This window comes from Halichoerus grypus, chromosome 10 (assembly GCF_964656455.1).
Source record: "Halichoerus grypus chromosome 10, mHalGry1.hap1.1, whole genome shotgun sequence".
NCBI classification, from domain to species: domain Eukaryota; kingdom Metazoa; phylum Chordata; class Mammalia; order Carnivora; family Phocidae; genus Halichoerus; species Halichoerus grypus.
In genome coordinates this window covers 28768494-29056851 of record NC_135721.1, presented here as the reverse complement: position 1 = coordinate 29056851, position 288358 = coordinate 28768494, and the positions used below count along the sequence as shown (strand labels likewise).

At 42.2% G+C, this 288358-nt stretch overlaps 2 protein-coding genes and 3 long non-coding RNA genes across 17 annotated transcripts; 3 read left to right on the top strand and 2 right to left on the bottom strand.

Moving 5' to 3' along the window:
- The first annotated feature begins 51917 nt into the window (after nt 1-51917).
- Nucleotides 51918-93039, top strand: FEZ2 (fasciculation and elongation protein zeta 2). 7 transcript variants are annotated; one of them, XM_078056180.1, is made up of 10 exons: nt 51918-52214; nt 56317-56425; nt 62431-62547; nt 64451-64592; nt 65551-65819; nt 84637-84717; nt 86854-86929; nt 89672-89737; nt 90886-90914; nt 92125-93039. In XM_078056180.1, exons 1-9 carry the CDS (start codon nt 51961-51963, stop codon nt 90894-90896), a joined length of 1125 nt encoding a protein of 374 aa, XP_077912306.1. In that variant the 5' UTR covers nt 51918-51960; the 3' UTR covers nt 90897-90914; nt 92125-93039. The 7 variants fall into 7 exon arrangements, 4 of the variants coding, with proteins under 4 accessions (XP_077912306.1, XP_035977307.1, XP_077912307.1 ...); XM_036121414.2 differs by lacking the exon at nt 90886-90914 and adding an exon at nt 90562-90607; XM_078056181.1 differs by lacking the exons at nt 84637-84717; nt 90886-90914 and adding an exon at nt 90562-90607 and having other exon boundaries at nt 51919-52214.
- Nucleotides 93040-94261: 1222 nt separating this feature from the next.
- On the bottom strand, nt 94262-277925 carry CRIM1 (cysteine rich transmembrane BMP regulator 1). Of its 6 annotated transcripts, none has more exons than XM_078056176.1 (17): nt 277095-277925; nt 238320-238493; nt 195934-196176; nt 194742-194862; nt 172760-172881; nt 165948-166130; nt 163296-163493; nt 143244-143372; nt 137047-137203; nt 133625-133746; nt 132037-132246; nt 128334-128549; nt 124467-124688; nt 107424-107618; nt 100887-101009; nt 98055-98245; nt 94262-96754 (listed from the first exon to the last, which is right to left on the bottom strand). In XM_078056176.1, the coding sequence occupies exons 1-17, from the start codon at nt 277423-277425 to the stop codon at nt 96578-96580; spliced, it is 3114 nt and encodes a 1037-aa protein (XP_077912302.1). In that variant the 5' UTR covers nt 277426-277925; the 3' UTR covers nt 94262-96577. The 6 variants fall into 6 exon arrangements, with proteins under 6 accessions (XP_077912302.1, XP_077912301.1, XP_077912300.1 ...); XM_078056175.1 differs by having other exon boundaries at nt 94262-96733; nt 277095-277558; XM_078056174.1 differs by having other exon boundaries at nt 107424-107615; nt 277095-277558.
- On the top strand, nt 120332-123422 carry LOC144379203 (uncharacterized). The gene is made up of 2 exons (XR_013441646.1): nt 120332-120585; nt 123164-123422. It is a non-coding gene; the product is annotated as an uncharacterized LOC144379203 (long non-coding RNA).
- Nucleotides 180522-181739, top strand: LOC118520938 (uncharacterized). The gene is made up of 2 exons (XR_004909881.2): nt 180522-180857; nt 181010-181739. It is a non-coding gene; the product is annotated as an uncharacterized LOC118520938 (long non-coding RNA).
- On the bottom strand, nt 254681-276791 carry LOC144379202 (uncharacterized). 2 transcript variants are annotated; one of them, XR_013441645.1, is made up of 2 exons: nt 276633-276791; nt 254681-255451 (listed from the first exon to the last, which is right to left on the bottom strand). It is a non-coding gene; the product is annotated as an uncharacterized LOC144379202 (long non-coding RNA). The 2 variants fall into 2 exon arrangements; XR_013441644.1 differs by lacking the exon at nt 276633-276791 and adding an exon at nt 275865-276271.
- Nucleotides 277926-288358: the final 10433 nt, after the last annotated feature.

Below are 288358 nucleotides of genomic sequence, written 5' to 3'. Positions count from 1 at the left end.
AGGTAGCCTTTACAGACCCTTCTGATACTTTTACTGTGAGCAGGTATAAAACACAAGAGTTACGCCTTTTATAACACAACTTCACTGAAATGTCTAAGGCTGCCTCGTGTTTGATGCTACATCAATTTTTCATAGAAATATGATTTGCCTTGGACTCCTTTACAATAGTTTTGAGACTTCTCCCTGCACTTTGGTAGAAGCTTACTGCAATGATCAGGTGTTATTTCTGTTTCCTAGACACTTTTGAACATTACTTCCAAGCACACCTGTTTTGGGTAGTGTCAGTGTGAAATGGAAAATTTGCTACCATGATTAGCTTTTGTTAAATTTATGTTCTTGCTGTCTGTCAGAAGCAAAGGGGTTATTGCAAGAAAAACATATCTTTCAAAAAATGGAAGGAGCCAAACTGAGAGTGTGGATCACTTCTAAACCGGTAGACAATGAATTTTGCCACGGAATGTAACAGAGCCTCCAAAACTGGAAGGAGGAGTTCTTAAGAATATATCAGAGGGATAAATTGATTAGAGATTAGATAGGAAGTATTGATTATGACACAAAAGGTAAACTCAGTGGTGCAAAGGAGATAGTGGACCAATAGAATTCATCTTCCTAGGCCTATTTTTAAAAGAGAATGTTAGAAAGATTACTACTCCCAAATGCCTCCCCGAAAGAAATGAGCTGAAATCACTGTAGCAAATATTGGATAACACCCACAATATTCTAGGCCAAACGGACAAAAAAGTAAATGCAGATAAATCACTGTGTTTGCAATAGCATGAAAGACATTCAAAGACCTAAATGATGATATTTGGAACTGGAGGCTATAACGTAGATCCTAGCATTAAAAAAGGCTGCTGGTCTGGCAGATTAGCAAAATACAAAAGTACCTTATTCAAAACAAGGGCTCAAAATGTTTGGCAGGAGATCATAGGCCTTATATCTCCCTTTTATGCCAAGTAAGCAAATGGAGTCTAAAATAAAGGATTGGTTCATTGAACACTGGTCAGCTGGGGCTCTGCTGACCTAAGCTGGGTTGTGCTGTACTGGGCAGCTCTGCTTCTCACTATAGGTGCGTGGGTTGGCTGGTAAACCTCTCTTCTATGTCCATTCATTCTGGTGCCTATGCTGCAAGGCAAGAGCTCTACACGGGGAGGACTTCTGGCGGCAAAAATGGTGAAGTCAGAAGAGGGCAATAGGAAATCTGTGAGGTGTCTTAAGGCCTAGTCTCAGAACTGGCTCAGTGTCCCATTTCTGGCCCATTCCACTGGCCAAAACAAATTTCATGGACAAGCCCAAAGTTTAGGTACAGGATACAAGACTCTACTCATAAACAGACTGTGGCAAGGGTGTGAATGAAGAGAAGAGGGAACACTTTCATAGTTCATACACTGGCACATTTTATCAGTGTCCATGTTTGCCATTGTGTCTTTCTTCCCATCCTTCCGTCTGGATTCAGATTTCTTCTTGCTGATAAAAGTATTCAAGAATACAAGAATTGATTGAGGCTTTAACATAATAAAATATATATGCCTTAGACCTAAAATCTATTATCTTATTTAATGGGGACACTCTAGAGGCATTCCTACTATGCCACTAAATAAAACAGGATATTTATGTAGCCTCAAAATATCTCCCCAGATAGCTGATAATAGCTATCAGTAAGGATACCTACTATCTCTACTACTATCCAACACTGTACTAGAGATGTTAGCTAATGCAATTCAACCAGAGAAGTCTATTAAAAGAAAGAAAAACTAGCAAAGAAGGAAGAATAGTCTCTATTTACCAATATAGAAATTTATATAGGCGTGTGAGTGTGGGCACATACAGATATGTCCTTGCTCTGCCTCCTAAGGATGCAGAGCATAGAAGCAATAAAAGCCCATTACCAATGAGCATATGTAGAATGAAAGCTTGGTTTCTAAGTACCATTCTTCAATAGACAGAATCAAATATCCTTAGAAAATGCCTGATTCTGGGGCTGAGAAGGGGAGAGTACAAGATGTGCCTGGAACATTTTGGGGCCAGTAAGTGAGAAAATGATGGTAACATGTCAGAAGGCTGCAGGACCCAGCTGGAGGAAGCTCTCAGGAGCCAAACCTGGGACAATTTGAACAACAAACCAAATAATGGTATGAATGAATTAAAACACATACAATACAGTAATAATTTAGGGGTTTGTACTAATATAAAAAAATAAATAAACGGGGGAGAGGAACAACTTCTCTTTACAAAAGAGTTCCAGCTAATAAATGAAGAAAGGACGATGGAAATGGAAACCAAGATGATGAGAAGCAGGATATTTAGGTAGCCTCAAAGTATCTCCCCAGAAGATATGTATTAATTAAGTAGGGGGAGATAATATCTCTACAGTGGAGAGACCAAAAGATGCCACCTGACCTAGTGACTCCAGTTTACATCATCAGTAATTACACAAATGATACCACGTGCCTCCTATCGGGACGTACTGGGAACACAGCATCACTTCCGTGAGATCCTTGCCAAAAATGCATAACTGACGTTAATCATGAGGATGCATCAGGCAAAACCAAATAGAGGAATAGTCTACAAACAAACTGGCTAGTACTTTTCAAAAGTGTCAAGGTGGTGAAAGACAGACTGAGGCATGATTACCCATTAGAGGAGAAGGAGATAGGACCATGAATGCAACAGGTGATCATAGATTTGATCTTGGACCAGAGAAAGGATGTTAATGGGAAAATTGGTGAAATTTATATGAAGTTCAAAGATTAGATAATGATGTTGTATCAGTGTTAAGTTTCTGATTCTGATCATTGTAGGTATGTGAAATATTAGTATTAGAGGAAGCTGGATAAAGAGTATACAGAAATCCTTTGTACTCTTTTTACAACATTTTTGTAAATCTGGAATTATTTTAATATGAAGAGATAAATTTTTTTAAAGGGAAAAAGATAATGTACGAATGGAAAGTTAATATCAGATTTGTGCCAGGAGACCTATATTCACGTCTTTTGCCTCTTTAGCCTGAAAAGGGTCACGTGGACAGTCAGATTCTTCATTTGTAAAATGAGGAAGATAATTGGTTTGCTCATTTTGAACATCAAATGGGGTAAAGTTAACAAAACACCCTATAATCTGTAAATTGCACAAATTGTTATTATTAATAACAATGATGATGTGGCCTTGTTCTGGATAAGATCAGAGTGAGTATGCAGGAATCAGATTGTTTTAGTAATATTTACAACTGCTCTGGAGAAGAAGTGCATAGCAAATTTTCAAGTTTTCTAGTGACACCCAACCGTGCTGGCTTGTAAATCTATGTGGATGTGAAGCCGATGGCAGCCAGGCCTTGAGGGCGGGCAATGCAAGATGCTGCGGCTGGAGAGAAACCAAACTCCTGCCACGTGCAGAAGGGAAAGGCTCAGTGTGCCCTGCAAACAATCCAGGAAAAGGGCCTGGGTCTTTTTAGAGAGGGACCCCATATTGGGGTCTTAATGTGGGAAACGATGGCAGATTACCACCTGGGAAAGCGTGTATAGGTGATCCACATCGGGATGGAGGGGGCCCGAGTGGTGGTAGTTATGCTGTGGGAAGGTAGCCCCAGGAATTCCCATCAGCAGTACAATGAAGAGAGCTTGAGTCTGAGATAGGGCAGGGCGGCCATGAAAGCCACGGCGGGAGAAATGATAGAAGAAAAGATCCATTGGTTTAAAAGACAAATGACCAAGTGGGAGAAGATATCTGTAAGAACTATGACAAATGGTTAATATGTGTAAAATATAAAAATACTTAACATCAATAAGAAAGCTTCAAAAGAACCACCAAATGGACAAAGAGGCCAATGACATGAACAAATACACACACACACACACACACACAATAAATGGGCAATAAGCATGTGCAGAAAACCCCATTTAACCCATCTGGACATTCAATAAATACAAATTAAAGTGATACTGGAAAAAAAAGTGATACTGAAACACCATTCTCAGCCTGTCAGCTTGGCACAGATTCGTTACATATTCGGCATCAGGATGGGGAAGACCAGCATTCCGGTGTACGGCTGACAGCAAGCAGTAGAAATCGGTACAACCAAATTTGTTGTACCAATTTCAGAAAACAATTTGGCAAGCTGTTCCATGAGATGAAAAACTTTGTAATCTTCAACCAGTAATTCCCCTCCTGAAGAGAAAATGAGAGACGTGTTGGTTGTATCTAGGTACCAGGCAAGTAAACAGCCTAATTTTTGCTGCTTCCCTGAGCTGAAGGTCGCCTAGCAAAGAACTCGGCTCTCGCTGGGGTTTGGGTGGGGGCACGGGCAGGGCCTTTCCAGCGCTCTTGGCAAAGAGCACATCCTTGATTCAGTACCATCCAGCATCCTCCCGGGTGTTCACTAAGGTCCTGGGTTGTGCCCCAATACCTTGTTTGGTATTGGCCCAGGAGCCCAGTGGAAAACATTTGAACTCCTAATGCTATGTATTATGTATTATTTGAGAAGCTTTGCCTTTCTATGCCTCTGGTCTTAGGAAACGTTGATAAGATAATAACTATAAGATTAGTCATATTTAGTGAGCATTTACTCTGTACCAGGTAGAGTTCTAAGCATTTTGCATATATGAATTCAGTTAATCTTCAAGCCACCCCAGTGAGTAGCAATCATTTTAGAAATGAGAAAACGTAGGGAGAGAGAGAGAGAGAGTGACAGGCCCAGGGCCACATAGCCAGGGAAATGGGGTCCCAGTTAAACCCAAGCAGCCTCTCCCCTGACCGTGCTATTTCTACATACATTGCTATGAGGATCAGGAGAGAAAAAAAAAAAAAAAAGCTAAAAGAGATTGTTTAAAATCATAAAGCAGGACTTATATGTAAGGCCTATTTATTGCTTGAAAAGTAATAATAAAGGACATAATTTGGAGCACTTTCCCTGGCAGGATTTGCTGATAATTCCACATTTAAAATTCAAATAAAGAAATCCTGACTAGATCTAAAAATGAGTATTGAAAATCTTTTTATTTTTTAAACCATAAGCCAGTTGAAAAGGGATACTTGCTAACTGAGAAAAATGGGGGAAGGTATGGTTTGGAGGAGCTTATTTTTCCAATTTTCTGAATGCACAATTTAATGCAGCCTGGAGAGTCTGTTTTTCAGCAAAGGCAGGTTTTCTGTGGCCTGGTTTGTCTGGCTCTGTTTCCAGCCTGCTTTTAGGTTGAAGAAGCTTAATTCAATTTGCTAGTAAGAAAAATGTTTTGCTTTCCCATGTTTTGTGATATATTAATGTATAAAAAGATTAATTACAAAGCACTTGAACTAAATGAACACTAATTATGATGAAAGCTGAACATAACCACTTCATTAGCAGAACAGGGAAAATGAAGATGGCAAGATGAAGAGATCATGAAGTTCCCAACCACGTGACAGGGGAGCCACGCGCAGAAGCCTGGGGGGCATATCCAGCTCGTGGACTGAGCCACGGGGCCACAACAGTCTTCCAGAGTCCAGGGTGGGTGCACTTGACCACCAAGATTCCCTGAGTTAGCAAAACTGTGTTTAGAGATGCTTCCAGGTATTTTGAAACACTGAGTTAGTGTCACTGCTGGACTTGGTCGGTGTTAGGGTGTTGATTTACCTCTTTCTTTCTGACAATTTCTTCTCACCCTCCTTTGAGGGCACCTCTTCTGTCCATTCCTGCAACATGACTTTCCTTCAGACGTCTAGCCCCAGCCTCATCTCTCTTGGCTCATGTGCCCATCTTTGTTTGTTGTATCCACTTCCATAGATTTAAGTACAAAATATATGCTGAATTCTTTCAAATCCTTATTTCTGGACTCTCTCTCATGAGTTCCCCTAGCTATGGTTCATCACCATCTTGATACTTAACAGGCACCTCAAACCAAAATGTCCGGAAAGGAGCTTGTCATCCTCCTGAATTTCCTGCCCTGATCTGCGGTGGCCCCATCTACCCAGCTCTGCAGGACAGAATCAGAGAATTTTTACCACTTGCTCTCATTCTAGCCTCATTGTTTTTCTTAAAAAAATATTTAAAAAAATTTTTTATTGAGGTGTAATTCATGTATCATAAATTCTCCCTTTTAAAGTGTACAATCCAATGGCTTTAGTATATCCACAGAGTTGTGCATTGATTACCACAATCAATTCTAGAACATTTTCATCATCCCACTTCACAAAGAGCACCCCCTAGCCATTCTCCCATTCTCTCCTCCTCCCAACCCCTGACAACAACTAATCTACTTTCTACCTCTATATATTTGCCAATTCTGGACATTGCATATGAATGGTGTTATAGAGGATGTGGCCTGTTGTGATTGGCACCTGTCATTTAGCATAATGTTTTTAAGGTTCATCCATGTCGTAGCATTTGCCAGTATTTTGTTTCTTTTTATGACTAAATACGATTCCATTGTGCTCGTTATTTCTTCTCCGGACAATTGTATAAATTCCTAACTTGTTCCTTTGCCTCCAGTCTTATTCATGCCCCCATTCTCTGTATTGTTGCCCGAGGAATCTGTACGCATAAATCGGATTACAACTTGCTTAAAATCTTTTGGTGGCTCCCCACTCCTTGAGGGGGTCCAACCTCCTGGGCATGGCGTGTGAGTTCTAGGATGCTTCCATTGACCCCCCCCCAGCTCCTTTGCCACCCCTCTCCTCCTGTACCCTGAGCTCAGCCAGACGGGACCACCTGCCCCATCTGTTCTGTGTGGGATGACCCCTTCCTGTGTCTGTAGGTGCAGCTCTTCCGTCAGGAATGTCTCTCCTGCAGATGCTGCCTGGCATACTCCCGCGCATCCTACCCTATTTCTGTTTTTAAAATTATTTTATTTTATACATACATATATTTGAGAGAGAGCATGTGTGTGAGCGGGGGTGGGGGGGGCAAGAGGAGAGGGAGAGAGAGAATCTTAAGCAAGCTCCACAACCAGCACGGAGACTGACATGGGGCTTGATTTTCATGACCCCAAGATCATGACCTGAGCTGAAATCAAGAGTCCAATGCTTAACCGACTCATCCACCCAGGCGCCCTTCCTACTCTATTTCTATATCATCCCCTCTTCAATTTCCATAGGTCCTAGAAGGCAATTCTATTCCAGTATGTGTCACTTGCTATAATTATTTGTGAATATCATGAACTTGAATTCAGAAACTAATTTTTGCTCTCTCTCTATTCTCCAGGCCTGGCACAGAGCCTGGGATATAGGCAGAAATTGATAAATGTTTGTCAAATAAATAAATGCTTGGAGATAGAAATATATTTTTGATATTCCTGTCCATAGCTTACAAAATAATGAACAATGTGAATGTTTTTGTCTGGGCACATGTGTAATAACTGGAGTTACTAGATAACAGACTATTCTGTGAAAAAAGAAGCAAAGTTACTATTAAGAAGAGTAGAAATTTTATTGCCTGGGAATGGCTTAATTTATTTATCGAAGATTCTCTAGACATTTGCTGACCACTCTATTTTACTCTGACACTAATAGCACAAGGATCTCAGTAAATAGCTAGTTTGTAAAAGAGTCTATTTTTGGATTTGAATGTGCAAAGGGCCTTTCACCCACACCATAAATTTTGATCGTGAAATTCTCGTAGAAATCTTGTAGGCATGATCACGAGGCGCCTGGGTGGCTCAGTCGTTAAAGCGTCTGCCTTCAGCTCAGGTCATGATCCCAGGGTCCTGGGATCAAGCCCCTAGTCGGGTTCGCTCCTCAGTGGACAGTCTGCTTCTCCCTCTCCCTCTGTTGCTCCCCATGCTTGTGTGCTCTCTCTCTCTCTCTCTCAAATGAGGGATAGCTTGTGCTCTCGCGAGTTCTCTCTGTCAAATAAATAAATAAAATCAAAAAAATAAAGGCATGATCACCATATGTAGGTATTTGTTTCCACACACTAAGTCTAAGAAGCCAAAATAGAATTTCTTCTTTTTAGGAAGTGAGTGACTGACTCATTGAACTGATCAGCAGTCTACATGGTGTTCTGCTACCAAAGCTAATTCCATGGTTTGTGTTTGATATTTTTGAGGAATTCAAAAAGATTTCAGTTTTATAGAGTTCTTGCTCTCTTTACTTCATAGCAACAGTAGGAGAATGTACTTTTAGAATTCTCAGTTGATGATGGACTTGTAAAAAGTTAATCGACTTGGCAAACAGATTCACAGGTATGTAACATTCAAAGGCAGATTACAGCCTTTGCGTGCCAGAGCCTAAGAAGTCTAGGTGAAGCAGTATTCTCAAACATCAGATATGTAAAAATTAAGATAGGTAAGCTACCCATATATTTTTTCTTCTTTCCCTGTGCCTTTCTCCTTCTCTTGGTGGAAAATTACTTGAATTAGCTAGTTGTACTCTTGGAATTCAAATTCTGATTAGTAAAACACTACAAATTTCCCTCAATCCCTCTCCCCAGGGCAATCCTCAATTCTCCTAAATGTTTTTCTGGGTGAATCTATGGAATTTGAAGGCTCAGAGGCATAAAGAAGGATAATGCGTTTCTATGAAGGACTTAGTTTTCAGTCCTAGCCAGGGATGCTCTCACGTGCATTATCGAGATGATCGTTGCCTGACAATGTCCATCTCAAAATCCCAGTACTCTGGCACCTGAACAATAGCAACGACACTCAGCTTCTGAAAAATCTGACCTTGTGCATGCTTGAAGCTAAACAGAATTTTCAAGGAAAGGATTTGGGGATGGCACACAACCTTAAATAAAAATATATTTGATTAAATTCTTTTCTTCCCTGAACTGTTAAAGCATTGGTTGGTTTTATTACCCAGGTATAACTAAGCCATACGTTGCCCTTTTTATTTTCTAGTTGTCTCACGAGTGAATCTTTTCTTTCCAACTGGATTTTAAGAATACCGAGAGCAGAGTCTGGGATTTAGACTTTTCATTTTCTGGCAGTCTGGCAAATACAGTCAGTACTGGGCAAGACTGGGACTTGTTTTGGACTGACATTCCTACTGATTAAAATTATAAACTCAAAAAACGTCAAAAACAACTCCTGGTCTCAACCCAAATCCCAGCAAGTTATTTTGTGGGTATTGATAAAGTGATTCAAAGTTTATATGGAGAAGGAAAAGACCCAGAATAACCAACACAATATTGAAGGAGAAGAACAAAGTTGGAGGACCAACTACATGACTTCAAGACTTAGTATTAAGTGGGGTGCCTGGGTGGCTCAGTCAGTTAAGTGTCCAACTCTTGATTTTGGTTCAAGTCATGATCTCAGGGTTGGGCTCTGTGTTGGGTGTGGAACCTGCTTAAGATTCTCTCTCCCTCTCCCACTGCCCCTCCCCACTCTCTCCCTCTCTTAAAAAAAAAAAAGAAGACTTAGTGTAAAGCTATAGTAATCAAAACAGTGCAGTATTGGCAAAAGAATACACAAAGAGATCAGTGGAAGAGAATAGAGAGCCCTGAAATAGACCCACATAAAGATAGCCAACTTTGATCTTTGAGAAAGGAGCAAGGGCAATACCATGGAGAAAAGTCTTTTCAACAAATGGTGCTACAACTGGACATCCACATGCAAAAAAAAAAAAAAAGAATCTAAACACAGACTTTACACCTTTCACAAAAATTAACTCAAAAGGAATAATAGATCTAAACGTAAAATGCAAAACTGTAAAATTCCTAGGATATAACATAGGAGAAAATCTGGATGACCTTGGGTATGGCAGCGACTTTGAAATACAACCCAAGGCACGACTCATGGAAGAAAGACTTGATGGGCTGGTCTTCATTAAAATTGATAACTTCTACTCTCAAAAGACACTGTTGAGAAAATGAGAAGATTAGCTACAGACTAGGAGAATATATTATGCAGAAGACATACCTGATAAAGGACTATTACACTAAATATACAAAGAATACTTGAAACTTAACAACAAGAAAATGAACAACCTGATTAAAAAATGGCAAAAGACCTCAACAGACATTTCACCAAATAAGATATATGGATGTCATATAAGCATATGAAAAGATGTTCCATATCCTATGTCATAAGGGCATCGTACATTAAATCAATGATTAGATACTACCGTGCACCTCTCAGAATGGCTAAAATCCAAAACACTGACAACTACAAATGCTGGTGAGGATATGAAGCAACAGGAACTCTCATACATTGTTGGTGGAAATGAAAAATGGTAGAGTCACTTTAGTAGATAATTTGATAGTTTCTTATAAAATCAAACATACTTTTATCATAAAATTCAGCAGTTGCATTCTTTGGTATTTACTTAATTGAGTTGAAAAGTTATCTCCACACAAAAATCTACACATAGAGACTTATGGAAGATTTATTTATAAATATCAATACTTGAAAGCAACCAAGATGTCCTATTGTAGGTAAATGGATAAACTGTGGTACATCCAGATAATGGAATATTATTCAGTGCTAAAAGGAGAAGAGAAAGTCTACATACTGTATAATTCCAACAATATGACATTCTGGAGGAGGCAAAGTTATGGAGACAGTAAAAAGTCAGGAGTCAGGGGAGAAGGAGGATGAGTAGGCGGAACACAGAAGAGTTTTAGGGCAGTGAAACTATTCTGTATGATACTCTTTGTCTTATAATATCAATTTCTCCTTTTCTGGAGCATTCTCATCAGCATACTAACATGCTCTAAAATCTTCTATCTTAAAAAATAGACAAAAAATCATCTTTCTTCCATGGCTCAGTATTCCCATCTAGTTACTGCCTCAAAGTTTTGCTCTACTTCACATGCAAACTTCTTGAAAGTTGTCCATATTTACACTGCCCACTTTCTTATTCTCCACCCCCCCCCCCGCCTTTTCTAATGGGACTTTGGTCCTCACTACTCTTCTGAAACTGCTCCTGCCAAGGTCACCCGTTACCTCCACAAGGTCAAGTACAATGACCACTTTCTTGTTCACTCTTACTTGACCTTTCAGTGCATTTGACATGTCCTCTTTCTTGAAACACTCCTCTTCTTGCAGCTACCCTGAGAGCATGATGACACCCTTTCTGCTTTTGTCCCCACCTCATTACTACACCTCGCTATGGTCCCGCCTGACTACTCCTTCTCCATCTCCTTTGCTGGCATTTCCTTCTTCGCTTTCCCTCTACTTGTTGGTGTCCCCAGGGCTCAGTCCTAGGCCCTTTCCTCTATTTTATTCTCCTCCTAGGTGAATCATTGATTCTCATGGTTTTCTCTTCTCCCATATGCCAATAACCTCTTTTCTGCATGTGACAGTCTCTGACTCCAAGCTCTAGACTTCTGATATCAGCATCAGGGCAGGTGGTAGATGTAGAGTGTGTCTCTTCTCCTTTACCACTCCCATCCTGCCTGGTCAGCAAATTAAGATCTGTCTTGAGACAAAAAAATAATAATAAAGTAAAATTTATGATTTGGAAAGACTATTACTTATCATTAAAGAAGATTTCTTATGATAAATTATTTTATGATTTCAGCATAAGAGAGTTCATTTCTTACCACAATAGCCAAATGCATTGCAGTTTGTTTTAGTTTCAGGCTTCCCGGCTCTAAACATAAAAGTGAACTCAAGTCAACCAGTGTGTGGCCCGCCTTCCCTCTTCCCCTAATTTTGTAGTTGGAAACACCTTAAAAGGAAAAATAACTACACTTCGGGCAAAGTGAAGCAAAAATGTAAACCACATCTTATGCTATCTTGAACAAATGTATGTTTCCCATCATTACATTTCATGGTTGGGAGTAGGCTCTTGAGAGAAAATGGGGAAAAGCAATAGAAAAATATCAAAGCACATGCATAAAATCATAAAAATAGAAGAGATGGCTGTGTGAGAGCTTTAAAAAAAAGAAAGTAAACTGATCTATTTAGTTCTCATGCCAGCTGAATTTTTAGCATCTCTAAGAATAGGTTGGTAAGAATAAAAGATGGGCTTTCTCCATCAAGCTTCCCAGTCTCTGCTGAAAAGACTCTCTGTCTTTTCAGACAATTGATCCAAACCCTAATTCGGTCCTCCTGCCCAGAGGACTTATTCCTTCAGCAAAATTTCCCTTCATTCATCACAGTACAATCACCACTCTGCCTTCCCAAGCAAAGGAGATATTCTCTCTCCCTCCCCCCCCCACCTCCAGATCTGCCCAAATGTCTAGTTAATACCCTGGAAATTCCTGCAGAAGTGCCCACACATAGAAACTACAAACTTTACTTTGTAGTAGAGCTGTAATTGTGAATCAATGTGGGGTTGCTAGTAGGTTTAGGAAGGAGAAGTAAAGGATATTGCTGTGGAAGTTAATACTGGGGACAAGTGGCTGTTTTCATGCTATCTTCTGGAAAATGTCTCCATTATGCCTTGTTCGCAATTGCAGAGGTAGGCTTGGAGGTGAAGAAGTGAAAGAGAGGGTGTTTTTAAAGTAAGATCCTACAATATGCATTTCATTGTCTCTGAAACAACTGTCCCTATCAGTTTATTGACAAGTTTTGTATTTTACAGCCATAATCTGTGAGGTTATAACCTCTAAGCTATATGCAAAGGCACAAGAACACTCATGGAAAGATACAAACCTCCCTATCCTTGCTCTCAAAGACTTGTGCAAAGAGGCAGGTAGCATAAAGAAAAAGATTGTTAAACAATGAAAGTCTAAGGAGCATGTAGTAAATCTTCCACAGAGCAAATAGTCCATGATCAGAAAATAAGGTAGTGAATAAGATTGAGACTGGGCAAATCAATGCTGAAGTCAACAGCAGGAAGAACAAAAAGAAGTTGGGGGAAAAGTTAGAGGGCACCGCACTCTTCATAAGCTCTGGGAATTGGGGGGAAAGTGTCAAACTCTTATTGAGCCAGAGAGAAATTTGGCTATGTATGCCTAAGAATGGTAGGAAGGTGGAGTTTAACAAGAAGAATGAGGCAAATAAGTTGGAGTTCAGATCACTTTTCCTTTCTCCTTTATTTTGAACAGCTTTATTGAGATGTAATTTATATACCATAAAGTTCACTTGCTTAACATGTATAATGGTTTTTACAGAGTTGTGCAATCACCAAAATCTAATTTTAGAACATTTTTATCATCCCCCAAAGAAACCCCAGTACCATTTAGCAGTCACTCCTGTTCCCCCCTCCCCCCAGCACCTGTCTCCATGGATTTGCCTATTCTGGCCATCTCACATAAATGGAATCATACAATATATGGTCTTTTGTGACTGGCTTCTTTCACTAGGAATCAGTCACATTTACAATGTTCATTCATGTAGTAACATATATAAATTCTTCATTTCTTTTGTGGACAAATGATAATCCATTGTATGGGTGGATATACCACATCTTGTTTATAATGTCATCAGTTGATAGATATTTGGATTGTTTCCACTTTGGGGCTATTATGAATAATGCTACTGTGAACATTCATGTACAAGTTTTTATGTGGACATTTTTTTTTTTCATTTCCCCTGGGTAGATATCCAACAACAAAATTGCTGGGTCATTGGTAACTCTATGTTTAACATTTTGGGGAACTACCAAACTATTTTCCCAAGTGAGTGCACTATTTTACATTTCCACCAGCAATGCATCAGAGTTTCAATTTCTCCACATCCTTGGCAACACTTGTTATTGTCTGTCTTTTGATGTCAGCCATCTGAGTGGGTGTGAGGTTTATCTTATTGTAGTTTTGATCGGCATTTCTATGATGACTAATGAAACTGAGCATTTTCTAACGTACTCATTGGCCGTTTTCCTGTCTCTCTTGTCACTACACATTCATTCATTATTCCTCAATCTTCCATCCTCTCCTTTCTCTGGAGATCTGGCACAAAACCCGGCTACGCAGGACCTATATTTTCTGTGCTGGAGGTATCTTCCAAGGAAACTCAAGGACAAGTTCATTACTATTGATTCTGGACAATTGAAATTTCTAAATTTGGTTCAATTCAAGCCAACAGACTTTTATTAAGTGCTTTGGTGGCACTTGTGTTCAAACTACTGGAATATTAAACACTTACTGACTATAAGGCTTGAAATTTACTAGAAAACGATGTTAAATCCATCAATAAGTATAAAATAAGGAAGAATTAAGTAAATATCACAAGAAAAGGACAAAAGTATGCTATCTATGAGTGGAGTGAAAACCTTCAAAATATACTTACCTTTGGTTCAACAATCCACTACTAAAAATCTACCCTAGGGAAACGATTGCATATTTCCGTAAATGGTTAGGTGTAGCGATGTTTGCTCGAGTGTAATTTCTAATTGTACAAAATCAAACAGTTTGATAGGTAGGTAAATAAATTATGATACATCCACAGAGTAATTACACATTTTTTTGAAATAATTTACAAATACGTTTATTCAAGAACATGCAGAAAGTAAGGGAAATCTCCAGTGGCCAGAAAAAAAGAAATGAAAACCAGAGCAGTAAACAGGAAAGCTGGTGCTGCGGCTGGCCTGGGGAGAAGGGGTGGGGGAGGGGCTGTTAGTTCGTTTTCTAGGGATTTGGGTTTTGTCACTCACATAGGGGCAGGAGACGAGAGCTAGGGTACCTGACTGCACAGCGTCTAGCCAACTCCTTGAAGGACTACAACCACAGGAGGGGGGGAAATCTGGGAAAACTCTGCTCAGCAGAAGTGACATGGAACTGTCTGGCTTGCTTAGTCTCTGGGTGGAAACAATAAATATATTTTGAAAATTTGTAATCATGGACCTGTGACTCCTGTAGGATTGGGGCCCAAATTATACTGCCTAAGTTCAAGAGGACCCCAAGGTAGGAAATTAAAAAAAAAAAAAATGTCTTCTACACAGAGGCCCCAGGGCACCTGAAAGAAGACAAGAGACATGTGCTCTGAGGACACATGTCTGCAATGCAGAATGCACCAGGTCACCAGCCGATCAAGTTCAAGGAAGAAAAGCACATAATCTGCAATTCAAGGTCAGTTTCTTCTACTTCATAGATTTTTTTTTCTTACCAAATTCTTCATTTTTCAGAAGTCTGAAAAGAAGAACCAAACTCATTCTTATCACTTTCAACTTTAAATGTTCCTTCTTGTTTCTTTCTTTTTTTTTTTTTAAGATTTTATTTGACAGAGAGAGAGAGAGAGAGCAAGAGAGGGAACACAAGCAGGGGGAGTGGGAGAGGGAGAAGCGGGCTTCCCACGGAGCAGGAGCCCGATGTGGGGCTCAATCTCAGGATCCTGGGATCATGACCTGAGCGGAAGGCAGCCACTTAACCGACTGAGCCAGCCAGGCGCCCCTGTTCCTTCTTGTTTCTTTCTGGCAGCCTGGAAACCCTGCCTTCATTAAAGTGTGAAATCATGACATGTCTGTGTCAGTGAGGATGATTTCGGAGTGGAACCAAATGGGCTCTTTAATTGGCTGAATAATAGCCTGCCAGAATTATCCATCAGATCGGGAACCAGTTTTCTGTTTTGTTTTTTAAATGTCCTTGCTTATGCTTTCTTATTTGTTGGCATTTTGTGATTACCCATTTGCGGTGGTAGGTGCTTCTATTTTGTATCCGCTTCTTTGAACCGTTGTCATCTATTTGATTCATTGCACTGCAATTTGGTTTTGCAGATCCCCGCCACTGTTTCTGCAATGCCTTGCTTTGCAACATCCACTCAGCTTTGTCCTGGCTGCCCCCCTGCTCTCAGTTTCTCCTTGGTGTTTACAACGAGTACACATTCTTCAGCTATCAGTACACATCCTGCTTCAGCCATCAGTATTCTTTTAGAGGAGTTAGTGAGATTTAATTCATGACTTGTAAAAAATATTATTATTCTTGTTCCACTACTTTGGAACATTCTGCTCTATGTTTCTGCTGACTTGGACTTCTTCAGCGATGGTGTAACATATTTGAACAGAAACTCCAGTTTTTTGAAGACTTATTTGTTGCTTGAGAAATGCACCTGGTGTTTTAATTCCCGTTTTATGTTCTTGCAGATGATTTTACCTTTAAGATTTAGTTTAAGCTTCTCCCCACCTGTGCCCCCCTGGATTACAATGTGGACAGGGAGAAGCAGGGAAATGATGTCTTGTGAGGGTCTGCTTAAGGTCACGGAGATAATTCACCTGAAGAACAGAACACCCAGGGAAGTCACAGAGACTGTCCCCAAATATTGGGATAATGGGGGAGAGGGAGGAGTAATTAAGGAAGAAATTGTAGCTTTAATATGCAGAGGAAAATGGGAACCAGAACTGTACAACAACCACATGGATGACTTTGCGGATGAGAGTTTTTAACTAACAGTGGGGTTTGAAGGATCAGGCACAAGCTTCGAGCCCAGATGCGGGGCTTCATGCCCTTTTCCACCTGCACAATACACATTCCATAGTAGGAAGAAAAAAATAAGTGTGTGAATTATATACGCAGTTCTCTTAAAATTTAATTGATTTAATTATGAGATGAAGCTTGGAAATATGGTGCCATTATATTTTATGCTTTTTTTTGTCTCTTACCTTTAGGGGAAGAGAATTTTGTGATGGCTCCAATATTCTTTTTATGATTTAAATGTCCTTAACCTTGGGGGATCATGTGGAAAAATAAGACAGCACTTTGGACAAGTAGCTTTTATTTTCTCTTTACTCTTTGGAATAATCATTAAAGTATACAAGTTAAGAAATATGAAGGGTATTTTGTTTCTAAGAAATATAAAGTCATCTAAACTATGTATATTAATGCACTCATGCATATGATCGGCTCCTTGCTTTTTCAACTCTCCAAGAAATCGAGATACAGTTTCTAAACTAGAGAAAGTTTCTCATATAAAGAGTAGCCCTTCCAAGAAAACAACACAAAACAAAGCAAAAAGAAAACTAGCCAAACTCTGAGTAGAAGTCATTTGTGTCATTGTTCCACAATGGGGCACTCTTGAGTTTTGCAAGTTGCCCTTTTAATTGACAGAAAGGGAACCTTGATACAAGTGATTGATTAAAAGGTAATGCTTTAGTTTCCTACAATGAGTTATGTAATATGTATTTTTCTTAAGTGAGGATGAGAAGTCCTCACTAAAGAACTGAGTATATATTTGTATAATTTCCCTTCAAAACTGCTACAATCTCCTGTTGAATGGAACCAGTTGGGTCTGAATTCTCTGGAGATGCGAACAAGCATACAGAAATTGTTAAATTTGCAAGTGATGTGCTAGGTTAAAATTTTTCCTCTAGGCTTTGCATTTGTGAATATGGAAAGAGTTATTCAGTCATTAGACTATTAAGTATCCCAAAGGCCCTAAAGTCCCATTGACTTCTGGTCTTTTCAAAAATAATACTGTGGGGGCGCCTGGGTGGCTCAGTTGGTTAGGCGGCTGCCTTCTGCTCAGGTCATGATCCCAGGGTCCTGGGATCGAGCCCCACGTCCGGCTCCCTGCTCTGTGGAGAGCCTGCTTCTCCCTCTCTCTCTGCCTGCTGCTCTGCCTACTTGTGCTTTCTCTCTCTGTGTCAAATAAATAAATAAAATCTTTAAAAAAAAAAACCAAAAATAATGCTGTGTACCAATATTAGGTTGAGGTGGTGTGACATAGAAATAACCTGTGAGTTCGAGTAATTCAGTGAAGTAGCAAACAGGTTGTTGGGCATTGTAGATGCAGACCGAATGATTAACTTATTGGTTCTATTTTCTTTAAAATGTTTTCTTTTGTCATCATTAATGAATATATGTAGGTATGTATTTTTTTTTTACTAATGTTTTCGTTTCCTTTTGGATAAAATAGCTCTTGCATAAAAGAGCAATTTTGAAAAGAAAGGAGAAAAATGAATGTGTAATGGGAAACAAGTTTTTGTACCTATGTATTACTTCAGAGAGAGGAGACATGTACTCTGGGGGCATCTCGCTCTAGCCATCTTAGCCTGTTGGTCAAATCACTGACTCAGTGATGAACTCATTGGAGAAATACATGGTGCATTGAGGTAGGAGGAGAGAACAAATCGAAATCTGTACTGAAACTTTCATAAGTTTCACTTGCTCTCAGTTGCCTCTTGTGAGTCTCCCAGTCCTTGCTGATCTCATAGAAGGATGGTATTTAGAGATGGGAGAAGTTTCAGAGGATACTCCATCCACATTTTCATCCAATGGGATCTTAAGTATCCCAGAAAGAAAGACATGTGGCTTTGGCTTACCTACACCAGGGAAAGATAACATTTTGCCTGCCAGGGCAATCTGTTCCAATGGTGAATCTGTAAAGATCTTATTCCTCTGGCCTTGGAAGGGTATGTCATTGTTATGTTATTTCAGATTTGCTAGCCTCTAAGTGACCTCATAGTTGCAATAGTTCTTACCATCTATCTCCCTTCCGTTATGTGACCTCCTGTAAGAGAGGACAGCTCCTTAGTCATTGTCATGTCCCTATCATGATGCCTGCAAAATTATAGCCATCGAAGAAATGTTGGTCGCTGTATTACAATTTCTGGGGACCGGAATGGTTTACGACTCCAGACTCTACATCACTGTTCTGTTACTATTCTCACCTGAGCATAATGGAACCAGTCCTTAAAGAATATCACACGCATACAAGGGCACCTGGGTGGCTCAGTTGGTTAAGCGTCTGCCTTCGGCTCAGGTCATGAGTCTGTAGTCCTGGGATCACGTCTTGCATCGGGCTCCCTGCTCAGTGGGGACTCTGCTTCTCCCTCTGCCTCTGCCCCGCCCCCCAACTAGTACTTGCTCTTGCTCTCAAATAAATAAATAAAATCTTAAAAAAAAAAGAGTATCACATGCATGTACCAACTAGAGCTAATTTAATGGGTAGAAGGAGAGCCAGCAGTCTTCTTACATTTGCTACTTAATTTTTTTTCTGATCATAAGTAAAATTGGATCATTAGCAAGTATTTGTAAAATACAGAAGAGTACTGAGAACAAAATGAAACAATTTGTATTCCATCCCTCAGAGGATTCCACTTGGCATGCACGTGTATGTACACATGCGTGTGTCAGTTTGTGCGTGAGTGTGTGTATTTGCGTGTATAAGTCCTGAGAATATGCCTTGCATCTTTTCTTGCATGTGTGAACCTTTATCTTTGTCTTTGGGAGTCACAGAATGTGAGGCAACATAAAAGTCCCACTTAATATTTTATTTTCATAAAAATATGTTATAATCTATATTTAATATAATGGAATGATAATTTGAAATAGTAATTGATTTATTTTTTTCTCTCCATACTTCCTGCTACCCCTGTAATCTTTCCTCAGATTGGTCAGGAGACAGGAAGCCTCCTTTCAAGGGAAGCTTTTTAATTTCAAAAGCTATAATCCAGGCGTGACACCAATGGATCAGGGAAAAAATATATGATCAACTCTATTCTCCCCAGTACTTTTTCCCCTTTCCACTACAAATGTGAGGAAATATGACAAAAGTTATGTTAGGAAGGATAACAAAAGAAAGATCTCAATCCAACTGTAAAAATAACAAAAATATAAAAATTAGCTACGAAAGAAATGTACAAGACTAACATACAGAAAATTATTATAAAAATAAGTCTACTGAAGGTCTGGGAAGAAGACAGGAGTAAATGTAGAGACCTGTCTCATTTTTGATAGGAAGACTTAATATTACAAAAATATTAATCCTCCCAAAATTAATTTGTAAAGTTCATGCAATCCCAAAGATCAAGTGGAAGAATGAACATGCAGGAATATTTGGGAAATTCTGAGTTGGGAGGGATGGGAAAATGTGCTCCACCACAAATTAAAACGTAGTATGGAGCTGTAGAAATGTGTTCCTCCTGCGCCTGGTGTGGGGATGAAAAGTCAGATCAATGGAGCAGAATGGAGATCTGAAATAGAGCCCAAGGTATATGGGAGTTTTGCTTCCCCAAATGTATGGCAGTCATTTCCCAATTTTTTAAAAAGATTTTATTTATTTGAGAGAGAAAGAGAGAGAAGGAGAGGGAGAAGCAGGCTTCCTGCTGAGCAGAGAGCCCCACGCAGGACTCGATCCCAGAACCCTGAGATCATGACCTGAGCGGAAGGCAGGTGCTCAACCGACTGAGCCACCTAGGTGCCCTTCCTAATTTTTCTTTATTGTGGTCCTCCTACTTCCTCTATTAGCCTTCTTCTATCCTTTCTCCTCCAAACATCTGGAGTCATTGCCTAAAAACATAATTGAGTTTATGTTTTTAGGCTCCTTCCACATGGGGTGCTTGCACCCTGGTTCTTTGCAAGGGGGACTCGATCTCATTCGTTGAACTCTGGCTTCAAGTCAACGGAACTTCCTTCAAGCAGTCTGTAGGAGGAAGCTGCCCTGCACTTGCACCCCATGTCCTCTCTCTGCACTGTATTTCTTCCTTTCTCAGCCCTTTGCAAGTCGCACTTGCTTGTCTGACCCTGCTTACTGTCTCCCCTCCACACCGTATGCTGCTCGGTCTGGCACTGTGTGGCCGGGACTGTGCTTGGCTTAGCACTGCGCTTCCAGCAGCTGCCCAGTACCTGGTGCGGTAGGCTTGCCATTGATATTTGTTGAGTGACAAAAGGAATGCATGCATAAAGGAATAATGAAGGTAGATCTTCAAATCAGTGGGCTATTGAAGAAATGGAGTTTGGGCCACAGGATAGCTCTTTGGAACCAAAAAATAGCAGGAACTCTTTATTTTCTTATAATTTCTTAAAAAGAAATTTAAGGTTGGTCAGATTTTTACATTTAAATTGTAAAACCATGACATCTTGTAAAGAAAATAGAATTGAATGTTTTCATGTATTTTGTGAGATAATACATGAGTATGATTCTTGGTGAAGACATGAATATGAGATATCCCAGTGAGGTCTAAGAAATTGCTTTTATCTTACATTAAAAAAAATTTTTTTTAAGATTTTATTCATTTGACAGAGACAGAGATAGCAAGAGCAGGAACACAAGCAGGGGGAGGGGCAGAGGGAGAAGCAGGCTTCCCGTGGAGCAGGGAGCCCGATGCGGGGCTCGATCCCGGGACCCTGGGATCATGACCTGAGCCGAAGGCAGATGCTTAACGACTGAGCCACCCAGGCGCCCCTTACATTAAAATTTTAACATTATTCTCTCTTATGTTAAAATATATGTTTTGCATTTATGTATATAAACCTATAAGCAACACCATTGTGTTGTAAGTTGTTGTGTAAGTTGCTGTAACAGAGACGACCCCAAAGGCGGTGGCTTAATCAAGAGAGGAGCTTATTTTGCTCTTAAAGAAGTTCCCAAGCTGGGCAGTTCAAGGTTGTGGGGTGACTCTGCAGTCTCAACCTGCACCTCCATCTCCTGGCCAATGGCAAGAAGGAAGGGTAAAGGGAAACACAGGTCATTTCATTCTATGGTCAACCTGGAAGTTAGTCACATGGACATGATGTGCATCTTTTTGGTGCATATCCCACTTACTGGAACCTGGTCGTGCCTAGCTGCAGTGGAGGCTGGGAAATGTAGTTTTTAGTTGGACAGCCTTCTTTCAAGCTCAAATTCAGAAGTATCAGGACCAAAAGACAGGGAGGATGATCACTGATGAATATCTTGGAGTTCTTGCCACAAGGAGGCACTTGACCACAATATCACCAAGCTTATTTTTCCCTTCTCACTCGTGTTTTGCCTTATATTAGTTTTTAAAATTAGTTTTATCTGGATTTTCCCCTTTCTGAAACTCAAAATTCAAAGTTTATGGGGAGGGTGATGTTCTTCTTGCCAGTTTCATTTCCCCCGGTCTTTGTAAAAGTTTTTCACTCCATCTTCTCTTAAGAAACCCATTGCCCTTGTACTATGGACACACTCAGAAAGCCAAATCAGATGTTTCAGCACATCCACGCTCAGCTCTGTGTTTTCAAGATTCTTTTCCTTCTCCCCAAATCATGTCCATTAACCTGATTTTGTAGAGCGGGGTCAGCAAACGTTTCCTGTAAAGGACCAGATAGCAAATGTTTTAGGCTTTGTGGGTAACATATGGTCTCTGGGGCATAGTTTTTTGTTTGTTTTGTAACTGTTTAAAATGTACAATTATTGTTAGCTTTCAGACTGTAAAAAAAACAGACTGTTGGGCTGCTTTTGGTGCACATGCCAGAGTTTGCTGAGCCCTCTTTTAGAGCAATGAGTGGTAATGTGTGTCTGTATAGCTCTCTTGACCAGTGGGGGAGTGGCGCTTACAGTGTTGCTGCACCAGATGATACGTACCAAAGAACTACAAGGAACATCTCGCTACATCTGAGCAGTTACTGTATTGATATAGGTACGCTTGCTGCTGAACACTGAGTCTGGTGGCCAAAAATTATGATATAGTCAATATCATAAAGCTTTATAGTTTTTTTGAAGATTTTATTTATTTATTTTAGAGAGAGAGAGAGCATGAGCAGGGAGAGGGGGAAAGGGAGAAGGAGAGAGAAAATCCCAAGCTGACGGCAGACACTGCGTGGAGCCTGACACGGGGCCGGATCTCAGGACCCTGAGATCATGACCTGAGCCAAAATCAAGAGTTGGACGCTTAACCGACTGAGCCACCCAGGCCCCCCATAAACCTTGTGTTCTATTTATAGCATACTACCAGATGAAAGTCAGTTTTTCACATATATCCCAGTGCAGATGTTATAAACATCAACCTTTCTGTACATATCTTTGTTAGAAATATGCTGATGATACCCTAATAGCTGACAACATATAGCTTAGAAATGATTTTCTAATTCCTAACTTAAGATACCTACAGACTGCGTTCTCTCTGAGTATACATTAAGCCATTCATTATTTGATTAATCCACAAGTGTTTATTGAACAGCTACAATATGGCAGGCACTATACTAGACCCTGGGACTGCAACAGCGAACAAATAAAGTCCCTACTCTCCAGTAGGGGGAGCTCACATTCTATAGAAGACACAGACAGTAAACATAAGCACATTCATTAAACATGTAGGATGCTGACAAGTGCTATGGAGAAAAATAAAATATGGAGGTAAGGATATGGGTACTGTTTGAAGGAGCTATCTTAGAGTGGTCAGGAATCTCTAAAATGAGGTGAGAGTTGAACTAATTTCAGAATGCAATCAGGGAGCAAGCTATCCAGGCTCCGAGGGACCATGCGCAAAAGCACTCAGGAGTGCTCAGGACCAGGAAGGGGCCAGCTTTCTGGAGTGGACAGAGTGAAAGGGAGGGTGTCATAAAGAAGGTCAGAGGGCTAACGAAGCCGGATAGCATAGGGCCTTGTAATATGGATTTTATTTTGAGTGAGATGGGAAGACTTTGGAGGGTTTTGAGCAGAGAAGGGTTTTGATCAGACTTAGGTTTTAAAAGGACCACTCCAGTTGTGTGGAGAGAGCAAAGGGCAAGAGAAGGAGCAGGGACAGTGGGTGGGAGGTTATTATAACTGTGCAGGTGAGAGATGACAGTGCTTGGGCTGGCTGGTGGGAGGAAATGTAACTGTTTTCAGGCAGCTCAGCACACATGAGGTAGGTTTATCTTTAATTGTGTATATTTCTAATCCTGGAGGAATCCAGTACCACGTAATTGTCTATCTCAGAATAGACGTTGGTAACCAAGGTCTCTTTCAATGGAAAACAGGCTAATTAAACTAGGATTTATTATGGTTTACTTATATCTCAACATCTAGACAGTGCCATATTATTATTACTAATAAAGAGTCCTGGCTATAAATTAGGATGACTTCATGAGGCAGTGCTTCCTTTAATATGGAAAGAGTTGATGGAACGCTATTTAGAGCTGAGTTATGTAGAACACTAATCTTTCAGCAATGGCTTGATTTTCAATCCTCTATTTACATCATTGCATTGCTTCGCAGCAATAAGGAACGAACACAAACAAATGTAACTCGATGCCTAACAATGCAAGGCAACAACTGCCTATAAACAAAGCTAAGCTCACCGTGGATCTTCAATTAATTGTTGTGAATGACAACCGAGTGATGAATTTTAGCATTTAAAAATTAACACATTCAAGGGCTGAGGACATCATAGTAAATTAGAGGACTCTGAATACCCTCCAAGTTAACATATTTTTCTTATTTACTGCCAGGAAGTAGTAGGTGCAGAGTAAATGGGAACTCCCATTCTCTGCCATTTTTTGGAGTTCACTTCAGTGATGAGTTTGGAATTTTTTTTTCCTGTCCAGCATTCCCCAAACTCACTTACTAGTTGATTTTTGGGTAAGTAGCCTCTCTTAAAAAACAAAAAGAGAGTATCCTTTTGTTAAGACTAATCTTTTATTTCTTGGACAGTTGCAGCTTCTATAAAGGCAAGTGTACAGATTTAAATATACTCTACAGCTTAATTAATTTTCATATATGTATACACTCAGATCTAGGTATAACATGTTTACAGCATCCCCAATAACACTGCATTTCCTACCAGTCAGTACTCCACCAGTGGAAATCGTATTCTGACCTCTAGCTCCATAGTTGTGCCTTTTTTTGAACTTTGTACAAATAAAATTATATAGTATGTATTCTTTTGTATCTGATTTCCTTTACTCAATACTATGTATGTAAAATTCGTCCATGCTGCCACATTTAGCAGTTCTTTTTTTTACCACTCTTTTGTATTCCATTATGTAAATACACTACAATTTACTTATCCATTGTAGTGTTGATGGACTCTGGTAGTCTCCAGCTTGGGGCTAATATGAGTAAAGCTGCTATGAATACTCTCATACATGTCTGATAAGGAATATACTTACTTATATATGTTGGCTCTCTACCTGGGGTGGAATGCTCTGTCAGAGGGTCTCTGCATTGCTGACTTGCATCAAACAATGTTTTATATTATTGGACAAAGAACAAATTATTGCCAGAGAGACAATAGTGTTCGGTGATTGTATGAAAAGAATTTGATAGAATGTTTAATTGGATTACTTGTAATTATTTACTTGGTTATTATTTTTCTTTTTACAAAAATAAAAAGTGAGGAAACACACTGAGATATCACCCCACAACCATTTAGGATGGTCACGATCAAAAAAACAATAAATACTGCTGCAAGCAATTCTCATTCAACGTTATCTACATAGAGGACAGAAATTGGGATGTCTGATTAAAATCATAATAAGGGGCACCTGGGTGGCTCAGTCGGTTAAGTGTCCAACTCTTGACTTCATCTCAGGTCATGATCTCAGGGTTGTGAGATCAAGCCCCACGTCGGGCTCTGCGCTGCGGGTTCTCTTTCTCCCTCTGCCTCTCCCCTCCCCACCTCAAAAAATCATAACAAGGTTTATTTCTAATTGTTTTTTAAAAAACAGTAAATAACAAGTGTTGGCAAGGATATGGAGAAACTGGAACCCTTGTGCCCTGTTGGTAGGAATATAAAATGGTGCAGTTGCTATGGAAAACGATATGGAGGTTCATCAAAAAATTAAAAATAGAATTACCACATGATCTAGCAATTCCACTTCTGGTTATAGTCCCCAAAGAATTGAAAATAGGATTTCAAAGAGATATTTACATACCATGTCATTGCAGCATCATTCACAATAGCCAAGAGGTGGAAGCAAATAAAATGTCCACTGAAAAATGCATGGATAAAGAAAATGTGGTATATATCTATACAATGGAATATTATTCAGCCTTTAAAAAGAAAGAAATTCTATGCCATGGATAGACCTTGAGGATATTATGCTAAGTGAAACAAGCCGGTTACAAAAAAACAAAGTATGATTCCACTGATATGAAGTAGTTGTGTATAGTCAAAATCACAGACACAGAAAGCAGAACAGTAGTTGCCAGGGGCTGGGGAGAGGGGAGAAAATGAACTATTGTTCGGTGGCTGTAGAGTTTCAGTTTTACGAGGTGAAAAAGTTCTAGAGACTTGTTGAACGACGTGTATATAGTTCACATGACTACACTGGACACTTAAAAATGGTTCAGAGGGTGAACAAAAAAGCTAGATGTTAGAGTAACCTTATAGCTTGGATTGAAAAATATTCCTCCCTGCTTTCAAGCAAGCATGTCTTCAAAAAATGAGATGCAGACCCGTGTCTACTAGATTTCCATGGTTCATAAGCTATTGTGGATCATCAATGTATTTGCTCACATAGGGTTCTCTGCTCCCTTGTTACCGCATGGATAGCTTGGGGGGGAAATAAGGTGCTCGATATTGAACAAAATTCAAAAAATAATTTTTTAGAAGGTAGCGAGGAGTTATGGCTCATTTATAGAGATTAATAATTTACAAGTACAGAATAATTATTTTCGAGTTCTCTCTGATTAAATGAATCTATTTTTGTACTTCTGATCTTTGCCTGAAACAAAAAACTCTGAAGTTACAGCGACTCATAAATAACCTTAGTGAAGCATTCAGCCCATGACCTAGCAGGTTGCGGGTTGTCAGGAGACGTGATGGAGTGTGAAGGCCTCTGGACAACAGCTGTGCTGGTGCAAAGGCCCGGCCGAGGAGAAGAGACACGCCTCCGCAGGGGGGCCTCTGCCTGCAACTCCGCTGGGTACCAGAGCCGTAGAGCAAAGCTGAGGCTTTAACGAGACATCATAGCTTTCCCAAAAGGGTCATGAATTTAGGTAAGCCAGAGAGCATCGTAGGCATGCAATTGTTGATGAGGGCAGGCTTTCCAGTCAAGAATATTATTGGCCCTTAATTGTCCTAGACTCAGCTTTCCGAGTTGATCTTACTTGAAAATAGAATGGGCTATTCAGATGCTCAGGAAAAGTCGCCACTTAGTGTTACGGAATTTGTGAGTCTGTTTTTGTCTCTCTTGGGGCATGAGCTTTTGGGTTTGTCTTGGTGCCCTCTTTGACCTTGGGCCACATGCTGCCTGCCTTACCGTTGCCATAGGGCCCAGGATCTAATTTCAGAGTTAAAGATTGGAATGCTGCCTCCATTTTACCACTTCCTAAATAGACCCAGATAATAACATTGTAATGGCTAAAATAAGCAGCATTATTTTTCTCATCGGTGCTGTAATTTTCCATAAAGCAGATAATCTACATTGTAAGATTATAATATTATACATTTTCAATGGGATGAAATAAAGTTATTTTTATTTAGAATTTTAAAAATATCATAAGCATTTTGCATTTTTTTCCTGAATTTATTTTTTTCCTTTCCTTTTCCTTCTTTCCTTCCTCTCTGTCTCTGTCTCTCTCTCTCTGTCTCTCCCTCCTCCCCCAACTTAGATACCAATCGGGTCAGTTTGGAACACAATTTGAGCCCCAGAATCAGACAATCCCAATGGGGCTTCTCCCTAGTTGTGTAAATCTTACCCCTCAAGCCAACTGTTTCTCCTCTTATATGATAAAGATGATAACAGTGTATCATTTAGAGTCACTCTGATGATCATGATGATCACATAGACATTTTGTGCCTGGCTTACAGTAAGAACTTGATCAATGTTAGCTACTGTATATTATTAACATGCTGGGACCATATAGTATATGCCACATCAAGAACATTGATCTGGAGTAAGAAAACAAAAAGGGAAAGCTCATAAGCTAAAAGCAAAGCTAAATGAAAAAGCTAAAATGATGGCAAAACTGTGGAGAGAGATCTTGAAACTGCAAATTAGATACACAGGAAACAAGTGAGAAGTAGGAAAAATACGTACTTTTAGTCAATGAAATAACAATAAGATCGTTGCGTTAAATGAACAAAAATTAGTTCAGGCCATAAGCTAAGCAAGAGGATTTTCCTAATCACGATCAGCATTTATATTGGTAAGAGTGGTTTAGGGGATGATATTTCTTTGAATTATATGGGACATGAAAAAAACTGAGCTTACAGATCTCTTGGTCCAACTCAATCTTTTCACAGGTCAAGAGACTAGGGTTCCAAGAGATTAAGCAGCTTGTCTAAGGTGACACATCTCCTGATGGCAGAGCTAGACCAGAACTTGGGTCCCCTGAATGGAGCCCAGGGGGATATCCTACTGGAGCACACAGGTTTCAAATTGTGACAATATCAAAAAACCCAGAGAACTTTCATGCTGGAATGAGGACAACTTTGCCTTCACATCAGGGATCATTTTTCACCCATGGAATTCGAAGCATTTTTTCATTATGTCATTATACCCATTTTCCATAGAATAGAAACAGAGATAGGCTCTTGGTTGACTGGCTCTGCAACCCAGCCTGAGGCACCATAAATAGACCCATCATGCCCATGCAAGCTGCTATGTTAACCTGGGGTAAGTTCCTGTCCTGACTCTGGGCCATCTTACAGCTTGCTTTCTATTGTCTATAGTCCTTCGCCATTGTCTCCTTTCTACCAAATATAAGACTCCCAAAGGAGTACTTTTTGTTGTTCATAGATCTCCAACTTCTTGAACAGTGCCCAGCATGTATTAGACTATCAATGAGAGTCATGCCATTTCTCAAATGAATGAACAAAAAAATTGATGGTCTGGGTTCCTCTGTCTAGCCACTTGAATTGGAAGGTGAATTTTGGGCCATATGTGTAGGCTCTGATTTGGAGACCTCTACTATATATTGTCCAATTCCACGTTCTGCAACCCTGGGTCAAAGGTGCCTGCCCTTGGGTCATACCCTGGATTCCAGGATACAACATACTGAGCACATTCCATGCTCCACTCAAGACTGACAGGAAAGAAGATACGACAGGTATACTCTAGAAGACTGGACTTCTTTATTTCAGAGCTATAAAAGGGAATCCTCCAATTCTTGTGCATGGTGAGAACTTTGTTGACGCTTCCTTAGTGAGGTCAGTGAAGTCGCCCCTCTGAGACAAGGAATAAAACCCAGCGCCCATGGGCACAAACCCAGTGAATCCAAACAGGGCTTCCCTCCAGTGGAATCAGCCAACCACCATTACCAAGGGTAACTCTGCCTTCAGACTGGGCGTACAAGGTTTCCTTTAGCCTAAAGTTGTACTTGATTTTCATTTGAAGCCTACCTCACCAGCATAAACAGTCTGTTTAACCACTGACGTCAGAGTTGGACAACAAAGTAACTTCAGGCTTTTGCTTTGTTTCTTTAAGCAAAATAGCTTCAGTCTCCCTGGTGAAACAGTCCTCCATCAACATCTTCCAGTGTAAACAGAAAACCCTCCACACAGGCTGCCTTTATTGCAGAATCGTTACAATTCCTGAGTGCCAGATGTTGTCTATAGGATTCCCCAACAGGGTCTGAGGGTTCACACTACCTTAACTGAGGTGGTTGCTTTATTAGATGGCATATTTGCCCTCCAAGGCCCCTGAGGCTCACTCCTTTGGGAATTTCACGTCATGTCAAAGGTTGGCTGAGTATGACCTTCTCGCAACATAAGCCACAAGAAGATGATCCGATGATATGGTTCCTTGGGTGTTAGCAAACACACTGCTCATCATGAAAGCACCTCAGAGCAGATACTGTATTTTCCTATTTCTCACCCAGCAAAAGCAACCTTATCATCATCAACCACAGCTGAAATGGGCCGATCAGGATCTAAGAATTGACCATCTTCAGGCTGAGACAAACCACATGGGTCACATGCAGGTAACTGGTGGCAACATGCTGCTTCTGGAGAAAAGAAGAGACAAGCCATCCAATGGATCTTCAAGCTGGGCAAGCACTTCTAGGCTTTGGGGACATTTTCAATGTGCTCTGCTTCAGCTCTGATTGCTCCTGTTTTTATACTGTCCTGTGATCAACAATAAGATACAAGGTTTAGAAGGAAAGATGCTGATAAGTGAGTTGGAATGAGAAAAAACAGCATCTGCAACACAAGCTATTCCATGCACATACCTGACCAGGTCTTCTGACGGTCAGATTCTTGCTATCCAGGCCACTGGCAATACCTAGTGGGCAGACCCATCAAAATACCTTGTCAAATCCCTGGGAAAAAAGGACCTTAATTTCTGACCCCAAGACAAGATAATTATAAGGTTGAGAGAAGCCTTCTCCTACAGCAATCCTGGACCCCTCTGCAGCTCTAAAGACGGTTGGAATAAGTGCACACAGCATTGAGTTACTATAATACCTATTGTCGAAGAAAACCATTTTATGGCCTCAGAGTATATATTTGTCCCTCATAAATATTGTCCTTCCAAAAAAGGAAGTAAAAAAAAAAAAAAAAAAAAAGGAAGTAGAGGTGGTTTTTGTGGCTTTGATGAGGTTTCATCTCATATTCTATACCTGTTTCCCTGGTGAACCATTCTGCCATACACTTATTCTTACACTTGCTGGGAAGCCAGTGAGTGGGTCATTGATGGGTCTTTAAAGAAAAGACCAATATGAGTCTCCCTTCTTCTGCCTGGCCCCCTAGACTAACGTGGCAAAAATTCAGATTATTCTACAGGTCATTAGGCTGTAGGCTTAAGACAGGAAGTCTCAAGAATTGTTTTTGCAAATAGCTTATTATCAGAGGAAATGTCAGCTGAGTCAGGAACATTATTCTTCAAATGGACCTGGGTGTTGAGGGATTTAATTGGGGTGAATAGTTGAACGAGACAAAGATGGTTTTTCCTTGGGGACCCATGTACTCTATAAAAGGGCCAAAATAGAAATGCTTACGCAATGACTTTCTTCCTAAAAATTCAGAGCACTTCAGAAATGTCCATTAATTGTATTCTCAGCTCAACTCTGAAGGTTAGTAAACTTATGATGCAAATAGGCTTTCTGGGAAGTTACATATATGACCATAACTCCTTGTATGGCAATGTATAGTTGTTAAAGAAACCGACAATTTATCGAGTACCGTCACCAAATACCATCAAGGGCTGCAAATATAAACCTTGTGAGAGGAGAGTTTTGAGATATTTGGAGGGCTTCAAGAATAATCAGCCCACCAAATCTTCCTACAACTTCTATTTTTCAATTTCAATGTTTAAGCACTGGGTATTTTCACTTGTTTTGTCTTGTATGGAGAAATTTGATGTTAAAGTCTGTTATTATAGCGGGTTTGCATCTTTCCATCTTTTCTGCTTTAGGAAAGTAGATGCTGTATTATTTGGTGTGTAGATGTTTATGATGGTCACATCTTGGAATCTTTAACATTATAAAGCAGCACAACCCAAAGCACATTCTGTGACATCCAGTCACTTTTTGTGGTATCCAATAGAACTTTTGTGATGATGGACAGGGTTTCTGCACTATTTAAATTAATTAATTAAATAAAATAAAAAAATTCAGGTTTTCGGTCACATTACCCATGCTTCGAACGCTCGGTAACTATTATTATCAGCTACTACTAATTGGACAGCATGGTTATATAGTACCTTCTTTGTCTTGCCTGAAACTTTTTAGCTTGAATTTTATCTTGCCTGTTATCAAAGCCTCGACCCCTGCTTTCTTTTTGTTTGGTTTTGACTGGCACAATTTGGCTAACATTTCATTTTTAACCTTTCTGGATTGCTTTGTTTTAGGCAAGTCTCTTGTACAGAGCACAGAGTTGAATTCTGTTTTTAATCTCAAGTTGAGTCCATTTGCATTTATTGATATAACCTCTGTGGTTGATCTGATTTCTTTCATTGTATACATATTATAAATACTAGTAATGCCATCTCTTTTTAGTTAATGTGTACTGGCTTCATGCTCTGAGCTAACTAAAATTAGCTTGTATCCTCTTTCTTCTCTCATCTCTCATCCGCTTTCCAATTTTAGTCAATAATATTATCTTTCTTAGTGTTTACCTTTATAGGCTTAGGCTTCTACAATTCAGTTTGTCAGCATTAAATGATATTCTATGACTTCCTCCAACTGCTCAAGATGCAATGAACATTCTACTTACCACATTCTCTGTCCTCTTTTTTCCTCCAACATTTTATTATGAAAATTTCCAAACTGACAGTGAAGTTGAAAGAATTTTTACAGTGAACACCGATATACCCACTGGCCAGATGCTATCATTAACGTTTTACTATATTTACTTTATCAGTATGTGTCCATCCATCCATCCTTCTGTCCATCGGTCAATCCATCTCATTCTTTTATGCACTTCAAAGTAAATTAGTACATTGACCCTTAAATAACTCAGCCTACATATCACTAACTGGAGTTTAAATATTTATTTAAGGTATTTTCCTTTTGGTGTAAAATGTGCATGTTTTACAGCACCTAAATTTTATGTATATCTTTGCTAGTTTTGAAAATTGCATACATCTGTGTAACCTGACCCCCTAACAAGATATAGAACATTGCCATTGCCCCCAGAACATTCCCTAGTGCTCCTTTCAAGTTAATCCCCACTCATCAATCAGAGGCAAACTTCTGATTTTTTTTCTACCATAAATTAGTTTTACCTGTTTTAGAACGTCACAGAAATAGAATCAGACAGTATGTACTCTTTTGGGTAAGGCTTCTTTCACTCAGCATAATGCCTTTGAGATTTGCTCAAGTGATTGAGTCCTATTTATTGCTCAGAAGTATTTTATTGTAAGAACATATGGTGTTTTGTATGTTCTCTTATTAATGCACACTTTGTTTCCATTTTGGGGCTATTATGAGGAAAGCTTCTATGAACATTTTTTTAAATGATTTTATTTATTTATTTGAGAGAGAGAGAGAGCAGGAGAAGGGGGGGCAGAGAGAGAGTGAGGAGAGGGAGAAGTAGACTCTCCACTGAGCAGGGAGCCCAATGTAGGGCTCGATTCCAGGACCTTGGCATCACGACCTGAGCCAAAGGCAGCTACTTAACCAACTGAGCTACCCACGCGCCCCAAGCTTCTATGAACATTTTTGTACAAGTGTTTTTGTTAGCTTTTTAAATTTCTCTTTGGTTGATACCTACAAGTAGAATTACTGGGTCATATAGTATGACATAGGTGTATGTTACTTTATTAGAAACTTGGGAATATTTCCCAACCAGTTTATATCCACACCAAGAATGCTGTTTTCCTCATATCTTCACCAGTATTTGCTGTTGTTAATCTTTTTAAATTTAACCATTCTGGTGAGTATATACTGGTATCTTATTGTGGTTTTAATTTTCATTTCCTTGATGACTAATAACATCAAGCACTTCATTTGTTTACAGACCATTTGTATATTTTGTTTTATGAACATGTATTAAAATATTTTGCCCATCTTACAATTGGGTTGTTTGCCTTTTTGTTATTGAATTGTAGGTTTATTTGTTCTAACATGCCGGATACCTGTTATTTGTCAGATATATATTTTGTGAATATTTTCTTCTATCTGTGGCTTGCTTATTCATTTTCATAACAGTATCTTTTGATAAGGACATGTTTTTGGTTTAATGACATTTAACTTTTTATTTCAAGAATTGTATAGTTACTGCTCCCAGCGACCTGTCTAGGAAGCTTTTGTTTACTCCAAGTTACTGAGACATTTTCTTATGCTGTCTTCTAAATGCTCTATTGTTTTAGCTTTTACACCTTGGTCTCTGATCTGTTTTCTCTCCCTTTTCCTCCCATATTTTGTTAAATGTGCTAGTGCTATAATATCAGAATGCATAACATTTGCATATTATTTTTCCACCCTTATTTTCAAATTTATTTTAGTCCTATTTCTAACGATTTTTATGCCCCCCCCCCCCACCTGACCCTTTGCCAGTATTTCTCCAGTCATCCTGCAGTTGGGTGAAGCTTGTCCTCTAGTAAGTCTCTAAAGAAGTGTGCATGGGTACAATATTCTTTGATTCTTAGCCTCCATACTCAAGGGAGAGTTGGGATTGATAAAACATCTTTGGTTCATACTTTCTTACTTTGATCAGTATTTTAAATATGAGTTATTTTCCATTGTTTATTATTCTTCCAAAGGGATTTCAAGTATATAGACACTGGATGAGAAATCCATTTATTTTAGACTATTTTCTGAAGATCTATATATAGCCATTTCACCTCAACCTTGTCTTCTGGGCCATGTAGAGGGCTGCCTTGTAAATTTCCTTGGTACTGATGGTCAGTATGGATTTCTCCTTTGTAACATTGGGTTTCTGTGAGTTTTGAATTTGTGTGTACCTATGAAAGCATATAGTAAATGTAAGGTATTAAGTAAATATATGCAACAATAATAATAATACCACTCCACTATTTTTATAGCGAGAGGTTTATATCTAAGAAAGTAGAGGTTTCCCTTAAACAAGACTAGAATTTTAAGCCTAGAAATACTAAAAATAATTTATGAGGTTGATAACCCAAAGTCTAGATAATTTAGTTTCTTATATAAACTTGGGACTCAGATGTCAATTAAATCCCAATTACTGACTCTCAGGAAAACTTTGAGTCATTACAAGTTGGGTAAAAAAGCTGAATTCATGAGGTATGCATTTTTTTCCCCAATTAAATTTTTCCAAAATTGTTCCTTCCTTACTTAGCAAGTCCATATAGGAGTATATGAGGAATGAGGAATCCATTATCTCAAAATACAAGAAAGATTTTAAAAAATCTCTCAGAAATAAGCAAGCACCAAACACTAGCATCTGATCTAAATGTGTCAATGTGAGATAATCCATAGAATTCAATATCTTTCTCTATTTATGTAATATAAATATCACAATATGGTTTTCAAACACACATCATTCTGTTTAACAAGATTATGTAATAAGACAGAAGAAAGTAAAAAATGATTAGGTAATTTCTAATATGCTGGAATTATTATTTACTTGTATAAAAAAGATTAAATTCATATAGCACCATGTTGGCAACAGACAAGCAAAGACTAATAATAAGGGATTTTTGCACCTTTCATACAAGGACAAGGCTTTTCATGAAGACAGTAAATCTCTGTTCACTAAGGTAAAAAATAATTAAATCAAATCTTTGCCTTCCATGGAAATTTTAATTTCAAAATGGAAGTGTTTTTTCTTATAAAGGTTATGCATGCTTCTAAAATGTAAAAAATGCAATTGCATATAAAATAGAAAGTGAAAGCATTCTATCACTTCTATGGCTGCTGTCATTACTGATCTTATGCCACAGAAAAATCACTAATATTGGTAACTTAGCATTTCAGACATTATATAAATATATGTTATATATTATAAACTTACAAATTGTGTAATTTATAAATATACTTTTTTTGCCTGAATGGAATCTGTAATCTTATCTTCTTTCATTCAACACTATATCTTGGACACGTTTCATGTTAGTTCATATAGATCTACCTTCTCCTTTTAAATAGATTTATCATATATATATTATATGAAGGTGCCTTAATTGAGTTAATGAATCTCCTGCTGATGGATGAATAGTCAAATTGTCCCCAGCTTTTCGATACTATAAACTGCATTGTGGTGAACATTCTTATACACGTTTATCTACTAGGGGGATTTATTATATTTTTTAGAAGTGAAATTTTGAGATGAAAAGGAATGGCCATTTTCAATGTTCATACATGATGCTAGATTATACTTTTGGGTTATTATAGACCTCGGGACTTTGCTTGGCTTGGAAGATGACCAGTAATAGAATAATAGAAATTTAAGATATTGAGACCACATTATAATTAATACCTATTATTTTTGTTATGAAAAAGATAAGAGGATTGATAAGAGGATTCAAGGTATTGGTCCATGATTGTACTACATGCAGGGGTAACGCAATGGAAGGGATACGCTTACCTTTTTATAAAATGGCAATAAGGGTAACGAACCTTATAGGTTTATTGTGATGATTTAAGGAGATAATGGTTGTAAAACTCCTACCCTAGTACTGGCACAAAGTAGGTGTTCAGTAAAAGAGTATTGATATTTCTATAAAGAGAATTTATTCTCATGACAGAGCCCTCTTTTAGCTTTCATGATCACATTTTAAATAACTCTTGTTGGCTTCTGGTTTCATCAAGTATGAGACATTGGTAAATACTTAGTACAATTTAGTGTGAACAAGAAAAAGTTGTGGAGTTTTTAAAAATGAGTGATCAACGTTTATGATACAAGACATGGGATGTTAGGGGTTACTAGTCAAGGCCAAAACTTAGGGCCAAGAATATCTGCCATATGCCAAGGGTCAGTGCCTGCAGGGTGAGGGGTACCAACATAAGCTCAGATGTCAGGAAGTGAAAGCAGGCTGAGAGTCAACAAGCAAGATGATTCACAGGTAATAGGACACCCAAATGTCAGGAGTCATAAGAAGCCAGGAGCCTGGCTCTTCAACCACAGAAAGGCTCAAGCTCATAGCAGACTCAGGCCAATGCACAATCTGAAGTTTTAAAGTTCAAGGTAGGCAGCCAGGGGCCCAAGGGGACCAAAGCATACTCCTGTGCCAAAGAGACTTGGCTGATAGCTGTTTCTAGGTTCTTCCAGACTTGTATGGGTCAGAAGTCAATCACAGAAGTCCTGGTCTAGGTCCTTCAGGATAAGTAGGTGAATCGGACAACAGAAAGTTAGATCACATATAGGAAGAAAGAAGAAAAAAATTTTCTATGATAGTTGCAACACACTGTGCTAAAACCCTCTCATAGCAAAGCATTGGAAAAGCTATACATGCTTACGTTAGCAAGCCATACATCTGCTATCATCTCTTGGGAAATGGAGTGTTGCTGTGTTCTTTCCTTTGTGTTTCTCAAACAATTAAGTATCTAACATTCTTATAGCTCTGCCAAGATTGAAGCTACTATGGCACTAAAACTAAATTGTAGGTTCCGTCTCTGTGTTACACTCACCTGTTTCTTCCTGGAAGAGGTCAAGTGTGATGTTGGAGGGACACATTACTATGTGCTGCTAAGAGGTAGAGGGAGCCAGGCACAAGTCAACTATTGTAGAAGCCTCATTCTTAGACTCGAACCACAAGATATCTAGGCATGTGTAAATAACTGTCTTAGGCCAATTTTCTAGAAATCAGTACCTGAGGCTAAACCTTAAAATGCTTTATTGGGAAGTGCAATCCCATGAAGCAGGAGGCAAAGGAGGAAGCAGAGTAACTAGGAAAGAGCTAGTTATGAAGCTGGCGACGGCTTGATTATAAGTGCCATCGATTTCTTGTTCTTGCAGGATGTCTGCGGAGAGATGGTATGAAGCTATTACATCTTGGTGCTGGGGGTGGCGGAGGGGGGGAATTATCCTTTGGCTTCCATTTCCAGTGGATCAAAGTTTGCTCTGCGGGGCGTTACCCCCCACGCTTCCAGGTTGTACCTCCTTGTCCCTCCATCAGGGCTGGGGAGGGTAGATCCAAGAGAGCAATTGTGGCATCTGCAGCATGAGCCACTTTCCTCTGTGCAAGCCACGGTGTAGGCGCGAGTCACTGGCATGTCCCACACCACTGCCTGGAGAAGGCAACCTCACAGGTTCCACTGGGTGGGTGCTCAGTGGGTTCTGAAGCATCATTTAACTCAAAGCCCAAGAGCAAGAGGGAAGTCCAGGGGAGGCACTGGCTGGTCATGCCCCCAAGTGATGCCCTGGCCACAGGAACAACACAAGCCACTGATCAAAATGCAAAACGTGTGTCCAGATCAGGGGTGACTCATCAACCGAGCCCAGTACTATGACACTGACATGTTTCTGATCACACAATAACTATCACCATGGAGCGCTTGCGGTCCAAAGCACTTAATATATAATCAAATGTATGAATCCCATTTAATAGATATTGTTTTATGTCCTATTTTTTCCATTTAATTTTCTGTGGTGAAGATTTCCTCATCTCATTCGATATTCTTCAAAAACATTTTTCATTGGCAACAGCATATTCCATAATATGGATATATAGTAATGTATTTCACTTTCCCGTATCATTGAACACATTCATTGTTTGTAATTCTCTGCTTTCGTAAGTCATTCAATGTGTGCAAGCCAGATTTGTCCAGCCTATGTTGTTAAAACAAACAACTCTTAAATCTTGGTGGCTTAAAATAACAGAGATTTATTTTTTACTCACGTATGGGGTTAGCAAGGGATCTCTGCACATCATAGTCACGTAGACACCAAGGCTAACAGAAAAGCATCATCTCGAATGTCGTTGGTCACTGTGCCAGAAGGAAAAGATAATTCTGGAGAGATTCATGTTGGCAATTAAATGCATCCTGAAAGTGACACATGCCACTTCTGAACTCATAGGTCAAATCTATTTGCAAGGCCGCACCCAATCACAAAGGAGCCGGAGGGAAAAAAGAACAAGACATGGCAAGTATTACTCAGTGTGACATCATTACAGATGTCCTTGTACCTAAATCTTTTTGTGTTTTGCTACTTATTGTTGCTACTTATTGTGTTTTGCTACAAATTGTTGTAAGAGACAGTGTAAACATTTTTATGTTATTGATGCATGCCCTGGAGTTTTGTGTTTTATACTCTCCTCTGTACAGGGGTGTAGGGGCCTGCAAACTACATTTCCCAGATTCCTTTGCCTGCTGGGTAGAAGCCTTTTTTTCTTTTTTTCTTTTTTTCTTTTTTTTTTTTGCGTTTGGCTCCATCAGCAGTCATGAGAGCCAACTACAAGTGATTGCAGTCTCCAGGAGCAAGGCCAGAAACACCAACAGGATGTCAGCTTTCTGCTTGGGGTTGTTGGTGGTCTTGTGGACTCTGGGTAATACTCACCCTCTCCCTTTTGCTTCTCCAGGCCATGAAGGAGAGTTAGCTTCCTGCAATTATGTATTACCTCTAGGTACCATCATCTTCCCCCTTTGGTTCTTCCAGTTCTGCTAACAATTTTCTAACCAACTCCTGTGTTAGATTTCCTCCACCTAAGATGCCTGACTGGACACCTACTGATATACCATATGTGCCAAATTGCCCCCAGAGAGTTTGTGTCAATTTATACCCAGTGCCTAAGCATCTGAAAATACCTATTCCCTTTAACCTTCGCCATAAAAAAAATGTTTTATATTTTCAATTAAAAATTACCTTCTGATTTTATAGGCCCTGAATATTTTGTTGTTTTAATTTGTATTTCCTTGTTAGCTGTTGAGACTGAATTTTTAACTTGTTTGTTAACCATTTGTCTTTTCACAAATTGATCACTCATGATCTTTATCTCTTTCAGGGCTATCTCTACTTTCCATTGCTTTGCAAAAGACCTTTATATGTTAAGGACTTTCATCTTTTCTCTCTTATTTATGTTTCAAATATAATCCCAGTTTGTCATTTGCTTTTTAATTCTGTTTATGGTGTTTTATAACGTGAAGAAATTAATTTAAAAAATTAAATCAGTTCTACTAATTTTACTATATGATTGCTGCCTCAGGATTGGGTTTTGAAGACCTAATTAAGGTTTTAAAATTTCCTTCATAAAATATAGTTTTAACTGATTATCTGTTAGAGTTTAACAGATAATAAAATTAGAGATGCATGGCTTCTTAAACTGGTTTTATTTTTCCTTCTTCCTACCTCTTCTTATCCAAATCACAGAGGGCTGCACAAAGGGTAGAGAGGATGGTTCAGAGCCACAGTGAAGTGAGATTCTCTGCACGGAATCAGAGTAGCTATGCTCTCACTGGCCAATGAGCCCTACCCACAATTCCAATGGAAAGTGGTCCATGAAATGGCTCTCCTGTGGGTGTCGCTGTGATGTGACAAGTAACGGCCAGAAGCCCAGACCTCCAGTCCCAGCTGTCTTCCTCCTCCTTTACCAGGGCAGCCACTTCCCTCATCTCGATATTCTGGGCTCCTGTCTTGAAAAGTGGTTTTTGATTAGTATACAGAGACTTCTCTGGGAACTACCTCAGACCCAAATCATGCTCAACATTTTTATCTAATACCTTCTCTGTTGTCCTTGCAGGTGGTTTAAGGAGCTGAAATTATGTGTTGGATGGATATGTATCAATAATTTATAAAAATTTCTACTCAGTATTTCACTGAAGGATGTCATTTTTTTTCTCTATTGGTTTTTGCCTTTGGTTTTATGCTTAGAAAACATTTTTCCATCTCCAGATCAGAAAACCATTGATCTTTCTTTTCTGTTTGTTTGGAGATAGTAATTTACCCTGAACAGTAAACAGCGGTTGGGCCCTAGAAAAATCTTACAGCAAAGAGCACTAGCTGGTATGCAAAAAATTAGTATTTGCCTTTTCTTTCTTTTCTAAAGAATTTTGTTCCATTATGAAAAGCATAATTTTCCAATAGTCTGTTTCACTTCATTTCTTTCCTAGAGATTGTTCTATAGTCTCAGGAAGAAAAAGGAGTGCTGGACAGGATGCCCATGATTTCACACTTCTCAGTAGCAAATTCTGCCCCTTCCTCATTAGGGTAGTAGCCTCACAGCCCAATCCCTCTAGTCCAGGGGTTGGCATACCTCACCTGTAAAAGGCAGATAGTAAATCTTTGAGGCTTTGCCAGTCTGTGGAAACGACTCCATTCTGCTTTGTGGTGTGAAGCAGTCTTAGGCAATGTGTAAACTAATGAGCGTGTTCCAGTAAAACCTCACAGGAACTAAAAGCTGTCGACTCCTCGCCTCCATGCTATGGAAGAGGGGTAACCTGGTAGGTGTGATTAATGGACCTTCAACTTTTGTTACTTTTGTGTTAGTCAGGAATGCCCACCAATTTCAATCTCACAAGTTTGTTTAGTTTGGATGTTAGTTAATGCCATTAGGTGAGACTGTTGTGACCGGTGTGGTTTCTGTGGCTGTGAATTAACTGCAGTACCATTTTTCTTGGAGGTGAAGTGGGGAGCAATCATGAGGTAGGTCAAAGGTCTGGCCTGAGAAGTGGCTGATGGCTTCAGCCCCCAAAAGTCTGTTCATTAGCACAGGTTGAAGCTGTTAGGCTTCGATGACTCGTCAATGTATCTGTTCTCCCTGATGTCCCTGATCTTTGGGAAAGCACCAGCGAAATCCTGACAGGCTGCTGCAGCCTGCCCCCCTTCTAAGTACTGTACACTCACCATCTCAGTTTTCACAAAAGAAAGAAATTGCTTAATCTTGCCTTTTGTATCCATTGTTCAGAGCAAATTCTAGGAGTCTGTATTCTTCTATACTTTTGAGCAGCTTCAGTCTTCACATTTTTAATACACATATACTTGAGAGGAAGAATACATAGGATATAAGAAAGCAAAGTTTTTTTAAAAAAAATCATTTTAAAGCACCAGAATGGGCCTCAGATCTATGTCACATAAATTAAGCTTAAATCTTATATTTATGGGTTTGGATATAGGCTAGCGGTATCTGTTACAGATATCTTCTTATATGCCTTTAATAAAATCTCCCTCCAAGACACATGTATAGACTGAAGGACAGCCCAGTCACTTGCAGTTTTAACTAACGCTTTAAAAATTATGTATTCATGCATATTTAGCTACTTGCAAATAATGGTAGGCGTCAGGCCATACCTGTCTCATTCAACCCAGCTCATTAGCAGAGGCCGCTTGATTAAGGGCTGATCCAGATTTTGTGCACTCTGAAGCTTACATAACTCTATAACTAAAAAAAAAGACAAAATTAGCTATCAAAGTAAATATTTAGAATGAAGAAAATTTAAAACAAATAGTTTATTTTCTAAAAAGGTGACAAATAACACAAACATTATAAAATCCAGAAAAATAACAACACTTTAATAAAATTAACTTTCTAACATGTCTCTATAATACCTGTCCCTTACATTTTGGCTGTTACACCATGAGATTGCAATTTTGTAACATCGTTTTTCATAAACAATAGAAATAAAAGTTAGTCACTTCTCTAACATAGTTCTTCAAAATACTCTTCTTTATTATTGATAGTTTAGAGAAGTTTCAGGTTCATGACTTGTAAGTAATACCGTCAGGTAAATGTGTCAGATTATAGTCAAATTTAGAAAAACTTTTCTCAAGTTTCTTATATGAGTTCTAAGATTTCAGGGCAATGCAAATGTTTTGTGCGGTGAGTCATCTTTAATACTGCGTGAACTGACAGCATTCTTTGCTTTGTTAGGGCCTCTCCCAGGGTCTTGGAAGGGTCTTGTGCAGGTGGAAGGAGGGTCCTGAAGCTCAAGATTCCTTAGCCTCATGGTAAATTCATTCCTGAACCAGATCCTACAGGAAGGTTCAATATTTCTTCATTTTTTTTTAGACCAGTCATGACTTGGAGAGGCTGGCTAGTTGCCAGAGGACTACCCTAAAACAAACCTTTTTTCTGCCCGCCTGAGTCTCTAGATATTGCCTATTCCTGGATCCCTCACCACTGTGCTTTGCTCAGTTGGGAGGAGAGAGGGCCCGGTGAACCTGATCTAGGTTGTTATAGAATCCATCACTGTTTTGTGAACACTTTGCCCTGCTAATAACCTGGATGTAACCCCTGCCCAGGCTAATCCAGTTCCAGTGGCTGGCGTAGCTGCAGGCTGGCCACCCTCCCAGCGTGCCCTTCCTGTTAGTGTCCAGCCTGATCATTGGATATGACCATGAGAGGACAGTAGGGGGGATAACAGGTGGTTTATTCATCCGGTAGGAGTAGGCTGGGGTTAGCCAGAAAAAGCTACGTGGATAGGAGTTATAGATGTCTTTCTGAATGACAAGGAAAATACTGGAGTAGCTGGAGAATATATTCACATGTTCTTAACATATGAGTGGCTTGAGTCCAAGTCTCATGAAAAAGATTTGCAGGAGAGAGAAAGTCAGTGGGGACAAATGAAGAGAATGAAAGGATGGAAGAATAAATGGGAAATTAAAAAGTGATTAAAACAATTGGAGATAGGGAAGGAGACAAATGGAGTAGAAAAATGTGAAGGAATAGAAAAATGTGAAGGAATGGGGATGAAATAAGGTATGTATGTAGGGGGTTTGGGTAAAAATGATATTTGAAGGCAGTGGTTGAGCTGAATGAATGAGTACATGGATTTAAAAATCATGTAACAGCATCTGGTGGCATGTCTTACCCACCATTTATTTTATTTTATTTATTTATTTATAAAAGATTATTTACTTATTTATAGAAGATTTATTTATTTATTTGCGAGAGAGAGAGAAAAGAGAGAGAGAGGAAAGGGAGCAGAGAGAGAGGGAGAAGCAGACTCCCTGCTTAGCAGGGCTTGATCCCATGACCCTGAGATCATGACGTTTAACTGACTGAGCCACCCAGGTGCCCATATTTATTTTTTTTTTAGAGAGAGAGAGAGTGAGAGAGAGAATGAGAGCCAGGGGATGGGGGCAGAGGGAGAGGGAGAGAGAGAATCTTAAGCAGGCGCCATGCCCAGGGCAGAGCCTGATGCGGAGCTCTGTCTCACAACGCTGAGATCATGACCTGAGCCAAAATCAAGAGTAGGATGCTTAGGGGCACCTGGGTGGCTCAGTCATTGAGCGTCTGTCTTTGGCTCAGGTCATGGTCCTAGGGTCCTGGGATCGAGCCCCACATCGGGCTCCCTGCTCGGCGGGAAGCCTGCTTCTCCCTCTCCCACTCCCCCTGCTTGTGTTCCTTCTCTCGCTATGTTTCTTCCTGTCAAATAAATAAACAAAATCTTAAAAATAAAAAGAGTTGGATGCTTAACTGGCTGACCCACCCTGGTGCCCCATATTTTAAAACCAGGTATTTCCAAATTATTAAAATGAGCAATATGATAACACAATTATAAAGCATGAGGAAGAACTTTCTGGATTCAAAGAACTTCAAAGCCTAATTAAAAGTTCCGAGGATAACTTTTTTCAAAGAAATGGAACAAATAATCCTAAAATTTGTTTGGAACCAAAAAAGACCCCGAATAGCCAGAGGAATGTTGAAAAAGAAAAGCAAAGCTGGCGGCATCACAATTCCGGACTTCCAGCTCTGTTACAAAGCTGTCATCATCAAGACAGTATGGTACTGGCACAAAAACAGACACATAGATCAATGGAACAGAATAGAGAGCCCAGAAATGGACCCTCAACTCTATGGTCAACTAATCTTTGACAAAGCAGGAAAGAATGTCCAATGGAAAAAAGACAGTCTCTTCAATAAATGGTGTTGGGAAAATTGGACAGCCACATGCAGAAGAATGAAACTGGACCATTTCCTTACACCACACACAAAAATAGACTCAAAATGGTTGAAAGACCTAAATGTGAGACAGGAGTCTATCAAAATCCTAGAGGAGAACACAGGCAGCAACCTCTTCGACCTCAGCCGCAGCAACTTCTTCCTAGAAACATTGCCAAAGGCAAGGGAAGCAAGGGCAAAAATGAACTATTGGGACTTCATCAAGATAAAAAGCTTTTGCACAGCAAAGGAAACAGTCAACAAAACCAAAAGACAACCGACAGAATGGGAGAAGATATTTGCAAATGACATATCAGATAAAGGGCTAGTATCCAAAATCTATAAAGAACTTATCAAACTCAACAACCAAAGAACAAAGAATCCAATCAAGAAATGGGCAGAAGACATGAACAGACATTTTCCCAAAGAAGACATCCAAGTGGCCAACAGACACATGAAAAAGTGCTCAACATCCCTCGGCATCAGGGAAATCCAAATCAAAACCTCAATGAGATACCACCTCACACCAGTCAGAATAGCTAAAATTAACAAGTCAGGAAATGACAGATGTTGGCGGGGATGCGGAGAAAGGGGAACCCTCCTACATTGTTGGTGGGAATGCAAGCTGGTGCAGCCACTCTGGAAAACAGTATAGAGGTTCCTCAAAAAGTTGAAAATAGAGCTACCATACGATCCAGCAATTGCACTACTGGGTATTTACCCCAAAGATACAAATGTAGGGATCCGAAGGGGTATGTGCACCCCGATGTTTATAGCAGCAATGTCCCCAATAGCCAAACTGTGGAAAGAGCCAAGATGTCCATCGACAGATGAATGGATAAAGAAGGTGTGGTATATATATACAATGGAATATTATGCAGCCATCAAAAGGAATGAGATCTTGCCATTTGCAACGACGTGGATGGAACTGGAGGATATTATGCTAAGCGAAATAAGTCAAACAGAGAAAGACATGTATCATATGACCTCATTGATATGAGGAATTCTTAATCTCAGGAAACAAACTGAGGGTTGCTGGAGTGGGGGGTGGGGTGGGAGGGATGGGGTGACTGGGTGATAGACACTGGGGAGGGTATGTGCTCTGGTAAGCACTGTGAATTGTGCAAGACTGTTGAATCTCAGATCTGTACCTCTGAAACAAATAATACAATATATGTTAAGAAAAAAAAAAGAGGAAGATAGCAGGAGGGGAAGAATGAAGGGGGGGAAATCGGAGGGGGAGATGAACCATGAGAGACGATGGACTCAAAAACAAACTGAGGGTTCTAGAGGGGAGGGGGGTGGGAGGATGGGTTAGCCTGGTGATGGGTATTAAAGAGGGCACGTTCTGCATGGAGCACTGGGTGTTATGCACAAACAATAAATCATGGAACACTACATCTAAAACTAATGATGTAATGTATGGTGATTAACGTAACAATAAAAAATTAAAAAAAAAAAAGTTCCGAGGATATAAATGAAAATACTACTATTCTATGAAACCAATTACAAGTGTTTTATTTTTCAAAAATAGTTTGATGCACGTATAAACATCATTATTTGCAAACAAAATATGTAGAAGAAGCTAGTAATTTGGTGATCCTTCTTTACCCTTCTGACATTTTTGGGATATGTTAAGTGCCATATTTCCTTATAAGAGATCTTCAATTAAAGAATTTAATTTCAAAGAACTAAATATTGTTTATTTTATTAGACACTAGAAATGAATCCCTGCTCCAGGGTCATTTAACATTGATTATTAAACACAGATCAAATCAATGCCTGCTTCAGGGAGTATTAAAAGCAAAGTCTTTAGCTTGTGTCACCCTTTGCCTATGGGAAACTTTATTTTAATATTGCTTTGAGATATAGAACAAACTTAGAAACAAATCAATCTTCAAAACAATTCATAGAACTTCCACTTTATAAATTATTCATAGGTAGGACACTGCCCATAATAAGAGAGGCTTATCAGTCTCTCCTTTGTTCTCTGAATCTATGCTATTGTCTTTCTATGAATTTTACTAGGAACATGGGAGGGATATTTTTCAGTTCTCTGTAACCTAAAATATTTCTTGGGTGCTAATGACAGAGGAGATGGTGTTTGCTGCCTCTTAAATTTTGGCTGTTTTTATTCCATTAGTGCAAGACTATTGAACAAAGGAATGAAATCCTATCAGGAGTGAGAGGCTTTAGAATCTTCTGACCTATTGTTTTTTCCTTTTTATCAGTATGTTCCATGAAAGTGCACAGAGGCATCCCTGTCTGGAGGGCTGGGAAGTTGAGGCTTGTGACAAAGCAAACTTGAATAACAAAGGAGAAAAAAATGAATCACGCTTAAAATTTTGACAAATAAAAAATGAGGATGTATTAACATTAAGCTGGCTACTTGGCAAAGGAGAAAGGGCCTTTATGGGTCAAATACCAAAGCCCTAAGTTTTAAGGTAGGGATGTCTGCTGCCTGTGCTGACCCATATCAAAGCATCTCACAGCGAAAGGTGACATTGTCACTTTGACCTGAACTGTACTTTCTTTCAAATTCCTTTATTCCATACAGCTGGCGTCTTTGGTCCCCTGTGATTTCCAGTAGTTAATACCCTCCATCTATCCCTCTTTCATGATCTTGTATGGACCAGAGATTTGGTGGGTTTTCCCCTTGATCTGTGACCTACTGAGGCAACTGCACTGCATCCTTCTTGCAGCCTGGACTTTGGGAGAACTATTCATTAGAGGGTCCTCAGCTGTACTTTCATCTTCTAGTACCTATTTCTCCTTGGTATTGTCTTTATTTGGTGGTTTGAATATAGAGTAATTACTGCTATAGGGGTGACAGGTGATCTCAGTCAAGGTCGAGTCTGATTGCATTGGGGTAGCAAAGTCCTTGAGCATTTATATTTCCATGAGTTGATATCTATTGGGGTGTTGTTTGTTGTTGTTAAAAGAAAATGAGAGGGCTTTGCGCAATTGGAAAGGCAGGGAGTGGGAACCAGCGGGAGAGAGAATAGAGGGCTGGCATGGTGTCTGTCTAAGGTGCTTGGAGCTAAAGTGGGTGAGCCGCCATATTGAATCGGTTGAATTCGGGTAAGTACAACATGGAAAATATTTCCTTACCCCTCCACCCCCCGGCCCCATCTCAGCCTGCAAACATGTTCTGTCCAGTTTCCCATCACCTCTTCTGGCTGGCATGTTGGCCAGATTCCTTAGCTTTTCAGTCACTTTCACAAATCAGAACAGTCTGATTTTCAGGTACAAAGAAGTCTGACTCAATGTAAATAACAACTTCCATGTCATACTCACGTCAAAACTTCTCCCCTCCCCTGCACAAGCTGACATGGGAGGTAGCAGAGGAGGGGCTTTCGCTTGCCCGTTCACACCTCCATCAAAACCCCTGTTGCTCTGTGTCCCCTCCTCCTCCTAGGCTGAGGTGGTCTCCTGCTAGGGCTCCTCAACCCTGCTCACATTTTTTGGTGGGACCCTTTCAAGATGACTGGAGTCTAGCTTCCCTCTGGCAGGCCCCTTGTTCCCAGGGCAAAATCATAACCCTTGCCCCAGCAAACCGTGGGGTGCCCCCTCCGCTGCCTTCTCTCTTGGCCCTGACATCACAGGCAGATCCTCTATCCTCCTCCCTTCAGAATTCTCTAGGTAAGAGGAAGCCCTAGTTCTTAAGTTCACATATACCCCTGAGCTCCAGGGGACATACATCAGGTTCTCCTAAGAACTTGCTCATGGTGCCCAACCCTGGGCCCATGGGGTTCTGGGGTCTAAGTCCTGCATCTCAGTAACCATCTTGCTGGAGGGAAAGACACTTGTCACCTTTTGTGCAAGCTCTGGCCACTCTCTGGTTCTTGGGAAGCCCTCTCTCTTGGCTTGAGTCAGGGTACCCCAGCCCCTATGGATCTGGCTGGCAGCTCTTTGTCTCCATGACTGCTAAGCCATCTTTATAATTTCTAGTCTCGTCTCCTGTAGCTGGTTAATAGGGTCCAGGGAAAGTCCTGGTTTTGTTCTCAATTAGTGAGTCACCCATTTAACATCTTGTTATTGTTATTTCTAGGAAAGACCAATACTCAAGGGTGACAAGGAAGCCAGAAAAAGGAACAGAATTGTGTCAGTCCTGAGCTCAAGTGAGGTGCCCTGTGGGGACTCCCAGAAACCACTGAGGTGACTTTGGGAGACATGTTAGTTTATGAGGACTGCCATAACAAAATACCATAGCCCAGGTGACTTCAAACAACAGAACTTTATTTCCTCACAGTTCTGAAGGCTGGAAGGCAAAGGTCAAAGGGTCAGCAGGGTTGGTTTCTTTTGAGGCCTCTCTCCTTGGCTTGCAGATGGCTGCCCTCTTGCTGTGTCCTCACATGGTCTTTATGTTGTGTGGACATGCCCCAGGATCTCCTTCTCTTCTTATAAGGATACCATCAGATTGGATTAGGGCTGCACCCTAATGGCCTCATTTTAACTTAATCACCTCTTTAAACACCTTATCTCTAAATATAGTCAGATTCTGAGGTACTGGGGGTTAGGACATCAACATAGGAATGTTGAGGGAACCCTATTCAGTCCATAACAGGAGGAGAAGGCTGAGGCTGGGGTTTTCTGGCCCCTAGATGCAACCCTGAGGGTGCTGGCCCCCTCCAGCACACCCTCACCCAGTGACCTTTGGTGTGGCAGTGCCTAGAGTCCGGCAGGCAGACCACAGGGGGTGACCGAGCTCCTGACATTTAGGCATCGATGCTAATTCAGTCCATTGGAATTCTCAGTCTTCCAAAGGGCAAATCAGTCCTTCAGAGTTAACGATTACTTTCTACAACATTTAATTAAAGTAACATTTCTTTCTTTAAAAAATAACAAAAAATTCCCAAGACAACTAGTCTTAACCATCTAATATCAGATTAGAAACAATTCACTTCTGTGTCTACCCTAGTCAAGTGGAAAATTGAGCAATTAAGTGTGTGTTTGTTTAAATTATGCAAACAATTATCTTAATAGGCCACATTGTTTTGTTTTTGTAGATCCAACCTTTATTTGACTTAAGTGGTTTATTTATTTAGATCCATAGCTTTTTAAAAAATTTTATTGTTTTTAATTTTAATTCCAGTATAGTTAACATAGTGTTATACTAGTTTCAGGTCTACGATATAGTGATTCAACAGTTCTATATATTACTCAGTGCTCATCATGATAAATGTACTCTTAATCCCCTTCACCTATTTCACCTATTCCCCCCCGCCCCCCCCCTCTGATAACCATCAGTTTGTTCTCTGTAATTAAGAGTCTGCTTCTTGGTTTGTCTCTCTTTTTCCTTTTTTCGTTTGTTTTGTTTTTTAAATTGCGCATATGAGTGAAATCATATGGTATTTGTCTTTCTCTGATGGATCTATTTCACTTAGCATTATACTCTCTAGTTACATCCATGTTGTTGCAAATGGTAAGATTTCATTCTTTTTTATTATGGAATAATATTCCATTGTATATATACCACATCTTCTTTATCCATTCATCTATCAATGGATACTTGGGCTGCTTCCATAATTTGCTTATTGTAAATAATACTGCAATAAACATAGGGGTGCATATATCCTTTTGAATTAGTGTTTTTGTATTTTGGGGGTAAATATCCAGTAGTGTCATTACTGGATCATAGGGTAGTTCTATTTTTAATTTTTTGCAGAGCCTCCACACTGTTTTCCACAGTGGCTGTATCCATTTGCATTCCCACCAACAGTGCATGAAGTTTCCTTTTTCTCCACATCCTTGCCCACCCTTGTTATTTCTTGTGTTTTTGATTTTAGCCATTCTGACAGGTGTGAAGTGATATTAGATCCGTAACTTTTTGATGAGGCTATTTTGATGCAGCAATTTTGGTGCAGCTCTTTTGATGACAAGAAATTTTGACTGCTCTTAAAAAAACAAAGAAAATCCTGTTATACTTACAGCTTTCAAAATATAATACTACGTGTAGAACAGGCATCCCCACTCCTAGTCTCAGCCATCACAACCCCACTCACAAAATTTTCCTTCTCCAAAGATAGCAAAAGAAATTTTAAAGATTTTATTTATTTGAGAGAGAGAGAGCACACAAGCAGGGGGAAGGGCTTTTTTTTTTTTTTTTAAAGATTTTATTTATTTATAGCAAAGAAATTTTAACATCTCTGGAAATAAAACCTTGGAGGGAGAAGAACAAAAAAAAGAAGGACCTGAGAAAATACAACTCCAAAGAAGTAGGGCACTTCAATTTTAATGCTCATTCTTGTAGCACCCTCATCTTTGCAAATTTTGGGGGACTCTGGTTGATTTTGTGGAATATTTCTGGATGCTATGTTTCCCTTGTCCTAACACTCTCGAGACTATGGAAAATTTGGGACCAATACCTTTATAAGAAATTTATATTAATAAGTATACCGGAACATAGAATGTAATGCATATGGGCAACATTAAATATGTAACAGGTGGATCCAGGAATCAGACAAAAAGTAAAATCACTTACAGAACCAGTTTATCTCATCCAAATGTGACCCAAGCCACCTGGTTTCTCTTTGCAAACTCCCCTGAATTGTCTGCGTCTATTCCTTTCTATAGACTGGTGGAACCTCTTGACGCCATCTGGTCTCCTGAATGCACGCTGTCGGTCTTCCCTGGTGTCACCTTCTGACAGTGTGTCATTGTGCTCAACAGAGCTTTCTTAACTTTTATTTTTTCATTCATTTTCCTCCCAATTCAATAGGAAGTGGACTTAGTGTTCTTGAAGGTTGGCACCTTTTTCTCTTTCCTTCACATTTTTTCCTGTGTGGGCCAGAGAGATTTCCCATCTCCACTGAATTTCTTCTCCTCAGAATGAGTCCCTCTGACTTAAGTGTTCAAATTAACAGTCTATTTTATTAATCTTGGATTACTTTGAAGTGAAGTTAATTGACATAATTGCATAAAATCCAGTTTCAATCAAACGGTAAAGTGGAAGAGATGATCAATAAGTTAGCAATTATTCAATAATTACCGTGGACAATGCATGAACTAATTTTAAATGTCTGATTTGGATCCACTTTTAAGGAGATGAGATGTTAAATAAACAAGGCACATCTGTACAGGGCAGTTCTAACAAGTGATTTAATAAAGCCACGCCTTTTTAGAAAAAAATTGTGGTTAAATACACATAGCATAAAAATCAGCATTTTAACAGATTTTAAGTATACTGTGGCATTAAGTACATTCGTGTGCAACTATCACCACCATCCAAGTCCAGAATTTTTTACCATCCCAAAATGAAACTCTGTACCCATGAAACACTAACTCCTCATTTCCCCCTCCCCCAGCCCCTGGCAACTCCATTCTACTTTCTGTCTCTGATTTTGACTACCTCATACAAGTGGAATTATACTGCATCTGTCCTTTGGTCTCTGGCTTCACTTAGCATAATGTTTACAAAGTTCATCCCAGTTTGTTGGTTTGCAACACTCTTGGGAGCTTCCCTGATGTAATCTGAAATCAGCCTCCTTAAGGGGAGGGCAGGGAAAGAGCTAAGAAAGAGGGGGCCACTCCAAGTTGGTAGACAGCAGTTTTAATAAGCAAAGGGAACTTACATACATAGGAGGCTTGCCTTTGGTGACAGCAAGACAAATAGATCCCCACACCCACCTGCCAAATCTTAAAAGTTTATTAAGAGGCCCTAACTGGGTTCATTCATGGTATACTCTGCCAGTGTTCTCAACATACCATCTGAAGGCTATGTTCTTGGAGCAGCCTCTGGGAGAAGGAAAGGCAAGTGGAACTCCCATTCCAAGGAGAGGGGCGGGGGTGAAGAGACTTCCAGTGCCTGGGTCGAGCTCAGGGGTCAACTGGCAGTTACATCTTTTCAGTTACCTTCCCCAACGCTGTTCCAAGTGCTTTGCAAATATTAATTTACATAATTATTCATCTTTGTATGTTCCCCAAGGTCTAGAAGGTGCTTTGCGTGTTTTAGATATAAAATATTTGTGGAACGAATTTTGGTAGGACTTAAGCATTTCCAAGTGATTCTGCTTGCTCTTCTGGTTGCAAAGTTACAAAAGGATCCGGTTTCTCCTGGGGGGCATAATTTGACACTAGGTTGCAAGTTTAAAGAAGCCCTTTATTTTAGACACATTTAGGCCAGTTTCCCACTAAGGGAAGCCATTCCTGAGTGACAAACTGTAGAAAGTGCCTCAACGTAAATAAAGTTTTTCATTCTAAGGAGACCGCAATCACCTGTGAGAAGACTCAGGAAAAGGGAAGACCCCGAGGCTGCGCGGCTGGGGCAGATCCACGTGGTAGGTGGACGGAGGAGGCGGGGCCCGAGGCGGGGCGGGGCCTGAGGGGCCTGCGGGGCGGGGCCCCTGGCGGGGCGGGGCGCGCTACTGCGCCGGGCGGCGATGGCGGCGGACGGGGACTGGCAGGATTTCTATGAGTTCCAGGAACCGGCCCGGAGCCTCCAGGACGAGGAGAACTGTAACGCGAGCCCCGAGGCCGGCGCAGGGCCGGGCGGGGGAGGCGACGGCTTCCCGGCGCTGGCCTGCAGCTTGGAGGAGAAGCTGAGCCTGTGTTTCCGCCCCTCGGGTCCGGGCGCCGAGCCCCCGAGGGCGGCCGTGCGGCCCATCACCGAGTGCAGCCTCCTGCAGGGGGACGAGTGAGTGCGGGCCCGGCCGGGAGCGGGCGGGAGCCTCCCCTGCCCTCGCGCGGCCCTCGTCCTGCCCTCTGGCCCTCTGTCTGCAGCCTCGGCGGGACTCCGGCCCCAGGCTCCTCCCCGCGCCCTCCTTCCGCCTCCTCCGACTGGCGAGTCCCCGCCCTCTCTGCGCCCCCGCGGCGGTCCCTGGGGTTTTCGGCCTCTGGGCGCTCAGCGATTTAAATCCCCCAGCTCCCCTGCGCTCCACGCTCCCTCACCCTCCGCCACTGCCCTCCTCCTCCTGCTCCCTAGAAACCGACCCAGGTTGGGTTCAGAGGGGAACCTCCTTCCACGGACCAGGTAGTTAGATATTGAACCTCCTCGGGCACGTGTGTAGCCACTCATTCATTCAACTAGCATTTATTTAAGCGCTAAGTGCCGGAGGCTGCTTCGCGTTGGGAATACCAAGGTGACTGAACACCCCTCTCACGTAGGGCACAACTTAGGAGGGGGGCTGGATTTGTAAACAAATAATTTGTATGGGTGTAACAAATGCTCTCCTGGACATACGTGCGAAATATAGGAGATTTAAAAGGGTGTGTGGGAGAGCCAGCAAAGGCTTCACAGGGAAAGAAATGTGCAAACTGGATCCTGATGGATGAGTGGGAGTTTGCCTGGCAGATGAAGAAAGGTCTAGCATTGCAGCTCGCCGATGTAGCACGTGCAAAGGTACCAACGCTGAAGCAGCATTTATGCCACAGGAATTTATTGGCTCCATCTGAGAGCCCAGGTGGAGTGCATATCCCCACAGAGGCCAAAAACAAAACAAAACAAAACAGAAAAACCACAAAAAAACGAAAGAAAGGCTGTGGTTATTAATAGCAAGGATTTCCTAGTCTGGTGGGACAACGCATGTACGAACAGGTAGTTATTACAGAATCATCTAAGTGCAGTGATAGGACATTCATACGGAATTGTGCGAGCTGGGTAAGGGAGAGGCAGAGTTCCGGGGGGGGGGCACTTTATTTGACTATCATGAACCCCAGTTATAATTTGGCTAAATAAGGGTTGTAATTATGTACCAGGGTGTCACCCCCAAAGGATAGTAAAAGGAATGGTGAAAGTGAGGGAGCCGAGCATATTGTATAGGTCTGGGGAAAGGAGCCGTGGAGAAGCTGCGGGTACAAGGAGTGAAACACTGTGGCCGTGGGTAGGGGATGGGTTTTTAGAGCCCTGATGGAATGCAGAGGTTAGAGGTTAGGAAAGGATTCTTGCGAGATAGAGAAGGATCCATAGGCATAGAAAGGGCTTTCCAGCCTGATGGTCTCCTTTCCTCTGTGAACAAGGTAGGAAGCTTGAGAAGAGGGATTTGTGAATGAGGGCGATGGCTTAGCAGTGGTTCAGACCTAGCTATTTTGGGGACCATATTGTCTCATTGGCACCCGTCTGCAGTGTTCTGCCCAGTGTGGAGGAAGAGTTTATGATTGGATTTTGTATACCCATGTATGTAGCTGGTAGCAAAAGATGACATTTTTGAACATCTATTCCTAGAGAAGATAGTCATATATATATATATATATATATATTCAGAGATTTATATACTCTGAATCATTGGGACTCAGGACAAATTCTGGATTAAAAAATGATCATTACAATGCATTCGGGTTTGGCAAGAGTAACTTCTCAGACTAGATTAGTGGTTTGTACACTAATGTTAAGGTTTTCCCTATTTTTGCTTTGCCTGTACTATCTAGAAAGTAGTTTATTTTAGTCTTCGCTTAAGTCCTAGGTTGATGTAAAACATAAAAAAATATTTTGTTACTCTTGATAATGGTTTTTAGTAGATGATATGTTGGTAGTAATGCATGATTCTTGATTTGGGAATGCATAACAAATCTCTTTCTCTCTTTTCAGGGGCCAGGGCTGGTCACTGCTCACTGTCCCTTTTCTGTTGCATACATCTCTCCATTGCTTGGTAGAGTCCATCCCTGCTCCTCTCAGTAGAGAGAGTTGAGAATTCTTTCACTCAGATATTGCATTGGCTTAGGGCACTTTATTTAACTTCTGTGAGCCCCACTTTTAGTTTTGGTTAAATATGGATTGCACTTATTTGCTATGGTTTTGCTTTAGAAGGGTATCACATGGGATTCAATGTCACAGGACTTTGGCCTCTTTGGAAATAAGCTTTCCTGCTGGTTGTTTATGACTGCTTGTAATACTTTATGATAAAGATAAAGGCAATTCATGTATTGACTGGAGAATTCTAGAAATCTTTCACTTAATTCAGCCCTGTGTCCTTCCAACTATAATTGTTCTGACCTTGGTGGAGCTAGAGAACTGTTAATTGTCCTTCACTTTTTTGGAAGATCAAATTCACCCACAGTCTCTCCTACTGGGTGAAGTATGCCACTCGTCTTCTTCTTCCAGCCTCATTTAAGAAGAAGCAAACAGGCAGTCCCTAAAACCCTGTACTGTCTTCACCTACTAGAATATCCTACTCAAGTTCCTAACCAGGGTTAGGTATATAGTCAGTTATTCAGTATCTGAAAGTCTTTTACCCAGGAAGGCGTGGGTCAGAAACTCAGCAAGCTTAGCAGTCAGAGTTGTTGCCTCCATTTGGAGTGTTTTGGCATTGGAGAAGGTTGTGATTCTAACAGAGAGGAGAATAGGAATGAACTATGCATATGGGAGATGTGCTGGGTAAACGAGCCAGTTTCCTAGAGCTTTTTGGGTTCACATTTTCATTGAGGCTAATGTGCATTCCAAAGCCAAACATCATTTTGGGATTTTATGTTTTTGGCAGTTATGGTCCCATTGCTTCTTCTCTTTAGCACCAAATCCCAAATTCATTAAATCAAGTATATTGCTTCTTTATTTTTAAGTTTGCAATCTTATTTTTTTTTACCTCCAGTGGTCTTGTTTTTGTCTCTTAGTGGCTTACACATTTGGAAAAAAAAAAATCCACTCAGTTATTTAATGGCTTATTCATGATTAGATATCTGCCATATATTTTAGTTTTTTTTTTCTTATGACATCTGTGTATCTCTGCCCATTTAGTAGCTTATATATGTAGTGTTTAACTTACCCCAATTAAATTTCATCTCATTTATATCTCTGAAGTCATTTTTTAATACAATGTCATGTTTTATTATGCTCTTATTACTTGGGTACTAAATCTGAATTTTGGTCATGAAGTTGGAGTTTGCTGTCCTTATCCAGTCTGGCTTGGGACTTTTCTCAAAACAGCTCATTTGAAATAATGCTTAAGAGTAATAGAGCTGGAAGGAATGTCTGTTACTCAAGCCTCGCATTTTATAGAAGGGCAGCTCTTACCTAGAGTGGTTAAGGAACATGGCCAAAGACTCAGTGTTTGAAGAAGAAAGGAAACGAGAGTCTGTGTTTCCTGAATTTAGTCAAGCACCCTTTCATTTTACTCTGTTGCTTCCCCAAAATGCTGTTTGACAATAAGGAAGGGTGATTGCATTGGCTATAACCTTTGTGCATTTTATTGTGAACTCCCCTTTCTTTCCTCCTTCATTTTATCTGTCTTAGTGCTTAGCCTATTATATTACAAAATAGATATTAAAACCCCAGTCTCACATTGAGACTGAATTCTTTCTCCAGGAAGGATAACACATTTTGGGTTAGAGAAAGATTATTCACCCTATGAAATGATCAATAAATAAGTGTAAAACGCAGCATATGTACTACCCACGTGGCTCTGGAAACATTACAGAAGCTCCTTGTATTTTAGTTTCCTCCTCTGTGAAATGGGGATAATAATGGCTCTTCATAATAATTGTTTTTGAGGATTAAATGAGTTAATGTATGTAAATTGCTTAGGACAGTGCCTGGCACCTAGTATTGTGGAAATGTGAGCTGTTGACTTTGAGAGAGTTTTTTATACCACTGCATTTTCCTCAGCACTTCTTGTCAGCCCAATGATCTCATTGTTGTTCAGTCTTCTTCAGGGGGCTCTTCTTTGTTGGTATTTTTCTGGAAAACAGGAGGCCTTCCATTGTTTTGCTTTGACATTTTTTGTTCTTTCACAATAGTTTTGGTATTTGTTTAACAAAAGACATGTGGGATGTTAACTTTCATTGATTGTAGTTTTCTTCTTTTCAAGGATTTGGAATGCCCTGACAGATAATTATGGAAATGTAATGCCTGTGGACTGGAAATCATCCCATACCAGGACCTTGCATTTGCTTACACTGAACCTCTCAGAAAAAGGGGTAAGTTAGGAATTGAGCGAATAGTTTCCGAATAACTGATTCTGATAATAGGACTAAAAAATAACTTTTCTATTTAACACAGATTCATTGGGTTGCCTTTTCTTTCCAAGTTTATAGCCATTGGTGTGGCCCTCTCTTGCCATCTTGGCCCTACTGCCGTCAACTTGCTAGAACTTTCCTCCAGTTTTCCCCAAGCACACACTTGCTTGTGTATGTTTAACCAAATCTTCATCACCTGTATATGAACACCAAGGATCAGCTTTTTTTTTTTTTTTTGAGCTTAATTAGCACAATTTTGGTGTGCTGAGAAAACTGGGTAATATATTGAGCGTCTGGAAAAACAGCATCGAGTTAACTTTCTGATGAATTTAAGGACGTGCTGGACATGACATGTTTTCTGAAGACTGTGTGTTCCTGTGAGTATTGGAGAACCTTTAAAAGACCTTAGAGTTCTTGGCTACCTGTTCGAGGCTGCTGGGGATTCCTTGGGATTGTAAAATGAAGGTGCCTTGGGTTAGAAGTGTGAGCACAGGTGATGGGACAGCCGGGGTGGGGGCGGGGAGGAAATAGAAGAGGGAAGGTCATTGTTTTAAGTGGAAAAGCAGTGTTAGGTTTATCTAAAGGTGACAAGAAACAGCCAAGTTATGTAAGTTTCAGGGGCTGTTTAAGTTCTTTATCATATAACAATGTAAACTCATGCCAGACCTTTTGGCATGCTCCGTGTTTCATTAAGTGTATTTGTGTAATTGAGAGTATAATGCATTGGGGCTGTCAGTATGTTAAATAGTATTGTTAATGTTTTATGAAAACGATTTTCTCAAATATATGACTCAGGACAGCCTGCTGCCTATTATTTTCTAGTAAAATACAGAGTTCTGTCTGTATTTCCTAGTATTCGAGTAGACAGAGAAATCTTACTGTATATAATTATTATTACAGTATTATTAACCCCACTAAGCTATTCTGCTGACTGACCTGGCATACGTTTCGTGAAAAGGAATAAAACAACATATGTTATGCTCTGTCTTCTGTTTATTTAGACCCTAGCTATCATTTTGGGCTTGGTTCAAGTTTCCCTTCCTCTCTGAAGCTTCCTATTACCGTTTTAGCCTTTGCTGATCTCATGGAATTATACAATTTTAGAGTTGGAAGCGACTTTAAAGGACACTTAATCCAGCCTCTCACTTGGGGGGAATCCCCATCTGCAGCCTCTCTGACAGATGGCCATGTAGCCATGGCCTCAATCCCTGTGTGGCAGGAAAATGCAGCTTTGTGGGAGTCGGTTACACTGGTGGAGGTGTGAAAATCTTCAAGGACTTATCTGTCCCACAGAATTTAGTCCTGTTGTCTCCGGGGTACTGGTCCCCACAGCACTTTGTCCATGTCTCAAACCATTACTTTGTTCTCTTACTAATCCTGTGTTTCAGGGTCTGTCATTAGATTGTAGTTGGCTGGTAGCAACTCTTTTTAGTCTTTTTAGTAACTGCCACTGTGCCTGGCACGTAGTGAGTACTAAGACAAATGTTTGTTGAGTGAATGAATGAATAATCTTGTCATTGAGACCCTAAGGTTAGAGAATATGATGGAAAGTTCTTTTTTAAAAAATAGTATTTTCTGTGTTATTTAACATAGTGCTAAATCCATGATAGCCAGTCAGTGAGTATGTTTTTTGTCTGACATATTAAAAAATAGCATAGAAGAGATCCTTTCATGGTTTCAAATTGAAGTGCATTAGCAACATGAATGGGACACTGTAATTTAGTTTCATTGAATAAAATGTATATCTTTTATTGTTCTTAGATTGCATCTTGGGAAGTCCCTCCCTTTTTCTGCCTTCTGATTGTTGTTTTCAATGCTAGAGTAATGGTATAGCCAAGGGTAGTGATTAGTAATGACTTGGAGTTTAGTACTAGTAACTGATCTTAATTATAAAAGCCTTATCTGGAAAACTCAGCAGATTAAAGTGGACAAGTGATCATCCATCTGTCATCTACCTATCGTGACACAACTACCCAGGTGATGAGTAAGAACTGAAATTAGAACTCTATTCCTCAGGAAGGAGTAACTGCACATTAAGTTCCTGAAGAACAAGGAACTGTGTAAGAAGTGACCTTCTCATTCTACTAGCATATTATTACATTTTTTTTAACCTGAGTTATTTTATTTAGCATTGCCTATTCTGTGCTCTATGCTTTCCATAACTGAATTATGTTGAATTTGCCTTTGAAAGCATCCTTTAGGTTATTCCATCTGTAAAATAAGATCTATAGGAACTTTTTTCTTTTTTTTTTAAGATTTTATTTATTTTTTGACAGAGAGAGCACAAGCAGGGGGAGTGGCAGGGAGAGGGAGAAGCAGGCTCCCCACTGAGCAGGGAGCCTGATGCGGGGCTCGATCCCAGGACTCCGGGATCATGACCTGAGTTGAAGGCAGCTGCTTAACCGACTGAGCCACCCAGGCGCCCTTGGAAATTTTTTTCTTGATGAAGGGAGAAAACATTTCTTTTGCATTAGGATGAGAAAAACATTCAGGAAAACCACCATTTGCCACATTTCAGCTTTTAATTTTTCTTTCATTGAGGTTCAAGATGGCACACTTCTAAATTTGATGAGTCTTTCTACAGTAAGGCAACTAGTACATTCCAGATTCTTACATAGGCACATTTTTTCCATTTGAAGCAGCTTCAGTTTCAGACAGGTCAATAGAACCACCGGCTCTTTATCTAACCTGGCACAGGAAGGAGTGATGGGAATGCTTGGTAAAGAGAAGACACACTGGTGCCGAAATGGGAGAGTGAATGATGATACCCATGACAGCCAAGGTTAGTTTTCAAAGCCGAAAGGGATTCCAGCCCTTAACATATGCCATCTCTGTGGGGAATGGACTTGGCTCAGTCCCTGGAAAGATGATCTGGGGTCATTATTTTTGTTGTTATGGAAATTTATTCTAATGGTTTACTGGTATCACTCATGTGTTTTGGCCATAGCTATAAAAACTATTCTAAATCCAGTGCCATTTTTGAATATGCTCATATAGTAGAAGCCTTGTAAATCATATTGTCTTAGGAACATCTCCTGTGCCGACTCCTTCCTCCTACCATGAGCGTTTTTTCAAGGACAGGGACTTTGTTTTATGCACCTTTTTATCGTTTAAGAGCAGAGGCAGGAAGAAGATAATATCTTCCTTAGGAGTCATTTTAAAATGAAAACTTTGATTTGTCTGTAAGGGGGAAAATAAATCTATGGTCCTCAATTATAATGAAGATAGATTTTGGGAAGTGTTAAAATTTAAGGATCTGTGAAGATAATTGCTAGGTCTATCCCCATCATCTATACACCCTTATAACTAGATTTTGGCACTTTTCATCTCCACTTCTATAATCTTGAAGTCAAACATTCTCTCTCACCAAGAGCCTAAGCTCTTGATCTTTCACATTCCTTATTAAAAGGATAACTGCATTGGTTTAAAAAGTACTAGGACTAGTATAGGACTTAGCATGAAAAAGCAGCCTCTGCCCTCCTTACCCCATCCTTTCCACTGCTTTCCATTTACCAGAGGCAGCCACTTTCAACTCCTTGAACTGTTTCTTCTGACAGGTAACATGCTCTCATCATTTTACTTAATTTTTTTTTCAACTTTAGACTTTATCCATTTGCTTTCCACCCAGAGGGTGAGGTTTAGGTCTCTCTCAGTCCTCCTTCCAACCCTCAACAGCATAACCCTCACGAAAACTTTCCCTTCCCTTGTCTTCCCAAAATAATTATATAAAAATATTTGTTTAAATTAATTTTCATCATTTATATTGACTGTTTAAATGTTCACAGTTGACCCATTTCGGTACATCATGAGTAAATTTCCTCTTGTAATTTTTTTTTTTTTTCTTAGGGTAATAATCATTGCCTTTTTGTGGTTCATTTAAGCTATCACTAACTCATAAATTCAGCCTCCACAGAGCCATAAAACTCATTTTAGTAAGTGACATGTACCAGAGAATCTGTTAGTGTCTCTGCCTCTGTTTCTCGGGTGCTTTTCTCGAAAAGTTTAGTACTTTTCGTGCAGTAACGGTGGTCATCTGAACTGTTTACTCTCCAGGTGAGCTTCACAGCCATCATTGTGGGATCTTTACTTCACCATCGTTATAAGAATTCCCCCACTTCTTTCCTGTATTAGATCCCAGGCCTGCTTCCTTTCTGGTTTTCCTCCTGGTTTTAATGGAACTTATTCTGCAGTAGCTTTCTGAGAAAGGGTTTGTGAGGTTAAGTACTTTGAGATAGGATTCTAGGCTGAAATTTATTGAAACATGGAAAAACATTGATTTTTCTTCTCACCTCTTTTGTTGCTGTAGAGAGTTCAAAAGACATTTTGATTCTTGATCCTTTTAATGTGATGGTTTTTTTCTCTCTGGAAGCTTTTAGATTGTTTTTTTCACACAGTGTTCTGAAAGTTCAGAATGATACACTAAGGCCATGTCCAGGCCTTTCCTAGGCTGATGGCGCGGTGAAGACTAGACTGAGGAGGTGTGTCATCCCTGAGTTACAACATGGATGCATGTTGTGGTAGGAGCCCTGATGTGGCTCCCCTCCCAGCCTGACATTCTGAAAGGCATCACGCCAGTGGTCCCTTGCCCTTCTCACTCTGTGGGTTGTATTCACCGTTACACTTCAGATGCTCCTGCATGAGGAACTAGGGAGGCAGTAGGGACCTACATCCCCTCAATTGTGTCTTCAATTTTACGTATATCCTCTGCACTGGCAAGTAAAATAATTTTTTCAGGTAAAATATTATTCTTTAGATTATATACTACCTCAGAGAAATGCATGGTTGCCCTTTAACCTAGCTCCTTGTTGCCCATTTATTCTTTAGGAACTCCGTGAGTGGTACTCCTTTCTGAAGACAAGAGCTTTAGTTTTAGTTCTGTTCATCATCTGAATTGTCATGTCATGGTAGATAGATGATAGGTAGATGATCACTTGTCCATTTTCATCTGCTGTGTTTTTCAGATACGGCTTTGCAATTAGGACGAGTACTAAATTCTTGGTCATGATTATCGGTGTGGGCAGGTTAAGGGACACCAGCTAGGTAGGCATGGTGTGATAACCCAGGGCTGGCAACAAGCAAGCAATAGCACCCCTGGGCACGAAGAGGTAAGGAGAGGAAGAAGTTACCAGAACCTAGACAGAGTAGCTGTGGGGGAGAGGTCTGCTTGACAAGATCTGCTGCTTTTTGGTAGTCTGGCCGGGAGGGAGACAGTGGAATGACTGTCCGGCTCTCACCCTCCCACCTTCCAGTGTCCTGCTAGTGTCTGCCAGTGGTTTTTAACCCAGCTGGAAGCCAGAAGTCAAGGGCATCCTTTGATTTAGTCCATAAAGTTCAGCCTCCTGAGGCCCAGAGCAGGGTGGAAAATGGCAGTGAGGCAAATGGAAACCTCCAGCACAGTTAGGTTGAAAGATGTTCTTGGAACCTGCAGAGATTTTATTTTTGGAAGAAGAGATGTTCTCCCATAAGGCAAAGTATTACTGTCGTGGACAGTGCCAGGGAGTCGACTCCTAAGCTTTTATCCTGAATATTAGAAGTTAGTTTGGAAGTAACTAACTTTATGTTATCTGTGGAATTTAACATATACCAATCTTACTATTAGATTGTGAACTAAGTAACATTTGCTGCTAAACCCGCCCATTACCTCCCTCCCCCATCTCCTATAATTCCTTATGACTTCCTAACCAATACTATATATGACACTCTTCCCCAGGGAAAAGCAGCTAAGTGTGTGTTGGTATTGGGCATTAGGGGATGCGTGCGGCACCTCAGCAATTTCCTATTTATTTTCCATTCCCCCCCCCGCCCTTGTGTTTGAGATGAATATGTAAAGCCCTTCACACAGTGCCGGGCACGGAGTGATCGTAATCATTTCTCCCTTCCGAGGGAAGACTCTTCTTTACCCAGACACTGTGACTTCGTTGTAATCAGAATGTCCTGCTTTTAACAGTGGGTTATTTTGCTTTTAGATAAGTGACAGTTTGCTCTTTGATACATCAGACGATGAGGAGCTGAGAGAACAGCTGGATATGCATTCAATCATCGTCTCCTGCGTTAATGAAGAGCCCCTCTTCACTGCGGATCAGGTATAGAGGAGACATTGGTCCAGGAAAGAAAAAGGGAACCTCGAGCTGAAACACAGTTTCTTACTGCGGCAATAAGTGACGGGTTGTTGGAATTTACTTATTTTTCCTGCATTTTCTGTTTATGTAGGCTTATCAGTTAACTCCTCCACTGAGAAAAAAAGAAGGTATATGTAATCTGAAGCAGACGGGATTATGTTAGTTGGGAAGATTTTTCAATATAGGCACTTTCCCAGTATAGGCCTTGTTAAAACAGTAACAGCAAGTTACTAAGGGAGGGTTACTGCTTCAACTGAAATCATAAAAAATACTGTGAATTTTGTACGTTTTTTTAGAGTTAGCAAGACATGGCAAACTATACTGTATCTGTGCGGGAATTACCTACTCTCTCTAAAAGCCTGTGTAAAAATTATTAGCACTTATTAGAAGTATATATTATGCGCCCAGAAAGAAGTGAGCTTTATTCCTGTGGAATGCTCTAATAATGTCAGCCCTGTATCCATTTAAACCACTTGAATCAGCTTTCTCATTGTCTGAATACTCTTCCCAGTTGTGTTGTGTTGTCAAAATGCGGTGCAAGAACTTCTTCCTGAAATAACATGCTCAGTGGCTACTCTGACTGTGAACATTCCCACATTAAATTTTTAGGCTGGAAGGATGAGGTCAGTAAAGAGATAAGTTATGGCAAGGTTGGGAGGAGTCTATTAAACATGTGCCATGTTGATGCTCCTTCGTCATATTTGTGGTTGGATTATTCCAGGCCTGGAAAGAGTGCAGTGCTTAAAATGCCAGATAATGGGGTAGAGGGCTGTGGGAGGTAGAGCATGATATCCCAGGGAAATACGTGACCCCGAGATCCGTTGTCTCCTTAGTGATCTATCTGCCTGAATGCCGTAAGCCGTTCCTGCTCCCAAGACTTAGTGAAGTAGACTCTGCTTCTTCTCCAGTGTTTCATTGTGCTTTTTTACAATGCCCATTTGAGAAAATCTGCTTACTAATTAACATAATCCCCGCCTCCCTCAGATTTACTCTTCTTTTTCCTCAGTACAAGTATTACATCTTAAGCTTGCTGATTCATCCTGTATTTTTTCTAATAGTTTTTTTTTTTTAACTCTTAGATCTCTTTTTTCTAACTGTTGAGTAATTTTTCTAGTTTTAAGTTCTCACTGACTTCTGTATCCTTCTCAACTTTTCAACGTGGAGCAGGACAAGATACTATCATAAGATTCGAGCAGTGTTGCACACGACAGTAGATCATTGGTTGAAAGACAGAGACTTCTGAAATTTTCCTGCTTCTGTGCAGCTTTCTTTTTTTTCTCTTTTAAGCTTCTACACTTCAAGTAATTTTTGAGTATTTCTTAATCTTCCATTGATTAATATGTGAAATTCTTTTTCTGCTGTTAAAGGAAAATTTTGCTGCCGTAGAGGTAATTTTTTGCTTTACGTACCAATTTTTTATACTGTTCTGTTTTTTAAATTTTATGTCAGTTTGATGAAGTGCTTTAGATTGAGCCCTGGCATGTGGCATATGGTATATTTTCTGTCATTTGCTTTCTTTTGACTATATGATCTGGTTCTAACACTCTGAAGTAAATTATATGTGTGTTTTTGTACCGTTTCTCAGACATTGCAAGATCTGATAGGGCTTACTGAATCATGATGGACATTAAATCATACTCTGTTTAATTTTGTGCTTAGCATATTGTAAATTTTTTTTTTTTTAATAAACCATGTTCGCTCTTGCAAGCAAAATTTTGATTATTCGGAACACCAGCTCCTCCTGCACACCGCTGGTTAGTGGAGAATTTAGTGCCTTTCTACTCTGGTTGCTTCAGGGGAGCACCGTGTGCAGATAGATTGTTTTCCCAAGTGCCTCTGAGTAACAGTGGTATGTACATTTTGGAAGGTTATCGAAGAAATTGAAGAAATGATGCAGGAATCTCCAGACCCAGAAGATGATGAAACGCCCACCCAGTCAGATCGGCTGTCAATGCTGTCCCAGGAAATCCAGACTCTTCAGAGGTCCAGCACAAGCCGTTATGAAGAGAGTAAGACACGCTCCTTAAATCCATGCTCTTCATACTTCCTGTGTATCTCAGACCATCTCCAGAAAGCTCTGACTCTCATAGGCTGTGATACACACCCTTCTTCAGCCCTCCAACAATGCTCGGGCGTGTTTTTATCATTGCTCAGGGACTTTGTCACTTTCACCTTTGAATCCTGTATTAGATGGCTTGGGCTGCTCTAACAAAGTCCCACATGTCCAGGGCTTAAACAACAGGAATTTATTGTCTCAGGGGTCTGGAGGCTAGAAGTTCAAGATCAAGGTGTGGGCAGGTTTGGTTTCCTCTGGGGCCTCTCTCCTTAGCTTGTAGCTGGGGGGCTTCTCTGTCGTCACATGGCCTTCGCTCTGTGTGTGTCTCTGCCCTAATCTTGTCATTTTGTAAGACACCACTCATACTGGGGGAGGGCTTCAGTGATGTCCTAGCCTCACTCACGTGAGAAGTGCTGAGAAAACACTGAAAGCAGGTTTCAGGGAATAGTCTTTCCTTTCATCTTCCCAGTCTTCAAAAAAAATTCACACATCGGGGCACATGTGATCAAGTATGTATTTAATTTTTTCAATTCAACTTCTATCTTCTGAAGTGTGCTAGAACCCTGCTAAATTGCGTGCAGTTTCTTGTCAGCAGGTAGTTTCTGTACTCTCCCTTGGCTTTTGTGTTTGTTCTTTTCCTTGTACGAGCTTTTTTCTGTCTTGACTGGAGTGCTGTTCGTGGGATGATTGAGTTAGACAAGTAAAGAATGTTGTTACACTCCTCAGCCTTTTGAGAAGTAAGTTGCCCACCTACCTCTGCTCAGACCTGCCCACCAGAAGTTTTAGGATTACAAGAAGATCTCCCACAGTTTAATTGTTTAGAATATGATCTTCGCTCTTTTGGCGTAAAACACCACTCTCTTGAAACACTTTTCATCTTAGTATCTGCTGTGCTTTGCTTTTGGTCACAGGAGTAAAAAGGCTCTCAGTCTCTGAATTAAATGAGCTACTGGAAGAAATTGAGACCGCCATCAAGGAATTCTCTGAAGAGCTGGTGCAGCAGTTGGCCCTGCGAGACGAACTGGAGTTTGAAAAGGAAGTGAAAAATAGCTTTATTTCTGTTCTCATTGAAGTGCAAAACAAACAGAAAGAGCACAAAGAAACAGCCAAGAAGAAAAAGAAACTCAAGAACGGCAGCTCTCAGAATGGGAAGAATGAGAGAAGTCACATGCCCGGCACAGTAAGTGGTGTTTGCGGGAGTCCTGGAGTGCCTGGAGCCGCTCCCGTGGTGGTCCCAGGGCCCCAGGCCAGCGGCAGGCCCCAGCTCCCAGCGCCTGCGTGTGCGGCCGGGCTTCTCGTGCTTCTCCCGGGAGCACACATGGGGCTCTGCTCAAGGAGAGCCCTGTGCTCAGCTCTTGCAGAAAGGTGTTTTCTTGGTGAGCATATAATGGTTTTCCAAGTAATTCGATACTGAGATGTTTAGGAGGGAAGTCAGTGGAAGGAAGGCCGGGGAATAAAGAAGGAGGGTATCTTAAAGGTGACGGTTTCAATACAGCAAAGTGTTAATAGTGGTTGTTTATGTTTGGTTGGTGGGCTTACGAATGGTATTATTTTCTTGTTTTTGCTTCTCTTGTATAATAAAAAATTAAAAGGGGGTGCATTTAAAGGTAGCCGAACTGTGCTGAGCCTACAGTCACAGACTGATTTGTAATCACCTTCCTCCTGATTTATCAACCAAGTTGGAATATGAAGGCGTTCGAGGCCGTTATGTGATATCAGCCATTTGCCCTTGTATTTGGCAGATTAGAATATTTCTAACTGGTGAAAAAAAGTTTAGAATATGTGAATCTTTGACTCTTCATATGAGATTTCTTGTTTTCTACCTTTTCATTTTTCTTAAGTGGCCCTATTTCGTGTGATTAAACTCCATCATAAACATTAACTAATTATACGAGATGTATTTATTTATGGGTTTTAGAGCCATTTCATTTTTCTTTGATCAGTTGAGACCTTCTATATTGCCACCTTCATTTTGTTTGTATGTGAAGAAATGTTGATTTTATTTTTTTGGAGTATAATCGTTGGGCAAAGGGATCCATTTTTCTAAAAGGAATGTCCCTTTTTCATTCATGATTTTGATAACATGGTAATACAAATTACCACAAACTAGCTATTATGGTTTGTAATAATGTAAGTTCTGTCTTTGATTAAGTCTCAATTTATTTTTTCTAAGGAATACTTATCAGAGAAATGGTTCTTATTAACCAGACTCTGCTGGAACCCAGGGAAGAGAATGCAGTTCTAGGTTGCTGGGTCACCAATGAGCAGTTGATACAAACAAAAAGAATCTCCCCATTTAGCCTATACATTGTCTGCTTTGGCCTGTGAGTAAATGGACATTTTCTTAGTATAAAGTCCGTTTGTTTGTTGAAAGGACATAGTTCATAAACTGATTTTGAGAAAGTTCTCAGATATGTGGTACAAAATATTTTTGAGAAATGGCAGTATTGATTGAAGAGGTGTTAATTAGTCGCTTCTAGTGACTACTCTGGAAAAGCAAAAAAAAAAAAACCCCAAACATCCAAAAACATTTGTTTGAATATACAGTGCTAGAAAGTTTGCTTTAAATTTCTGGAGCAAAATTTGTATGTTGTATTTTTTTTAAAAATTGCACCCTTTAAATTGCCCTGTTATTCAAGGGTGATTAAACAAAATGCCTAGTTAAAAAGTCATAGCATGGTTGGTAATTTCTATCTGTCCGCTTTTAAGAATTACATGTAAACCCTCCATTTATTAGTGTTAACACTTGGCTGAGGGAAATAAATTTATCCCGAGAGGGGTATAAAGCCTCCTTTTTGTAACTCCCATATAAAAAGTGTTAGAGTGGATTTGTGGTGAAATGGTACATGGCATTTATATTGAGAAATGGATTTGGCAAGGCAACATTTAGATCTTACTCAAACCTTTATGAGTCTTGAAATAGATTCATGGTCAATTTTTTCACAGTATATGGACCTGTGAAGTTGCTTCTTGAGTCCTGATCTACTATTAGTAACAAAACCTTTACTCAGGTTACTAATGGCATCGCTAAGCATGTGGTACTTGTTCCCTCTATAAGCTGGAAAAGGACCATCCCATCTGTGACACAAGGAGTCTGAAATCTGTGATTCTGAAAAGGGTGGTAGGTGGCTCAAAAGAACCCTAAAGGGAAACGGCCAATTGGATAAACAGCTTGCAAAAGATAATACCTTGTTAGACATTTTATGTAACATGCGGTTTGGGCAAGTCCTGTCTCTCTGAGTTAGCTATCATCAGTGATACAAATGTCTAAAAATTGGTGACCTTCTTACAGAGATCATGCTTTATCTGTTTTCTAATAACATTAGTCACTTTTTTCTTTTTACCTTGGATATTTTTGTTTTACTAGCAGGACTTGGTTTTCTTTCCTTAAGCATGGAATAGCTTCCTTCCATTTTTCCTTAAACATGTTTCATCGAAACAAAACATCCATTTGTAGTTGGTGTAACACTTTATCCATATTTGCTAGCTCTTCTCTTTGGTCCAAAGACACTAAAGAAATACCTGGGTGGGAATAGAACAGAGTTAAACTCTTTAGGTGTTAATTTTGGAGACTTTTTGTTTCAAACATTTTCTGTAGTGAAAAAAAGAATTGGGGGCTTAGGGATGCTATTTAGAGCATTAGATGGTTTTGGGGGGCATGGAAATACTATTAAATATTAAAGAAAGTATTGAGTATCTTATACAAGTGAAATGTTACCTTGATTTGTTTTAATTTTTAAAATCTGCTACATGTTGGCTAAGATAAAGCAATACACATTCATTCCGCAGATACTTGCGGGGTGTGTCTTCTTGTGCCGGGCACTGTTGAAGATACAGTGGCAAATAAAGCAGACAAGGCCCAGGGCCTCTTGGGGTTTATATTATAATGAGGGAGACAGGCAATAAACAAAGAAAGAATGACTGGACAGTGTCATTTTTGATAGTAATAAATGCCACCAAGACAATAAAAGCCTGGGTAAGGCGGTTGATAGCCATGCTGTTGGGGAGCTGTTTTTGATAGAGTGGTCACTATGTCACTGCTCCTTCTGATGAGCAAGGTAGTCTGTCCTGTCTTTTTCCAGTTCTCTGGAGGGGAGGTTAGAGGAGTAGATCTTGTCTTTGGGAAATGAGACTCAAGAGAGCAGAAAACTTTTTATCTCTTCTGTCCTGTTGTGCAGCATCAGGAGAAAGAGGGGTGGGAGTGGAGTTTGGAATGGCTGGCGGGTACTGTCTGTTAATCACTGTGGGGATCTGCGTGCATTTTTTTGAACTGACCATGCTGTTCTGGGCCTTCGTGCTTTTATATATGCCACTCCCTTTTCTGGGGTGGCCCTCTGTTCCTATTTTTCCCAGTGCACTTGGGAGATTTTTTTCATTTTTTAATTTGACCTTTGAAATCCTGGACAGGCATTGTCTTCCTTTTTTAGAACCTTCCTCGATGATTCTTCTTCCAATGCAGAACTGACTACTCTCTCCTTCTTTTGGGGTTAGTATTATTCCTCTTGACTATTTCTGTTGGCACTGTCACACTGTATTGTAGTTTTTTGTTTTCATGTCTGTCTGTCATGGGTCTCTAAGGATAGGAAATGTCACTTTATCTTTATATCCTTAGGTGTAACATTAGGTACTAACAAATTTCTACTAATAAATGTGTGAAAGAAATAAACTTGCAAATCTGTATTTCTACCTAGGGTCTTTCTGTCAGGTGCCAGGCCTTTGGAGACCGAGGAGCCTATTGATTAAGAATTTTGGGTTAAGAGCTGTATTTGAGTCCTGCGCCTGCCTCTGGGTACATCTCCCTTTGAGTTTTGGGAGGATTAAATGAAATAATGTATGGAAGACTAGTATATATCCTGAGTAAATGCTAGTTATATATCCAACTGCCTACTAGTTATTTCTCTCTGAAATTTATCAAACTAAAGTTACCGTTTTCCTAAAGTTGAATTTATTTCTTATATATTTTTCTTTTGGTTAGTTGAACAGTCTACTCATTCACTGAAATCAGTGCAATTTCTAAGTCAGAGGATATGCAGTTTTGGAGGGTTTTAAACAACCATCTTTTCATGTGGTTCTACAGAAATGAAACCCAGTAATTGCATAAGTGAGCGACCATTTCCCCACACCTCCAACCAACAGTGGGTATTGTTAACCTTTTGATATATACTGACCTGAAAGGCAAATAATGGTTTGATCTGTTGACTTCTATATTCTTTTGTGAGTTGCCTATTAAGTCACATTTTAGATGTTTTTTGTATTTATTTATGAGGGTACACATACTTCTAATCTCATAGTATCGTACTCTGTCATCATTGGATTAAATCTCACCTGGGAAGGAGTGCAACCTTCCCAAAAGCTCATTCACATTGTTTTGTTGTTTAGCATCTCACCTAATTTTTGTTTTTTTTACACATCACTTAATGCCTGTTTGTTGAATTGAAACTTCACTATAAAGGAGATAGAATCCCAAAGGATTTGGTTTGTCCTATTTGAATTGTTGTTCTATCAGGGATTTTTGTTGTTGTTGCCAGTCTTCTATTTATGTTGTATAGAGTCACAGACCGTTGGACTTCAGTGGCAGTTCACATGAGTACAAGAACAAGTCAGAGTATACCAGGTGTGTTTTAATTTAGCAGTGGTTGTCACCTAGAATTATCTGAAGTTGTAAAGACATGAGTGTTTACTTGCTTGGCATCATACCTCAGTATATGGATGAAATGGACATACTTCTTCCTTTAGGATCCAGTAATGTTTTCAAATTAAAAGTCGCATGTAAGGTTGTGTTTTCTAAGTCTAGGGTTGAGAAGATAGGAATCTGTAGTGTCTTTTCTCTTTGCCGTAATCACTTGGAGCTTTCAAGAGAGAGTTCTCATGTGTGGGACTTAACACCAGCAATAATGAATAGTTGCCTCAGTCTAACCTGAAGAAGTTAATTTTGAAACTTTTGGGGTATTAGGAATCAGTAACTCTGTTTTAAAAAGAATTGTATTGCCCTGTTGCTTTTGGGGGTTGGGGAGATAACTGCCTAATGATGGGGACAGCTAGGCCTTGGCTGATACTCTTTCTTTTTTTTTTTTTTTTTTTAAGATTTTATTTATTTATTTGACAGAGAGAGGGAACACAAGCAGGGGGAGTGGGAGAGGGAGAAGCAGGCTTCCCGCCAAGCAGGGAGCCCGAGGCGGGGCTCGATCCCAGGACCCTGAGATCATGACCTGAGCCGAAGGCAGACGCTTAAAGACTGAGCCACCCAGGTGCCCCGGCTGATACTCTTTCTTATATATTTCTTTCACAGATGCACTGCTCTGTATTTATGACTCACTTAGCTCATATTACGACGAATAGTCAAATCTATTTTCTCTTTTACATGCAAAAATGCCCCAGTAATAGTTTTTCATTTAATCTTCACCAAAGCTGACTTTAAGAGAAATTTATTTTCATTTAGATAGCTCTAATGATTAGATTGTTCTGAAGTTATTCCAGTTTGTTCCAGCTCCTAGCTTAGAAGGATCTGTTTTGACACAACTACTTGAATTTGGAGCTTTTGTTTAAAATAAGATGGACCTAGTTTTTTTCTTCCCTTCTTTTTAATTTGGAATTTTCAAATTTCACATTTGTTAAGATGATTTAGACTGAGGATTGACAAGGCAAACTACTGCCTGAGGGCCAAATTGGCCCTCTGCCTATTTTATAAATAAAGTTTTATTGGAACATAGCCATGTCCATTTATTTCCATATGGTCTATGGCTGCTTTGGTGTTACAAGGACAGAATTGAATAATTGTGACAAACTGTGTGGACTGCAATCTAAAATATTAACTCTCTGGCCCTTTATAGGAAAAGTTTTCCAACCCCTGATTTAGACTAAAATTTAATAAAATTAAAAAAATTTGAAGAAAAAAAAAAGATTCAAACTCCATTTAAAGTGAATTTGTATAAAAAGATCACTATATTGTGACTAAAATTTATTATAAAATGTAGCCTTGTTTTATCTAAGAGTGTATTGAATTGTTCTTTTCTTCAGGGCCCCATCCAGCAGCCTGAATTATGCCTATAGGTGGTGATACCTTGGCCAGTCCATCTCCAGGCCACTTGCCTAAGGCACTCTGCCTAGCAATAGACCTTTGTGCTCTGTGTGTCAGATTCCCAGTAGCTAAGTGAAGACAGCCAGCAGGTAGACCAGTTGTCTCTAGATTTGGGGCCAAATGAAAAACTTAAAAATGTTGGCAGTCCTCTGGGTACACTGTATTTATAGACAGTAATAAAAAGTAGTTTAAAGAAGGTAGAGGAGAAGTAGAAAAGGAGCTGATCCCCCTCCACCACTTTTTCTAAGTAGTGGTACTCAAGAGGATAAAGTCTGCCTATATATGTGAATAAATATTAATACATTTTCAACAGTAATTTGTTGGCTATATTTGATAGCATTTCTCTGTTTTCTCTCTTTTTTTTCCTTATAGTTGACACACAATGTTACATTAGTTTCAGGTGTATAGCATAGTGATTTGGCAACTCTACGTTATACTATACTCACCACAGGTGTAGCTACCATCACCATACAACGCTATTACGGTAACATGCTGCACCTTTCATCCAGTGACTTATTCCATAACTGGAAGCCTGTGCCTCCCATTCACCTTCACCCATTTGTACCTCCCTTCCTCCGGCAACCACCAGCTTGTTCTCTATATTTATGGGTCTGTTTCTGGTGTTTGTTTATTTGTTCATTTATTTTTTAGATTCCACACATAAGTGAAATCCTTATTCACTTAGCATAATACCCTCTAGGCCCATTCATGTTGTTGCAAATGGGAAGAATTCATTCTTTTTTATGGCTGAGTAATATTCCACCACATTTTCTTTATCCATTTATCTATCGATGGGCGTATTTTGACTATTGTAAATAATGGTGCAGTAAATACAGGCAGTGAATATATCTTTTTGAATTGGTGTTTTTGTTTTCCTTGGGTAAATATCCAGTAGTGGACCATATGGTATTTCTATTTTTCATTTTTTGAGGAGTCTTCATGTTGTTTTCCACAGTGGTTCAATTTACATTCCCACTAACAGTACATGAGGATTCCCTTTTCTCCACATCCTCACCAACACTTGTTACTTCTTGGTTTTTTGATACTAGCCACTCTGACAAGTAAGAGATGATATCTCATTGGGGTTTTGATTTGTTATTTCCCTGATGGTTAGTGATGTTGAACATCTTTTCATATTTCTGTTGGCCTTTTATGTGTCTTCTTTGGAAAAATGTTTCTTCAGGTCCTCTGCCCATTTTTACTTGGATTATTTGTTATTTTGGTGTTGAGTTGTATAACTTATATATTTTTCATATTAACCCCTTATCAGATATATCATTTGCAAATATCTTCTTCCATTCAGTGGGTTGCCTTTTTGTTTTGTTGATGGCTTCTTTTGTTGTGCAGAAGTTGTGTGTGTGTGTGTGTGTGTGTGTAGTCCCAGTAGTTTATTTTTGCTTTTGTTTCCCTTGCCCAAGGCCACATATATAGAAAAATGTTGCTAAGGCTGATGTCCAAGAGATTACTGCCTTTGTTTTCTTTAAGGAATTTTATGGTTTCCGGTCTCACATTTAGGTCTTTCTTTTTTTAAGATTTTATTTATTTATTTGAGAGAGAGAGATAGAGCATGAGCAGGGGGTGGGGAGAGGGAGAGGGAGAAGCAGGCTTCCCGCTGAGCAGGGAGCCCGATGTGGGGCTCGATCACAGGACGCTGAGATCATGACCTGAGCCGAAGGCAGATGCTTAACCAACTGAGCCACCCAGGCGCCCCTCACATTTAGGTCTTTAATCCATTTTGAATTTATTTTTGTATATGGTATCAGAAAGTGGTCTAGTTTCATTCTTTTGCATGTAGCTGTCCAGTTTTTTCAGCACCATTTATTGAAGAGACTGTATATTGTATATTTTTTGTATATTCTTGTCTCTTTCCCCATTGTATATTCTTATCTCTTTTGTTGTAGATTAATTCACTGTATAAGCTTAGGTTTATTTCTGGGCTTTCTATCCTGTTCTGTTGATCTGTATGACTATTTTTGTGCCGGTACCATACTATTTTATTGCTACAGTTTTGTAGTATATCTTGAAATCTGGGATTGTGATACCTCCAGCTTTTTTCTTCTTTCTCAAGATTGCTTTGACTATTCGGGTCTTTTGTGATTCCATACAAATTTTAGGATTACTTGTTCTAGTTCTAAGAAAAATACTATTGGTATTTTGATAGGAATTGTGTTGAGTCTGTAGATTGCTTTGGGTAGTATGGACATTTTAGCAATATTTGTTCTTCCAGTCCATGAGCATGGTATATCTTTCCATTTGTGTTGTCTTCAATTTCTTTCATCAGGGTTTTATAAAAGTTCTCAGAGTACAGGTCTTTTACCTCCTTGGTTAAGTTTACTACTTTGTTATTAGTGTATAGAAACACAACAGGTTTCTGTATATTAATTTTGTATCCTGCAATGTTACTGCACTCATTTATTAGTTCTAGTATTCTGTAGAGTCTTTAGAGTTTTCTATTTTTAGTAACATGTCATCTGCAAATAGTGACAGTTTAACTTTTTTCTTATCTATGTGGACGCCTTTTATTTCTTGTCTGATTGCTGTGGTGAGGATTTCCAGTACTGTGTTGAATAAAAGTGGGAGAGAGGACCTTGTCATGTTCCTAAAAGCTTTTCCTCATTGAGTGTTGTGTTAGCTGTCAGTTTGTCATATATGGCCTTTATTATCTTGAGGTATATTCCTTCTAAACCCACTTTATTGAGAGTTCTTATCATGAACAGATGTTGAGTTTTGTCAAATGCTTTTTCCTGCATCTATTGAGATGATCATATGGTTTTTATCTTTCATTTTGTTAATGTGATATATCACATTGATTGATTTGTGGATATTGAACCATCCTTGCATCCGAGGAATAAATCCCACTTAATTGAGGTGAATGATTCTTTTAGTGTATTGTTGAATTCGGTCTGCTAATATTGTGTTGAGAATTTTTGTAGATATACTCATTAGGGATATTGCCTGTAGTTTTTTTGTAATATCTTTGTCTGGTTTTGGTTTTGGAGTAATAATGCTGGCCTCATAGTATGAATTTGGAAGCTTTCCTTCCTCTTCCAGTTTTTGGAATTATTTGGAGAGAATAGGTATCAACTCTTAATATTTGGCACAATTCGCCTGTAAATCCATTTGGTCATGGACTTTTGTTTGTTTAGATTTTTTTTTTTTTAATTTTTATTTATTTGACAGAGAGACAGCAAGAGAGGGAACACAAGCAGGGGGAGTGGGAGAGGGAGAAGCAGGCTTCCCACGGAGCAGGGAGCCTGATGCGGGGCTCGATCCCAGGACCTTGGGATCATGACCTGAGCCGAAGGCAGATGCTTAACCACTGAGCCACCCAGGCGCCCCTGTTTAGAATTTTTGATTACCGATTCAGTTTTGTTGCTAGTAATCAGTCTGTTCAGATTTTCTGTTTCTTCATGATTCAGTTTTGGAAGATAGTATGTTTCTAGGAATGTATCCATCTCTTCTAGATTTTCCAGTGTGTTGGCATATAATTTTTTATAGTGGTCTCTTACAATCCTTCATATTTTTCTTTATTGTAATGGGCATTCCTAAAAATTAGTGTTAGGGCCATAGAATGGAAGGTCATTGTAGGGCAGAGAGAAACTTGGATGTGTAATATTTATTTTAATAATTCACACCTATGAATTATGAATTAGTTTAGACGTAGAACAGTTTTATTTTATGAAAGATAGTATTGCCTAGAGAAATATATGTCACCGCCAGTTTTTGTTTACCATTATCTACTGTTTGTTTTCTGCAATTGTCTTTTGGTAACAGACTGGTAATAGTGAGCTTTCATGACCCAATAGTTAAAAATCAGGAGTCTGTTCTTGACTCTTTATGCTTTGGAGAGGTTTGTTAATTGTTTGTTAATATAACACAAATTCACATAAAAGCCACAATATGCCAGGAAATTGTATTCTTATTATATACTGAGAGTATTCATAAGTATCAGGAAATAATTCATAAAATTACCAGGGTTAATTATTTTACTCTAATTTTAATAGCTTTGAAAATGTTTGCCAACACTAATTTAATTACATTAATATTAAATTACATAAAGATTTTAAAAAATGTTCAAATACAAAAAAAATTAAATTGATAATATTCCATTTAACTCCTAACCTTGAAAATCTTCATACCACATCTTCCTGTTCTGAGAGCAAAATTCCAAAATAGTTTAATATTCAAGACATATTCAAATATTTATCTACTTTGGTATAATTCATACTTGGATCTGGTTATTTTTTTCTGCAGAAACTATTTTTCAGTAGAATTTGCATTTATAACTGCTTTATAATTCACATTAAAAGTATTTGATTTGAAGAAGTGTCAAACAGACTCAAATTTTACATCTTAGGTAATACTTATTTGAGTATTTTTGCTTTGTAATTTTTTTACATTTATTGCTTTCAATTCTGTTTTTCTTGTATTTTGTGTTTCGATTATTTTAAGAATTTAAAAATTAAAAGTACTGTTCTATAAGTCAGTATTTGAAAATCATGTCATTCAAACTATTGCAAATGATGTGATTTATGAGGAACCATAATTATGTTTGAATTTCACTTTCTTTTGAATCTCTTGAGTGTAAAGAATATTTATGGAGTCAAAGCATAAATTAGGATACGAGTCAGAAATAGATGAAAAGCATTTCTTAATTGCTTTTCCTAACCTTTTTTCTGACACTGAGCTTTGAATTTGGGATTTTTAAAAGATTTCCTGGCTTGTTAAAGATCTGTGCCCGTGGGTCTCAGATAAGGCTAAGAGAAAAGTCTGGTAGCAGGAATAGTCTGAATTTCCTGGCCTCCTGGTTAGTTTGGCCTTCCCTGTGCTGGATCCTTCTTTCTGTGAAATTAGTTAAGCTGGTGAATGTTCTGTGCAGAGAATGATTTGATATGTTTAGGACTCCAGAAAAGAATTAACAGATCACATCGCTGTATCTGATTCTTGTTGCTTTTCACTTTACACAGTGTTTGTGTTTACTAGCTCTTTTCTTTCTCTTGTTCAGAAAGACCTTGAATTAGCTGCAAGTGTTAACTTGTTTTCAGTTTAAGCTTTTTGGCTGAGTTGTGTATGTAGTCACGGACAGTAGTTTCTTTTCTTCATGTTGTCTTCAGCTCCTTAGGCTAGAGACTATCTGTAGTCAGGAGTGTATTATTTCTCAGTTTTTGTTTTATTTATATGAGAACTAAAACTACTCATTACTTGTTCTGGAGAAAAGTAGAAAGATGTGGTTACTTCTTTTTGGGAGCTATGTCCCCCCAAATGTTTTTCTAGCCTTTCTAGAGAAATGTTTTGAATATTTTTGGATATCAGTATTTGCTGAACGCTTTGCTAAGTGATTCCCATGGACTACTTCATTTCATCCTCGCAGCAACCCTACAGATTTTATTAATATTCCTGCCATTTCATAAATGGGTAGACAGAAGCTCAGCAGAGGCCTTAGCTCACAGAACCTGTACACACTGGCACGAGGATGTACCACAGAGGTGTGTGCAAGGGACCCTTGGCTCTGCGTTTCTCCTGGTAAGCTGTGCAGGTGTTTTGTCTGTGGCCTTGGAGATCTTGGCTCCTTTCCCTCTTCTTTCAGATTTTTCTAATTTTTGTTTTTAATCTCCTGTATCTTGTTTATACTTTGCTCCTGGTTTTGTATGGGAAAAGATTCTAGAGAATGGCTGATTTTGAGACTTAAATACCTACTCACGCCAGGGAAGGAAATGGTCCTGAGGTAGCTGTGAGTATTCTCATTGTAAATCATGCGACTGGAGCCCCGGATTGACTAAACTTCTTCCCCCATCCTCACTGTTACTTTGGCACTTTGTCAGCAGTGGGGGAAACAATAAAGTAAATACTGTAATGCTTAATCATTTTCCTGCTTATAAATGGGCTCATATCAAAAATTCCATTCTGAGAAGGGCATTTTACAGAGCTATTAACTCCTTTGTAAAGATACGGTGGAAAACAGACGGATAGATTACAAAATAATTTTAGACCCCCAGAATCTTTACTAGCTCTTCACTTTGCATTTGAACATTTGGATCCTTCAAATTTAGAAATGGTAAATTAAATGGAGGCAGGATTAGGTTTTCTGACGTACTTAATATTGCAGTTGTTTATTTTAATTAAGCTAAATTAAAGTAAGAAATCCTTAATATCCTTTATTTCATCGAGCATTCCTAACCGCGAGACTTCTGAAAGTGCTTTGACAGGTCTGTAGTATTTTTACCGTGAGAAATGTTCAACAAAGAAATGCTTCTCTTCTTCTCTTCCTCCTCCCTCTGCCCCCCGAATAGAATTTAAGCATAGACAAAATCTTCCCTCTGGCCCAGTTCAGTACCAGAAGCACCTAATCACACCATGTCTGCTCTCAAGGTCATAAATGTAGTGTTTCTAAATGGGCTGACGTTTACTGAAAAGTAAATTTAATCTGTCTCTGAGGTTTTATCTTTTTAAAGTTCATTTTGCCTTCCAAAAGGGGTATTGTTTTATGGAATTTATAGGGGCGTTGTGAAACCACCTATTGTGTGCTCTTGGAGCTCTTTTCCTATTTCTTCCTTGTCCTGCCTGGTCTTTCCTTTCCTTGATCCTTCTAGTTCATTGATCTTCTGCGTGCTACTCTTTTGTTATCCTAGAGGTTTTGTATTTCTTAGTCACTCCATTGTTTTACAAACATTGTCAACAAGATTATTTATCTTACTTTATTAATTTCACACTGACTTCCTAGACCGGGTTCTTCAGCGGTCTTTTTCAGAACTTCATCATTGACTTCTTTGACAAATAACTTTATATCTTGTCATGTCATCTGTCTTCTGTTCACCTTCAGATTATTTTTGCTTTTTAGCTCTTTAAAAAAAAAATTTCTTTCCTAAACAAGTCAGAGAAAAAATTTGTCTCTTCTCAATATGGTTACCCCAGGTGCTAACACTCTTGGGCTCTGGTCTTATAAGTGTTAAACTGTGGCTTAGCAGACATCTATAAATGCCATTGGGGTAGATAACTCTGAATGTGTCATTTGGCTGTGCAGTTTTGTCCTTCTAGAGCACTTACATTATAACCGTATGTGACCTCGCAGTCCCATACTGGTGTGTGTGTGTGTGTGTGTTTTGATTTGCCTTCTTAAAGAAACCATGGATAATCTCGGTTGAGATAGTTCATAGATTCATACGCTTTACTAATAAGAGACCTTTACAAATGATATCACTTCATCCCCTGTTTCACTGGTGTGGAAACAGGCATGTGTGGGTTTAGTGACTGCTCCCTAGTCAGACGTTGGTGGCAAGGCTGGGAGAGAGCTCGGAGCCCTGCTTTCTATTTCAGTATTTTTCTATCCCAGTTGACTCTTGGAAAATTTTCTGATTCCAAATACTTCTGACTAAGGTGTGATTCCTAGTTCCATCGCCAAATCTGAAAGTATTTCACTGGTATGGGTAATAATTGCTACAGAATTTTCTAATTTCAGCCAGCGACTATCCATCGAATGCCTCCTGCGTGCTGAGGATGGGTTTGTGCTTTGTTGGCACACGAAAGAAGTGTCTGACATTATTTCTTCCCTTAACGATTGTGAGAACTTAAATTTATTAAAAAATTAACCCAAACTGGGGCACCTGGGTGGCTCAGTTGGTTAAGTGTCCTACTCTTGATTTTGGCTTAGGTCATGATCTCAGGGTTGCGAGATCGAGCCTCTTGTCATGCTCTGTGCTGGGTGTGGAACCTGCTTGAGATTCTCTCTTTCCCTCTTACTTTGCTCCCCCTACTCCCCGCCCCAGCTCTCTCTCCCTAAAAAAATTTTAACCCAAACTTTCTTTTTTCTTTCTCTGCTGTTTTTCTTTAGATATTGTGCCTCATCCCCACTTTAAAAAAAATCTGGATTATCTTTTTTTTTTTTTTTTTACTATTATGAGATAGACATATGTTGATCTCTAATTACGTGTCAGGCATGAGTATTAAGGATGCAGAGTAAATCCCAGCGTGCGGGGTGTGCTACGTGGGGGTCCAGCTGACAAACCATGCAGTGTACTTTATGCAGTGATTCTCAGCCAGGCCAGTTTTGCACCCCCGTACGATTTTAGGCAATGTCCAAACACATTTGTCCTTGTCACAAGTGGATGAGGTGTTGGGCAGGGCTAGCGGCATTCCCAGGAGAGGCCAGTGATGCCGTTCAGCACACCACACGGCACGGGCCTGCCCCCACAACAAACAGCCGTCTGACTGCACATGGCAGTACTGTCGAGGTCGAGAAAACTAGGTGCACAGTGATGATTGCTGTATTCAAAGCAGCTCCCATGTGCTTGGTGTGTTCTGTGCCTGGCTCCGTCTCGTGATGGAGGTGTGGATAAGTTGCTATTGCCCCTAGTTTGGTTTAGGGGTCTGGGAAGGCTGAGTTGAATCTGGAGGACAAGAAGAAGAAGGGACAGGCCTACCAAGCAGAGGGCATGGTGGGGGCAGCCATCTGGAGGTGACAGGCGCATCTGGGGCCCTGTAGGTGGTGCACTATGGCTAGAAGTTGAGAGACAAGCTGAAGGCGAGAGAGAAAGTCACTCAAGGAGAGGGTGAGGAAGTAGCAGAGTAGAAGCTGGGAAGTGGGTAGCTTTGTATGCCATGCTAAGGCGTTTGGTCGTTATGTAAAGGCTGTAGGAAACCAAAAAAGAGGTTTTAAGTGGATCATTACCTGGGCAGATTTGTCTTTTGGGAGGATAAATTCAGTGTTTCAAGGAGAACTAATTGGAAGGGGGCAACTAGAGAGACATTGACTCAGAGGCACTCATTCAGGTAAGAAATGAGCCACGAAGTTACAGTAGGGCCGGGAAAATGGTTGAATTTCAGAGATATGAAAGAGGTGGAATCTCTTGGTTGGGCAGCAGGGAAGAGAGGATGAAGGGTCCAGTCACTGATTCCTGACTTGGGCAAGCATAGGTAGAACACATGTGCCCCCTCCCCAAAGGGAGATGCACAGGTCTTGTTAACAGCAACCGCGTGGAGCCTCCAGCCCGGCATCTTTGGGGGGTTACCTGCTTTTCCCGTCCGCTCTGGATGTAGCCTCTATGATGCCAAGGTTAAGCCTGCCATGTTAGCACATCCGCCCACCAGGGTGGAGCAAGAACATCCTTGCTCCGCCGCAGTAAAAACTGCTTATGGGAAGGAGGGGAGAGTGGGACTGCTCGGCAGCTCCTGTTTCACCACCGCCGGGGAGGCCAACAGGACCCCTGCGCACTGGCCGCGGACGGAACTCCTGGGTTGGCCGGTGTGGCTGCTTTTGGTTTTGCTCTCTGAGGGGATCTCTCTTGTCCATGGTCCTTTGTAGCTCATCGGGGAGGGTGTTTACTTCGTGTTGCAGCTCAGATGTCACCTCCTCAGAGAGCTTTTCTCTGACCTCCCGATACAAAATAGGCGTCCCGATTTTTATTGCTGTGTTGCAGCTATCAGCTGGGGCATTACTTGTTTGACTCTTGGCCCCGCTTCTGCTGGAATGTCAGGGCATCAGGGGAGGAGGGGCTTGGCTGGTGTGCTCGCTCGGAGTGGCTAAGACCTGTGATATCTGGCTCCTGTTTTTTGAAAGAGTGGATACATGCATGAGAAAGGTAGAGAGTGCTCAAGAGGAATAGGATTAAAAAAGAAACAAAACTTTTATTTCTGGTGGGAGAGAGGAAGATGAGTTCAGGTTTGGATATGATGAGTTTTAGCAATATTCAGGTGCAGATGGCCGAGAGGCCATTGAACACGCAAGTGACACTCAGGGGGTCGGTGCAGTAAAGCTGGCTGACGTGTCCTGGGCCCTTCCTCAGTGCCAGCCTCGGTTCTCAGCCCTTTCCTGATCTTAGCAAAGTGGAGCTGTACATTGGTGGCAGCAGAAGTGAAAACCGGCGGGGTGGGACCGTTCAGAGAGCGTGCATGAGAAAAACAGTAGGGACCGACCCCCCCGGGGGACACCGGTATATGAGAGGCGAGCAGAGAAAGGGGCACCTCTGGGAAGGGGCAGCCCGAGGGGCAGGCGGAAGCCAGGGCCAGGAGCCTGCGGCATCCAGGCCAGGGGCACAGGTGGAGCGCTTACCGGGGGTCTCAGCGGGATCTGAAAAGTGTCCCTGGACCTCAGCATCAGAGAAGTGACCCGGGAAGAGCTGTTTGAGGAAACCCTGGGGAAAGGAACTTGGTTGAGGGCTGGAGAATTTAAAGTTGCCCCTGAGACAGAGCGGGCCGGAGGAAGAGTTTGAAAACGCAGCGAGGGCAGGACAGGGCGGCGCTGTGATTCCTGGCTGGCGGTGGGGATTGATGGCCGCTGGGGCGCTGGGGGAGGGATGGGCTCCGACGTCTCTCTGTGAACCTTGAGATTTTGCTGTGCTGTCCTTTTCCCGCTGGGGCGGGAGGCAGTAGCACGGTGCCAGCCACCTTGCTTCCCTGCCCAGGCCGCCGCGGGGGCCACCGGCCCCAGCTCCGGGCTCAGCCCCTCTCAGCCCCCCTCAGCCCCGGGGCACGGCTCTAGGGAGAGTTCCTTTACTTGTCTCGCTGGGATCAGCTCTTAGCCGTGTGCTTTGTGCTTTTCCGGGTTGCTGTGGCTTCACGTGGCCGTGCTTCCACCTCCTTCCAGCCCGCCTGGCGCTGTGGTTGCGGGACAGCCATCTTTCAGGAGTCGTCGGGCGACCAGCGCTGTGGCGGCTCAGCAGAGCCACGGCTGCACGTTTCATAAGGAGCCCTAGGTTACAGCCGGACCCAGGAGTTTAAGAATGTGCATCTGTCTTCTTCTTTATGTTTTTGCCGTGACAGACATTAGGTTTCGAACTGGGGAGGTACAGCTAGTGTTTTTAAGAACGTGCTGCCCAGATGTAAAGGATCCCTCAGTCTCCTGATGCATGGATGCTGAAACTCTTCACCTTGTTTGACAGTGTCTAGCTTCAATGTGCCTGGAGATAATGGAGTCAGGTGACATAGAGAATGAAGTGTTTTTCTCTTTGTTGCTTTTGAGAGGAAGTACGTTTGGTAGAGTTTAAAAAATGGCTCTAGCCTCTGGTGCCTAAGTTCATCTCTTGATAATCTGCTTAGAAATGTGAACAAATTATGTGATAGCATATGAAAAAGCCACAAAGTACAAAAATCTACAGAATACTTATGTGTAGGTTTTCCTTTAAAACTAGCCTACTCCATCAAAGGGAATATGGTCATGCTGTCAGCCAAGTGAAGCATGTTCAGTCAAGGTGACCAGACCAGACATTTCATTCTTGCCAGAACAAAATGGCATGCAGTCTGGGAAGGGCTCTGTGGGGAGGGACCATTTAGGAGGAGAGGCGTGGTTGTATATGTTCTCCAAAGATGGTAACATTTGGTACTCAGATTTTCGATAATACCACTGAGTACATGACTGATAAAGAGGCATTTAGCTCCTTCAAAGATGAAACTTCTTGGTGTTTCTCAGCTTTTTGTTGTTAGGACTTCTTTACACTCTTAAAATTCATTGAAGACCCCAAAGAACTTTTGTTTACATAAGTCATATTGATGGATAATTACTCCATTATAGGATAAAATTTTTAAAAATTTACTAATTCATTTAAAAATACCAATAAGAAATTCATTAATGTTTACACAAATAGCATATTTTTACGAAAAATAACTCTAATTTCAAAAATTCAGTGAGAAACAGTGGCATTCCTGTGCATTTTTGTTAATCTTGTTAATACCTGGCTTAATTCAAGAGAGCTAGAGTCTCAAATCTGCTTCTACATTCAGCCTGGCATTTGGAATATTTCACTATAAGTCATGAAAGAATGAAAGTGAAAAAGACAAATCATGCCTTAGTATTTCTGAGAAAATAATTTTGAGCTCATGAACCCTAAGAGTGTCTCAGGGACCTCCTGGCGGGGGGTTCCTGGGCCACACTTTGAGAACCACTGGGCTAAACCATACGTTCTTGAAAGCAGAGACCATTGCCTTGCTTTCCTCTTCTGTTCCATGGGGCCTGGTAAATACTCGTTATATTGACTCCTCAAATGTGTTTACTGTTTCAACTTTCCTCTGTAAAATCCAGAGAGAGGACCCATCTGGTCAATGGGGACTGAACTCCTGTTCCGGGATGCCTTCTTCCTTAATTAGTCACGCCCTAAGAATCCATCTCCGGCCTTTGACTCAGCAGCCAGAGGGGTGCCGCTGGCCTCTTTTCCCCAGTCTGACGGCATTGCAGACTGGTTACAAATCAAGATAAGTAGTTGAGGGAAAAACTATTCCCTTTAGAGTACAGTGAGTTCTCGGAAGCCTTAGAGGTTGCTGGGGGAAGAAGCTAGAATTGTTTCCTAGAAACAGCGGGAAAGTCTCTGCAGAAGTGTGCGGGGCCTGCGGGCACATGGGATCCGCTGTGCTCTCCAGGAAGCATATGTGCTCTTGCAGTTCGAGTTTTCTGCACCACGGCAGTGGCAGGTGGCCCGCAGAGCGAGTGGGAAGCCGTCCTCAGCTCTCCAAGGAACAGCATTCGCATTTGCCAAACGTTATGTTCATGTTTCTCCAAACTTGCGGTAGAAATATGCACACTTAGGCTGAAAATATGCATACTGTTAGTATTAAGTTTTCAGACTTTTGATACAATGTAGGTAAACAATATCAAGAGGTATCTTAAAAGTTACGCGGTAAATTTTGCCTAAGACAAAGATGTGTACAACTTAGGATATTTACATTAGAGCAAATTTATTTATCAGCCAAGGTGAGGAAAGTCTTCATGAATATAGTAGCGTAAAAGCAATTGTTTTTGCATTTGACTTGCAAGGGAATGGAAGCAAAAACTGTTTAAAAACAGCATGATTTTGTCTGCTTTATCTGAATGAGTAGTGGCATTTTCTAACTGCTTGTCTCTTGGGCACATAAATCATGGTGGTGCATTCTTACTAATAGTCTTTGAACTTCTTTCTCTGTCCTTTTCTTCCGGGCCGTATATTGCTGCCTTTAGCGCTTCAGCATGGAAGGGATCTCAAATGTCATTCAGAATGGCCTCCGCCACACCTTTGGAAATTCAGGTGGAGAGAAACAGGTGCTGGGTTATCCTTATTTTCCTCATTCTCTGCTTTTTCATTTCCTGCGTAAGTGAAGGTCCTGTGAAAGCTGGCAGTTTTACTAATTTACTAAGACTGTTGCTTAAAAGAGAGAAGTGAAAGTTCATCATTTTTATAGTCTCGATAATGCATACAATTCCCTTTAGGCAAAAGCATTTTTCAAATTGGACAAAAGACTAAATGCATTCTTAATACATGTTTTAGAACTCCATTTTCTACTACCTTTAAACAAATTGCACTGACATAATGAATTGCATGTATAGAATATATAACTAAACTAGAATATACTATGCTAATTCTAAAAGTTTGAGAAACAAGATATCATTTTGCGGGGGGATGAAAGCTGATGTCGGTGTCTTTTTGACAGGAGTTCTAGGTCAAACATGTCAGTAAGAGTATATATATCTTACCTCCTTTTAAATGAAATTCAAGTGTTTTTAAGGTGTATCATGTAGTTAGCCAACTCACTCTCTGCCAAGTGAGGCACGCGACATGATTTATATAAAATTATACATGGATAGAAGTACACAGTCAAATGTGTAGTAATTTGTTTTATATTAACATTTTTGTATAGTGATTTAAGGAGGATCATGAACACAGGAAACACATCTACATTAATGAGTGTGCTTAAAATTACTTTTCACAATTTGAAATTTTCACTTCACAAAGAAAACTTTTCAGTATAGCTCTTAAGACTTAGAAAGTGTGCAGAATGTAGCTTTTGGCAGTTTATCAAAAGAAAGCATTTGAGCGTAGAAGGGCAAGAAGGGCAATAATCAATATTAAATAATCCTTCACACAGACATTTTCAGCTCCATGAAGGGATGGTCTAATTTTTTTTTTTTTTATTCTGGCACCTCTACCTCTGTTAAACTCACAGGATGGCATAATAGCTTCCGGACTGACCCACACATACCAGTGGGCCAGAGAGCGTAGCTGGCTAGTGTGCTGGGGGTGGGGTGGGGCTGGCGCTGCTTCCTGATGCTCTCAGAGGCCAGCTTGCCTGCCGCTCACGCTGTTGTGAAGCCCCAGGGGGCTTGTTTCCGGCTTCCTTCACAGAGAAACATTCAGTGCTACAATTGGGTATCACCTTGGAGAAGTCTACACCAAAAAGATGGTGGGAATTGTTTCTTACACATGGAATAATTCACTTTTCCTACTTTTCTGTACCTAAGGAGCCAGTTCCTGTTAAACCATTTTACCTTGTCTTTTGATTATGAGGTCACCCAAGGGTGAAATCACTCATGGAGGGTTAGGAATAGAGCAGAGATTTAGAGCAAGGACTAAGTAATGGGTGGGTCTTAAAAGATTCTGAGTAGAAGACAGTAGATCTCCAGATGAGCACATGCAAACCACATTGAACTAGATAGTTGTTGGTGGAGTGGTCAGAATAGGAACATCTGGACAATAATTTTTAGATTCTGCTTTCATGGGACATACTTAATAGGCCATAAATCTGATACTTGTGAGCCTTTACAGTGGTGAACGAGACTGTTTGTCTCAGTATCAGATGTGAATTTTTATTATTCACTAGGCCATTCTCTCCTTTCACTTTTCTCTTTTCCCTTAATGCCTTTAAACGTCCTAAATAATTTAAAATAATAATAATAATACACCTCTAAAATTGGTACGCGTGTCTAAGATAGCTTCTGGAAGAAGCTGGTATGTGTTTTTAAAGTTGTCAAGTTATCCATGTGACCATTTTGTTCAACCAGAAAAAAATGGTCTGAAACAGAATTATTTGGCTGTTGGGAATGATTTGGTTTATGCAGAACTGTTACGTTTTTAGTTTTAAATTACTATTTCCAAAATATGTTGAAAATATACAAGGAGAATGCTAGATAAGACTTTAATAATGAACAAATTGAATAGATCACCCTCAGACCTACTTTTGTGAAATTTTCAATAACTGAAAGATGAAAAAATGGATATTTATGTTAACATTGGGCTTGAATGAAGCAGATAGAGGTGGGCAAAAAAATGAGCTCCAGCTGAGATAGTAAGATACCTCATGTTTCATGTTATAAAATAGACCTTTAGTAACTGTATCAAAATTTTGCAGATAAGGTCATTCTGAGTTAAGTGACTTTTTTTTTTTTTTTTTGACTTGGCAGTACTTGACCACAGTCATTCCTTATGAGAAAAAAAACGGACCACCATCTGTTGAAGATCTTCAAATATTAACAAAAAGTGAGCAAAGATGAAATTAAACTCTTATCGTATTTACTTTTGCTGATTCAAAATACTGATTTTGGTTGGTTGTTGCTGTTTTGCTTTGTCAATTTAGGGTAGTAAATGATGGATGATGTCATCATTTATTGAGAATGAAACCATGGATGGCTTATAACATCAAACATGACACTAAATCCAGAGTTGATTTGTATTTTTTGTGCTTTTTCTTTTTGAAATATTTACAAGCTGAACTTTTGAGGAAAAAAAGTGTAACTTGATTCTCCATCATCTCTTGGATGTTTAAGAACATATCATTTATCAATAAATAAGGTCCTTCATGGATCTTCTATAAATATGATTGTCAGTAACTCAATAGGAAAGATTTAGAATGTGGCCTAAAACATTCTCCTTTCTTGGGAATGTAGAACCCTGAATCCAAGGTAGTAGTCACAGGTAGAATTTGAATTGGTAGTACTATTTTAAGAAGAGTCACTCAGCAAATATTAAAAAGGCCTATTCTGTGCCAGGCTGCGTTCTGGACATTGAGATACCTTAGTGAACAAAGCAGACAAAAATACTCCACCTTCAGGAGGCTTGCATTTTAAAATAATTTGTTAGACTTAAATATACATTCCATTGACTGCCTCTTATGAGAGCCATAAATGAGCCATGAATTCTGGTTCTATCCCCGTTATTTACAGTGATATCCTTGGATGTTACTTACTTTCTCATGGTCACAATGAAAAACAAGGATAAAAGTATTTGCTATGTTTCCCTTATAGTAAATAAATTAACGTAAGTTTGATTTGGGGTAAGTCAGCTTTGTCTTCCTTGAAGGGACTGGATTTGCTGACCTGTTAGGTTCTTTCTACTGTAAATATTTGTAATAACTGCTGATTAAAGAGGGAGCCAAGTGAGAGGGAATCACAGGAATGGATACTGGTGACGAGAGCTCTTTTGGAATTTAGGGATATGGAGGCATGGATGGGATGAGCGCAAGGGAGGTGCCTGCCTGCTACCTGGAGTTGTTATTCCTTCCTTTGGTGAACAATACTTTCAAAGCCTTTTATACCAAAATATGGATAAATCAAGTGATGCTAGCCAGTCTAAAATAGAGAATGAGGAGATTAACTGGGTGGCCAGCCTTCTGATTTTCCAGAGGAACTCATGACGTTAGAGTGTCCAAGATCACACAGGGGAATGGTTAATTACAGGCCTGGGTCTCTTAGTTCCCACTCCACTGTACTTTTTAATAATGCTAGCTTATGGCATGTGATTTTATGTAGAACTGGAAACAAATCTAAAACATCATGGGAAGCAGAAATACTGAACAGAGTAGCACTCCTTTCAGAAGGGGACATAAATATTGCCTTGGAAGCCAGGAATTACTGAAAAACCTCGGCTTCTCAGATCAAGGACAAACATACTTGGCCAAACCAAAGTCATCATAATTCCCACATCAAAATGTCCTCAGGCTGATTCTTAGATGATGTATTTGTAGACGGCCATCATTTGGAATCTCTGGGTGAGTGAACGTGTGTAGGGGGTGTGAATGAATGTCCAAGTTAGTATGAGTTTCACTTTGAAAGTAAGAAGTGGTTATCTCCTAAAAACCTGGGGGAGAACTGGAGCCTCTGCGGCCACCACCTTGGAGGTGTTGGTCACAGGAGACGTCCTGGGGAGAGGGGTAGCGTTTCTGGTTATGTAGCCTTCCTCATAAAAGCTACTGGAAGCACACAGCAATAGTAGTAAGAATTAGAATAATGTTAGTTGTGTTCATAAATACGGCTAATGCTTACATAGCTTATATTCTGTGTGGGGCACTGTTCTAAGCCCTTCACATCCGAATTAGTAACTTGGTAATCATAACAAGCCTGAGACTGGTCTGATGATGGTTCTCATCTTACAAATGAGGAACTTGGTGTACTGGGCGGTTAAGGAACTAGCTCGAAGTCCCACAACGAGGAAGTGGGAAAGACAGGGTTTAAGCCCAGGTTTATTGACTTGCCAGTTACACCATGTTGTTTTGTCCTATGTCTGGGGGAAAAGAGTGTGGCATTTTCCCCGGTATGCTCTGGGGAGAATAGTGTGCAAGTGTAGCGTTTATTCATGTGTTTATGTGTACCTGGGTGGCCTAGAGTTTTAACCACTCTAATAGCTGATTTTTCTATTCGTCTTTGCTTAGAGATGAAATTGTCAAAGATTTCCTTTAGGATGAGGCTAATTCGCCAAGGTTCCTTCATAGTCTAGAAGGAGGCAGCCTGGCTGGGTGTTGCTCTGTGAGGTCTGTTCTTTGTGTTGGTCTTTTACCCATTTCTAAGAAGGCTGACAGACATGCTCCTTGGAGAGTGTAGCTAACTAGTCATTTATCTAAGACTTTCTCCAGCTTGTGAGATCTGCCGACTGAGGCTATCCTGCTCCCCGGGGCCTACGGAAGTGCTCACGATGGGACCTCGCTCTCCAGTATTTATGATGACAGACCTGAGGCTCTGTGTAAATAACCTGATGCCTCTTTCCTGATTCCACTGTTTGGAAGTTTTAAATCAGGGAGATGAGTCTCGGGCAATAGGAATGTTCTCATCTGAGTAAGGACTTAACCACAGTACGTTCTTGAGCATTTGTGGGTGTATTTCCATATCCAGAAAATAATAATTTGCATGGATGGGTTATACCATATAATTAATTAATGCTACAGTGTAAATGAGATCTTTGATGGGAATTTGAAATTGTTGCCTTGTCTTTCTCACCTTTATTTTTCAGTTCTTCGTGCCATGAAAGAGGACAGTGAAAAGGTCCCGAGCTTGTTAACCGATTATATACTGAAAGGTGAGTGTTAGGATGTGGTGTGCGCGATGGTTGGAAAGATTTGATGAGTCGATGAATGCATCATCTTGCTAAGAGATAAGAAAATAATTCCCAAACGCACTTTAATCAATGTCATTTGTGTAGAGTGAGGATAGATGCATGGCTTACTTATGCTACGCATGTTACAAATTATGGTATATAAAATTCAACTCTTATTGAGCTGGTGGAAATACGTTGCACAACTCAGCTGTAAGTATGGAGGCAGGCAGTGGGGGAAATATTATGGAGACATTCCCACAACTATGTGAGTCTGAGGTGTTGACTGACACTGGGAGGGGTTGAGTAGGGTGGTCTCTGCCATCTTGGGGACAATGGAAAGGGAAGGACAGATCGTGAGGATGGATGAAAGAAAGAATAGTCAAATCAGTGAAGAGTCCCAAAGGGAATATGAGAGGGATTGTTGTAAGGGACAGGCAGGGGAGGGAGAAAAAGAATGGATTTTCATCAACTAGGACAATAAAAAATGAGCCATAAATCTTAGCAAGATCAATATCACAGGTTGGGAACAGGGATGAGGCAAAGGAAGGTCATTTGAGAAGTTAATGAGGAAAGATCAAAATTTCGATGATAAAGAGGGAACTGATGAACTTATTTAATTATAGGCAAAACTAATACTAAACTAAAACTAATACTAATACAGTGAAATTATTTTCTGTAAGGCAGCAGTTATCCAGGTGATGGATTTTCCAAGCATCACAAAATGCATCCTGTAGGGTGTGATCCAATATTGAGAGCAATCCTCTTCTGGTAACATTTTCCTTTGGGTTCTCTCTCTTCTCCGTCAGAGTTGCTGGCTGAACTATAGGAAGTTTGGGATTTCTGATATGTTAGGTAACTCAGATGAGACCTTTCTTTAATCATAGCTTCATAAAAGGGAACCTCAGAATGTACTGGGAGCTCCAAGTGAGTGATACATTAAGTATCACCTGTAAGAGACTTGGAGTGGAGCCAGTCATTAGTAGGTTAGGGGTAGGGGGAGGGGTTTGAAAAGAATAAATTGAAATTTTAAATAAGTTGTGTTCTTCTGATGGAGGGCTTTTTCTTCCTATTACATTCTGAATTTTCTTTTTTAATACCTGACACCTTTGTTTGCTTTTATGTTGTGCTAGCATTGGTATGAAAGCTGGATTGTTCTGAGGTTTGTTCCTACAGATGTGAAACAGGAATGAGATGAACATAAAGAACATGTCTTAATTTTTAATTATAGCGGGTCCCTAGGGCACTACCATGAACGCCAGAAATAGAATGAGCTTCTGAAACATTCTCTGGCTATTTTATCATTTGACTGCATGGAAGAATTTTACGACCCAGAGAACAGAGTGCTCCGGGGGCAAATGACGTTGCAGTTTTTCCTCTGAAAACCCAGGCCTGTAACTGAACCTCTACCACGTGCCTTCGGGAAGCAGCGCTTACCTAATTCTGCGCTCCCCGCTCCAGCCTGTGAGCCGGGCCGGGCCGGAGCTGCGTCTCACCGGCTGCCTGTGTGCGTGTGTTGTGGCTTTGTCGCAGCTTTGTGAGGCCTGGGTGGAAAAGCAGCTAGGGTTCAGAGCCAGGGGGTGACTGTGCGGCCCGAGCACGTGAGTGGGCCCGTGGGTGACGCTCAGAGGTGTTCAGTCGCGTGGGCACGTATGGACGGCGGTTATGCGCTCTTCCACCCATCTGGCTCTTCCACAGCCAGTCAGCGATTCCTCTACTTTGGGGGGTGGGTCCCCAGCCCACTAGAAGGTTCGCCTGGCGGGGGGGTCCTGCTCAAGGGAAAATTCTCCTTCTGCTTTCTTGGTGGGACTTCCTCATGGTTGTGTAACAACAAAGACCATGGCTTGGCTGCTAAGTGTTCATTTTAATGCGAAGGTATGAAATGAAAGAAGGTAGAAGAGTGGCCTCATTTGGCCTGAGAAGGGTGGGATGGATGCTGTACGGGCTCCTTAAGCTTTTTCTCGCACGTGCTGAACGACCCTGCTGTGGCCTCCAGGTTGCACCGAAGGCCGGCAGTGTAGACAGGGTTGCTGCTGTCACTTCCTTTCACTTCCTGGGGAGCTTCTTGCCTGTGTTACAAGCCTGACGGTATAGGGCTAACGTTATGGGTTCTTACCTCTTAAGTGGTATCCTAAGAGACATGGCCTTTTGGTATCTCATTTCTGGGCAATTGTAATAAATGTGTCTTGAGAGAACTTTTCACTGTTGGGTGTAGCCTTTTCAAACCTTTTTTAAAAAGTTGCTACTGTAGATCCTTGCATTGTTTGTTCTCATGATTTAATAGTATGTTTTTCTATACATATGTATGTACATCTTGTGTAAATATATACAAAATCTGTATTTCTATTTAAAAGTTTTTCTTCTTCCTCTAGTTCTGTGCCCTACATAGGGCAGCTTCGTGTCAGGAGCAGCTTTCTTTCGCGGACTCCAAGCTAGATTTCGTACAGCATTGTTCTGAAAGCTGGCTACCATTCCCTTCCTGCCATTGGGAACTCTGCACACTTGAACTTGGGTTTGTGATTCAGTATTACTAGATCATGCTTTCACTAATTCTTTGTATTATGAACCAAGAGAAGTATGGCACTGTTCTGAATTCTAGAGGTGTTTTGTGTTAAATACTAACAATTATGAGCTCTTCTCTCCAACTTTGCAGAGGAAGAGGGAAGTCATGTTTGTGCATGCGCAGTTATATTTTTCCTGAGCTGACAGTATGCCCAGTTGAGTTCTTACGGCTTTCTAGATCTGAACTGCACTGAAGAACTAGATTAAAGCATTGAGAGATTTATATTGTAGCTGTTCTTCGGTGGTGGCGAGAACCGACGCTGATCTTTATAAGGGGACTGTCAGGATAAATATTACCTACCAGTGTTGTCCAGGGAGACTGAAACGGAAACGCGGGCTGTTCTTGGAAGAAGTGGAAGCCGAATGTGCGCTCTCCCTGGTGGGGAGCGGGCTGATGTTGGAGGTTGCTGCGGGTTTCACCACCGTTCAGATGTTAACCATTAAGTTGCCATTCACTTTCAGAACTTTGTATTGTTGAACTTTGGATGTTTATATGTCTGCGAAGAAGTGTCCTTTACAAGGAGTTCGTGTCCCCTGAGGTGCTTTTGTGTCTGCGCAGCCGCGCCCCGCCCCCACTCCTGGTCTGTGTCCTTTGTGCGGGGGCGTCCTCCCCAAGTGCTACTCCGGGGAGCAGCTACTCATCCATCCAGCACTGGTCCTGAAACACTTTTCTGCCAGTTCCAGTCAAGTCATTGCCATTTAATAAATGTTGGAAAAAAGGGTAATATATGTTGGAGAGATTTTTTTTTGAGAGTTTTTGTTGTAGTTCTTAAGACTTTTCTTCCCTTGCAGTGCTAGATTCTTCCCTTTACCATTCTACATGTTGTCTGTCACTGCCGTGTGTAAGCTGGTGAACCCTGATTAGCTTCATGATGGTCAGGAGGGGAGAGAGAGACTTTTCCAGGTTGCCCTGGGTTGCTGTGGAATGACCGAAGTCCTGCTCTTTTCCTGGGTCTGTGAGACATTCCCGACAGCTACGGCAGCTACGGCATTCCCTCCCTCAGACCACGGGAGTGTGGGAAGTTACAGAGGACCTGTCAGGGCTTTAAAATGCCCCTTCAACATCTGTGAGCACACAGGCCCAGCCCTAGTCCTCATTCCACTGGGCACGTGGCACACCAGGGCTGCGAAGCAGCGGCTCAGGTTGGAGCTGGAGACCGGCTTGGCAGCTCCGCGGTCACCTGGGGCTGTGTGGAGCTCGAGCTAGTTTCCTGTTTGATTAGTGCCTTATATGATAGTGACCGTGTGGGCTTAACTCGCTCCTTGCCCCCCAATTGATGAAGATGCATACTTACACAATACAATTAATAACTTCAACTAAATTGATCCAAATTTGTAAAAATTTTGCCTATACTAAGGAAATAGCACTTTAGAAGGCATACGAGAGAGTCAAAAGTCCTTGAGGATAGGTTTTTGGGGAAGAGATTCAACAGTGTTCTGTTTATAGTTCATTCTTAAGTTGGTGCTTCTGGAGTGTATGAAAAAGTATTTTTTTTCCTTTCAACTCCCAGTCCCCTAATTCATAATGAGATTTCTCTGATTTTGTTTGATAAACTTGCTTCCCCAGTGGTAAACTACCAGTGTTTCCCACCTTGACCCTTCTCGCACACATGATGGATGGATTTTGATACCAGTGAGGAGAGGATGAGCAGGTTTCTGATTTGTGACTGACCACAGGTAGGTTTTAAGTCTCCCTAAGAGCAGCATCAAAGTGCCACCTACCCCGAGACGGGATTTTGTACAAGGGTTTGCAGGGTGAGGCCTGCCCTCGGAGAGCAGCCCTGGAGCTGCTGGGCGGGGGTGCTGGAGGGTCAGACTGACAACCTTAACACACAAGGCCTGTTAGTCCTTTTTGTGATGAGATTCAAAGTCCCAAGAACCCAGTTGCAAATAATTCCCTCATGGCTTCGTGGTTTGAGGAAAACAAAACAAACCGTAGACCCCCAGTGCACTCCAAGTGCCATATATCTATTTTATTCTTCAGGAAATTATATTTGTTTTTCTTTTACAAGAGCACAACAGGAACCAAAGTAAAAGAGTAATAGATACAGCACTCAGGATAAATCATATCTTTAAAATAATAATAAAAAAAATTTACACCTCGTCCTATATCCTGTTAGTATTTTCATAATACGGCCATGATTGAAAAAAACAAAAAGCAAGCATTTACAATTTTTTTGATAGAGATTTTTTTTATGCCAGGAATGGATTAATTGTCGACAAAATTTTATACTAATCAGGCTGATGTAAATCTATTTTGGTAACATCGTATCATTAACAAATTTATTTTGGAAACAGATAAAAATATTGCCCCTTGATAATAAATCTTTTTTTTTCCTTTGAATGCAAACAGCTAGAACACCTTTTTCTTTTCCTTTTGATATTCTAAGACAAAAAAAAATGGTTAATCTTCAGATTAATAAATTAGGTCATTATAATAATAAATTAATTTTTTTTAAAGTTCAGCAACCTCTGTCCAAGTATTTACAACAATACTTGAAAGTTCCTTTACAAAACAGAACACATTTTCTTTTCACATTAAGCATACTGGGTATCTGTGTCTTTCACAACAAGCATTTTAAAAAGAAAAATCAATGCACAAATGGGTAATTAGTATAAAAGTGCTAAGAGCTGTTTGAAAAGTTAACACTATAGTATACAGTCAGTTATATTTGAGGCAAACTACAACAAACTTCCAGCTTATTATGGACAATATTCCAGTAGTTGTTTCAAACAGTTGTTTGAAGAAAAAAAAAAAAAAATCCAGGAGCTGATTAGTGATGCAGATAAACTGCCATCAATGTTTCTGGCCAGTGAGCAAATTGAAAACCAACAGAGAGCATATCCAAATGAGAAAGAAGATTTTAATAAAGGAACACCTTCTCCACAGCAGGTATGTGATGCTGATGCACAAGGCGTGAGCAGACACACCCTCACACGCTCACACACTCACCACACACATCTTTCTTCCCAATTAAACTGCAGGTAGAATGAAATTTTGTCTTCTTAAAAATTTGTAAGTGATCAAAAGCATTGATATGGAATGCCTGTTTGTCTTTGTTCTGGTTAAAATCTCATAAAAATACATTCAACAGGAAAACATAAATTGTATGTGTATAAATATATATGCATATATATTATATACACACGCACACAAATACTTTTGTTTTTTTGAAGCATAAGATAGTTACATAAATATTCCTATAATTGCTAAAGTTTAAGGAGGCATATTTTTTTTTGAGCTTCAACAAAGGTGCTTGAATAATATACAATTAAAATGAAGTAGTTTCTATTTTGTAGAATCAGTATAGAATAAGGAAAAAAAAATCCCCAAACAGTCCTTTTTTAAAAAAGTTTCTTCTTAAGCTAGAGCTTCAACAAAAACTATGAACACCCAACAAGAGAACAAAGCCACGACAGACAATGAAGTACAGCCCCTGGAAATACCTGGTGTCTTTCGCCCTCTGCCTCCTTCCTGCCACGTGGTGGTAAGAAAAACTCCAGTGCTCACATCAAGAAATGACTTAGGTCTTGTTCACCTGCTGACTCTGCTAGGAACTGGCTGATTGGCTTGGAAGAGAACAAAAGCAGCAAAAAGTATAACTGTCTATCTCCTTAACAACCCGCGTTGGAGAAATGCCGCAGCGCATCTCTCCTGCTTCCTCACCGCCCACCGCAGCGGGACCGTATAGACAAGAAACTCGTGGCTTTAGCCCGGGGATGGCTAGCGCCAGGTGCTGGTGCGCTCGTCTGCAGTCCTAAGGTGGCTATGGCAGCCGGGTCGCAAGGCCTTTGTTTTCCCGCTCACTCGGGCCCGAGCTTTGAAGCAACCAGTGCAGTCTTCAAGGAAAAAAAGCTCCTCTGGGCCACTCAACTGCTTTTATTTTAACAGGATTTCTCCCCCATCCCCGAGCCCAGCTGACCAATTTGCCTTCCCAACACCACCCTCCCAACCCATCTCCCCAACCAAACTCAACTGTCCCCGCCCCCAAGTATCTCTACAGCTATATTACAAGCAAATATATCTTAGCAACTTTAAAAACTTTGGTTCTAAGAAAACACTTGGTCAGTTATCTTGAGGAAAGTGGGAATGCTTGTTCTGCACACTGCTGTAGACAGAGCCCATCCCGGTAAGTTCTCAGCGCTGTACATCAAGTCACAATCCAAAACGATCCACTAAGCAAGTGCACAAATTCTAGTTTACTTTTAAAAGCAGATTTAGTCGTTTTCTGTCTTTCAAAACCTCATCGACGTCGCCTTTCTTCACACTGTCTGGTAGAAGTTATCTGCCTGTAGGTGGCTCTGTTTTGGCATGCTGTAGAAGCCACTGAATCTCGCGTCCGGCTCGGCGATTCTTAGCATTCTCTGCGAACTGTCCACGGGGACTCTGCTTCCTTTCTTGCAGTCCACAGACACCAGCTGATTATTTAAGGAAGAAGGCTATTTAATGAGAGGAGGAAAAACCACAAAGAATTAGCTGTTTTATGTATCCTAACTTAACAAATTTAGTCCCGACTCAAGTGAGGTGATAGCTTTGCAGGACACGGACGGGCAGACTGGATGTGGAGTCCACACCCTGTTCTAGCACCAGCGGTAGTTTCGTAAGCGATCCTGCCTGACAAAACGGCTTAAAAGTGAACTGTCAATAAATTATGTTAGACGGAGTGGATGAAGGAACTGAGAAAAGAGAATGGTGAAACCACGGAACTATTTTCAAATCGTTGACATGCAGGCTGGCACTTACAAGGGCTGAAGGAGTGGGAGTCACCAGACAGCAGATTTTAAGAGAAACAATGTTAAATCACAGAGCCAGCCCGTCTGTAGCCAGCCACTCCATGCACGTTATGAACTGGTCTCTTTTCCCAGCTTTTCGCTGTGGGGACTGGGTCTTGCCCAGCCCCGTGTCCTGAGCCCGCAGGTGCCCAAACTGTATTTCTTAAAAGAAAATCAGAGGCCGGATAAGCATCTGACAGAAATTTTATATAGAAGAGTTATCTAGGTGGTAAACTGGATTAAAATAATTATTCAAGCTGTTTTCAAATTCTTAAGGGTATATGATTTTTTCTTAAAGAAAAAAGACTAAATGTAAAAAGTAGACTCAGGGTTGGAAAAAGTCATGACTTTTCCCTTTAATGAAAATGAATTTTCTTGGCTTTTAAGATAGGCTGATTTGACAACAAATACATATTCTTCCTTTCTCAGTATGCAATGTGCCCCTTTCTGCCTGGTCTAGTGTTACTTTACAGTCTCTTCAGGATCTTCTGCCACCTGTCCCCTGGTGCTTGCCCTGGATACGCCTCCCTGTCCTTTGGAGTTCTGTATATGCTCAGGACGCTCGAGCGGTCTTGTGGCTCTCACCCGAGTGCTGGCGCCCTCTTTCTAGGTTTCTTTCCCAATTCTAAGCTGATAGATCACTGAGAAATTCAGGTTTTAATTTCTAATATAAACAATGAATCCAGAAGTATTTTTTTTTTGAAAACTTTAAATCCAGGACATTGGCTGTGTGGAAGGTCAGGATTCATTAACCAGTGGGTGATGGGTAGTTCGTCCACTGATTGCTCCGGCCCCAGGCAAGTCCTCTGTAGTGGATGGGCCCAGCTTGCTGTGCATTTGAGCCCGGGAAGACCAAAGCAAAATTTTCACTGGCTAATATAAAAGACATCAAGCAATTTAAGGAAATGTAAGCACGCAAGCTTTCCTAGTTCGGTCACTCAAGAGACAAACTTTTTCAGGACAATACCTTAGTTGGTGTTCGATACCAGCAAAGCAGTGGTATCCACTGTTTCTTCTGATTGATGAACAGGAATGCTATTATAATAGAGAGGCCGATTATTATGGGAACCACAACCGAGGCAATGGAGTCCAGTGAAGAATCTTCGCCCGGATGCAGCCTGTTGTTATCTCTGTAATCTACCTGCAGGTGACCCATGTCTAGGAGAAAAACAGTTAACAAGCATTTATTACCTAAACAAGAATTTTTAAGGATTATTTTAGTTACACTGCAAATGCAAATCAATGACTTGGTTTCATTTCTTCCCAGTGCTTTCAGGCTAAACATGATTCAAATGTAAAGATCCAGAGGGCTCTTACGAGAGGGCAGAGCTCTTAGGGATGGATGTGAGACAGGAAATATGAGGGTGAGAAGGTTAACAACTGGGCAAGATGAAGCTGCTTCTTGCTTCATCCTTATAAATTGACTAAACTAGATTACTGAAAGTATTTTGATTAACATTAACCTATATGGTCTTCTCTAAGATTCGGAAACAGAAACATTAGCTTACCTCCCCGCTTACCAGCAAATAGGAGACTAGAACAAAGTATCTTCTTGGACTTACCATACTAACAGCCAAGACTAATTACTAATGTAACAGTAAAAACTACACCAGCTCAAGAGTTTGGTCTTTTGGTTGATACTGAGCTCTAAGCAAAAATGCCTCCCTCTTCATAAAATTGTTGAAAACTCACTAGGCCTAATAGATCATTTTCCTGCCTTAGTTAATATACTGCACAGGAGACAACATTTAATTTTGTTCTTATGAATGCAGGTCTTTCTGTTCCTTTAAGTCATCATTCTTGCCATAAATATTGCAGAGATCACTAGGTTAACTCTATATCAATCAGGAGCACTCCCTGGAAGTTTCCTTACTTTTATTTTTTTTCAAATAAACTACTGTGTTCAGATTGTCTAAATGCATCAAAGACCAGGTTAGTGAATGATGCAGGAATTACACAATCAAAAAGAGTTGCTCTTAAATTGTTCTGGAAACTCAGCTCATCATAGCACAGCTTTGTGATATTAAGACTGTCTACAGTTTAAAAACCAGATTTTTATTAATACGCTTCTTCCTGTGTGGGGGGGGGGGGGGGCTTGCGGGGATGGAAAGAAGAGGACCTTCCTAGTCATTCTATCCAGTGTAGATGGTAATACTTTACAGGAAGTTGAAAAAACCCTCATTATTTATCGGCATCAAGATAAATACCAAAGGTCAAAATAACATCTTATTGATGAATTCAGGTTTTAAATACACAATGAATAAAGGAATGAACTTTTGCCTTACCACACTCCAAATGATATAGCAAATGGTTTTAGGAATATATGTCATACAAGGAAATTGAAAAGTTAAGGAAAATTTAGTGAAAGGAAAAGGAAGCTTCAAGTCTATTTATAAAATTCAGTCCAGTGCTTAAGTTCTGTTTTGATGCAAAAAGCAGGCCATAAAATTGAGCTTTGGGCTTCCTAGCAGCAAAAGCAAAAGAGGAAACAAATACCATCAACAAGATTACAATGTCATCAACATTAAAAAATAATCTTGCTGGGTGCCTGGGTGGCTCAGTCGTTAAGCGTCTGCCTTCAGCTCAGGTCATGATCCCAGGGTCCTGGGATCGAGCCCCGCATCGGGCTCCCTGCTCAACGGGAAGTCTGCTTTTCCCTCTCCCACTCCCCCTGCTTATGTTCCCTCTCTCGCTGTCTGTCAAATAAATAAATAAAATCTTAAAAAAAAAAAATCTTGCTTAGGAGAAGTACAAATTTTCCTGCTACTGACACATGAGGAAATATCCTCCTCAGGGACTTTGTAACAGAGATGCTAAGTAATGCACAGGTCCTCAATATACTGCAGTAAATAAGGCTGTTGTTATGACCAAAGCCCAGCATGCAGAACAGTGTGTGGCACAGAGTAGGCACGAATATTTATTGATTGAATGAATTTAAACGTAATGATAAAGCACAATTCAGTCATAGCAATTATATAAGTAGCCAAAACGCTGGGTCCAGGAGTTTGGCTCCCTGGTTATCTGGCTTGATCTAAAGAAGCATAACCTGCAGACTATCTAGAGTAACAACAGACCATTAATCTCTCAAGCAATAAATATTGCTTCTCCCAAAAGATATAAAAATTGCCTAGCAGTGATTTTGAGAATGTCCTTGGAGTAGACAGGAGGCGGTGTTGAGTCATGGCTAAGAGGAAGTTTATACTCTTGATCAAGAGGTCTACTTTTAGAGAGCGCAATATTGACAGGAACCCTGCCTTGCTTTGTCACTTAACTACTGAGAGACAGAATAATGTGCCTGTTACACAACTGAAAAGGACAGAGCTGGGGGAAAAAAAGCAAGGAATAAACCTGATGAGTGGAAAAATCAGCACATATAATCAACTGAACTCTCATGGAGTAAGAACAACCTAGAAGCAGAGGGTAACCTAATGCACAATTGCTTAGTCCAGAATCCACAGGGACTGAATAACGTATTATTCTTCTGCTCACATACGTACAAATAGGAGAGCTGGCTTTGAAATTCCAGATACCAGGCTCTTAGGACAAAGAACATCTTTCTTTCCATCATCACTAAGTCTCTCAGCATGTGGGGCCAGAAGGAGGCATATTATCCAGTTACCTGCAGACTTACTTAATCATTCTGGGTTAAATATGTTACAGCCAAGCAGGTCTTCCCTGGAGTCCTTATTTGAACTTACTTGGGCTTGCCATTTAAAAAGATACGCAAAGGAAGTTAAAATAAAAAAAAAGGTAGACCACATGTAAGATTACAGAGATCTCAGTCGACTTCAGCACTTACCTCTGGGGAGATGGATAATGTCATTTTCACTGGGTGTCGGCCACAAGGGAACCTCTAGGTCAATCTCTCCACGGTGATTCGTTTTCTCAATGGGTATATTGGTTGGTTCTGGGACATACATTTCTAAAAGAAAAGGACATTTTTCATAAGAGATGATGGAGGAGCTACTTACTCTTGACTCTTGTTTCCTCAATCCAAATGGATGGTGCATTCAATCAGTACAATACGTCCTGGGACATGAAAGATCCTGTTTCTGCATTTCTGTCACCTACTGCTAGAGAGTCACTACCTTTGCAAGCGCGGGAAACAGGTCTTATGACCATGTAAAAAAGGGAGAGAAAGTTTTCTCCCGCACCAGGGAGAAAGCTCTGCTTTTTCATGTCAAATGGTGTTGGCCCTGTAGTTTTGTGCAAGCTGATAGGGACTGGCTGAATTGGAAGGATTTCTTTTACTTTCCATCAGCTAAATACTATACCTTAATAACGGTTTCTCTTTAATCCATGGATGTTGAATCATTTATATAAAATATATCACAGGAAGTGAAAAAGTAAAAGCATCTTTCACTCTATGCATTTCTTAGGCATTTCCCCTCCAGTCACTTCCCCTAAATGGGAACAGACTGTAGGCAGACCTGATGAGGTGTGGCCTGGCTCAAGTATAAAATGTCTGCTTTGTTACCATTGGAACCATGTGGACTAAAAGAGGATCTTCAGTAAATACAGTTCCATGATCTAACTTGATCACGTAGGCACTCTGATCAATAAGATTCTACAACATGAAACAAGGCCATCTAAGAAGAACAATATTCTTTGTCCCAAATATCAGGGTTTTTTCCCTTTTTTTCTTTTTAAAGCTAAGTTCTAAAAGGGACCAGTTTAAAAAGTTCAGAGTCTTCTTTGGCTCCTAACAAATATATTTATATATCCTTTCTTCATCTGGTTAACATTTTAAATAAATAGTTCTTGAGAACCCCTATTTTCAAAAGGTGACACAAAAGTCTGCATCAGCCATATAGCTCCTTTTGGCCAGATCCTGCCGTATTATTAAACTCATTTTTATAAGGTTACTCAACATTGGTAATACTAAATATTCACTAGTAGCCCAATTGAGTCCAAAATAAAATATATAAAGTACAAGTGATAGAAGTTAAAATAGAACTAACAATCCCCTGCTCACAGTGACTGCCGTCTATCCTGTAGTTACCTGCCTTTCAAGAAGTAAACCGTAAGATGAAGTAGAGAGAAGGGGAAATGATAGGGAAGAGAGTGTTTGCTCTGCTTCCGCTGTCTGTTAATGGAGTTCCTGCCTGGGAAGGAAGTCGGAGAGGTTAAGTGAATTGCCCAAGATGATGCGTCCAGGAACTGGTAGAGGTGGGATTCAAATCCGGTTCTGTGACGCCACGGCCCGGGTCTTCTGGTGCCCCAGGAATAAAGTTATTTTAGCCTTTGTCCCCGAGTCTTCTGCTTTCTTTCTTAAATACAGCTGACCTTGAACAACTCGGGTCTGAACTGCATGGGTCTACTTATAAGTGGGCTTTATCAGTACAGTACTGTAATTGTACTTTTCCTTATGATTTTCTTACTATTCTCTTTTCTCTAGCTTATCCTAAGACTATAACACCTATAACATACAAAGTATGTGTTAATCGACTCTTTATGATATTGGTAAGGCTCCTGGTCAACAGAAGGCTATTAGTAGTTAAGTTTTGGGGGAGTCATAAAAGTTATATGGGGACTTTCGAGTGCTTGGGGTTTGGCACCTCAGACACGGCAAGGCCTAGACACTTACAGTTTCAAAAAGATACCTAAAAACTCTAGAATTAAAAAGAGAATTTACTGACGGTGTTATTTAGAGAAGCAGGGGCCGCTGGAGTGAAACCAATGACTCTCAAACTTTTCTGTCCTCTCTGAGTCACCTGAAGGGCTTATAAAATGTGCTGATTCTCACAGGTCGTGATTCTGTAGGCCTACGGTGGGTGATTCTGGGGTGGGTGCATAGGGCATGGCGTTTAGTTCACCCACTGAGAAACCCTGATCACGTGATAGGAATATCCTGGAAGAGTCTGGAAAGAAAAGTGGCCTTGACATTTAGGTGACATCTTTCGACGCCACAGCACCTCTGAGTGCCTCCCCTAAGGGTCCACACAGCACCGAACCTTCCTGTCACAACAGCTCCCCCCGCCCCCCCCCAGTGTCAGGGAACTCAGCAGAAAAGGCCAAAGTGAGATCTATCCACCAGACCTAGCAGTGTAGACGGCTAAGCAGCCAAAGCCCCCACGGAGGTCCCCAGAGCTGGGATCGGTTCTGCTTCACCTCAGGGTCTTCCTGGGTGAGAGCAGCAGAGAAGCAGGCTTGAAATCCTCGCACCGCCTATCTGCACATGCATAGATTGCAAGGGAAAGCCCACACACGGCACACTGGACAGGTGAGTCCTCCTCCCCCAGGTGCTTAGGAAGGCTCTGCTTGGCAGCAGTGGGGGAGGTACAAGGGTACGCCCTGGGTCAGGGAGGGGGTCTCACACGGTGATTAATTATATCACCCCTGTCCACAAATACTTCCTGAGCGCGTCGCTGGTCCACGTGTTGGGGAGGCAGCCATGAGCAAGACCAGTCCTGCTCTTGTGGGCCCCTCCCCGCTGAGCGGCTCACAGCCTGCCCTGGGTACGGGTCTGCTCCACTGACCTCAGTACGGCTCGGACTGAAGTCCAGCTACACCTCCTTCTTCATCACAAAATACTCAGAGCTCTAGTTTGGAGCCCTCACGCCCAAGGGTCATTGCCCTTTAACGTGAACTTACAAGGGACACTGTCTCTGAGCAGTTTTGCCAAAAAGGATACATCTTTTGGCAAAACAAAAACAAAAACAACGATTTGGACAAACAAAAAGAAGTGTGGGAGCCACGCTCTTTCCATGCCTAGACCCAGGGCCTCCACGGCCAAGGCCTGTGTCTGACCCCAACTCTCACATACAGCCCTTCTGGCATTTACTGTCACAGCCCTTCACAGCTGCTGGCATCGCAGACACAAAACTACATCTGGCCAGGCCACGTGGATCACGGGCACGTGGTCACAATGAAGACTTACTCCTGTGGTCAAATATGTTCTGAACTTCAGAGGCACCCAAGACCCCTTACTGGGGAAATATTTTACTTTCAGAGGCACCTGGCCAGTTGTAAGAGCCACCTTCCCTGAAATGTCCTCTCCTGGAATATGGGGGGGGGCAGGATGCTTGGGGCTCACAAGCTGAGGCACCATTTTTGGGGAGATGGAACCTGCAGTCAACTGAGGACCAGAAAGCCCAAGTCTGCCAACTAGTGGCGTGACCTCGGAGAATCCACTTAACTTCCCCGAGCCTCGGTTTCTTCTGTTAAAATGGGACAAGTACGAACCAGCTCACGGGTTTTATCCTCATATCCTAAGACAGCAGAGGGGGAAAGTGCTTTGTAAGGGGTGAGACTGGCCAGACCGGCAGTCGGTATGTACAGGGGGCAACGCGAGGTGGCAGGAACTATCGAGATGAGAAATGGAAGCCTGGCACTTCGGTGAGGATCCCGGGCTAAGATCACACAGTGAGCCAGTGAGAACAGGGCGGGGACCCACCTTCCTTGGAAGGACACAATCAAATGCAAGGTGGCAAAGCGTGACTGATTGCAAAGTTTGCTTATAGAGAACATGGAGAAATGATTCATTAATAGTACATCAGATGCAGAAAGGAGATTTACAGAAATTAAATTTCAATCCAACAGTAAATCCTAACTGAGAAGTCCCTGGAGAAATCTTTCATAATGAACAAGGATGTTATATATATATGCACTCTCTCCTTTCTTAAAGTCACAAACCAAGGACAGTGTCTCTTGACCTCTATTCCTAGCACCGTCACCTGGATTTGGGGGCCTTGTTGTCACACACCTGGGACGTCTGCCATGTGGGTTACGGCTGTCCCAGCCTCTGGTCTCCCCCTGCTTTAGTCCCTCCTACACATCCCCTATGAATCCTCCCAAAGCACCTATGTGACCATGTCCTTCACCTGCTCAAAAATGAGCCTCCCCACCCGAACAAAGGATGGCATCTACGCTCTTCATTTCACTCCAGTCAAGAGAGCCCACCTGTCCTGCAAGGTCTAGCTCGAATCCTGGGGAAGCCTGCAAGACCACTCCCCCTGACAGCAGTCTCACTTGTGAACCGTGTAACAGGGCTGATAACCAGCGTCTCCAATTCACCCTCCCCTTCTTTTTTGAAACCACTCTCATTAGACTTAGCCTCCACACCACTGTGCCGAAATGGCTCTGGTCAGGGCGATTAGGACAAGGCTAAATGACAACGGTTAGTTTGCATGTCTCCTGCGAGGACCTAACGGCGCCCCCAGCCCAGGTCCCCCTGGCTTCTGGGTCACAGCTCCCGGGCTCCTTCCACGTCGCTGTGGCTCCTTCTCTGTTTCCTCTGCTAGGCCCTCCTCCCCTGCTTGGTCTCCCAAAGTTGGAGGGTTTCTGGGCTCAGTCATGGCGGCCCTTCTCCACCACACTCACTCCCTGGGGGATCTCGTCACCCAATCCCAAGGCTTACAAACCACTAAATCCTACTGATTGTCCCCTCACAACAGAATCCGAGCCCGGCCACTCCTCCTGCCTCCAGAGCCACGACTGGCGGCCACCTGCATTACTGGGAAAGCCTCCGACTACTCTTTGCCTCCACATCCCACAGTCTATGTTCAACCCAGCACCAGAGACATCCCTTGAAAGGGGAAGTCAGCTTCCCTCCTTTGCTTAAGACCCTCCGATGTTTCTCTCCCACTCAGTAAAATCCTGCCCCCGCCGAGAGACCACAGGTTTCAGCTCCCGGCGGCCTCTCCGCTCGCCTGACCCTCCTGCTCCCGGGGCCCGTCCACACAGGCCTCTGGGCTGTCCTTCAACAGGCACTGTGTGTTCCCAGCCCAGGGCTCTGCCCTGTCTATACCCAGAGGGTTCTGCCTCTTCCCTCGGAGTCCTCCATTCTTCTGGGTCTCCTAAATGACACCTGTTCAAACAAAACCACCGGTCGCTTCTCCTTTGCCCCCTGACTGGCTATGCTTTGCGCCATAGTCCTTGGCCTCACCCTGGGTGCTGTCTCTTTCTTGTTTCTTGTTTGCTACCTGTCCTTCCCCACGAAAACGTGAGCTCCGTGTGGACGGTGTTGAGTTCTCTGCGGTGCCCCCAGTGCCTCGGACAGGCTGGTGCACAGTGGGCACTAAGCGAGTCTCTGCTGAATACCAAAGGTCAAGTCTCCCCATTTGTACGTCAGAAGCATCTTACTGGGAAGTTGGGTATGGAGCTTGTGAGACAGGTGGTGCGGAGCAAACCAGCTCCCATGAGAAATACACGGTTTTCCTCGTTCTTCTTTGGGTGACCCTCAGGGATTTCATTTTCCGCCGGGTGCAGTGATAAACCAGCAGAGTGAACATGACTCTCCGTCTGGGCCTTACACGACGCCCACGAGACAAGCAGGAAGAGCACCCAAGTGAAGGCTCTGGAAAGGGCTCAGCCTCCTGAGCGGGCACAACATCCCAGCCTTTACAGGGTCTCGAGAAGTGGACATTTTCAGCAAAAGGTCAATGAGTGCAGACAATGCGACGCCTGGGGCTTAACTGACTGTCCCATTTATGACTGCACGGTGTAGAAGCACGGCTGGCAGGACTCCGAGCTTCCTGCATCGCAGGACACAAGACTCTCTAACATAATGCAGCAAGGTGAAGATGGAAAGGATCCTGACTCACTGCTAGAGTGCAGGCGCTCTGCGGTCTGGACTGCTGCTGGAGTCTGTGTGTTTACGGCTGGGGGGTCTGGACTGCGGCCCAGGCCGTGCTGCGGAGGGCTCAGGCCCTGCATTTCTAGGACGAGGGGCAGAGGACTAGGGCATGAGACATAGGGAAGGAAGAGGAAGGCCTGGGGCAGGGGGGGATCTGGGCAGCAGTCGGGGGGGGCTGAGGTTTGAGACTTGGAGGCGGGCTGCTGAGCGGACATGAAGGGTGGATGTGGGGGGAGGCGCAGGCGTGGGGTTCCACGGCTGCCGGCTGGGGTCTCCATGGGAAGAGACGGTGTTGGCCAGAGGGCTTGGGGGCAGGCAGCCCGGGACAACCTGGGTACTGCTGGGACTGCTGAACTGAACCCAGACTGAACAGAGCTGTATTCTTCAAACGCAGCTGTTCCATTCTGGCTCTGGTGTACAGTCCCCCACCGTGTCCGATCTCGGGCTAGTCCAGCACGCACGGACACCGTGCCACCCACACAGCACAGGTGTGCTCAAGAGTCTGGTACGGCCATCAGGCTCGTGCTGCCACCAGTATTTAGAGAATGCAAATGGGAAGCAGCAGAGCAATTCTAGCGGGGCCCACAGTCAGGCACTCACCCGGGTGTCACTCTCTCAAGCTCCCCCCGCGCCCCTGCCCCCCATCTCTGCACGGGGAGACCCCGGCTGGGCCCACGCACTGCATGGGCCCCGCGAGCCGGCGGAACCGGCTCGGAGCTGCGCCGGCTCCACACGCCATCCGCGCCACCAGCGGGGTACCTGGGCACATCGGGCAGCAGCTTCCTTCCACGTTGATGGGCTCGACGCAGGGCAGAGGGGGGCAGCTGACGGTGGAGCAGAGCGTCTGGCCCTGCAGGCAGTAGCAGTGCGTGCAGCTGTCTATGTCCCACCGCTCCTCGTCGGCGTACGCCTTCCCGCTGAAGTGGCACACCGCCTTCCTCGGGGTCGTGTCTTCTAGGGGACAGAACAGCACAGGGTGGAGTCGCGGGACGGGACCGAGGGCCGTGGAGACTAACACAGGGCAGGGACGGGTACGGCCAGGGGGAATGGGACCCACCGGGCAGGTGTCACTAGACTGTCACTGCAAAAAGCGCAAATTCGTTCACACCGGGTGGCCGGGGAACACACGACACGAGAAAAACCCAAATACAAATAGGTAGAGACACGTTCAGAGGTTTTACGTGGTAGGGGATAAAAAGTCCAGCTGAGTATATTTACAGAGACATTTCATGAAATTCCTACTTTCAGTTAATCTTTTCGTAAGTGGTTCAGGGGAGTAGTAAGGAATGACCGTGGCGCGTCACCGGGAATGAGGGGGCATCAGCGGCGACACGACCACTTCCTTCAGTCTTCAGTGATGCTCGGTGCGTTTCCCCCTTGTCAACAAAGGCATTTCTACTTTAGAAACTACCTCATTTCAGTTCAATCCATTCTTCCAGCCAACTATGGTTTTTGACTAAATATATATATATATTTATACATATATATATATATATACTTTTTTTTTTTAAGATTTTATTTATTTTAGAGACAGACTGAGAGCACGAGTGGGAGGAGGAGGGGAGGGAAGCAGAGACTCTGAAACAGATTTTGTGCTGAGCGCGGAGCCTGACACTGAGCGGGGCTTGATCTCAGACCTAGAGATCATGACCTGGGCCGAAACCAAGAGTTGGGACTCTTAACCGACTGAGCCACCCAGGTGCCCCTGACAACAATATATTTTTAGGAGTTACTGTTGTAAGAATTTACAGTTTAAAACCCTCTGCTCTTCTTTCTTCTCCAGTCTCTCTTGCCATCATTTCCTCCCATCCCCAACTTTTTTCTAGAAAGTTTCTTTCTTCTCTTGGACTCAATGCCGCCTCCTGGTTTTACCTGAACTTACTTATGAGTGGTCACAATTTACAGCCAGTCTTTCTCTCCAGACCTCAAGAACGGTGGCTCAAAGAGAGGCCCCAGTGCCCCGCAGAGATGGGGCAGACCAACGGGGAAATGGGGGCCAGCACTTCCTCGTCACTGGACAGGCCAATAACTGGATGACTCCTACCAACCTGGGGAAATTTTATGCTCAGATTCTAAAGGCAGCTCTACTGACCACTGGTCACCGATAATTAAAAAGCTATAAAGGAATCTGGAAGGAAAGTTCCTTAGGAAAGGAGTGATGTTAGGGGCTCAGGGTTCTTCCTTCTGGAAGGCACTTGGGAAGCTCTAATGGAGGCAGTGTTTATTGCCCAGACACAGAGGACGGAGCCCAGGACGCCTGCAGGAGTGAGGAAAAACGTGTGGGCATCAGGTGCCACGTTCTCTGAGCAACCCCAACCTGCAGCCACCTGCTCTAAGGTGGCCGGAATCTGCTGTCTGCGGAGACCCAGCTCAAAGCTTCCTGCTGAACTTTTCCAGAGGAGGCTCACCAAAGACAGAAATGTTCTTATCTGTTTTTGGTGTCCATGTCCTCTTCTTAACCAATTACTCAAGCATATGCACCTTACTGAATGGCACTGAGAATGTCCTATTACTCTAGTATGTTGTATTTCCATAGCCGCGTCTCAGTCCACTGCAGACTTCTATAAGCAGGTCAAGTGTCAGAATGCACAATCTCTCTGTTTCTCAACATTTCTTCATGGTTTCTCTCAGTACTGCTGCCTGAGCTCAACAAGGGATACCGAGTAATCACAGGAAGTTCCAGTTGTGAACAGAAATGCTTTCTCATTATCTATGAAAAAATGTACCTCGCTTTCTCAACGTTCCACAGAAAGTTTTCTGGTGCACTGACGGTTAAGCTTAAAAACGTAACTGGAGGCTTTCGAACCAAACCCCTGATAGACGTTTCTGCCTAGCCTAGTCCTCAGGGGAGGCAACTTCATTAAGATATCTCAAATGCACATGTCAAATGGCTCAGTAGAATCATTTAATGAACCCAATTCAAGTAATATTCTGACCTCCAGCCAACTTTTCATTGAGGACATTAGATTTGCCATCAAATCTAGAGTCTATTATGCAGAGACTTCTTTATGAAAGGAAGTAGCTCTTCATAAAGCAATATCACTGATTATATTTTCCATAAACCTTGTAACAGCTCCTCTGATGGACCAATATCATGGCATAAAATTTGAATAACGGATTACCGTGCAAGGACCTTAGAAGAGAGAAGGTTAAACTCCTCGCCCATCCTGTCCAGCACTTTCTGCTGTGCTTTTCCTCCCAAAGGCATCTTGGCCAGTCCTCTCAGAGAAAAGGAGCGAGGGAATGAACTGTAGGCATGAACTCAGGAAGGATGGGGACTTCATAAAAAGGGGTTCGAATCAAGGCCAAGCACTGGTTTGTATTTTCTCAGGATCTAGGCAAAGACACATCTTAAGATACTTAATTAATTAATGCTACTCCTACTTATGAGGCTAAAATTATCTGTGAAAAATTGCACTGATACTAAGAATAATCATGATATGTTGAACATTACAAAGACATTCATTCGTTGATTCTACAAACTCTTCTCATCAGTGGGAAAGAAGGCATGACCACGACCCTGACCCAGAGGACTGCAGAGACGTGGTGGAACAGGCTTGGGGAACTGGACACCTCACCACAGAACAACACAGAAACCACTGCTCCTGTGAGTTTAACACGGAGGGCAAAGCAACTAACTGCCGGGGGGCTGGGGAAGGCATGACTCAGGACTCGGTGTTCACATTTCACTTGGAGGGACGAGCAGAAGACAAAGCTGTGGGGAGGGCATTCCAAGCAGAAGACAGTGTGTCCAACAGCTTGACACACTGGAAGGGCAGTGAGAGCGTCAGAATGGGGAGAGAGAGAGAGAGAGAGAGAGTGTGTGTGTGTGTGTGCACGTGCACACGCATGTGCACACACACACGCACCGTGGCTGGAGGTGAAGCTGGGGTCAGATGGTAAGGGGCCTTGAGTAACAACGGACGTATTGAGATTTCTTCCTGTAGAAGACAGGAGGGACCTTAGCAGCTTTAATGGTCGGAAGAGAGCTCTAGAAAAGGGCAACATGGAGGACAAGATGGGGAAAGGAAGTTGAGGATACTGGTCACAGGGATGTGACGTGGGCTCGGTCAGGGCAGCGTGGATGGAGGCGGACAGGCAAGGCGAGATTTGAGAGATTTCTGAGAGACAGATGTCAGGATATGGATGCTGAGGAAGGACAACCCTTTCTGCACAGGAGGCTGGGCAGAGGTAATTCCAATAGATGAGTCATTTCACTGCTTTAAGCAATAAACGGGGAATTTGTGAGGGACCTGGTCAGGCCTTATCGAACTCCTCCAGATATTCCAATGGATTAGTAATTGATTATTAATGCAGTGATCGATCCTCCAACTCTTAGGCCTCTCTGCATGAACACAACCAGGAAGCCGCCGCTAGGACAGAGCCAATTTGGGGTGCAACAAGGTAAGAGAGGACAAATTTCAGTCACTGGGAGCTTTGGGTAGGAAAACAGTGGATTGTGTGGGGTCATCAGTAGAACTGGCGGTTCCCTTCCTGTGACTCTATAGAGTTTATATACCATTGAGCCAATAATCCTTCTAGGAATCTATCCCAAGGAAATCAGAAAAGTCCTGAAGTAAGTGTTTTCTGGTGGATGTTCATCACAATATTATTTATAACAACAAGAAGTTAGGGAAATAAATCTGTGTCTAACAATAAGAGAATGTTTAAATGATTCAATGAAATCATATGAGAGAATACTGGGCAGTTATTAAAATGCATCACGTATAGGACAAGCTCCATCACGTAAAGAGGAAAATTAAAAACTGTCTAGAGAGAAATGAAAATGTTAATAGTAACTTATGTTAGAATTGGTGAGTTTTTCTCTTCACCTTTTTTTGACAATGAATGTCAGTTACTTTTGATAAGTAGACAGCAATATATAAAATGGAAATCTTGAACACACACACACACACACACACGAGCATGCATTATCTACCTGACCCCTCCCAACCCCCAAACACACACACACGAGGATACTGAGGGGGAAGAGCTTAATCGGAGCCCGGTTCTAGAGCACCTGGCTATGTGGTATGGTGCTCTCTGAATGCTAGCAGCTCAACTCTGAAGAATCTGAGTAGACTGTAAGAAAACTAAACCATGGAAGAAACACCCAACGATCAAATGCTGAGCTACAGCATAATACAGTGTTCATGTAACTGCTGACTCAGCAACTAAAGGAGACCATTTCTCAAAGAATATTTATAAAATGATCTAAGAAAGTAACTACTCTGAATGACTTGGAGGTGATGGGTTGAACCAAGAACTCTGACTATATGTTGGGTGAAAATGAAATTCCTTATTTGATTTTGTTACAAAAATAGACATTTTCCTAAATTCAATGAAGATTAAGAATTCAAAGTAGCCATGTGATGGCAAGGAAGACTGAGATGCATTCTCCTGGGAGTCCCCCAGAGAGGACTGCAGCAGGCTCCACGCAGTCACTCAGAGGGCGAGCCAGATGGGTCCCATGTCCAGGGGCTTCCGTGGTCACAATAAAGCCATTCCCCTCAGGGAGTGGGCTGACATGGACTGAATTTCCAGGAATTTCTACCGGTTTATCTCTATTCCATTTAAGCTCTGCTCATCACAGATTATCTCGGAAGCATCTTGCCTTCAAGATTATTTTCAACTAATTCCAACTTGAGATCAGGAAGGTTTAAAAAACCAGGTGTGCCACGTTCATGGCAGCATTATTACAACAGCCCAGACATGGAAACAACCTAAGTATCCATTGATGGATGAATGGTCAAAGAAGTTGTGTTATATATATACAATAGAATATTATTCAGCCATAAAAATGAAAAAAAATCCTACCATTTGTGACAATATGGATGGACCTTGAAGGTATGAGGCCAAGTGAAATAAAGACAAACACTACACGATCTCATTGAAATGTGGACTCTAAAAAAACAAACAAAACACAAAACTCATAGAAAAAGAGATCAGACTTGTGGTTACCAGAGGTGGGGGGGGGGGTGACAGGAAGGGAACTGGAGAAAGGTAGTCAAAAGGTACAAATTTCCAGTTGTAAGATGAATAAGCACTAGGGATGTGATGTACGACATGATGACTACAGCTAACACTGCTATGGGATAGACAGCAAAGTTGTTAAGAGAATAAATTCTAAGACTTCTCATCACAAGGAGAAATTTTCTTTCTTTTAATTGCACCCATATGAGATGACAGATGTTAACTACACCTATGGTGGTGATCATTTCACAATACATGCAACTCAAACCATCATGCTGTATACCTTAAACTTATAATGGCACTTGGTTGCAGGACTGAGGGACCTCAAGGTCTGCACAAAACTCTAAGCCAATGTTGAAGTTCACGGTGCAGAGCTCAGGGAGGCCACAAGATCTAAGAACTGAATGACACTGAACAGCATTCTAGCATTCTCATAGCTGCCCTTCTTAAAGACTGGAGATGAGAAGAAACAAACGGTAGAGATAAGAGAAACACCAGATGGTTCTGAAAGAGGAATCTAGGTGCCAAATATTGAAGAACCGAAAGTGCATCTACTGAGCATCCATGGCGCCCAGGTACCGTGCTCAAGAACTCACTGCCATTCAGCTTCACAGGCACCCTAAGAAGGAGGGCAGTCTATTCTCTTGAGGAGACTCAGGTTTACAGAGGGGAAGCAACTTGATGTAACCAAACCACTACGTGGCAGAGCCCACATAATCCCCTGGCTCCGTCTGACTACAAGGCTCAGGTTCTCTACGCTGAGCTCAACTCAGTGGCTCCTTTCCTTCCATCCCAGGAACGCACAGAACCCTCTTCATGTGGTCTCCAATGTTCCAGGGCCTCCCTGGGAAGGACACAACACCGTCAGGGGAGGGCCAAGCTGGTTCCAACGTGCTGCTGTGGGGAGAGCCACGGCTAGCTTTAGGTGTGTTAAGTCAGGACAGGCGGGCTTGAGGACGCGGCCTTCAGTCCAAGAGGAGATCCGTTTCAGAGACCGTGACAGAGCAATGCTTCCCCTCCACTGCTTAGAGGGAGTGTTTTCTACGGGATCTTCACATCTGATCAGTTTGAACCACGGTATCAGTACGTTTCATAATGATCAAGTGCGTTTCTTCAAAGGTGCTTTAAAACAAAGCCACATGTAAGACTCTACTGAATTTCCATGTGAAATAAATGGAGGATTCTTGGTTTTTGGAAAGCCCTGACTAATCCTTTCCAGGGTGGCTGCTATGTGGCCCAGATTCATTCATTAGAGTTTGGTTAATGAGGCTTTATAAAAATATTTCTACTTTTGACTAAATTTTACCTGAAGGGCAAAGATCTAAACAGAGGCCTTGAAACCATGGAGTCACTTGGGCTGACTGATGGATTTCGGTGTCCCCTAGTTCTCACAGGCTCTTTCTGCTCCTGGTTAAGCCACCGCCTTCCATGGCACAGTTGGGTTAATTTGAGAAAGCTGTCAGAGAGTTTTAGAAACAACTTCGTCTACAGGGAGACATGGCGGCCATTCTATTCAATGTGAGGTTCTACATAATAAAGTCTCTGTAGTCTTCTGTGGGAAGGAGCACAGTCTGACTAGAAGTACATGTAAAAGCATTTTAAGCACTCTGGCTGAAGGATGTAGAAATGGAGACATGGGAACATCCAACTAAAAGTGGTCTAGGCGGTTTATATTTGGCTACAGAGTGGGTTGTGCCGTTTGTTCTATTTATCACTCCAACTGGTTTGTTTACACTGACAATGACATTATTTTTATTTGTTGATACCTAATAATAGGAGCTCCCACTTGCTGAACGCCTACTACGTACCGGCTACTGTGCTAAGTGATTTATAGGAGTCGTTCCATTCGATCTCCACAGCCCAATGGGACAGGGTATTACCCCAATTCCACAGGAAACCGAGGCATGGGGAGATTACGTGACTTGCCCAAGACGCACGGCTAGCAAGTGGCAAGGCCAGGATGGGAACCAAGGTGGGTGTGGCTCCACAGTCTCCACACACCTTCTGCCCACCTGTACCCAGCAGGGTAACCTCAGGGAGGGCCACTTCCTGTGCCACACAAACGAACGCGGTGATTACTCACTAACTCTAAAAAAAAATGGGCACCAGAATTCCTGCCCTTCGCCTTTGCTGGGGGTTAAGGTCTTCGTCTTCAAAGGTAATTTACCCTTCAACTAACTGCATCATATGTCCGGCACAATCCTATGAAGGAACATAGATAATGAAGTGGTTATTGAGGACTCACGGTCTTTCTTAGGCAAATCTCTCTTTAACATGTCTCTCGGAAGAAGAGGATTAGAGGAGAATGTTCCAAGAAAAACATGAGGTATGACACTAATATAATAAGGTTTATTTTTCGGACAAACACATCAAGAGTTATATATCCAAACAAATGTGATCCCCTTCTAAGCAGTCACTGTAGAGGGCTATAAATGTATTCCAACGATACTGCCCTTGCTTCACATGGCTTTGGAATTTTCCTTTTGCAGAGGCATCCAGAGCCAAATTTTGACACATGCAATGAAGATAGTTACTATTTTATGGCCACTCCTTGGTTTAGATCAGCTTTGGTATTTGGTTTCCTCAGCTCGGGCCTCTCTCATCCATCAGACCAGGCTTGAAGTGACTTTTGGCCTCCTTCAGAAACAAAGTCCCTGCTGTAGGATGGATGGAGATCTGCTTCTGCAGTCATCCCCAACACCGGTGTCGGAGGCCCAGGGCACTCGTGTGCGGTGGCTCCTGCTGTGGGGCCATCTAGCTCAGGGAGTGCACAGACATGTCTTATCGTCTTTGGATTCAAATATAAGCAACGTTATATGGCATCATGTAGGACTAAAGTATGCCATGTCTTTCAGTGGTGGAATTTGGAGAACTCGGTGTTTTTGTTTTTATTTTCGTTTTCCCTGATTCTGGTTCATAAAAAGGGGAGGAAGAAGTGCAAGGCCTTGAAATATTAACTCCTTTCAAGGTGACTTTTCCAACTGTTCAAACTTGGCCATCTTAGTTCAAGAGAAGATGTCTTAAGAGGCTATTAAAGTTGGACTTTGCTTTTACTCATGAGCTATTTTTTACTAATTATACCATAAAGCTAATTAACTGCTAGGGAAACCCTAGACCCCACAGCTGTGGTGGTTTCTTCCTCTATAAAGATCCAATTCAGTGTTTCAGAATCACTGATGTGGTAGCTCAGGTCTTGCTCTGAATCGGACCATGATGAGGGATGTACATTAGCCTCTGAAAAGGAAGCATCTCCGGACTTTTGCCCCTCTGTCCTCCGTGGAAGGATCTGAAAATGAAGATCCCCTTGAACCTATGCCGTAGCTGCACTCTTCAATGGCTGCCAGGAGACAACCTTCATGTACAGATGCTTCAGGTTCTAAATCTGGCTGTAGTGGTCATGAAGTCAGAGTGGTGGTGTGGGAGTCACTTCCTGGGAGGAAGATAGGCAGCTTTAGAAACGGCATCAGTTCTTTCAAAGCTCCAGTGTACTATTTAGAGTTCTGAGAAGTAATCTAGTCTGGGATCCCAGAGGACAAGAAATTAAATGCAGCTCTTATTCTCGGAATAAGTCCCGCTGCAAAATAATCCGCCGCAGGAGTGTAGAGGGGTGCTTCTCCTTCCTACGCATCGCTGTGACAGCTCAGTCCTGAATGCTGGAGACGCAGTAGTGCCCGAGGCGGGTGAGGTCTCCACCCCTGGGGAGATGCTCCTGGATTGGGAGATCTCACCAGCCCTATAGGACTTCAGGTCCAGGCAGACATGCTAAAGGTTTTGGAAAGCTGTTGTGTAAACTGCAGGCCCTGCTAACAATGTTCTGCTTCGATTTGGTTTCCTAACTTGGAGGTCCGAGGGACTTACAGAAGCATTAGTGAGAGATCACTCAGGCAGATGTGAGAAGGTACGAGGTACACTACGGGTGACAGGGGATTCAGAAAAGGGGGTGAAAAAGGCAGCCAAGAATCACCAGTGAAGCAGCTGACTCTAGGAAGTGTAGGGAAAGTACCTTCAAAAATTTTTGCTTATAAATTTAACACTGCACTGCAGTGATCTTTCTCTAACTGCCACAAAGGAATAAGATGCTACTATTATATTTTATCTTCTTTTAACGGATAAAATATTCAAGTCCCTGGCCTGTGATCTCATCCTCATTTCTGTATCCCAAAGTTGGGCACGTGCTGGGTACAAACTACGTTTAGAGAAGAAATCGAATGTGTGTGCCTCTTATTTGAGAAACCAGCTTTACTTCTGTTTACATAAAGAGGAGACAAACAGAAACCACAACGAGGAAGGAATCTGAGCAAACAATTCGCAGGTCACCAAGAGGCGCACAGACTCGTAGGCACTGATGAAGACTGATTTTCAACAGGCTGGCGCACTGGACCTGTCTTGACTGGAGAAGAATGGAAAAGCGGAACTCGACGAAGTCTTGCTGAAATCGGATGCAGGTGGCACAGACAATTTCAATGAGGCACAGGTCTAATACACAGTAATTCTGTCAGCACATGATTAAAGGTTTTTGGCTAAAAATTCAAGAAATATTTATTGATTTAACTCAAAACCTGAGTCCCTAATAACTTCTAGCCTCTAATAAATAAAACATCTACTCTTAATTCATTTTTATAAAAAGAGAAAACTGAGACACGTACTGCCACGTAGGCCAACTCCTGCCTCTATATAACGTCTCAAATACTTTGAAAGCAGATCTGACCACCATTTTAAGACCTTTCTTGGCAGTCCATTTATGCTTTACTTTATTCTATTTCTTGGGGTGGGAGTCTAAGGTATATTTTAATAAAGGCCGAAAGAACCTTTCAGGTTTCTTCAACATACTGGAAAAAATAGGTAATAAGGTCACTAAAAAAAATTATAAACTTTCCTGAGCTCCAGGAATAGAAATCTCACCAAATTGGTAACTACAATGACTTCTGGCTGATTCCCACTGCACGCAAAGAGGACATTATTTCTCACTGATAGGACTTAATCTGTGCATTAACCATCTGTTATGGGTCAAGTAAGCACTTCATGGATGAAAGTTCAGGGAAATATTCCATTTTCAACTTTAACTGAGGTCCCATCTCTTACAAGGCCGACAATCCTTCATGGAGATTATACATGGAAACCATTATGGAAATACATAATGTAGTCTAAAAGGCAGGCAGGAAAATTGAAAGATGAAGGTGGCCTAAATAAGGAAAATAGCACGCTTCCCTTAGGACATAAGGGAAGCCATCTATGTGAAGGAGTACAGAATCTTATTAAGAAAACCCTGAAGTGGAAACCACTGGACTTCCCAGAGAAAGTTCCTGTCGTCACAGCCTGCGTGTGGCCGAGAGTATCCCATCAGGGTCTGCCAGCTGACATCAGGTCTGATTACAAGCCCTTATCAGAAATGTAACCCTCCTGTAGAGGGGCCTTTCCCCCAACCATTAGAGAGTCCAAAATCAGGGTTGGTCTCCTGGATGGAAATAAGAGGTGAAAGGCATGTGCTTGTGGATCTGTGCAAGAGACCTCTTTCAAATAAGACTGTGTGCTGAAGCCCAGGTAAGGACGACACCACTCAGAGGCTTACTGGAATTTCCGTTTACACAGCTAAGGCCTGGAAAGGACACAAGCAGCCAACAGAAAGCAGCATATGGAGTGAGTAGGATGAGGTGCTTCCCAGGGTGCAGGGTAAGACCTAAACAGACTGAAATCAAACACCGTTTATTTCTGTTGCATCAACTTGAGACCCATTCCAAAGTTAGTAGAGTGCATGACAACCAGAGTGTTTGTAGTATTCTACCCTTTAAAAAGCACACAGAAAAGCATCTTGCTCCCCTTCCCGTCCGCTTAAATCACTTCAGCACTATCTGGGACCACCTGGTTGCAGTGTGGGGACCTCAAGAACCCAGAGCTCTGAAGAATGTTCAGGAAGCATACCTCGGCTCTTCCTGATGACAGTGGCCACGTGCTCTGTAGGAATCATGGTGGATCATGCACTGTAAGTTCACAGACTCCTCAAATGGGACCAGCCTCTCAAAGTAAACAAAAACTAAAAGAGCTCCATTCTCTCTCCCACAGCAACATCCAGAGGCATGAAAGGACAGTGAAGCTCTGAAGTTTGTGGGCAGGGCGCTGCCCCAACCTAGCTGCACTACAGAGCCTTGGAAAGCATGCCACCTCCACCTGGATCACAGTACGGTGACTAAAGCAGTGGTGGGCTGTTTTAAGCTAAGTGTGTGCAGGACGAGGTACACCATGGAAGCATTACCTAAAATATTCTTGTCCTTCAATAGCTCATCATTGGGATGCTATATCCAGGCCTTTCTCTTGCAGAGAGGTAGGTGCTATATTTGAAGTGCGATACCAGAATCCATTTGGCACATTACCCAGATCAGCTGCACTCCGTGTTGGAAGAGCTGTCACTGAACTGAGCCGAGCGTTCACATTGTGTTGACTAAGCACATTCACATGTGTGCATTATGTCACTTAATTTTCACAGCACTTTAGCGAAGCAGAGAACAACATTACCGTCCCCATCTCAGAGATGGGGAAACTGAGCTAGGGTTAGATCCTAGCACTGAGACATAAAGCTGGCATGTGCCAGAGGTGGGATCGTAACTCTTCGGCTCCAAAGTAAGTTCTCTTTCCAAAACACCTAAGTGTTTAAGAAAACACACTGGAGAAATAGCTGTGAAAAATGTTGCAACAGAGATACCAGCCTCATAACATTATGGCTTAAAAAGGTACAACCTTTAATTCTATGGGTTGTATGTCTTAGAGATGCGGAATTAAATATTTGCTATGTTTGATTCCTGGGCTGAGTTAAATACTCAATGATCAACAGATGTTCCACAGAGATACTATTTATATTTGTAATCTCTAAGAAAAGATACCTAAACGAATTAGCATAATCATACACATACATCTAAACAAAAATGAATGATGTATAATAGACTGACTTGACAGAAATTGTAGACACCGCCCTCCTAAGGACATATATTACTGATCATTTTCTAGCTGAAGATCACAAAAGAGAGGAAACAGAATCGTACTATCACAACCAACAGAGTGTGCCAAGCCAGCCTGACTCCACATGAAAGCTCTACCTTAAATATTAAGATATATATAATAAATATAAAAAATAGCTAACCTCTAATCAGTAAGATGTATGATCAGGTGCCACCCATAACAGAACTCATTTTTACAGAACCTTGAAGATAGGGATACTTAAAGACACTTAAAAGATACTGAACTGAGAGACATGTAATGAGATTATCTTAACTTTGTTCACATCACACATACAGATTTTATAACCTGTATATATATACTTTCATAACATGTAAGTACATCATTTCGTATCTCTCATATATAAACACACACAGCAGACACAAACAACTGACTAGCATCCAAAAAGAACTCACCTGTGGCAAAAGTTTTTTAAGTGAGAAAGATGCACTGACTCAAGAGATTTCCAGCCAACAGATAGGACTTTAAATATCTGACCTCAAATATTTTCTAAAGTAACACACTAATGGTTACAAATAAATAAATACTTGCCAAATTCCAAGTTTCAAAACAATATTCTATGCACTGAGTAACAGGACTTGGCCGACACAGGAGCTGCTTACTCAGGACCAGTCCTGTTCAATTAGACTGGCTCGATCATCGGGCACACCTGAGCATCTTCATTTCCAAAGTCAACAGCAGGTATGAGGCAGCAGCAATATGGGCTTGAGGACCCCATAAGCTAAATTAAGAAAGGTCTTTATGATCAATGTAATGCTCTTTCTTTACAATATTTGTCCAGGAATGACTAAGCCCCTGGACAAAGTGAAGGTCCACTGGGATGCTGATGGTGGTGCCCCTCAGAGAAGCTGCTAGAATCTGGTCCTTGGCAGAAGCATCACCAACACAACACAGCAAGGGTGACGTGGTCAGGGCCAGCATCCCCATAGGCACCTACTAGGTAAGGGTTGCTTGCTGAATTGTTTACTGTCATCTGAGAGTGATGGAATAAAGACCTCACTGAAATCATTTTTGCTCTAGAAAGGTTCTAGGAAGGCACATAGGATGTTGTCAGTGAGAAGGCTATGACACTATTTTGCACAGTGAAGTGTGTCACACTGAAGGCACCTGTTTACAAGGAACCACATATCCAATCTGCCATCACACATTAGAATTCCCACCAGACCTTTTACCTTCACCTGACTTATGTGCTCAAGTCATCTTTTGATTCTTGCTCCCCATTCTTTAAGCCATCATTACAGTCAAAAAGCCTATGAAAATAAAATCTAAATTTGTATTTGCTTAGAAAACTGGAATACAAAAAATTAGGGAATCAGGAAGTGTTCCATTAGAATGATTGGGTAATTACTACTTAGTTTCCTTCTAGTACAAGGATGAATTCCCAAATGAGGGGTATTATAATTAATGAGACAAAGCTGTTCACTTTTCAAAATTAATCATTAATCCTATTAATTATGTCTGTATTACACATTCTATTAAATTAGCACACATAATATGAGGCCTTCACACATCAAAAGAAAAGCATTATCATGGCACATTAGTGACTTGATAATTTAGCTGAAAGGAATACAAATATTCATAATTATACTACTTTTCGTAGGATCACCACTTTTCAATTCTCTTATGGTAAGAAAAAAGGATACTTCACAAGGTGAAAAAAGCATGCTTTTGTTTAGGGGTTTTATCACTAAAAAAAAAGAAGTCAGATTAAAGGCTGGTTTGAGGTTTTTAGAAGTCTGTATTTGAGAGATCTAATTAGGGAGAATATTCATTCAGGGACCCACAGCCATGGTGAGGTCAGCACTGCAGGCGGGGGTGAGGCATGTATGATCCTGGGAACAGACGATCTAGGTTAAGAAGGAGCTGGTTTCAAACCGAGAGAGCCTAAAACTGGAGAGAGACAGTGCAATCACTGGTCCTCTGGGCCAACTGGAGAAATCATCGGGTGCTTTAGGGCAGGCAAAATGATGGCCTGTTTCTTTGCTAGGCGGTCTCTGTATGGGGACGCAGGCTTTGCCGCTGCCCGGGCTTGGAGCCCTTACAGAGGGCCGGGCTGACGGGAAGCTGATAAGAGAACTAGCCTGAAGAGGCCAAGGGAGCTAACTGGAGAGTCCGATAGGGAATCCTCATGTCACAGTCATGGACTGAACTTGACGTCGTATGCTTGCACATAAGGGGGAGAAAGGATGAAGGCCAATCTAACAAGGCTACTTGCAAAATACATATGATGTATATTGAAGGGGCTCAGTGACTCTTTGAAAAATAAAACAACATATATGAAGCGCTAAGATGAAAGAGTAACAGCATACAGTATTACTCATCAAATGTTAAGTCTCCCCAATATGTTACCCTGAAGATAAGCCCTAGATTTATATGATACAATTATACCTGCATCTTTGTGTGTGTATTTGGGGGGGGGGGGATAACAACCGAAACATAATTTCCGCTATACTAGTATGAGCTTGACGAACCAAAATTTGGTGAAAGTGCTTGCCAACTAACTTAAAGTCAAAGTAAAAAATTTGGACCGAATTGGTATTTCTCTCTCCACACTAAAGAAGAACGTATAGTCTAAATCACGAAGGAACTGGAATAGGAAAGAGAAAGGCCAAAAACACAAGCCAACAAAAAACCCCAAAACAACAACAAAATACGAGAAAGACACAGACTACCGATTTGCAGGTTTCTGTCCACGAGATTACATTTGTTAAATTGGTTTTGAAAAAGAAGTGATTTACTATTTATCATATGGAAACAAACTTACTAGATGAATAATTTACTAATTATAAATCTACTGATTAAGCAGCAAAACACAAGAACTCTTTTATCTGAACAAAATAATCCATGAATTTTCAACATGAGAGAGATTCACCGCCAGATTTTTCCTCTGAAGGTAATGTGGAATTCGCAGCCTCCTGGGCCCCGGTTTCTAAGTATGATCTAAGCACCCCTGATTGATTCATAAACTGCACAGAAGTTCTGATATTTAAATATGGTAGTCCTGGTTGTACATCTCTCCTCTCCGCCAATCCCCTGGCCTGAAATAGTGGCCAGCTTATACCGTTTATTTAGGTCTCACCAAAGGCAGTTACATTTTCTGTATAAATACTGGTCAGCTCTTTGAGAAATGAAGTAGCACTCAGTTGGATGTATGTATGCATTGATACTTTTTTTTTGGCTCCATTTTGGAGCTACGAAGCTTATGGGTATTAGAGTAGAACCCAATATTGTTGGTCACTAAAAAGTAGGGCAGCCATATGTCCTGATTTGCTTGGGACACTCCTGGTACAGAGCTATTGCCCCATCCTGATTAATAGCCCCCATTTCTCTCTCAAAAATCATGGTTTGAAGAATAAATTCCAAAGTTGGTCACTCTGTTAAAAGAAGAGAATTCAGCTTTCAAACATACATTTAAATACTCTCTGGCCATTACACTGAGAAAAATCTAGCTCTGTAAAATTCTCGAGAGCAGAAACTGTATTTTTAGAATCTTTCCATCTCTCTCTATACCAACATAGAGAATAAGACTCAGAGGACGTGATCTCCCATCTAGTGGCCAGAGGTCGAACAGTCAAGGAGAAGGAGCTGTCTTGATAAGCTTGAGTTATGGCCGACATGTACCCGAGCGCCATTCATCAGTTCATCTATAGGAACTGCTACAAAGTACTGTGGCCTGAAGATCTCTCCTTTTCCTCAAGTATCACCCCAAATATGTGTAATTACTTGTATCTAGAAAGCATGCAAAAAACTCCAGCAGTAAATACACAATACCTGCCATTAATATAGCTTGTCTAATTTTTTTTTTAAAGATCTTTTTTTTTTTTTTAAAGATTTTATTTATTTATTTGACAGAGAGACAGTGAAAGAGGGAACACAAGCAGGGGGGGGAGTGGGAGAGGGAGAAGCAGGCTTCCCGCCGAGCAGGGAGCCCGATGTGGGACTCGATCCCAGGACCCTGGGATCATGACCTGAGCTGAAGGCAGACGCTTAACGACTGAGCCACCCAGGCGCCCCCTAATTTTTTACCTGCTACTCTGATTGTAGGTTCACTACTGGATTGAGATGTATCATTGTCTTTCACTTGACTTCATGAGCTTTACTCAATACAAAAGCAATAAAAGAGAGTGAGAGCCTTGGGAGCGGGGACTGTGCCTTTATGAGAGCAGCCAGCTGTCTTGAGCCTTGCCTTCCGGACTCCAGAGCAGCATCTGGCTTCTGTCCCCAGGACCAGCTTCAGTACAGACGTCCGGGGCAAACATACGGACGTCTTCTGTTGACAGGCTCTATCCCCCTGGGTCACAAGAAGGAGCGGGCTCTGTCGGTTTCTCAGGCCTGCCTCACTTTGTGTCCCTAGGCCCTCAACAAGGACAACTGACTGCATGGTCGAAATGGAATCAATTAGGTGTCAGCAGACAAGAGGAATTACTGGGACATTAAATCGGTATTTCGTATTTAGTGGGTCTCAAGGCAGCAGCAAGCTTTATGCGCTCAGTGTACCTTAATATGTGTTTGTATACGGACAAAAGGACCAATGTAAAAAACTGGGTGGAGAAAGAGGGTTCAATACTGAAAATCCTGAAACAGCAAAGGAGCCCACTAGAAGAGGACAGCTCGAGAACATCACAGCATTCTGAGAGAGCCTCTCCTCATTCCTCACAGGTTGTATCTCGTGAACACATCTTTCGCATCACTCTCCTGCCTCATACCACTCCTTTGGGTCCGTGTAACAGGTCACAAACACGAACTGACCTAGGCCAATGGCTGTCAGTGTAGATTTAACAGCCACTGGTAGAAACAACGGATTTTTTTTCTTGGTCTTACCTATGCAGTAGGGACAACACTGGCCTTTCCTCAAAACAGGTCTTTCACAGGACACCGACGGACAAGATTCAGAGTAACAGCTGATGACGCTGTCCATGCACACGCAGCTGGTACAAACGTCAGGCTTCCAGGACTCGGCTGCCAGGAAGATATCCCCTTCGTCGTTTTTGCAGTAACTAGGCACGCTCTCATTATGGGATGAGGAAGGCTGAGGAGGTTCATCTGGAAAAATTGAACGTAAGGTCAGCTGGGAAAAGGAGATGCCACCGGCCAGCAACTGTGCCACAGAGTGAGTTTCACTCCGTCTTATAAAGAGCACACTCGGTCACTGGGGCTCTGTGTGCCTCCCGTAAAAATGACTCCGAAACAAAACAGCAAGCCTGATTTGTGCAGGGTCTTACATTTTAAAAGCAGAACAATAAAGACCACAAAAGACCTGTTACAGAGATTCTGTTAAGTAGTTTGTACAACATTCACTCTACTCTTGCTCTGGAGCTTAACAAAACCCTGGAGGGAGGGGTGGGTGGTTGAGGATTTGGACCACATTAGGTGTAAGTCAGGTGCCCTGCTTTTCCAGGTGGCCATGTCACCTGGTTGTGGCTAAATGAGCGGGTTTCTGGGAAAGCACCTTTCTTGATAGAAGGCAGATGTGGTCTTCCTCCCAGACTCTTCCTGCCTTGAATCCAAGTGTGCTGCCTGAAGCTGTAATATCCTTATCATACGTGTAGGAGAAGGACCTTGATATCGCTAAGATACCAACTCATCTGCCTCCAAGCTTCTTGTAATGAATGGAAAAGAAACTTTTTGTTAAAAAACTGTTGCTGGGTTTTCTATGACTTGTACCTATGTGCCATCCTAACCAATCAATACCCAAACTTTCATTGCACCTACTGAACCCCTATGTGTTGTATCCTGATGTTCAGGCTGAAAGATGATGGGAAATCTACTCGTAAGGATGTACGCACAGAGAAATCACCAAGTCATTTGTGTCTTTGCTATTTAAAGACTTTGACCAGAGGGCTCCCAGATACAGTTACAACTCGAAACAGAAAGGAGTATTACCAGAAAACCCAGAGATCTCTGGGTCTTGGCATTCAATGAAATTACATAAAAAGCTGTACCCTCACGCAGAAACCTGACTGGAATATAACAAAGAAAAACATGATAGTGAGGTCCCTAGGTTAGAAAGTCACCGGGCTACTGATAAGAGAAAGCACGATCAACCACCTTCACCACTCCAGAGATCAGAAACAGCCATGATGTCCTCCCTAGCAAACCTCTGCATTTTCTCAAGGGCCACACGGTCAAAAGGATGATCAGATGCTCCTCCTAGAATCAATTTCATGAAATCTGCTATTTTCAGCTACACAACCGACCTAACTGGGATAGACAGGTAGTCATCCCCGTGATATGGAAGCTCTAATGGTCACCTTCTCCTTCTATCCACCTCAGGAGTACATCTGACAGCCACGAAGTTGGATTTGACAAGAGCCTCTGAGAAGCGAGGCAGCTGCTCTGTTCTGGGCTCTTTCTGAGGAACAGAGGGCAGTTGGCAAAATGGACTGGGCCCATGCCCTCTCCTCAAAATCATGGAAACCTATTTTCTACTGCCAGTCCCAAAGGCAGTCCCAAGGGGAAGAGAGACACTGTTCCACTGCTCCCAATGTGCTCTGGGTCTAATTTTAGGCACGGTTCCACAGAAGACATCTATATGGGTTAAAGATGGTGAGAGAGGATTACTTTCAAAGTGACCTTTTCGGGGTCATCCACGTCCAGGGATAATTTTGCCACCAGGTTCCTCTGGGCTATGACAGCTTCGCCCTTGCAAGCAGTGTCCAGTCTCACATCTAAACATTTAGAAGAGGAAGCAGGGACAGCAGTGATGGAGCTATGAAATAGGTGAAATGAATACCCTAGAGTCTGGAGGCCTCCTGTTAAGGCCTAGAAAAGGCCCCAGGGGACACGGGAACTTGTGGTCAGTGCTACAAGGGAGCCGAAGCTGAGATGCAGGCGACCCCTAACCCAATCCTGGCTGAAAAGGTCATCTGGACTCTTGCCCACGGTATCTTCCTTCTTTGGGCCTCTCCTGCTATTGTCTTCCTGCCCCAGGGACCCCGTCTTTATACTTCCAACTACTAACTCTTGTTTTGTTTTTACCCATCCCTTCACTGGTGTCCCTTCATTCTTTTTATTTCTATTCTATTTCCCTCTCTCTTCTATGCTATGCTTCTTTCCAACTCTAAATAATAAAGAATGAAAGAGATTTAATAAATCTTTAAAAAGAAAGAAGTATTATTCTATTCTCTCCCTTTTTCTACTTTGGTGAAGTATCACCACCCAAGGGATGCTCGATCTTTCTTTGTGAACCCATTTCCACTTCCAGACCTTGCACTAAACCAGCTCAGAGGCGAGGGAAAGTGGAAGGACAGAGGGAATGATAACAGGGCACCCTAGGGGAAACAATCACCAAGAGGGACACAACTCTTCCAATTGCACATATATCTCGTTTCTGGACTACGTTAGAATGCAAGTACCCTAAGATTAGAGATGGTCTTTTTCCAGATGTGAAATACACCATTTATCAATGCTACTGTTGAAATTTACTGTGAAGAAAATGTTTTGCGTTTTAAGACTTTTTAATATCGCTGTGACACAACTATGAATGGAAAGTACAGAAAGATCAACTAAGGGGCAGGTGACTTACTTTAAAGTAAGAGCATTCCAGAAATGCTCTTATTCACAGATGTAAGAGTAACCTTTGGAATACTGACATATAAAGCAGTAAGTCCTAATGTTTAAGATGAAGGCCAGCACTTAAGTATCTCTCGAGTTATACATAAAGAAAGGACGAGCCACCCAGGCTTAAGTTAATAAACTCAACACCAGGTGTTCAGGGGTGTCTGTTCCCCTTAGGACCCGAACAGAAAAACATTACAAGGGTTTGCAAATGAATGGAAGAGTGATAAAAAATTATGTATATGTTTTACTGAGCAGAAATACTCTAAGGATAGACACTGAGAAGGTAAATGGTTATTGATTTAAGTTGAAAAGACCAAAGATTAAGCAACAACAAAATAAAACTAGTTGTGTTGTCAACTTGGTGATGTTACATATACAAAGTACCTTCCGGAAAAAAGGAATATATTCCGGTGTTAATTACAAGTGCTACTTTAGTTACAGAACCAGGAAATTAGATTTAAAATCCTGACACAATTTTGTCTTATATGTATCATGACCATAAGTTTACCAGCCAGGGACAGATTACCTGAGTAGTAAAAAGAAAACAATACTCTCTCTACATTTGCAGTGCTCGTCAAATTAATACTTTTGGATCTTAATTTATTAATCACTCCAGGTTTGAGGGGTTGAGTATTATGCATATTTTAGCAATTTCCTGTTCAACATTCTCAAAAGTATCTTTGCCATCCTTATATATTTCAAAGAATTTTATTCACATGACTTATCAACAGCCGCTTCTCACATCTGTGAAAGACCAAGACGACTTTTCACCTTTGCAAAATCATCTGGAATAATCTGGTGCAGCAGGACGGTCTCTTGACATGCAAGGTTAAGGGGGAAAAAAATGGAAGAAAAAGAGACAATCTTTCTCCCCCCCGCCCAAGGCACCTCAGATGCAAGGCACATTCACTACATAAATCTGTGGCTGATGGAAGGGAATGAATTTAGGAAGCAGGCTGCCGGCTCCTGGGCTCTGCACGCCGCCCTGTGTGGCTCCACGAGGCCCGCGGCGCTCCTGCCCAACGACAGCGCTTGCGCGGCCGCGGGTCCCGCCCAACGACAGCGCCTGCGCAGCAGCCTCCGCCACCCCTCCCCCACCCGGGGCGCCGCAGGGCGCGGCGCAGTCACCTGTACACTGCGGGCAGCACGAGTCCTGGGTGCGTGAGGGGTTCTGGCAGAGCAGCGGCGGGCACACCTCCGTCTCGCACAGCACCCGCCCGCTGTGGCAGGTGCACTGTGTACACGAGTCGATGTTCCACGTTTCTCCTTCCACAAAGTACTCTCCTCCCGGGGCGTGGCAAATGGAGGGGGTGCTGAGCTCTGGCTTTTGCACCACAAAGTCATCTGGGAAATGACAGAGAATGAAAACACAAGAGATTATTCAATTGCAGCCTCACCAACTCTTGAAGAACCTGGTGTTGTCTGCTCGAAGGGACAGAGAAGAAGTGGCCGTGGAGGAGCTCCCTCCACTCCTATCAAGACAAGAGTGAGGGGACGGTCCCTGCGCAGAAACAGAAGGCAACAGCAGAAGCGCTGGTTTCAAGAAGGGAGGTTCAAGTGGTTCCAGTCTGTCAGCAGTAATGACAGAATTCAATAAGGGAGCTCAATTACCTCGAGAGGACTCTTCCTGTGGAGAAGAGAACAGGGCCTCTCAGGGCAGCTCTGAATGTGCGGAAGTGTCTAGAATAACAATCTCTCACTTACTGAATGCGGACTGTGGTCCAGTTTCCATGCGAAGTGCTCTATCTTATTTACTCCTTACACCGACCTTAGACCTTGTGAGGTAGGTGCTAGGATCCTATTTTACATGAGGAACGGAGGTTTCAGTATTAAGGGCAGACAAGGAATCTAAACCCAAGACTATGTTCGTTTGGGTCATGGCTATGCCTCCAGATTAAACACGGCTTCCAAGTGATCTGTGCCCCATCCACTTCATTATCTCTAGGATCCTGAGGACGGTGATACTTGGAAGTACATCCGGCTGCTGAGCGGGCCCCAGCCCAACCGAGAGCAGCCGTGAGCAAACGGAGCAGGAATGCTCTTTCAGAATCAACAGTCTGGAAACCCTCACCTGAGACTAAACATCTGCTTGGCGATGTCATCATCAGGACAGGTCAATGCCCAGAGACCATGATAACTATATTTTCTCTCCCCAGAGGAGAGGCGATTTTGGTGTCTTGGTGAGATGATAATGATAGAGAGGGAACTGAATGTTTAGCCTGTCTGCAGAGATGCTGGGAGGGGCCCCAAGGCTGTGCCGGGGAAAGGAGCAGTATGAGGACATTAAGCATATTCGGGTAATCCAAATACAACAAGCATTTCAAGAAGGCGTTGACAGTGGTGAACCCTGCCGAGGAGCAGTCTGGAGACACCCAGGCCCGCTCATGCTTGGAGCTCGGTGGTAACTGGGCCCCAGGACAGCTACCCTGTCTGTGCAGGTATGCTCAGAACCGGAATCTCTGAGGAGCCCCGCTGCGGTGACGTTCAAAGTGGTGGTTAGCACGAGAGTTAAGCACTGACGAGATGCAGCGGGGTGGGCTGATTTCCAGCTCAGAAGGGAACTGTGCCCACAGCTTTGTCTCAAGGGAACGCGTAGAGACTGGCACTTTGACTGAGTGGACACATCACAGGGAACAGACACTAGCCAGGGCTCATGTGCATACGCCACCCGAGCAAACTCTGCAGTTCTGAGCAAAGGGGAGAGGATGGAAATCAGAACGAAAGTGAGCTGGGACCAGATGGTTTACCGAGAAGACAAAAACTGTTCGAAAGAGCAGCAATGAACTAATGTTGGAAAAGGCTCCCTTACTGCCTTTTCCCTTCATCAAGGACTGAGAGAGGCTCCCAAATACTGCCCTTCTACACGCAGACACGGAGGGAAGTGGTCAGAAGAAAGCGATGCGTGTTTGCGGGCGTCTTCTCTTGCTCACCTCTCTGCCATAGCCCGTGCCTCATGGCAAACCCGCGAGCGGCAGGAGAGACAGAGACGAGAGACAAATAGAGAGAGAGAAAACACCTGAGAAACAGTATCATTTGGTGAATCTTCTATCAGGAGAGTTTAGGAACTGCTCACCTATCCCAGAAAGGAAAACAGCTGATCCTTGAATGCAAGAGGAGAGAAAATGTTTAATGTAGGAATCCCTGAATGCAACAGCTCTGGGGTCTCTCATGAGAAGAATGTAAATGGTAATCCACTAAAGGTTTTTGGAAAAAAGTATATCTACATATCCATATATGTGTGTTTATACATATATATTCACCACCCACAATACATCAATAATCCTGTGTGTGTTTATATGACAATTTTCTCTATCTCTATAACAAAGAAAACTCATTTTGGTTCCACTGACTTCCAGCTTGTTAAGTCCATCATCTACGTCTCTGCATTTGAACCAGTCTGGCTGAGACTTCTTCACTGAGTACAAGTTTAGCAAAGACCCAGGTGCCGTCCACACTCCATACACTCATGCCTAAAATTAAAGCATGGGGTCTTCATTGCAACAAATGATTTTTCCTTCCCCAAAGAGTCAACACAGAGTTGTTTCATTAAACTGCTCATTTATCTTCTGTGTCAATGGACACTAGCAGTTTTTCATATTTAATAGCAAAACATGTGAAAAAGGAAACTTTCAGTGTGGGACTCATAGGACTGCACTATGGGGAAAACAAAACAAACATGATAATCTGGTCCTCTACAGGGGTATGGGGGCTGCCTGTCACTTTGATACCTTAGTTACTGAGGGGTGTCGATGCTCAGAGCTAACAGGGACTTCAAGTGTCCCTCTCCTCACCCTGGCCATGGCTGGCAAGGCCACCTCCCCTCTCAGGCCGGGCCTGCCTTGCTGGAGAAAGACAGGTCTCAGGTTCCTGACGGCACCCATTGCATAGGTGGATCCGTTCACAGGGAGACGTGGGACAGGACTGACCAGAGGAGAAGTAATGAGGACTCTGAAATCCGACAGTACATCCATTCCAACTTTAAAAGAGATGTGGTGCAAGAATCAGGAGACTTCACCTCTCCCTGGCCTTCTGACATATTATTTGACTTTGGGTAAGAGAGCTAGTATTTCTGAGTCTGTTTTTCAAATGAAAAACTGCCTAAGCACATTTTCCCCTAACTCAAGTGGCTCGCAGAGAGGAAGAAATAATAAATGCAGGACTATATTGAGCTCTTTGGATGAAAGGCACTAGATGAGGTATTATGGTAATAATTACTGTTATTGACAACCATAATTCAGACCCCCATGAATTATATAATCTGGTCTGTTCTTCTAGCAACTTCTCTTGATTACCATCATTAGGATTTGAAATGTTTGGGATGTGTGGTCACTCTAAATATCTCCATTTGGCAAGAGCACCACATGGCCATTAATTTAAAAAGGGGCAACAGCCACAGACTTTGATAATTCTCTCCCTCTCAAATATTCCCTTATAAATAATAAGCTTTTACGGAATAAAGTTAGCATCAATCCCTTCCGATTAACTAAAACACTCAGCCTTAATACACCATCTGTAAAACGGAGAGCTGGAGCTTAAGTACACTAGGTCCGCAATCCTTTACAAAAACACCGTCCGAAGACCCATATCATTGAGTAAACTATCAAAAAACGAGGAGAGTCGTTTTAGGGTTTGAGCATTTCCTCTGGTCCTCGGCCAATCATTGACAGCCCCTGGCTGATTCTGTGGCCGTCGGTGACAAAAGCCACGGAGAGCTGGAATGTGCTCCAGGGGGTCGTCCCCTGCATGTCCCCCAGAGTCACAGATGTGATGAGGCCCTGCAAGGCAGAAGTCATTTGCTTAGGGAGCGCACAAGATGGCAGCCAGCTTTTACCTGAACATGACGGGCAGCACTGTCCCGGATGAATGGTGGGGTTGCCACAGGCAGGCACCGGGCAGGTGATCAGAGCACACATTTCCCGTCCATTGTGACAGTAGCATTCCCGGCACCCATCATGCCAGCTCTCCTCATTTTTATGATGATGGCCATCCATGGACAGACATGTGCCTGACAGGACAGGTGGCCCGGCTGAAGCAGGGACCTCTGGACAGACAGAAGGCAGCCTGGTAAAGAAGCAGCTACTGCACAGGATAAATAGCCTGTAGTGTCCTCACAGGTAATGCGACCCAGCCACCAAAAATCACGGGTACAAAAGGACAGTTCATGACACGGGAAAGGCTCATGAAAATAATTTAAGTTAACAGGCTCTCACTTTTGAAAAAAGAAAAATAGGAGAAAAAAAAAAAACCCTGCAAATATGTTTCTCTCCTACTAACGGGATTATAGTTGATTTCTACCCCCTTCCCTCCACTTCCTCATATTTTCTACAGTAAACAAGCACTGATTTCATAGCAAATAGTACATACATGTTTAATATGCGGAATAATCACTCTAGAAGTCACCCAGTGGGGAAAGTCTGGGCCTCTTGAAACTAACAGATTTTTGTTCAGTGCAACAATCGAAGCAGTGACTAGATTTTTGTTTACTCTGACCCCTTGAAGACACTGTTAAGGGTGATAACTGCCTAACTTTGAAAACACACCACAGGGGTGCCTGGGTGGCTCAGTCGTTAAACATCTGCCTTCGGCTCAGGTCATGATCCCAGGGTCCTGGGATCGAGCCCCACATCGGGCTCCCTGCTCCGCGGGAAGCCTGCTTCTCTCTCTCCCACTCCCGCTGCTTGTGTTTCCTCTCTCGCTGTGTCTCTCCTCTGTCAAATAAATAAATTAAAAAAAAAAAAAAAAGAAAACACACCACAAACTTGAGGGATCTTTTACTGCTGAATCTGTGGGTCATGCTGACAAGTAAAGCACACTGGGTGGGGTGGGTGGCCAGGCTGGAGCTGGGGTACGGGCAGAAATGGCAGTTGGGGTGCATGCTCCCGTGGCTGCAGGGACGTCCCGAACAGGGAAGTCCCAGACAAAATGCATGCCCAGGATTCGTGCGTATGTAGAGACCGAGGCTGGCGTTTGCTGATTCAGAAGTTTAAATTCTCATAGAAAACTGTGTTCCCAGAAAATAGATAAGCAGGCTGCTTAGCCACGCCCACCCTCACAGGCTCCGAAAAGGGCTCTCTGCTGCATCACTGTTATCAAGCCACTGCCCGACAGAAGCGGACTCTACCGAGGTCAAGGTAAAGGTGCTCTAGGCTAACGTTCCTAAGATGGGTAAAACTGAAGAGCTGAGAAGTCATTCGTTTGGTCAAATGTGCTTGTCCGTCATATGCTTACTTTAAATTCTATTCTGAGCTCTTATTCCAATGAGATGGAAGGAAAAGGGATGGACCCATAGAGAGTGACATTTGTGTCTGAACAGACAACCGTCACTGAAACTGTTTCAATTACATGATGTCCTCCTGTTCTCTGGTTCTGAGCCCTGGCTGTTCTGAAGGGGGGAAGAAGGGTCATGGGTTCGCACTTACCTCTGCACTTGCAGAGAAGACAGCCGTGACTGTCCTGCTGGAAACCCAGGGGGCAGATTTTACTGCATGGGAGCTCCGGGCATTTCTTACAGCGACAGATGTCACAGCCGTGCTTATTCTTCCTGGGTAATTAAAATTTTGTCAGAGGTCAGAAAATCCAAAAGTCTCAAATGATGTCCAAGCACTCAGACCAAGGGTCATTGAAGGGATACTACTCTTAAGCAGAATAACTTGACTTACGCTCTCAAAAACTCGTGGAGTGATGTCTAAGTAGCTCTCTGTGGCCGTGACCACCACTTACCCATGGCCAAGGTTTGGAATTGCCCAAGGACTAATGTGCTTCTGGGATGTGACTGTCAGAACCCCAATGACATGACTGTTGTTTTAATTAGGAAAAGTAGTACCGTAATATAAAAAAGATGAACGTGTAATTCCATGAATGGGATGGTAAAGGGTATATTGTTGGTCAATGCTGGAGGCCAGCATTGGGGCAAAAGTCCTCCTTTTGTCAGGGTAAACCTTCCTCACATGACCACAATCTTTGAGAAATTTCAGACACTAGTAGAAATATTTTTTTTTAAAAGATTGAAAAATATATTTATTGGGGGGGGAGAGAGTGAGCACGAGTGGGGGGCGAGGGGCAGAGGCAAAAGCAGATCCCCACTGAGTGCGAAGCCTGATACAGGGCTCTGTCCCAGGACCCCGAGATCATGACCTGAGCTGAAATCAGATACTTAACCGATTGAGCCACCCAGGCGCCCCACTAGTAGTAACATTAATGAGCATCTTACTGAACTTAGAGCAGACAGAAGGAGAACCTGAGACTCCACAGACCTGGGAAGGCTGGACCAAGATTGATAAAGAATAAAAGCTTTGAGAAGCCCTGCAATCAAGGTCCACTCATGATTTCACTAGCGAGGAAAGAATATCAACTGAACAATGCTCCATACACGGGGTATAAAGAAGCATGCGGGATACAGGAAAAAGGCTGCACTTTAATAAACTAGAGTGCCTAAATTTTGTGATTGGAAAGATGATGTTAAATAAATAAATATGTGTTTACGAAATACATCACAGTAATTTATTTATTTATTTATTTATTTATTTTTAAAAAGATTTTATTTTATTTATTTGACAGAGAGACACACAGCGAGAGAGGGAACACAAGCAGGGGGAATGGGAGAGGGATAAGCAGGCTTCCTGCGGAGCAGAGAGCCCAATGTGGGGCTCGATCCCAGGACCCTGGGATCATGACCTGAGCCGAAGGCAGACGCTTAACGACTGAGCCACCCAGGCGCCCCACATCACAGTAATTTAAGTGAAGGTTTTTTTGGAAAAAAAAAATTCTTAACAAACATTCCTTATTTTCTCTAAAAGGAGAATGTTACGGTCTGGTACAGAGGAGCTCCCTCTGTGTCCCGTCCATAGGCCACAGGACCGAGTCTTCTCCTAGGCTCCACATTTGCTCTGCAGGCTTTGCCCTAGCTGGCTTACTGGGCCTCAGACAAGGAGGAGTTACTCTATCTACCCTCAGGTTTCACCCCAAGTAGCCCTAAGTGGCAACAGTGGTGTTCAATAACACAAACACACACAAAAAATTCCTGTTCTTTTTCATCTTGGATAAATTAAGGGACTCTGAGAGGAGACAGCTCTATGGGAAACCCTTGGTACACCACTGCCCAAGTGACAATTAAACCACAATCTGCTAAGTGAAATGAGAACTGAGTGCTGGGGTCTACATATTTATGTCAACATGATGAGAAGAACGAATTAAATGAATTATTCATACTCATGCCAGAACACATGTCATTTTTAAGCTCTATCAAGGCTTTACCTGATTTGTTCATTCATTTAGATATCCGTCCACCTGTCCACCGACCCCTTCTGTAAGCCTTTGCTGCACACAGAGAGGAACAGTCTACTCAGCAGGTATGGATAAGGGGCATGGAAGGCTGCCTTCATCCCAGTACTCCCATATGGTGTCTGGCCAACATTTCTCCTTCAGAGGCTGCCCTTGAAACCACATTTTCTAGCTGGTAAAGTACTCATTTGTCTACGGTGATCTGCTTGGTCCTCCCTGAATGTGCTTACTGATAGGAACATGCCATGGACTCCACAGTCCTCTAAGGGCTTTCTCTCCAAGGTGAAGGTTGGACTTGAACCTCGATTCTGAGCTGTCATTACACTGCAGCAGGTGTTTGTAGTTACTATTATGATAATAATACTTCATTGGACATTAGGAGTGGGGCTAAGAAATAATTATACTTTCACTGGTATAAACGTCCTATTTTAGGATTAAGAACAATGACGGTTTATTAATTTGGGGACGTTTTAAGGATAGTGAGTGTTCTCAATTTATCCTAAAATTAGAATTAAGATTCCCCTATCCCTGCTAAACTAGAATTCCTAAGAGGAACCATAAAAATGGTAACTTTAAGATGGCAGGCAAGAGATGATGAATCTAAGTCCTTTATAATTACTAGCACTATACAAATATATTAAAAATTGGAAAGGCAGATGGGGCGCCTAGGTGGCTCCGTCGGTTAAGTGGCTGACTCTTGATTTCGGCTCGGGTCATGATCTCAGGATTGTGAGATGGAGCCCCACGTCAGGCTCTGCATTCAGCGGGGAGTCTGCTTGAGGATTCTCCCTCTCCCTCTCCCCCTGCCCGCGTGCGTGCGTCTCTCTCTCTCTCTCTCTCAAATAAATAAATCTTTAAGGAATAAAAATGATAAAGCAAGATTAGGGAAGGTAATCTTTTAGGGAACCAGCTTAATACAAAGGCAGAAATAGATGTTAGTACAGACACTAAACAAATGTGAAGTGCCTTTTCCCCTGGGATAATCTAGATTTTCTGGGGGTTTGGCTCAACAAAGAATTTTTGAAAATCTAAGTCATGGTTCTTATCTCTAAGGGAATTCATAAAAGATATTGCTACATGGAGAAAAAGATGTTATAAACTACAGACCAGCACCAAGGTAAGACAGGGAGGCGTGGCAAATAATCATGCTCCACGTGGCCAATGAGTGGCCGTCCACTGATCTTAAAGTACACATTATTAAATAAATTATCACCAAATAGTCACTGGGACAGTTGTGAAAAGTTGTGGCATGTCCAATACTGGGCTCTCATGACAACTCCATTCCAGTGTGCAAAGGCCTTTGCTATGAGGAAGCCTCACAGAAGAGGCCCAAAGGACAGTGGCAGAACGAGGCTCTGGCCCCTCTTCATCAAAGAGTTAAGAGTAAAACCCCCCTTTTGCTGCTCTCTGATTCACTTAACAAAGCAAGCACAGATATTCTGGATTCAGTGCATCACTGATCCATTCACATACATATGAGACAGTTAACAAAAGTAAGTATGGACGTTTCATTAAGTTACAGATGATTAAGAAGAGATCTTCTGATTTAAGAAATACTTACAGGTATCCAAATGGACAATACTTGTCACAGATTATGGGTCTGCACTTCTTGGGCCGTGGGCGGCACTGACAGATCTCACAGTTGTGGGCATCAGTCAGGAAACCGAAGGGGCAGTCCAAAGTACAGCCTCGCTTGAGGCCCGAGCACAGCTCCTCCCCTGTGAAGAGAGGCAGAGAGCGTGAGGTGCTGATGAACACACGGACACTTCCAGACCTGCCCCTAATATCTGCCGGTCCTCTTCCACAGATGTAAATACTATACCATATTATACTATAGCATTAGGAATGGTTAAAAATTATAGAGCCACCATTCCTTGGCTATCTCAACATAACTCCACATCTTGGTACTAATCGAGAAAAGAAGCCCCAAAAAACAGATTTCTGAAGTGTATTCCAATCTGGTGCTAAAGAGCAGGCTGTGACTACTATTTGAGGTGTGGATGAAATGGAGTGCTATTTTTTCATGAAATTTGTTCTTATGAGTTCCTCAAACTACTGATTACCATTTCATGTTTAAATGTGAGAATGAGACACTTAAACCCCAAACTACATTATATCTTTTGCTCCAACTAAATGCTTATGATAACACACATTCTTCAATGTTCACACAATGTTTTCTCTTAGGAGCTTTAGACACAATCCTATAACACTGCATATTATATGCAGTCTAAAGGATTTCTTACCCTTTCTTTAAAAAGAAACAAGCCTAATAACACGTTATAAAGTGAAATAGTATTTCAATTTAGGTATTTTTTCCCGACCACTGACAGACAGCCACGTCTTTGGATAAGTCTAACTGACTAAAAAGTGTATGTGACAAAAACGTCTACATTAATGTTTATCCACTATCTGAAATGTTTGAACTCTCCTCTGTTAGCAGAATTTGGAATGATGTTTTAGCTGTCCTCTATTAGTCAGTTATAACATTATTTTAGAATAAAAAAAAAGGGGTGCAGGGAAGAAGCTATGGTGGCGGGCAAAAGGAACTACCAGAGAGATCAGCTTCGGAAAAGTCTTCTAGAAAGATTTCAAAAGGTGTGAGGTAGGGCTTCGCAGGGTAATGTACGGAATGCAAGCATTCAGGTAAGAAAAGCATGCTTGGTGGTGTGTTGAAGCAACTCAAGGCCTGTCTGCATTGAATGCAGAGTCTGAAAGTCAATCAAATGTAACAAGGTTGACACAGTGACGGCAAGAGTGCGGCAATGCTTGATTACTGCTCTGCAGGGGCTGGAAAGGTGGGAAGCAGACGCTGTTTTTGTCGGAATAACAAATGAATCTGTATTTTATTTGGACACCCTTAAAGCACAAGTATTATAAATAATGCGTATGATACTAAGAAAAACAGAATGCATGGGTTCCCCCCTCCACACGCAAACCTTATCATCTAAAATTAAACCTTGAACTACAATTAATAGGTGAGATGGGTTCAGGTTTTACATAAATATTTTAAGAGAGCATCTTTTTGTGAATCTTAGCTGGCAATACACGAACATTTAATTTGCTATCTTTTAGAGAGGAAAATGTGATTTATGGTATAATTTTCTACTTTGTCCTGATCATAAACCTTTCATTACACATATTTAATATAGCCCTGTGGGTCTATATCACACTGCGAGGCAACTGATTACTAATTTGCATCCTTTTTAAAAGTGAAATTCTAAATGGCTCATTTAAAAATTTGTAATTATAGGACTTGAAAGGTCATCAGTTTTCCTCTCTTTCCATCATTAAGGGATGATGAAGGAGGGAGAAGACATTCACAGCCACCTTTCTTTCTCTTACACTGAAATCGAAGTTGTAAACCCATTTCTCTATTCCATGAATTTTTAAGTTGCAACACTGTGGACCGGGCCTGTCTCTGTTCTCCTCCCTATCAGAAGGGGGCTCTGGGGTAGGGCCTTATTTTCTTTCTTTATACAGCCTAGGTTACATCATGGTGTTTAGCATGGAGTGAATGTTCAATAAACATTTGCTGAATGAACAAATCGATCAATGTTCTTGCTATTTACTCCTCCACTCTCAAGGCTGCCATATTAAGAGAAAAATAACAAGATGGAAAAACTTACTCTGCTAGTATTTAAAATCTTCGAAAATAGTGGCACTTACTAAACATGTCAAAATACCATCTTCTAGCTCAGAAAGGAAGAATATTAAAGACTATAAGGTGGTGGTCCTAGATCCATGTATCAATTACGGACTTTTCTTACTATAAATGTATCGACAAGGCAAACCTTTACATAAAGAGCAGAACCAAGTAGAAATATCTTATTTATAGGTGGGTGGGGGTTTATAAGTTTGTCTGAAAAGCTTTAGTACATCACTTGAGGCAGCATGAAAGAAAGAACGGTGGCCTCATACTCATAATTTTTCAGCATTATGACTTTACTGCGATCTAAAAATGCTTTCTAATCTATAGGGGAGAATTACCATTGAAAAGAAAGTGATAAATAATGGCAAAGTACAGCATCTGTGCATCACAGCTGGTTGATAACAGCTACGAAGTAAACTGTTTACTCTGGAGAGAAAGTGCTGTTTGCTCCCGGGGCCAAAATATGACACAACTATCGGTCCTTCAGGCTAAGTGAGTACCATGTAACTGCATTTGGAACCCAATGTGATTGTGTCCCTTCTCTGTTGCAGCCCCCCATACTCCTGGACACTGGCAATTCCCACTAACCGGTCAGTTAAGAACACCACGAAGGTCCTGAGATGATTAAATAAAGAAATGCAACATTACAAATGCTTGTCCCAATCTTGACTCTGGGCTTTAGTTATTACTTTAGTTCTGAGTTATAATGAAATGAAAGCATAGAGCCTGCCTCTTTGTATTTGTTGCTGCAACCTTCTTTAGATGCTTGATTCGGATATATGTATTTCATGAAAAGTAGGAAGGCTTTTTCTTCTGGCTACCATTAATTTTCTATGCCTGCATCAGCTTCTAAATAAAAGCATTTTTACTTCCTAGAATTACAGAATGTTAAAACTGGAAGAGAAGTTAAAAATAATCCAGTCAAATCCACTTGATTTAAAGATGTAGAAAATAAGATGCCAAAAGATGGATGGCATTTAATTCATACAGATGTCATTTACTACATATAGCTCATATAGTAAGCTGAAGTGTAGCGTGTCTATTTGGTTAAAAAGTAATGTTATTAACAGCTTATACCGACAAAGTATTAGGTTACTAACAGCATACCTAAATGATTTTAGTTTTAACTTTTGTAGCTATCGTACTTGAACATCTTCTACCGTATTTCTTTTCTTTATTCTAAATATAGGAAAATGAGTCAGGGATAATTTAAATTCTCTGTATGCCTTTGATGCATTACTTTGCTGAGCAGTGTTAAAGAATGTTATTTGTTACAGGTTAAAGTAGCAAAGCTACGGTATGTTTACACAAAAGAATATTTTGTCCTATACCTTCCATGTATTTTTTGAAGGAGTCGCACTGGGTTTTGATTTCAATCTGAAAGTGGTTGTGTATAATATGCTTGGTTATAGTGCAATATCATTACAGCCTATTGGCATGCTACTAATAAGGATGAAGTCCATTTTTATCTTTTTCGTATCCCTAGTGCGTGGCATATGGTAGGCAGTCAACAAATGCTAGATGAAAAAAGAACGAATGAACAACAAAGCAATGAACAGGGGAGAAATATTTATTGGGCACTGGTCTTATTTTAAGCATCTTGATGCCAGTGGTCTATATAAACAAGGTCTAATCCCTAACAGAAAACTGAGGTATGGATGGTTAGGGCCACTGTATGTGTAATGGGCTTTGGCTGGATGCAAAAAAAAAAAAAAAAAGAAAAAGAAAAAGAAATAATGTAGGGGAGAAATTTAGACAAAATCAGTATTTATCAAGTAGCTGCAATGGGAAAGAGAACATACTAATGCCATCTTTTAGTGCAAGGAAGTTTCCTTTTGTAAAACCAGGTGAAAGAGAATGAGAATATTTGACGGTTAAAGTTAAAAGGTAAAGGGAAAGTTGTTTGTGTGCGTGTCCTCAGAGGACAGGAAGAACCAGAGGCAGGTCTGTATTGGAACAAAGGAGGGGAAGCTGGGGGCTTTCCACATCAGCCAGCTTGCGCTGACTCATAAGTGGATGTGTTATAAAACATCTCTCATTTTCTGTAAACAGAGTAACAATTACCATATGTCGGCTAGTAAAGCTAGCTTTGCATTCATTCATTTACTTAGTCCTCAGAATAACTCATTAGTTAGGTATTATTATTTGCCCTTTACAGAAGAGGACAAGAGGCCCAGAGAAGTAAAGTGACTTGCCGTGATCGGCTAGATGCAGGTCAATCTGCTGCCAGAGCCGGGGAGGAGAGCGAGGGACATACAGTAACAGTGGCCTGACAACTAAGGACTGGTCAATTTGGTTTACTCTGACTCACCTCCTAAAGGTGTGGCTTCCAGAGGTGTCAGGATCGCTAACGGGACGGAAGTGAGAGAATACTCTATGACCAGACTTCTGTATGATACAGACAAACCGACAAATGCCACTTGGTGTTTAATTATGTTCTTAGGTATCCAGTGGCAGCAAGTAAGATGGCTAAAGACTAACCCAGGTCAAGAATCTCAGTGTGATAAAATGGATACGTGGTCAGAATTACAAGACCACAGAAGGGGATCTTAAACAAGAATGATGTCCAATGGCATCCCCAATTCTGATGGTGCCCTGCATGGCCCTGGGAGATGGGTCAGTTCCTTCCCGGTTCTTCTTTAGGACCAAAGCTTCCTTTTAATAGGAGCTGTAAGTTACAGAATTTGACTTAAAGTGGTGATATTTCATTAGTGTATTGGTTACAGGAGATTTTTTTCTTAGGGGAGGTCTTGTATTCATGTTTGTGGCATAAATACCTAGTACAGTACCTAGAACTCGGCAGGTGCTCTATTATATGAGGCAAAAGAAAAAAGGAGGGAGGAGGGAAGGAAGAAAGACCAGAGATCCCTGCAAATAAATAAAATTTGCACATAATGAACAGCCAATAAAGATTTATATTAAAAAACATCATTGACACGAATTGCGACAGTCTCCTGTCCCTATCTCTTTCGATGTGTTAATGAACTGGAGGTACCCGGCAGGCAGAATGCACGCGTGTTCCTGTTACAAAGCCGGAAGGCAATATGACCGCAAAGACAGGCAGAGCAGAATTTTCCTAATAGCCTCACTCTGCAAAAAGCCAGTGATCCCTTTTCTACTTGCTTCAATGACAACTGGAGGAAAATTGTTTCTTTGGACTTAACTACAAAGGGCTCCTTGTGAAGTGCCAGGGGTCTTATATAAGCATAACCATGTGGTAAAAAAGTTCCTAACAGAAAGCTCAGGTGAAGGCGGTAGGTGGGGAGATCAGGCACGATGAAATCTCTATTTTTAGACTTCAGACAGTTCAGAAAAAAATTTAGGTATGCTCCCATGATCAGAGAGGCGTGTAGCTCAAGAAAGTTGAGAAGTATTAAAATATAAACTCTTCACAATACAATACCAATTATCTTGGTGTCAAAAAAACGAAGTTGGCCAGTTAAGCTAACACACGTGGATGCCAAGGCAGCTCCCTAATGAACTCAGCTTTTCAAACAGGACAGCCCTGATGCATGGAGGCTGCTAGGACATTTAAAGATGGTAACCATCAGAGTCCCAACAACAGTTTTGTAAACTCTGTTTTAGCACCAACTCCGGCAGGCAAGCAGAGTGATGGGGACATGTAATTGAAAACGACTGAATTATTCAACTCCTGTTTTGTGTCTGTCCACACGTGGAATGTGACTACCTCTGTGCAGGTGACCGCCTTGTGCAGGTGACCACCTCTGTGCAGGTGACCGCCTTGTGCAGGTGACCACCTCTGTGCAGGTGACCGCCTTGTCACTGAATGACCCGAGCAACGGTGTTAGAGAGAGCCGACTGGGTGGTTGGAAAGAGTATGTCCTCCAAAGCCTGGGGGGCTGCCCCATGATGCAACTGGACAGTGAGGAGTATCTGAATACAATGAAGGTGAAAACCAGAATAAAGAAGCACCTCTTTTCCCCCAAATGACTGTGTATCTGTGTGTGTTAAGTACAAATTTTCTTTTCTTCTTTCAGGCTGTTAAGGGAATGTCATCAATAGGAATGAAAAAGATATTCCGTCACATAATATGCTTTGACAGTATCCTATTAGGCCCAGAAAAAAAGTGCAATCTTTTGTATACTTACTATGTTTGCACCGACAGGTTCGACAACCACTGTGATCAAGTTTGAAACCATAAACGCAGTCCCTCTCTGTCAGCGTACAGTTTGATAACTCCCCACATGCAGGTGGATCAATTGTGATGTAGGTTGGTTCTAATAATAAAAAGAGAAAAAAAAAAAATCAATGAAACATATGATTACCTCTTAGACGCTATTCAATCTTTGAAATCCCACACTACAGTAAGTTGCAAAAAAAAAAAAAAAAAAATCAGTAATTTTCATCAAACCCTAAACTTGTATACTTTCCTAATGCTTTTAACCCCTGAAACAGAAAGATTTTTATTTAGATTTTTGAAAATCCAAAAACTCTTTTTCTTTACATTTGAGCAATTTATGTATTTCTTAGTACCCTCCCATAATACTTCCCCCGATGGTCACCACTAAGGAAGCAGACAGGAGAGGTTAAATCAACTCCATGTAAATTGTTAACTATTCTTCTATTTCCTCTTGATGTTTTCTGCATTTATTCTCTGTAAAAATCAGGACATAGCTTCCAACTGTCAATTACCTCTCCATTTTGCAACTCTTCTGAAATCTGGATTTCCTATCTTTTTTTTTTTTTTTTAAAGATTTTATTTATTTATTTGAGAGAGAGAGACACAGCGAGAGAGGGAACACAAGCAGGGGGAGTGGGAGAGGGAGAAGCAGGCTTCCCGAGGAGCAGGGAGCCCGATGCGGGACTCGATCCCAGGACCCCGGGACCATGACCTGAGCCGAAGGCAGATGCTTAACGACTGAGCCACCCAGGCGCCCTTGGATTTCCTATCTTTTATGTGACACTACTTCAATTATTACAGATGGTATGATGGATAATAGTGACTAAGAGCTTATCCCCAGGGCCCAGGGCTTATGGGGGTGGCAGGGTCAGACACAAGCAGTCAGCAGGAAGAGCGAGCGGCCGTTCTGGGAAGAAAAGCCTAGAAGACACCCAGTGCCAAAGGTGATATTTTACTTTACTATCATGTTAATAATGAAGATTTGTCCTGGGCAATAAAAATAATTACACACTTATGTAAAGTGCATTACGGGTCTGTATGTTTGCAGTGCTCTTTATAATGCCTTCAAGCTTCATCCCACTCCAGGGAGATGAGTGCTCTCATTTTCCTCATTTCATGGATGAGGAAATATAGGATTGCTCACCTGTCCCAGATCACAGAGTTAGTAAATGGTGGACCCAAGACTCAAACTCAGGCATTCTGGCTCCAGGGTCACAATCTTGGTTTCCATGCAGTACAAAACCCATTGTAATGGTCCTTGTTTTGTAGCACTGATAAGCGACAACCTACATAACGTAAGACTGTGGCCAGGGTGTCATCAAAAGGAACAGGGCCACTGACACATTTATGTAGCTTCTTTTTAACCAAAAGATACTATGAACTTCTTCAGAGTAAGCTGGTTACAGTATCTTTGTGAAGAGCTTCCTACCGAATGTCTCTACCTATGTTTCCACAGATGGAAAACATGAGGTGCAGAGAGGGTGATTGGCTTATCTAAGTTTACATAGCAACCCAGTAGCAGGCTGGGAATAGAACAGAACAGAGGTTCCTGACCTCCCGTCCAACACTCTATCCATTAGTTCACACTGCCTTCTCCAGTTTCGTTTCCTGTTACCATGGAAGAGAGACTAAAATAAGTGTTTTCGCTGCCACTGCTAAGATCAAGAGTTCTAAATTTTTATCCATCTCCTAAAAGAGGCCAATGATTCAGCTCTTCACAGGTAGCAGGCAACTCTGACTTACTCAAGAGATGCTTTGATCAGCACTCTCCGTGTAAAAATATGTATGAAGAGGGTATAGCACATTCTCTATTTTTATTGCAACACAGTGTGAGGAACATCGCCTGAGATTTTTATGTGAACTTTCCACTGCTGTAAAATTTCTAATTTCCTTCAATCACTAAAGTATCCTTTCTGACAGGTAACTGTAAACATCCAAAAGCAGTTTAAGTTTAGGCAAGTTTTAAGATGCCGTGAATTAAATACAGCTGTGCTGCTTTCTGACATTCTTTTAAAATTTACTGTAAACATCTTTGGTTTTCGAACCTATATGGTTTTTCTTTTATCACTACTGTTATTAGTCACCCAAAATACTGATTCCATTTCAGCCTTCAGCCACAAGACAGCCAATGTTTTGTCAACATTATTCTAACCACAAACGTCAGACAGAATAGAGGACCTGTATCACCTTTAAGTAAACACACTATAGATTATCCCACAGAGAAAGGAGCTAGGTCTACGTTCTGGAGTTATGAGAGCAAAAATCAGGGCTGGATTCTGAACTCTCTATGTCCATGCTTTAGGGAATGGCTTATGGGTAAAGAAGAGTTTTGAGCACCTTTCATGGACCAAAACCTTGTTTTGTTTTGTTTTTTTTTTAAGATTTTATTTATTTATTTGACAGAGAGAGACACAGTGAGAGAGGGAACACAAGCAGTGGGAGTGGGAGAGGGAGAAGCAGGCTTCCCGCTGAGCAGGGAGCCTGATGTGGGGCTCGAACCCAGGACCCTGGGATCATGACCTGAGCCGAAGGTAGACACTTAACGACTGAGGCACCCAGGCGCCCCAAAACCTTGTATTCTTAACTGACATTTAAGTTCATGAATGACTTTTGCCTTCAGAAAATGTATTATGGAAAAATGTATTTGGGCAGATTATACCGATCCTGGAAATGCATAATAATCATAGGGTAGTACGTAATTTTACTTTTGGTGAATTTTAGGGATTTGTTAAGAGGATAGTGCTGCATATGCTATTTTTGATACTTATTTCATTTAATGCACAAAATCAGAACTGTGATCTCCGGCTAGAAAGTCAAAGGAAAAAGAAATGGCGTGGCTTGAGAATCAGAACCACAGCACTGACTTGAATGGTCCCACACTTATCCAAACAGCTTCATCAGCTAGGTCGACAGTCACAGACGTCCATCAAGCACACAACACATTTCTCCAGGAGAGGAGATACACTGAGCCTGTTTTCCCACAATATTCAGGATGATACCTTTTGCTTAGTGTAACAAATGAAAAGAAAATGCATAGAAGCGCTGTTTACTAGGTGCTGGTAAATATTTCAGATAAAACAAGTCTTACTGGATATCTTCCAAGTCTCAGATAATATGGTAGAAGGCAAGAAACAAAAAATTATTTTGTACCTTTAAAATCGTATTTCCCCTTCATTTATGATTAGATGGGAGAAATTGGAAGTGTATACATTTCAAATTATGTCTCCCTCAATATTTAATATTAAAACACAGAAAAACTCAATAAAACCATTTGCTCACGAGAATTGTCAATTTACTCTAGAACTATTCAATTTCCCCTCAATAGGTTGGCTGACTACAAAACTTTCACTGTGATATATTCAATATAGAAATCTAAATTTTTTTTTTTTAAAGATTTTATTTATTTATTTGAGAGAGAGAGTGAGAGACAGAGAGCATGAGAGGGAGGAGGGTGAGAGGGAGAAGCAGACTCCCCGCTGAGCAGGGAGCCCGATGCAGGACTCGATCCCAGGACTCCAGGATCATGACCTGAGCTGAAGGCAGTCGCTTAACCAACTGAGACACCCAGGCGCCCAGAAATCTAAATGTTTTTAAGAAGTATTTTAACACTTGTCCTCTCATTTTATGACATTTAACAAACAAGTATTGTTTGTCTTTACGAGTACAAACTGAACAAATTTTAAAAGCCTTTTGATGGTGGTGGTAACGCACGATTTGGGGGGGGGGGTACTTACTGCCATTGTCCTAGGTCGCTGGAGGAAATGTTGATCTGTAAGAGACACATCTGTAGACAACTAGCTGCCTAATATTTCATCTGAAGTCATGCATTACATTCTATTCCCTTCCAACATTCTCTCAACATTGTAGTGCTCGGTGTCCTGCCCTGTGAGGTCTTCTCTGTATTATAGCTAGATTTCTCTAAGAACAATATGACAGCAGGAATATGCAACTATGAATTATCTAGCAAAAGATCTGATATTATCATAAACAGATAGGAGAGTTTGCTCTCAGTCCAAAACATTCACATGTAATCTCAGAAGTGGTCCTCTTACTAACATCAGAGCAGTGTTTGGGGAAAGAAAGACCACTGCAATTCAATTTCTTATTCCTAATAATGAACTTCAAAGCGAGACACATTTGATACCATCCTGAATTGGAGCATTTAAAATCAATGTTACATTCAGAGTCCTTACAGAGTAACGACCAAAAGTTAGACTGTTTGCAAAGTTTCTATCCCAGGAAGTTCTTGGGGTAGGTAGAGGTATTTTAAAGAATCTAGAATCGTGGTATCATAATATGATTACTTCTAAGCCATACACATAAAGAAGCTCGAGGAAGTGTTGGCGACATGTGAGAAATGTGTGAGCTATTTGTTAGAGTACCCTGAGCTGTGTGTGTCGGGGACTGTGACTAGCTCACACTTGGTCTGGGCAATGGTGTTCTGAACATGGAGAATATCCTGATGAGTCTTGGCCTGAAGACCAGAAGATGCGCATGTAAATCCTGCATTTCTATGCTCTTATATTACAAAGGATACTGAGATGATAGGCCAGAAAATACATGCCTTTCTAGAAGGATGATGGTGATGCTATGCCCTTGGCAGGTTTGGGGATTATCAGTTGAATAGAGGTCCTGCTAAGACTTTTGGAGACAATGATGCATCATGGTATACGATGCCTGTTGCTTGGAGCAAAGAAAACTGTCCCCCTTCAAACTGGCTGGGCAGAGACATGTTAGTGGGCCCTTTTCAAAGGAGAGGTCTCAGGTCTCCTCATTTAGGAGAGCGAGCAAATATTTGCACACAGGTGGGTATTTGGCGAGGGGAAGTTCACTGAGGTAGTGCTTACAAGATCAGCCTGAAATTCCATCTCATCTTGTATTGAATCAGCTGAGGAATTAAAGAAATACCTTAATGTCCTCCAAAGGAAGAAGGCTTGAAACAGCAGGAATTCATTGTCTTTGGCTACAACTATCTCTAAAGGGAACCCTGGAACAGCTTCTTTGTGGAGAAGAATTCTAGAAATATTTTCTGAGCCTAGAAGCAATAAAGAACAAAAATGGGTGTTTGTTACGTCTACATCCAGCAGTTTGCTTGCTGTTTCCTACCCCGCATCTGAGTGGGGATTGCTGCTCTCCTCAGCCCGCTGTCTTCGTGAATGATTTTTAAAGGCTCTCTGAGCACCTGCCGCTGTCCAGAAGAGCTATTTCTACAAGAACCCTTGGGATTGGGTCAGGAGTGCAGATGTTCAGCCACTGATTCTTATCCTAAGCCTTAGAGAACAAAATGCTGGAAGGAGACCTATTATAACATGCAATAACATAAACACATATTAATTTTTTATTTTACATTTATTTAAAATTTAGGGATAACTATTTTTCATATCGTAGAAAGCCCAACAAAGCCCTTCCCAGTAAAAATATTTCCAGGAAAACATTCATATTTTTCAAGATTTAGAGAGCCTCAGAAACTAAGTTTCTGAGGATCACCACCGGTATTTTACATTGATGTTCAAGTATTTCCTAGGAGCAACTGTACCTACTCAATGGAGATGGTCAGGCCCTATGGTCACAGTTAATTTGATCAGGAGTACAAAGTTAAAATAAAAGCATTATTTTAACTCCAAGGCCACAGCACTAGACCATAAAATAACATATATTTGATTATTCAGGAGATATAAATGTGTTAAGCAAATCTAAACTCTCTACTTTCTTGCTTGTTATTTTACAGAAAATTCTCCAAAAAGAAAGGGAAGAAGTTGAAACTCAAATTTAACCTTTTTAAGATGCTGATTTAAAGTTTTAATATCAGTCCTATCATCATATCAGATAGCTTAACACATTTGGGACAACAACAGAACGAAAAAGAATATATTTTGATCTTCAGTTATTTTAAAGTGTGTAATAATATTGTGAATTTGGTCCTGAAATAATTTATAGAATCACCAGTTTTTATATTTCAAGGGGCTATAGCTTAAATGAACATGCTAATAGATGCTTTTAACTTGGTGTCTAATCTGTATCACTCCACTGAACTTCTGGTTTTGAAATAATGCATACAAAGTTTTTCTCATTACCTTGATTACTATGAACTGTTTATCTCCCACAAATAATACTATAATTATCTCCATTGAGAAAGGTGTGAAGCACTCTTTCTGATTAGCAACCCTGGGAAGGCTGACAGCCAATTAGTAGCTCTTGAGTATGGGTGGGTGATTCTGGAAAAGCACTCGTGGAAGACATCCAGAGCCATCCCTCCTGGGTCTGTCTAAAGCAACACCTCCGACAGGGGGGTAATTAGCTCTAGTTCCAGATTTCGATTATCTCTAGGAGTGCTGCTTCACCCTGCTGAGGCCTGGGTGCACGGCAGGGCTGGAGGGCCTGGCTGTGGGCAGCGGCTGTCTACCAGCACCCCTGATTCCTACCAGCATACCTGCGTGCAAACATGTGCGTGCATGCACACACACACTAAGAGAAGTCTTTCTGGAAAAACCTTATTATAGGCAAATTTCTAGAAAAAGTAGTTTTTTTTTTTTTAAGGCAGATACATTCTTACATTTCTTTCATAAGTTAAAAAAAATTTCAAGTACAAGTAACAAGATACATGAAATTTACTATCTGTCTCTGATGTACCCCTCCTTTTGGACTTCAATAATGGTTTGCATAATGTTACATGGCTCTTGTCTGTAAATTCACAAGCCTGCTTATTGGATTGTTGAGAGACAGAGATGAACAATTATGTTCTCTTTTCAGTCCTAATTCAGGCATTCTCTTTCTTAAGATTTTTAAAAAATTATTTATTTATTTATTTATTTATTTATTTATTTATTTGGGAGCTGGGTTTGGTTAAGCCATGTGAATAGCTAATGAGTGGGAAAATTCCAAAGTTTCACTCACTTTCTAAGGCTAAATCTATCAGGTCCCCAAAGCCTACCAGTTACTGTGCGCCTGGCCGGGGGCCATAAAACTGGAGATAAAGTTGGACAAGACAGAACCAAAGGAGATAGCTTATCTGCTTTACTGTGTCTTCATATGTCATTCTGTTACCACAGTGGCTTTTCATATGTGACCAGAACTAGTCAGAAAACCATTCCAATAAATCACCAAATTGTCAACATAATTACAGCCTGGGAAGAGAAGTACTATAAAGATGAAATTTTCCCAAATGAAGCTAGAGGGGAAACTATTCATGTAGATGATGAGAAGAGAGAGACTGAGGATGCAAAACTCCCCTAATCTGGAAGGTGGGGATTTCCATGGGGTATGGATGTGTATGTACAAAAGTCTCATGAAGTCATGGAAAAAAATCTACAGCTGGAGTTTTCAAATTCTTTCAGCCACTACACACTTAGTGATCCTTTTTTCCTTTGTATATATTTCTCATAACAACACCTACATCCTTGTAATTTTTAAAGTACTTATCACAGAGCAGTTTCTTTATTTTATTTTAAAAGATGAATGGTGTGAAAATGTCCCCAAGATCTGTATTATTTTATGGTCAGATAGAGAAGTGACCATATATTTACTTTAGACCTATTTATTAACTTTGTATGCTTTTTCCAAGGAACTTGGCTGTTGGAGATATTTTTCTTCCTTTATCAACCTCATATTTAATAGGAAAAGACAGTAGTAGGATTCTGAGATTATTATTAAAAGACCACAAAAGAAAAATTGAATTTTTTTATAGAGAGGATATCTTTTTCCAAGAATTCAGCTTGAGAGAGCTCACAAAATGACTGGATTCCAAGAATAATTTGGATCTTAAACTTGTCTTATATTTTGTTACATTATTTTTATTGTTCATTTTCCTAGAGGATGGAACCAGAAATAATGGGTCACATTTATAAATACATTTGTATGTATTGTGTATGCATACACACATTTTATTTATTTATTTTTTTTTTTAAAGATTTTATTTATTTATTTGAGACAGAATGAGAGAGAGAGAGAGAGCACATGAGAGGGGGGAGGGTCAGAGGGAGAAGCAGGCTCCCTGCCGAGCAGGGAGCCCGATGCGGGACTCGATCCAGGGACTCCAGGATCATGACCTGAGCCGAAGGCAGTCGCTTAACCAACTGAGCCACCCAGGCGCCCCATACACACATTTTAATAGCTATCTTGAACTGGGGTGTGTCAGGTGGTCAGAATTTTGGTATCTCAACCCAACCCTCTGGAAAATGGCTGAGGACCAGAGAGGAAAGGTCCCTGCATTAGGAACAATGGTTTATTCATGGTTTATAACCTTAGCACTAAGCCTAGTACTTGGCCCACAGTCGTGCTAAATGAATGAATAAAGAAGAACAAAGACGCCTGAACATGGAAAGTCAGGGCACACTTTTTGATGAAGAAGGGCTCCCATTCAGTATTGTCCTTAACAGGATGAATCTCTAATTTCCTACCTTTTGGAGGACTGGACAGTAAGTTCCTTAGGATTCTCATTGCTGCAGCAGTCCCTTACACATAGTGGGTATTCAATAAATGAGCTTCTCTCGAGCAGCAAGCTAGTTCAGAAGGCTGCTGTGAACCGGACTCTCTAATAATAGCACAAACTGAGCGAAAATGCCCAAACCCAAGCAGTCTCCATGAGAAACCCACTGATGATACTCAACTGCCTAAAGTCGGTGAAATTATGATCTGTATCTCTGGCTTGAGAAGGCAGGCAAGTATGTAAAGCATTGTAGGTCTCCCTCAAGATTCTTAACGTAAAATCTGATACCCCAAATTTCAATTATCTGGGGAATTCACTTCTAGGACTATCTCAATACACTGATGGTGCCAAATGAATAAAGTGTTATTAAAATAGTCCTGAAAAGAGCTGGGCACGCACTCAATTCAGCAACACAACTAGCAGGGGACGAAGAATGGGCACTTTTGCCGAGGGCTCAGCAAATTTACCTTGTAATGGAAACAAAGACCGGCAAGAGTCAGAAGGAGAAAAGGGATGAGTCGAAACAGGAATGCAAAGGAGAACACTGATGATGTCCATCTCAGTGCCCGGCACCTGGAGCCCATTTATTTTCCTCAGTGGGGACATGAGTGCCACTGGTCAGGGCCCAGGGCCTGGAGAGGATGAGGCTGGGCAGAGAGCGAGTGTGAGCACAGAGACAACTGGGGAGAGCGACTCACATGCCCTCGAGTGGGGCCCGTATCCCTGGGCAGCCGCAACGGGCTTTCCCGGAGGTCAAACAGCAAGGTCCAAATTCCTGAGCCAGACAGAGGCTCAGGAAAACTAACAGGATCAAAGGCCAGGCCACAAAAAGGTCAGAATAATGGTAACTGGGTCTCAGCACTGAGAATAGAGCCAGGAGCAAGAATGGCTTCTGAATCTGAGTCACGATGGTCAAGTACTTTCATTATTGACCAACCTAACTTTCCTCACCCTCTCCCTTCTCACGATGGGAGTCTAAAGGGAAGCGATGCCAAGGACATGGATTTGGGGTCAGGAGATTTAGCTTGAGTCCCTATTCCCTCATGATCTCACATGTGGTGCTGAACCTCTTCGGGCTTCTATAAAATGGGAATATCCACTATTCCAACCTCGCAATATCACTGAGAGGCTCAAATCAGATCAGAAAGAGGGGACGACAAACTCTAGGTGTTACGTGGATATGACTTGTTGCTAAAATTACCGTTGTCATGACTATCCTGCCTGCTTGGAGCTCGACCTGGTCTCAGAGGATGGCTGAGTAAATGAATTATGTGCCCTTTTGCAGGCCTTCAATGTTCAGCTGATAAATGGTACGACAACTGCTTTGGCATTCTGAACCCCGTGCATTGTAACCTAAGCATCCTTTTCTATCTCCAGTGATAACATGAAAAGCATCTGGGATGTGGGTCGGTCCACGACATCCTTTCATATGGTCTGGTAAGCTTTGGAGCGTGTTAGTGACCAGCCGCTGGCGCCTTTCACATTTGCTGAGTGGCAGTCTGCTATCATTGTTCCGCATTTTGACTGTGCCCGTGGTGTCTCGAAGAGAACAGAAATCTCTTCATAATCAGCTTATCCAGTGTGAGTTGAAACAATGGTTCTGTGTGCCTGGCTGACCCCGTTCTTCCTCTCCCATGATGGGGGCCTTGCTGGATCTTTGGGGAGGAGGGCAAACTCATTACATTCATATATAGAATATTTTGGTAGCTTTGCCAGTAGTCCTGCCACTCTCAAGTTGCAAGAGGATACAGAAGACCCATCTCTAAAAGCTGTCTTTGATGAGCAGATCCTAGTTTCAGACGTGGGACCAGGTAAGACTTATGTCAACAGTAAGAGACAGTTCAACCAGTACTTTCTTAGCAACAATACTGGGGGCATCTCACTCAAATAATAATGTGCTCAGTGTCTGTCACAGGACTGTAGAGCATCTCTACTGAATTAATCTGGCCTAAAATCTCCATGGAATCTTCCTAAACCTTGGTTCCCAGAAAGCATGAAAGAGTCATGGTCTTGAAAAGATCTGAACGTGTCATTCCCTCTCAATCTGCTTATTATCATTGCTAAGCATTTTTTCAGATGAAATTTTTAATAAAATAGACAGTCCCTAAATTGTTTTAGAAAGTGAGCTGATGTGCAGGGCAATAGCTTTCTAATTAAGGTGAAAAAGAATACCATCCCTTGTCTTCCTACTGATGGCCGAAGTAATGGTGCCAGGACCAAATACAACGGCACACGCATAAGCAAATGGTAGGTACTGAATACCTCAATAAGCATTAAATATACCTTGCTTGATTCCAAAGCAGATCCAAAGCAGCCTCAAATTATATCATGCATGTATACTTTTTTAAAGTGAGGAAAAGAGGACCAAGGTAAATTTTAAGTAGAAAAGAATTCACTGCAGCCAGGGATGAGGTCAGCACCCAGAGTGCATGCTGTGAGGTCCTGGCTGGTTGGGGACGTGGCTCACAGACTCTGCTCTCAGTCTGCTCCAGCAGCCAAGGTGAAAAGTCAAACCTAGAGGGCCCAGGGACCAACTACTTGTTGGCCTTCGAACTTTCTTGGGGATTCCTGATTGTGCTTCACGGTGGTGTTGCAAAGTAAGAGCTAGAGTCTTGCCCTGAATCTTATTTTCGATTGGTGACCAGCATTAAATTCTGTGGTTTCCAGTGGTCTGGTCACCTGAATTGGGCTCTGTTTCAAGCAAACATGATACATTCAGCTAATCTCTCAGGTGTGAAAGTACAATTCACTTGATGTGTAAAGACGTATTCTGTAGATATAAGTGGTAAGTACAAATATGGTCGAATCGCTAATAATTCAACTTGAATTAAAAAAAAAAAAAAATGTGTGAAATGCCAAGGCATCACCATCACCTCGTGTTTCTGACAAATTTCAAAAAAGCACTCAATGTTCATTATCCCTTATTACCTATTGAATTTCGATCAAACTGATGGTAGGACCCCCGGACCAAGACGTGGCAGTGCTGAGCCCCCCGTAATAGATGTCCCAGTGTGCATGCTGATGGACACGGGGAACATCTTGGAGTCTCAGACTGAGATGAGGACATGTGAGTGTGATCCAGTTCCCTGCCCCCTCAGCAGCTAACTCCAATGGAAGAGCCACAGATGGCCAAGGGACACTCTTCAGCAGACATTTTCATTCCTGCAGGGTTTGGTTTTGTTTTGTTTTTTACAATAATACTGCAGCAGACATTTTATACACTTGAGTGACATTTTATCTTCAATAATCAGACAGACACAGCACAGAATATACTTCTAAAGAGGGCCTCTAAAACAATTCACTGGGTTACAATCTCTGAAGCTAACCCTCATGTGTTAAATAATGGGAAATCGTTTTGTTCTTATAAGATAAACTGAAGACCATACACTGAAACAGTTTAAAATGGTACCACCAGAAGTGGAGTTAGAGAGCTAGGATATTAAAAATAAATCACGTAGGAATCACCACCCCTCTTAAAAGAGTTATTTCTATAGGGAAATTATTTTAGCCTAATTTATTTGAAAACATGTTTGAATCGAGCACCTGTAACTTCACGAAATGTTGTAATACATGACCATTTAAATAAATGCTTCTAGGCCCTAGAAGTCATAAAAAACACTATGTTGTAAGTGAATTGATTTTTTTTTTTTTTTTTTAATAAATACACCAGGAGTTATACTTACAAATAAGTGTTATGGCTAAAAGCACTCACTCTCAGAGGCTATATGCTTGTGCGGAAATGCTATTCATGTTAAAATTCTCTTTGAAACTTCTCTTTGGAGTTGCTTTTCAGAGCAAATTACTATGTCATAGAAGATAAAGTGCCTTTATTTTACCGTCCCCCTTTTTGCTTCCTCTGAATGATTTTACTGAACTAGATCATCCACTTTTTTCACCAGACTTAGATGTGAATGACTCTATTTCCTAGAGTCTGATAAACCTTGGAAGTCAGGGGTCTGAGAAGCTAAGGGCATTCAAAAGGATGGGCCACCAGCTCCGATGTCCGTTTCAACAGAGAAGTACCAAAAATATTCTGAATGACTCTATTTCTGCAGGAGCTGTGCAGTTTTCCCATAGAACTATTTTGAAAGGAAAAACACTTCACTTGGATATGTATATCTTGGTAGGTTTAAAAATAATCTCGCTACTTTATCACTGGACCTTGTATGGGTATCAACAAACAAGCTTCCTATGAAAAGGCTGTCAGGTGCTTTAAGACAGATGTGTTGAGACCAATCCATTCACTAGAACGGAGGTCAACAGTGGAAGGAGATGAAGACGAGGATTCTAAAATAAGATGGTCTAACAGAGTCACAGTTAGGTAAAGCAGACAATCTCTGAAAAGCTAGACAATGTGATTATTAGTTAAAATGTTGAATTCTATCAAGCTGACAAAAGCTAAAAGAAAACCAATTCGGCTACTTCTGGGTTGATGGCTGTACCATAAAGAAAACGGAATCTTTCGCTTTTAAAAGTCCATGAGTCTTTTCTGAAGGGCATGTTTCTTAATAACCTTCATTAACTTCTGTTTGGTTGCCTAAGAGTTGTCTCTTATCCAAAAAAAGTTTAACACAGTCTCAGTAGAGATTGTGTTTATTTAAGCTTGTTGGAAAAACATTCCTATCATTTCAAGAATGACTAAATATTTTTCATTCACATAGTTAGCATTCCAGACTATGTTTTCCTGCCTCTGTTGATTAGATGAAAATTAGCAGGCCCAAGTCTGAACTATGAGATTCAATTATTATCTACGTAGGAAAATTAGGAGACACCTAGCAATAATGCTCTTTTAGGTATGGGAAGTGGGCAGCAGGAGAAATAAAGAGCAACCTGCCCCTCGCAGGCCACATCCACGGGAAATTGTTTAATAGCCGGGACTGCTGGAAGCTGTAACATCAGAGGCAGAGGTTTTTCTAATCATGTGTTTCACAAGACGCTCTCAACAATAACATTCTAATGTTATTTGAAATATCTAAAGCTATTTTAAACGACCAGAGAAAATAAAAATATTATGAAATTCATCCAAGAAAAATTTTTGATGCTTTAGGTTAAACACCTACCTAAGTTAACACACAGTCCTCTGCTATGCGTTTGTTACCCCAACATAGGACCTTATTTGGACAAGCTAAAAAACAGACCGTGCTATATTTTAATTCCCATTTATGGAACGGGTTTCCAGGACACTTAGAGTTAAAGGATGAAACAGCATGCCTAACAGTCTTTGAGATATTACGAGTATTTTATTATTCTTGGCTGACTAATAATAGCACTGTAGATGGCACTGAAACAATACCATCCATAAACTGATTTTTGATCCCTGTTTGATGTACCAGAATGTTGATATCATGTGACCCTGCGGCATCTTTGACTTCTCTGCCTCTTGGGTCAGCCAAACTATGTTTGACTCCTTGCCACAGAAGCAGTAGCTTAATCATTTGAGATACTGTTCAGTGAGGAAGTATTATGGGCAGGGCTGGAAACATTTTTTCTTGTTTTAAGGAATTCCCACCCAGATATGTGCCTGGTACAGACTTTTCTGGCAGCCTAGTAGAAATTTCATTTGAAGGGCAGCTTGATTCAACCGATATCATCGGCATTTATGGGAAAGAATAGGGTGTTCCTAGGAGGACTGAGGAGGAGGACAGTATGTTTGACAGCTGACAGCCCTCCAGCCCTCCAGAGGTACTCAGCACGCACTCTACTCCGTGAGCTGATGGTGAAGTGGCTGAATCAAGTCACACAGATCAAGAAAAGCCTCATGCTCTTCAACACTGTCCCAAGTAGGACCAGGATTACCCAAGTAAGAGATCCAAGAAGGCAAGATGCCGGGAAGAAAGATGGTTGATTGTCTGGTTCAATCACATTCTATCCTAAAGTCCACAGAATTAGGAAGAATCAATGCACAGGGAAGAGCTGGTTTACTCCAGGTTAGCAGAATTATTAGACTGGTCTGAAACTCCGTTCAGTTTCACATAATAACTCTGTGAATAGCACACATTTTAAGTTTTTATTATGGAAATTAAAAAAAAACACCGAAGTAGATAGAATAATATGACAGACCTTTAAATACCCATTATCTAGCTTTGATAAGCTACAGATAACTCTTTGATTTCCTGTCTGAGATGGGAAACAGATTTGCTTTTGTTTCAGAGAAACAGAACTCGTAGAAAGAAACTAGCCAGTTGCCCAGCCACAAACACGGAATTTACTTACTGGCAACCTAAGTCGTGATGCTGAATATTACCTTATAAAATATTACCCATGTGGTTCCTAATTTTTGATAGGTGATACTCTTGGTGTTGGCTCCGAAATCCCCCAGGTCATCAGACAAACAAATCCTCCCGGCAGGAGACTGTACACACTGGGCCTGATGAACACTCAGGTCACAGCGGCCACCTGGGGGGGGTCCAGCCACAGCCCAAGATGAGCAGGCTTGACATCAAGACTTCGAAGTGACGATGAAATTCTTATCTCTTGCATCAGGTGTAGCAGCCAAGCTGGCCTCATACTTGTTCACATTTCTTGCATTTTTCTTATTGAGTCATCCAGGGCATGTCATAGCCACCTCAGAGCCAAAATTTCCCTCCCCTACACCTTATCTTACCTTTAATTATACAACGGATTTTTTTTTTTTTTTAATAGAAAGTAGTACTGTGTCCTTAGGGTCTCTCTGACATTAAGAATCAGCATAGGCAGCATTTATATCTGATGTTATTGGGAAAAAATTCAAGTATTTTCAATACTGAATTGTGACATTAAAAAAAATTCTAGCTGAAATGACAAGGTTGCAGCACCTATATACTTGCTGAAAGGTCTTAAAAGCAGTACATTAGTTTGACAGCAGGCATTAGCCTTGTAGGGTCTGCGGAAGCCCCACTTAAACTCTGCGATTCTGGACACAGGGGCTGAACTGCAGAGAGAATAAGCCACAGTTTACAAACCAGTCTTGGAGGGCCCCGTGGCTGCCCTGCGAAGGAGTCGAGAGCTCAGTGCTCATCAGGAGGCTGAGCGGTACTTGAAGCTAATTAGTCCAACTCGCCTATAGACATCTGGGCCCACCGTGTGCCAAACACACTCCATCTAACACTCTGCTTTCTATTCTCAGAGTGTACTTTCAAATATAAGCATTCTAACATTATTCCTTCTTCATCTGATCAGGGTCAGCATTTGAGACTCTGGTTAAGGAAATCTTTATCAGGGTATGCCACTTTTCTCAGCTAAGACGGAGATCTGTAAGAGACGGAGATCTGTAAGAGGAGATTGCTTGATTTCCTATTCCAGGCTTTCCCTCACTCCCTAACTTACTCGCTCATCATTTATTCATTAACAACTTCTTCCATGTCAGGTGCTGTTTTATGGATTCAAAAGTATATGGTAAGTTCCTAGCTCATGGTGGAGTAGCCTTGTTCAGGCTACTGGTAAACCTGGAGTGCAGTGCAGGGTCTGTCTCAGAGGCAGTACACCTGCAGGGTCCAGAGCCAAGGCTCTGGGAACACACTGCTCTGCATTTTTGAGCTGTATGACCTTGGGCAAGTTACATGACCTCTAAACTTTGGGTTCTTTGATGATGAATTAAGATGGTGCTACCAGAGGAAAGTTGTGAGGTTCAAATGAGCTGTTGGTCTTAAAGCACTCAGGCTGGCTCAGTCAGTGTGCAAGAAATGTTAACTACTGTCATTAAGGGCTATAAATAAGATGATACAAATGGTGCTAGATGCCGAGGAAGACCTCATTCTGCTGCCTTCCTTTTCTGTTTTTAGACTTTTTTAAGATTTATTTATTTGAGAGAGAGAGAGAGAGCATGAGTGGGAGGGGCAGAGGGAGAGAGAGAGAGAGTCTCAAGCGGACTCCATGCTAAGCACGGAGCTTGAAGCGGGGCTCGATCCTACGACCCTGAGATCATGACCTGAGCCGAAACCAAGAGTCGGATGTTCAACCTACTGCATCACCCAGGCGCCTCTCTGTTTTCAGTTTTTAAAGAGATAAGGACATATCTTCCATCTGTACACTTAAATTGCAAACTTTATATACTATTCCATTCTTTTCCATCCTAGCTCTTTAAAAAGGGCCAGAAAATTTAAATCATGCTATTGAAGAAGAAGAAATGAAGAGAAAAGCCAGCAGAACAAAACCCAAGAATACAATCAGTTACAGACTTATAAAATGGGATGGCTTATCTGTATACCTGAATTAGGTGTTGACAATAACTTGGTAAGACTCAATCATGAGAGTACTTAAGTGCCAATTTAAAAAGCACTTAGGTACTTGTGAATCAAGTTAGCTGTCAAGTAATAGCCAAGTCTTGAAGGGGCCCCAGGTTCCAGTCCCGTCCTCCAGGAGTAACCAAACACACGGTGTTGTCACTTGGAAGTATACGGAGCTCCAGGAACAACAGTGGTCACAACAAGGTGACCAGTCGTCCCTGCAGGTCCTAACATGCCATATTTGGTAATACATAATTTATTTAGAAAGAATCTCAAACCACAGTCTTTGTGTGGGCTCTTTCATCTCATTTCAGGCTCTATGTACCCTGGGACTGTAGCTAATAGGGTGAGGGCCAGCATTTGTCATGCAATTGTGTGCAGAGGAATTTACTGTGTACAAACTGCATAAACACCAGTGTTCCTGATTTTCTCCAAATAATTGCGGCTGATTATTTATTACACATTAGCACCTTGCTTTTTTTCTTATTTCATCTAATCTTTTCGCTATTCTGAGATCACCTGAAATTCTACTTAAATATGCTGCTGAAAAAGTATTTTCGAATAGTTCCAGAGACTTTCTTGGGTCCTATAAACTAAGCAATAAGATTCATTCGCCTTGTATTATTTTATAAGTTTATTATTATTAATAAGTAACCTTTTAGGATTCACTCTTAAGCTGGGCACTGTTTTTTGATCCCATACCAAAAGAATCTTTCCGTCTTTCTATTACATCTTAAAACGGGAGTTACTGGACAGCAAGCACAATCTTATATGAAACTCACTACTTAAGAGCAAAAACAAGAAATTCAAGATAATCTAGTTCTCTGAGGACTAGAAAATGGACTGTCCTGAAGGCTGGATGAAGAAGGAGAGAAGGGGAACAGAGACCAGCAGAAGCTTACAGCTGAAATCAAGACGCTGAGTTCTGGCGAGGAGACGGTCCCGACACGAGGCTTGGGAAGGAAGTCTGTGATGGGTCTCTTCAAAGGCATCGGTCCTCCTCAAACTGCCACCCCGCTCCTGTCCCACTCCCCACCCCCCCCACCCCCGACACAAGACCAAGAGCCAGAGATGAAGAGTGATGAATAAGGAAACTGGAAATAGGGGTATGAGCAAACAGATGACATCTGGGAGCGCAGGAAACAGAACGTAGCTGAATCTGACAAGACGTCCGTGTATCCCATCATGGCTACTTAACGGCCACTGACCTTGGAGGAAATTACCCTCGCCTCTTTCAACCTTACTTTTTTCATCTTTAAATGGGATGACAAAGCCTGCAGCACCGTTATCGAGAGGATTCAATAACATCAGGTATAAACACAAAGCACTTAACCCCACAGTACCTAAATACGGGCATGCCTTTTCTCCTGGTTTAATTTAAAACAGCCTAAAATATTTTCTCTGACTTTAACAAGGAGTTGTCCCTTATTTATCTTTGTGTCCAGTGCTGTATTTGGACAATCAGAAGTTCTTAATAAATTTTTTGGAATGAACAGCTGACCCAAACGATCATTCCTTTCTCAAACAGTGGAAGATTAGATTATGACTCCACGTAGATGCTGTGAGACCGAACTCTTAAGTAATCACACTAACATTCACTCCCTATCCAAACATCTACACGATGCACGAATCCATCAGTCTGTCTCACACACACACACATTCCTCGTCCCTGACGGTCTCCCTGCTCTATCACAGCAGTGGTGGGTATGCTGGTGCTGCAAAAGGGCTTGCCTTCCCTTCATTTACTGTCAGAGGGAAGGCCTTATTACTTTTTATATAAGCTTTTGAGTCTTATTATCAATTTATAATTCAAGACTCATGAAGTTAAAGGATTAGTGTTTGATGGTTAATACACTTAGGCTTTAAATTTCTCTTGAAGTTATCATGCACATATGCGAATGTAAGTATTTCAAGTTGACAGCGGACTGGCCCCAGGTCTCAGGGAATGATATTTCCACCTCTGTTTCGGCAAGACGCCCTTTCTCATAAAGCTGACCGTATACCATCATACGTATTTCTGTCCGCTCCTTTTTCCGGCGCTGAAGCACTGCCTTTAGGGGATGGGAGGAGTATACGTGTGAGGGATGATGGGTGATTTCCACAAAACTGGTCCTCTGGAAGCTATAAACTTTGGAGGTGGGCAGCTGCACTCTGAGCAGAGTAATGGTGAGGGAACTGGCGATGTCAATAGACCTAGAGTCCTCCAGCTTATATTTTTATATGATTTTTAAGTTCTTTAGAGTTCTAAGCCCTCAGAGGTTAATGAAGCTAGTCAGGCAAACTCTGAAGTCTGAGTTTCTTAATATTTTAGGTAGAAGCAAAAGACTCCTGATACAGGATTTAGTCAACTGAATTTTCTTTCTTTTTTTTTTTAAAGATTTTATTTATTTATTTGAGAGCGAGAGAGCAGTGGGGAGCGGCAGAGCGAGAGGGAGAAAGAGTCTCAAGCAGACTCTGCGCTGAGCATAACGTCAGGGTCGATCCAAGGACCCTGACATCATGACCTGAGGAGATACCAAGAGCCGGATGCAGAGTCAGCCACTCAACCAGCTAGGCCACCCAGGCGCCCCCAGCCGATGGAATTTCTGCAAAGACCTGTCAGTTCCTTAGTAGCTGTTTTAAAAAATTCTACAAGGATCCATCTTCAACATGATCCGCTGTAGTTCATTTTACTATGCAAATGTGCTTCTTAATGATGGATACTCTCTATTGGATCTGTCAGTATAACTATTCACTCTCTTGTCTGTACGAACAGGCACAGAGGATTAAGGCTGACTTAAGTGTGCAAAGAAGCTTCCCACGATGAGGGAAATGGGCTGGAATAGGGCTTGGGAAAGGCTAATCTAGGAAGCCTTGGGCTCCTCTCCATTAAACAGGAAGAGAGGTAGTGAATGCAGGCAACCAAGACCTAAGGAAAAGCCTCAGGACAGCAGAAGGGGTGCTGAGTGAAGGCGGTGGGGACAGCAAACTGCCTTTTGATGGTTGCAGGCTTTCCTCCAGCCATCAGGACTCCTGGGCTCATGGAAACATCATAAACATGCCATGCTTGAGTCAAGGGTCTTATTTCCCATTCTATTTCACTGCGTTGACCTTTGGATGCTAATTAGGCTTGAAGTGAACGGAACTGAAATGTATATATTCTTATACCGTGAAGTATCGAGATAAGCATATTGGCGGCAGTAAAAATAAAGATCACACGGTTCTCATTGCAAATTTGCAACATTTGCCCCAAACGATTAGTTTTGGCCCTATAATAAATTCATCTGCAACTGGTAACAGCATGAAGCAGACATTATGCCCGAGGAAATAAAAAACAAACAAGCACACACTGGTAGAAGCTCATCCAACATGAGACATTCGCCGGGGACTCATTAGTCTCAACAAGGCTTACCTTCACACACAGGGCAGCACTCGCCAGGCACTTTGACGGGGTTCATGCAGCTCTGTCCGCAGGCCGTTGCCACGCAGTGGGGCTCTCCGTTGATGCACTGGCAGAACGTGCAGTCGTCTTCCCGCCACCGGTCCCCGTGGGCGCGGATCTGCCCATTGGCATAGCAGCCAGCAGGGTTATTAAAAGGATACACTGGATCTAGATTAAAAAGGTGAGTTCCAAGTAAGATGGAGGGCATTCTAAGTCTTAGCTCTGCCTGCACCTGGAGACATTTTTTCCCAGGTTCTGGTCATCGGCAGTTCTTTTCCAGCTGTGATCAGCAGAAGCTCGGGTTGCATCAAGTGTCTCCCGGGGGACATGCAAAAGCAGTTGTCATCCTGAATTTGTGTCCACCCATCCTCACCCTGCAGACGGGGCAGGGGATCTGTGGCATAAAAACCAACGGGCAGGTGTTACCACTTCATAAAGTAGCAAAACTCTGTGGACAGAGTTGTGGGCTGGTAATTACAAGATGCAGGTCCATTTTAGGCTCTTGACAAGGTCTTCTGAGTTGTCAATTTTAATGTTTATTATACTTCAATTTCACCACCTATAAGGTGGAAAAATAATGCCCCCATCCAACTCAGGGGGATACTGTGGCTTCTTGGATAACTGAACTCTATCTCAGGGTGCCTGGAGATCCACGTGGACAGCACGTGGACACGGGTGAGATGTACTGCAGGCACTTGCTGTGGCCTTGTTTACGACAAAGGCTGGTCTAGACATACCGTGGGTCAGGGCTTGTGCCCTGGAGGGAAGGCTGGGAACCCAGGCCATTTTTCTCCCCGTGAGCTGGGGATCAAAAGTAGCCAAGGCTACTGTAAACAACAAAAAACGTTTTCTGACATTACTGACCAGGACATAAATACTGCATACAAAATCCCCAACTACCATTATGATGAGAGCCACCAGAGAAACCACTCAACTTTCTTTTTCAGAAACACATAAAATCTGGCTTCAAAAAGGGCTGCTGAGCTAGGAGGAAAGTGCAGGCAGTTACGAGTTTGGTCCTCTCTAGTCTAAAGAAGTAATGGCATTATATGAAAGTCAGAACGCCAGAAGTTAAAATAATGCAGTCACAGCTTTAGAAAGTCAGTCCGCCAGAAATGGAAGCAGCCAAAAGACCTGAGCTAGATAAGACTTTGTAAATTTCTTTATAAAAAATATTACACTGCATACTTCATTTCTACCCTGAGCCTGGATCTGAATTCCAGGAAGTGAGACAACCGGATCCGTGCCCAGACAACTCATTATGTTTATTACACAGAGGTTCCTATCTATGTTTTTACACTACCAACTGCTACATAGTTTCAGCGACTATTACAAACTGGGGCCAGCTAGGCAACACATCTTTTGGGAAGGTTAAAAGTTTGATGTGACTTTTAAAAAAAATTAATCCCCAACGACACCTAAAAAGTGAACCACCTTTCCCCCATGTTGGCTAAAATAACTGCTAACATGGGAAAGAATTTCCCTGTTATAAACAGTTGTTTAATGTCAGGAATGTAGTTTGTATACTTTAAACATTTTCAGATCTTCAGTATTATGTGGTAAATATAGCTCGGACATTGAACAGGATTTTAGGAAAACAGAAAAAGGTACGGAACGTGGCATGACATTTTGTCCTCCTGTTTCCTGGGAGCAGATAAAGGCAGGGTGAACATCAGACACAAGAGTGACATGTCTGATTCCAGACAGAAGGTCTGTGACCCAGTCAGTCAGGACCAAGAAGGCTCACATGACCCTCCTTTCTGGGGAACCAGTGTGATGTGGTCACAGGAGAGATATAGTCAGGTGTGGGGGTATCATTCCTGGTTTCATTATAAACTCAGACAAATGCTTCTACTTTTCTGAACTCCCGTTTCCTAAGCCTTAAAATGGGTGGGTTGTAGTGAATGGATATCCAGAATTATTATTCTGAAATGTTTATTATTTACAAATATCAGAGATGGGAGGATAAAGCCTGTTGGAGGAACAGGAAACTCTCAGTTCCTGGAGGGGTGAGGGGATATAGAGAAAGCAGGCTGCTGAGAACCTTCAACCCAGGACCACACCTAACACTTGGCTGGGCCATACGTCACCACCATGCCACACAGCCCACCCTTGCCAACACATGTTTTCAGAGTGGGGAGGGCAGCGAGTCCTTATCCTCCCTGGAGGGGTTTGGGTGTGGAAAGGAGGCAGGACAAGCTCCTCTCTGAGCTGCCTGGCTGAGATGGTCAGTGATTAGGGCTGGCTTGTTCTAGCCAAGCAATCTGAAGAAAGCAGGGGGTGAACTCTGACGTCAGGGTGAAGAGAACTTCCCCAGAACTTACTGAGGAACTGCTAGAACCACAGGGGAGTAACCGACATCACTTGCAGGAACTCTCACGTTGACCTGTGTAAACAGGTGGCTCACTTTCTACACCCAGGGCATAACTTCCCTTGGGGAGAGGTTTTCACACAGCCTTCCTGGCATTATCGAAGTCCTAAAAGATGGATCACGAATGTCATAAAAAGGGAACTTCTTCAATATTCCACTATTTTTGGATGAGACTGCTTTGGGTGGATTCTGATATTAAAACTCTGAGCCATGTATAAGCTTATTAATCTTTAATCAGCACCTTTTCTTACCTTCACACACGGGGCAGCACTCCCCTTCGGGCACATAGTACCTCTCACAGTTCAGCTCTCCGCACTGGGCAGTGAAGCAGATGGAAACACCCCCTTGGCATCGACAGAACCGACAGTTGTCCATTCGAAACATATCCCCATCGTTATATTCCACATTGTTGAATACACAGGCTGGCTTTGTTTCTGAAAGGAGTTAAAAGCAAACAAGGCACATTCAAAGTCATTTCTGAGTGGTGTCCTTTTGTGTTTCCAACAGCCTCAAGAAAATTCTGACAGCAGAAGGTCAAAATTTGATAGAAATGTACTAAACTCAATATAATTTTTTTAAATAATAGAAGCAATAGGGCAATGCAAAATAAAGTAAAATTTAAAAAGTCACATAGCTCTCCTCTTTGCCCCAAGAAACTGAAATTCTCCTTAACAAAGCCTACCCTGCTTTACCCCTCTCCAAACAAAGGTAACCCTTCGACCATTAAGCTCACATATCTGAAATGTGATTTAAAGAGATTACATTTGTTTTGTTAGAGAATGTTCTGCCTTAAATAAATGATCTTGCCTCCACATTAGGTTTTGTTCTGCCTCAAAAAAATTATTTAGGTCTTTTTGGAGATGATATTTTTGTGTTCTTCCAGTGTTCTTTCCTAAATTATTTTTTCTATCTGGCTTAATAATCTATAATTCTAATAGTACTTGGACTTCAACAAAACACCATTCCACTTCTTGGAAACAACCTAAATGTCTATGAACTGATGTTAAGGACAAAATGTGGTATATCCATATAACGAAATACTTCTTGGCCATAAATGGATGAAGTTCTGATATATGCTATAACATTAATGAACCTTGAAAACATTATGCTAATTAAAGGAAGCCAAACAAAAAACCCAGGTTATTATATGATTCTATTTACATGAAATGCCCATAATAGGCACATCTATAGAGGCAAAAATTAGATTAGTTGTTGCTTAAGACTGGGGGCTTTGGGGGCAAATGGAGAGTGACTGCTAATGAGTTGGGAACTTTTGTGGGGATTCATGAGCGTTCTAAAATTGACTGTGATGATTACACAACCCTGTGAATATACTAAAAACTGCTGAATTATACAACTTAACTTGGTAAATTGCATGATATGTGTCTCAATAAAGCTAGCAACATAAAAATACTCCCAAGTTGAAGAAAGTTCTCCTGAGCTGATGTACCCTGTTTAATAAGGTGGGGAAAACTGGATTATGATACATGCATCTCTCATGGGCTTCTCTATCCCAACATCATTTAATATGTCACCTTGCATGTTCACAATTTTTAAAGAGACTTTCACTGCATTTTAATTTGAATATATTTGCACTTGATCTGTATTTAAGGACAATGACTTTCTCTTTTGATTTTTATAACAGTCCAGTGGAGAAGACAGAGCAAGTGTTACTATCCATTTCTTGCACGCTCTGCAGTGAGGTAAAGCAGTGCACTCTAACGAAATGCTGAGCACCCGCTCAAAGTGAAGGAAAAAATGTATAAACCCATCAATATTAATTACTTGGTTGCATTAATCAGCCACATCTACCATCCGCGTGAAGCTACAAATCTCAATGCAAGATCTGAAGAGGTGAGGAGGGAAAAGTCTGGTTATGAATAACGCTGCTTCAGATGAACCTGTCTTTATCGGGGGGGTGTGCAGACTCTTAAGCGGGAGGGGACAGGGTGAATGAAGGACTTGGCAGTTAGATTTCACTAGCTAATACACAGAGAGCAAGGGCGTGGAATGTAGAGGGATGAGGAGTCCCCAAAAACCCAGCCTAGAAAACATAATCAGCTCTTTAGGATAACAATAATTTAAAAAACCCCACATAACATAATGAAATCCCTGTTTGATATTGAGAGAAATTTATAGAGGCTCTTCAGGAAAATACATGATAAGAAGGATGGCATTGGTCTTTGGGGAGCAATGACCAGTTACTTCCCTGCCTGCAGGGGATAGATGTGAATCTCAGAACAGTGTGGAGATGACCACTACCTCTCTAAGAGGACAACTTAAGTGGTTATGGAAAAGAAAAATATTACAAAGAAATAATCTATGTAATTTGTACTTCTCAATACAGAGATGCATGAAAGTGTCTTTTTAGTGATTTTTGTGTATGTTTTGTGTCTGCCCAATTAAATTTTATATTTCTAAGTTCTGGAATCTTCTCTTCCCTCTTTAATAAAGTCCAGAATTCCTGAAAAAGAACTTTGAAGTATAGATGGTTAATAACCTTTACTGCCTGCCAAATTACACTGATTGGCAGATGTGATAGGTATATTATTTTAGTGAAGGAAAAGACTAAAACATAGAACTTTATGTCAAATGTGAAAGTGGAAGAATAATCTAAACAGATACACTTCTGTTGCTTTTTCTCTTCAATCTCTCAGTAGGAAAAGGCCAATACCTTGCCTCTGGTCTCATTTTACTGTGGGTGAGCTGTGTAGGAAGCCCAGTGGGTTGACAGCATAAGCCAAAAGAGAGAAACTACACGTCAGATGGGAAAGATCTGAAAAGTTCTCCCTATGTCAACAGCAAACAGATGGATCACAAAAACAGCGTACATGCAATTCTAAATACCTGAAGAGGAAAAAGCCCTTGTCCATGGGGGGAAGAGGTGTGTGCGCTAGAGTGCACCCAACAGATCTATTTAGGGAACAACCCTTATAAAGGATTGCAAAAAGTGGTATCACTCTTAAGTAAGATCAGCTTGATAAGGCCCCAGGAACACAACGGGTGCTCAATAAGTGCACAATGAGGAATATTTCTTTCAAAGCGCAGTATTCTCTTCATTACTGTAGAAGTAAATATTATGTCTCTAGAAACATTACTGAGCATTATTGCTATACAAAGGGCTCTCAGTAGATGTTTTTGCACTAATTTCCGTATTAGAAGACTGCAGGTAAGTTTTCTGTGCCAAAATTTTACACAAAGAGCAAGCCAACCTTGGGTATGGCTCTCCCATGACTGATGAATTTCCCATGCTGAAAGAGTCAGTTATTGGCTATGACACTCGAACCAAGATGTTCTGCTTTACTCAGATGTTTGTACATATACATACACAACTGATCACGTATCTAAAGCAACCAAATGATCACTTCCATATTCTATGCTTGAGATTTCAAATCTAAACTCCTCCAGGAATGAGAAGGGTAGGCTCGCATAAGGGTGTATTAGAGCAAAATGGAGAACATGTGCCCATCTAAAAGTAAAGGCCATTGCTCAGTTCCAGCTGACGGATGATGAAACTTTTGTTTGTGGGCCCAAACAGACACAGTACTGAAGGGGACTCCAGACTGCTTCACCACTGCTGTGGAGGTCATACCTCCAGCTGATGACCTTGATGACAGAATTCTTAAGTTTCCATAAAAGGAGCTCAATCATACCACCTGTTCCTTTGGTTTCTAAACAGCCCTGTCCTTCAGCCAATACCTCATAGGTCCTCCTTTTGGCTCTCATCAGAGAATGCAGTCACAAACTGCCTCGATCTGGTCTGCAACTCTGCAGTCCCACCACCAAAACCAAACCAAACCAAACCAAACCGAAAAGAGAATAATATTTATGGAGAATATTCTACCTATTCCTCCAGGCTAATGTTTTCAAAACTCAGGGGTTCTCAAATTCTCTGTGAACATTTTTCATCTTGTGTTTTCATTTTAATGCTTGTTTTAAAACACACACACACACACACACACACACACACACACACGCACACACACACCACCTCAATGGCAGCTTAGGAACTGAGTGCTAGCCTGCTATCTCCATTTCTACATGTGAGGTTAGTTATGTTAACATTCAACCCACTGTCTCCTGAAGGGGAGGGGGGCTTCTAGAGCTATTCCTGCATTTTTGGGAGTTTTCAAAATCCAAGAGACAATGCTCTAGTCATCTAGGTTCTGTGTGTCACTCTGATCTCTGAGAACTACTTTCATGGAGTTGCATTTTAATATTTTGCTTCTGCTTTCTGTTGAGACAGGAAACCTGTGTCTGGACTGGTGGCATGAAAGTAACTCAGGACAGAACGACTGCATCATCTAGAGCTTTTCAAATTTCCAGGTGAGAAGAGAGCTGCCCCCTCCAAGGAGGTTTCTTTCCCCTAAAAATAATCATTGCGTATCTGACTGTATCTTCTTTTTTCGCTTTGATGGCCAGGAGGTCGGGGGCCTGGCTAACGTTCAGCCTTGGCAATTATGCAGACAGACACCTACAGCCTACGTACCTGTGGGCGCTTTCTTTCTGGTTTTCACTTTCAACTTTTACGTACCACTCTATGGTTCCCTCTTTTCTCATTAATATTTCAGCATTCTGTTACTTGTTTTTGCTATAAAGTTACCTGAAATCTCTTGTGGATAAGCAGAGCTTTATAAATATACAGACCTCTGCCTTTCTAAGTGATAACAATGAGTTTTTGATATGTAATACCCTCTAACGATGACCTTACGACAACAGTAAGATTTTCCCAGGCACACAGATGTGTGTGTGTGTGCATATGTGTGTGTATGTATGTATATCTCAAAAGAAATAAAATATAGACTTGGAGATAGAATGTCTTTAAACATTATTGTTATTCCTTGATTATGAATCTTCACAGCATTAACGTTTCTAGTCTCGTCTACAACTCAATGACTAAGATAGTAATAGAGACGCTAAATAGGACAATAAATAAAGCAAAGATGACCCAAGTTTGTGGTGTCAAGAAAGAGGCACCCCCAGAAACAGTGCGAGTATCAGCTCTGTCATCTCTGCATTTTCTCATGGCAGATGGCAAGTCCTATTCCTGGACTCAGAGCTCTATAAAAAGTGAGGCTATAAACGGGAGCAGGCCCCAAAGATTCATCTGAGGCCCCTGCGGTGGGGTGCAGTCCTTAGCTGTCTGAATTACACCACACCGGGGTGAGATGTGAAGTTAATGTCCTGATAAGAAGGGCATGACAATGAATTTCTATAATCGAGATGCAAGGAAAGAAGAAACGCACTCCTCTTCCTCACCCAGAGGACACAACAGCAAATTGTATTACTAGCGGTGGTATTTCCAGGGGACAAATGACTTTCAAGATTAATGTTTCAGGAAGGGCAGTAAAAGATGGAGGATTCCCACAAAGTAACCCCTCTGTGGGCTGGGATTTAATAGCCACCTCTAGAGGGAACTAAGATGACATGAATCTGCTTACTCACTCCCCCAAGAAAACCTGGGTGCCTTCTGTGAGGCAGACAACATGTTCCTACCCACAGACACAAGGACAGACTCTCTGCCCTCTGGCGGTTCAGATATGAGAATCAGACACAGACATGAGAGCACCTGGCAGAGTAAGGGGTCCTGGAAGGAAGCGCATCTGAGATGCGGGGAGCACGGGGGACGCAGCGACTATTGGTCTCAAGCGGTAGGAGTTAAATACCCACAGAATGTCACCCACAAATACACCTATGCAGCGGTACCAGAGAAAAAGCTGGGCCATTTGCTGGTGTTTAACACACACGACTATAGGTGAGGAGAAGCACTGAGCACAGACTTCTGCCCTTTGCCTTGTATCCGTGAGGTCTGAGTCAGGAAGCTCATCTCACCTTCTCTATCCCCTCGGAAATATCCAGAACCGTGTTTGTGGATGTGAACAGGAGGTGGGTGCCCCAAAATAAAGACCATTTGCTCTTGAGGCACCACGGTAACTGCTTCCCATATAAAACCTCATCTAAGTGACTGTTATTCACTCCATTTGACAGATGTGGAAACTGAGGCCCCGGGAACCAAGAGGCACCCGAAGTTACACAGCTGGTAAGCAGAGGAACCAATTCTCAAAGCGAGATCGTTCGGTTCCAGTCTATGTTCTCTCGACCCCGAAGCCATACCACAAGTGTTTCCTCCAAGCAAAACAAAAGGACAGGCGGCCATTGCACTCAAAACTACGGGATGCAATGGAACAGGACTCAATCTGAATTTTCTTGGGGAAGAGGGCAGGCTTGAGAGAGGGCAGAAATTCTTCTGAACCCTGGTGTCTTAGAGGTAGCAGTTACTATGGGGGTTTCTGCACGTGCGATTTTGTTGGATTTGTCCAAATGCATCTTCATTTTCCTTGTGTCTAGGTATTGACTCAACAGGGCTAGAATTATTGACATTTCACTTGCTTGACTTTTATCCTTTGTTTTCCTTCTGAAAATTCTGAGGGAGGGACAGGTCTTAGGTTCTTCTCCCTTCTAGCATCTAAATTCAATCGGCCCCATGTCTCCAAACACCGAGCCCTCTTGTGAAAGGTGAAAGGGAGGGGCAGGCGGATTCTCTTTGAAGGGATCTTGTGACTGAAGAATGCTTTTTCTGGGCCACAAGGGTCAAGCCGAAAGCAGGCCAATATGAAGGACCCAGCACTGGTCAAAGACGTGCTAAGTAGGAAAATACTCCGCTAGACGAGCAATGCTCTCCTGTCTCAGGCTGTGGTAGCTTCGGTGTGGTGTTCGTTCTACAGACTGGCTCCTGACAGCAGCAGCAGGATGATTACAGGCTCCACGATCCTTTTCGTGAAATCCTAACATTTTTGCACTACTGAAACACAGCAGAATATGACAGCTACATGAAATCCGGGCCTCTACCTCCGAAATCCTCTTTCCGATGGATGGAACCAGGGTCCCCTTTCCTCACTGCCTTTGCTGCACTGTGGGATCTCAAGCAAACCTTTCTTGAGGGAGTTGCTGTGAGCCCCTGAGTATATGCCCTGCCTTACAAAAGGCAGAAGTGGCCAGATGGAACCCTCCCCTCCTCCTGCACGAATGTACACTCTCTGAGAACAAGAGAAACCCCACGTACCATTAACACATTCAAAGACATCACAGCACTTTCCAGGTGTTCCATCTCCACGAGAGACTATGCGAGGAGTGGATCCCACCTCACACACGGGGAAACCACATAAGCCAGAGAGACACTCGCATCTGAAACCAAAGAAAAGGGAAGGAAAACCCCATGAATAAACAACAACATAGAAGTCGGGAGCCCACAAGGTGGCAGGGGCTGTGGCATGAGCTTGTCTGTAGGACGCTGTCCTGGGTATCTGGGGTCACGGGGAAATGGGGAGTGGGTGCTAACATTAATTTGCATTCCCAATAACTGAGGCTCATCTCCTTAATATACACCTGTATTTTTAATTTTAACCATTTTCACAGAAATATTCCTAAAATGCATTATGTCATTTCTTACTTAACCAGACCAGCATAACCTGCATTCTCTTGATGATGCGGGGCCGTGTTTACGTGCATACATTATGGTGTTACCCATAAACCAGTGATGCTCGCACGGGCTCACGTGGAAGGGGTGCTCTGTGTTGCTGCTTTGTTGCTGTTGACCTTTTGGTGCTTTTCAGACATTCTTCTGACCCTTCTTTCAGCTACTAAGTAAGTATCTTTTGAGTCCCTATTTGCCAGTGTGACTGTGTCTGGGAGGACCCTCATCTTTAGCCACCTTAATTTATAATTGTGTATCACAGAAGAAACAGACTCTGATGGAAGACTGAGAAGCTCTTTATCAAGGGCACAATCTTCGGTCAGTGGACTTTGTGACAGCTACGTGAAAGCTGAAAGTCTTAATCTAGGGCATCTTCTAAGCTACTACATGTCCATTTATCTCTACATGCATGAACGAGGTGTTCCTTGAACTGCAAGCTTGCTCTGCTGGCTCTCACCCTTCCTTAACTTCAACTCTGCTGGGAAACCAGCCTAAACAGAGAAAAGTCAGAGTGGTGGGTATTCGTGAGAGGAGATCAAAATGTGTCAACTGCCTGCTGATGATCTGTGACAAGGAACTAGGCAGGAAATGAGAAGCTCAGGGCAGCAGGGTGTCAGGATATAAATGAAATAAAAGGAAGGAGCAGCTAGACTCCAGCCCCGGGGCGGGCTGGAAGTGGGGATCAGAGGGCGGAGAGGATGACTCAAGGAGTTCCTGGGTTGACAGGAGTGAAAGCGAGGCATCCTAAAAAGAGACATCCTTGCAGGAAGTATGTGGGTATTTGGGTACAGTGCAGGTCAAGATCAGGGGAGGGTAACATTCCCAGCAGGGAAGAACTGGTAACACACTCATTAATTTTGGTTTTGTTCCCCATTCCCTTAATTGTTTTGTTCTCCTATTGTTCTTTGGGTGTTTAACAAAATATGCATGTAGTCCACAAGTACCTCAATAATCAGGCCCAGAGATCTAGTTACATTTATAGTTAAGCATACAATAAAAAAGGAAACAAACTTCAATTAAAATTTGCACCAAAGACCATGCAAGCCACTGGAAAGGTGTGAACAACCCCTCTCGAGGTGGGCCCTTTCAGCCTTCTTCCCAGTGGGGCGACGGTTATGCTGGGCACCTGGGAGAAGAGCGGGTTAGGTAACTAAGGTTTTGCTGCAACTGGTGTTTCTTCCTATGGTTTAAGATAAACATTTGCCTTTTCTATGTGGGCAGATCTGTATTCCCATAAGACAATCACCTTACAGGGCTGGGTAAAGATGAACTGGGTTTTTAGTTCCTGCAAAGGTTATCCCATAGTCTTTCCTTTGTATGTGCCTTGTCACTGCAGTTTTAAGCAGATAATCCTATCCCTGTGATGTTACAGTAATGATATATCAAGTGTATTCTTGATCCTTTGTACAACTTCAACTCTTCGGTCTCTACAGATCAATGGGGCTAGGGGATTGAGAGGCCATGCCCTGATCCTGATATCTGCATGTGATTATAATGAAAGCAGCCTGCAAGAAGAGCTGACTAACCTTTTCTTCCACATCTTCTGGGATCCACCTTCCTCCCTGTTTCAGTGAATAATTCTAACTCAAACACCAGCGAGTTTACAATGAACCAAAAAAATACCTCTTCAGATATCCTTCAGCCCTTCAGTGACCCGTCCTGGACACGTATGGGCACTTACGTGCCAGGCTGTCTGCTAGGCTGTCAGAAATCCCACCAAGCTGAAAACTGTAATGGAGTCTGCCGTATGGCTTCTTTTTTCTCCTTTTACATCTGACCTGTTTCTCAACATTTAGATCTCTCCCTTGCTTTTGTAGAGATTCACAAAGGTTGTCTACGGTATGTTACAGAAGGTCTGAAACTGCGCACAACTGCCTAGTAACCCACTTAGCAAAGGAAAACCCTTGATGCAGAATTTTTGCTTCTAAACCCAGAATGACTACGTGTTCAAGTTCCGAGGATTCAGGTGTCCCTGTTTTTGCTGGGTGGTTGGCTCCCAGCTCCCTTCCCCTTCTGGACTAGCCCCTTGGCAACCCTTCCTCACTTCTTGCTGTCTTTTGTCTTCTCACAGCTTCCCCTGAACCGAAGATGAACAGGTGTTAAAGACCATTAGCACCTTAATAAAGAAGGAACTTACTAAGAAACCAGAAAGGGCGAAAACCTGGGCTCACATCAGGTATCTATCAAGCAGCTACCTATTAGGTTGAAACTTTAGGGAAACCGTCATTTTCTTGTAGGTCAAAAATAGTCAAAGAGCAATTTCCTATAGTTCCACATAATACAACTCACATGGATTATGTTTTGACAGGTGGGTTTACACTCACTCTCTCACGAACGGGGGACTCACCGGGACCCTTATCTGCCACGGAAATTTATTATGTCTACAAATTATGTGAGTCCAGTGTAGTTTTAAAAAATTCTTTAATAAGATTACTGTAGATTCCCTGGTTTACCTACACTGGAGATAGCTATTCTTCCCTTTTACAGATGGGAACAGTGAGGCACACAGACTCCACAAGTGACCTGAAAATAAATAAGGTTTCCTACCCTGTATTTTCCACTAGCAGAGACTAGATTCTCTTCTAGCGAATCATGAAGAGGAAATGCTGAATTACAAAACAACTGAAACATGCAAACTGTTCTTCTGTCCTTACTACCTTTTCTCTTCATTTTTATTCTTTCTCTGTCCCTTCTCCCCAGTCTTCCCCCTGCCCTTTACCCCAGTGCCTAGAGAAAGAGCAAACAAGAAAATGGAGAAAACATGTGGAGCAGCAGCAGAGGAAACAGACTGACATACGAGAAAGAGATGCTCATGACATCGATGTCAACACGTACCCTCACTTCTAAATCGACCCCCCCCCCCACCAATTTCCATGTTCTCACCTGGCCTCCCCTCCCCTGGGTCTCTCCTTGCCCCTCACACCCATCCTATGGCCCAGTTCCTGTATTTCCGACATCAAAAGTCTTCAGCTGCTCCTCATTTAACTGATGAGGTGCTCAGCCTAGGAGTCAACAGTCAAGTCCACGTGCCTCTTCCCCCCCAATTCTACTCTGTGCTCTTTCTCTTCATTTTCCTTCCGCTCGGGTCACTCCTCTGTTCTCCACATAAGCTCTCACCCTGGCTGCCTTTGCACCACTCACCCCTGCTCCCTCCTGAACACTCCTTATCCAGCTGTCTGTCCAGATACCATCCGTCCTCGTGGGCCAACCTCAGATCACGGCTTCTCTAGGAGCCGCCAGATCCCATACTTCCCTTAAGGTTCCTCTCATTGTGCTTGTGGTGACGTGAGCGCGAATCTTACCGCAAGCTCTCCTTGCATCTACTATGCGTAGTCATTAATGAATATTTCTTAAATTCAACAGAACTGGAAATGAATAAAAGAGGGATAATAGTAACTAAACAAAAATACAGAAGAGAAAGGGAGAAGCAAAACACTGAGATTTCTATACCATGAACTCAAAAAGGCTACTTCAGGCAGAGCTATTTGCAGGATACCTACAGCAGAAGGGCTAAGGGCTTTTTTTTTTTTTTAAATAAATAAATAAAATAACACCTTTATTGAGATAATTAGCATACCATAAAATTCACTCCTTTAAAGTGCAATTCAGTGGTTTTTATATTCATGGGGTTGTGCAACCATACTATCTAATTTTAGAACATTTTTATCACCTCAAAAAGAAGCCCTGTACTCTCCATTCCCTCCCCCCTGGACCCTGCAACCACGAATCTCTGTTCTGTCTCTGTGGATCAGCCTATTCTGGACAGTTCATAGAACAGAATCATACAATACGTGGGCTAAGGGCTTTGTAACTTCAAACAAGAAGCAACCTGTAGGTGCAATTTGCAGGAAAAATCAAGCTTCTAATGTTATCCTCAGTATTAAGATAACAATCAATCAAGGCACCACATTAATAAATCCTTGCATAATGTAATCACAGCTGCAGCCAGGTGGGTTGCTGAAGCTGTCTTTTTTTCTCTCGAGTAGGTATGGATTCAGCTTAGTGGGCATCTGAGCGCCTGAGTAACAATGATGGAACAGCGCTCAGAAATCATCTAAGCCCCTAGAGGGCACTGCCCTCCTTAGGAGACCCAGGCTGGCTGGTTGCGTTGGCTGAAAGGCAATATATACCGATGCTTTCCCTTCATGTCCTTTGCTTCCCGGACGACACAGAGTCCCAGGCAGGCCAGAGTCCTAGCACAGCCCCTAAAGTGCTTGCAAGTCGAGCCTCTACTTATCTTTTTGAGCTTCCATGTTCTACGGGTTCCCCCACCTGCTGCACTTGAGCAACAAGGGCAATCTGCCATTCACTGAGTCTACTCACCCAACCAACCCCTCTCCCCCAGCGCCACAGCTCCGAGGCGCACTCCGCCTCAACTCTTTTGCCGCTGGTGAATTCCACACAACCTTAAGACCACCCACCCTACAAGGCCTTCTCTGATCAAAAAGCAACCAGGATTACACTATATGTTAACAACTAACTAGAACCTAAATAAAAACTTGAAACATTAAAAAAAAAATAGGCAACCAGGATTGATTAATTTTCTCTCCTCTGACCTTCAATAGTACACGTGGGTACCGGACTCTTGGGGCTGAACATGCTCATCCTATGAAATCAAAATCTTAACTGCCTCTCCCGTGAATTCCTCTAGTGCAGGGCAGGTCTTATTTGTCTCGTAAATGAAAAAAAAAATGAGGATAAAGCCAGAGAGTCAGAGGTTAAACCATGCATTGCTTTTACAGGTATAAATTTCAGACTGAGAGCTAATAGGTACAGCACTTTTCAAAATTAGCGTGTGGAGGGAAAGACGATGGAGCCTGTCTAGAATGCAGGTTCCAAGGTGCCACCCTCGGGGACTGTTCCTCTGCAAGCCTGGCGCAGGGCTCAGAATCTGCCTGCATCTCGAGCCCTCCAGGAGATTCCACTCAAGGGAACCCGTCCCCACGTTCTGAGCAACTTGCTCGCAGAGATGCAGGCTCTCAGCTGCCATGGCTTCATTTCCACTTCCCAGTAGAAAAAGCCAAGTCCAACGAGTTCTGTCATGTTAATAAGAATGATGATTCGTAGCACTTGCTCTCAGTCATTTACAAAACCTCCTTCCTGCCCCAATACGGTTGCTTAGGAGTGAGAGACGCGTGGCGTGAAGACAGGCACCACAGTGACTGTGTCATGCTATCGTCTGCCAGGAAACGTGTCACCCCTGGCCAGCCACACTGGGAGGCAGGTTTCTCGTCATAAAAATGAGATGGCTGGAGCGGAATGAGCTTTTTTCTCACTCGAAAATCCCACGCTTCTGTTACTGCCGTTCGCCTTCCCTTCACTGCAGCAGTCCGATCCTGGCTCGTGCCTTTCCCTGCGCCTCCCGGCGTCCACCCTGTCCTCGGAGCACATCACACGCCTGCACGCCCGCGCTGCCGGCTCCTCGTCCTCCTCCCCCACCCCCTTCTCCTTGCCGGCCCTCCACCATCAGGCCCAGCTCATGGTGGGCCTTCTCTCCGAAGAAGCTTTCTGGACTTTTTTTTTTTTTTGAGAAGGAGCATACGTACCCATCTACAACTCTCTCTGTTTCCTACTAAAGAGGACTAAGCAACGCAGGAGAAGAAACGACAGGCCTGATGCTGCTGTCTCCAGGTTCCTGGGCATGTCCTCAGAACTGAAGTTAGGGCTTCACAATTTAGCTAAAGAATCAATAGTGTGCTTCACTAGAGCGACTAGAGACACCGTAAAGGAGACAAAGCCAGAGGGGGGCCAGAAGAGGCCGCAGGAGAGGAGTCCTCCTTGCTACTCCCACTGCTATTCAGCAAAGCACCAGAGTGCCCTGCGGTGGGCGCCGTGCAGAGCGGAGGCCAAATGTTATTCTAACATTCCCCTACAATAAACTCCTGCAGAGGAGGAAATGTGGAAGCAACAAACCACCGAGGCCTCATCTTCCCCGGGCAGACCCGTATCCCGGCCCACATCCTGGAGGGAAAACCACTCCATGAGGCTCTCTGCAAACAGTCCCTCCCAAACCTGCATGTACTCCGCACCTGACTGGATGCAGGAGCCCTTCAAAACGGGAGAAGCACCATCTGTAAATAAAAAACTACTACTTATAGGCGGGGGGAGGGGAGGGGAGATCTCCCTTTAGTTAGGAAACAAGGAGAAATGTGGAAATAAAAGGGCAAAAAGCACTTGTACTACTAGGATTCCATTCAGTGTATTAATGAAATAACTGTCAGGAATGGAAATTATGATGACACATAAAACCTAGTTCTGTAAAAAGTAGCTTCAAGTTTAATTAAATTCGATACACTATTTTTGTACTGATTAAATTTTTTACCTCTTTCCAGGAATTCAGAAGTTAAAAAAAAGAGAGAGAGAGGGAGAGAGATACTGTAAATAAAACATCCTAAAATAAATGGGTTTCCCTCCTGAGGGTCTAACTATCCTTATGGAGAACTGCACTCTTTCCTCAGGAAGTTTCTTAGGATCCCAATTTTTCTCATGGCTCACCATAAGAGATTTGCTACTCACTCAGTAACAAACCCTTAGTCACCCTTTCTCAAGCTAATTCTTGCACGATGTCCCTGCATTTCCACCCACCAGGCAATTACACACGTGCATTAGTTAGCTGCACAAGCACCTGGCCCAGCTCTGAGGATCAGGCGCTTCCTTCCAACAGCTGTCCCCTCTCGATTTCACAACCAGAAACTGCAAATTCTTCACCACTTGCCCTTTCAGAGACAAGAGTAAAATCAGTCTGCATTGTTGTTACGGTTATGTCTTGTTTTTTCCTGTGGGGAGCAATCAAAGGATATGCTCCAAAACACAGAAGATATAAATTGAGGGCAATGAGGTAAAATATTCCTTTACATTTCTAGTATCAGTCATAATGACAAAGTCTACTGTAGACCTTAATAAAGTCGTCACTGTAGCCCTTCTCTTCTGCTGTTCTCAAGGGGCAGATGATTACAGCGCCCTCAAGGTTGGCATGTGGCTCAGGAATCTTATCTTACAGTGCCAAGTTGAAAGAAAAGTGGTAGAAATGGTAGGAAAATGGAATCGATAAGCCCACATGGTTCCTCTAAGATTGGCAGTCACGTGCTAGAACCGGGCTCCACGGTAAGCAGGCGGGTTGAGGAGGAAATGGCTCTTCACACACGTCACCAGCTCAACGTGATGGCTAAAGAAGAGTCGGGACAGTTCCAGAGGGATTCAGTCCTGGCAGCCGAGGAACCAGAGTACGTGCCCAGCTGGAAAGACTCCCCTGTGGGCCTGGGCCCCTGTTGAAACAGGAGAGCTGGGACCTGGCGGGCATCCTGAACCACCCTCCGTGTGTAGCCCAACAGTCTGACAACGACCGAGTCCCAGGAATGGAAGGCTTTCTGCCTTCATGTCCTCAGGTCTGGGGGAAAGACGCTGGCACTTGCTCTTCGTGGTCGGCAGGATGGGCTCGGAGAGTAAAAGGGCAGGAGTGAGAGATGCACGGAGAACCGGTGAGCAAGAAGAGGAAGAAAGAAGGGAAACCGGCGCGGCGCGCTCCGGGAAGGAGGACTGGGATCGGATGTGGAGAGGAAGTCTGCACAAGCAACATAAGGTAATCCCATCTCAGAGCTGGGATCATGGACTACATCAGAACCGGGTGCCGTGGAACACGGAATCAGCTGATGTATGAACATACAATTGTTTCCGAATGATCTGCTGGGTGAGTACAAGCAGGGGCACTCAGCTGGGTGGGGCCGGGGATGCAAAGGCTTCTGGCTCTCAGTTCAGGGAGTTTAGTTTAGGAAGGAGTGGGATATATGATCACAAATGAGAACACAGTGGGATGTGAACTTTTCCATTTCGTCTCCGCAGCACATGAAGAACAAACACCAGAGATGTCAGGACTAACCTTCTATCTGAGAACCTGAACAGCCGGGGTGGCTGACATGCCTTGGAGCCCCCAAGGCCCCCCGGGGCCTGAGCTGCTGCTGACCCAGCGTGCATCGTGAAGCATGTGTCCACTTGGACCCGTGTGGGCTGTCAATTCCCAGACCTCTCATCCTTGTCATCAGTGCAAAGTGCAAGATCCTCTGGTTTCCTGTCCTCAAGAGCACTGCTCTGCTTCTTGGGGACTCATTCTTCCATTCCAACCTCTCTGCTTTCCCCAACCTTCCCCTTGCAGACAAACTCTCAACATCTGAACATCACTGCAAAGCATGCTACTCAAATCAGTTTTGACACTTACCTGGCTTGCCCCCAGATGGTATTTCCTTACAGCTGTCTTTAGTGAGACAGTGACTTCCCCCACACTCACTTATTCACCTGGGCTGGAAGGGAGGTCAACTGCCTCCGAGCTGACCACATCCTCCATGCTGTCACTTTCCTCCCTCATGCAGGCCCTCCCTCTCTGTGGCTCTGTCTCCCCTCCATTTCCTAAGGGGGGGGGGGGAGGTCAGAGAATACACTTGGACATGAGGACAACCTTAGGTTTGAGTTCTCGCCATAAGGAGCTTATGACCTTGGGCAAGTTATAGCATCTCTCTTAGCCTCACCTGTGCTTTATGTAAGATAGGGATGATTAAAGTACTCCTATCTCCTGGAACTGCTCTGTGAACTAAATAAACTGATATATGAAAAGCACCTAGGACAGTACCTGGAACAGAGAAGCGCTCACCACCTCTTAGCTATTTTATATAATAATTTGGAAGGCCTCCATGTCTATGTGGACGAAGCACTTTCAACCCCCCGATCTCGCCTCATCTTTTGGAATCTGCGTCTTGCACACCAGCTCCTCGCTCCTGAGGCCACAGCACTCTAAAATCTCTGAAGCCGAACACCTTACTCACTGATCACAACAGTTCATGCTCCTGGTCCTCCCATGCCCATGCTCCCACCACCTGACTCTCAGCCTCCCTGAGACCGCTGTGCCCCAGAAATCTTTCCCTCTTTCCCTCTTTGCCCCAGCCTGGGCCTCATCCTGACTGTAACTCCTGAGCAACACAAGCCCAAACCCAGCGTTTCACCTGAGCCCTTATCTTCATGATGTCTTTAAACTTTTTGCCCCTTTAACCTCCATCCACATCTGGTCCCTCGACACCAACCCCAAGTTAGCTAAACCCAGAGAGGCCAAACCTGAATGTCTTTAGGAGTCAGGCAGGAATCCTGAAAGAGTAGAGGGCTATTGTGTAGACAACTCAAGAAGGTCTGTTCACTATTCATTCCATGATGAAATGCACAGTCCATGTTGCTACACCTCCCCATTGCTCAAAAGAAGCCATATTTTTACGTGAAGCATGCCAGTTTTAAAATGTAAATAATTAAAGATGAGGGGGGAAAAAGTGAAGCAAAGAAAACATGTCTTGGGGTCAAATTCAACCCCAAGCCTGCCAAGGGGCCAAGTGCAAACTGTGATACCAACCAACCACCTCCCTGTCTGTGTGGAGACCCCAACTATCGGTGGCTGCTGGAGGAAAGCCCAGTTGGGGCAGGGAGCTGTTCAACATCTTCAACACTGAAGTCCCTCCTGGGCCTAACAGTCCTCCATTCCCTCCGAGAGTCACTTCCTCCATGATGCCTTCTCTGAGGAGAGGCCCGAAGATAAATGCCTGGAGCTGTGTGTATGTGTGTGTGAAGGGAGGCTGTGAGTGGCTATCAGGCATGGGGGCAGTGGGGGTGCAGGTAAGGACATTCCAGGAACAGGAAGAACTTACTCAAATTTGCGGAGGCAAGAAAGAATATAGTGTATTTAGGTTAGAGCAAAGGGCTCAGCCCACCAGGAGCATGTTACGTGTTGGGGTGGGGATTGGGAGATATACTGTAGGGGGACTTACGGGGGGGGAGCGGAGGGGAAAGACTAGTGAAGTAGCCCAGGGCTGGGTAAGAAGGGGCTGTGTGCACCACACTGTGACGCATCTTTAATTGAAAACAATAGTAAAGTAATAAACCATCTTAAACAAGTGATGCAGTCCTGAAAAGGGGTGGTTATTATCAGAGCGGGGGGGAAAAAATCAACATTGTCACGAATTCCATTTTTCTTGAATCATAAAGATAGATGGGATTAGTGATACTGTTTTAAGCTGGAAGTCACATGAAAAGTTTAAAACTCAATGACCACAACAGCCTAGAATGCCCTTTCCTCTTTCTCCAGCTGGTGAACTCTGACTCATTCTTAAAGACTCAGCTCAAAAGTCAAATCCAACAGTTTTCCAAATCAGAATTAGTATCTCTTTGCTCTATGAGCTGTTTTTTTTTTTTTTTTTGCACACTTCTGCTAAAGCATGTAGTACTTTAAACTGTAACGATTTATATGTGTTTGCCTTCCCTTTAGACTGTAAGCTCCTTAAATCAGTGTCTACATCTTATTCCCACCAGGTAACACAATGTCCAAGACTCGATAAATACTCAGTCATTCCCTGAACAGACCAAAAACACAAAGGGGTTTTGATGCTAGGACTCGATGCAAATCCACTATCTATTAACTTAATTAAAAGCAATTCTTGAGTATTTATTTACCTGTGCTCAGCACTAATGAGAGAGAGACATATTAAGGTGCATCCTTGCCCTCAAAAATACACAATCTAATGTCTCAAGAAGTATCATTAAGAGTCTTCAGGAATCCATGACCTAGTTACAGTAATCAAAGTACTTGATCATATAAGAGCCATGACATACAACTTCTTTCCTTTAAAAAAAAAAAAAAGGCAAAGTCAGGAAAGGGCAATTTAAGATGCACTTGTCTGTGTGATATATTCACAGATTAAGTGAGCATCAAGTTCAAGAGAAACAAGCTGTCTTCACCTTCACCTTATTTGCAGTTAAGCAGTTAAATGTCTATTGGGCAAATATAACCCTGAACCCTCTGCAAACTGTGTCTACACAACAATGAAGAGCCCTGTCACTTACATCCAATGTACGGGTGCAAATGAACAGTAAAATACAATCCATGAAATTTGCGGTTGCTTCGGGCATTTCCAGAGGAAGGAGGATTTCTAACATTTTAGATTTGCTTATTAGTCACGTGAATAGCTTCACAAAACCTTTTTGCCAAACTGTCTGGAGCTGATGTATTTGCCTGTGTCATGATGATGATAATATCAAATGAGGGTGGGTGGGGAAAGTCCTCTGAGGTTCAATATTATCCATGCAGTGCAGTCTGCTTTCCAAGTCCTATGAACTGGAGTTGAATTACTTTCTTTCAGTGAGTGTCAGAGGGCCAGGTATTCAATGTCTGGTGATGACCAGGCCAAACTGTAAGCCACTCAAAGAGAGCCTTCCGCTTTGTTTCAGGACTTAAATACAAAAGAAGACTGGATAGTGGTCATTTTCACGGTGAAATGCAACAGGCGTAAAGCACTAGTATAGGAAGAACAGGGCTTACACATCTGAAGTGAATTATTGACAAATTAAACTCTCTACTAGGGAGATAGTTCATCTCCATGGACAAGGGCTTTACTTCTAGGAAAGCATATTTTCTTCCATCTGGGGATAAGTCCAATAACAACATGGAATTCCTAAAATTATTTTGTTTTAAAAACATCAGAGTTTAATATAGACTCTGGCTTTTTTAGTTATGAGTTGACTTGCTCTTTTGGGCCAAACATTACTGTGGCAGAGGGCAACAGAATAGATGTTCTTTTCTTAGTTGAGAAAGAAGGACTTCAAATAGATTTCCAAATTTTTTTTCTGGATGTGTTTAAAAACAGAGGGAATGCTACCATGATAGCATGTCAAGAATCAGGAATGTTTTAGATCTGAGCTATGCTAATGCATATTTTACATATTGTATAATTTAATTTTACAACAGTCCCAAAAAGCAGCTGGATAAACTATCCAAATTCAAGAGAACATCCAAAAAGTGAACTGAATTAGAGAAATCTGTCCTAACAGACTAATCTTACAAAAAAAAAAAAGTTATTAAGTGCCATCTTCTTTGAGACAATGTGTTGGGAACAGATGGATATGATAATTAATTATAAGACTCTTAATTTGATGAAGTCCTTTTGAAAATGCCTATTTGGGGACAATTTCCACTGGCTAGCTTGTGTAGGTGTGATACAAGCAACTTAATTACCTAGCACAATGTTAAAAGCATACACATCTATAATAAATATCATTTGATGACCTAAAGAACTTAACACTGTCTCAGAGAAGAGCTAAGAGTGCTCTCTGAGCTCTGAGAAGGGACCTATCGGTTCCAAGCCACCCTCAGGAAGTTTCTGGCTTTGACACATGTGTCTGGTTGGGCTGATGTGTCCTGTGTTGAGAGTCTTGCCCTCTGTGTTCCTGGCCTTGCATAATCCTCCCACCCACCACTCCCACCCCTCCAACACCATCCTCGAGGCTTTGACTAGCAGAACAATAGACGGAGGCTCTGGAGATAGTTGGCTGAGGAGCTCTGGAAAGTTCAACCACCCACGTGTATGTACATTAGCAAACAGGAAGCTAAAGGACTCCTAATACAGTCACTCCAAAACTACTACCCAGAAGGGGACAGACGAGTAAGAAAATCCACTGGGTTCCCAATGACATGGGACCTGTATGATCCCAAGATTAAAAACTACACGCAAAGAGGGAGGGATGTGGAAAATTATAATCAGCTTTTCTGTATGTGTGCGTTTTGAAGTCCTTGATCTGAGTTTGGAGCTACAGATGGCAAATTACTTTACAGCTTTTTCTTAAATTCAGTTCCATTATTTGGTAGAAAGCCAGTCTGTTAATCGATTCTTTTCTTGAAGGCAGATCACTCTCTGTGTGTTCCCGTCTTATTACCTTCCAAAAAGTCCGGAACTTTCTTGAAGCTGGCAGAGCTGATGTCTGTAAGGTGTTGAGCTCCTTCAAGCCTCAGCCACATCTTATTCACCACCGTGCCCCACACCAAACCAAGCCCAGTGTTCTCTGTCTTCCCTGAGGCCCTCAAGGAGTCTCTGATATTTTCAAAGCTGCACCTTGTTTTTACTCACCGTAGCTTTGTGGTTAAATTAATTTTTATTTAACTCAAGGGCTTCTCTGAACGGAAGGGACAACCTGCCAAAGACTTCATTCTGACAGCCTCATCTGGTAGAGTCAATGTCAGGCTGTGAATTCTGGAACCCCAGAAAAGAAAGCTCCTTCTCTAAAGATCTCTATGCATCTCTTCATAAGAAACAGTGTGACGGTAACCTACTAAGAGTCTATTATCATAATACAATGTAGCACCAACAAGACGGGATTTTTCTTGAGAGCACAGGGAAACCAAGATTGAGGAATGGGAACGAAGCATCTTAGATTCTCAACCCAAAGCAGCTGAATATAAACATCTAGATGTTACAGTGAAAGTAAAGGAAATTTATGACTTTTATTCTGGTCATGGGCTATGTGTCTGATGTATCCTTCAGATACAATGGGGTTGGCATCCTTCCTTTTATCTTATTTCTCTTCCTGGAATCGCAGTGTTTCAAGCTGTTATGATATGACAGGGTATGAGTGGGAAATTGTCTTCTAAGGTCAACGTCTTAGAGGAATAAAACTGAGGATCAAACAAAGAGAAGGGGAACTTAATTCAGTAGATCTTTTTTTATTTTAACAGTCATAGAAAGAAACGGTCCTCTCATAGAGTAATAGAGAATCTAACGCTCCTGTACCCATATAATGCTGGGTATGGGTGTCTGTGTGTGTACACAAGTTAGAGTAAAACACAGAAAAACCCAGTAAGAATATGGAGGAGCTGAATAAAGAGGGATAGGGAGAACAGACGAAGATAAAACCTCAGCGAAAGTCAAGGAGCAAGAGCTGGGGAGAAGCAAGTACAAACATGGTCCGGGAGCCAGTGAGCGGCCATGAGCAGGCTGCAGTTCACACCCGTGAGCGTGCGGGGCTAGCAGGGTGCGACGCACATCACATCCTCCCCCAACACACCCAGCAAGGCAGGCTGACAGGCAGAGATGTCCACCTTCTACTAGAAAGCAATTTAAGAGAGTAAACCCTTTTTTTATGGATTCAGCCTTTGACCAGATATTCTCCAATCCTGCTATATAAGGGACTCTCTATTTACAGATGTAAAAAAAAGAAGCAACTAGCAATATTCCATTAGCCACGGACCAGCAGGTCATCTACTTAACTGGATTATCACCCGGCTTTCACAATTCAACCAGTCTGATTACCCTGATTTAAGTCACTGGTCTTATAAGTTTATTTCATTTTGCCTTTCCTAAGTTGTTTTTTTTTTTTTTAAAGAAAATGAAAAAAAAGTAAATATAATTGTTTTATGACTTCATTTAGACTTTCTTCCCTTCCTATTACTATGCAAACCATGTATCTCTCCCATTATCTTGTGAGTCCTGGAATTTTCTAAAATGTTCCTTCTTTCTCACCCAGGAGTTTCCTAACACCAGGGGCTTGGGTTCTTTCCCCTTTCAAGGGCTTGGGAAAGTCAAAGAACTTAAAGGTAGAAGTTACTTCTGAGATCATCAAATCCCTCTTCCCCTTTTTCTCTCTCAGAGAAGAAAACAGACACAGACAATATGAGAGCCTTGTCCAAATTCATGCAGAAGTGGGCCTAGATTCCTGCACACAACCTTCGGGTGCGTGCGCTCTCTGCATGGCACCAGGTGACGTGTGGAGGAACATTCCTTTGCTGCGGAACAGTTTTCTCCCGTGCACACATTTGCTCACGGACTACAGTAACAAAGGGAAGTATAGCACATGGCATGTTAGGTTAAGTGGTGGGGCCAGGCACAGGTGGGTGGGGAGTGAGCTCAAGGCCACAGGGGACAGTGAGCCTAGTGGCTTGTGCTCACACACCCTGCCTCTACCACTCACCGGGCAGGACCCCTTTCCCGGTTCACCAAGCTCCATCTCTGAAACAGGAGAGCCATATAACCTGCCACCCAAGGAGGAGCACTATGATTTGGGTTTGTCTACATTTCCAGGGGAGCCGTACCTGGAATGTAATGTGCTCAAGATATTCTATTATACTTTTTGGTAAAGACCAAAGTCACATATTAGTCAACATTTTCGCTAACAGATAATCTAAAACTTTTAAATGACTTCGGATAAGGAAAAAAAAAAAGTTAAAAATGCTTCTAAAATCTTGATTTAAAAATAAAACAGGTTTTTCAGTGTAGTGTCTCAGAAAGCAAGAGATATAAATGTTCCAGATATAGGTTCTGGAAGAGAATCAAACCTGTTAGTCAGAAAGAGGCTGGAGCCAGGAGGGAGCTTGGGAACCTGGCTGGCTGCACTATGTACAACCCAGGGAAAACCCTATTTTAAGTCTGAACATCATAAACAGTGATTTCATTGATTGCCACCTCAAAATAACCAGATTGGATTTTTCTCAATAACTTTTAAGGAATGCATATTTACAGACAGAAACTGATCACAGAATGGTTTCAGAACAAAAAGTTTGGGACAAATCTCATTAAAATAAATTTTAAAGGGGTGACTGTAACATATTCCATTCATTCATCTTCTTAATAAAAATACGGAAGTCATTAAATAACAAGTCAAAAGGCATGAGGGTATTGAAAAACTCATTTGACTGACAGTGAGAGGAAATAAGGTAGAGGTATTACGGTCTAGATTTTTAACTAGTTAATGTCTGCCCTATCAGCCCGTATCTAAAAAGGCATGAAAAATTAGAGAGGCAATGGGAAGCCCCTGTAAAATTAGGCACATAACCCTAGATATAGCAAAGAGGGAGGAGTGTAAAGAAAAAAAAACTGTGATCTAGGAGCCATCTTCTTGAGAAGCAGCCCAACTGCGTGGAGGTCTGGACTAGCTGACACAGGGGAACTGGATCTATCCTCCGGCTACATGTAGTGGGTCCATTTCTCTCAGGAAACCATGACATAACCAACCATTATAGAGGAGAATTTCTACGCAACATCTCTGCACATTGGGTGTTTGTTTTTAATATTGACCTGGTTTCACCAGGCACATCTTGTGGCATCCAAAAATGACATTCCCTGTTAAACCAAGTTTGCCTAGGCAGTCACAACTTTAAGGAGAGGAGCTAAAAATAATGGTCAGCTAAACGATGCCCAACCTAGATTGGTGCTCAGAGGCTCCTCCATCATGGGTCTACTCCCAGGTGAACTGCCCACTCCCACTGGCAGGCCAAGAGAGCAGCCAAGAGGTCACTGCTGATGGGAAAGGAGCTTGGCTACAGGACACCTGAATTACACCTGAGGACACAGAGCCCCAGGCTCGGAAGGACGTTAGTCTTTGGAAAAGAATCCCGTAGTTGCAGCAAGCACTCCAGCAAATTTCTAGAATCAGAGAATGAAATCTAAAGGGCACCTATTTGGTCAAATGCATGTTACGGTGGGTTAAAAAGGGCCACAAATTCATTGCAGCTTCTCCCATCAAGAGGTGGAATCTACTGCCAACTCTTTGAATCAGGGGTCACCCTACAACTTGCTCGGAACAACAGAATGTGGCGGAAGGGAGGCTGTGTGACTTCCAAGTCCCGTCTGTTAAGGCTTTGCTACTTGCTCTCTCGCTTCTGCCATCGCGGGAGAAGCCCAGGATGAAAGACCCCACAGGGGGTGACAGGCCCTTCCAGCCATCCCGGCTGAGTTCCCAGACATGGGAGTGAAGCCACCTTTGACCATCCAGCCCTACACAACCTGCCAGTGGACGATGGAAGAACCTCCCAGTTCACACACAGAGCCACAAGAAATAACAAACATCTATTGTTCTAAGCTACTACTTTAGCGGGTGGTTTGCTACACAACAATGAATAACCGACACCTATGCATATTGTGTTAATATGTATGATGCTGAAATAAACACACACGCTGGTGAAATATAAATTCATAATCACTGATACATTTCCTGGGCTTAAAAAAAAACCCAGCAAAAGACTTATTAAAAAAAAACACAAAACTGCAGTGGAGAGGACAAGGCTTCGGATCAAAGAACCTGGGTTGAAGACTCGGCCCCCTGCTCTGATCCTTATACCAAAGAACACTTATGATTTTGCATAAGTCACTTGTTCTCTCAGCCTCTGTTTTCATATCTCTAAATTCCTCATGGAATCAGAAATGATGATGAGATGAGAACAACAAAAATGGAAAAGCTTTGTAAACAGCAGGGCACATTACACAGTTAAGCTGTCCTTGTTATTGCTACCTTCACGTTACTTAAATACTTTGTCCCTCGCTGCAAAGATACCATTTGGATCACTGTACCTGATACGACTTCCTCTGTTGTAAGTTTCCTTTTACATGGAGGTGTTTGTATGCACACAGAGCCTTCCAAAGACCACAGGTGTCGTGAACCCCCTGGACAGTCCTGGTTTTCCTTTCTGCCGTCATACAGCATTTAGGCCCCTGGCCACTAACTCTCATTTCTTTTCACTGTCTCCTGAAAGGTGTGATGAACTCACATCCTATTCCAGGGCCAAGAGAAGAGAGAAGGGTGAAAAGAATTGGCAGGGTGCTTGGAAACCTAAAACCTAGCTGAGGAAAGAAGAATTAAAAATGGTTAGGAGGTAATTATATCACATGTAAGAATGATGTCAAAATGGGATGAAGTTCAGGAAAAGACAGCAAAAGAGGGGAAAATGAAGGCTGGGCCATTAAGAAAAAGCAGAGATGCAGCAAGCAAAGAAGGGATAAACTGTATGTAGAAAGGGCAGAGGTAAGGTGGGAAAACCAGGGTTTGTCAGGAACAGAAGAGGAAAGAGAGATCCATGCACAATAACAACATCTAGAGGGTATTGTCTGTCACTTCTAAGAGCCCAATTTATGCTTGATGAACAAATGAGTAACTGAAAACAGACAACTCAAAAGAAAATTCACAAACTGCACAAGGATTCACCCAGAAATAGGACAGTTAGGGGCTTGAATGGGTAAAACAGTCTCACTGGGAATGAAAGGGAGGAATTTGTTCTTTAAGGTGAGGGAGAGAAAGTCCACAAGCCCCTTTCCTTGTCTCTGGAAGTCCAATAAATCCTTACAAAACAGGTAAAGCTCTACTGATATTTTACCTTCACCATAACTGTAAAGGGCTGTCCCCCTGAATTCTCCACATCATTGGTTTTTGATATGAAATGGCTCTAAGTTCTTAATAATGCTCTTTGTAAACACGCTGGCAAATATCAAACAATTATAACAGAATTTTACATATTCCAAAATGCTCTTCTTTTTATCTAAACATCATGCTCTTAAAGACATAAATCACACAAAAGAATAAAGTTATGAAGTTTTTTTCTCTTAAAATAGTGTGATTATTCCATATTAGGCTCTCTTGTTTTTATTTCCATTTTCACATGGATTGTTTGGGTTTTTATTCTCTTGCCAAAGTATGACCTATCATCCTCCTTAGTAAGTGGGAACCCACTTAATATGCTAAACTAGGTTTAGCCATGGTCTGAGCATATTCTGCATTTACTGATTCATTCAGTACTAAGGCATATACAGAGGAAAAGAAAGAAGACACAATTCCTGACCTCTAGAAATGTCCTTAGTTGGTGAGACAAGACTATGCATGTAACAGTTAAACAACAATGCAAGGAAATATGTGATTAATTGGCAACACAGAAAAGAATATGTTAGGAGTTCCTAGGGAGTAGGATGGGTGTTGGTTGAAGCACGAAGACCTTTTGGATAAAATGGAATTTAATTGGAGTCCTGCCAGGTGAACAATATTAGAAAAGGTGGAAGGGAGAGATAAAGGCTTTGAGAGGTGACCTTGGTGCTTGGAATGAAGAGTTTCTGTAGTCCTGAGAAGTGGGCCATAAAGAAAGGTGTTGGGGAAAAAGCACAGGCTTTTAAAGTGAGACAAGGAGTAAGTAGTATTACCACCCAACAGGAGGATAACAGGAGACTAAAAATATTCACTTTTCTCTTCAAGAAATAAATCAACATGGCTTGGAGTGGGCCTACTCATTCATTCATTCATTCATTCATCAACAAATGTAAGTTGACACATTATAGCAATTCCTATTCTAGGTACTAAAGGCTGTAAAATACTCCCTTCCCTTGAAAAATCACAGAGTAGGAAATATTGACAAAAAAAAAAAATCAATGATTTCAATTTGATATAAAAAGTGCTTAAAGAGATACATGGGGATTTGTTTATAAGCAGCAGAGGGTACCTAAGTCATCCTCAGGGCTGAAGACTGAAAACACTTCAAAGAGAAGGAAATGCAAGTCCTGAAAGGAGGACAGGCAAAAGTTGTAGGAGGGCAGAAGTTGTAGAAGGCTCTCAGGAAAGTCAACTGAGCCTGCGTGAGCGAGCATGAGTGTGAACAAGCATAAGCGTGAATGAGCATGAGTCTGCATGCATGTGAGCCTGCGTGAGTGTGAACGAGCATGAGCCTGCGTGAGCGAGCGCAGGGAGGGGTCTCATCCAGGTGGGAACACAGGATGGATGTGGAGAAGGGGCAGGGAGTGCGCAGGGGTCACTGACTATCTAAAATACAGGAAACTAAAGGCTGTGAGAATTTACCCCTTCCCTGCAAATAATTTACAGTGGGATTTTGAACGACTTCCTTCTCTGTTTTCAATTTCTTCCTTAGAGGCACCTTTAGCTGACTGACCATTCTTTAGTCCTGAATGCCAATGTCAAAATTATGTCAACACAATAATAACCATCCTAAGGTTTATGTTTACAAGACTCACAGAAGCTTGGAGATAAAACGGAAGACATCTAAGTTCAACCTCCTTTCCAATGTAACATTTCTTCTAAGCATTGCTGGCAGGTGGCCATCCAGACGGAAAGAAATCTCTCCAGCTCCGGGGAGCTCAGGAAGCAGCCCAATTCATCACTGTACATCATTAGTTGTGAGAAAATTTTTTTCCTTAAACTGAGATTAAATATGTCTTCCAGTAGCTTTGACCCACTTCGACCCCCTAGAGGGACTGAAAAATCACCTACTGTGCCTCCTACATGCAGATGGTATAATGTTAACATTTATAAGAGTGACTTGAGAATTGTCCCTTTTCCTCACTGAAGGACTTGTTAATTAACAACTGGCTTAGTTTTGATTAATTAGGTTCTGTAATGTAATGTGCCACCTTCCTTTTCATGAAGACCTTGAAGGGACATCTGTTACTGTTAGTAGCGCTCCCTCATCCTCCATTACTGATTGGTAATACCTTATATTTGCACAGTGCTTCACCGTTTCCAAGCATCTTCAGATACATTTTCACATCATAATAAGAAGGGGCTGCACCACTGTTGGTAGGTTACCTTCACAAAAACCTTTGTATCTCCTTTATGATACAGTATGAAGGATAGGACAAGTGGTGTAAAATATATCTGAGAGACTCCTAGAGCTTCTTTTTTTTTTTTTTTAATATTTTTTTATTAATTTTGAGAGAGAGAGAGAGAGAGAGGGAAAGAGAGAAAGCACAAGCAGGAGGAGCAACAGAGGCAGAGGGAGAAGCAGTCTCCCCGCTAAGCAGGGAGCCCGATGTGGGGCTTGATCCCAGGACCCCGGGATCATGACCTGAGCCGAAGGCAGACGCTTAACCGACTGAGCCACCCAGGCACCCCACTCCTAGAGCTTCTGACAGGACAAAGGGTAGGGGAAAACTAATGTATTTTAAGAGAAGAAAAGAAGAGTAATTATCAGAACACACTCTGGATGTCTACACTCCATAACTGGCACTTAGGGACCATATATATTCCTATCTTATCAGGCCATTTGTAAAATCACAACTGCTCCTACAACAAACACAGATGGGAAGTGCCTGCCACTGGACTGGGATTGGGACAGACAGAGGTTAGAAAGGGAGCAAAAGAAGGCACCCTTTCAACCGTGGATATTAAATGTAGAGCAGAGTAGAAAGAAATGAATTGACTTAGTCAAAACGATGCCTTAGCAGCCTGGGAAAGATGGAGGAGAGGTCACGGCAGGGAAGAGGGGAGGGCATCTCAGCAGGAGAAACAGAATATAAACTCCATGTTTCCAAGCATAGGCTTCCCCAAAGCCAAGCACAAAGGGCCAGCTCCACGTTGGTGCTCTGAAGACTATCTAGGACAAGACCTGGAGACGTCATGCTCTGGAGTGAGCCTCACCCTGTAGGGCTAAGTGGATGTCCTGCTACTAGGACTAAAACGACAGCAACTTTTTCCCCAGCAAGCCAAAGAGAGCTGTGTCTGTTCCTAGAAGGCATCAAAAGAATTCAGACTCCTCTCTGCCTCAGCAAGTAACAGGTCTGGGTAGATGTGTGACTGCAAACGGTAAGGATCCGTGGGGAGCAGTTCCGTGAGGCAGGCAGCGTTTCATCCCATTGGACACAATGGTGAAGTACCTGTAAGATTCACTGCGGAGGATCAAATGACGTGCCGACTCTGATCCACACGTTGCTGCCTCCCTGAGTGCATCCTGCTGAGGGACATACTTGCCTGGACAGTTCCCAGCCTGCGAAAGTGCACAGGTACCCCGATACTGAAGAATCCAGAAGGCTTAGTGACTTAACCTGATGGCAGCTGGCTTTGATCCAAGGAACAATACATGTAAACACCAAGTCACAGTCACAGTTCCGATTTCTCCCCACAAACAGGAGAATTTTAGGTTTCCCTGATACTTAGGGGAAACAAACTGCATGCCTGAATCCGTGCTAACGCACAAGACCGAGGAGAAAAGCTGATAAACCGATGACAAACCAACCTTGTGGGCAGGGTGCAGCAACCGTCCGCTGTGAGTCGGACTTGAGTCTCGTAGCTGTCCAGAGGGCACACGGCCTGCTGAACGGAGGGGCACTCCACGGTGCTGCAGTCCACGCTGAAAACTGAGAGGGGCAAACAGAAGCACCATTTACTGTTACATTTACTTGCATTTTGAGTCCCAGCACGAAACTCTGGCCCTTCGCAAAGGGCTGCAGGTTCCTTGCATCCCAGAACCCTCTCCTAGCAATGACATTTTTATTTCAGCCAACAGTAGAGAACTGCAATGTGTCCCTTATCAGTGCCAGGAAGGCAGGGTACAAGACCTCTAAGAGTGAGGATGAAGATGTAGGGGGAGAATGAGAATGGCACCAGTGGTGGTTACGTGGCTGGAGAGAGCCAGCCAGCCAGAGGCGCTTCTCGTGGAACACGGCAAGAGACGGACAAGGGATTGTTTGGCTTCAGGCATTTATCTAGCAGTAGGGGAAAAAAAAACAAAGAAAAACCTCTGACCAACAGTTAGAAACTTGCAAACAGGGAAATCACTATCGTCTAGACCTGTTCACAGACCATATTAGAAATGCCACAAGAACAAGGATGTTAGAAATAATAATAAAGCAAGAAATAGCTGTGAAAGGACAACAAATCAAATGTAGCAAAGAAGGTGAGTGAATAGTCTAAGAAGTCTCAGCACATGCCATCAAGTCAGCGGAGGGACGGTGGGGGCTGGCAGGGAGAAAGACTGGGGCGGAGAATTTCATGACAACACATCTGGCGTTCTGATGCGTATATTTATCTAAACATAACTTGCTGTTTACATATGATGATTGTCTTTATGTGTAATAAGGTGATCAATACATCTACAAGTGAGGGCTCTGATCTTCTCTGGGGGAGTGAAGCACGGAGCTAGAGGACCATAAATTTCAACCCCGCTTCCCCCATCAAGCATACTTAGAAGGAAAAGAAAAAGAAGAGAAGAAACAAAGACGGTCCCTATCTGCAGGTGCTTCCGTACCAGTGGATGATCACTCTGGCTCTCTGACTGGAAGGCCAGACATCAGGCTGCCATGACCCAAAGTGGCAGGTGTGCCCATCTTCCCGAGGGGAGGGGGGAGGCGGCAGCGGCAGAGGGGGCTGCGACCCTGCGACCCGGTGACGCAAAGCAGCAAGGCTGCTGAGGCGATGCCCGCGCGTACCTGGTTTGCACTCATAGAGGTCACAACACTCTCCCGGCTTCCCTGAGGCTTTGGACACCAGTATGTTCAGGTATCCCGGCTGGCAGACTTTGCGCAGGCAGCCGGCAGGGTCGCACACGCAGCGGCTGGGTAAGGGGCAGCACTCCCCGGGGGGAGCGTAGCCCTCGATCAGAACGGAATCTTCAGGACACCGTGGAGAGAACTGGACTTCACAGCGGGCCTTGGAGCAATCTGGCTTCTCTTCTAAATGGGAGAGAAAGAATTTAGCACATGCCCGGGGGCAGCGTGGGGCACTGGCGTAGGAAGCACGGGCAGTCCTGAGGATCTATTCATGGACCGAAGAGAAGGGGAGAGAAAGAACTCTGGCGGAAACCGTCACACTCAGCTTAGCCGGCCGTGAAAATCTCCCCTGAGATCCGCTCACGACACGGGGGGTGTGAGGCTTCAGTGGCCTTCTCCACCTTCCCGCTCACCTGTGCTGAATAATCGATGTCCAGCTCACGGACTAAAATCAAGAGTGGTGCAGGCAGGTGCCTGCATGACGTGCAGACTCTGGGAACTGGACTTCATCACTGACTGACCAGAAGATCTTTGAATTTAAAAGGAGATTTAAGGGCTGCTCTCTGAAAACAGTGTATGTTTAAAACCCTGAAACAGACCCAGGAATAAATCCTGGCTACTTCAGGGACTGGGGATAAGGTATGTGATAATCAGCATGAAGAACTCCATCTCTGAGCCCTCAATTCTGAAGAGATGAACTTATTCAGATCCTAGGATTCTATGATGTGGAAGCTCAGCAAGATGGAGAATGAGCTATGTTCCCATGTAATTTCCCCAAACGCCATCTGGCGTTATCTATCCCTAGCAGAGATCCATCAAATGCCCCTCTCTCCTTTCTCTGGTATTATGTACTGACCACTGACGCACCTCCACTTTAAAAGATAAGAAATATAAGTCAAGCAAAGCCTTAGCCTCTGGAGCCCCAGTCCATAGCGGTGTCTCTTGGTTTAAGCTTTTAAGAAACCTGCACCAACATCATGTCCTTGAGGAAAAGGCTGAAACAAACCCAAAGCACATCATCAAAGTCCCATGATCTCTGGGGTAGATGAGGGAAGTTCAGAAAATATTGGGTGAAAATGATGCCATGTGGAATGGTGGTACGTTATCATTAGCTCTGTCTTTCCTACAGTAAAACCCATACAGAATCACAAAAGCAGGGTCAGATCCAGATCACCTAGTTTAGTCTTCTAAACAAAAAATTATAGTCTGTTTTGTAGGTAGACCATTTCCAAAACCAAGTGTTCCTCATGTCATTCCTACCTTGATTGCTGTATCATTCATTTCACTGACCCTCTTCCTTGTCTACTTCCTGGCTAATCAAAGAACACTGTAGGAAAGCCTTCATACTCACAGTTCTAGTAAATTCATTAAAAAATTATTAAGCACCTGCTGTTCTAGCACCTTGGGATGCATCATAAAGAGAACAAGCATAGATTCCTGCCCTCATATAGTTTATAGCACAGTGGAGAGAAATAACAAAATAAAGAACAAACATCATAAATGAGCCAACTGTGTAGTAGCAGAGGGTGTCAGCACCATGGGGAAAAGAAAATGGAACCGAGCAAGGGGGAATCTGAATGCATGGAAGTGGGGGACAGCTGCAATTTGGTCAGAACAGGCATCACTGAGAAGCCAATGTTTGAACAAAGACTTGAAGGAGGGAGAGGGAGGGCCATGGAGCTATCTGGGAGAAGAGCGTCCCAGCAGAGGAAACAGCTAATGCCCAAGAAGAGAAAGGAGGCCAGTGTGGCTGCAGTAGGATATACGGAGAATGCATATATCCTATTTTCCTATGATAACCCCAAGCAACTGTCTTTAGAAGAGAACACAAGAGGAATCCCACTCTTGGATACCCATCAGTGTGGACAGAACAAATCAAAGTGCCGAGGAGGAGAAAGTGAATCTTGATTGCATGGGGACTGATGGAGATGGAGTCTGTGAAATACATTCAGTGGATGGTTCATCTGGCAAACACACTGTCTCCTAAGAAGAGCTCTGTGACATTAATTGCAAATAGCACTTAATTCCTACTCTTGTTAATGTGCTGCAGTTAACTTATTCTGTATCACATTCTATTACATTCTCATCCTGCAAAATATGTGGTATGTATAATCAGACTTTTAAAATACATGCTTCAATAGAACACGCTTTCATCATAACCCAACATATTAGATCTTCCTAGTTACTCCGCTCTTTATGTTTCACGGTCTCAACGTTGTCACCTACTGATGTGTTTTGCAGTTCAAACCTTGAGAGATTTATTTACTTCCTAAGAACTACCTTTGTAATACAAATGGGATAAGGTATATAGACAGAGTCTGAACCACTGTCCGAAGGGATTTAGGAATGTTAAAAATGAGGATTAGATCTTATTAAGTGCTTTTTCAACTTCTCTCAAGATGATCATATTGACTTTCCCTTTAATTTATTATATAATCAATTAGCAGATTTAAAATTATCCTTGTTTTCTTAAAGCCTCTTTCTAAAGATCCAGCTGGATCTTAACATGAAGATTTTTAAATTGATAAGCTTGAATAATACTCACCTGTAGCTCTTTGATGTGCGCGTGGGTGTGTGTGTGCACTGCCCTCATCCAGTCTTAGTTCCCACGTTACACTAAATTGTTCAATGAGCTGTTTCTCATTCTACCTTACTCTGCTGTAAAACATTTTAAATAACATAGGAATTATGCATTTGTTGAATTTTTCATACAACCCAATTGTGAAACTATCAGAACTCAGTTTTGTTTTTTGTTTTTTTTTAAAGGAAGAAGAGACAGTTTTGATTATTAGATTTCAGGCATTCTACCTCTTTTAGAATCATCTGTACAGACACTGCTGAGTGTCTAATTTATCTAGATCTAATTTATCTAGATTTTCAAATTCATTTCAGGTTTTATGACCAAGCATTCTGTCTTTGTAGTTTATGTGTTCATCAGTTCTGTTAGTTTTTGAATCTCTTCCTTCTTCGTCTTCCAGATTATTTCACTGATTTTTCTCTAGTGCTTAGTTCTCTTCTATTGCCTCTATTTTCTTAGAAATGCAAATAATTTCAATTGTGATTTTAATACTTTAGGCCAAATATTGCTTTAGTTATATTCTGATTTTTTGATATGCATTACTCTCAATGTAAACTCATTTCTTAAATAATCTATAATTCAACTTTGATTCCCTCAACTGAAGACTTTATAGAAGAATGCTATTACATTTCTGCATAAGTATTTTTGGCTTTCCTCTTGATTTTAATTTTTATAATTTTATTGTTTTGTTGCAGAGAATGTAGGCTGTACAATTTTCTACTTCTGTTAATTTCTTGAATTTGTGTTTGTGTGTATGTATGTGTTTTGGCACAAGCGTGTACACATGTGGTCTGAGGTCAACTTTAAAATATATGGGTATTTGAAAAGAACATGTATTCTCTGTTTATTGGATGTAAACTTGCAAATCTACAAAATCAAGCTTAATTACGACATTCAGATCACTTACATCTCCTCTTTTTTAATTTCCAAGAAGGATCTATTAAGATCATCCACTATGAACCAGTAACTTCTTGTATTTCCAACCGTTTTTACTTTAAAGCTTTAAGGTTGTGTTAACTCCATGACTAGCAGGCATAAGATTCAAGCCCATTATACTGACTTGGCAAGTTGTAAAATGATGCTTTCGAAGAATCTAGGTTTCTAAGATCTGTATCTTTTTTTAAATTGTTAACATTCTTGGCTTTCCTCTTCTTTCAACCCTCTGTTCATGTCTCGATGGATTATCCAGAACCCCTATTCACCAGCACCTTCTCCAACCAGTCGTCACCTGTGGCTTCCCAACTACGGTTACCATAGCCTCAGGAAGTGCCTTTCTGATACTCCTTTTCTCAGCCCCATTTCTAAATTAATTCATCCTGTAGATTTCATTTATTCATCTATGCCTCCGTTCCATCTCTCTTCCATGAAGAAAATAAGGAGAACACTACAGCCACACATGTATTTTCCCTCATTTAGAAGGTTTTTCTGGTATTACCTCTGAATTTTAAATTTCATCCACTTGAAAAGAAGCCTCTCCTGACTCTTTCCCTATGGTGTCTAACAAATCTATATATTATAATTAAGTTAATTAACAAGCTTTTCAGTCTGGTTGCCTTGGCAACGCTTTGCAACCGGCATCTTTAAAAAAAAAAGAACAAAAACTGCCCCCGGTACAGAAAGATTAAAGTGAAAGTATCACTTGTAACAGAGGTCACCAAGAGAAAATAGCTTCTTTCATCATATTAATTATCTTCCTTTAAGAGGTTAGCCCTTAAAATATTGACAGGGTCAACCATATTAGAATGATTTTACAATAAAGTATATATCAATCTTAGTCACTTGAACCTGTGTGACCATGTTGGCTAGTTGTAGATCTTCTCCAGGTCCACAGGTCAACAGGGAAATTACAATCATGATCTACAAGTAGCAATCACATTCAAGATTTTCTGCTTAAACACAGATTTAAATAAAACCAAAGCCAAAACAAAAACTACTAGATGGGAGGAGAAAAAAAAAAAAGAGAGAGAAACATTATATTGCCAGATTCTCATCCTATCTGATTTTTGCAGAGTCCCACACATCTGACACTGAAGCCTTCCTCCTCTTTCAAAATCCCTTAAAATGTCCCTTAAAATGCTGCACACTTGTTAATGGAAAACAGGCAGCATGAAACAGACTGAAATTTAGACAGTCAACCGACTACAAAGTCAACACTGCTGAGTGTTCCCTCCGTCCTTTTCCTGAAATCTATCCTGATTCTCACACACACAAACGCACTCAGGCAGCACATGGTCTTTCTGACACAATCCTTGGGAGTTCCAACCACAGAGATATTTCAAGGGATGCCAAGTTTGGCTCAGACTTGATAATCACAGAATTGAGTAGGTAGAGCACAGAGTAAGGAGGGGAGGAGCCTGGGACTGCTGTTTTCCCTACATCTCACGCTGGTAATCTCCCTCCTCACACCCTTCTCTCACTCATTCATCTGACAAATATTTACTGAAGGACTTCAATGTGCCAGGGGTTCTTGGGCACAGAGCTTCGAGATGAGAATAAAACCAAGTCCTTGCCCTCCTAGGTTCACAATTCCGGAGCAAGACACTACTCAAAGAGCTACACAGTGTGCTGTCAGGTGGTGATAAATGTCCCGAAGCAGAATCAGCAAAGCGGGTGTACCAGGTGGGCGAGGGCAGGTCTCACTGAGGCTGGCACCTGCACAGAGGCCTGAACAAAAGAAAGGAGAAGGCATGCAAACAGCAGGGTGGGAGTGTCTCAGATGCAGGGACCAGCAAGAATCAAGGTGCTAAGGCAAGAACTCTCCAAACAGAAAATACACCTCAAAATTATTAAGAAGAAATCTAAACTGGTGTAATTCACAGGGAGAAAATACCAATAAAGACTTACAAGAAAAGTATTTTGACAGGTGTTTCTTATGAAGGATTCAATTCTCAGGACTGGGCTAAAGACATGAAAGCGATCTTTATTAATGGGTCACCTTCTATGTGTGAGGCACCGTGCCTCCCCTTTTCTTACCCCCATGTGAACAGAGATAACATCTTCATGTCTACCTGGCAGATGAGGAGCCAGGCACAGAGAGGTTAAGAAGCTTGGCTAAGGTCACAAAGCAGGTGGCAGAGGCTCCAAAGCCTACAATCTTCCCACTGGTCCACAATGCCAAAAGCAAAAGAAACTTCACCTTTCCTCATCAACTTTCCTGGTACTTGTATATTTAGTCAATGGCTACACTTTTGCTCACATATAGAAATGCAAAATTAATTTGCAAAGATAGAGAGGTTCAGGGTCTTCGGTATTGTCCTCAACACTTTCTGGTCAGCTGTCCTCCCAAACTCATTTGCTCCTTGGCCTTGCAGACATCACCCAATAAAAGGTGGAGCTTTTCGTATCCAGCATTATTTTGTTCCGAAAACTTCTATTACAAATATAAGACATATGTCATCCCTACATTTTTAAATTTAGAGACTGACTCCTTTAAAGTTACACTGTGAATTCTCTTCATTCACATTCCATGATTTTATCATAACCTTTTTTGGCAAGCTTCGCGGTGAAGACTTGTTCCACACAATCATAACCCCGAGGGGAAAAAAATTAGGCTTGTTGATACAGTCCCAGAAATATTTCATATTTCAGCTTGTTCAGAAACACCAGCTGTACTTTCCCAGCACTCTCTTTTACTCTGAATTTAGGATTTAACAGTGAGGGAATCTACATATGCCCTTTTCTTGGCAGTTTCTTGAAAGTTCCAAATTAAATTGTTTTCATTACCTAATAAAGTTAGTTTGCATCACAGAATATAAATTAGCCAAATATAAAGAAAAAATTAAATTATCTGTAAAACTGCAACATGAGATACACTTTAGTGGTTCTCATGTTAGCTGTCCATTAGAATCACTTCCCAAGCTTTTAAGAATACCACTGTCTAGATGCCACCTTACATCAATTAAATCAGAATTTCTAGGGGAGGGGCCTAGGAATTAAAATACTTATTTTAATAGCTCCCTCGGTGATTCTATTGTGTGATTAGAGCTGAGAATTACTGTGTTACTCCTCCAAGCAAACTGGGAATCTTTACAATGAAGTTCCCTATTGACAAGGGCATGTTTAAACATCCTGTCCAACGGCAGCTGGCCAAATGCCAAAGAAGCACTGAGCCCTCCAGATTTCTGTCTGCCACCAAATGGCCCAAGCTCTATGCTGAGCCCCATGGTACCTCCAGGAATCTCCCAGACCACACATCTTTTCTAAGCAAGATCTTACTGAATTGGGTTGAAAATAATGCTTTAGATTAGAGCTTTGCTACTCAAAGGGTGGGCCCTGGACCAGCACCATCAACATCACTTGGGAGCTTGTTGAGGCTGCACAGACTTAGACCCTTGGGCCAGACCAGAAACTGCATTGTAGCAAGATTTCCAGGTGATTCAGCTGTCTGAAGTAATGGTTCTCAAACCATGGGCCATGGACAGGCACATCGACCTCTCCTGGGGATATGCTAGAAACGCAAATTCTAAGGCTCCACAGACCTTAGACCTACAGAATTAGAAACTCTGGGAGAGGGGCCCGGCAATCTATCTGAGCAAACCCTCCATGCAATTCTCATACACACTGCAGTCTGAGAACCACAGCGCTAGAACAGTGATTCTCCACCCTGGCAGCACACGAGAATCTCTGGGGAGCTTTAACAATCCAGAAGCTCAAGACTACGACCCAGACCAATTCAACCAGAATTACTGGAAGTGGGCCACTGGTATCAGGATTTTGTAAAGTCCCCCAACTTTTCTAAAGTTGATCCACTGTTCTAGGCATCTCTCCCCACCAATACTTCACACTCCCAGGGGATTCAAGGTTGCTTTAATTCTTAGGAAACCTGAATCAACAGGTTCTCTGAAGTCTTCTTGGAAAAGATCAGAGCTCCCTGGGAAGAGTGAAAATAGCCGAAGTGGTAGGGAGTAAAGAGCTAGATCCCAAACATGGCCTGTGTACGTTCTACTGAATTTTAAATCACAGTTTACCAAAGGTTATTAGAATTCTGAGTCCAGAGACATTTTATTTCATCATCTGTTAATTCACACCAGGAACATGTATTCAATTTACTTCCAGAGGGATTTGCCATTCATATAATTAAATTTATATATTCATACACAGCAACACATTTTCAAAACGTAACAATGAATTTATTTTTAAAAATCTGGCAATAAAGTAAGGCCTCAGGATGGTTTGGATAAACGTATAAAGAACTGAAGATGGCTTTCAAAAAGACTAATTTTGCCTAATAAACTTCTCTGAATACCTCGTCCCCTTTTTGCCATAAACAGAAGCCCACAAAAAAGAAATGAAAATTATCAGAGAATGGGAAAATGACTAATGAGGAAAACTTAAATGAACTAAATTTGTGTAGTTGGTTCAGCAACATCTTGAGAGGAATCTTCATAACAGTTTGAAAATGTCATAGAGGCATAAACATAAGAAATGAAGAACTCCCCAGGGTGTTTAAATGGAAGGCAACATCCATTACAGAATACAAACAAAGCCTCTATTTTGTGGAGTGGTTCTGACCTTGGGTAGGCTGCTTTCTATACTTCAAGTTTTCCTCCACTGAGGAAGGGATGCTGCAAAGTAGGCTCTTCTTTTGTGTAATCATGAGACAGATTTGGAAAAATAAAACGTCAGATTTTAAAGATGAGAGAAGGAAGGGTCTGGTGTTCCTCATCTGTGAAATGGGGGGCTGGCCCTGTAGGTGGTCCTCTGTGGATGGCCCCCAGGCAGGAGTTCTGCGAGCCCTTCCTACGGAACCAGGGACTCTGGGTCTCTGCTCCTTTAAGGAGGACCAACAATTGTTACTGAATTAGAGGAGCCAGTCCTTTTCTTTAAAACTCCAGGATTTGTGAACAATGTAGAGTTTTAGTAGTATAGTAGATCATGCGATCTTATGAGACTAAGAAACCAGGAACAGAAAACCAAAGGTATTGTCGGTAATATTGTCAATAAATTCCTGAGTCCCAGAGGTGGTATATGGATTTCAAAAGTCTTTAGAAGGACTCCAAAGAATATTATGTGCCAATCGGAGGTCTTCGGAAGTTCCCAAAAGTTACTATACTTAACGTGAACAAAACAATGTATCAAGAGGGGTGCCTGGGTGACTCCGGCAGTTACGCATCCAACTCGATTTCAGCTGGGGTCATGATCTCAGGGTGGTGGGATGGAGCCGTGCATCAAGCCCCACACTGGGTGTGCAGCCTGCTTGAGATTCTCTCTCTCCCTCTGCCCCTCCCCCCCGCCCCGCCCAACTCACGCATGCTCTCTCTCTTAAAAAAAGAAAAAAGATGTATCAAGAGTAAGGGGGGGCACAGAGCAGCGTGAATAAAGGACGGGCACACAGCCCTGCAGAATACTGCTGTTTTGTCTGACAACAGTGGCTAGGGATAAAGAACAGCAGGCTACTGAACTGTTCAGGTGGTAGTTCTCACGAGGGTTTGCACATTCTTGGGAAAAAAAAAATCACAACCCATGTAGCTAAAAATGTAGAAGTAGATTTTTGAAAAAATTATTTCGGCCATTTATTTCCTCTTTCTCTTCCTCCCTTCATTACTTAAGATAAAATAACTTGTTTGTACCACTTGCTTGCCACTGAACAGAGGTTACTTTTTAGATATTTTACCTTTCTTATATGGGAATCAGTCTACCTACTGGCTTACTACCAAGATTTGAGAGCCAGAAAAAAAACTATGTTCACATCTTGGCTCTTCCACAACTGGCTGTGTGATCTTGGACAAGTTTCCCGGCACCTGTCTGTGTCAAAGTTTCCTTATAAAAGGATTGTTAGGAGATTTAAGCGAGATAATATATGTTGCAAATAGTCCTCTGCCTGGCACGTCTAAGTGTCCAAAAGAGAATCGCTCTTATCATCATCATCATCCTCAATTATTACAAAAAGTCTAGGCTTTGAGTCAGACTGACCTCAGAATACTCAGTATACTTATGTGTTCAATGGGGCATAAAAATACTCATTCTATGAGACTGTTTTGGAGATTAAAAGAATATACACATTCTTTTATATTACATAAGTATGTAATATATATGCTATGTAAATATAAAAAATATTTCATGTTAAACGTATACATGTGATGTGTGTGTATACATGGATCCACACATACACACACATGGGAATGCCCCAGGCCCTCAATGTTGGCTCACTTCTCCTCTCAAATTTGTTTTAAACCTAATGCCCCACACAATGCCTGGGACAGGGATGTGATCATCACATGAGTGCTCTTTTTGATAAAGGTGAAGCCGATTCTCACACACACACACACACACCCCCCCCATCTATATCCCCACAAGCACACATCCTTAGCATGCTCCACACACAGTCATCTTAGCATGCTGAAAGTTTTACTCAAGTCCTGGTTCTCTGTCAGCTTCTATTACTTTCTTTATTAATTCCTTTTTTTAAAAAAGGCCACTTTTTTGAGAAAACAGTCTCTGCTCTGTCTGGAGAGAAGGAAGGAAGCTGCCTTGTATAGGTAGGTTTCCCTGGAGATTCTTCCCCAGCTATCTGTGCATTCAAGATGTGCTGATGGGCCTGGCTTACCAAGTTGTCAAATTGACAAGATGGAATTTAATGGTCATGACTGCCTCCCCAAAACAAACATACAGAGCCCTCCTCCCCCCGTCCCCAACATTTATACCCACACCATTAAAGGCCCTCCCTGGTGAGAAAGTGCTTCATCCTTGCAGACCACCTCTGGTGGTCAGCGCCTCTCAGAACAGCCTCATTCCCTTCCCACAACTCTTTCTCTGAAGGCCTGCCCACCCTTCTGACCGTTCCTTCGGCTCCAGCAGACAGCTTCCTAATCAGCCTTGTGCTGGGCCAAGCCCCTGAAAGGGCCCCACGTTTCTATGCCGTCTTTGTATTCTTTGTGTACCCACGGCATAAACCCTCATCTACCACGACCGCCAAGAGGGCACGCAGAGACTACAAATATGTGACCTGCAGCTGAGCAAAGGGACGTGTTTACTTTCCATCCCGCACGACAACTTGACCTGCAGCAAAAACAAAAATACTGCAATGTGTATTTTTTCCCAGAAATGATAATTATAGTACTCCAAACATTTTTCAAACTTCAACTACCAAAATGGAAAAAGCATTTCAAAAAATAATTTATTAAATAGGCACTTATATTCTTGGTAGCCCTTACATGGAAATTCTACTTTTTTTTTCTTCATAGCCATTAAAGGGCTTGGCTCCTGGCTCAAAACCCTCTTCCAGGGCAAGGGGAGGTTCAGCCTGCCGAGCTGACTGATAGGTCGTTGAAGAGCCCTCCTTATTCGTCGTAGTCAGCATGGGTTTATGGCACCTTTTCCACTCAAAAATACCAGCGATTTAAGAATCACAGTCTGTGCATGGAGCAATATAAAGGCAATCTTCCACCTCTGGCTCATGAAATGCCTGAACCAAGAAGCAGAGGCCAGACAGGCTCCAGGTACCAAACACAGGAAGGAGTACAGGATTTAGACTCCTCTCAGGAGCATGATGTGAACCCCGCCTAGTCTTACTCCTCTCTCTGAAGAGTGTGCTTCCTCACTTCATTCCCCACCTGGTTGTTTTCCTCTAGCGAAAGTTTTTCTAGACTCTGTACTCCCATCAGGATATGGCCATTGTAACTACCACTCTCAGGCTTTCTGACATTCTTTTGAACAGGGGTTCTCACTTGAGCGTGCCAGACAGCTTTTTAAAGCATGAGGACTGTGAACCTTGCCTCCCGGGTTGCTGAGTTAGTTGGTCTCAGCTGAAGCCTGAGAATGTACATTGCTAACAAATTCACAGGTTACTGATGCTGCTGACCAGGGACCATGATTTGAGAACTGCTGCTTTAGACCATGTCTATTTGAAAATTTGTCATTTATAAGCTCTACCACCATCTCTCCTCCCCCCCGCCCAGGCACAGCTGCTGCTGCTCTCTCTCTCTCTCTCTCTCTCTCCCTCTCTCTCTCTCTGTAGATAGGTACTAGAGCTGGCTCTGGGTATAAAAGGATAGTGACATGCTTGATGAACCCGATGGGTCTGAACAACAGAGGTCCCAGCCAATCTCATCCTCTTCTACATTTGTTCGTTTTTTTTCCCCCCAAGAGAGTGCTCGCTTGTGTGTGTGCAAGTGGGGGTAGGGAGGGCAGAGGGAGAGAGAGAAAATCTTAAGCAGGCTCCGCATCCAGTGTGGAGCCTGACGTCCAGCTCAATGGGGGCTCCACGTGGGGCTTGACCTCATGACCCTGAGATCATGGCCTGAGCCGAATCAAGAGTTGGAAGCTTCACCGACTAAACCACCTAGGGCCCTCCCCCACCATCTTATACATTAGATAGCAGCCCCCGGGGAACTACCATCTCAGACCTGAGATAAAATTCAGAGAGGTGCTCCAGGAGAAAGCAGCCACACAGTTCAGACCTCTATGTTAGATGACATGGAGAGGTTAGGGCTGTTGCCACTGAACATAGTGCTTAGTGCAGCCACTCCCACGTTTCAGGGGTATAGCATAGTTCCAAATATTTTCAAATACGTCAAAGTACATATTGACTCCATAAATTAAGTCTAACCAGAATGAATTAAAGGGACCAAAATAGTACATGATGAATCAACTCTCACAAATTCACACTCCAATAATTGGGAATTTGTGATAATTTGGAATAAGAGTCTCATGAAATTTAACTTTGTGTGTCTTATGTGTGGGGCACTAGACCCCACAGAGTTGCTAGGGATCTAAGTTCCTTTCATTTTTTTTGCTCCTCAATACCTACTTCTATAGCCCTTGTCCATCTAGTCTTCCAACCAGTGGAAAGAGAGGAAAATGCAAGGGGAAGGGCACAACTCTAAGTCGTATATTGTGTGAAGTTGCATTATGGCTTCTGCCCCCTTCACATGGCCTGGACTTTGTCACATGGCCACGTCTACCTGCAAGGGAGCCTGGGAAATGCAGTCTTTATTCTCGGTGGCCATATCTGTAGCCACAATTTTGTATCTAGCAAAGAAGAGGAGAATGGTTATAGGCACGCAGGGACTAGAAACCTCTACAATAATTTTTCTAAGAAAATAAACTGTGTAAACAGGGAAGTACACGTCCCTTCAAAGAATAAAAGTAAATACAGCATTCTGAAGAATCACTTGAGAAACACTCAAATAAGCAATACAGGCAGGTGTAAGGACCTGTCTGTATTGCTTATTTGTGTTAAAAGTACCTGGAAGATTCTTATTTATTCATCAACTCCATAAATAAGTAATAATCAAATACCATGTAAGAGACATTGTAATAAGTTGTATATTTTAATAATTAAGCAAGGCTATATAGAGAGAACCCTTAGTCATCAGGGAGCCTAGATTTCTATGCATGCAAACTTTAAGCAGAAAGCCTAGGCTTCTTTTGAAATGTTCTAATTTCAACAAATCAATCTAATCCTTCCTATAATTAAAGTATAAAATAAAGGTGGATTGAAGATTTGAGGATTTAATTACAAGAAAGTAGAGGAATTAATATGCCTGTCCTTGCATAAAAATGTGGGAATGGTTCTATCTACAGGACGTGTACTTGTCAAAGGAAAAGAAAATTTTTCTTAGCCAGAAATTCTTATATGTAAGTGGAAAAAATGGTGGTCTAGCAAAACCAAATGATTTGCCCAAGGGGTCATTTGGCTAACGGCTAACAAATGGCATGGCAGGGCCAGAAGCCAGGTCTCCTGGGGAATTTTACATTGGTTCCACCAAGACATATGGTCATACAAACATTCTTGCCCTTTGGTCTGTAGTCTGCACCTTTCCCTGACAGTTATTCATCTTTTCTGCAATACTTAAAATTGCTCAGAATGTAGCTTAAAATTTTGATTACAAAGCTCCTTTATTATGAAATCAGTTAAATATACAAACCAAACCAAACCAAAAGTAACCCTTTCTAAGTAGAGTGCGTAAGAAAGGTCAGAAGAGCAACCTCTGGTCATAGGGTAGCTGTGGTGCTGTCCACCACACAGGTGCTGATAGGCTACTTGGCCATACAGGCAGAGAACCTCGTCCTCTCAGACACAGGTAACAAATACGCTGGGAATGGGAGGAATGGCAGGCTCACCAAGACTTAATCTCTGGGCACACCAAGGGACTTGGGACTGGCGACCTGGAAGGAGAGAGCTCCCATGTGGAGCACCACAGGGCTTCATAAGACAGGGTTCCTCTGTAACAACCCAATCCCCAGGAAGTTTATTTAGACCTCTGGCAATTTCCCCCAGTTCATTCAGAAAATGAAAGCGAGTCATAGAAAAGTAGAAATTCTAAGACCAGAGCAGCTGGTAATAAATACCAGACAGTGTCTCTCAGCATTCAAGATGGAAGAAAGCCTCATGTGGAAGCTGAGTATCTGCTTTCAGAATCTTGACTTGGTGTAGCCTCTTTAACTCAGAATTAAGTTCTGGAAAGCCCTCTGTCTGTAAAACCCCTTCATGCTGCCATGGCTTCCTCACATGTTAACCAGTGCTTCTGTGCTCTTCTCCTCGGTTTTGCAGTGGACACAACTTATCTGGATATCTGCACCTGGTGATGGCTGAAATCCTACTAATACGTGTGACCTGTGATATTCAGACTCTGTCCCCATACTGAGTGTAGGCTTCTGCCGGTCCAGTCTTTCCAAGGAACCGCGGATCCCTTCTGCAGCCAATGAGGAGAACGTCTGCCTTCTCTATTCCTTCTCCATTTCCCCCACTTCCTTTTCTTACTATTTTCCTGTTGTGAAGTCATAGCTATGTTCAGAAAAGCCACTTTTTAGAATTTAGGGTTTTTGTTAATACTATCCTTTGCCCATATTACACCTGAGAGTATAAAAAATTGCCTTGGAAGGGGGAAAGGGAGCCTCAAAGGAGGTCAGGTATAAACAAGGGAGAGCAGTAATCCCACAGGTTTTCTCTAGCGATTCTGGAGCTTATTGGTTGGTTATACGTGAATTTCTATTCTACAGTGTTTTGATGTTGTTCTTGTTAAGAAACAAAAACAGACTCTTGGGGCACCTGGGTGGCTCAGCTGGTTAAGCATCCAACTCTTGATTTAGGCTCAAGTCATGATCTCAGGGTTGTGAGACTGAGCCCCATGTCGCCCCGTGCTGGGCATGGAGCCTGCTTAAGATTCTCATTCTCTTTCTGCCTCTCCTGCTCCTCCTCCCTCCCTTTCTAAAAAAGAAAGAAAGAAAAAAAAAAAAAAAAGAAGAAAGATGGGGCATCTGGGTGGCACAGTCAGTTAAGCATCTGCCTTTGGCTTGGGTCATGATCCCAGAGTCCCGGGACTGAGCCCCAAATCAGGCTCCCTGCTCAGAGGGGAGTCTGCTTCTCCCTCTCCCTCTACTCCTCCCCCCTGCTCATGCTCTTTCTCTCTCTCAGATAAATAAAATCTTAAAAAAAAAAAAAAGAAAAAGAAAGAAATAAAAAACAATATTTGATACAAGTGGCTATGGATATATGCTAGGAATTCTACCTGATCTTAAAGCCTTAAGCAACAGGAGATTTGAGACATCTCAACTGATCTGCAAGATTAATGGTGCAATTTAAGGCTATTCCGTCACACTGGGCCTCCAAAAAAACCCCAAAAAACAAAAAAGGCATGGAAATACAGACTCAGGATTTCCATAAGAGATAATTCTCGAGGTCTCTGCACACACTAATTGGTGCATGGTGCCACAGCTGCTCCAGAAAATGCAGTAACACACCAGCCGGAACACGTACGGAAGCATTTCTAGGAACTGCTCTTCCCTGTTTTTGTATTTCAGAGATTCAATCTACTGCCAAATACAGCACACCAGCTTTTTAATTTGTCCCAGATTTCTGTTTTCTGGTAAGGAACCATTACTTTCTAGGACTTCTTTACTCCTCTTCCTCCTGGTTTTCTTTTAGAAAGAAAGAAGTTTTGACCAGTTCACAACTTCCTACACACGTGGCAATGAGCTAAAAACCTACTGGGTTTTTGGTTTGTTACCAGCCAAGCGATTTGCTCCTGGCACAGGTACTTCACGGCACACCTGATTCAAATGACAAATTACTACATGTCACGGATCTTCTGGGTCACTGTTTCATGAATAACTGAATTTGTGAATGTTAAATCAATGAATCACAAGGGTCTACTGTGTTGGTTTCTCTGTAATGAATCCTGTAGAAGTCATGGCTATTCCTATTTAGCAATAACCTCATACCTAACTCTTTCACTCACTTCCCACTTAAGAATGCATTTAGAAGGCTCCACCTCAGCTGAATCTCTGATAAGAATGTTGGGGACAGCAGAGTTTGTCACCAGTAAGCCTCCTTTTGAGTCAGAGAAGGATTTCTCACTTAGCAATTCCAAGGGCACTGCGGGATCTAATCTCCATCCTTAATTATGTCACTGTGAAGCAAAAATTATTAAATTAAGAAAACTATTTTTTTATATTGGAAAATAACTTAGACTAACTTCTAATCACAACTTAAAAATAAGCAACCTAAGTTTAAACTGTCAGAAATATATAAAGCTGACTGAGTTGTTCAAGTGAGTTTTAAACAATGAATCAACTGGCCATCTTTAACAGTAGTCCTGGTGAAATTAACAGGAAAACTATCCAGTAGTTGCTCTTCTGATATTATTTCTGAACAAACATTATCTAATGCTGAGGTCTTACTCTTATCCCCCAGATGTTATTTTATAAGTTGGGAACCACATTATCTTTACATCAGTCAGAGAGCCCAAGTGGCATTCATTCTTTCATTGACAAATGTCTCTGGGCACCTACTTGGTCCACACTAAGTGTGATACACGGTTCCTCGCCTCCACAAACTTACTATCGAGTTCAGGAGAAAGCAGAGTACCCAGATAGCATGGATCAGGCTCTGGGGGTAGACTCAGTCTAACTGCTTATCTGATCTGTACAATTCTTTTCAACTCTTTGGGCTTCCAGTTCCTCTTTATCAATGGGAAGGTTAGCAGATGATTTCTGAGATTCTTTTCACAGTAAGAATTGGAGAACAACACAAGAAAATTTAAACAACAGATAATAATTAAAGAGGTGACCTAAGACAACAGGTTATTAAGCGGCAAATGAGTGGCAGAGACAAAGAGTGCTGGGACTCTGAGAAAGGAGAGAGTACCTGCATGGCAGTTGCTGGGAAAGCTCCATGGAGGAAGTGTGGTTTTCACCAAGGCCTTGAAATACGGGTAGGATTCAAAGCAGGTGTTCTGAGGAGGTTGGGAGTAGGGACTATTCCCACCAGGGGATGCGGTCCAAGTGAAAGGATGACAGTCACAATCCCAAACATGCCACTTCCCAATGACACACCCACAGTCCTATCTCAGAAGAGCACAACACGTGTCCATTTGCCCCCATGCTTTCAATGGGGCAAGGAGTGGAGGAAGCAGGGCATCTCCTCCAATGCTCTTCCCCCACATCTGCTTCGCTGGCCAGACTGCCCCATTTATCTGTCCAACATTTACTGAGCATTCATTACCTCCCGGCGCTTTGCTAGGGATCTGGAGACACAAAGTTGGGAACACATGGTCTTTGTCCTCGAAGAGCATTCTAGTTGTGTTCAAACAAAAGTCATCTCCTCTGTGAAATATCCCTTCACCTCAGTCTCCTTCACAAGTCTGATTCCTTCCTCTAGTCTATTTTTATAGACTTCATACACAAATCAATTTTATAGAATATTCACATTGCATCATTAATTACTTATATTTTGACATTCCATGACCAAATGTGGTTTCCATGAGGGCTGGACTAGAGTCTTGTGTTTGTTTCCTCACTGCCCAACAAAATGCCTAGACCATAGCAGGCAGCCAGTGAACTATTATCTCTCTCACTAATATCCCCTTACTGATCTTAACATCTCTACTTTTTCCTATCTGTCTACCTGTCTATCTAGTTACCTACCCACTTACCTATCTAAGTTCTACCACTTACTACTAGTGTATGACCCTGGGTAACTTCTCCTAGCTCAGTTTCCTCACCTGTATAATAAAAGTCTCCACCTCACTGGTTTGTTGAGAGCTTTAAGTAATACATGTCACGTGCTTACACTAATATCTGGCACGTAAGTAAGCAGCTCTTGTTAACTCTGATTATCATTAACTGCTGACCTTAAAACACTTACAAAAGGTTCTTAGATCTTTTTATAAGTCACAGAATCAAATCAACAACGTAAAGTCAAAGAATCATATGATACAAGGGCAATGGACTAAATAACTTAGGACAATTGTCAGGGAGCACCAACCCAAAGTATGCAAAAATGTACCAAGTTCCCAAAGCCTCCCTATCTTAATGATACAAGAGCAAAAAGTCCTGAACTTTTTAACAACTGTGTAGTTACTACTATCATCTTACTTTATAAATAAATGCCTGCACACAATGAACTGCGTACTACTATAATATTGTAGTTCAACCACGTTGATTTTAACAAAGGAACCCTGTAATATTGATAGTGTTTAAGCAGCTGAGCAGAGGGTGTGTCTCATGGTGTAATTAACTTTATGGACTTTTCAGAGGTCTCCAGATCAGCAAGGTAATTATTTTAAAGTTAAAAACATGCTCTATCAAAAGCCTTCTGTGGGCATGTGGTTCAATGAATCTTGACGGACTCTGGCTCAGGACTCCAGTATGACACCAGTTACCTTATGAAGTACAATGAAATTCTCCAAGTCAGTTCTCAAAAAAAAACCCACCTCAACTTATTTGTAATTTTTAAAGGTCTATAGTGTACTGAAATGAATTCTAAAGTACGCAAGAATCTCTGATTCAGAAAATGAAGAGATCCCATTGTCAAAGTTGCATAATACTCTAGCATGAAAGCAATTCCTTTCTTACCCAGTGCTCTAAATATTGTTTCTATAATATGTATTATTTATATGCTTAAATGCTCACTTGCAAGAAAATAAAAAAAGGCTTAGGTTGGATAATGCACTGCAATATTTCTGTAACCAGTCCTTGGGGTGGATATATTCAATCAGGCAGCTGAGAAAATATCACAAAGAAAGACAATGGACAAGCATCCAGAGAACAAATTTTAGTCGGAGACCCATCACTAACTCACAGCAGTAACAGGGCAGATCCTGGAGAGAACAACCATTTCCCAAGTATCTAACAGAGCACTTAGGGAGTTGCAGGGAGAAAATCACAAGAATAAAAATGGCATCATTAATTTTGGGGGGAGGAACCAAGAGAGAAGCAGTAGATAATTCATGAAGCCGACTTACACTGCCTTATTTAAAATATTTTGCCTCAGGTGTCACATCATAGGTAATGTCACTAACAAACCAAACCTTTCGTATCATAATGGCCTCAAGAACAGAGCTTTCCCCTTTCCTCAAGAGTAAATTACTACTTAAGGGTGAATCAGAGGAGGAATAGTAGCGAATAGAATAAACTCTCGCAATTACTGAGAGCAAAGCTTCTCAGACTGCACAGTTACCAAAATCCAACAATCTTGTAGATATTCAGAATTTCAAATGGCACTTACAACCATTCATTTATGCTTAGGAAAAAAAGTTTACCCTGACACCTTCTATTTACTGGGTCCCCTATTAACAGGTACATCTTCACATATCCAGTAATATACGAACTAATGTTCAAATTAAAAACAGAGCTGTTAATGCAGCTTAAAGTCCTTTTTGAATTAAAAAATATTAACTATATTTAATGCATAAAATATGACAGCAAATTAAAGGGACAAAGCCCCCAAGAAACAAAATAACAGGACTTACTACATTCAAATCATGTTGTTCTGCACAGAAAGTCACCTCAGGAAGTTATAGAGTTATTCCAATTCTTTCATTTCTCAACACGTTTCTGTAATGTCCCTTTTGATGTTTTCTTTAAAAGCAGTTCATGAGATACACAATAAAAATCAGCCTCAGTGCCTAATAGTTCTAGCATATAATCTTAGCAAAAACAGAATTCCCCAAAGTGCTCACCTGTTACATTAATAAGCTAGGACTCCATAGGCCTTCTGGTTATTTCCCAAAATAAAATCCAACTTCAAAAAATCAAAGTTTGTTATTACCAAAGGCATTCAAAAGAAAAGTGCTATAAACACTGAAGGCAATTAAAAACAAAAAAAGGAAGGACAGAGGAATGAAGGGAGGGAGGGAGGGAGGAAGAAAGGAACGTGAATAACATCCATCCGCTGTTCAAGGGCGGCCTCACCAGGACAAGTGCCTGGACTGCCAGGCTATTGCTGAAAGCAGAACATCTTCTAGATTTTAAAACCCACTTGATTTTGTTTTAAATAGTCCCCACCTAAGAAACTCAATGGGAGGTATACCTTACCATATTCTATTCTATGATTTTTGCCAGTTTGCTAATTCCCTTTCTGTGAGTAAGCAAGGGCAATATATTTGCAATCTGACGGAAATGTTCATAACTTACTGATTGTTTTTCTGACTGAAAGTAGGAAAGAATGGGCTTAAAATGAAAAAAAAAATAATTGGGTCCATATCTAGTCACCTTGTTAACACCAGAAAAATGACTAATAAAAATGGGTTTTTGAAAAAAAAACAAACAAAAAAAGCCATTAAGAAAGATGCTGCTTGCTTTTTGAAGGTTAATTTTAAACAGTAATTAACAGAAGTTAATAAACATTTTAAATCACACTGATTACAGCTTGTCAACAATATCCCAATACTTCTTCATAACATCACTTAAATGTGCAATTTCTCAAAAAAAGAAAAAATTTAATTAGGAGAAACAAACCCTAACTTTTAATCTTACATAAAAACTTTTACATTTAATCTTACATACATTTAATCTTACATAAAAGCTTCTTTGGAAAATATCTCTGTATTAATCTTACAAGTTAAGAACATAAGAACTGGGGCACCTGGGTGGCTCAGTCGTTGAGTGTCTGCCTTGGGCTCGGGTCATGATCCTGGGATCGAGCCCCACATCGGGTTCCCTGCCTGGCGGGAGGCCTGCTTCTCCCTCTCCCACTCCCCCTGCTTGTGTTCCTACTCCCGCTCTCTCTGTCAAATAAATAAATAAAATCTTAAAAAAAAAAACAAAAAAACGTAAGAATTGAAATTAGGTTTCTGTTTATAGCTTTGGATTTAATTTCATAGTAGTTGTGGAGGACAAAGGATCAAAAGATTGCATGAAAACACTAGTTTTTACAATGCCACAGCAATAAACTGTCCCCTCAGCTGATCTCAGCTGCTGACGTCAGACGCCATGGAGCTCCTAGGATCTCCAGTGGCTTCCATAGAACGAGGCAACACCGGCAGGAGACATTCAAGAAGGAAAACTCGGCATGGCGGTACCAGCTTCCTAATGACTGAAGAAGAAAGTCCAAACTCTTTATCATGGCACTTGAAGCTCTTGGCATCTGGGCATGACCAACCCCATGCCTCATCGCCACCTCCTGCCCCCTTCTCCACTATTGTAGGACCCATGCTTGCTCCAGTTACAATGAGATTCACTGCGCCCTCAACGTCCCATCCTCTCCTCTCTCATGTTTCTATGCCTTCTCTTCCTTCCTAGTTGTCAAACTCTTAATTACCCTTCAAACCTCAGCTCCGCAGAGGTGAAGACTTCGACACCGTCAGACATAGGTATAATGGAAGTACCCACACAAACCTCGCACATGACACTTAGGGTCCCGTACTGCAAGAGGAAGGAAGGGTCTCTGCTACAGTTCTAGTGTCTGTGTGTCTAGCATGATGTCTTGACCTCACCGGTGATCATTAAACCTCGACGGGCTGAACAGCTGAGGCAATGAAGTAAGAGTCAGCTAAGAACATGGAACCATCTGGGTTCCGGTCTTCGCTCTACCTGGCTGTGTGACCCTGGGCAACTTATTTCATGAGGTTCTCAGGACTTACCAAAAAAAAATAATTCATATGAAGTGCCTGGTGACATCTGGTACCTGGCAAGCATGCTATAAATGTTAGTTATTATTACATCCTATTTTCCCACATAATTCCCAATTTCAGGAATGAGAGATCTGTTTTTAGGCAAATGAACTAAACTAATATAGTTTGCTGATGGGCAAGAGAACATTTTAAGCAGGGAAGATCTGCAAGACAAGATAGGAGAAGAAGAAAGAGGACAGGAAGTTGGAGAGAGAATAAGGCTGCGTGTGAGTTAAGCCTCAAGCAAACACAAAGACAGGAAACAATAAGACTAAGAGGAAATAAGAATCAGAAGTTAAGTGAAGTTTTTAAAATAAGCAGAGAACCGAACGGAACTTTAACGTTGTAGGTCAGGGGAACAAAGAAATCAATCAGCTCAATGGGCTCTAATGCCACCACTTTGGTATAAATTAAGATTATTTATGAGCTGCCACCATCTCTTGGTCTCACCAGTGAATAGGACCACTGTACAGGACTGCGGCGTTCCAGGCATTTCAGATGTGCTGCCCAGAGCAGCCGCGTCAGAATATCACCAAAAGTCCTTTTTCGATTTATTTCCTCATGCATGTCTCATCTTTCAATAACTGGCTCCAAAGAAAAGAAAATGAAACCGTATGCTCAGATTCTAACATCAGCTTCAGGGATATGGAAAGCAATGTTAGAAAAGCTGGCTCCCCTGGCAAAGACCTCCTGAAAAATCAGTGCATTCCGTCTCTGCAACATGATAAATAAGGTATGTGCACCAAGCACTTGGCACATTACAAAGAATGTGGAATGCGAATGGCCCGGGTGCAGCCTTAACCAGTATCGAAACTATCTATTCTGGGATGCCAGTGAATCCATTTCAAGTGGCAATAATGCAAATAGGAGACTATAATATTAACATAAGTACCTCAAGAACCATGTGCTCATCCTGACATCAAACCCAATTTTTCAAAGAGAGACGAAATGCAAATCAAAAGGACAAAGTTACTAATGAAACCAACAAAGCATATATGCCTTTTAACGTTGCAGAGGAGGTCCTCCCTCGACAAAATAACCATGTCATCCAAATAGTTAACAAACGTATGGATGACCAGAACCTTAATTTTAAACTTTAGGATACCTTCTTCTTGGACATGAAAGCCTATAAACCACTCAGCTTCTTACTGAATCATAAGAAAATTTCTTTAAATATGTTAGTGTTGAAATAGCAATATCCACTTATATTTATTGCAGGGCTAGCATCAGGATAAGTCAGGTTAAGAACCAGAGCAGGAGAGAGGAAGGGAAGTGTGGGGAAGAGAGGAGACAGAAAGGACAGAGACTGGATGTGACTCCACCTTCAAATAGTGCAGCACAGCGGCCTAGGACGCGGTCCAGGGTCACCATCTTGTTTTAACAGATAAGGCAAGGAAGGCTCCGAGAGGTTGAATGATTTACCCAAAGTCACAACAGAAATGGGAACCCAACAGAAACAAACTTTCAAACCAGACAGACCTCAGTTCTCTGAACTCTACCAACACAGTTGTGGGAAGTTGTAGATGTGATTTCCTATTGAGTGAAGGCAACTTTACCTCATTTCTGGGGCCGATTCCTTGGGGTAGCAGCTTCAAAACATTTCTGTGCTGCGCGGTAAAGGGAGGCTGGACAGGGCAGACGAAGAGCTGACACATGAAAGGTCTAGAAGTTAGGAACCAAAGGAAAGTCTATGGTGCTGTCTGGGGCCTTGCACTCTTGCGTTGTATCTTGGAACTTCTTGCTCTCTGCTAGTCCTTTCCCTTCTGTTTTATAAATATGCTCAAGTCCCTGACACGTCACAGGTAAACAACACTCTCCCTTTAGATCTTACAGTAGCTGCAGGCTACAATTTAACCTATCCTGTTCCTTTGGCTGCAACATTTTAGAAAGTGGAGTCAGTCCTCTCTTCTGTGCAGTGTGCACACCACTCCAAGCCATGCCAGCATCTGTGCATTCCCCCCTGCACACACGGCTCTTCTCCACCCCCACCACCTCCTCCTTGGTCTCAAGATCCCTTTGTCCTTCTTCTCCATCTACTGAAATCCTGTCCAACCTTCAAGGCTTCAATAAAATGCCACCTTCGCTGGGAGGGAACATTATCCCTGACTTTCCCAGTCAGAATATCACTTCTCTCTCAGCACTCTTACAGACTTCCTGTACCTCTAAATTATAAAAGTACTTATTTTGTCCTACCTTCTATTTTGGTAAATTGTTTTCATGCCTGGCTCCCCAAGAAAACTGGAAATACCCTGAGCTAGGACTATACATTATTCATTGTTGTATATGTGAATGTTTATTGCACTAAAATCTCCTTAGGTAAGAGTTGAACTGTGAAATTTTTTTCTGCATCTTCCTATTACGTTTTTAAGGTATTATAGATGCAGTGGAGATAGTTCTGTGCTCTGAAGACCCTACAAGGATTCCACACTCTACTCAGATAACAGGCCCCTGAAATAAAATAGACGGAGTCCAGAATAAGGAAAATGAGAGAGAAAGGTAGATTAAATATACGGCCTGTTGCAATAGTATTTTGTTATTTATGCCGCCATAAAGTGCACTGAGTTTGTTAAATTGGTTAATACTTTAGGTTGGTGTAAAAAAAAAAAAAGGGGGGGTGTGTTAATATTGCTGGAAATAGGCTGACATACAAGGCTATTTCAGAGTAAAGGAGGGGGAAACACAATGGTGGGATGACGGAAGACAAACAGAAATCAGAAGAGGTGTGGAGGAAGAGATGATAGGAGAGCCAGAGGAAGGGTGAAGAAAAGGATGTCAGGAAAAGTTCCAGAGCAAATTAATCACTACAGACACAGGAGCTAAGTGGCCTGGACAGAAATCAAGAACGAAAGAATGAAGGAAGAATTGCAACATATTCAGAGGAGAACTGCGTACTTCTGAAGGGGACACAGTGTCCGGTGTGAGTGAAGGGCTTCTGACTGGAGGGTGCTGGGTCTCTGTTCTCAGCGGAAACGTCTAAATTGACTTGGATGCTCTCCCCGCCTCTGTGCTCTCTGACCACCGCATCTGACTTGTGGAGGGTGGGATCAGAGACGGAGCCCTGGCAGGGGCTTTCACTGTGCAGCTGGCCATGTGCTGAAGCCAGGACAGACTGGGCTCGGGAAAGCAGCTTTCAACTGCAGAACAGATTCTCCCATTAATCAGGAATGGTCATGGGAGGGAGAATCGGAGCCAGTCAGCTACTGGTCTGGATATTGCTAATAATTTCTCTCTTTGGTTTCTGGAGGATCTGTGCCAGGGTTTCTTCCAACTGCATACAGCAACTATGATTTTGTCTTTGTTTTTGGAAAAATGGGCAAGCAATAATACCGAAATAAAGTATGACTAGAGCCGAAAGGGTAAGCTTGAGTGAAATTAGGCCCACGTAAAATCAAAGACAGGTCAAAAAATACTAAATTTAGTATGTCTCTTCCTTTCAGAGGACAAATAGAGAGTATTACAGTGTGAGTGACTGTCCTGGTTTCTATCATCTAGAAATCTCCAATAAGGACACACTTCTCTCCTTATCAGGTCAATGATAATTAACATTCATCATCATGACCTGAAGTATTTCCAAATTCTGAATGTGTTTTATACTTAAGGATACTTTCTGATGACCAATCTATTTAGAGCATCTCCTTATTACATTCTATTCTGACCCCCTCTGATTTCGAGCCTGCAGTGGACCTTCAATGGCTACAAGTTAAAGCCCAATTTTTCGTATTTCATGAGTGATCTCTTATAATTTACTCTTAATCCATCATGTTTTCAGTCATGAGACATTTATTACCTTCAAGGGGCCAAGCCCTGTCTTTGCCTTCAGGGGAAACAGGCAGGCATGCAGGAGAGTAAAATATGGTGTTAAGTACACATCCACAGAGGTCCCACCACATCCAAACAGAGGTCTTTTGGTTAGGAGGTGGGAGAAGGAATTTAACAGAATGGGGTTTCCTCACGGAAAGCTCAGAAGCGCGCCTGAGAAGTGATGCGTGTACTCGCAATTCCCTCTGCTGGCCTGGGATTCTAGGGTGTGAATAATCATGCTCAAGAGAGGAGATACATGTTGTCATAAACTTAAAAAAAAGAATCTGTGAACAATTTTAAAAGGAAGCTAAGCAGATTGGGGTGTGGGTTTTGTTGACATCCCTGGGAAAGAAGAAACAGAAGCATTCACCAAAGTCAAAGAGAAAAACACAGCCTCAAATGGAAGAGATAAAGGATTAGATAAACCAGTCCCCGGAAGACCAAGCTGAATAATGGCCACCAAGAGCCACCAAGTTGGAATCTTTGGAATTTTGCTCATGTGTTCCAGACAGTGTAAGACTTTAATGACTTAATTTCCAAATGTCATCACTATATAGAGAGAAGAACTCAAAATCACCTCTACCCCCTGGTATACTTTGATGCATTTTGAAGGCTAATTTTGATTCCACCCAGTTTTTGCTCAGTCTTCCCCATCTCAGGAAATGATACCAGCTGTTCAAGGCAGTAGCCTGGGGTCCAACATGGAATCCTCCTCCTAATGTGACCCCCAAATTCAATCAAGTTGAGACTTTGTAACTATACCTCCAAAAGACACATGGAATCCCCTCCCTTCTCTCCAACTCTTCTTGGCAGATCCCTGGTCTGGCTGCATATCACCCTCCTGGCTCTCCTTCTTCAGTGCCCTAACCAGTCCCCTGGTTCCACTCCAACCTCCTCCTATAAGACATTTTCCACAGAGCAGCCCAAGCTGATCTTAAAAAGGGCATCCTATCATCTCTGTCTGAAGCTTAAAACCTTCCAATGGCTTCTGATTATACTTAGAATAAAATCCAAACTCCTGCCCTTATAAGTCTATTTGACTTCGTCCCTCCCTACCTCTCTAACGTCCCCTTGGGTGGCTCTTCCCACCCTCACTCACTACCTACAGCCCACTAAGACCCTTAGCCTCCCAGCTCACAAAGCTCCTTCCCACACCGGGTTGCTGAATATGCGGTTCACTCTGCCTGGAATGTTCTTCCCCAGGCTCCTTGCACAGCTCGCTCCTTCTTAACTTTCAGTCCAACTTAAACATCATCTCTTCAGAGAGATTTTCTCAAACCATCCTACCTTGGTCTTGGCATTCTGTTGTTATCGAACTGCACTTATATACTTTGATTTATGGCTTTTATTTATTTTCCCCATAAGACTGAAAGCTCAAGGGGACGGGGACCTTGTCTGTCTCGTTCACTCTGTATGTAGCACCATGTCTGACACAGAGCAGGTGCTCAATAAGTATTTGTTAAAGGAATGAATGAATGCAGGAATTAGGGGAAACTACACAGGCATTAGCTAAGGGCAGACGATTATCCCCTTCAACGTGAGTTTATAGGATAAATACATTCCATCTACAAACTTTGGACAAAACACAGCTTTGTGAGTCTGATGGCTTTTGGGAACTACTTTTAAAGCTACTTTTAAGTCTGTTAAATCTGTGCATAATAGTATTGTTTCCTTTTTCATGTCAGAACCCCACAAATGACCCACGGGCATTGGTGACACTGAAGCCTGCGGACTGCAGCATGGAGCGGCTAAGGTAACCACCAGCAAGAGAGGCTACCAAACTCAACTTCTACAAGAAAAGAACAGCTAGGGGATGCTGTTTCATATTATTAAAAATCTCAGGAAAAGCTTATTGGATGTAAAGCTGAGAAAACATGGAAATGTGAAAATGTCCCCAGCTTACTGTTTTGATAGGAGTATTTAAGTTAATGGGATGGCAGATGTCACTGCTCCATTCCCCAAAGTTTTCAGTGAGCTCTCACTGGTGAGAAGTGACAAATATGGCTGCAACAGAGCCGAAATAAAGCACCCATGTCGAAATACATGCACTTTATAGGTACTTTAATTAAACTATGTTCTCGGCTCCGCCACAGAAGACACTCTTGAAGAAACATCTTCAAGCAGCTGAAAAACCAGGTGAAGATCCCAAACCACATACAGATGATATAACATGAATACAGTGCTAAAGACTCGAGAAGTTTAAAATACTAGGGCACCGAATGCATTAAGTCGTGAGTGCATCTATTTGTATGTGCATGTAGGTACCCAATGCTATATGACATTTGTTCTTGTGTGGGACTCTGTCTGCTTTCTGGTTCGAGGCTTCCTCTGAAACAGCAAGCCATTCAGGGAGGCCCTGCCTCGGAGCACAGCGCAGAAACCCATTGCTCTTGGCCTCACGACTGTCCTTTCCAGCTTATGTGAGAAGGCCGTGTTGACTGTGATTGTGAAAAAAAACTAAAGGAAAGAAAAGCCCTACTGTTGTAACCGTGCCAAAAAAGTATAAAGAAACAAACCCAGATGCTAGAATTTAAGGCATTTCCTCTGTTTCGTGACTATGTCCTTTAACTGAAGGTCAAAAGAACATTAAAGGATTTAAATATCTGAAAGCCCGGAGTGGATATTTTTGTGACCCCTCTCCGTTTACGTGCGCCGGAGACGTATATTTAGTTGACATTTCACACGCAGCATTCATTCAGCTGCATTCAAGGAAAATCCTGGTCTTGCTTTCAAACAGGATTGATTTAAATTTCTAGTGCTGTATATTACTACAGATTGGTTCATTTCCCTGACAGCCTGAGTCCTTCCACAAAGCCGGTAAGAAAATAAAGTCACTTGTAAGCCCACCGCACATTTACTACCCCCTAATCCCTCCGTATGTCTGGGCTGTCATTTTAGAACTACTTTTTTGTGGGGACATTCACTTATTTTTGATGCTACGGATAACAGTCAATGATGTGAGACATAATCGTTTTATTTCTCTTCTCTTCCAGGAGGTACTTGACGTAAGATTTATAAAAGACCTCAAACATGTTTTCCGGTAATAGAAAACAGTATGTCAGCCCATGGGACATATAGCAAAAGCAATCATGTTACATTATGTTCAGAAAATGTCTGTCAAATGGGCCACCCCATTTGGTGGCATGACTCCTATCACAAAGGAGTTCTTTGAAGAGATGGCCAAACTCTTGACAGAGAGGTTAATGTGACTAAAGAGCAGATGACACGAAATCATAGAGCATCAAGTTAGTATGTGCTTTAACTAAAAATCCCTTTGAATTGAAGAGTGATACAACTAAGAGATATTATCAAGATCTCACATCAGCCGAGAGAGCAGTAATACACAGCAAAGAACTCCCACTGCAGGGCTCCAAATGGCCAAATACGGGGACTCCTTAAAAACAAACAAACAAAAAAAACCCCACCATTTCACTTAGGCTGGTCCAGAATAGCTTCATTTCAGAAATTTGAGCACCTTCATCCTACATTGATTCTAACCTTCTTCCCCAGTATTCTCCTTCTCCATATATAGAAAATTGAAACACAGTTTGTAAGTTAACAACCACTCCGTTTTTGTTTACCAGAATTCTGGGTTATTTACTGGAATGTTTTAAATAATTCTGTTGGGAGTCATCACGGTTACTAAAGGACATACCATCTAATCATGACCCGTAGCAGCTCTTGTCTACCCAGAGGAAGAAAAGCTTTCTGACTTGTTGCTCTAGAAATGTCAACAAAAGACAGTTTTAACTTTATCTCTCATATTTCCCCTGCTACTCAAACGGGTCCGCTTTACCAGCATGTGGGAAGCAGATAGACAACACAGTTTAATAGCGAAGTTGGGTGTGGTTGTTATGGTGATAAGGGAAATGAAACTGGAAGAAGTTGGAATAATATTTATTTGAAGACTCTTGCCTTATCTTCCATAAGCTATTCACAGAGTGCACAATATTACACCAGTTCTTACAAAGCACTGCAGAACATATACCTGGGGGATACATTCTAGGACCAACTTCTACCATCCAAGAAGAGCAAAATTTCCAGGAAACTCTTAATCATAGAATGTTAACACTACTGTCAGCACTGTCATATTTAATGACTTATAGGTAAATGCAGACACAGACATATCAGGTAGGATAAAAATTATCCTATGGTTGTACTTATTTCCATGTATTAATATCACCATCTATGTATGTGTCTACACACATCTAGCTATAGAGTCATACATGTACAAGGAACATGTGTGTATACAAGGTACTTCTGGTACAGAAAATATACAAATGCATGTGACAGGATTTTTTTTTTTTTAACAGGAAAAAAAAAAAGTTTCCTAACACACATGGGCACACACGATTAGAGATCCACAAGGGATACACTCTCCAGATTCGATGTTTGCTTAGTTACTGAAATACCCAAAGGACCCCCAAGGAAGACATTATAATAAGCCTTGAATTTAGGCCGACACAAAGCCAGGCCAGGAGGCATGCAAAAACACATAGGTAACATTTTTGGGAAGTTCCATGTCCCACTGAGGTGTAACACCATGGCCTAATTTCCTTTGAAAAATTCCTGACAGAACAGAAACAAATTGGCTCTCAGTCAGAAAGCATTCAGAAGGTTCCCCTGTGATTAGCAATGAGAATGCCAAAAGGCACCGAGAACATATAAACGCAGTAATATTAGATCTTCTTTTTTACTACCACAGAGATAAATATCACTTTAAACGTTACAGGCAAGGTAGTTAGTATGAAGATCTCACTAACTGTCCAGATCTGGGTCAGGCACAACCAAGCAACCGAGACTATTTTTTTTTTAAGATTTTATTTATTTATTTGCAGAGAGAGACAAAGCGAGAGAAGGAACACAAGCAGGGGGAGTGGGAGAGGGAGAAGCAGGCTTCCCGCCGAGCAGGGAGCCCGATGTGGGACTCGATCCCAGGACCCTGGGATCATGACCTGAGCCGAAGGCAGACGCTTAACGACTGAGCCACCCAGGCGCCCCAGCAACTGAGACTATCAGATTTTGTTTCATGCCTTAGAGAGTAAGCAAGCAGGGTGCCCTGGGGCCACAGCAGGACCACCATGGGACAGGTCACCAGGGCCCTTGCTCAACCTAGTTTCAAGGATACTTGCAGAAGCCACTTTAAATGCACCTCTGCCACGAGCTCAAACTGCATCAGAACACTGAAACAGGCATCCCTTCATGTTGCAAAACCACACCCCTGATATTTATAAAAGCTCCGTGAGGCAGACTGGACTTTCTTCTTGTCAAAGCAACAGGAATAGTAAGTAACAGTCTTTTATATAAATAAACGGCGACTGATAAATAAACAAGATCAGAATGTATTCTAGATACACCCCCTCTCCCTTCTGTTAAGGGGACAACTAGTGGTCTTACCTATCTTTCTCATTTCCAGGACCTTTACTCTCAATGACAGAACACGGGAACAGATTTTGAAGAGGAAAAAAAAATTTTTTTTCCATTTTCCAAACCGGGTAAAAGGGAGAAAAAACAACAACAACTTGAGAAGAACATGATAAAATATGAGCTCATGTTACTGACACATAGCTTTTTCTCTGTCTATAAAACTTGGATTTTATCTACAAATATATGGATATATTAAGAAGAAGAAGCATCAGTTTTTTAACAGTATTAAATTCTTGTATTGTTCTTTTGTTATTGGAACAGGAAAAGAAAGGCTACTGATAAGGAGAAAGCACTTTACTTGCTTTTCGGGAAATTAAAAAAAAAATTCCAGGGACAGAGAAAAGAATAATGAAGGGTAGGAAAACTAGGAAGTTGTCAGCCAGGAACAAAGAACACATCCATGATTTAAAGGGACATTCCAGTCTCCTACAAATTCATACAAATATTAATTCATCACGTGTTAATGTCTTCCCTCTTCCAGCTTCACAGGCACTGCTTATAGCTGTTACTTCCTCCCGATGCAAAAAACATTTAGCAACAGAGACTGCAAATCAAAAGCAGGAAGGCACCCAATAAGAGTATATCCCCAGCTTCAGACGTATCAACAACCAATGTGAATCCATTATTCTTATCTTAGAGAGCATGCACTATTAAAAGAATGGTCTCATAGGTTTCAAAATTATTCAAATGCTCAAAACAGCATGCTTTGTGGTTGGTATGAACTAGGGAAGGAGTCACATTTTATTTTTATTGGAATATTTCTTTAAAAAGCCTCAAATATTGTTTTAGTGCTCTTAAATACCTTTCTTGAGAAAGTTCTGTATTTCACAAAGAAGACGGACGCACCAGTTCTAGGAGTAAATATAATATGCCTATGAATCATAAAATAGCTTTTAAATGAATTAAAGTGAGCTGTGATTTATTTTTTTCTCAGTATCTTCTAGAAGGCCTCCCATGCGCAACCCTATTCAGACTGGGAAGGGCCACTGAGTTATTACAGCTGTCTTCTCAGGGCAAGATCCTTTCCATATCACCTCAAATGCAACCATGCAGCTGGGCTGGCCCCCGGCCCACGCTCCCCAGGTGTGGGGACACGCTCTTGGGAAGGGGCAGGACTGACTTCCGGGATCCCTGATCCATCCTAAAGAGCTTTCCTACGTCTGGACTGAAGGCCTCTCATAGGAATTCCACAATTAGAAAGGATTAAAATGCAAGCGCTGGTTGAGGTAACCTTCTAGAGTGTAATCAATCAACGAGAGTAAATAATTCAACATTTTGCCTAGATTACAGGAGCTGAGGGTAAAGAGAGAAAGATGATGCCGGGCTTCTGAGGTGGGAAAAAAAACTGAAAGAACAGAATGGGGCGGCCACCGAGGAAAAAAGACAAACTGGCAATCTTGACCATTTTCACTTAAGGTTGGCTCCATTAACCTTCACTAAGAAGTGGAAGAAATTGTAGCTTTGACTCAAAGTCTATCTTTATGTGTGACTCCATGCATTCAGCCCTGTCTCCTTACATTAATAAGTGTCTCTGCTGTTTTAAAAATTAAAACCTTCTTTATTCAAAAAAGTGTGTGTGTGTGTGTGCGTGAGGATCACTTAATCAAGGCAGTAGTAACTATGTAATACTGGCAAGGCTGGAAAAAGGTTAAAAGCTCAGTATCTACCAGAGAATCCTTACCTATACTGATACAACTGTAAGGACATCTGAAATGATCACTTTTTGATGGACTGCAAATTAAAACCACCAACTTTGTCTGAGTTGTCCAAGATCCCAGATTATGGTTTTGGAATACTAATTACACTAACTCATTAGTTGTACCCAGAATGTACAACTCCAACTCCTCTATGGGGAGTGGTCAGCCTCCCTTCGGAGCAGCTCAGTAAGGCCAGGATTCCAGATCCTTTGCTCATGTCAGGAAAAACCCTTGTGGGGGCCAGGATTTAGCAGGACACAGCTGGGCAAAGCCGCAACTCAACAGCTCTTCACGAGAGAGCACACGCCAAGCCCTGGGAATAACTGAAGGGTCACCTACAATCAAGTCAGAAATCACAAATATGCAAGGGCCTGCTCAGGGTTACCCAGAAGCTGAAACGCTCACCTGCTAAAGGCAAGCCTCAGACCAACGTTTCTTAAGCATCTTTGGTAGATGGAAATAGAAGAGTCCTAAGCTTGGCCCACAAAGAATACCGTTTTTCTGACTGAAAGCGTCAGGTTCTTTTTCGTCCTTTTAACAGTAAGTGTGCTTTAAAAAATATATACTAAGTACGTGGCATTTAATCTTGAAACAAGCATACACTTGCAGTAAAAATCGTTTACCTACAACTTCTGGTACTCCCATACCAACCTGGGAGCAGGTATAGATAGGAAGAGGACAGACAGACAGTCTGGGCTATACCCAATTTGGACAGAAGAGAGGGCTGGAGAGCACAGAGAATGAGTTAAAGCAAAGAAGGGGGGGGGGGCATCAGTAAGTGGAACAGAGCATTATTGACTATTTACATGTAACTGCATAGAAAGCATCATTCTAAGGGTCAGAATGAAGATTTGTTTTTTTTACACCATTTCCTGAAGCCCCAATGTGGCTGAATAAAACACTCCTCTGCACAGACATAGACAGACAAACACACACACACTGCCCTCCTAAGCACTAGGATATAAAATATTTAATCATGACAGTTTTTGTTTTTTTTTTGCTGGGCACAAGAAATCACAACAACCAGAAGGTCACTATATGACTTCCAACAGTTAAAATGCAGGTATAATTATTCAAGCAACTGTTCCTCTCCAACTGGTCTCATGCCAAGTTCCTTGAGTTTCCTGTTTTGATTTCCCAGATATTTGAAACTGGTTTCCGCCTTTTGGTAGCCCTTTATTCCCCCCGTACCAGTTATCAAGACATCAAAACAACAATTTGTACCTATAACATAAAATTCTAAAACACTAATTTAGTTGTCAACCTAAATAAAAAAAGTCACTTTATGTGGTCAAAAAAAAAAAAAAGATCACATTACTGATTTCTGATTGTTTTTACAAAGAGGGGGGACAGCAATAGAGATTTAATGTTGCAAAAAAGCCTACTGTCTTCATTAAGCATGCATCTTCCATGACACTTGGACAGCTAGAGGAAAAATCAAAATCAGGAGCACCTGGATGGTAACGAGGACCCTCAGCCACCTGGAAAGTAGGGTTAAATGGCTTTTTCTCTTTGGTCGAGGGAAGCGTTAGTGTCTCCATACTTGATAAGCACTGTAAACTGAATTCCTTGAAGATAATTTTTTAAAACTATTTAGATGAGCTAAAGCAATCCATTCATAAACATAATACTGGTTTCAGGTACAACTTCCCTAAGAAAAACAATCTGCAATGTGTAATTTTAATGAAGCGCGTGACTAACTTAAAAATTATGAATTGGTGGAAGTTCTGGAGCAGAGAAGTCACAGCCCCTGCAACACAACACACTTGGCTCCCCAAGAAGGAAGAGGCAGAGCTCTGTTTATGGTTATTATTTTGTCGTTAAGTACATATATTCCATTATCAAGGATTACCTAAAGGCCAAGTACTCCCCAAAGGTTCTTCCCCTAAAATGTTCTATCTTCACCCCATTTCAATCCTCCCTTCAACCAAATAATTACGGTACTGATAAGCTGTAAGGACTTTATAAATTTAACTCTGCTATATTATAATCTTACAGTCATATTTTGGGGAAACATATGATTTGACTTTCAGTACCTCCGATCCTGTGAATTAATGATTACACCGGATCATTTTTACTACAGTCAATATTATATAGTAGGAAAGATTTGGGGATAATGACATTTAAAACCATGTAGATCGATATAATCAAAAAAATCCACAGACCTAAGGTCTGAGATATTTTTCTAGTGCTTAGCAAAGATCAAATAGGTAAACTTCTAGAAAGAATCACCTCTACTAAAAGCAATTTCCTCAGCATCCAAGTCTTGAGATTGGTTTAGTTCTTCATCATGTGATCCTATGTGTGTACTATGAAATACCTCAACTGGGTTTTAATTTCTTTTAATATTTACTTGGAAAAAAAAGTTTTAAAAATCATATGATACAACCATTACTATGTATTACTATTTGAAGGCAGGCTTTAGAACAGATGCTTTGTATTTAAAAACAATGAAAATAGCAGAACTCAAGAGTAAGTCCAACGATCACTTTAAGATAAGACATTCTCTCCTCCGGAGGCAGATTCGCATCAACCCTCTATGACTGCTGGTTGGGGTAGTGAAGAACTCGCAGCACAGCCTCTCCTGGGGGCTCACCAGAAATGCAGACGCCCCAGTCCTAGTCCAGTCCCTGTAAATCAAAATCTCAGTGTGTCCGTTAAGCTCTCTCAAGTCTAAGGAACCGAGGAAACTCCCTGTGCGCATGACGCCCAGTCCTCCCCCACACCGACTGCGAGCCCCACGTGGGAACATGGGTCGGGGCAGAGCTGGGTGCCTCTGTCATCCCCGCACGTATATTATGGGCAGCAGACGTCCTGCTACGGCTGAAAGTGTCTCCATCCCACACAGTTCCAGTGCCCAGAGGGTCAAGAAGGAATTCGATTGCACTACCCCAAAGACAGAACGGACGTTAAATAATGTGCCCATCTCCACTTGATCACATTTCCGTGGGTGTTTTTTCTGAGAGCGTCGTCCCTACTCCCAGCACAAAATGTCTGAGAAAAAAGTTGCGTGGATTAAAGCGTTCAGTATCGGATTTCTTTCTACATACTAATTAAATTTTTGTCTACTGGCAAGTGTTACAGATGGCATCGCAAAGCAGTCTATCTGATGAGGCCACACACAGCACAGGTTGTATTGTGGGCTACAGACTGAGAAAAAGAGAAGCAAGAATAAAATGTAGCACTTACACTTGTGTGAAAAAAAAATAAGGGAAATGTAAAACACTAAAAATGGAATAATAAGCCCATATAATATTAACATTTCCTCAGGTACAACTGAAAGAGTAAATTTAGAGCATAATTAATAAAAATTAAGGCTCTGAATTGACTGTTATTTAGGTTTTTAAAAACTGAAAGGAAAAATTCTATAAAACAAGTTATTTGTCTATGTTAAAATTAGTTTAGCGTCAGAAGATACAGCCATATAATGTAAAATCAATCTTCCTTTTCTTTTAAGCAGAAGAGAAAAAATACAGGTATCTAACTAGCTACATAAATTCTCTCATCTTTTTTTTTTTTAAGATTTTTTATTTATTTACTTGACACTGAGAGAGAGACAGAGAAAGAATGCACAAGCAGGGGGAGTGGCAGACAGAGGGAGAGGGAGAAGCAGACTCCCCGCTGAGCAGAGAGCCCCACACAGGGCTCGATCCCGGGACACCAGGATCATGACCTGAGCCGAAGGCAGACGCTTAACCAACTGAGCCACCCAGTCGCCCCTCTCTCATCTTTTTTCTAACCTTTAATTTCTGCCTCAGCATATATATTCCATGCAACATAAGTTTACAGAACAGATAAATGCTTGAAAATATCATTTAAGACATTTAGAAAATATCTTTAAAAAAATCAAAAGCAAGCTCCCACAGCGTATCTAAAATGTGATTCTATTTATGCATCTGCTCCTTTAGGGTCATTTAGAAAATGGCCCCCCAGTTAAGTGCAAAACAAAGTCAAACCGGTAGACTCAGCTGTAGTGAGAGTATGTGCTCAATACTTAGTTTTTGAATTAATAAATGACTAGAGAATGAAGATGAATGAAGAAAGAAAGCAGCTGTGAAGCAAAAGGAGCAGCCTCAGAAAGTTATAGACAACGTTGAGAGGATTCTTCTGGACCGAAAGAGTCTACCACTACAGTGCTGTTTCTCTACCTTCCCACCCAACTGTTCACTGGCCTTAGCGTCCCACCCTGGATGGCTCTAATCTCAGGTAGGGGTCTGACCAGCTCCTGTACTCTCAACACTTTTAAAGGCTTTTTTGAATAAGGAAGGGAGTACAGATCAGTCAATCCATCAATAATTAGTCATTAAAATGATATACTCCATTTTATACCTCCCACTCTCAGGGGGCAGCGACACTTGTGTTTGAGGCTGACTGTGGGCTGGCCGCCAGTGACAGTCCCTAGGCTTTCTCTCCCCGGGCTGGGGGAAGGCTTCCTGCACCGCCATCACTGCACTCGCGGTGTGCTAACATGCCCAGCCACGTGTCCTCCACAGAGCACATTATTGTCACATTACGCTTCCTAAAAACACTCATACTCCTCACGTCGCTTACATACTCATTAACAGCACCACGCTCTCCCTGGGAAGATGATTCACGATCCTTATCTCTAGCCCAGATCTCTGAGTTCCAGACTCCTAGGTCCTGTCTTCCCCTTGATCTCCATAGACACCTCAAACACAACAAAACAAACTCAATATCCACCTCATCCAACCTCCCATAGAGCTGCTCTCCTTGTGGTCCACATTCTAATAAATAACACCACTAAACAGCCTGACCTTCACGACCCCTTAGCGTCTATCTTGACAATCACCCGCTCTTCCCCAAATTTGGCTGTCTTCAATTTCCTCATGCTCCAAAGTCAATCAGCCACTAAAGCCCACAGCCTTGACCACTGTAATTTCCATCTGCACCCTTCTGTCCATCCTCTCTTTTCTATCTCCAAGCCTGTCTTACACTCTCTCCTTCTCCTTCGGTTGAGCCACCCAACATACATCTCAGAGTTGAACTCGGTTGAGCAGTTCTTACTTGGCTACTCGATATAAGACAATGATGTAAAGTATCACATGCCAGCTTCTGATTATCTTTTCTCTAAAATATCTTGTAGAGAAAAAGTAATTAAATGTGGGGTGACCTGCAGGTCATTCCCTTTATCAGACTTCCTCGTCTTTGGAGAAACACAGAGGATCTGACAAGCCTTCCGCACAGCCTCTACAGTTGCCTCTACAGTTGTGACCAACTGATCTTACGGTGATGTGTTCATGTATTTTAGGAAAGAAAACATCTGGTAAAATCCAGGACCAACTCCTCCCCTTTTAAAAGGATGTAAGTAATACACAGGAACTTGTTTAGTACCCAGAAATCATGAGTATTCTTCATAAATCTATAAATATGATATTAAAATTCCCTGCAATGACTTCCACACTTTTTTTTTAAATGTTGCTGTGGTTGTGTTTAGAACTCATGCTCAGAATTTACTCCCAAAGCATAGAAATGAGGACACGTGCTTTCTCATTACGCTCTGGTAAGAATACTGCTCCTTCTGCCCCACTCCTGACCCTGCACACCTAAACGCTAGAAACTGCCCAGAAGAATGGACCTACAAAGAGGGCTTTAACTAGAACCAACTGTTCATCTTCCCACAAAAGAACATCAAGAACCAAGTCTAATCTACCAGGTCACTCATCGTTACTGGACTCTTACCCTCCTGGGCTCTGCAAAATCATCCATGCCCTGCACAACCCTCCCTCCCAAATCCTTCTCCTGTGCCTTCTAGAACTCATGGTCTGTCATCACCACCATCCCCTCTGCCATCATTCTCCCCTCACTTCTGTGTTTTAACGGAAACCTGGGTACTCCCTAGCTCTTCTGTCCCTCGAAGTCCTCTCGTGTAGGGACGGCTTCCTTTCCCACACTCTGTAAACCTGAGGGTGGGGCGGTGTCCCCTCTGTTCTCACTGCCGCTTTCAGATCACGCTTCCCTTTCCCCCTTAAAAAATGAAACCTCGTTCACATGAAGCACACGCAATAGGGGACTGTGGATGTGCTGCGTGGAGCTGCGTCTTCCCCGATCACTGCCCCTGTCCTTCCTGGCACAGGTCACGCACTACCACTGGGAAGATTCCTGCATGACCCTCTGCCCTTCTCTTCCTCTCAGACGTACCAGGAAAAATCCCAATCGTGGTCAGATGCAGCTCTCCACCTACACCGCGTCTGCACAGAAGCTGGAGGAAACACAAGACTGTGTCGGCTGGTGGCCTTCAAGTGTAGAACTGGGAGCCTCCACTGAGCTGCCAGTGCTAGCGTATGAGCGGAACCCACTGCCCTGGCTACTGCTCGCCCCCTCTCCGAGACGTCTGGTTTACCTCCTCGGAACCCACTGCCCTGGCTACCACTCGCCCCCTCTCCGAGACGTCTGGTTTACCTCCTCGGAACCCACTGCCCTGGCTACCACTCGCCCCCTCTCCGAGACGTCTGGTTTACCTCCTCGGAACCTGCTGCCCTGGCTACCACTCGCCCCCTCTCCGAGACGTCTGGTTTACCTCCTCGGAACCCACTGCCCTGGCTACCGCTCGCCCCCTCTCCGAGACGTCTGGTTTACCTCCTCGGAACCTGCTGCCCTGGCTACCGCTCGCCCCCTCTCTGAGACGTCTGGTTTACCTCCTCCTCCTCCTCTTCCTCCTCCTCCTCCTCAGGATTTCACACCTCTTCTCCCACCTCAGTGTCAGCTGACAACCTTGTTTTATCGTGTCTGAGAAAAAGAAATAATTTTGCTCCTCTCTCAAACGCTTGGCTCCTGCAATCATGCTCCTTCTTACATTAAGTGCTTTCTTGCTTTTCACTAGATCATTCTTGTCATCATTCAAACATGCTGTAATATCCTCATATTTTTAAAGCCCCTCTTGACCCTCTATGTCCCTAAAACAAACATCCCATTCTCCAGTTCCACTTTCCAAACATCTCAAAAGCACAAACATCTCAAAAGTGTCCCTACTTCCGTGTGACTTGTACTATCTTTCTTGTGCTATTTCGGGGGGGGGGACCCTAGAATCATCTTTGTGCATTTTCGTCCCTGCTACAGGATCTGTTAGCAGATACTGTAGGTTCTTTCAGCAAAATGGTGTGTATCCATCTCTTCCTTGCTGTTTCCCTGCTAGCCCCCAGTCCAGTCTCTAGTGGCACCACATCTAAATAACTGAAACAGCTCTCCAGGGAGCCTCCAGACCGCAGTATCTCCCCTGCTAACCCACTCCGCATCCCCCCACAACCCCCACCTGCCGATCGAGGGCTTCGCCAGGCTCTGATTCTCTCTGCTCATAAACCTGCAATGGTTCCTGATAGCTCCTCTTACCAGGCTGAAGCTCCCTCTGAGATGCGAAGACACTCTGTCATCTAGTCCCAGGCTGCTCCCCATCTTTATTTCCTCTAACCTATCAGCAGAGGTTGATAGCAACATAGATTGATCTTTTACTTATTTTTTTTTTAAAGATTTTATTTATTTATTTGACAGGGAGACAGAGAGAGAGAGAGAGAGAGCACAAGTAGGCAGAACGGCAGGCACAGGGAGAGGGAGAAGCAGGCTCTCGCTGAGCAGGGAGCCTGACACGGGGCTCGATCCCAGGACCCTGGGATCATGACCTGAGCCGAAGGCAGACACTTAACTGACTGAGCCACCCAGGTGCCCCAAAACCTTGCTCTTTTAGACCACCGTCCCCAGTGTCTTACATAAGTCATGTAAATCCTGCTTCTATGTTTCATTCTTTTGTCCACATTGTTCTCCTTCCTAGAACCCATCACTACTCAAATTCCAAATTGTTCAGACTCTACCTCCTCCATGACACTTTACCCTACAATTCCAGGTCACACTTTTCTGGCCTTAAATCCCTAGAAGCATTCGAAGTCTTCATTCCTATTAACAACTCCTTTGTACACAGTACCATACCATCACCAATTTTTTCATATGCACTTGAATATAGGCAGGGCTTTCTCCCTCAAACTTGTTTCTCAGAAGAGGGAAATCCCTAATACTGACTTATAAGATCTTGAATATTGCAGGGTGCTTTATTTTGAAAAAACAAAGTGCTCTTTGTAGAGGACACATTAATTTTAAATGAGCTCAACCAGTTCTACTTTTGGATTATACAGAGGTCATCTGACAGAATCTGTTTAAAAAAAAAAAAAAGTAAAGTAATTTAATCAGCTACAGTAATTATTCCTGAGGGAATGCTCTCAAAATTGGAAGTGCTGGATCTTATAAACAGCCTTCTTAGAATCACTTTAAAAATCAATGCCATTAATCTCCACATTGTAAAGATCATAAATATACACCTAACTAATTAAAAATGCAACTGTCCCATTTTTATGTGAAAAGACACTGAGTTCTGACAAAACTTCTTGTGATAACTTAGATTCACAACCTGCTTCTTGTGATAACTTAGATTCACAACTTGCTGCCTGTCAGACCATTCAGATGGCAGTGAAGAGAGACTGCTGGGAAACAGGGGGTTAAATGACTTGGAAGGTTGCCTGAACAAAGACAGTGGCAGGGACAGTGATACATCTGAAACGTTTGGGGGGGAAAAAAAGTTTTGTGAAACGTAAGAATGGCAAAAATCATCTAAATTGCTGTATTGTTTTAGATCATGTGATTTTCAGTATGTGTAACTAAATTAATTATTTCAATAGATATTTGACCACTCCATCTATATCCCTGCAAGTTTATATGCTAAAATTGGCAAAATACTGTCTTTTGGAAGCAATGGGGTAGGGACAGGGGTGAGCAAAGAGCCACAAGATGATAAAAACGAGTTAGGTAACATGTCCAATATCATGATGCAGTTGGAAGAATACTTTACATGGTTAGTCCCAGGCTTGTTACTGAGAAGTTGCATGCAGCTCAGTTTTCCAATTTTCCAATTTAAGGGCCAGACTAAATATTACCTAAGACTCTCTGTAGTTCTAAAACTTTATTTCTATCGTTTCCTACTATAATCTCTTTTAATGATTTAGCAGCATTGGTAAATACGAAGATAAAAGCTATTTTAGAGGCAATTATAAATTTCTTATTCTTTATTACCATTTAATATGAGTTGGAAACTTAACACAATTCAACAACTTCAGTCCTGCTGTACTGCCCTTATGAGATCTCACAAATCCTTGGTATTCCAAACCATATTACCAATCTCTCCATCTAAGAATGACATCATTTTAGAGATAACAGGTATACTTAAGAATGTCTGGCTTGGCTCTTTTTGTTCCTCAAGAGGAACACGGAGCTAGGAAAGAGTCTCACGCTGGTCTGTGGCCTTATCCTTTGTTAATCCTGGTTTCGAGCCACGGTACCAAGCTCTGGCTATGCCACTCGCAATTACTGAAGCTAGGAATCATACTTCCACATCTCCAATCTTTTGTCTAGGTTTTATGCAGGAATGTACAGAAGTTATGGGTTATATTAGTACAATTTTGTTATTTTAATGTAATTTCTGACTTCATTCCACAGGCGAAGCACCCAATGACCCATCCACACCTATGTGGTTTTGCCCCACGGCAAAACCCACCTGAGCCTTCAACCATCACTGTGCAATTCTCCCATCTCTGTTAGAGACATACTTCCTTGCCAGATGAGCTGCATTTCTAATTAGCACTCTCCTCATGGAGCACCATGCTACGGTAAATCAAGCGGAATGGACCTGGTGACAACAGATGCCAATTTCAAGCACACCACTTGTGAAATCATCCAGTATGCAGAGGTGACCTAAGCAAGCTGGCACAAACTACCCTGCTCATGAGACCACAGCATTACCAAATCCATGACCTCCAGAAAACACAGATGTACATGGTGCACACACATCATCACGTCAGTACTCAGTCAACTTTATGCATCTTGTTTGGGATTATAAAAGGTACCAATCTCTGTAAGCATGTCTTTGCCTCTTCCAGCTCAAATATGACACAGCGCTAAGCCTGACAATTGTTGAGAATCAGTACTTACCTTCAATCCTCTTCAAAGCTGAAAGGCACATATCTTTCCTTGGAAACTCAAAGGGATTGTTACAGGTGCGAATGGTGTCACATTCACATTTCCCATTGATTATATTGCAGCCAGAGACAAGGTTTTCATTGCAGGGTTCAAAACCAAGCAGCTGGTCATCGTCCCAGTTCTCATCTGTAAAACAATTAACAACCACAGAATATTTGCTTGCGGCTTCATTCAAAGGCCCGTTTGAAAGCAAAAATGTGCAAAAATGTCAAGATTAACACCTGATATCCACACCTCGATTTACAAAAGGTGGTTTTGGCTGCAATTTGACAAATGAATGAAATCCAACCTCCAAATAAGTGAGAAAAAGGAAACAGAGCCATACATGTAGACACTAAATAACCACACATACAAATGTGTGGGATCAAAAACCACCACTTCTCTTACATGTTATTTTAAACAAAGATTCCTGGATTTTCCTACTTTCAATAAAATTACAGGACACACTTCAGTCAACCTACAAAATGATTCAAAAATACCCACAGTTTTTTGTTTTGTTTTTTTTCAGTCCATCTGGTAGAGACGAGCTTTGGGTTTAAAATAGCCGGCAATTTAATACATCAAGACAGCTAATCAACATAAAGCCTCAGACACCAAAAGAAGGAAGAATGGACACAGCAGTGGAGATTCCGCCAACGCATTTCAGTTCAGATGCTAATGTCCACCCAAAACCAAAGCCAGAGAGGACAACAAAACTGAGGGCGACCGCTTAGTGAGAGGCTAAGGAAGTCATACTCTGAAGCTGAGACCAAATCACTATCCTGGTCATGCAATCATAGGAGTAGACTATAAGAAACAAAGCAGATTTCAAAACTATGTTCATGGGCTCCAGCTCAGACAAATGAAACATGACACAAGCATGACAGAACCATCGGCCGACTAAATCCGTAATGCTATTCCTCACAGCTGAAACACCTCTTACAGGAAATCAGGCTATTTCTCTATGAATCTCTGGGGCACTTTATGAGTTTTCCCCCCCTCTCAACATTATCTTTCATAGACACTTCATCGTACCTTAACTAGGTACTACCTGTTAAATAGTAAACTTGTTTCTGATAACCATATCTGGAGAGAATTTTTTTAAAGTGCTTGAATTTAAGATACCTTAAACCTGTTGCTCAAACGAAGGCAGGTATAAAGCCATCTTGAGAATGTGTTTTCATAGAAGACAGTGTAAACAGATGGCTGTAATTTTTTTTTACAGCTAAATTTTACTTCCGGTGACATCACTAACTTACTGCAAAAGGCTATTCTCCCTCGCTGAAATAATTTTCTTGTCAAGGGGTCTTTAGAAAGATATCATTTACAATATAAAGAGCTTCACAGCAATTCTTTAAAAACCTCTTCTGTTCTGGTTTCAGGCTCACTTACTTGATCAAAGTCTCAGCTCTTAGTAAAATGATTTTACAAGTTTAAACAAAAACATAATTTACCTGTTTTAAGATGTTTCGCCTGTATTTGGTTTTTAGAAATAACATGTAAACACACACAGGTACATTCCTACCTTCAAGACAACAGTGAAATTACTAAATTATCCTGAAAGGAAAACCAGAAAAGAACATAATGAAACAACTCGACATGGAAAAGTTGTTGATAAGTCTTCAGTTATAATATATAATACATGGGACACATGAATGATTTCCCATCTCTACATTTATTTTTTGAACAAGCTCTTAGTACCACTTTCCTAATCCAGTTCAGCGAAGTTTGTCATGGAGGAATTTTTGTGACTTTATATTCAAATTTGTAACTCAGTTAGTCAACCCTAGGAACTTAAAAACTTTTAAGAAATCAAGTAACATTTGAACCCCTGGAAAACTAGTCTCTTCTATTTCTCCTTTATCTATTTCTCCTTTCCCCATCATATTCTGAGAAGAAATATTTATTACTATTTTTATAAATATGTACAGTTAATCCATCACCAAATTGAACGGATTCTGATGATCTTTTCCCACAGTAAACCTCCTTTCCCTCCATTAGAACTAGAACTCCCTGAAGACCTCATTCTCCTGAAGGACTGCAACATCCTCTCCCCAGTCTCCCTGCCATTATCCTCTTGTCCCTCCACTACTCCTTTCCCCAGCATGGGGGAATCATCGTCCTCAAAAAACAAACCTGCTCAGTGGTTCTCTCTTGCCAACAAGAAAAAGCCCAACATTCTTACTGTAGAATAAAAGGTTCCTCATGATATGGCTTGTACTGCTACGGACCCATCTTTCACCAATCCCTCACACATCCTAATGTTCTAAGCACCCTGAGAGTCTCACTACAAACGCTTAATAACTGCTTCCCCACCTCTGCTCATGGAGTATCATCTACCTAGAACACCCCCCTCCCTTCTTCCCACAGTAATTCCTATTCATCCATCAAGACCCAGTTCAAATGTGACCTCTTTGGGGAAGTCTTCTCCACTATGAACGGCTCCATTTTCCATGCTCCCTGAGGCAGGTGCACAGACCTCTGGTCCCCTGTGGTAATGGCTTTATGTAAGTCAAACTTCCCCACTAGGTACAGTCCTTGTGTGTAGGAACCTCGTCTTATCCAACTTTGAACCCCCTTAACCCCAGAACTTAGTATAGTGTCCATTAACTTTATGTACTGTAATATATAATAGTACTATACATCTAGCCATGTATTTCATCACTGGTATGGTCAATGCTGCTGTCCATGTGTTTTCCAGGAAGACCATTATCTTTGAAGGTGGAATCCGAATTAAAAGGCAATTGCCGTTGATGCTCTCCCCAATACCTTACTGATTCCTGCTTTGTCCCCAGTAAAAGTCTGTTGGCAGCAGTAACAGGCTGCATGGGAAGATGCACAGGTAAGCCTGACTGTACCCTCAAAAAAATGGCATGGCCACCATGTCCAGTTAGGAAGCTGTGGGCTCTGAACCCCAAAATGTCTTATATGCCTTTATTTTCTTTTTTGAGAGGAAATCTTTTTAATTCCATGCCCCCGCCCCCAATCAATACTTTGTTTTTCTTGGCAAATAGTTCCCTTAGCAACCATTGCTTTATAGGAATCAAGTACAACATGCTTCTGAGACAAATGCTTTTATGTTTTTCTATTACATAACATTATATTTTAAAATAATTTTACAGCCAATCAACAGGGACTCAAAGCAAAAATTTAGTGAGGTTTGATTACAGAAATCAAATCTGAGCCCAAAAGTTCTGCGGACAGTGGTTGGCAAATGTGATGTTTTTAAATCTCTCTTAAGTAAATGCATATATACAATGCAAGGATGAAGGCTCTGATTCTCGGATTCCTGATTTCTCCTTGGACTGGTCAAGGTGGAGGGGGAAGGAGTTAAAAGCAGGAGTACTGCCTTTTAAATATTTATTTCAAGTAGTCTTTTTTCCTGGTACTCTCTAGACAAGATGTAGTCTCCAGTCAGAAAAGACAACTGAGATATCTCTGTGAGTGTATTTTTAAGTTTGTAACTTCTGCAAGACACCAAATCAGGACGTTGAAGTATTTTCTCTCAATATAAGATGAGAGAAATCTAATACTTTCACGTACGAATTAAAATTGATGTATGTTCGGATATGTCCAAATATGTTAAGTAGCTCAGTGAAGAGACGGTCACGTAGAACTGCTAACCTGACATCTCCACTCGGATACTTAGAAGACATCTCAAGACGTGATGCTTTCCTTTGAGACAAGCACGGTACTTCAGCATGAGACAGAATTAGTTCACATACATTTCCCATCTCATCCCCCAGAATGGTAACACGAGATGTAAGAAGATGGGTAAGAAGGGCCAGCAGACAAATGCCATGACTGGCAGTCGGTACCACCCCCTCTCTTCGCGCTACGAAGCCAGCAGTTTGACCACCACTGCCCTTGTGGCCCCAGAGCAAAGGATGACACACAGAATAGAAGTAACATTTTAATATTGCCATGGAAATAGTCTGGACCTCGTATACTCCCTGAAAAGGTCTTGGGATTCCCCACCCCACCCCGGCGTTGCTCTTCTAAAGAGCGTGTCTTGCTGACATACCTGGGCCAAGGCAGCATAGGATCCAGGTCTGAGAAATAACAAAGGTTACGGGGGACCTCTTCTCCTAATGGTTACCCTAAACCGTCAACAGACATGTGTCTTCAGTGGGAAGATGAAGTCAATAAAATGCAAACGTTGTGTTGATTCATACATGACTTTTCTCAGCACATTAATGTTATGACAAGATCAAGAGCAAGTTCTCTCACAAAGAAAGGAAAAGTCTCAGCAATAACGAACACCTTAAGAAAAGGCTGATAGATAATCTTGTTTAAATTCCTTCCTCTAGCGCGAGAAATGACGGCTGTAGTGAATGAACTTTCCATGACATTAAACTACCCAGGAGGTTGCAAATGCAAATGAAAAAACTAGAGATATTTCCCCCTGTATTTAAATATCATGATGAAGAAACTCCCCTTGGGTTTTAGGTGTAATTCTGATGAACCTGGTCTCTATTAGAAGTGAGTGTCTTCAAGGCGCCACGCCCGGAAGGAAGGAGTAGGAGCCCAGGGGTAAGGCTGCAAAGGATGCGCTGTCCAGGCTCCAGGTGCCAATGCTATGGGTGGCTTACCTGTGTCCGTGTTTTCATTTAGATTCTCATTGTCTAGATCTACCTTCTCTGTATACAGTTCCGTAGGTTTTGAGTGACCCTAACCCTATCTTTCCCAACACCTCTCTCATTTTTAGTGTAGTAAATGATTTTGCAGAAGGTTGGTTTTTGTTTTAAGAGCACACATGTAGTGCCAAAGCAAAAACACCTGTCCTTCCAACGGCCACATTCAGTCTCACCCTGCACAAGGCACCTTCTAGTATTCTCAGTGATGCCTGAAATTCCTTCCTTCCGCGTGTGACACAGAAGATTTTTAAATGCAAGGGCTAGTTAGGAGTCTCAATCCTGGGGGTAGGAAAGAGAGCACTGGGGAGGAGGATGTGGGGGCAGAGGGGTCCTAGAAGATGGAAGGAGACATCCGACTCCAGACCTGGGAAGAAGCAGCAGCTCCAGGAACCAGCCATGGCAACTCCGGCCTCCCTGATCCTGGATTCCACCTCTCGGCCCTTCAAAATATCTTTCCATCTGCATGCCGGTGTCTGAAATTCCACTAATATGGAATAAAACGTTTCAGGTGTGACTGCACTTACTGGACACATTACTGTGTATTCATCTAAAACCTCTGACTTCCTGGAGGTACAGGCATTTGTATACTCAAAGGCTTACCTTTCCTACCCTGTATCAGCTTAGGCGAATGGAGTTTCCTCCAAACCAAGATAGAGCTGCACCCCATTATGTGGCAATCCACTTACCCAGAAATATGCTATAGCAGATATTAAAAGGCAAGAAACAAATTCACAGTACACACTCAGAAGCTCACAGTAATGGAATTCGGTTGGCAGAGGAGAAGCTTCTGGGAATATATATCAAATTAATTCTCCAGCTGCTCACATATCCCTGTGGCTACAGTACGATGCAAATAGCTAATACTGGCATCTCTTTCCATGCCAGCCTAGAAACTCCAGTGTAATGTAAAATTGCGGCTCTTAACTCCCCCAGCTCCTGGCTGGCTGGTATCAGGCATTCATTCGGCTCAAGGAGGAATCTAATGCTGTGAGCTTTCATTCTCTCTGCTTCAAGCTTAAGGCGGATGTTCCAAAAGCCAGCGGGCTTCCCTCTCCGTCTCTTCCTGGTGCTGTAATCAGTGCAAAGCAGGAAGGGCAAAATTATGGTTATCAGTAGAAATGATTCATGTTACAAAAATCTGTTTTACAGGCATTTCCACAAAGTGAAACTATGTTAAGCATATGTAACTGTAGACCAGAGTGGACAATGGAAATGCTAAAATATGCTCACAGGTATTTTTTGAAGACTAACTTCTTAAACTGATGCAGATCTCTAAATATAGAGCAAACAAACATGACCACTGATTCATATTATGTCCAAGTAGGGAATTCTCTGAAAAACAAACAGGACTGATCCAATCTACTAAATCAATTTATGGTAAGTGTATGTTACACTGCTCTAATTTTTGTCAGACGCCTTAGCAATACATCTAACAGAAGCGGTCCAGAGATGAACTACAGAATGCAAATTCATCCAGCCAGCTGTCCATCCATCCATCCTCCTTCCCTCCCCCCCTCCCTCCCTTCCTTCTTTCCTTCCAATCATCTGTTCCTCAGATAGTGGTATCTATTATACATCAAGAACTGAGCAAGGTACTAGGGATTCAAGATGCTAGGAAGGCGTTTACAGTACAATTTTCTGCCATTCTAACCAAAATCATACCAAGTGTATGAATAAAATAATAATAATTTCCTTTTTGATAGCAGGAAGCTAACAGGAAGAGAGAGGAGCTTAAGAGAAAGCAAGAAGTGTCTCTAGAAGCAAGGAATTCATGAAACAAGAAGAGGAGAGCAGAGCCTGGGACTACAGAACACAGTTCCCCTATTTCACACTTCTGCCTAAATTAGGAACTATCTGTCTTAAATTGCATATAGAAAAACAGCCCAGACATCTGTTCTCCTCATGGACAGTGCCTGACCCAGGAGACCACAACTCTAGTTCTGTCATTAGTTAGCAGAGCAACTTCGAACAAGGCAGTTAGCCCCCTCAAGGCTTCAATTTTTTTCATTACTAAAAAGGAGGTGGAGTGGACAATTCATGAGGTCCCTTTAGACTTCATGCTCATGTTTCCTTGATTCTGCCATCTTGGACGAAATTGTCCAATGCCAACAATTTTTTGGGAACAGTGTCAGAGAATCACCTGCTTGTAGTGATCACAATTTAAATTTAAAATAGTTTCTCACTTATCAGACCAGTCTGAGGTTTGGAAAACTGTCACTAGGCATAAGAAGGCAAGCGAAGGGTGCTTTTACTATAACAAAGATCACCTGGCAAGACCTTTCTAACACCTCAGTCCTAGAGGATTTACTAGCTGAGGTCTCAATGTATTAAAATGGATTGGCCATGAATTTATTTATAACCTTCGAAGTTCTGTGTCATTATACAATTGTCTCTACTTCTATATAGATTTAGGAATTTCTATGACAAAAAGGTTTTTTTAATGGGAGGGGATTACAGGTAAATTAACCAAATACTTAAAAATGAAGAACAATAGAAATACTATGTCAACATTGCTGGGAAACAGGGAAGGCAGTGTTTAAAGGGAAATTTCACAGGAAATGAGGTTTAAAAAAAAAAGAGAGAAGAGCATTCAGTTGAAGAAATTAGAAAAAGAGCAACAGAGCAAGTCCAAAGAAACAAGAAGGGTGGAAATCATAAATATATGAGGGAAGTCGAAGTTACGGAGATAAAAGCAACAGAGGCGATTAATTAAAAACTGGCTCTTCAGAAAGATTATTAAGACATCTCATAAATGGCTTATGATTAACAGTACTGTATAGCATGTCAACTCATCCAGGTACTGTGATGTATAAATATATATATTTTTAAAAAGATTTTTTATTTATTCGTTTGAGAGCGACAGAGAAAGAGCAGGGCGGAGGGGCAGAGGCAGAGGGAGAAGCAGACTCCCGGCTGAGCAGAGAGCCCCATGTGGGGCTCCATCCCAGGACCCTGGGATCATGACCTGAGCTGAAGGCAGACGCTTAACTGACTGAGCCACCCAGGTGCCCCTATAAATATATTTTTTAAATCAGTTTCTCTTTGGTGATTTTACCAGGAAGTTACTCAAAGTTGGACGTTAAATGGTTACATTTTGGAAATTTTTTAAAATAATGAAGGTATTTGACTGCTCATGGAAACATTTCCTGAGCTACCATTATTTTGTACCCTATGGTGTGAAACTCAACTCCCTTACACTTCCCCTGCTTTGAGCCTAGATCCTAATATTTTTTAAGGAAAATCTCAGGCCTTCTCGCCTGGCCCATGTTTGGGCAGTGCTGAGCTGGCCTTCCATTCAGGCACATGTCATTACTGAGCAACACAGTGTTCTCTGAGCTTGAATGTCTATTAAAACATGTAACTCCATGTTTCACCAAGCTTCAAAGAATACTGGTTTTCAGCTATCAAATGTACTGCTGCTTAAAAATTAATACATCTTGGTCGAGGGAAAAAATATCTTGGAGAAGTGCCTAATTGTGTCACATTTCCTTTCTTCACCTAGATACTCTAAAAGCCATCCTCGGATTAAGCCCAGCAATCAGCCATCTCTAGGCTCACAGTGATCTGTTCTACAGAGGTGCATTAGTATAAAAAAACACAGAGGGGATGTTGTAGAATAGCCCTGTTGAACTTCTTAAGGATATGGAGTTGGGAAGCAAGGTCTCCAAAATAAAGTCCAACATCTGGCCAGCCAACTCTTGGGCATGGAAGACCAAGCCTGCTTAGATTTGACCCCAACCCACTTCTTCAACCTCACCTCTTCCATTCCTCCCCACTTACTCCACAATACTCACACTACTTAATGACTACGTGCTCCCGTGCTCCTTAAATACCCAGGCTGTTTGTTTCCTGACTCCCTCCCTGGCTGTGCACAAACTGTTCTCTCCGCCTAGAAAGCTGCTTCTCCTTACTTGCTTTGAAAGTTTCTATTCAGTTATTAATGCTTTCTCCAGGCATCATCCACTCCATAGGGACCAAATTAAGCGTTTTCCCCCCTGTGGGACTTCTACTGTATACTTATTAAAATTATTTCACTACGGCAGCATCATGAAATTGCTCATCTAATCTCCTCCACCAGAATGTGGGTTCTTTGAAGCTAAAGATCTAGTTTTTCTCTCCTTTTCTTTTTATCATTGGGTGACTGTAGGACTTGGCAAATAGGAGCTTAACAAAGTAAGTATCTGCAGAGGGAATCAACAGGAATGGGTTAGAGGACAAGAGTAATCTGAATCTTCCGGTGCCAAACTTTTCCTGGAAAGTCAGTTTGGTGGTAGGGGAAGAAAGAAACATCTTTGGATGCCAGTCTTCCCACTTGTAAAATATTAATACTACCTCAAATTTTCTTTTAACCTCAACATTATATTAACCAAAACTTCCACATACCAATAAATATTTATGACATGTTGAGTGAATGAATATACCTCAACTATGTTAGGTAAATAAACAATAACTTAAATAATAAACTCTATTACCTCCCTTTCTACTACTTCTGTCTATCATAACCATAATGAGATAATGTGACACAAATTAATGCTTCTTGCCAGAAAGGTACTTGTGGGTATGAATAATGCACAGTCCCATTTTATAAATATTAATGTATGCTCCAACCTAAAATCTGTTAGTCAAATGACCGAGAGCAAAACAGAAGACTATATATGGGAATGCCTTTTTTCTTGATTGCACTCATCCAAAAGTGTGAACCACTAGAATGAAAAGAAGAAATGTGACCAGAATCTCAAACAAGAGCAACAAAATGAACACAGCGTTCTGAAAATAAGCACTCTGAAGGATATACATTTTTCATTATACTAGCTGAATAGTTAGCACAGGTAACGAAGCATACTTCACCACCCCCCACACACTCCCCAGAGATAAATCTTCTGATAACAACTAACATTTATTGAGCCACATTTTTACGTGCCAGGGACCAGACTAGGCACTTAATTCTCAGACGAACACATTTAGCTGAGGACAGAAGCTCAGCAACCGAGGCCTGAATTCTGCATAGACTATCATAAAGCAGGGAAATAATGGAACTATGAATTGAGGTGGTCAAACAGCTGGGCAAAATTTCAAGTTCAAGTGAATTCAGAAGACCTGAGAGCATCAGGGAAAAGGAAGGAGGGAACACTCCTACACTTCCCATGTCACTCTGGTGAAGCCCATCTCCAGTGCATATGGCCCAGAGACCAACGGCTGGTGTCAATACCCACTGGACAGGCAGAGGCCTCACAATGACACCTTCTAAGTCAACAGGAGTAGAGTTGCCAGAGGACCCTTGGAAACATCAGAACAGAAAACCCAACAACATAAACATGTCTCAACTACACCATCATCCCGGAAACAAGGGTTTCTTTGTTAAGACAACAGTGCCCTCATATACAGCAATACTCCTGAGGCTCAAATGGTGATTTTTAAAAGGTGTAATGATCTGTAAGTAGCATTAAGGAATCTTTTAGGATAATAATTTTGTGAAATCGGTTAGCAATCACTTCGTAAGGAATATTTTTATAAATCAACCTGAGCACTGCTGTGAACTTTACCTTAATAATTTATCTGAATTCTTGAAAGTAAACCAAGTGGAAGATAAATGATCAAGATTAATTCCAATGACTTTATTTCTCTTATCACTAACTCAAGTACTGGTCATCAAAGAAATATCATCCCTAAATATTGTGCCCAAAAGCCCAAACCTTTAAGTTCTTTCATAAAGCAAGTTTATCTCTATATTTGATCTTATTTTTATTCCTACACATGCCAAGAATCTCCTGCTACCTGGTCCTGGCAACAAAGCACAATTTGCCAGCAATATTCAATGAACACTGTTTTGTGTGCATGGTTTACAATTTCCTACTATTACCCGGTTTCATCATAAGTGAAAGTTTGATGTATATGTCTAGATCTTTTTTTCTTAGAACATTAGAATCCACATTGCTACAATATGTGTATGTGGGAAGTAGGGCTATAAATTAGAAATGAAAATCAGAGAGACAACTGTGGCCTATAAGAAACCTCACGCAACACAGGGCCTGTTACACTGATTTCTGAAGGCACCAAGTCCTTGAAATCCATCCTAGAACTCTCTATCTAAAAGCAAATGTACATTAGGGGACAATGAAAAGCAGGACTCTTGGGTAGGTCAGGAAATGAACATTAATATCTTGGGAGTTATGATGATTTACAGAGCCATGATTTAATCCCCAAGATTCATGTGAAATAGACCATATAAAGTATATATAACAAGACCACAGAAAGATGAAGAAACTTTAAGAATGTGTTTGAAAATATATTTGCACATTTCTGATAAAACTGAAGTTTCCTTGGTGTAGTAATTGGACCCCTACACCTAACAGGCACCAAGCTCTGAGAGACTGGGTACTTGGGTTTGGGAATCTCAGGGATGACAATAGTAATGACTACCAACACTATCCAAAAACTTTTTTTTTTTTTAAGATTTTATTTATTTAAGAGAGAAAGAACGAGCTAGGGGAGGGGCAGAGGGACAAGCAGACTTCCTGAGCAGGGAGGCGACACGGGGTTCCATCCCAGGACCCCGGGATCATGACCTGGGCTGAAGGCAGATGCTTCACCGACTGAACTACCCGGCGCCCAACGCTATCCAAAAATCTTTACTGGCTCCCACCTGCCCACAGTCTCAAGTAGGACCCCTCCCACTGATAAACCAGGCCTGTGCCTGGCCCCAGCTAACCCTCCAGGTTACTTCCCACTGTGCAGACTGCACCTCTTCCCTTCCCGGGCCAAGGAAGCCTTGGGGCCTGGGCACTCATGTCCCTTCCAACCTGGAACACACCCCTCTCCCCCGGCGGCTTTGTGCACGGCTCCCCCCCCCCCCCCCAAGCTCAGGTCTCTGATCACACTCCATTTCTCGGCGAGACTTTCCGTGACCACTCTCTTTAAAACTGAAAACCAAACGCGTCACACGGTCCTTGTTCTCTTTCTCTGCCTTATTTTTCTGCACAGCACTTATCTTCTTCTGACATGGTATAAGTTTTATGACTAATTTTGCTCATCTTTTCTCCCTAGATCAGAAAGCTCCAGGCTGCTAGGGATTTGTCTGTCTTATTCACATCTGGATTGTCCACACCTGGAACAGGGCTTACCACATAGTAGGTCCTCCACAATTGTTTACTGAATCCGTCAGTTCTCTCCATACACCGTGTAAGTCCACTTGGGTGGGCCTTTGGCTGATTCTGTTTCCTCTGAGAAGGCACCATCTTTCTTTCCCCATTCACCTGGAAACCTGCTATTCGCTTACCGTGCCCAACTAATGTCTTCTCCTCAGAGTTTACTTGGTTTTCTCCTACCCACAACCCTTCACTTATCCCAAGGCACTGCGGCGGGTTGCCCACAGCTAGATTCTGAGTTTCCAGGGGGCAGAAACTGCGCCTTCCTCATTTCCACAGTCACTCCCTGCTGAGATGAATGGATGGCTCACAGCAGGTCCCAAGCCCCCCTTGCTGAATGGAGAAATGAATGGCAAGCTGGAGTAGGTGCACGAGGGGACATTCTCTACTAACAACGTCATGGGAAGGAAGAGACATTCTGTGGGTAGCTAAGATTCTGGTTTGCTTAAGTTTGTCAATACTTATGCATTTATCTGTAACATTTATATTTAAAAAATCTTTCTGGAATGGTTGAGGTGCAAAAAAAAAAAAAAGAAAAAGAAACAAACTGTACAATAATTCATGCCTACCAGGGACTTAGGAAGCAGGTACCTTTTGGGTCTTTTAAAACATTGCAGTGTCAAAGTTAAAGAAGAAAGTTGATATATTTCTACATTTTAAAGTAAAACACATGCATGCATAAACACACCTAGAGAATTACTTGCTTCCAAAAGGAAACATAAATAAAACCCATGTGAATCACCCAGTCCTTTTTCTACACGCTTACAGCAACATGTACTCCCATACCCAGTAAGGCAGGTGGATCACGATTCTGCAATGTTATTCTATTTAGTCCTTACTGTGTTAAGTCATGAAAAACTGCTCAAATGACCTGTTTGTGGAAATACATCTACCTTAACTCCTGCCCGAAAGGTTAAAAATTATTGTCTATTAACTTCAATATACGTTTCAAAAGCTAATGGTTTTTAGGATATAAAAGGAAATACCAAATGCAGACAATTCCCAAAGGATGCTGTGATGAAATCCATACCCTATTTAACTAACAGTAAGAATCACCAATTTTCAAAGGATCAGAATATACAGAAATAAGGAGCTTTAAACTTACATATAAGCATTTAACGTACCCTTTAATAATTCAGTTGTTTTAAACATCCAGATTTATGGAAGACCGGTAGGCTCTTAGGGCAGTCCCTAAGACGCACACCTCTGGGAGTGAAATGCTGACTTGCCGACCTGCCGACCTGCCTGCAGCATCCCACTGGACCTCACCTGGTGGCTTTTGGTATTATTTGGAGAGAGGAAGGGGTATCACAGACCGCGGTTTACAGGCCCAATGAATGAGTCAAATAACCACGACATTTCTACTAGTACCAGGGCCCCTCTTCCTAGGGCTCTGTACCATGTCATGTGAGAAAAGAGGAGAGGAGATTGGCACCCTCCCTTCAGACCGGATGTGGCGGGACCATGGAACTCTAATTAAGGCTCAAGACAACCCTGGGCACGGGAAGAGTCAAGAGACTCAGCACGGGGAAGATTCCGGAAGCAAAGGAAACCCAACCCTTCAGGTACGGCTGCAGCTGCAATTTCTCTCCTCTTAAAAAGGTGTTTCAGAAACACTCTGCCACCTGTCACTCCTGTTCCCTTCCCAGAAGCACAGAATTTAATTTTAGACACTCAACAAACAGCTGGCTTGCCACCCTGACGAACCTCACAGGCGGCGGGGCAAGGTGTGATCTGCTCACGGCTGCCCAGGGGCTCCATGAGGCGGTCCCCACCCTTGCTCTGCACCCGAGTTCTGCACAGGCTTTAACTGGGAAGGAGCTGAGGAAGAAGCAAGGTTCCTTTACCCTGGAAAGGGGCAGAGAGAGGGTGGAGAGCCACCTGGCTGAGCCTCAGGGTTTTTAAAAATCTCTTCAAGGGAATGTAACCGGCTAACCGTCTGAGGGTCGTCAAGGGTGGGGTGTCCTCACCGGCAGAAGATAGAAAGGGACAGCTAAGTGTCAAGAGCCTCACACCTGAATGTGCAGCCACCCTCCCTACTAACCCTGCTTTGCCAGGGTAAGCATGTTAAAAAGCCCGCAGTCTCGAAGCAGGGTGGAAGCTTCTTTAAGGCAGTCTTTCCCGTCTCCTAACATTTGGTTTCTGAAGTGAGAAATGCATCCAGTCTGCACAGTGGCTGGACATTCCTTCTTTCCATCCACCACCTTCACCTTCATCACCTCCTGTTACAATGACTTCCTCTGCATTCTGGTCTGCTCCTCTCAAACCCTTTCCTCTTCACCCCAATTCCCCCAGCAGCTCACCTCCTGGGGCTCAGCACTGCCAGAGGCCCCCACCCATCGGCCTGGCCTGAGGAAAACCTGCCTGTTCAGTCTGCCAGCCCAACGCCCGCGCCGGCCTCCCATGTGGTGAGAGTCAGCTGGGCCTACCCGGGGAGGTCACACTTCCCCGCACTTTCTTTCCTTCCGTCCCACCCCAGGGCCATGAGGCACTGTTCCCGCCCCCCCTCCCCTGAGTCCTTCCAGTTTCCCAGGCCAGGTCCATCCAGGACACTCAAGGCCAGGGGGCAGAGTGCTACATTCCAGTGGCTTCACATGCAAGGAGGGTTCTGGACTCCTTCACGGGGGGTGGGGGTGCGGCAAGAAGGCAGGCAGGGAGGGAAAAGTTCAGCAGAGGAGGATTCGGCCTACTGCGCCCACTACTCAGGGCCCAGGGTCATGGGCAGTGAGGGCAACAGGGGCCCCAAGAGGTCCCTCCAGACCAGGCAAGCAGCAGCCACTCAACCTGCTCAGGTTCGAAGAAGAGGCTCATTGCAGACACACCAGAAACTGTAAAAGCGTAAGAGAGCACAACAGACTTCCACGGGCCTCGGTTCCTCAATCTGTAAAACGAGGGGGCTGGCCCAGAGATGCCTTTCTGAGGACCCTTCCAACTCCGTAATTCTCTGATTCCCGGGTTAGCAACAGTTCTCTGACCTCAGTCATTCTCAAGGCCTGAGGTCATTCTGACTAGCAAATAGGAGGCCACTTCCACTCAGAAGGCAACCAAGCTTCTTTCACCTCCCAAAGCAAAACTGTCCTCTTGCAAAATCAGATTCCTTTGCCTCTGACTCAGTGTCTCCCAAAAGAGTCTGGGAGGCTTTCATGTGATCTCTGTGTCCTTCGGGTTTTAACTCTGTAGAGGGCTGGGCTCAAACCCTCAGGCTCTGGCCTCTCAAGGGCCTCCCAACTTGTCCTGCTTGCAGGGCCCCAAGGCTCACAAAATCAGGCTCCAGGACATATGTCTCTTCAAGGTCACCCTCTGGAGCTGAGGACTGCAGCATGATGGGACTTAACACCTGGACCCACGGGGGGCAGCGAGGAGGACCACGACACAGTGCCCATCACGGAACTCCTCAAATACAGAAGTTCCAGTCCGCTGGAACCCGGGAAGGGGAGGCTGGGGGGGACTGAGGAGTTGGGAGCCCAACTGGTCCCTGTGTAAGCAGGTAAATAAGCCAACTTCAGCCTGGGTGCAGGACCTCCTACTCCCTCCCAAGACAGTCAAGGTGACTGTCCTCTCTTGGAAGATGGGCAGTGAGAGCCCGTGGCTGGACTGGCATCCCACCCTACTGGGGACAGGGGTTGGCTTGCTCTTCAACCACCTGATGACTGATGGGAATAGAATTTGAGAGAGAAGGAAGAGAGAAATGATGCTAGGGAGACCGGGGAGAGGGGATAAATGAAGAGGAACTGCCATTCATGGGTTAGACAAAGTCATAAGAAGCATCTGTCAGCCAGGTTCGACCTCTGTAAGATGCTCCACAGAGAAAACAACACCCTCGAGTGGTCAAATCTGCCAACTGTACTTCAAACTGAATATCTATCTTTCCCTTTTTTTAAAAAACCAACAATTGTTTCTAATAAGTCTCTGTGAGTAAAGGCTGTCTGACAACAGCGAAGATTAATTCTGTATAAAAGATAAAAACGATCCCATGAAAAGGTATCCTGATGTAGAGTCATCTCATTTTAAGTAATCCCTTTTACTGAAAACAAACAAAATAGAATCCCTGATCAATTACCACCTCCTTCCTGTCAGACCGGGATTCAACACAGAATACTCCTTTATTTACTAAGACCCAAACACTAGCGAGAGAATATGCCTTCCATGTGGTGAATCATCTGGAACTAACCGCAATTTGGACTCCCCCCCCACCCCAACACGTACACACTACCCTTCATAAGAAAGCAGTCCAGTGTCCCGTTGGGTAAAACGTGCATGTTCCCATCACGTGTTGTCCCTCCTACTGTCAACAGACTGCTCCTTTGTGGCGGCTGATTCCTGCACATGAGCACGGTGTGCGCCCAGAGCAGACATGGGCAGGTGGCCCATGAAGACTGCCCCACAACAGCTCTTCTGTGATAAAGGCCAGGTTTTCAATGGGCCACTTTAATCTGGGTGAGAGAGATGTGAGAAAGTGGAAAGGCAGTTTTACACTCTTTTTATAAAATTCGATGAATCCTTCAAACCACCTATGAAATAATCTCACCACGGAAGAAACACACAGCACTCATTCGCATTGAAATAAATTTATTTTTTTAAAGTTGGGTAACAAGGGAGAACCTTAATGGTTGAAAGAAAAAAATTCTGGTATGCACCAAGACCTAAAAAAAGAAAAAAGAAAAGAAACATTATTAAAATGACACCAGACAACAAAAATGTCATTTGAAAAGGCAGGGCAAACGGTTTTCTTTGAATGAGTATGTATGTGTGTTAGTTTGAAGTTCCTCCAATTTCTCCATAAAGAAAAAGAATTCTAACTATTGTTGCAATCCTGTCACATATATCATTTTTCTGAATCAATAAATATTTTTAGAATGAAAAGAAGCACTTATAAACCACTGACAAAGGACTTCAGCTTCATGTTCTTGTGGCCTTTGTGGACATGATCACTTTTTTAAAACCATCTTTTCCAAATTGTAATCTCCAGGTCCGGGGTCAAATACCCTTACCGTTCGGATCACTGTCCCTACCAAGAGAACACAAGGATATATCTTCTTCAGTCCTTGCCACATGAAATAGTAGCAGCATAAACCTTTAAACTTTCTTAACTTAGAAAACAATCACTTACCTCTTCCCGTTAGAGCTGTGATCTTCATCGTGAGTATGGCTCAGATACCTCATCAGCGATGAGTGGTGGTGCTCCTTCCTGCACCATCGATCTGGACCCCTTGGGGACCATTTGTTCTTCTTATAGTAGATGAGCAGGAATTCTGACAGCGGTCCTCAAATTCAATACTCTATCACCCAACAGCAAGAGACCATCATCTTAGGGCACGCCTGCCTGGAGGAAAATCATGAACAAGACCTCCTCACAGGTACCTTCAAGCCATCAGTGTGATGTAATGTGAAGAAAAACGTACCATCAATTTACTAATTAACTTAAAATATTATTTGCTGAGTAACTACTTCTTTGTTGGCACCATGCTAGGCACTGAGTTGGCTACAAAGCAGCAGGAACCTATTCAATTAAAGAGCATCTTTCTACCCATCTTCCGCCTTAAAAGCAAACATAAGTTAGAACACGGTGAACCCATGAAGGGCAGAGCCTGTTTTAATATAGCCATCAAATATGCTGGAATTTGAAATGTTCCAATAACAATGCTTACTGGAAATAAATCACTATTAAGCTGTTTTGTCCTTTCAAAATTATCTTGGGAGCCAGTAAACATTATTCAAACTACTGACAGACTGGGTGTGTTAGGTCTGATGAAGAAATCACGGCACACTGTTACTGATAATTAATTTGGAACATCCTCCTACCCTGCCTCCAACCAGGGGGCAAGTATCTTCATGTGGACAATGTCTTATTGCAACCAAATATTACTTTTATTTTATGGTAAGAGAAGGGGAAGTCATTTTCTTTCCACCTTCAGAATATTACATTTAGTCAACAAGACATTTAATGAACACCTGCTACGTACAAGCCACAGTGTTCAAAGCTGAGGGACAAAAAGATACAGTGACAGCTAACATCAACCACCTGCTTACTATGTACAGGTTACTATTCCAATGCTGGACACAAATGAGTTAACTTAGGTATGGCCCATAACAACCTGAAGGAGGTAGATCCTATTATTATTCCCATTTTACGGATGGAAACCATGCACAGAAGTCAAGCAGCTTGGCAGGGTAAGGCACCAGGCAAGTCACTAGGATGGACTATGAACTGACCTCAGAGCTTGAACCCCTGCTAGCACATAATATTGCCTCTACTGATAAATGTGCTTTCTCCTGAGGAAGTCATTTCCTCTGGGCAGGTTTTCCTGAGACAGCATCCTCAGTGCTCCCCGGCAAATGAAGGAACACAAGCTAGTCCTATGGGTGGGTAAAATGTCCCAAGGCTGTGGTGACTGCTCATCCGGGAAGCAAGCAGCAGGACTAAGGAGGCAGCACCCGCGCTAGGAGTGAGGCCAGAGGCACCGCTGAGGAGGGCAGTGGGCGGGCTGGCTGGGCGGTGTCCCCAAACTGCTAACGGCAGAGGGTACCCACGTGCAGAGCTGGGGCTCGAGTGAGGGCAGCGGCTGGAAGCGGGGCTTCCTCAACAAGGGTGGGTACAAGAGAAAGGGATTCAGAATCTGCACAGGGGAAATCAGTGACCAACCCATTAAGGGAAAAAGACTCGGGGGGTTTGGGGGCTCCAGATTGGGGTGTGTCTGCCTGCCTCTCGCTCTTAGCGTGCTAGAGCTGGTGATGCACGGAGCCACCAACCGCTACCTCCCGCAACTCCAGCCCCAAATGCTACAGGCATTTAGTATTCACCTAACTGCCCTTCTCCAAGATGCATGGTGTTTTGTTTGTAAAAATCAAGTCTCACGGCAGGTCAGGAAGTTAGTTATTTGACTACAAATTCAGAAAGAAAGGGAACAGAGTGCTACGGTTGGACTATGGCTAGGAGAGACTTCCGAGACACCCACCACACTAGATCCAGACGTTGTGCCTCACCCCTTGGAAGCACCAACTCTGAGAGGTAAAAGTGTGAAGCCGTGATAAAAAATCCATCCCGCATTTACCCGTGGCATGAACCTTTGAGCCTGCGACCTCCCTCAAACTATATGCCTTCTCCCACTGTCTCACATCTGAACAGCCAGAAATAAACCCAGGGCTCTCAAACTTGAACCTTTCCTCCTCCCCCTCATTGAAGCTGGCCAAGTTCCAGGGCTCTGTAAGCAAAAAAAAAGCAGCTCAGGGACACCGTACTAGCCCTCGCCGACTGCTGAAATGTTCTCCAAAAGCCAGAAGCTTTACGTTCTACCATATGACAAGGAACACAGGAATCGATTTCATTATCCATTGATTTAAACATTTATAACCACATTGTTAAGGAGCATTTGTGATGAAAACACAAGTGGTTTTGGTTGATAATGAAAATCAGCTGATTAATGATTAACCGTTTAGTACTGGAGATAATCTACTGATGAAAAGACTTAAATAAATGTTTATAAGTTTGTTACAAAAGGAACTACAGGCCTTAGATAGGGCCAAACCTTAGGGGAGTCCCACACTCCTTCCCCCCTGACAAACCTTTTCCCTAAAAGCTGTCAGCTTTTCCACACCTTTTCATTCACCCTAAAGACCCAATGTCAGCGCACATATTTTGGAGATGGTGGTGGGTGTCAAATATTTGCTTTAGTACTGCTGAATATAAATATCTATTAATATCCCTTTGTGCTTTAATTTTTAAAAAGATTTTAACAAATTTTTAAAAGATTTTATACACTTGACTTTAATGAATGCTACTGTCCCATAATATTACCTAAAATTCCAAAAATATCCAAGGTTAAACTATTAAATCCAATGTGATTTCACCTTCAAATTACTTTTTCAGTACAAAGTGTGCTTATTTTAAATAAATATGTTGACCCAAAAAGTGTTAAAATCCAGCTGTGCACATGCATTACTTAGCTATATTGCTGTGGTTTAGTGACATGTACATGGGTCCTCTCTCCAACCAAGAAGCAGCCAGGTAAATGCCCAGTATTTTCTAGACTGGAAATGTTGATTGGTAGAGATCACATGCATGAATTATAAATTTTCAAAGATTTAGAATAATTCAGAAACAGTCATTTAATTTAAAGAGGTAATCAAAATGTTTGTCTTCCTTCTGATAATCCAAAAAGCACTTCAAATTTATATAAAATATATCTGAAGCCTGGCAATTTGGTTTTGCATCCTGTTTGTATAACCGGTTTTGAGTGAGAAATGTTTAAACAAAGACTACACAAATGAATCTGAAATATTACAACAGATGCTATCTATACCTTTTGAATAGGAAACCAGTACCTGAGTTGTAAAAACTATTTATTAATGTATCAGCCAATAATAATACAAGGGGAAAAAAGTCTGTTTCCCTGATTTCAACAAACTCAATTCCACAAGTGATCCGAGTTTTCCCAAATTTTATACATGTGCCTCGCGGGATAACTTCCAGGCCTCCAGTTTTCATTTATAAATTGGTGGAAGTGGAAACCTTAAATTCTCAGATAAAATCTTTGGTAACAAGAGCCTATGTCTCATGCATACAAAGCACAAAGTTTGCAAATTCATCTTGAAGTTAGTATCTAGTATTTAGGGTGTAGTTAGTTATATCCATCTTTCACTCTAAATAAATATTTGCAATCCAATAATTCACTACAAAAAAAAAAGCAAAAGAATAAAAATGTCCCTACCCAGGGGGCTGGCTATTTGCACAAAGCCAACAAATCATCACTTAACAGAGGAAAAGGTTAAAAAAAGCTTCAACGTCCTCAGAGTCAACATGGTCCTGGTGGTAGCAGGGCCAAATGACAAAACAGCGAAGGGCCCCCCATCTTCATGCCACAGTCCTAGACACAGAGGGCCACAGGCACAGGTAGCGAGTGGTCAAATCCTCAGTGAGGGGAGAGAAGACAATGATTTTCATCTGCTTGGAGAGCCTAGGCACTCCTGGAAACAAATTAAGACTACAAAGAATTTTGCCTTAAGATCACCGCAAATGACTTCCCCCGCCCCCTTTTCACCTTTTATATAGTCCTGAGAGGAAAGAAGTTAGGAAAATGAAGTAGAAGATACAGTCAGCACATCTTGCTTAATAAGCTTAAATTATAGTAATGGAGACTATGCAGCAACATAGGAAAGTTCATTTGATATAATTTTAATGGAAAGAAGCAATATATGGATGTGTGATTTTAAAAAGGTATGTACATAGAGGAAGGCTGGACAGGGTATACACATGCACAGTAACATGAAACTAGTTCTTGGGTTTGGAACAAAAGCATTTTGGATCATTGTTTCTCTTATTTCCCAAGCTGCCTCATAAAGTTATGTTGTCTTTATAAGGCAGTGGACCCAATATTTGGCCGCAGCACATACAGCTAATTAAGGAAAATAAGATGTTGAAGAAATAAAACTACAGAAAAGGAATTTAGAGAACACCTTTCTAAGTGACTATTCAAGAGACCTGGGCTTTTTTTTTTTTTTTTAACAAGGTAAGACCCTTTCCCACATGCAATAAGCTCCAAGAATTTCTGAGTATAAAAAGTTCTAAGAAATTTCTGTATCAGTCCTTTTTGATGGTCTCCTTTTCTCGAAACATGGCATGAGCAGGACATCAGCAATTCTAAACCTGAAAAAGTATCTTACTAACTACAGAAGAAACAACACAGGAATGAGATGCCCAGAGCTTTATGTAAGCCTCTTAGGAGACAATCTACATGTCTTTATTTATATAAATTAAGGATGGCCACAGACAGAATTTTTTTTGTTGTTGGAATGAACAGAGTCTAACAGCTCCACTTAGAAAAAAACGCTATCGTGGTAGAAAAACGGACACAAAGAGACGATCAGGGCAAGACTGTGGCCCCGTAAGGAATTCTGTGTGTGCGCACGTGTCGTGTATGTGGATGTGTGTAAGTACATGCACACATCACATCATTTGCAATGTGTGTGCAGCTGTCCATTGTAATGACACAGTTTTCCACTGTAACAAAAGACAGAAAGAAAACGTCTCTGTTTCCATTAACTCTAACATCACGCACACTCAGGGATGCCTTCCCACTGCATTCTGCCAGTCCACGGGCTCCCCTGAAAAGTTTTCCCTCGGTTACTGGCGACTTCATCTCTACCCCTCAGAGAATCGCATCTGTTTGTTTTCTCCCCCAGCCCTGGCCCTGGGTCCGGCTGTAGGCCCATGAAAGGCCAGTTCAGGAAACTGATTTCCCCTAAATACCTCTGAGAGGTTCTTTTCTGGGACTCGGGGCAACTTGGCTATCTCCGTAGCTGAAAATGGTACTTGCTGGTTGCACTTGACACCTACTTCTCTGGTTCTCACCTTCCTGATAGTCTACTTTTCAGTTACAGAACTGTTTACTTTGGCTTACAACAAGAGGGGCCCCTCCCTCCTTCAAGTGTGTTTCCCCATTCTCTGCCTCCATTCATTTATTTTATTAGAGACTGAGAGTAAATATGCTCTTCTAGCAGCAAGAACAGTTCTCGGTCCTTCACCTTCTACCTCAAATTAACAGGAGAGCCACAGGTTTTGTGATACACCCACCTCTAATGTGGGCAGTATCCACCATCAAGTTAAATACTCTCTCTGCCGATAAAGTCTTAGAGAAGGCCAACACTTGAAGGAGAACAACTTCCCAATGTCTGGAAGCTGACTTTTAAAACTTTAACAGTAATGAAGCCACCTAAAAGTAATAAATTATATTTTTAAAGAGTTACAGGAAAATCATCAGTGGACGCTCAAAAAAATTACCTTGCTTAAAATCTTGAACCTTTCATCACCAAACAAGAATCATGGAAAACTAGAGCTCTACTCCTAAACCTTACTTAGCGATCAGTTCCAGCTTGCCCTCCTCCCCCTTCCCAAAGCCTTTAGGACAACTGGTGCTCTCAAGTGGGTTACTGCAAAGCCGCCAGCCATGTCACTAATATTATAAACAATTACAATCACATGTGGGATGAGCATCTTAAACATGGGAAAGTCGAAGGCACATGCTGTACCAGAGACATCAAAATTAAAACTGCACTGAGGGAATGGGGCTCTCTGGGCACACTAAAGTCACAGAAGGTTACAGATGCCTGACTTATACCAGGATAATTCTGTATATGTGTCTATGACCCTGTATCCTTATTTTGGCCAAATCTCTCCTTTTTTAGCAGTTGAAAACTTTAATACCAAATATATCACCCAAAGGTTATAATTTACTGTTGTGTCCTTAAGTGTCTAATGCCTTAGTGTCTTAATTTGTAAACCACTTTAAGACTTTCAGGAAAATAAACAAACAAACAAAGAGTTCATGACTGGTGCTAAAGGAAAAACAATTCCACCCGGCTTAATAACAAGTTGGGACTCCAGCCACGAGTCATCAAGAATTCCTCAGTCCCTGAAGTCATAGGGTTTGGAGAAAATCCAAAAGGAATTTTGCTTTTTTAAATTCCTTATATTGCATTCTTATGGACTTCCTGTTCAAACCCTTGTGAGGCATTTTTATTATTCACAGTCACACACTTCCACCCTCATGTTGTTAGCTTCAGAGTTCCTTCCCCAAAGAAGGTGCACAGTTAAATTCCTGATGACATTTGGAGATCACTTGCAGCAGTAAATAGGTTGTGTCATTCACTGGCGTAACGCTCACAGATGGAAAGTTCTATGCATGTTTGTTAACTTAAACTCCCTCCTGATTAGTCCACATACATGCTTCAGACACAATCCTAGATTTGCAGAAAATACACACGTTTATTATCAATTATTCATATGGTCACATATCTGAAGCATGTCTATATAATAATTCATAATTGTTTATCAGTTATAGTTTACAAATAGCTGATCACTGTAGCATTTCAACTGCTTATTGTCCCAGATCCCTGGTGGTAAAGAGGTTACAAGCTGCCGCCCACAAGGAAAATTCTTACAAGCTGATGAAAGGCTGGTGAATGAAAGGTGACACCTTTATGGCAAACTGGCAAAGAAAGAAAAGTCCTCACAAATAAAAATTACCTTTAAATATTAGCCAAAATAATTACAGCTGAAACTAACCTATCACAACAAAATTTAAAAACTTAATTCTAAGAACGACTGGCGGGGGGGGGAGTGGGGGTAGGGGTGTGACAGGAGAGAGGACCTGGTTAACCAGTTCTAAGCTTCCTTCTGCAATGATGAGACTTCTCACTGGGATTCTCTCAACACTTTCCACAGTGCAAACCAAACAGTTCAGATGGAAAAGTTTTTCTTTAATATCTTGGATGACCTTGAGTCTAGATTTAGTCAACAAATGCTCATTGAGTTCTTCCTGTGTGCCAAGCGCTAGAACAACACACAATCCTGGCACTCGAATGGATCACAATGAGAGGCAGAGAGACAGAAATGTGAACTCTAACACAGTGTGAAAAATGTTATAACAGGGGAAGGAGAAAGTGCTATTTATGGGCACTGGGGGTGGGGGGATGGCATTGCTTTTTCCTGGGCAGGGCAGGAAGTCCTCACAAAGGAAGCAGCATAAAATGGCAGGGTTTGAAGGACAAGAACACATTCTGAAGGATGTAGACAATTTGGGGGAATCTGAAAGCGGACACCACACCCTTTTTCCAGTTGCCGGCTTTGCCCCCAAACCTCTAGTTGCGACAGATACTAGGAAGCATGTGTGTCGAACAGATCTCCTAATTTTCTGCATTCTCAAAGGGTCTTTGCCCAACATAAACTTGAAACAACGTTAGCAAGCCAACACCTTGAGTATAGTCAGGTACTGAATTTAGGAGTCTAATTTTCCCTTACCTGTGGGCTTTTGGTAATGACATGCAAATTACTAAGGCTCTATGGGAAGTTAAATGCTTATTATACTAAGATTATTAAAAAAAAAAAGTAAAGTTGGAATCATTATGCACATGAAATATATCCCCTCCAAAGGAAAAACAATTCACTGTTCCTCCTTTACTACTAGTCATCCTCTATGTTTTCTCCCTCTTTGTGGCTCCTCATACCTTCTACTTTTCCATTCTCTCAAGAAATGGTATCAGCCAAGCATTTCTGACTCCAGGGCACATGCTTACACATTCACACACAGTTTAAAAAATATAATACATGACTATTTTCAGTGCCAAATGTAGCTGTAACTATATATTTCTTTTGGACATGTTTTATGTTATAAAGCATGTAAATACTTTTTCTCCCTCAAGTTTTCCAGAACTCTATTGGCAGAGTCTTTTTCCAAAGCATTGAGTACAATTTCCTGAATAGATAGTCAATAAACTTGGTTGCTGAGAGCTCACTCACCTTCTCCCAACATAGTCTTTGAAAATAATTTCATCTCCTTCCAACCAAAAACACCTCTGGCTTCTTTTATGTGCTTATTTCCCTATAGAGGTATTCCATTTCTCACCCTAAATTTCTGCTTTTCCTTTCTGTTATCACATCTAAAATTCCTGTGTAAGGCCAAAAACTATGTTTAGTGATAACCTACTATAAATCATCCCACAATTGTCCTTTGGATAATAAATCTTTTGTCCCAATCAGCAAGAAATAAAGTCAGTAATCTTCCTGAGTTCCACTTGCCCATGTATAGATATCCCAATTAACTAGATAGTTTAAAAGCCAAAGCACTTTAATTAGAATTGTTTTTTTCAAGTGTTAACAATGCGCAATCTTTACTTGTTAAGAAGTCATTTTCAGTTTGCTGATCTACAGAGTAGACAGTATATTTAATTTGCTTCAACTATGCAAGTTGTTTTCAGCACATACTCAACACAATGCAAAGTATTCTTTATATTGTGCTCTCAGCAGCTGTATACACACACACACACACACACACACACACACACACACACACACAGTCACTCTCTATCCAAAGATATGAAGTTACCTACATCCTGAAAGAAAGAATTATCACAGCTTCTTGTCTTTCAAAGTCACATCTGTAAGCGTACCAGGAGCCCAGCTGCTGATGCCACAGATATTTTACCATCCTGGGCACACCTTTTTAGGCCAGCAAGTCCACCACAACCGTGTGAAGAACCTTGTATTATGAACTTTTATCACTTGCTGGCCCCTATTATCATATTGCACAGAATCAAATGAATCTCACGTACTGGCGAACACATCCCCTCCAAACATTTCTACAGAACTCCTCTCTGCTATCCTGTTAGTGCAGACACCGTTACTGGAAGAGGTCCTCGCAGAGGATTTGATGCTTGGCACCAACTTCTCTTACTAGTTGGGTTACCAGTAGCTGGAGAGCTGCATTCAACCATGCTGGGAAGAATGTGGAGGCAAATGGAAAGAATTCTGGAAAGCATGCCTTTCAGGGTGCTTGAGATACAGCTTACCTTGGGTCATGGCAGGGATTCACGGGGGAAGGAGGGCCAAGGCACAGCACAAAGTCATGGGCATGAGAAGTACCAAATGGACCTTCCAGCATGGACTCTGGTGGCAGCAAACACACACTGAACACCCTGGCCACTTCCAAGAGAGAAGTGTTCTAGAGAGAAGGCCCTAGGCATTCAGACCATCATTACTGCCCCCCACCCCAGTTCAAAAGTTCTTAAGTTCTCAAGCTAATATGCACGAACCAAGCAGGAAGAAAACCAAATAAAGACCTATTGATATACCAAAGTAGAGTAGAATAGAACCTAGTTTTTCAGCAAAAGCTCCGATTAGTAAATGAACACCAGCCACCCCTCAATGGCTATTTCAGACACCACCATTAATTAGCTATCCAGAAATCTACCCTGGAAGGACAGACAGGATAAGATCCAGAACAGGATTTAACTAGAAAGAAAGACAAGAAAGAAAGACAAGAAAGACAAGAAAGAAAGACAAGAAAGAAAGAAAGAAAGAAAGAAAGAAAGAAAGAAAGAAAGAAAGAAAGAAAGAAAGAAAAAAACACAAAAAACAGAGCAAGCCACAGTACTCCACAACCCAGAAAGGTTTTCTGTTAAACAACATAAAATGTCTATCCAGTTATTAGTAATCTCATAGCAGTTAAAAAAAAAAAAAAACTTTCGGAGCAAAAAGCAAAATATCACAGAAAACTAAAAATTAAGTAAGTTCACATTGCTAAGGATTGGTGGCTTAGGTAATTGAACTGAAAGTGAGAATCACAGAAGAGATCTACATAATAATTAGCTGCTGAGTTTTCTCCAGTCGCATACTCCCAAATGGAGTATTTAGCATTCAGCAGACTTATTAACGAATAAATGCCCGACTGGAATTAACTAGCACCTCATTCTGGAAGGCTGCTCTTGGCAAAAATGTAATATCCACAAGGCAAAGCAAGCTGATTGCTGGTGTACACTGCAGGCTGGGCTGGGCGTCCCATTCTTCGGAATAATTCACATTATATCATGTTTCAGAGCCACGCACGGGTCCACCCACCTGGACAATATGCAAAGGATGGGTGGGGTTTCTAGACCCCAAGAGACAACTTCCTGAGCTTCACAGCTGGCCTGTTCTTGAAATACAGTCAGGGTAGACTTGCTGTCTCACAGACACGCAGGGCTTCCTGCTCCCGGGGCTCGTGGCACACAGAGGTAACAAGGGGGGCTGGCACGGGGTGCAGCACGTCCCTTTGCAGAGACTACTCAGCTCATCCTCCCGGTGTGAGGCGCCCAAGGGCCACATGGGCCAGTACCCCGGCCACCCCCACCCAACCCTCACGTGCAAGGACTGCTATGTTTCTTTAAATCCAGCCTGCTCCTGAAGGAAACTCCCTGGCAAGTGAAAACAGCCGCAAAGGTAAAAGAATGCTGGGAATTTGGCTGCCGCCTGCAGTATTAGGAAGAACAGCAATTACTCAACTCTCTCCTAGTGTCAGAGGCAGAAAGGAGCATGTGAATTTGGGCAAGTTTCAGCCTGTCTTTGCTCAAGCTTCTCCCCTTGTGGTAGCTGTCACCTACCTACCTCACAGTCATCATAATTAATGAAGTAAAGGAGGGAAACGGAGAAAGAGTGGAGGCAGCAGGCCAGCCCATTCACAAAAGAGAGGCATAAATTCTACCCTGAATCCTGGCTGGGCCAACACTCACCATGGCTTAAAGATTGCCAGCATCTAAAGATGTCAATAACGTCCCGATCACTGTGTTTTGCCCTCTCCACCACCTCGCAATAAACAGAACTATGTGAGAACGCTTGATCTTTTCCTCCAAGCCCTTCCGCCGACAGCCCTTGGCAAAGAGTCCTGTAGACACGACCACTTCTCCCTTCCTTGGCTCCGCAAACACAAGGTAATATTTGACTCCTGTGCCCCACTTCTAGGTCGTAAAAAACATAGATCTTATGACCAGAAGGGCCTTAAGATATCATCAGTTCAGTTCCTCTGCCTTCAGGTAGGCAACTACCTAATTCCCTTTAGATAAATTAAGGCAACATCAAGGAAGTTGAGAAGGTTTTATTTGAGTTACTGAGCTACTAAGGGATGAAAGGAGATCTGAAAGCATGGCTACTTTGTCTCCTGCATCACGGTATACTCTCACATGCAAGAATGTTGCACGATTTATCTCTCTAAGCAGCCTTAAATCCTTCCTGTCACAAACTGGTATATATATGAACCCATTCATTCTTTTGATAAAAACATGGAAATTTGGGGCACCTGGGTGGCTCAGTCGTTAAGTGTCTGCCTTCGGCTCAGGTCATGATCCCAGGGTCCTGGGATGGAGCCCCGGGTCGGGCTCCTTGCTCAGCGGGAAGGCTGCTTCTCTCTCTCCCACTCCCCCTGCTTGTGTTCCCTCTCTTGCTGTCTCTCTGTCAAATAAATAAATAAAATCTAAAAAAATAAAAATAAAAATAAAACATGGAAATTTATTTGGCCTTTCATTTTTATGTCATAGACAGTGGTAATAAATTTTCCTGAGATCTGTCTGAAATAGAAGAACTCAGTAGTTCTGAAAAACACACACAGTCTTCCTCAAACCATTGAAACATCTCTCTACTTTGGTTTTCAGAGACAGAACTATTTATCCCTTTTTCCTCATGCAGAATGTAAATGTCCGTGTCTTTAAAAAAGCAAATGTGCCAACTATGGAAAGTGAGGAGAAAGGGGAAACCATGTGAAGGTTTTCCAGATCTACATCCGACCAGATGATGGAATGTTCTCTCTCTGCAGAATTATAAACATACACTGAGGGTACTGAGCACCTACATCCCATATGTATGGTTCCTCACATGTGATGGGTCTGAAGTGGTCCAACTAATCCTTAAGATGAAAAGTCTAGCTCAGGTCAAACTTCCTTACGGTAGCTTTACCTTATTTTGGCAGGTCTTTTAGAGTCTTGAAAAAGAAGTATCACAACTCTCCAATGTTGACATGCCTTTTGTTTTATCACAGCTGTGAACCGTTTTGCTTGCGGCCTTTGGATAAGAAGCTAAATAAGTTACCTCTTGTAGACCCAGGACTTTGCAGGCTCAGGTTTCATTCTGCCCTGCCAGAAATTCCTTTCTGTTTTGAATCTGAGATGTTTGTTTATGGTTTTTGTTTTGAAATGCTAAATAAGACAGGCAGAGTCTCTAGTTACAGCCTATATCTTTTTTTTTTTTTTTTTTCCACCTTGCTATAGCCAGAGTGGCTCCTTGTTAAGGACAAAGCACTTCCCTAAAATTTCCAAAGAGCAGATTCTTCAAATTATCTTCTCAGGAACTTGAAACATAAAATAACACCTTAAAATATAATTAACACTTAATTTTTGTTCTTAAATGTTCATAAGACAAATGTTCCCAGGTGATTTCAAATTAGGGCGTTATTTTTGGATTTGACAAGCACATACTTAAAACCTTGAAATTTCAAAGTTTATCTCACCTTGCTTGTAAGTTACATATTTGAATACCAGCACTCTTGATGAAAGAGGCACTGCAATGATAGCTAATAAAAGAGTTCATGGAAGAAAATTCAATTTCTATTGTGTGATAATAAGGTTTGGTTGTCAAGACGAAAATAAAAAAGAGTTGTAAACTATTGATTGCAAGGATTATATCTTCATCAAGTTCTTTCTCCTTGTTCCCTAAGAGCCAGTATAAAGCATTTGCTTTGTGAGTCCTCAGCCCATATTTACTGGGTAAAAATGACACCCATTTGCAGGCATGAAGACAGCGCAGCAGTTCTGTCTTCCTAAAGTGGGGGCCGCACCTACCCCAGGAACTAAAGAGACAAGAACTCAGGTATTTTAATTCTAGGCATTCTTTCCCAGCCTTCCGCTGTAGTGCAAAGATGCTGCAGAGAAACCACAAGGCAAGTCCACGGGAAAGCCGTTGTATTAGTCCACAGGAAGGATGGATGGAACCCATAGGATCAAGAAAAGCAATGCAGATGTCCGCCCAACACCATCTCCTGCTCATTCTTAACCTGCCCTTGTCTTCGGGCCGGCTGGGATGGCGGCTCCATCCTTCCTTTTGTAACTGCAGTGATCCCAGCCTTGCCCTGGTGACACTCCTGGGGTCTCCCATGTCTCCAGGGATGCTCTGAAACCCACAGAAAACTTCTAACAATAAAAGGAAATTTAATTTGCTTCCATTAAACCACAGGCCATCAATATTAAGATAGGTCACCTTTTAAAAAGTCTTAGTTTGAAATAGCTCTCTGGTACTAGGAACACGAACCACAAAATCAAGCAAATGTCCACATTCTGTTGAAACAGCAAAGAGGTTAGGAACTACAGCAGTACTGGACTCAAATGTGAAGGAGCTGTGTGTCACAAAGTGCATTTTTTTTAACTTCTATATAAAGCTAACAAAGAAGAAAATGAAAAAGGATAACAGAATGAAAATTAGAATTAACATTTTTTTTAAATCTATTTGTTACTAGGAATTATACTCTACACACACCAACACACACATTATCTATGTAATTTCATATATATATATATATATATATATATATGTATTCCAACCCTCACTACATCTACTTCACAGAAAGCTGTAAGTATTCCATTTTTACAGACGAGGAACCCGAAGCCCAAAACAACGAAGCAAGTTGGTTGTTCAGTTAAAAAATAAGAGCTGAGGTTTGAACATAGGTTTGTCTAGTATCAAGACCTATTTTCTTTTTCCTAAAACATCCTGCACAGAGGAGTGGGAAGCAGGAAGGAAGAGAGCACACCCTCAAGACCTTGCTTGGTGCCACACTAAATCCTTCCTGGTGGTTAGAGTTAGAGCCCCTCTTAGTTGCTCTTGAGATGCTCAGCACTTTTCTCAGGGCTTTACAGCTGTAAATAACTCTTGGATATAAGCGTCTCTGCTATCTGCCATTAGACCATGGCCTCTGTGAAAGCGGGGTCCCTATTTTATTTATTTTGGCTGAAAAATAACTAAAATAGCAGGTAACATTATCAGGTCTCATAGGCCATGCTCTGTTCTATGGACTAGCTTTTTGCTCCTTAAAGTGTGGTCCCAGGATCAGCAGCTTTGGCATCACCAGGGAGTTTATTAGAAATGCAGAAACCCAAGCCCCACCCAGACCTACTGAATCAGGACCTCCATGCTCAATGAGATCCCCAGGTGATTTATGTGCACATTAAAGTTTCAGCACAGTTTTATCTCATTTAAGCCTCACAACAAACACACATGCTACCTATTACTATTTCCCAAGAGGGAAACTGAGGCTTAGAAAGGCAGCATCATTATAGTGTAGCACAAAGACCAGACCCATAGCAGCTGCTCAGTAAATACTTGCAGACGGAAGGACAGCAGGGAAACAGGTAGGAAGGAAAGGACTGGGTAAACGTCTGACCTCTAGTTCTGTCTAGTTTGTACCAACTGCAGCAGCAGGTGGGCCTGGGGTCCCAAAGCAGGCGAGCTGCAGCAACACAAGCTACCTCCTTAGCTCAAGTCAGGTCAAATCCTGTGGACACCAGCAGTGTGAACACTCCAGGAGCTGGGGGCAAACTCTTCCTCCAGAATATAACGTGAAGGAAAATGGACAGTCCTAATTGCAGTGAGCTTAGGTGCCCTCCTCTTCCCTAAATGAAATATGAGCCCACAGATAAATGGTAACATTTATAACTCCCATGACATAATGCAAAAAATTTCAGGTTCCTCCCTATTTTTACCCAAAATATACAAATGATTTAGACAGAGTTTAACAAATGGGCATCTGAAGAAAGGCAGCAAATAGCTTTAGAGGCCCTTAAATAAGTTTTTTACTCAATGCACTTATGGTGTTGGGGTAGAAGAAAAGAGGGGACCTGAGCTTGATAATCTGCTCCTTTTCTAAGAGCCCAAACTCCTTAACTACTGATAATCATTACTCAGGTAGATGAGGATTAAGCAGAACAACAGAATGCACCCATATCAAGTTGTTTTACTTATACTGGTTGGTACCTTTGTTGTTATTAAGTGTCACTGCCAGTCACTCTTCCAAGTGCTTCATAGCAATTCACTGAGTCCTTACAGCAACCCTATTATTAACCCACTACACAGACAGAAAACTGAGAGGCACAGAAGTAGATGTAAAGATTTGACCTCAGAAACCAAGTTTTCAACCATGACACTTTTATCAAGGTGTACGTCTTTTGCACGGGGAATTAATTGGGGCTGGGGAAGGGAGGTAAGGAATTGAAATCTGTTCGCTTTGTAAAAGAAAAAAGGATCTTTTAACTTTTTTTTTTTCACGTAGTAATAGTAATAGGTAGCTTGTATGTTTGTTGTGAGGTCCAACACGAACACTTAGAAATGTTAATTTGGAGGGCTTTCTTAAATTTAAATCTATACAACCACTCCTCTGACCAGAAGACCGAGGAGGTCTTGTCGAAGCACAGACCAGGTTAACTGGCCAAGACAAGCAGCAGGGAGTGGGTGAGATGGAAAGATGCTTGATATAAAGGGACACCTCTCAGCTCACTGCCCACGCTCATCTGCCTAGTGGAACAAGCTAGAACACGGAGAAAATCACTCTGGGAAGGAAACTTGCCATTCTAAACCACAGCTAGTAAAGCATTAAGAATGCAGCCTCATTCTCAGATGTTGAGAAACACTCTGATGTATGTTGCACAGCCTCTAAGAAGAATGGGTAGGATCCCATCCCCCAGCAAAAAAAAAGAGCTCCTATTCATACTTTTAAACCTAGTTTGAATTCAAATTCTCCTTTTCAGCTTTGCCACCAGACCCTGAAAAGATCATCTCAGATGCTGCGATTCCTAGAACAAATTTTAACCACCTACTTCACTCAACAACTAATCATATACACACTTGCAAAATCATTTCTACTTGGCTTGAACTTGTATTATTATGTAGACTTTTTAAGGTCTTGCTGCCTTATTCTTTACTGAGATGAAAAGAGTGTAGAGGAGGGGCGCCTGGGTGTCTCAGTCCATTAAGCGTCTGCCTTCGGCTCAGGTCATGATCCCGGGGTCCTGGGATCGAGTGCTGAGTGGTATGGCTCCCTGAGAGCCTGCTTCTCCCTCTCCCTCTGTCATTCCCCCCACTTGTGCTCTCTGGCTCACTCTATCTCTCTGTCAAATAAATAAATAAAATCTTTAAAAGAGGAAGGGAGGAAGGGAGGAAGGGAGGGAGGAAAGGGAAGGAGGAAGGAAAAGAGTGTAGAGAGTAGGGAACACATCTGAGAGGTCCCCAAGCTCCCCAGCTGCCCTCTGCCTCAGCAGAAGGCCTGGTACAGAGCAGGAAATCAATGAATGAGTGATTGATTTCTATGCAAAGACAAGTCAGATCTCTGAAAATTCAGCTTTGGAAAAGTCAACCGCTGAGGAGGCAGGCTTTCAGTTTGTTACTCATGCATGCTTGGCTAGTCCAGTTTCCTCTTCAAATAATTAATTGAGCTGTACCGGGGTGTCTCGAGGATCCTGACACCACCTGTGCCACACACGGAACACAGTGTTACAGGAAGCTGCTTCACCAAACACACCTGACCTTCCAGCCATCATACCATGGCTCATCTGACGGTGTCCACATGCTAAAGCAGCACTGCCATCCTGCCATGTTCCTGCCGTCGCCTGAAAGATGTTAAACACACCCACATTTTTTTCAAGAATTTCACAATTAATGTCTGGAATGCATTTTGGATTATTCTTCAAAGGATGACACAGTTGCCCTAAGATGAATTCAATATTTTTCCTTTCTCCCATTTGTCATTCTTTGGTCCTCCCACTCCCTTATCTTTTTAGGGTCATCTACTTACTCCTCCCAACTTCATAATGCCTGTCCCCAGCACCCCCAAGCTGTTCCCTTGTTTATCCAAGTCATCGCTTCTAACCAAGCCGCACAGAACACAGAAACCTGCATGCACCATTTCACTAAATACCTCTTATCGCTAGACACAATGCCCACAGTTTAAGGATTCTTCAAACAGTTTTCTTCATAAATTAGCCTGTTCACAACTGCATTGCCAACATACTTGCATGTGGATTCTGCTGGTCACTGTTAAGCATGAATTAATGGCAGCAAATATCTCCAGACGTGCTGTTTTTGTCTTTCTGGTACTATGCAATTCATTTGCCCTTTGCCAAGTGTTTTATGTGACTGGATTCCTGAATAACAGGATTCTGTAAGCTTGAGAGTCAAAGCGAAGGTCACCAAGTCCTGTCATTTGTGCGGTGAATAGTCTCTCCATATTTTGTCAATATTTACTTCTGGGAGGAACTAATTATTTCCTTGTTTACTTGCATTGGTTTCTCTTCCCATACCCTAGTATCGTAATTTTATAGGCCCTCTGCTGGCTTTCTCTAGGAGCTCACTCCACCTGAAGACTTTTGAGATGGAAAGCAAAACACATTCCTCAAAAACAAGGAGTCCTGGGTGTGTCAAGTTTTCAAATGCCAATATAGGAGTATTAACTTGGCCCCTCCCCTCTTCTTTTTAATTAGTAAAATTAAAATCCATGGACTCTTGACTCCAAGTCCTACATTTCAGAGCAATGAGAGGAGATCCGTGTGGCTTGTGCATTAACCAAATGGTTTGGTTTGGGAAACAAACCTGCCTCCTGCACCCTGACCTCAGATCCTCCATACATTCTTTTCCAAAGAGCCATCATCTCTATCCCTGACTCAGTTTTCCAGGGTTTTGAAAAGAAACTATAACCTTCTAAAAGCAACGAGTTCAGAATCCAACATTCTGTTTGCTGTAAGCACCCACCACATAACCACAGTATGGTTTTCCTCCTCACTGTCCCCATGAAAACTAGGTGGAAGGAAAAGTTAAAATACCTGGGAGAAATAAAAGGACTGTGTTTTGAAGGAGATAGTTTGGGAGATGCCATGATAAAACACATGGAAAGTTCCATAAAGATGAAGCTACTGAGTAAACATGCACTGGGAAAAAAAAAAAAAGTTGGTTCTTGTCTAGGACAGCGATCACCTGGCTCCAGTACAACGAAGTTCTCGGGGCCGAGCCACTCAGTAATGTCTGCCAGGTTCCAAATCACTGTCCTCACAAACTGTCAAACTCAAGCCATCATGTGCCTTTTTACTATGTAGAGAGAGAAGGCTGCTCATGCCCCGCCCCCCTTGCCCCGACCCCTCACAAGAGAAGCATCATGTACTATTCCACATAAGAGGGAAAATGGTCCTCACCCCCATCTCAAAATAGAATCCTCATGGTACAATCAAAACCTTCTTCCTAGAAAATCCCGCTTTGGTAATTTTTCAAAACTCTGTCTTTGATCTCCCATCCAGTCTTCTTCCTCAGGAGTTCAGAATTCAAACTTGTTTCTCTGGCTTCTAGGCGATTTACCTGGAGGCAGGCAGCCCAGCCGAGGGACAGGCTGCTTGGGAAGTCAGAAACGGCCACAGGGACTCACCTAATGAGTGGAAACAGTAAAGAGACTTGTGCCCTCCTGGGGGCCAAAAAGCACTTTTTAGACTGCGAGAGAGCAGAAAAAAACTTTAGGTACTTGGCTCTATGGCTCTCGATTTTTAAAATGCACTTAAACCAAAAATGTATTTTTTTTTAAAAAAAGAATGATTTGGTTGATAACAATCTAAACAACGCTGAAAAGACCAAGTGTACATGTATGTCACGTGACTCACAGGGCACAACTCTTCACATTATTTCATCTTTCAGAAAATATTTTTTCTTCACTATTCTTTCTATGGAGAAGACTGTTTATCCATTTGCTCAATACACATTTATTGAGAGCCTACTATGGGCTGGCATGCTTTCAAAACCTAAGACAGTAAGCCACAGGTTGGAAGGGGTCCACTTTTGCTTCTGATTTATCTAACTCATTATGTGAACCACAGTTTAAAAACATGATTTTTTTTTTTCACCACAAAGCCAGAATGGAGAGTAACACAAATAAAAACTACTGCAATTTGGCAAACGGAACAATGTTAACTGGTATTTAATTTATGTCCTCGAAAGCCGGTAGATTAGTAATGATAATATATCTGTAACATGCAATAAGATTTCTCAGTGTAGGCAATTAAATAAGTTTTCAAAAACAGTTTTCATTAACAGATACAACCAGTAGGGGTCATTTTAGTGCAAAAATTGCAACGAAAGAGACTTCAACATGATTAAAATTTATCAGTTCCTAGTCACGTCAGTTATAATAATCGTGCTTCAGTGTGTGAATTTCTCAATAAAAATGGAAACTGAGGGAAAGACTAGCCATTGAGAAGTTTCTTGCAAACTAACAAAAAAGAGTCCGCACCTTCTAGGTAATTACTGACATTTAAAGACTCCTCTAATTTTATAAAAAGAAAAAAAAAAGGTTATTTATCCTACGTTTTCCATTAATTTTGTAGCCAAGTGAAAATACTTGAAATTTCAGACAGACGATTGACAGTATCTGTGTAAATCCAAACACTGTATCATGCCAGGTAGCCCCTGTTCTTACTCTGGTTTAATGGATTTAGAATACAACTTGAAGGCTGCTTTTAGAATTCTAAAGATTAGATAAAAAGAAATGCTGAGCGCCCAGTTTTGGCAACTGAAAACAGTTCTGCTAAATGAAAAGTGCTGCTAGAGAACGCTAATTGAGATATAATCACAGAAACAAGTACTTCCAAGCATCTTCGAGGCTAATACCAAGTGCACGGGGTGTTACCAGAAGAAATCAAACTAAGAGGGATCGCATCATTTCAGAGGAATGAAAAGCTCACGACAAACTGCCAAAATAACTCTATACCATGATACTGGAAGATTGGTGCCAAAACACTCCATTCCCGTGCAAGCCCCCAGGCTCCACATTTCCTTTACCAGCAGTACATCGAGAAGAAACAAAACAAGGGTCAGAATCGTTAAAACCTCCAAAAGTCCTTCTCAGAGCATAGCAGTTTCCACTGCAGTTAGCCTTCTTTCATGTTGCTTGTTCTTTTTAGATTTATGGGAGGCTGGCTTAAGTAAATTATACACTCCAAGAGGCAGGGTTCAAAGATGCATCTTTGAGTCCAACTCATTCAGAATTCCCCAAATCAAACACATAAAATTGTATCAGAAGTTAATCTCCTGGCCATTTCTTCCTGATGTGAGAAATAAAAACACATGTATTAACATGGGACTTGACACCAGTTCAGAGGCTTTTGTGTTTCAGGCAAATAAACTCTTCTCGCCCAATGTCCTAAGGGTGCAGCAGGGCAGGGCCCCTTCCCTTTGAGAAGAGTTCCCTTCACTCCATACTGCCCACTAGCTTCCAAAACAGAAAAGCCTCCTTGATTTTCCAGAACTGTCCAAACTCTAAAAGGTGTAAATAAATGTGTGTATTTAAAGAAAATCACAGAATTGAAGTCTTTTAATAGACCCATTTTATCCTTCAGATTGCCACCTTCTTTTTCAGTACCTCGGCACGATAAACAAACACATGCACACAAAAGGATGCCTCAGAAGAAACCCGTCCCTGGTGTGCTGGGTCTGGCTGTGAGTGGTAAGGAAGGGCCCAGGTCAGAGAGCGACAGGTCGCTCCTCCTCGCCGCTTCTCCAGAAGGCAGCTGCTCTGCACCAGGATGCCCCGGAACAGCATCATCACCCCGACGTCAGCCCGAGCAGGGATCCCGCATCTAACTGGTGCTCACCGAGTCCTGCCCAACAGCCAAATAAAAAGAACTCACTGCCCCTCTTTCTAGTCCCCAAACCTGACCAAGCACCCGGAGGCCGAGGCAGGCAGGCAGGGCTCAGGGCCGACACCCGCTCACAGGGGTCCACCCAACCAGCGGAGGCTCACTGCTCTAATCGCTTTCTCCCTCCGTCAGTCTCCACACCCAGGTGCACAATGCTTCGTGGAGAAAACAGGAGTACAGCCTTCGCTGTCAAACAAACAGAAGGAACCGGCAACACGATAGGAAACACGCGGATATCTGATCTTAAAAAGCAGCCACGAATAGTCAGCAACAACTTTTCACTCCTAGGTGCAACACCCCCCACCCCACCCCCCCCGCCCCCATTCAGAAGAGCAAGCCTTTGACTGTTTTCAATAGGCAAATAAATGAGTAACCACCGTATGTAACTTCCCCTGGGCTGACATATTCCGGAGCTGAAACTGATTTACATGCGAAAGAGGAGGAAGGGGGTGAAGGAAGAGAGCAAGGAAAAAATAATAAAAGAGTCACACAGGGAGCGTGAGCTGAAGACACGTCTCCTCGCCAACAGAAAAGGGACTTTCGAGATCGGTGTGCAGCACTCGGTAGCACACTGCGCTTGTGCGGGGAGGGCGGCAGGGACCGGACTCCCCGAAGGGCTCGCGACAGCCTCCGCAGTGCCCCCTGCCCGCGGCGCCCCCACCTCGGGGCGCGGGACCCGCCCCACCCCCCGCAGTCCCAGCCCGAACAGCCACACGTGTGCGGGTCTGGCGCGGCCACCCCCACCCGCCCGCCCCCACCCACGAAATCCACCCTCGCCCGAGGCCGGCCCAGCGTCCGGGGAAGCGGGCGAGCGGGAACCAGGGGACGGGGGGGGCCCTCTCCCGGGGGCGGCGGCCCCCTCCTCCCGCGGAGCCCTCTCTTCTCGGGAAAGTCTCCGCCAAACTTTGTTCGGCGCAGCCAGGTGGGAGGGGGCCCGCGGCGGGCGGCCGTACCTTCGCATACGCCCACTTCGTACTCGGTGATGGAGTCGCCATTGAGCGGGGGGCGGATGACACAGCGCAGCCCCCGGTCGCAGGCTCCGTGGAGCCCGTAGGCGCCGCCGCAGCTCTCGTTCCTCTGGCGGGCGCACATGTAGCAGCAGCCGCAGACGCCCTGCACGATGCTCCCGGGGCAGCTCCTGGGCTCTTCGCACTTGGACTCGTCGCAGGGCAGGCAGACCAGCGCCCGGGTGCCGGAGCGCGCCAGCAGCAGCAGCAGCCCCAGCAGCCAGACCAGGAGGTGCCCGCAGCCGGCCAGCCCCCTGCCCCCCGCCACCAAGTACATCCTCCTGCGCCGCCGCCGCCTCCTCCTCGCAGCCGGGCCGGGAGCGGGGCGGGCGTCCTCCCCTGCGCGGGGCACACGCGCCGCCGCCGCCGCACCCGCAGCCCGCGGTCCTCGCCGCCCCCCTCGGGGCCCCCGGGGCGCGCCTCCCCTCGCGGGGCGAGGCCCCCGCCCCCCGCTGCGGGCCGCGCCGACCCCGAGCCCACTAGCGTTGGCGCCAGCGGTGGCTTCCCCTCCTCCTCCTCCTCCCGGGAGGGAGGGGGAAAAAAGAAAAAAAGTTTCCTCCCGGCAGCTCCGGTTCAACCCAAACTTCTGGCGGCGGCGGCGGCGGCGGCTGCGCTGGGCTCCAGCCCCGGCTGGCGGCGCCTCTTCCCTCTCCTCCTCCGGGTCGGCCGGCCCCGCGGCGGTGGTGGCGGCGGCGCAGCCTCCGGGCCGGTCCCCGCCTCCCGAGCCGCCGAGTGGGGGCGGTGGCGCAGCAGAAGGTCCGCGGCGTCCGCTCCGCGCGCCCCGCTCGCCTCACTCCTGCGCGGCTCCTCCGGGCGCTTGTTTATGGCTCGAGCCTCCGCCGCTCGGGCTGCGCCCTCCCCCATCCTACCTCATCCCCCAGACCTCGCCCCCCCCCCCGCGCGCCGCTCATTGGCTGCCCCCCCACCCCTCCCGGCCCGGCCGGCCCCCTCCCCCGCCCTCCCTCGCGGGCTGCCGGGCCCTTCCTCCCTCACACGCCTCCTCCTCCTCCTCCTCCGCCTCCTCTTCCTCCTCCCCCTCCGGCTCCTCCGGCTGGAGCCCGGCGAGCCGAGCCGGCCCTCCGGCCGAGCCTTCGCGCGCCTCCCTCGCCGGGGCTCCGCGGGCGCGCTGCGGCTCGGGCTCGGGGCGCACACGGCGGGCAGCGAGAGGCGCGGCGTGCCGGGCGTCCGCAGGCTCCGCGGCCACCGTGGCTGTGGCCTGGGCGCCCCGAGGGCGAGCCGGCTGCCCCTCCTGGGCCGGCTTTGAGTTCGGAGTGTGGCGGGGACCGCCGAAGCTCGGGGCCGAGGGGGTTGCTGCAGCCTTGGCTGGGGCACCCGCCGGATCCAAAGGGAAGCGAATGCACGGAAGCCTCCGCAAATGGATGAGAATCCATCTTCCACTCGAGCTGGGGATAGACTTTGTGAAAGATACTATGTAATGGAGTCTCGGGAAGCTCGAGACGCCTCCAGCGAAGCTAGTGGTGAATTAATTAAGTGCTTTAAACGGTCTAGGTAAATATTCCGCAGGGGGTGGGGAGGACGGTTGAGGATTGCTGTAGCTCGAGTTGAATTTTAACTGTCCACATCCTGTGTGGCTGGTCGCTCTGCCGTCTGTGCCAAGGTGCTATGTTATGGGAGGGGGTGAATGGAAAGTAGCAGAGCTGAATTTCTCTCCCTTGAGTAAGGCCAAATACTGGATTACTACAAGTCTTGACATGATTGGACCCGTGTTTCTCATGCATCATTAATGTCATCTGACATTGCCCTGTTCTTTCCCAAGCTCCTGGACAGAAGTGATGGGTTTCCTTCTTCCCCCCCCCCCGTTTACTTGTTTATTGTAAATATATTAATAAAGAAGATGCGTGACAAATGTTATTTGTGAAAACCCTAGTGAAGAAGTAAGTGAAGTGATGCAAAATGCGTTGTGCGGAGATTGTTTCTCTTCTGTGACTGTCAGAAAACGTTCTGGAAATGACAGGCTCTGTAATGACCCACCATTCACAGGATATGTACCAAGGTCAATAAAATTCGTGAATTAACAAAAGGTGACTTGCATCCGTGTGTGGGGGGGTGTGTGTGAAAGAATCAAGTCCTGTGGCAGGTGTGAGGTGGGAATGGGCAGCGGACCTTCTGATCCAGAAGAGTCTGGCTCCAGAAAGGTGGCAGCCAAGTGGATCCTGAAAATCGTGACTAATGAACCAAAAGTTAATAGCACAGAATTCTAAGGAGAAAGAAAACAAAGATGCCTTTGAAATCCTCTGTTTTCGGAACAAATTTATACTTACCATAAATATTTTGGATTTAACCACTCCAATTCTGAACCAAAAAGCCAGAGTTATGACTGGAATATTCCCCAGTCACTGGCATCAGAAAACTAAATGTTTCTCCAATCGTATTTCTTTGTCCTGAGGAGAGGAAGAGACTCATTAACTATAACTGATTATCAGTGGGTGACAGAAGATTTTCAACAATAGAAAGGGGGAATGAGCATCCCATTTTCTAGAAGGGTCTAAAGAGCTGTTGGGATGACTAGTTCCAAAGATGTTGTAGAGACAATTCCTGTAGTTGTGTAGGTCAGGTTAGATGCCCTCTGAAAAGACCTCATATCCTGAGGTTCTGCAATTACAACTATTAGTGAAACTGAAATATGCTCGATTTTCTGTTAGCAGAATTCAAGAAAGATAAAAACACACCACACTGTTAAACATGACTGTTGCTTGTATCCCAACAAGGCACCAGCACTTTGCTGTGGGATTTGCCAACAAACTGTCATCATTGTGCTGTGTTAAAAGGCCTTTGCCACTCTTGCAGAGAGGTTATCTATATTTCTGTTCAAATGCAAGTATAAAGACATTATTAAAATGTAGCAGATAACATTGTAGGACTCAACAGGAAAAGCCAAGGTCAGGTGGTGGAAAAAAAATGCAGGAGTGAGAAAGCCACTGTCAATTGAAAAAATAAGAATAATCATTCTCATGGTCCTACTTTTGTGTTTGCGTTTTTTATTTTTATTTATTTTTTATTTATTTATTTTTAAAGATTTTATTTATTTATTTGAGACAGAGAGAATGGGAGAGAGAGAGCACATGAGGGGGGGAGGGTCAGAGGGAGAAGCAGGCTCCCCGCCGAGCAGGGAGCCCGATGCGGGACTCGATCCAGGGACTCCAGGATCATGACCTGAGCCGAAGGCAGTCGCTTAACCAACTGAGCCACCCAGGCGCCCCACGTTTTTTATTTTTTTAAGGCAATATATTAAGGGTTAGGGAAAGCTAGAGATTGAACACAGGCAAGGAACAATATGGAGGTCACCATCCATCTTTCCTGGGATTCCGGTGGAAGGTAGACAAACGCAAGGCGATAAAGGCTGACTTCTCATGGGAATTCAAGTTAACCTTAGAAAGGACGGGAGAGATTCCTAAGACTAAGATGGATATATCAACTTAGAAAATTCAACTTATATAGGGTCCTGTGCTGTAGAATTCATAGAGAAGCAAAGGAGAAAACAGGAAGAGTTACGTGAGGCCTGTAACTAGTAATAAATAAGCAGCCAGCAAGGGCCTGGCAACTTATCTGCAGCCAGTGTGTGAACTAGGAGCTCAGTTATGAAATAGCAGTTTCTTCCCTGGGATCCAGGAGGGACTCTTAGGTGGCCAGAAGCCAAGGCTGAGATTGAGGCTCAAACAAAAGGATTCCCTGATCTTTAGAGACCAGAGTAAAGATACAGAAGAAAGGATAGGTGGGCCCAACATGGTGACAATTGGGGGTCAAGGGAGAAAGTAGACTGAGGGATAACATAGACCCTGGAAGTTCTATACAAATGAAAGAGATAGAGTCATACATGGAATATGGTCTAATGCCTTCTCTGGGAAGTCTCTTGAGCTTATTCCCTGATCTATTCTATAGCATTTTGTAACTACCTCTGCTTGTAGCATTCATCATGATATGTTATAAAACTTTCTCTAAATAGGTCTGGACTCCATTAAATTGTCAGCTTATTGGGGGGGAGGGCACATGACTCGTAAGAATGTACGCACGCCTGAATGAGTTGATAAAGAGAGGGAAGAATTATAGGTAAAAAGATATATGAACATTCTTGTCTGCAGCCTTTCTCTCTTGGTTTTAGTAAATGCCTCTAAAATAAGCCTTTGAAAGGGTGGTTGGACACGAAGGAGTCTTCCAAATTGGGGAGGGGGGCTAGTGCATGAAACCAAATCCCACAGGTCTAAAAGGAAAGGGAGTTAGACTATACTTCTGATGGAGGTCTGGAAGAAGAGACAGTCCGCCCTCTATTGGCCATTGGGGGGGTTGGATGGGAGGGGTTTGCTAAATTGTTGAAAATGTCTAAAAATCAAATGCTCAGCTGGGGACCTAGCAGAAAGTGGAAATAAGAGAGCAATAGACAGACCAGTGGTATTAGAGCCCTCCTCCTTGGTACGGTGCCTAGTTCAACCTCTCCACTCTAGTCACACTCTGAGATGTTTGTGTTTTCCGGAAACGAAAAGAAAAATGTAGGAGTTGCCTTTTGAGTCTGAAAAACACACTTAAAACTGAATTGCACCAGAGAAAAAGTCTCATTGTTTTCTAAAGATGTTGCATACCTAGTAGAAAGATCTATGAAGAAACCAGGACAAGAAAAATGCTCTTTTCCCCTCTTCCCTCCCATGGCTCTTGCCAACCTCAGCTGGGCTCACCTTGGGCTTGGACCCTGTCAGTGGCAGGGAAACCCCCGGTTTGGAGGTTCAGCCATCTGATCTTGGGCTCAGGATCTGGTAGTTGGGCTAGATTATCACCACCTAGTACCTAATTTTACTGAGGCAGTTCCTGTCTTATCTACCCTGCTTGTGTACGGCAGCTACTCTGGACGTATTAGAACACAGGAAGGCACATGCACAACACAGGTTCTCTCTCTCGCTGTTTACATATGTTTGAACAAGGTATTTATCCTTTCTGAATCGGTTTCTCCGTTGTAAGATGGAGACAAATTTGAATACCAACCACACAGGGTATAATATGGATAAAATGGTTGTTCTCCTTTTATATTATTTTTGGAGTCCTTCTCATTGTCTATTGTTATTTTTGGAGTCCTTCTCATTGAGTGTCTCCTCAAGTTTTAGGCTGGAGCGAGAATCCCTGCTATGTGATATCCCAGTACCTCTTGCTGTGCAGCATCTACCTGACCAGGCATTCACCTTCCCCCCGCCCTTCTTATGGATCTTTCTGTTGGTCCCACTTTGGCAGTCTGTCTAGCCCTGGGGTTGTAGCCTTTGTAATATTTTCTTGGACCTATTCCAGTCTTATTTTAAAGGTTAGTTCATTAATAATATTTCAAAGGGTATATCATTAATAATAATGATAATAATAGTAATAGCTAACCTTTGTAGAGTGCCTGCTAATAAGCTCTTCACAAGGGTTATTTTAATTAATGTACAGAATAGCCTTATATTACCTCCAGTGCCTAAATGCTGTCTCCACTTTATAGTTAAGGAATCTGAGGCACAGAAGGCTGTGTGGCTTGCGAGGTCTTAGAACTCTGTGGATGCCTATTGAGTCTGGAAACCAGTCCTATTATACCTTCGGAGCCTGCATATATCACTGTCTCGGGCAGGAAGTTGGGAAGGGTAAATTGCTTTTCTTTTCAGTTTTATTGTTTTTTGTGGACCCACCTTAAAATTAACATCTACCACAAGATCTTGCCTTCTTTGTTAATTTGCATATGAAAAGTTAAAATAGCCATTAGTGCTTTTCTCAGAATAGAAATAGCTTCATTGTTTTCCTAATTATTGAATAAGAAATATTTATGAAGTATTTACAATGTGTATATTTGCTTATTACCTGAGTATATTATCATGACTAGTCTTCACTAGAGCCTGTTGAAATAGGTACACAATTACCTGCATTTTATAGGTGGGGAACCAGAGACACAGAAAGGTTAAATAATATGCCCAATGTCACACCTATTTGAAAGGAAAATTTGGGATTCAAACACAGGCAGTATGGCTCCAGAATCCATGTTATACACTACTACTTCTTTTTTTTTTTAAATATTCTCCACAAATACATGCTCATGGGGGTTGGGGCGACATGAGAAAATACAAGCAAGTTAAAAAAAAAAAAAGAAATAAAATATCACCTATAATTCCATCATTGAAATATTAACCATTAATGACATTTCTTATACATCCTTGAAGGCTTATTTTCCCCTTTAAAGTATGAAATATAAAATGGGATACGCATCGTAGTTTATAAATGCTTTTTCACTTATATCTATACATGGCATATTGATCTTTAGGATAAAAACTATATCCTTTTTATTACTACTGAATATTATTACATTGCATGGGTATACCATATTATATTTAATAATGCCATATTAATATATCTTTAAGGGTTTTTTGTTTGCTTTATATTTTCACTGTCATAAACAAAGCTGCAGTACATTCCCATTTAGCAAAATCTTCAAACATCTGTCCATTGACTTCCTTTAGTAAATTCCTAAAGTGGAATTGCTAATTGTGGGTCAAAAGTATGCCTATTTTTGACACTGCCAGATTGCCTTCCAGAAACTTTTATCTGCACACTCCCTCAAACACTTAGTGAAAGTGCTCAAATCATTCCTATAATGTTTACTTTGGAATTGCCTTGTGTAGTCCCATGGGAAAATATGCTTCATTGTTTAACCATCATATATGATTCGACATATTATAACTCAAGTAGATTACCTTCTTCATTCACCAGACTTGGCTCGAAATTAATTTTTATTAATCTCTAGCAAATTCATCCTCAAAGGATGGATATTTGTTGGGAATATTTAAAAGAACCAACACATGTTCCAGAAAAAATATGTTCTAAAAAAGTTTAAAAAATGGTGCTCATTTCACAATATATACAAATATCAAATCATTATTTTATACCTCTGAAACTAATAAATGTTATATGTCAATTATATCTCAATAAAAAAGATGGTAGGCATTGGTGGTTTCCATGAAACCAGCATTCAGCTTTTCCAAGAAACTGCTGACAAGGAGACATCATTTATTTGAATTGTAAATTCTGACATGATAATGTTCATCAGAATACTGGTATTTTTATATTCATATCCTATATATCATACAGATGTTTTGTCATTGAAATAGAATTTATTACCTGTTTTCTGGGGGAAATGGTAGTGCTTACCAATTTCTATGTTCCTTCTTTTCATTCTTTTTTTTTTTTTTTAAAGATTTTATTTATTTATTTGAGAGAGAGAGAATGAGAGAGAGCGAGTACATGAGAGGGGGAAGGGTCAGAGGGAGAAGCCGACTCCCTGCCAAGCAGGGAGCCCGATGCGGGACTCGATCCAGGGACTCCAGGATCATGACCTGAGCCGAAGGCAGTCGCTTAACCAACTGAGCCACCCAGGCACCCCCTTCTTTTCATTCTGGACACAAAACTAGGCAACACTTACCATCTTCCTTGAGGTTAGATGGGGCCATGGAATGTGGATGAAAATGTGGATGAGGATCTTGTCTAGGCTGGCCTCTAAAACTCTCCACAATCCTGCATATTTCTTTTATTCTCTCTCTGTTGGCTGGCTGCAAAGCATACCATGGAGGACCTGAGGCACTAGACGAATTTGGAACCACTAAATGGACAGAACCTGGATCCCTCAATGGCTATCTGAAGCTGACCTCCTACATACAGACACATTCACATACATAGACCTCACTGAAGTCTCAGTGGATGGTGATGTTAGGGAGAAATGAATATTTACTGTGAGAAGTCACTGAGATTTGGGGCTTGTTTGTTACAGCGGTCAGCTCATCCTAACATATTTTAGCCTAAACAGAAATAACATTAATTGTTTATTCAGGCCCCAGGTATTATTATATGTTCTCAGACCAAATGCCATTTTGACATCACCTATAAACAACAAGCATTTGTTTGTTTGACCATGGAATGTTGTGAAATGATTATGTTACCAATTCTAGCATTTACATTTTTTTTAATTATCATAATGTTCTTAGAAGATCTTAACAACATTTTGTTAGCACTGACTAGTGGCAATTAAAATAAGTAATATCAAAACTTTCCACTTACTCAAATGAGAAGGTAGCCACCTCCATTCTGCTCCCCAGTGAGAGTGAGCTTCCACACGCTCACACTGTCCCAGCCCATAGATTTATTGGGGGATTACCAAGGTCCTATGCACTCAAAAGATAATGAAACTCTTCAAACCCCCATTCTTCTCCTTTTTCTGCATCTGTCAGAATATATGACTTCCTCTCCAAGCCTTCTTTGCAATACTGCCCATATATGCTGCCCTTTGAAGCCTTCCCCCCACGAGTATTACCCTCATCACATTGACATCCATAAATTTACTATGGATTTTAAATTGGCACCTCCTTCTATTTATCGTTTGAACTTAAAGACTATTCTAATATTTTGGTATTGGATTCTAAGGCCATCCTATTCATACTCTTTTTCACTAATTAACTGATAGCTTAATGTGTCTTGATCATCTTATTGGCTACATTGGTTGTTCTTCACAAACTTTTTCAAGCTCAAACTAAAGTTCATGCAACAAAACACGTTCATTGACCAAGTGCTAGCTGCCCGCAAGCTGTAACCATGTAGATTAGCAAGAAAACCGGAAGATGGGGATCATGGGGCATGAAACCATATAGGAGAGATTCCAAGAGTCTGCATCATCGGCTGATGATTGTCAAAGACCATATCATGTTTCTTGTTTAGATTTGCCAAGGAGAAGAGCCAACCAGCAATGCCAATCACAGGTATTTAAAGAAGAGGACTATTCAATTTTTTCCTTGACAAATTACTGACTAAATCAAAAATGTCCTCAGTGATGATGAGGCATTGGGCTATAAAGTGCTCTAATGGAAAGAACATGATCTTGGGAATTGAATTGACCTGGGATGAAATTCTGACTGTGTTTATTACTGTCCATGTAACTTTGAATAAGTTAATTAATAAGAGTTTCTCATCAGTCACTTAGGAAATTAGCACCTACAGGATTCTGAGCATATAAGAGATACTTAATAAGTCTTCTAGCATTTTTAATGATGGGATTTTTTAAACCTATAATAGGTTCAGATATTCACTAAATCTTTGCTACTTTCAAAGCTTTTGAAATGCAGTCTAGTGTATGGTTCTAGAACATAGGAGTACTTTTGACCTGTGTGAGGATCAAACCCAAGAGCTTCACCTCACAGTGATTTTACTCCTTACAGTCTGTCCTTCCCCTAAAGTCTGTACTTTTCATGTCTGTCTCGCTACTTAGGATGCATGATTCCCTATAAGGCAGGATAGGGCCTTTGAAGCCAGCAAGCTGGATCCTACATCTCTAATCACTACTCTAGTTACAAAAATCAATGTCTTTCCTTGTGTTTGGGGGGCCACTTTCTAGCATGGGCAACTGGTAAGTCAGCAGTTTCAATATAGTGTAATAGAAGTTGACAAAATCAAGTCTACATGAGAAAATTGGATACAGTTAAAACTTTTTCATGAATGAGAAGAGAGTTGGGCTGAATCTTGAAGGAAGAATAGACACCAGGTTTAGGGGGAAAGAGGTGAAGAGATTCCAAGCAAAGAAAACAGCAGAGTGCCTAGAACAGAGCTTGGTACACAGCAGCCGTTTAATAAATGTTGTTGAAAGAAGGAAGATAACATGTGCTTTTGCTGTGGGGGAAAAAAATGAGGTCTGAGGAGACTGGATGCCTGGCAGCAAATGTCAGGAGACAAGGCCAGTAAGGTTGGGCTGGACGATAGAGGCCTAAAATCCACAGCAAAGAGTTTAGACTTCATCCTGGAGGGGAAGGTTTGGAGCTTTTAGAGACAAGTGACCTCATCAGATTCATATTTTATAAAGATAACATATTTTATTGACTTTGAGACACACTTTTAAAATATTTTAACAGCTCTGAATGGGGGATGCATCCCACAATTGATGGCATGTCATGGTTTAATTGACAGTTTATTTTCTGTCTCGGTGGTATATAAAATCATGTTGCTTACTAGTAATGGCATCTTATATGTGCTAAAAAGTTGAAATTATGGCAGCAGAGTAACAGAGGGACAATGAACGGAAGCAAGAAGGCTAATTGGGAGACTTACCAAAGACAATGAGCTGCAAGATAAAGCCAAACATGCCACAGTAGATTTTGAAAATCCAAAATAGGTGAGGAGTTCCTGAGTTTCACGGGTTCACCTCACCTTTTGGTTTTCCATCTTGTGCTTTGCCACACGGTTAGAACCTGAGAAAAGCTTTTAGCTTTTCATTAAAACCGTATTTTCTCAGGTGAACAACTTAAGTATACAGAGTATTACTTAGCATGTATAAGACATCAGCATTTTGAGAGCAAAGTACTCGCCGAGACTGGAGACCTCTTTAGTACTATCCCCAGGGGTGTCTGCTTTGTGCCCAGAGATTTCTTATAGACAGAAAAATATATTTTTTTTAAGTATCGGAAGAGGCTTCAGATATGTTCAGGTTCAATTCCTTCGTTTTATAGATGAGGAAAGTGAGGTCCTTCCGTGCTGATTACCTTCCATTTGCTGACTCCGAGCAGCCTCACACATGGTACACGCGGTGGGTGCAGCACGCAGCCCCCCTCCGCCCTCCTCAGTATCAGCAAGTTAGTTGTTGGTCTACCTCCGGATTAGTTCTGACTCCAGTTCCGCTCCTGAGCCCGTAGTACAAAAGGATCTTTTGCCTTCAATTGCCACAATTTAGCATGAATACATTTGGTATTAGCTTCCCTCTCTTCTTTCTGACTCATTCTATCGCTGGAATGGTATTCTCTTTGCCTGGACACCTAGTTGTCTGCATCCTGGGCTGATTAGTAGCGATGTGGCTCGGGTTGCACTCTGTTGTCTGGACAACCGCTGCTTGAGTTCCGATGGGTACCACCTGTCTTCCTGTGCCCCAGCTTCTACCGTAGCACCCGGAGACACTTCACCTGGCCCCAGAGTAGTCTCTAGAAACCAGACCTCCCCTCTGTTTTTTCCCTCCATCTAACTCTAGACTGTTTATATGGTATGCTAGGTCAGGTTCTTTCTCCAAGCCCCAAACTCTGGAACGTTTATTCACTATGAAAACCCCTTTCTTATCTCTCAGAAACACTACATACCAGTAGGATGTGCGGGGCTGCATCCCTTGTTATTGGTTGAGTCAACTTTTCCATTCATTGGGATTCCTTCTAATTGGCTTCACTGGT

Excerpts from the sequence above, each read along its gene's own strand:
- CRIM1 (XM_078056176.1), bottom strand. The coding sequence starts at position 277,425 with ATGTACTTGGTGGCGGGGGGCAGGGGGCTGGCCGGCTGCGGGCACCTC. Across the intron at positions 172,882-194,741 it reads TGCTGCACCCTGCCCACAAG|ATGCGAGTGTCTCTCTGGCT; the intron begins GTTGGTTTGTCA and ends CTTTGGTTTCAG. Across the intron at positions 143,373-163,295 it reads GTGCTGCCCTGTGTGTGAAG|AACCAACCTACATCACAATT; the intron begins GTAAGCCTTGTT and ends TTTTATTATTAG.
- FEZ2 (XM_036121414.2), top strand. The coding sequence starts at position 51,961 with ATGGCGGCGGACGGGGACTGGCAGGATTTCTATGAGTTCCAGGAACCG. Across the intron at positions 56,426-62,430 it reads TGAACCTCTCAGAAAAAGGG|ATAAGTGACAGTTTGCTCTT; the intron begins GTAAGTTAGGAA and ends TTTTGCTTTTAG. Across the intron at positions 89,738-90,561 it reads AACCGATTATATACTGAAAG|AGTTGCTGGCTGAACTATAG; the intron begins GTGAGTGTTAGG and ends CTTCTCCGTCAG.